General features: G+C 44.7%; 2 protein-coding genes and 4 long non-coding RNA genes across 13 annotated transcripts in view; 3 read left to right on the forward strand and 3 right to left on the reverse strand.

Annotated features, from left to right (window-relative positions):
* Nucleotides 1-3,676: 3,676 nt before the first annotated feature.
* LOC137474936 (uncharacterized) lies at nucleotides 3,677-4,748 on the reverse strand. Its single transcript, XR_010999560.1, has 2 exons — nucleotides 3,893-4,748; nucleotides 3,677-3,800 (listed from the first exon to the last, which is right to left on the reverse strand). It is a non-coding gene; the product is annotated as an uncharacterized lncRNA (long non-coding RNA).
* Nucleotides 4,749-6,354: 1,606 nt separating this feature from the next.
* On the forward strand, nucleotides 6,355-51,711 carry PODXL (podocalyxin like). Its single transcript, XM_068189389.1, has 9 exons — nucleotides 6,355-6,534; nucleotides 35,371-36,195; nucleotides 38,257-38,408; nucleotides 38,871-38,936; nucleotides 44,430-44,586; nucleotides 45,402-45,463; nucleotides 45,555-45,719; nucleotides 46,967-47,023; nucleotides 48,140-51,711. Exons 1-9 carry the CDS (start codon nucleotides 6,495-6,497, stop codon nucleotides 48,332-48,334), a joined length of 1,719 nt encoding a protein of 572 aa, XP_068045490.1. The 5' UTR covers nucleotides 6,355-6,494; the 3' UTR covers nucleotides 48,335-51,711.
* A 9,571-nt stretch (nucleotides 51,712-61,282) lies between these two features.
* On the reverse strand, nucleotides 61,283-154,653 carry MKLN1 (muskelin 1). Of its 5 annotated transcripts, XM_068189384.1 has the most exons (18): nucleotides 154,521-154,653; nucleotides 140,389-140,458; nucleotides 132,986-133,128; nucleotides 131,487-131,575; nucleotides 125,557-125,666; nucleotides 121,605-121,797; nucleotides 114,347-114,424; nucleotides 113,142-113,207; nucleotides 105,036-105,148; nucleotides 88,872-89,084; nucleotides 86,775-86,996; nucleotides 85,109-85,238; nucleotides 77,022-77,169; nucleotides 75,911-76,025; nucleotides 74,173-74,312; nucleotides 71,832-71,934; nucleotides 63,502-63,556; nucleotides 61,283-61,598 (listed from the first exon to the last, which is right to left on the reverse strand). In XM_068189384.1, the coding sequence occupies exons 1-18, from the start codon at nucleotides 154,613-154,615 to the stop codon at nucleotides 61,477-61,479; spliced, it is 2,205 nt and encodes a 734-aa protein (XP_068045485.1). In that variant the 5' UTR covers nucleotides 154,616-154,653; the 3' UTR covers nucleotides 61,283-61,476. The 5 variants fall into 5 exon arrangements, with proteins under 5 accessions (XP_068045485.1, XP_068045486.1, XP_068045487.1 ...); XM_068189385.1 differs by lacking the exon at nucleotides 140,389-140,458 and having other exon boundaries at nucleotides 154,521-154,611; XM_068189386.1 differs by lacking the exons at nucleotides 121,605-121,797; nucleotides 125,557-125,666.
* Nucleotides 154,654-155,305: 652 nt separating this feature from the next.
* On the forward strand, nucleotides 155,306-162,487 carry LOC137473601 (uncharacterized). The gene is made up of 2 exons (XR_010998884.1): nucleotides 155,306-155,384; nucleotides 155,988-162,487. It is a non-coding gene; the product is annotated as an uncharacterized lncRNA (long non-coding RNA).
* A 22,833-nt stretch (nucleotides 162,488-185,320) lies between these two features.
* LOC137473602 (uncharacterized) lies at nucleotides 185,321-219,983 on the reverse strand. Of its 3 annotated transcripts, XR_010998886.1 has the most exons (5): nucleotides 216,105-219,983; nucleotides 215,001-215,165; nucleotides 207,172-208,175; nucleotides 185,567-185,702; nucleotides 185,321-185,443 (listed from the first exon to the last, which is right to left on the reverse strand). It is a non-coding gene; the product is annotated as an uncharacterized lncRNA (long non-coding RNA). The 3 variants fall into 3 exon arrangements; XR_010998887.1 differs by lacking the exons at nucleotides 185,321-185,443; nucleotides 185,567-185,702; nucleotides 207,172-208,175 and having other exon boundaries at nucleotides 208,773-215,165; nucleotides 216,105-217,185; nucleotides 218,018-219,983; XR_010998885.1 differs by lacking the exons at nucleotides 185,321-185,443; nucleotides 185,567-185,702; nucleotides 207,172-208,175 and having other exon boundaries at nucleotides 208,773-215,165.
* A 155-nt stretch (nucleotides 219,984-220,138) lies between these two features.
* LOC137473603 (uncharacterized) overlaps nucleotides 220,139-288,358 on the forward strand; it is a 125,320-nt gene continuing 57,100 nt past the window's right edge. The window contains exons 1-4 of one of the 2 annotated variants that reach the window (XR_010998890.1): nucleotides 222,273-223,094; nucleotides 248,299-248,623; nucleotides 255,708-255,971; nucleotides 278,460-278,542. This is a non-coding gene — a long non-coding RNA (uncharacterized lncRNA). Of the gene's footprint in view, nucleotides 220,277-222,272; nucleotides 223,095-248,298; nucleotides 248,624-255,707; nucleotides 255,972-278,459; nucleotides 278,543-288,358 lie in introns of those variants that run through there. The other variant, XR_010998888.1, reaches the window with a different exon arrangement.

Genomic DNA, 288,358 nt, shown 5'->3' on the forward strand with positions numbered 1-288,358 from the left:
GTCTGGGGGGAGGATGAACAGAAGGGATTTTGGAGCAGGAGTCATCCACTCACTATGGCCTTGGAAAAAGAGTTGCCTGAATTGTTCTCTGCACCTTCCTGAGGAGGGGAGATGCAGAGGGAGGTGCTGAGCTCTACTCCCTGATATCCAGTGATGGAATGTGTTGGAATGGTTCAAAACTGTGTCAGGAGAGGTTCAGACTGGTCGTGAGGAAGCATTTCTTTACCAAGAGGGCAGTTAAACACTGCAGCAGGCTGCCTGAACGTTGGCAGCTTGCTGAAAATGATGTTCCTTGGTTTTTCTCCTGGGAAGTTAAACCCAAGAGAAATAGAAACTGCACCTGTTTGAGTGATCAAGTGCAGAGAAAAGTGGAAGAACAGAAGTCTTCAAAATAAGATCACAGCTGAGATCAGGAGATTATTTTAGAACTGAGGGCTGAACCTGGATTTTGTAAGTCTTTGTCAAATACCAATAGGATTTTTGCCTCTTCACTCACAGAAGTTCAGGAAAAGACAGCTGGCATTGTGAGCAGTATCCCAGGCTGTTCTTGGCTTTCTCAAGACAATTCCTGCTCCTGAGGCAAGCTGCATTTTGTTTCCTTCTTCTGGGTCAGGTCCAGGCTAAGGAACAGACTCCCACGTGACACTTCTGACTCCCCATCTTCTGAGATACAAGCACAAACATCAGACTTCAGGTATTTTTGTCTCTTGATGAAAGAAGGGTAGTTTGGCTTTGGTGGTTTTTGTGGTTTTTTTTTGCTTTCCTTCCTGAAATAGTCTCTGGTGATCTTCAACCCAGGAGTCCACAGGCTGTTGCTCACACTGTTACTCACACTGTTACTCACGTCAGAGGTTATCAGCCCTTCATCTTCCCCATCTCAACCCCAAATCTGAATTCCAAACGTTATTACTTCGTGCCCAGTCGGACAAGGAGATATGTGACGACATTCAATAAAATCGGATTACTGGCAAGCTGGATCTCAGCCCAAGGATTTTCAAGCTGTGCAGGCTTCCCTCGGTCATTTTCTGTGAGAAGAGGTAAATATTGCCAGGCTGCCTGGAGACGTCAGCCAAACATTGTGACGAATCTGAACGCAGCCGAGAAGGAATTACAAGGTGCAGAAAAGATAAAACTGTCTTGGGGGATTTATCCCAGCTCTGTGAAGCACAAGAGCACATCCTACTTTATGTTTTCCTCTCCTTTGTCCAGTTTACTTCTAAACTGTAGAAGAAATGGGGTGTTTGTACCCTTTGGGGAATCACAAAAATATTTTGAGATTTCCCCAACAAGGAAATCTTGTATCATGTGGAGTCCTCCTCCGCCTCCTAAGAGGGTTTCAGCCCAGCTGACTTGCATACCTTGAAACCACTGACTCCCTGTGCTGTTCTTTCAGAGCCTTACATAAATATTTGGCTGGAACACACAGACACAGGTAAATGTGAACCTGTGTGCAGCCACATCAATGTCAGAATTAAAAAACACACTTGACTCACTTAAGCCCATGAGATTTTAAATAATCCTAATGTCAATAATAAATTTTAAAGTAAATTCTTATTTTTGGCTCCCACTTTTCCGACAGATGTGCAGGCCATTCTCCAAAGGGTTTCCCTTCACCTCTGAGACATTCATGTTTGGAGTTGAAAGCAAAAGCCTCTACATGATTTCCTGTCTCTGTGGTTTTGGTATTTAGGAAAACCTCCAGAGCTGGGCTACTCGTGATAAAGCTCCTAGTTAGCAATGCTGCATGTCTTGGGGTGTCAAAGACTGTTTATATCTTTCTGGCAAACACCAATGCTTTTTTGACACCCCCAGAAAGTGCCCAGTTTCCCAAATTAGGGTTTTTTCCTGACCTTTCCCCCAGCTGATGGATGGGATGTACTTTATCAGACAGCCAGCTTTTGAAGCAATCATACTAAATACCCCTTTCTTTTTGCCATCAGCTGCTCATGATTCATAGCCATGATCTGACACCCTCAGTAATTACCCCCTTTCCAGCAGAGGCAGATTTGGAGCCGTCATGAGCGGGAAGGCACTTGTACCCTGCAAAGCAGCAGGAATAATGGGAGACCTTCCTTCTGCCCTCCTGGAAAAAGAGGCTTAGCTCCATGTTTCTGGATGAATCCCTGTTTCCAAGAAGTGGAGGCCATGCTGTTGTTTCAGCCACCATGGTAATTGCCAGCGGCCAAGGTTTGAGGAAGCAAAAGAGTGTTACGTCCAACAAGTCTGCTGAGAACTCACAGAACTCCCTGTGTAAGTGCCAGGGTGCATTTTGTGATAATTCAGAGAAAACCTACATACCAAATCAGCAGTCTAGAAGGATTCAGATGCTCAAGGGGTGAGGCTCCATCCTCTTTGCCCAAGGCCAAAGGACCAGCCCAGCCCAGATCTGCTGATGGCACCAACCAGACAGAATTCTTCTCCTAACTCTCATTAGTTACAAACATCACACAATAAAACCAAATCCAAATCCACCCTAACTCTTAAGTGGGTTTCAGACTGTTCTGTTTTCCTTAGGTTGCTGCCAAGGGAGCTCTGTTCTTATCTTTTATTCCCACAGCCCTCAGTTAGAAAGGAGACCCAACACACTTGGGGAATCCCCCATCTCCCAGGCAATGAGCCACAGGATATTTTTGCAGTGTTTTATGGGCACTGGTGCTGTAAACAGCGAGTTTGAGGAGCTCAGCATCACCTCCCTCCTCTCTATCCCAGAATCTGTCCTGCTGAAGCAGCCCAGGTTTTTCCCTGGGCTGTCTTGTGAGATAGAGTAAAAATTTAACAGGATAGAAATCCATTTAAATTTAAGTGAAATGTGCCTCTTTGAGCTTGCTAACATAAGTAAAATATGATGTTTAGTCTAATAACTACAACACTAACAAAACTACCCCAGCTAAGAAGAAAGAATGCAAATTTCCAAGCTAAAGAGATAAAAAATAAGAAAGACTTCTCAAACCTTAAAACAAAAAATGTAAAGTGACCCAAGAGTTCTCACTGTACTTTCTAAAAAAAGTGAGTACAAGTGTAACTAGCTATAAGTCTAACGCAAAATCAAAAAAATAAACATACATAAACCGATTGTAAAATTCTGTAAATATATAAATTAGCTAAAGTAATTAAAAAGATTGAAAGTTTTCAAATGCACGCATGTCCTTTAAAAGAAAAAGATCCCTCACATGCGTCCAGTGCTGAAACAAACATACCAAGCCTTACAAATTTATCAGAATTGTAAGGTTTTAATATTTCACCACAATTCATTTGTCTTGGCAGTTATCACCAAAAACTGGGAGAGAGTGTGTGTGTGAATGGGTTCTGTTATTAAAAATACTCCTCAGGGGGAGAAGGAACTGCATCTCTGATACTGGCAGGATTAATAATGTGTAACAACACTTTCATTCATTTATTGCAACTCAAGTTTCAGTTTTGGGTGCTGTGTAGTACACAGTTGTATCAAGAAGAGGTGAGGCTGGGCTGAATCACCTGGAAATTCTCTCATAATCATAAATATAAGTTTATTTTTTTTTTATCTAAGGTTTGTGTATTTTTGTTTTATAATAATTTAGATGTTTTTTAATTTTTAGAATTTTATAGATTTTTTAAAAAGTTGTAAATTAATTTTTTTTGAGTTTGTGAAGATTTTTAATTTTTTTTATTTTTATATTTCTTTCCTCTTTTTGTATTAAAAAAAATTGTATTAACTGACCCAGAAGTTAAATCAGGACAAGAAACCTTTTCTGGGGACAGCATGCAAAGCAGGGAGGGCTGAGCCAGCAAACCCAAGCATGTCCTCATCTTCTGAAGGTAACCTTGCAACAACAATAAAGTCCACCTTTAACTGAAGGGATCAAGAGAACCGTATTTGAAAAGTCATTTTTAGACTGGAGGTTGTCTTTACCACCTCTGGGTCCAGGCTAGGAAGGTTCCTGGTTTAGCTGGATCCAGCAGAGCCAAGAGGAGGATTCAGAGCAAAGCCCTGAGTTTATTTTCAGTCTCCTCCCAGCTGCAGCGGGCACTCCTTGCCTGAACACCACAAAACAACTTTTAGTGCCTCAACAGAACACAACGCCAAGATTTGATCATAATTTTGTCCTTCATGTTTTGGGCTCATGGCTTCCTTTGAGATATTCTCAAACAGGTGGAACTCTTTCCCAGAAAACATCCTGTGAAAACGTACGTTCTCTGGGGGGAGTAGGAGGGGTCAGTGTTTGTGTGCAGAAGGTGATCCCAAATTAATCCCAGCTCCAGATGAAAACTCCAAATAAGCCCCCAGCCCTGCTGAGAATCCCCAAACGAACCCAATATGGATGAAAGTCCTCAAGTAACCCACACCTGGATGTGAATCTGAAATCAAGCCCCAAACTCCCATTCAGGTGAAAATTCCAAATCCACCCCCATATGCTCATCCTGATAAAACCCACACATTTTTGCCATGCGTGTAGGAATCCCAAAGAGATCCCCAAGTCTGCATCCAAACAAAAATCCTAAATCCTTGCTCATGTGGGTGGGAATCCAAAATCAATTTACAAACCACCATTCAGATTAAAACTCCCAATCTCCCACAAGTCTTCACCATGATAAAAACCCCAAATCCACCTTGGCTCCAGTGAAACCCCACAAATCACTCCTATGTAGGTCGAAATATCAAATCATCCTCACTCCTCTCATTCCAAGAAAAATCCCAAATCCTCCCCAACATCCTAAATCCAATGAAAACCCAACCCGTCCCCACACCGATGGGAACAACACATCCCCCCTCAAATAGCCCACCCTGACAAAAACCCCAAATCTTTCCAAAGTCTTTATCCTGACGAATATTCCAAACTCGTCCATACAGGCAGGAATTCCACCACCCCCAAGCCCCTATCCCAGTGGAAATCCCACATACTGTCCTAAATCGAATGTAACCCCCAAATCTCCCCATGTAGTTGAGAATCCTAAATTCCCTCCCCAGATTTCCACAAATCCCCACCTTAATGAAATTCCAAAATCCTCCCCAACCCTCCTACTCTAACAAAACCTCCAAATACCCCCATGTAGTTGAGAACCCCAAATCCCAACCCCACATCCCCATCCCAGTGAAATTCTCAAACCTCCCCATTCAGTTCACAACCCCAAATCCCAATCCAAACAAAACCCCTAAACCCTCTCCAACCTCCTAACTCCAAAGAAACCCTAAAGCCCCACTCCAACCAAATCCTTAAACCCCTTTCCAACCTCCCAACTCAAACAAAACAACCAAATCTCTCCATGAAGTTGAGAACACCAAATACCAATAAAAGCCTTAAATCTTCTCCGAACTTCCAACCCCAACAAAACTCTCAAATCCCTCCATGCCGTTGAGAACCCCAAATCCCCCCATACCACTATCCTAAAGAACCCCAAGCCCTCTCCAACCTCCCAGTTCCCATGAAACCCCTAAATTCTCTCCAACCACCCAACTGCAACGAAACACCCAATACCTCAATGAGCGCCCAAACCCCATCTCCCATACCTCCATCCTAACAAATCCCTTAAACCCTCTCCAACTTCCCAAATCCAATGAAACCCCCCAAATTCCTCCATGAAGCTGAGAAGCCCAAATCTCCCCCAGACCTCCCATCCCAATGAAGTCCCCCTCGTCCCCTTTGCAGGTACATTCCCCTATCCTCGCTGCCTGCTCCTTCCCCATCCCCATCTCCATCCATCCCCATCCCATCCACATCTCCATCCTCATCCATCCCCATCCATCCCCATCCTCATCCATCCCCATCCCCATCCCCATCCATCCCCATCCCCATCCTCATCCATCCCCATCCCCATCCCCATCCCCATCCATCCCCATCCCCATCCCCATCCATCCCCATCCCCATTCCCATCCCCATCCATCCCCATCCCCATCCTTATCCATCCCCTCCACATCTCCATCCCCATTCCCATCCCCATCCATCCCCATCCCCATCCCCATCCCCATCCCCATCCATCCCCATCCCCATCCTCATCCATCCCCATCCACATCTGCATCCCCATTCCCATCCCCATCCATCCCCATTCCCATCCCCATCCATCCCCATTCCCATCCCCATCCATCCCCATCCCCATCCCCATCCCCATCCGTCCCCATCCCCATCCGTCCCCATATCCATCCCCATCCCCATCCCCATCCCCATCCCCATCCCCATCCCCATCCCCATCCCCATCCGTCCCCATCCCCATCCCCATCCGTCCCCATATCCATCCCCATTCCCATTCCCATCCCCATCCATGCCCATCCCCATCCCCATCCATCCCCGTCCCCATCTGTCCCCATATCCATCCCCATCCCGGCGCTCTCTCCCCCCGCGCCGGGGGCGGAGGCGAGGGCGGTCCAGGGCCGTTCTGCGCCTCCCCCGGCGGCGGGAGAAGGGGGGGCCCGTGGCCGGGGCCGTGGCCGGGGCCGGGGCCGGGGGAGGGAGGGCATCGCCCGCCCGCCCCGCCGGGAGAGAGCGCCGGGAGCCGCGCCGGGACGGCCGCGCCGAGGCACCATGCGGGCTGCGGGGCTGCTGCCGCTGCTGCTGCTGCTCGGTGAGTGCCTCCCCTCCTCTTCCCGTGCCTTCTTCCCCGCTTCAAGCATCCCTCGCCTTCTCGCCGCGCTCCGCTTTTCCCGTTACTATTGGCGAGTTTGGCGGAAAAGCAGCCGGGGGACGCCGGGCGCCCGCCCGCCGCCTGAATGCGGCTTTATCGCGGCTCTTATCGGAACCCGGGCACATCCAGCCCTCCGCGGCAGCGCAACTTGGGGCGCGGGAGCCGCAGTGCTGCTTCGTTCTGCGGAGGGATGAGCCCGAGCCTCCAGCTCTGCCCGCCCGCATCCCGCTCCCCAAGCCCCCGCTCGGGGGCTCGGGCTCTTGGGAGAGCGCCGAGCTTCTCACCCCGCTTTTGGGGTCCCATCGAGCCCGGGGGGACTTTGGGCTCGGCGTGGCGGGGCTGTTCTTGCAGTGGTCCAGGTGCTGCACCCGCGGAACGTGAGCCAGAGATGGCGCGGGAGAGGAGCGGGGAATGCTGCTGGAGACAGCAATTCCCTGGTGGAAGTTGATGGTGGAGTTGGGAAAAGGTGAAACTGGAGACTCTTGGGGATGTGTCGTGCTGGGGAGGTTTGGGAGTGGAAGCGGTTCTGGGGTCCTGCGGTAGTGTTGGGGTCAGGGTGAGGTTCGGGTGATGGAGTGGGAGTTGTGGTTCTCTGGTGGGGTGTTTTGTTGGAGAGGTGGCCATAAACCACATGGAAAAGTAGCAGGGAAAGGAAACGCACTGATGCTTTCCAGAGTGAATAAAGGTAGGGAGGAGAGGGGCATTTCTTCCTTGTAATCAGGGAAGGCAAGGGAGATGCGAAAATAAAAAAAATTAAAAAATAAAATAAAATAAAATAAAATAAAATAAAATAAAATAAAACAAAACAATAAAATCCTGCTTCAACTCATGGCTCCCAGAAGAGCCTCTGCAGAGCTGAATGTGCTTTTATTCAAGGTAACAAAAGCTGGGGGATGCTTCGGAGGTAAAAGCGCAAGTGGAGGCAGGGCCCTGGGGATTTAACTCTGGGGTGAATTCCCAGAGGTCTGGCCCAAATCTCTGCCTGCTCCTTGTTTTTTCCTGTTCCTCTTGGGACTCACGGGGTTTGCTGGGCAGGCAGGTGTAAACCCCCATCTGTCCCTGATGCCAACATGGGCTTTAAAGGAGATTTCTCTTCCCAGTAAAACTCAGGAAGCCCTGAGCATCATTAACACTGGCATAAAGCAGGAGCTGTTCATGCCATTTTTCTTGTGCTGGCCAGAATTTAGCTGAGTTTAGCTGACTTTGCCTCCCCAGAAGGTTTTGTTCTGTTTTCCAAAATGAGGTGACAAACACACTGGGACTGGGACAAAGCGGGCTCGTAGTGGGAGTGGGGACAGTGTGGGGAGCTGCTTCTATGACACTCTGAGGTGATCCTATTACATCTTTCTCAAAAACTAATTGATTAAATCCTTCAAAACAGTGTTTTCTGCCATTCATTGCTGCTCTTAAATTTTGAAATAAGCTCCTTAGTGATGCCTTTATATTGCTCCCTGGGTATTGGAACCAGGATTTTCTTCCTTAGGGGCCAAGATAGGCATCCCTATTTATTGAGTGTTTGGGCTCAGAGTCCCAGCAGTGCTTAACTCCAAAACTGGAATCTGCTGTGGTCATCTGAGTTCCTCAAAGCCTTAAATTCATCCTTTTCCCTCCTTCCTCCTTAAATGGGAATAATGGGGCTGGGTTTGTAGGTGAAGCTGTAGTATTTTGGGTATCTTAGGAAATAATGGTTGGGATGGAGCCTGCATGATTTGCTGTGTTTAAACTGGATGTGAAATGAGAGGGATTTCAGAGCTGGTTTTTGGAAGGTGACAACTTCTGTGTGTGGGGCAGGGCGGAATGAGCCCAAGGTTGCTGAAGTTTTTAAAAGCATCTCTCTGGGGTACAGCAATTTCCCTAGAAATACTGACTTCCAGGCTTGTACATCCCAATCCCCTGATTTTGCAGATTCCTCTTTATATCCTTGCTTAAATCAGAAGAAAATCAGCTTTAGACAAGGCATAGCCAGTGTGTACAAGAGATGCAGCAAATATAACATTAGGCAAAAAACATCTTTAAACTCCACCAGCCAGAGAGGGGCTCAGAGTTACCCATTACAGCATCTTCATGGGATATTTTATTTTATTTATTCTTTCTCCACGTTGCATCTTGTATTCCCACTGGCGGTCTGATAGGAAAATTGCATCAGGAAGAGACAAAAAATACTTTTTATTCTCAGGGGATTCAAGAGAGCCGCAGCTCAAACCTGTCCTGGGGGCAAAAAAGGGCAGGAAGGGTTTTTACCGGAGATCAAGCACCGGGCTCAAAGAAAACCACAGACTGATGGGTTTGAAATCCTTGTTGCCAAAACACCGCTTTTCATTCCCAAAGCTGAATTCCCAGGCTACCTCCCCAGGACTGAGAGTTCCCTGGTACTGGGAGTTCGTGTTTGTCGAAGAGCTGTCAGAGATGTGCATTTAAAAAAAAAAAAAAAAAACAAACATTTTATCCATTGAATACTAATCCTGACACCGGCAGGAGGAGGCAACTGGGGCCATGTCTCCAGGAGGAGAAAAAAGATGTTTAACCAGAGGGTTTTAGAATCAGCATCAAAGCAGAGAGGCTCTTCTAAGATATTTTGTCTCGGAGGAACTTTGATAAGACTTTTGCAACCTTTTTGACATTTTAGCCGTGCAAAGCCTTCGATTCCCTGCACCGACAGAATAACACTACCCCGGGGTCTGTTTGGGAGGCTTAATTAAAGGGTTGTTTGTAAATCAAGTGAAGATTCCTGGATGAAAGGGACTGGAACCGTGCAATATACTGATTTAATTCCAGGGAATCGCTCTAAAGGCTTGTGACGAGGGTGATCATTCATGCTGGTGGTGACGGGAGACTGGCTGGAAATATCTGCTCTCAGCATTTGCAGGGAGGCTGGGGTAGCACTTTGGTTATTGTATTCCCTATAAACCATGTATTTTGTCTCCCCATCTGCACTTCTAAAAGGTCTAAACCCACCAGCATGAGTTCTGCGGTGTTTTCTGGGACTGGTGGAGGTTATTTGCAGACAGTGAGGATCCCTCTGGCTGTGCTGTGCCCCCATGATCCTGGGGGTTTTATTGCTCTGTGAGAGCAGAGAGGAGCTGTTGGGGTTTAGGTACCCCAAATTTTACCTTTTATCTGTGATGCTGCCCTGGGTGGCCCGTTTGCTGTGTTCCCAAGGACCCACCACACCGGTGGTAAAAGCGCAAGTGGAGGCAGGGCCCTGGGGATTTAACTCTGGGGTGAATTCCCAGAGGTCTGGCCCAAATCTCTGCCTGCTCCTTGTTTTTTCCTGTTCCTCTTGGGACTCACGGGGTTTGCTGGGCAGGCAGGTGTAAACCCCCATCTGTCCCTGATGCCAACATGGGCTGTAAAGGAGATTTCTCTTCCCAGTAAAACTCAGGAAGCCCTGAGCATCGTTAACACTGGCATAAAGCAGGAGCTGTTCATGCCATTTTTCTTGTGCTGGCCAGAATTTAGCTGAGTTTAGCTGACTTTGCCTCCCCAGAAGGTTTTGTTCTGTTTTCCAAAATGAGGTGACAAACACACTGGGACTGGGACAAAGCGGGCTCGTAGTGGGAGTGGGGACAGTGTGGAGAGCTGCTTCTATGACACTCTGAGGTGATCCTATTACATCTTTCTCAAAAACTAATTGATTAAATCCTTCAAAACAGTGTTTTCTGCCATTCATTGCTGCTCTTAAATTTTGAAATAAGCTCCCTAGTGATGCTTTTATGTTGCTCCCTGAGTATTAGAACAGCCAGTGTGTACAAGAGATGCAGCAATTTAGACAAAAATCACCTTTAAATTCCACCCAGAGCCCCCTGAAGCCCTGTAGAGCTGGGGATGGGGTGAGTGGGGTTTTATCCTTGCAGGGTGATGCTCCAAGGAGGTGAGGTCCTGCTGTAACATCTGCCTGTGCTACAGGGCCTCAAACCCCAAGCTCAGGTGCCTTCAGCAGCTTCATCTCCAGGTGGTCCAGGCAGGATGATGCCTGTAGCAAACCCACCTGTGGATGTCCAGGAATTCCTCCCTCCCCGCTGCTGAGCTGATGGGCAGCGACACTTAGAAACGTGCAGGGTGTGAGTCTGAGCATGCACCTGACCCCCAGCGTTGTTCCCAGGCTGAGACCACTCCTGCACCAGCAGGAACCACCCCCAGCTCTGCCCAGAGCAGGACGAGAGGGTTTGAACCCTGCAGGAATCCGGGTGGCCCGGCTGGGTCCATTCCCCATGTGCAGGCATGTGAAATCTCACCAGCCTCTCCAGAGCTTCAGCATGCTCCTGCCAGCTTCCTGCTCCTCAGCCTGTTTACGTGCTCAGCTCCTTCCACAACTGGCCCATCTCCACCTAAGGATGTTGTTTCTGAATTCTTGCAATGCCTGCCCTTTCCTTCACAGAGAGAACCTGAGCAAACTTAGCTTTTTTTTTTTTTTTTTCCCACTCTTTAAGCAACGCACGCAGTCATCTGACATTTCTTGTTCTCCAGCTACCTGTGCTCAGTCCACGGCCACCCCCAGGGCTCTGCCAAATACTCCACGTTGCAGAAAGCAGTTCTTTTAGGCTTTGAATTGCCAAATAAATCCATGAAGTGTTTCATTTGCAGTTTGTGAGGCAGCCCTGATTTTCCATTTGGGTCTTGCAAGTCCTTTGGGGATGTGCCACCCATTTCCCCCAAAAACCTCTCTGTTGGCCTTGGGGCTTAATTAAAAAAAAAATCCTTATTTTTTTCCCTGAACTGCCTGGTGAGATGGTGTCCCACACCCCAGAGTGAGGGTGCTTCCTCCAGTGCTTTGTTGTTTGGGAGGTTTGGGGACAGTTTATCTGAGCTTCCTTGGGTTTTAAGTGCTCTAATTATACACTTGTTGTTGTGCTAGGCTGAAGCCTTGCAGTGTTTACTCTGGGGATCCTTGAGGAATACACAGATCCACTGCAAACAGGCAGGAGGGATGTGCTCTGCCCATATCACAGCTCCAGAGGTGCTCAGCCATTGGGGCTATCCAAAAAGATGTTAATTTTTATGCTAAAAAGCCCTGTCTGGGAAGGCAGACAGAGCTGGGGAGAAACAGATAATCTTCTTTTTTACTGTACAAAAATCATATAAGATATTTTTTTTCAGCTGTAAACTGAAGAGGTGAAATGCTGTTTAAAGAACTGGCTGTGGTGGAGTTCCCCTCTCTATTTTTCAAGTGTTTGGTGGCAAGACTGTGCAGTGAGTGGTCAGGGATGGGGGTGATCCACTCAGCTGGGGCTGCTGTGGTACAAAAAGCATCGAGAAGTGTTCAAAAGTGTAGATGTGGTGCTTAGGGACATGGTTTAATGGGGGACCTGGCATGTTAGCTTAATGGCTTAATGGATTTAATGTTCCTAGAGGTCTTCTCCTACTAATGATTCCATGATTCCATGGGCAGGGACACCTCCCACTATCCCAGGTTGCTCCAATCCCCATCCAACCTGGCCTTGGACACTTCCAGGGATCCAGGGGCAGCCACAGCTCCTCTGGGCAAGCTGTGCCAGGACCTCCCCACCCTCACAGGGAAGCTGAGGTTCCTTCAAAGATGACTAAACCTGTTTCAAGTTACCTGCTGGCTTTGAATTGCAAGTCATGCTGGAAATAGTGGGAATTGGTGGGAATCTTGGAAAATGCCAGTAGTAATTTTCATGCCTTTGGGAAGTGCAGAGCTCTGTGGTGGCTTATTAAGGGTGACTTCTTGAGGGTTACATGCCCATATACACTTGATTTGAGCTGTTGTGTGTCTTAGAGCCAGCCTTTGGCACTGAATATTGCTGAAATCTTTTGGGAAACAGAAAAAGCCAGGATACCCTAAAGAGACAAAAAAAAACCCCTCTCTCCTTCAAGAGGTGAAATTGATGCCTTGTGAAGGCTGACCTAGAACAGAGACTAGATGGAGCTAAAGAATAAAGTGGGGATTTATTAGGAATCTTCAACAGATTCACCTTGGGCAGCACAAGAGCCCAGCCAGGGCTGCACCCAAGATGAACCCAAATGGTCCCAAAATGCACGAGCGCTCCCGGGGGCTCTCACTGGGATCAGCTCTGCTCCATTGGCACGTTGGAGTTCATTGTCCCATTCCAGCTTTAGCCCATGCAGTCCCATCCTGCTTGTTTTTCTCTCCTCAGCCCACGGTGTTTGTGCTCCTGGGCCTGAGGTTTGGATCATTTGTCCTTGGTGCCCAGCTGGAGCAGGAATGGTTTTGTCTCCCTGCTCTGTGCAGAGAGCTCACCATCCCATAATGTGAAGCCCAGACCTGCACACTAAAGCAGCTCAGAATCTGAAAAATATAAAAGCTCAAACCTGAGGCATCATTTCCCCCCTGAAAGCTAAAACCTGAAGCATCAAAGCGAAGCTGCTCAAACTCCAAAAGCACCACCATCCTTCATTACTCATCTGCCCGTTGGGTCCCAGGTCTTGCTGATGGAAGTTTTCTCACCACCAGATGTGCCTGTTTAGCAAATCTTTGTATCCCTGCAGCTCTGCATGTCGCAGGCACCTTTTCTGCCCCGTAAATAACGTGCGTCTCTCGCCTCGCTTGGCCGCGGGCCAGGCGCTCTCAGCAGACACCGGTGACAGTTTGGTGACAAAGCATTGCAAGGACACAAGGAGAATTCAAACAACTTATTAAAATCAACTCAGTGTGGTGTCTCAGCACCCAGCAGAGAGCGGGAGGGGGAAGGAACGGGAGCGAACCTTTATTTTGGGCAATGGGAATTCCAGTGCTGCTGGAACATCTACTTTTGGATGTGCATCCAAAATGAGCAGCAGAGGGAAGGGAACAGGCCAGGCTGAGATTTGGCTTTCAGCAGGGCTCCACTTGTGAATAACATTCAAGATTCTGTGTCTTGCGGCTGGGTGGCAGCAGGAAGAGGATGGGTTCCAGTTTGGACAAACTGGGATGACTGGATTTGAGGAGGAAAGGAAAATTGGGAGTCACAGTGTGACTCCTCTGCTTTTTCCTCGCACTGAAGGACACAAGGTAAGGCCATGGAGGTTCAGATATTTAACTAAGGTGTTTAAGGTTGAAGCTGAGTTATCCTTGAATCCAGCTGTGTCTTCTGAAGGCAATTCAATGTGTCTTGGGATGATTTGTCCACTAGAGATGCTTGTTTCCATAAATGCTCCCCAACATGGTCTGACGTTGCACCAAAAATATCTAGGACCTGCCCCTGGAAACACTTACATTGTGTAACATTGTCTGTATGTGCTCAAAAATGTAAAAAAAATGGTTTTGGGATTTGGATGAACTTCTTGCTGGTCGGTCAGGAGTGCTCCCTAAAGGCTGCAAAATGAACAGGCAAATAAGAACATGGTCCTTCTGTGCTTGTTGTCAGGTGCAGGACAGATCCTTAGTAATAGGCAGAGATGGGATCTGCATTAAAAGCTCCTCCAAAACTGAAAAGGTATTTTTTTTCATTCTGAGTCGGTTCCATTTTAGATGCTGCTTCGAGGTCTGGTTCATATCCTTATCATCCTGAATAAAAATTGGATTAATCCAGTGGCTTTTTCTCTGTTTCACAGGCTCTGTGTGCAGGGAGCTTTGGTCTTAGGCCACATGGCTGATGAGGGTGGTGAAAGGGGAAGGAAGGTCATTTTTCAGTGGAAGAATAAGGCCTCAGTTATTAATGGCAAAGGCTGAAATTTTCTCTCTCAGCCTTAATTGATTTTGGCAAATTAAACTGGGGGAGGAGGTAGAAATTGGCTTAGAAATTAAGCTCTAATACTTAAATGCATATTAGATCTATTGTAGAGAAATGAGGAGACAGCCTTGTTAGACCTTTTATTCTAAGTGCTTCTGCTGAATACAGGCAAAGAGAAAAATACCCAATTTCTAACTTGGACAAAGGAGACTTGAAAGACTCTTCAGAAAGGCTTGGAGAAACTCTGTTTGAGAAAGTGCTTCTTTGAAACCTAATAGCAAAGACCACTTTTTTTTCCCCCCCCTCCTCCCTGGAGTCTAAAGGCAGGAGGGCAAGATAAGACATTCCACCACGTAGGCAAATAGGCAAAAAAAAAAAAAAAAGAAAAAAAAAAAAGAAAAGTTTAAATGATAGTGCTGCAGGCTGTGGAAAGTGGAGAGCTCTCAGGGTGACTATTATGTGCTGCTTATCAAAACACTGTGAGCTCTGACTGTGAGAAAAAGCAGAGTAATTTAAGAGATACTCTATGCCAGCATGGATCTGGTTAGCAGTGGTTATACAGGAACAACATCAAGTAGCCAAGGCCCTCAAGATATATCTAATATCTAGATCTAATCTATATCTATATCCACATTAAATAAGCAATAAAGTTGTCCTCATTCGACATTTCTAATTTCTCAAGCAACAGAAGAAATGTTTAAAACACAGGTAAGGGAAGCAAGTTTTTTACCACGTACTGAGTCAGTAGATAAGGAGCAGCCTCAAAGCAGGTTGTGATTGCAGAACTCCAAATCAGTATTCTCATCATGCATTTTTTTGCAGCCATCACTCTCTGCTGGCAACCTGGTTCGGTTTTGGAGCCTGAAGGAATAAAAATAACAAATAAACAAACAAGAATTTGTTCCTGTGGGTTTCTCCTGGCAAAGCAGAGAAAGTAGCAATGCGCAGTAAAAGCAGAAAACAGCCTCCTCCTGTTTTATTTTCTTTTTTGTTGGCTTTTTCCTTCTAGCACTGGTCTCATTTTCAGATGGATCAGCACCCTGATCTGGTTTGACAAATGCTAAGGAGTGTTTGTGCTCTCCACTGCCTCATTCTAAGAGCACATAAATTTATACCAAATCACAGCATTGCCATAAACACCCCAAAATCCTGTGTGGCAAAGAAAAGCTGTGATACCTGTGCTGCAAATGGGAGGAACAAGCAATTCTGGGGCTCCCAGAAATCCTGATCCAACTGAGAGACAACCAGGACAAAATATAAAAAATGGGACAGGGCATTTTGTCAGCTGTGAAGCCAGAGAGCAAAATTCCCAGCCTTGAGCCCAAATTTCAAGTGTGCAGGAGTTAATCTCCTCATCACCTCCACTTTCCCAAGGGTCAGGGTCATTCTCATACCAAAAAGCCAAGGAGATCTCTTTGACATAAAGAATAAATTTTCCTGTCCTGTACAGGACATGGAATGCTGTGGAAAAAGAAAGTTTAGAGATTAATGCAACACTCTATTATAGAAAATTATTTTGTTTCCTTAAAATTTCCCCAGCTGGCTAAAAAAAGCCCTCAAGGCTCTCAGTCCATGTGATTTTGTGGGCCTCTAAGACAGTTCCTGCCCATGAATGGCACCAATAAATCCCCATTAACCACATTCAACAGGAGAATGATCTTTTTTTCTCATTAAAGCTTCACAAAGGGTTCAAAACCTCATTTTATGGCAGGGTGCTTTGATTTAAATTGATGTGGCTTAAATTATGAATTTTAATCATGACTTAAAATACAGAAGGAGAAAGTCATAATTTGAATTATTTGAATTTTATCATGTTTTTCATTTACAATTCATAGCTATATCCCTTAAGTAGGGCTGATTCTCCTCATTGTAAAACTTGGAGATTTACAGCCCACTCTCGCCTTTCAACTGTGTTTTCTAACCAGGCTGGCACACTCTGAACATATTTGTTGAAGGAATTTTATAGCCTGAGACCTCTCTATTTTGATCTCTAATTTATGCATCTCTGGAGTCGTCCTTGGCAATGATGAATAAAACTAATTTAGGGTTTATTGGTGGAAATCACTCTTTGCTTGTAGAGGAAATTTCTGTTAAACTGACAAACGCAAAAGAGCATTTACAATTCCTTTAAGATACATCAAATAACCGAGGACCTGGGCACCATATGCAATAAACTTTTCAACAAACTTTTCAGTTTAGTGCTAAGCAATTCAGTGAGCAAATCTCCAGCGTCAATCTGTGATGGAGTTAGTGACTGAAATGAATTGTTCTGTGTCCCTCGAGGGTGTCAAATAAACAGGAATCATTCTCTTAGAGTTCACTTTTACTGTTTAAAACAGAACCATTTTATTTTTCAGCTGCCGGTTTCCAGTTGTTTTTGCAGCTTGGAATTAAGTGTTGGTGGAGCAGCTGAATGTGTTTCTCCTTGACTTGGAGAGGGAATTTCAATGGATAGCTGAGATTTATGCACATAACTTTTGACTGTCTAACTGACTGTCCCATGCTGAATGTCTGGATACCCTGGACATCTGCCCATAGTGTAGGCAGAAAGCAATTAAAGAGAAGCAAAAATTAATGAGACTTCCTTTAATTGACCGCCCTGTTTTTGTCTCACATCCAAATCCAGCCCCACTTAGTGCTGAAAAAGGTGAGTTCCCCAAGTGCCATGGATGTCCTGGTTGGGTCTGGTCTCACTGCAATATATTTAATGTTCTTTTTGGCGCTAGATGAAAAAATCTGGTCTCCCAAAAATCAGGAAGAGGTTTGGCCTTGATGGATTGTGGCCCCTTCCCCTCATCCAGCCTGTTCTGATGCGTCCCCTTTGCTGATCCAACATGAGAGCATTTTCCCCAGCAAGCCTGGCAAATAAAACTTTGCTGTTTAAAGCAACAGAGGGGAGAAAAAGAAGAAAAATTAAGTAATCCTGAGGTGATTGTGATTGCCACTCCTGCCATCACTGCTTTGCACAAAGCCATTCCAGTGGGAGGATGCATCTGCTTCTGCTGCAACACATCAGTTTAGGCTGATAAAGGTCTCTGATAAGCTAAAATTTGACCCAGCTTAAGGTAGAGGATGCACTAACAGACCCTGGGCAGGCTCCTGCAGCCCTGACTGTGCATTTCCTTAGTCCAAATCCCTCTCAGGCTCTTGGGAGGAGTAGCATCCCACGATGGCCATGCTCCTGAGTTGTTCCATGGTGAGTGATTATCAAAACCTGGCCTGTAATTCACCATCTCACCCCCAAACATTATTTTCTGGGGAGTTTTCCAGCCAGGAGAAGGTCAGTAGTGGAGGGGGTAGTGTTAAGGAATTCCTAATGAGGACAAGGTTGGGTGATACAACCCCCACTGTTGGCTGCCCAGTGAAGGACAAAACCTGTCACCCATCACTGTCCACAGTCCCCATTCCAGGTTTCTCCAAATCACAGCTTCAGTTGCTGGGGGTGATTTAGGGCAGCCAGTTTGGGGGCCGGGGAGGGGGAAGCTTTTATTCTGGCAAAGGAAGTGGCTCAAGCAGGGTGGAGTGGTGGGAGGGTGGTGAAAAGTAGAAATGTGAGGCTGGGTTGGTGGCAAGAGAAACAGGGGATGTCATGATCAGTGTGTGCATTTATGAATGCCCTTTACAGAGGGTTGGGGAGGGAAACACAGGAGTCCAAACTGATGGGTTGAGAAAGGAAAAAGATGGTTTTCTTCTTAAAAAAATTCCACCTGTTCCTGTGTTCCTATTACTGCACCTGGCCACGGGCAGCTGATAGCTGCACCTGGTAAAATTTTGGGCATTTCAAGGAGTTTGGATGTCACAGGAAAACCCCAGGGGAGCAGTGCTCTTCCTCCCTGATCATGTTAGAAATGAAAATTCCAGCATTTTGTCAGCATCCTTGATGGAAGTGACCTGCCCCCACCAACAGCTCCTGCAGGAGTCTCTACACTTAATCCCTGGCCAGCACAGAGGCTTTCAGCATTGCAGGACATGCCATGGACAATTGGAGGGGCTCTGGATGGGTGCAGAGCCCCAGAACGGTGGTTACTGGTGAGAAATTCATGGGGGCACTGTGGAGAGTGGGTTATTTTGGACCAGACCCAAAGCCAAGCTCTGAAGTGGTCCCACTGCCTATACAGCTCTCCGTTATCTCTGCTGTGTTCTCACACAGAAAAATCCCACTGCCAACCCTGATAAAATACGGCAAGGGAAAAAAAAAAATTAAAAATAAAATAAGTCAGGAAACCACCAAAAGATGCTTCGTGTGCCTTGGGGGTTTGATGGGGAACACTGGGGGGACAGCCACGCCGAAGGAATGCCGGCTATTTCGGGCTGTGTTTGTGTTTGAGCAGCAGGAGGAGGAGGAGGAGGAGGAGGGTTGCAGCTCCTCGCTTTTTCTGTCGTGAGAGCCTTTTGCGTGTCTGGCAGGACAGCTCCAATCTGATTAGGAGGAGGCTTGATTAGGAGGGGGCTCGCTGTGGGGGCAGCAGCAGCAGCGATGGGGGGATGGATGTAAAGCTGCTTTCCCCGGGAGCAGCGGCCGGGGGATGCCCCAGCTGGCCTTTTTGGGACGGTTCCCTTCTAATCCAGCTCAGAAGCAGTTTTGGGGCAGGGGTTTATCTCTGTCTTGGCTGGTCAGATTGGTACCCTGAGGTGCTGGAAGAGGAGTGTTGATAAAGTGGATGGGTGAGGAGGAGAGGCACAAGGAAGCCTCTGTAGGGGAACTGCCTTTGAAGCTGGATTTTGGGATCCCACTTTACTTATTTATTTATCTATTTATTTACTCCCATCCTGAAGGCTGACATTCATCACAGTGAGGGGGAAGGTAGGAAAAGTGCAGCCCATGAGGCGTTCCTGCAAGGATTTCATCTCAGTCTGAGCAGAGGCACTCACCCCACAGAGGAACAGGAGAGAGAAGGGGCGGTAAGATTTTGTCTCTGCTCAAGTCTGACAAGATCAGATGCTCACAGCCTACGTCTGAAGAAATTAGAAGCATTCCTGCCTCAGGAATTTATTTCTTAGAGGATTTTTTTTAGAAAGGAAATGGAGGAAATATTTATTAGCATTTGTTTCTAAGACCCTCAGATGTCTCAGTCCCTGTTTTAAGCACCAAGACTATTCCTTGCTGAGAAGGACAATTGTGCCTGTAGGGAGAATTCCCACTTTTCTCCTCACAAAAGGCAAGAAATAGCTTGTTACAGGAACTTGGTGCCACCTGCATCTCTCAGGACTCCCCAAAGCCAATGAGTTGCAAATTTTCCCAGTCTGTTCAAGCTATGGCTGTTGCCATGAAACTGCCAAGACTGGGGAAAGAAGAAGCCCTCTGCTTGATAATCTAGATTAGGAGTAAGGAATTTGTTCTGTAGTAATAAGGATCAGCTTTTGGATCTGCTTGGATTTGGATTTGAGCTATCTTCCCAGGGGTGAGGGTCTAACATCCAAACACCCCGATGCTGTAACTCATCTCCATCACACATTTGGGCTGCCCTCCAAGCATCAGGGTTAGGGTTAGGGTTTGCAAGAACAGGCTTGGCTCTACCCCTTGCTTTCCTCCAACACCGCTCCTGCTCCTGGTTGGGAGAGCTGATTTGAATCCTGCAGCAGCACAGGACTTGGCCATCTGCTGCATCATCCTTAGTCCCAAAATGCAGTGCCTGGATTCCAGTACATATTCTATTTATTTGGCTGCTCTGCTGTGCAGAAACTTCCTGGGCAAAGGACCTGGTGCTGTTGGTTTGTATCATTTGAGCAACTCAGCCTCTCATCAGTGACTCTGTGGCCCACATTGAAAGGTCTGGGTACTGGGAGGGACCGGTGATGGAGAAGCAGAGCAATTCTAGGCCAGGTTGAGTGGAGCTCTGGTCTAGTGGGAGGTGTCCCTGCCCATGGCAGGAGGGCTGGAACAAAATGATCCTCTAGGTCCCTTCCAACTCAAACCATTCTGTGATTCTGTGATGATTCTGTGCCAGCCACCAGGGCCAGGAGCGTGCCTGCACCACAGAGCAGCGTCTGCAGTACACAGGCTTGCAAGTTATTAATTATCTAAAGCAATCAGTTGCTAAGAATTTAAAGCAAACAACAATCAATTATTGAGAGTTATCAATAAGCACTGCTAGAAGTTGTCATTTGCTTTTGATGGCTCAGCTCTTTCTTGCCTCCGTGGTCAGCAGGCTCAGGGCTTGATTTCTGAGTGGTGTCCAGCAGCATTTTATCCAATTATAATTTCCAGAGATGTCAGGATGAGATGGGGCTCAGGGCAGCGAGAGGGTATTTTTGCACAGCTGATTGTGCTTCTCCAAATGCACATTTGAAATGTGTGTGTGGATTTTTCAGCTCTGTTCTGCCTAGCTGTAATCAAGGATGCTGTTTTCAGATAGTTTTGGCAGCAAAGCCATGCTTTGATTTGGCCAGGGATCACTTGCAAACATGCCAGGGATGTTCATGCAGCTGCAGCCTTCACCAGAGCAGGGGCTCCACTGCCCAGCTCCAGGATTACAACCAGCAGCACCCACTGAATCCCAGTTCAGTAGTTCAGTACCTGCCTCTCCTCTGCTCTGCTGGTGGCTTTCTGTGGGTCCCATCGTGTCCCTGCCCTCTCCTCCTATCTCCAACCCCACCACGAGTCCAGCTCAGTTTCCTAAAAGAAATGCCCAAGCTGACATGTCAGAGTTTCCCAGGTGAGCCCAAAGCAGGAGCTGGTGTCTGTCATCCCAGGAGCAGAGGAACTGGGATATTATCATCAAGCCCAGTCCCACAGCTCCCTCCTGTACCCAGAGCTGCAGATCCCCTCCAAGGTGAGAACTCAGCCTGGTATTTGCAGCCCTGATGGCCTCTCTTAGGAGAAAGAGAACGATGATTAGCAGCAGGGAGGGGACGCAGCTCCTTCTTCCTTCCTGCTTCCTTTGCTCCCTTCCCTTGCCCTGCCATAGCCTTCCCTGTGGCACAGCCTCCAGGCACTGCCCTGGAGAGAAGGTTTTGATGGCAGGGAGATGTTTTGGTGGTAGGGAGATGTCAGCAAAGCCCTGAGCTCAAAAGGTGACATGGACAGGGTCTGTTCCATCCAGACCACCCTGGGTGCAGGTACTGTAAGCTTTGCTTTCCTCTAGATACCATTTAGGTTTTTCCTCCCTGACCAGCAAATCTCTTTGTGCTCAAACTCACTACCTGTCCAGGGAGTTTTTGGAGAGCTGAGTATGACCCTTGTTATGTGCTGTATTTTTTTTTTTTTTCATATATTACTTTTTTTTTGCTGGAGTTTCTCAGCACGCAACCACGCCATTGAAACCTACTGTGTGCAAAGCGTTGCATCCCCAACCCAGTGACATCCCACAACTTCCCATGCTCTTCTGCTCAGCTGTAACCACGCAGGAATCTCACTCCTTGCTGGGCTGCTGGGTGGACAACATTGTTCCCCTATTGAGTCATTAACAATGAGGTCATTGGGCTGGAAAGACAATGTCATTCAGCAGCCAAGAACCCAGCTGGCTGATCCCGGTTGTGTCTCATCTCCTATGACAAAGCCACTTTTAATTGACTAATTAAAGCTTTTGCAGGCTCCATCTTGGAAGGGATGACCAAAATAGACATTGTTCTTTGTCAGCATTAAGTCAGGCCAGTTGGCTGATTAAGAAGCAAGACCTTTCTTCCTTCTCCACTTTGCCACTTGCTGTGCAGGCCTTAATTCCTGGTCCTGGCAATGGGAAAACCTCCTCAGAGATATCCCACCATGTGTTGCAGAGCAAGCTGTTTGAATGAGGCCCCAGGGACGTCAAGAAAGCTCACCCAAAGCCCACTCAAGCCACTTTGGGTGGCCTCTCTGTGTTACCATCACACCTTTTGTTGGACACTTGATATTTTGGGTTCCCAGCTCCTGTAGGAGTTTGATATTGCCCCTAAAGCCATGGCCTTGGGGTGCTCCCATACCCTGTAGGCCTCACAAGAACAATTTGATCCACTGGCTGTGGGCCAAGGGCATTTTTCTTCCTATTTCTGGGCCATCTTTCCCTTTATGTACTTTTTGTGTGGTGCAGTGTAGGTGGAAAGCAGGGACGTGTCCGAGCACTGGCAAGAGACGTGCCCACAGTAAATCCCTGCTTCCCTCAGCTGAGTGCTCCTGCACTGCCAGGACCCTCACTACTCTCTGAATGAAGATGATTTGAGCCCTGAGACCAGTGGCCACTTCTGCTCTTTGCATTTCTTGCTGTCACGGCTACTCTGAGTAATACCATCCCAAAACCAGAGAATAAACGTGCTCTGAGGGACTCTACAGGACAAACGCTGTTTTGTGCAACTACCATGCAATTTCCATTAAACCCTCAGGGTTTTTTCAGCCTGCAGTGTGATTGTCTCAAATCAGATTTATCTCCTTTTTGCTACCCAGGCCCTGCTGAGCAGGAACGCTGGGTGTGTGTTTACCAGGGCCGGTGTCCCAGCCCTAAAGCACAGCAGCCGCTTCTTTTGAAGAACACACAAAGCAAGGAAGAGGAGCAATTGTTTGGGAGGAAGTTGAACCATAATGTAATAGACTCCCATGGGATTTACTATTAGTAATTATTTGTATTGCTCTGGCACCTAACCAAGGTTGTGGCCCCGGTTAGAAAGGTGCTGGATCAGCCTGTAGATGAAGACAGCTCTTCTGTCCAAAATCTGTCCCCTCTTGCAGGTACAGGTGGGGAAACTGAGGCAGGGAGAGGTTGACAAGTGTAACAAGGGTTGTTTTAGAGATTTGTGGCTCAGCAAGGAGGTGAGCCAGCACACAGTGCTTACAGGAGCATCTTTCCTCTCTGGGATAAATCCTAGAATGTGGAATTGCAAAATGGTTTGGGTGGGAAGGGATTTTAAAGACCATCTCGTTCCATCCCCCTGCCACAGGCAGGGACACCTTCCTCTTGACCAGGTTGCTCAAATCCCATCCAACCTGGACTTGGACACTTCCTCTACTTGTGCTGCTTCTAGTTCCGCCTAAGAGGCCATTGGATACCAAATATGCTGTGCTGGAGGGGCCTGCCCTGGGACAGCACTGCAAAAGGTAGTTTCTCACCATCTGTGCCTTTAATAAGTGATTTTTGTGATCATGTGTATTATTTTAAGGAGGGGAGGAGTAGGAGCTATCAAAGAACACACAAGTGCTTCAAATGGAACCTGAGTCCCACTTCTCCTGAAAAACAAAATAAAACAAACAGCAAAACAAAAAGCTAAAATGGATTTCTCTTTCTGTAAAACGGGCCATTTCAGGAGAGTTAAATAATGAAGCAATTACAAATTTGCCAACAATAGAAGCTGATCAGATTACACGGGCCTGTAAAACCAGGGCCCTGTAAAGCCAGATCGTCACTGGAGCCATTTGGTGGGAAAGAAACTCAGTGCCAGACAGTCTTTAAATAGTTTTGAATAAGAGGGAGGGTTGGCTGTGTCCTTCCCTTCCGAGGCTCTCCCCACCTAAAGAATAGCACCGAGCCTCCTGCCAAGTCCAACGTGTCCCGTCCATGCCCGAAGGCTCCACTCACAGGCCCAGTATATAAATATATGTAGGTGCTCATACATGCAGTGTGTATATATAGAGCTTCCCGATTATCTGGGAAGACCCCACCCTGAGGGAGGTGTGGGTGTGGAACTGGAGGGAAAAAAAAAAAAAAAAAAAAAAAAAAAAAAAAAGGTGGGACCCAAAATAGCACCGACACACACAAAGGATCCCAAGGAAATGTGGAGCTCTCCTTCACGGCATAGACAGGAAATCTCTGGGCTGCTGGCTCGGTAACCCCAGCTAGCCAAGGTCATGGGGGACTGATGGTGGTGGAGGGATGGATCCTGACATCCATCTTCTGCAAAAATCGTGGGATGAGGGGTGTGAGGGGGAAGCTCTTATATCAGTGATGATTTGCAGGTGTCCCAGATGTGCCTGTAGAGGAATCTGTCTCCAGCACAGCCTGAAAGAGAAGCAAAGTAGACAGAACTGGGGAGGATATTTAACCAGGAATCACCTAAAATTTTACTTAGAGAAGATGGGATGCTTGAGGGCATCACCAGTGCTTCTTGGAGGTGGCTTCTATGTCACTTGGCATCACTTGTGTCTTTCACATCACCTTAGAGTGTCAATAAACCAAAGATCTCAGAATCACAGAGTATCTCCAGCTGGAAGGGACCCACAAGGATTATCCAGTTGAAGATATTTCAGGTCATCCTCTTTGGGCTCATCCTGGCTGGGTGGGTAGTGTGTGAGATGGACTGGGGGAGGCAACGTGACTTGCCACCCAGAAAAGTAAATTTGCTGGCTGGAGGACGTAAATTTGGGCTGATTTGTGACTCATCAGAGGTGCTGGGTGCACAAAGGAGGGTGAGGCTCTAGGCCTTATCCTGTCCCCACCATCTCTTTTCCGCTGGTCCATTCTGTCCTCGGGATAGGCAGGCAATGTCCAAGACCTGCCCTGAGCATGGCCCCAGGGGACTGGCAACCTCCCCAGAACATCCAACAGTGGGGGCAGGAGCAGGCAGAGCTGTTGCCTGAGGGCGATTCCTGCTGTAAATCTTTGGGGGAGGTGGAGAGGAAAGGGAGGTGCAAGAAGCAGGGGACAACGTGTCGCAGTACCACAGCAGCGCCGTGTGCCAGCACAAACTCACCTCCCACTCACCCGTCTCCATTTTTACCCTTGTACAAGACCAGTCTGTGACCAGGCTGAGGCCTCCTCATTCTTTTGGGTTTAGGGTCTCTCCTCCTGCTTTCTGCCCCTCAGGGCTGCAGCTTGGACCTCCTGCGTGCTGGGCCTGCAGCTTCAGCCTCCAGCTGAGGAGGGCATCCTCGGTTTTGATGGCGCAAGTTTGGGCTTTAGATCCCTGCTGCTAATACCAGCTTTAACGCCGCTCTGTGCTCTGGCTTTGTCAGGCTGTGAGGGTCTAGGGAACCCTGTCCTTGCACTTGGGGTTGATCCTTTTCCTTTAGGAAGAGCCCTCGCCACAAGAAAGGGAATATTCCCTCCCTTCCTCTTCCTCACTGCAGAAATTAGTGACACAAAAAGCGAGGGGAGTTTTGGCTGCGCAACCAACCCACAGGAGCTCTGCTCCACAAGAGCCTTGTGGCCCTCACTGCCCGTGGTATAAAGTCTACACACGTCGCTGAGGCACAGCACCCAACTTGAGTGACACTGGATGTGACAACTCTTCCCTGATGGCAGCCAGCTGGCGGAGGTTCAGCTGGCAGAATGAGTAGCTCGGGGCCAGCTCCATCCCTGCCTTGCTAAGCATGAACCCAAATATGGACCCAGCCAGCTGGAGAGGAGAGCAAGGTGAAGAATTTCATTCCCCTGTGCCACCCGACAACTTGTAGGGTGCTCTCTCCACTGCCATCTTTGGTCCTGCCTTTCTCCATGGCAAAAACTGAGAAAAACTGAGTTCCAGGGGGACCTGACTGTGGCCTTTCTGTAGTCAAGGGTGCTTATAAGAAAGATGGTGACAAGCTTTTTAGCAGGGTCTGTTGCAATAGGACAAGGGATAATGGTTTTAATCTGATCAAGGTTCAATTTAGATTAGATACAAGGCAGAGATTTTTGATGATAAGGGTGCTGAGATGCTGGCACATTTTGTCCAGTGGAGCTGTGGATGCCTCATCCCTGGAAATGTTCAAGATCAAGTTGGATGGGACTCTGAGCAACCTGATCTAGTTGAAGACGTCCCTGCTCATTGCAGGGTGGTTGCACAAGATTTTAAACATCTGTTCCGACTCAAACTAAGCTATGATTCTATGATGTGACATCAAAAATGATATCAAACAAAGCTTTCCATGCCCAGGAATTAGGAAGGGCCAACCTCAGCTGGAGAGGAAGGTGTGTCCCATCCCTGATGTTTGGTCAGTGCAGCATTTAGGAGCCTTTTTCCTGGGGACCATCACCAAATTTCTCCTGATTTAACTTTCCTAAAGTGCATCAGCTCCCCCTCATCAAGTTTAAGAGCTGAAGAGAGTTTGATTTAACTTACTTCATTTGGGTTAAATTAAATAAAGACGGATTTAAAGCTGAACAAGAGTGGCCACCTGGTGGGTTGTGTGCACTTTGACTAATCCACTCTGAAATCATACCTCCTTTTAATTTTAGATTAATTTTTTCTGAGTACCCCTGTGTAGACAAGCCATCAGGCTGTATAAAGATCAGCTCCTGTCTCGCAGGCTCATGTCCTCGCTCCTTCCCAAGCTGTCTGGAGTGAAGTCCTCCAGGAAAAGCCAGCAAGGATGATTCATCTTTCAGGGGTGAAAAGCAGAGGGAGAAACTTTTCCTCTGTCTTAATGAATAAATCTGTGTCCTCAGACACCCTTGTTGGTGAGCAGCAGGGCTGGAGAAAGCAGGTCAGGTCCCCAGGAGGGGCTGTGGATATGTGACAGTTCAGCCCTCAAGAGCAAAGCTGATGCTTTGGCCAAGCAGTTCATGGTGTTGGCTTCTCCAAAGGTCTCCTGCCCACCACCTTGACAGTTCCACAGCTCCTTAGTGCTGGAATCAACTCATGGCCCAGCCCTCAACCTTGGGGAGAGGTGGTGAAGTTCCTCCAACCCTTCTTCAACCCCGGAGAGATGTGGTGAAACTGGATGGGATCCTCATGTGGTCAAGGTGGAATTCCCAATCTGGCAGCCCCAGTCTTTAGGTTCTTCTCATGGACCTGAGATTCCTGTCCAAATTCAGAAAAATCTAGACTTTTAAGCTATTTGCCTTTTCTTAAAAAAAAAAAAAAAAAAAAAGGCCTTTTCACGTGCTCATGTCCACAGACAAAATCCTGAAAGACCATCTTAAAGACTTACAATATCGAAGAAAAACCCCAGATATTCAGTGTATAACAAAGCTCTGTATTCTTACAGCTTTCCTGTGGTTTTCAGTGTTGTGTTGACTCACAACCACTGCTTTGGGACAGAAGCTCCTGTGCTTTACCTTGATCCAGAGAGATTTTTCTGGCCCATTACTTGGTGTAAACCTTGAGTTTCTTCCAAAGTCCTCTGTGACTTTTGCAGAAATAGAGGGGTCTCAGGGCTAAATGTACCAGACACTGTGTCCTTCAGCGATGGGTGATTGATGCTCTCTTGATACAGGCCACAAATCCTCCTTCAAAGCAGCAAGGTCATCATGGGACAGCTCCACTCCAATGGTACAAAGGATTCGGGAGAGGACAGGAGAGTGGACACGCCCTGTGTTTTGGAGAGACTGGCTGGGACATGAGGCATTTTTGGCTCGTGCTCGCCCCGTTTCTGCTCCAGCAGCTCTGGTGCCATTTCCTACACGACAAAGTGTTTCTGGCTGCAGAGACCCCAGCTCATTCTGCAGCCTGGGAAGGGTGCAGGGCTGGAGCCAGGCCCCTTAAAAATCCCATCATGGATAGGATGGAAATATCCTCTTTCCCCTGATGGAAAGAGGATGATTTCCAAGCTTAGTGGGGAAAAATGCCTGTGGGTTGCGTGGATAGAGGTGGGCACAATTATGTGTTTGTTTGATTCCTGTGAAGGATTTCGGAGCCTTCATTTTCCACAGTGGTCTTCCTGTCTCCTTCTGATGGTTTTTTTGTCTTTCCCCTTCACTTTTTAGATAGCCACAGATTTTCCATGAGAAGAGTCATGGAGACATGATCCTAAATAGGATGTCCTATGTTTATCCATAAGAGAGGCTGGACTTCCCACTGCTGGCATTCTTCACCACTGGCTGGAGCTGGCCATGGGATGCAGAACAGCCTGGGATGGACTAGCTGAGTCCACTTGAGTGAAAAATGCCACTGATCACAAATTTCTGACAAACCCCAGACTCCGAGGAGAAATTCAGAAGCATTCCAAGGTTTTTGAGAAGGTGGGAGTGAGGAACACTGAGATATTCCTGCTCCCTCAAAGCCACTGCCTGGTCATTAATTAGTGCAGCAAATGCACCCATTTCTGCCTCCCCAAATGTGGTTTAGAGGGACCAAGGGAGTGAAGAGGAGACGAGTCAGGGCTGCAGGAGGAGTGTGGGGAGGTGTGCCTTGGGATGATTATTTTTAATATTTGTCACACTTCCAAATGAAACAGCAGACAAGCTGAGCTGGCTCAAACACTTGCAGAAAGAGCTGATGGGGAATTTGTTAATGAAGCAAGTTTGTCATCAGAAAATGCTGGTTCATCAAAACCTGGGTTCTGGGGACATGTGTTGCAGTCCTGGCAGGAAAAGTGTATCAGGCTGTGGGTAAGTTTCTTGGTTGAAACCAAGGAGGTTTAAAAACTCTTGTGTGAATAAAATAAAGCCAGGCAGATCTAACAGAGAGGATGAAGCAGCCAAAGCTCACGTGAGGTTTGCTTCAAGTCCTGCTCTTTGGGCTTCAGGGTTACTTGTACTTGGTAAAAATAGGGAAAACTTGATTTTTTCACAGTTCTGTAAGCAGAGTGGCTTTTTGGCTACTGTAGAGATGTGATTCACTGCAAAATGCTGCAGACTCAGAGTCCTCAAGATGATGCTAAAATGCTGTGAGGACATTCTCCATATCTCCTGCCGAGGGGTATCTCCAGGCTGGAAGTGGAGTAGGAAGCCCTGGATGCTCCTCTCCATCTGGAGATGAGGCAAAGCTGCTTGGGGCTTGAAGCACATCCATTTCTTCCCCCTGCCCTGCTCCAAGTCCAGACAGTAAGGGTCTGTTGGGAAGGGTTTTCAGGGCAGAGGCTGTGGCTGTAGAGTCCTTCAATTTGACAGCAGAGAAGAGGGCATTGTCAGCATTATTGCCTCGACCTCACTGTCACTTCCATGCACAATGTGAAGAGCAGCAATTTGAAGAGTTTTTTTTCAATAGAGTCTTTTCACAGCGGGGCAAATGAGGTTCCCTGCTGACAATAAACCCAATGGATTTAAATCAGAGTTCAGGCACACTCATTTCATAGAACCACAGAATGGTTTGGTTTAGAAAAGACCTTAAAGATCATCTCATTGTAACCCCTGCCATGGGTAGGGACACCTTCCGCTATCCCAGGGTGCTCCAAGCCCCATCCAGCCTGGCCTTGGACACTTCCAGGGATCCAGGGGCAGCCACAGCTTCTCTGGGCAACCTGTGCCAGGGCCTCTCCCCCCTCACAGCCAAGAATCCCCTCCCCTGACCTGTTGCCCACACTTCTTTGATGCAGCCCCTCCCCAAGTGTTATTGCAGCACTAATAATACCCAGCCATTAGGTCTCACCTTTTGCAGAGCAATTCTGTCAAAACTGTTCTGCAGCAGTTTTTATTCTGGCAGGGGTTTGGAGAGGACATGTCTGCACTGGATGATTGGACTGATAGATTAGAGGCAAATGTTCTGGCAGCTGCTGTTGGACCTTTCCCCATTCTCTAACCCAGGAAGCCAAGTTGATCTTTGGCCTGGGTGAAGCCATTTCATAAAGCTGATGGTGAGGCTGGCAGCAAAGGGGTTGGGTGATGCTCATTAGGAAAGCATCCTAAGACATGGAGAGTGCCAGGGTGGTGTGTAAAATGTCCTTGTACCACATCCCTCACTAAAATCTCTGCAGGCAGCTCAGGAAGACCCTGTTGGGATCTCATCTCTCCCTAAGCCAGTGGAAGGGAAAGAGCCTCTGCACAGGCAAAATTAAAAACCCTGTGAAGTAACCACTTGCTCTGGTAGCTCAGCTTAATTCCAGGATAAATAACACTACTCTGTGATATTCTGCCAATCTGATCCCTCTCACAGTTTCAAAAGGAGGTGACAGATTTCCTGTCCTCTGCAGTGACTGGGCTCCGCTGCACCTCAGACATGGCTGCCTTGCAGCGGGTGGACAAAACCCTCCTTGCTCCCAGGAGCTTCTTGCAATGCAAAGAAAACTCCAGGAGCTTCCTCACTCACTTTGGCAAATGCTGTCCCCTAGGAAAGGCCACCCCCAGAGCCTCAGCCCCTGCTTTGCCTTTGATGAACTCAACCCGCTGCCCCTGTTCAATCAGGAAAGGCTGCACAAAAGGGGAGGAAAATAGGAACTTCCTCAGGGCCTGGCTTACATCCCTTCCTCTTCCCTGGGTTGCTCAAGCTCCTTAGCTTTCTCATCCCGCCTCGGGAGGATTAGGAGCTGGCTGGTGTAAGGCTCCGAGCCGGGCTCAGCCCGCCGGCATGGGGTGTGTCACCCACCATTTCCTAAGTTATTCTTTTGAGTTTCCTTTTCTCACTATTAATAGAATTTCAGCCAATATCTGAGCTGTTTCAACAAGGTGGATGGGGGGAGGCAGGGGGAGGCGTTACCAAAATAGGAAGCGGGAAGCTGTTGGGCAGGGAATTAATCAGAGGAGCTGCGTGGAGAGGGAATTAATCCCTGGCTTTGGGTGGGCTGTGGGAGGATGGACGGGACGTGTCCTTTCACTTTGCATTTTGAGCCTGTTTGATTATCTTTTTGCGCTCCAAGCCTTGACCTTTTCAAAAAAGCTTCTCCCTTGAGTGTCTTCCCCAGCCTGCAAAATTCCAAGTTCTCACTGCACTGAGGTTACAACCAGAGCATCACTCCATGGCATGGTTAAACTGGAAGAGAGACACGTGAGATTATTAGATATTAGTTGGAAATTAGTAGGAAATTTCTTCCTGTGAGGGGGATGAGGCCCTCAGAGAAGCTGTGTCTGCTCCATCCCTGGAAGTGTTGAAGGCCAAGGCTGGGATAGTGGAAGGTGTCCCTGCCCATGGCAGAGGGTTGGACTAGAGGCCATTTAAGGTCCCGTTCAACCCAAACCATTCTGTGATTCCATGAGTTAGAGGTGGTGCACAGCAGCTCAAAGCTGTGTCTGGAGCTGCTATTGCGAGGAGCTGTGTTGGCACAAAGCAGCTCACCTTTCCTTTTACATTTTGGGTGACTTTTCACATCCCACCAGCCCCTGACCAGAGAACTCCCACACCATCCCCATCCACACCCACAGGGGCACTTCCAGCCTCCCAAATGGGCTGAAAAAGCTTGTCTGGGTAATTAGCAATAAGGGAAAGTTGTGTCCCCTCCTGGCTTCCCCATCCCAGACACACTGTATCGCAGGCCCAGCCATGGGATACACGTATCCGGACATGAAATCATGTTTTTGCAGCGCACTCATTTCCTCCTGTTTGGCCGCCGAGCTCGCGGATGCGTGCAGGGATCGCGCCCTCCTCCCACAGATCTACCCCACACCCAGCACCAGAGGTTTGGGGTTTCTGAGGGACACATGCAAGAAGAGAAGCGCAGACCAACCTATAGACTCACTGCAGCCAAGTCAAAGCACCCCCAGTAGATGCTACATTGCTCTCCTCTTCCCTAAAATAGGGAATTGGTGACGGTCCAGAAAAGTGAAATCAAAAAAGCGGCCTTGGCCAAAATGCAGCCAGGAAGGTCAGGGGCAGGTGTTTTTTTCTGCCCTCTGGAAAACAGGGTGAGGGACTCTGGCTGAAATTCAAGTGGATTTTCTTTTGAGAAGGGTCTCCTCTGGGTAAGGGAGTGATAACTTTGAGGATCTCTCCTCCTTCCTCATCCTCCTCCTCCTCTCTCATAGATGTCTTAAATCCTTTTATCTCCGGGCTCACGGCATGAAGGGATCACTTGTCCCTTGCAAAAGGACTTACTGTATCTTTTGTGAGTGATTTTCATGCTGAAGGGGCCCCAAACATAATCCTGTCCTGTCTGGCTGTTCTTACCAGGGGTTTTCTCCTCCTTCAACCAGATCCTTTTCGTTTCTTCTGTTGGGGACAGTTGTCAGGCAATACTGGCCACCAGCCCAGGCAAACAGGGGCTCATTACCAGTTATTACCCCTGAGTCCACCACTGAATTTTGGTGCAGGTGGCCAGCGAGGGAGGAAGAGATTGGAAAAAAAAGCATTTTCTGGCATTTTAAAGAGATACAGTACATGTGGAAGGAAAACAGTGACTCCTGGGACTGTGGTGCTTGTTCCGTAGTTGTTTCTGTTTTGGAATTAAGTTTGCAATGGGTTTGCCTAAGCCAGGTCTTCTGTGGGTGGTGATCCTGCAAGACACCAAAAAAAAAAAAAAAAAGGCAATTTTTCTAAATGAAATGCATTTTTTCCCAAAGCTGCAGTGAGACAGAGTCCCTGGACAAACAACAACATTAAGCTCAGAGCAATAAAGCTGCAGGAAGGTATTGAGCCCCAGGACTGCAGCAGCACCTTGTGCAGCAGCAGTGAGAAAACAGTGAGAAAGCAGTGAGAAAACAGTTTAATTTAATGCAGGATAGAAAAGGTAAATTTTGCTGACAGAAAGGTGCCCCAAAAGCTGCAGGAGGGGTGTGGAGATGGATGTTGCTGCTCCTCTGTGGGAGAGGACCTTGCCCAGCTGTAGCCACAGCCCCTCTCCACTGGTGTGTTGTAGGTCCAGCCCATGATGCTTGATCCCACTTAAATCACTGGTCCTGGCTTAATGAGGAAGAATAAATGGATTTTTAACATCTCTTGACCTTTGTGAAGAGAAACACTATAAGTGGATGCAGAGATACAGAAAGATAGAATACTAATGAGATTTTTGGGCACCAACTTGAGTCTTGGTTCTTCTCCAAGTCATTTTTTTGGGAATTGTGTCACTCTGTGTCCCCAAAAAAGACCCTTTTACCACCCCAGCCAGGACTAGCCTGGAGGATGTCACCAGATCTCTCCATTAGCAGAACAACCCCTTGCTTTGGGCTTTTGCTCTCAGGGTTTTTTGTTTTGTTTTTTTTTTTTTTTCCTAAAAGTGGTAAAAGCCTATCTGTATCTCCCCAGGGTGGGACAGGAAAGTGCTGGGGCAGGGATCCTGGTTCCTTGGATCACAGGGTGGTCCCAGATGGCCACCAGGATTGGCCTAGAGCCAAAGCATGGTCCTGTCCCCTTCTCTTGGGCTAAGTTGAATTGAATTGTCTTTCTGACCTCTGTTTGGAGCCTTTAATTTCTGCCCCTCTGGGATAAGGCTGGGGCGTGAAGAGGAAATGAGAGCAGTGGGGGATTTCCTCCGTCCTCCCTTTCAACTCATTCTTTCTTTACATCTCTTTTGTATTGTTTCTACCATTAGGGGATTTTTTTGTACCTCTTTTGTTGTCAGACCCCCTGTCAAACTTTTACACCCTATTTATGGAACAGACCCGTTTTGTGGATGCCTGGTGTCTCCCCAGCTTGGTGCAAACATCGCTGACAATTCAAGCCACACAAATTGATAACACAGCTAAGGAGGTGGTAGATCAAAACTCCCTCCTATCTTCGGCACCTGGGGTTTATCTGTCAGGACCCTGTGATGGTGTTTTACTGCTTTACCTCTTCTTCTCCTGCAGACAGTGGTCAGCCTATAGGAAATATGACTTATCTCCACAAAAGCCCTCTTCCTGCAGATGTAATGGAAATGTTTTCTCACAAGCCAAGTGTTTCCTAAAATAATTCATGATGCTACTTTCAGTTACACTCACATCTTGATTGTGTTTCCAGGAGTGGCTGCCCTTGGTGGCTGGTGAGGAAACCATGTTTTGGGAGGAGATCTGAACTTTTACAAAGGCATGGAGTGACACGACAAGGGGTGATGGCTTTGAAGTGACAGAGAGCAGGGTTATATGGGATATTGGGAAGAAATTCTTGTCTGGGAGGATGGTGAGGCCCTGGCACAGGTTGCCCAGAGAAGTTGTGGTTGCCCCATCCCTGGAAACGTTCAAGGCCAGGCTGGATGGGGCTTGGAGCACGCTGGGATAGTGGAAGGTGTCCTTGCCCATGGCAGGAGAGGTTGGAATGCGATGATCTTTGAGGTCCCTTCCAACCCAAATCAGTCTGTGGTACTATGATTCCCCTGAAATGGTCAGGCAGTTGTATGAGCTGATCTGTGTAGGTCCATTCCAACTGAAATATTCTATATTCCATTCCTTTCCTTTCCATTCCCTGTTTGGATGCCTATGCAAGGCCCAGCTTTAGCTCCTCTGCTTCCTCCAAACCCACTCCGTCCCCAGGCAGTTCCCACAGGAACTCAAACTTGTTGCAGCTTCCCAGTCCCAAATCCCACTCCCCAGTTCCTTCTCAAGCCAGATCCTGACATAGTGGAATTAAATTTTCCCAGCAGAAACTTGAGCTTCATCAGATCTTTGATGCACAATCAGTGTCAATAGACAGGCTCTATAAGACAAGATACTTTGCCTGTGTGCCAGCACAGAGGAACAAAGCAGATCTCTGGAGAGCAGCATTAGGCTAAAAATCAATCCTTGGAAGTGTGACTCCTGTTTTGGAGGGTTGGAAATAATATATGAATGCTTAATGGAAAAAAAAAAATATATATATATAGTAGTTCTTCTGCATAGTCCCCAAATGGAAGAACCTTCTCCCCAAATCAGGTCATTGCTTTTACTCCAGAGGGATCCATGGATAAAGTGGCTCAGCCCATGTTTCCTGAAAGGTGAAAAATTAGTCAAACATTTCCAGGGGTGAATTTGAGCAAGAGCCCAGAACTGGTGGTTGCCACATAGGGAAATTCTCTGTGGCCATTAATGGAGCTCCTGCAGTGATTACAAACAGAATAGACCCAGTTTTTTTTTGGTTTAGCAGTGAAAATACCCCATTTTGGCATCACAGCACATGGCAGAGCTCTCTGCAGTGGGAGAGTTCTCTCTTGTCAGGTGAGTTGTCCTTCAGCTGCATCCCCCACTGAGGAACAGCTTCATCATTTGAAAGTTTAAAGTATTCTTCAGAAACCAAACACAGATCTCTTTGCATGTGATAATGTGAGGTAATTGTTTGGGCTTACAACAATTAAGGCTTCCAACCTTAATGACTCTGTGATTCTGTGTCACCTTATCCCTTAAGGAATGTGGGAGACCCTCATAACAGGGATGGACACCTGCAGTCAGTGCATCCCTTGGCTGTCCCCTTACAAGGGCTGGACCTGCTTTATTTTGGGAACCACTTGCAGGGCTTTGCATGGAAGCTGGTGGACCTCTCATCTGAGGGAGACCTGTGTCCTGAGACCCAGCAGGCTTTGCTCCTCCTGCTCTTGCTCTAAAGTCCTATTAGTTTGACTGTGTTAGGAGGTTCCTCTTGTCCTCCTCTGCTCTACTTCCCGCTGGACACAGTGATGCCAGAACTTGGAATTTGATATGACTTTGGAGAGCACTTGGCAAGCCCTGAGTGAATGACTCGTGGTTTATACCAGTGTTTACTTCTACAAATACACATTCTGAGGGGAAACCAGGGGCAGTCTCCTTAGTTCAGCGTTTACTTTGGCGTTTTTACTTTTCCCCAGGTGTCAGCTCTCAGGATGATGCAGATCCTCCAAACCCAGGACAAACCCTGACCACCAAAACCACAGAAACCACCACGGTGACCACACCTGCTAGCAAGAGCACTAGCGAGACCCCACTAACCACCACCTCACCACCTACCACACTCCACACCACCACCACTACCACGACTCAGCCCGCTGTGGTAGCAGCCACCACTACTCAAAGCACCACCATTACAACCAGCCCGGGAACATCGTCGTCCTCCACTACCGCGTCACCTACCACAGTGGCAGGGACCACCTCCACAACACCGAGGACCACATTGCCTGCCACCACCAGCCCATCCCACACGTCTGGGCAGGACAGCTCTTCACACAGCACCGCTAGCCCCCAAACCACCCCTGCTGCAAGCTCCACTACTTTGAGGCAACCCAGTAGTACTACAGCCAGTGCAGGGAGCTTGGGGACCACTGCTGCTGCAAAACCTGTCGTCACTGATGCAACCAGTACCCCAGGAGCTGTAGGACCTGTTGGCCCATTCTCTCCCACCACAGAGCCTCCGGGAAAGCAGCCTTTGGATCATTTGCCTAACACCACTGTGAGCACCACAGCGCTGGGAACTGACCCTTCCCAAAGCTCCAAGGAATGTGTTGTCCCTCCTGCACAATGTGCCACCAAGCAGCCTCCTCCTTCTTCCAGTTCTCCAGCCCCTTCCACCAGTCCTGGAAGCACCAACACTTCTGTTACCCCTCCGACTGGATCCTCATCCCTCACCACCACTCCGATGTCACAACCTGGCAGCAAAGACACGGTCCCGGCAGCCACCATGACAACTCCTGGGGCAGGTAACAGGAGAGAGGAACCTTGGTTTCTTGTGGTGGGAGGCCTTTTTGTGTTTTCTCTTCCTCTGGCTACCTATGCACCTCCTGCCATTCTGGGCTGTCTCATTTTAGGACTTTCCTGCGCAGTTGTCTGTGTGACAAGCGCGTGTTTAAGTCCCCGTTGTCCTCAGTGGAAGTCGAGTCAATGCAGTCGGTGAAATTCAAGGAATGAATCAACTGGCAAAGTGCAGGCATTGGCTTTTGGGTGGACCAAATGGTGCCTGAAGCACCATCAGCTGTAGTGGCTCGATCTTCAGTGACGGCGAATGGGAGCAGCGGCGCTGGGTCGGGAGCTGAGGCGGGAGAGCTGGGGAAGCAGTGTGACAGCCCCCGGAACGCTGCCCATGGGAGATCCCTGGTGCAGCTGACAGCTTAGGGAAGGCTGTCTGGGCATGCACAGAAAATGAGCTTTAGATGACTAAGGAGATTTTGTGGCTAAACTCTGAGTTTACCACCCCTGAGGAGTCTGACTTTGGTAGGACGTCCATCAGTGCTGCGGGAGGGCTTTGGCTGCTGACTGCTGTCTAGGCAGCATTAGGAGTGTCCACGTGTTGTTTAGGACCTTGCTGAACACCATTAAGGTGTTTTCTCTGACCTCTGAAGTTTTACAGTCATGTTAGCTCCTGGGTGTCCTGGCCAGGCACAGTTCAGCCTCCCAAACTGGCATTTTGTCTGGTAGCATTCACAGCTGTGGGACTGTGAGGGCTCCACGGAGCCTTCCAGATTTGGCTGGGATTGTGGGTTCAGCTCACATCTGGCTCTGAATAAAAGCTGTGATTATACCAGAGCCCTTCATTATCTTCCCCTGGAAAATGCTCTTCTTGACCCAATTTCCAGTTACCTGGAATACAGAAGCCACTCAAAAACCATCTCCATCCCCCTCAGCCTCTCAGCTGTTGGCATCACTAAGTGGGCCAAGGTTTTATTGCAAGTCCATCTTTACTGGCTTCCCCCAAGTCATGTTTTCATGTGTGGGCAGGAATGAGGTGAAATGGATATTTTCATGAAGGATGTTTCTTTTTCCTTTCTTTCCCCTCCTGAAGGATCATATATAAAATTATGTTAATTCAAATTGGGCCTCAAGCATTAAGCCTGAAGAGGTCTAAAAAACCCTTCATATTTAATAAATAGCTGGCAGAATGCATTAAAAACAGATGGCTTTGGAATTAATTCTCTCCTGGAGCCTTCAGAACGTGTCTGGGAGAGAAATATCCCTAATTTTTTTTCCATGGAAGAGGTAGGAGTCCCGAGAGCAAACAGGCTGTGAACATCCTGTGGCATTTTAATTCTCTTTGTTACCACTTTAGGATCAATTAGGAAGCCAGGGATGAAGATCCATGTCTTCAAAGGGATCTGGGGAGGCAGGAGGCTGCTGTGCTCCTTGCCCTACTCCCACTGCACAAACAATTTTAAGATGATACAGAGCTTAACCAAGTCCTCAGAGGTGACCTCTGGTATCAGAGACACCTGAATGGGGCTGGTAGATCTGAGACTTGTGCCCTCCTGCAATACCAGGCCTGACACCCCAGGCTGTCTCCTGTAGAACCAGGCACTACTTCTAAGCTTGTGACCCTGGAATTTTTCCATGGAGGTGCAGTCAGCAGAGGTTATGGCATTACATCCCCTCCCAACAGAGGCGGGTGGCAGATCCTGGGTAGCCGGGTCTGCATCTGCTGAGGAAATCTCCGTGGGAGACACCCCAAATAACATGAAAGGAGGGTCACCCCATACTTCTAAGTGATTACCCAGCTACCCACACACAGCCATCCAATGGCCTTTGTTTCCTCTCTGATGAGTTTCAGCAGCAGAAAGTAAAATCAGTAATCAGATTATTTTCATATCGAATTTTTAAAATATACAAAATTAAAGAAGCAATCTAAAGCCTCTCCAGCACAATGAGCTTCAAGGTAGAACTAGAGATGAAAACTGATTTTGAGGTGATCCCTAACAGGGCTATGCCATCTGTATCCTCTATACTGTGTCAGTGTCTGTCTGCTTGTTTTTTGGTGCATACTGGGGAGCCAGACCAGAGTACCCATGACGTTGGATCTGCCAAACCCACCAGCACCTCCCAGAGCCCTGCCAGTGCCCAGCCTCCAGCCTCAGGGGACCAGACAGACCAGGCAGAGAGCTGCAGTTCTGGCCACCAGCAGCCCAACATTTCTTCCGAAAATGAGGTAATGGCACCAAATGGGAAGGTGGGCACCTCTCAGTGGTGTTAATTTAGCTGCCATCCCACGTGCACGTGGAGTCTGCAGCTCTTCTCACTGTTTCTGTGACACAGAGAGAGACCTGCCAGCAAAGCAATTCCAGGTTGTAGAATCACAGAACTGTTTGGGGTGGAAAGGACCTTTAGAGGTCATTTACTCCCATCCCTTTCTCCTGGAGCTTTCCAGAGAAGAGATAATGAGCATGGAGGTGAAGGGGAGGGGTCTGGAGCACCAGGAGCAACTGAGGGAGCTGGGAGGGCTCAGCCTGGAGAGAATGAGGCTCAGGGGGGACCTTCTGGCTCTGCACAACTCCCAGGAGGAGATCAGGCTCTTTTTCCAGGAAACAAATGATGGGATGTTGGATTGGTGACCAACTGTCCTTCCAACCTTTGTCTACCACTGAGAGTTGCTTTTTTTCTGCCTTTCCAGCTCATCTGTAAAGTACAGGTGCAACATAGCAGGCCCACCATCCAGCTGAAAGAACCCAGAACCTGTGTAAGTACCACCTTTTTGACTTCCACGGAGCATTAGCAGCTGTTGGAGGTTCTGATTTTAACCTGTGGCGCTCTGAGCATGGGAGAAAATGCTCAGAAATGAGGGAATTCCACCAAAGATGCAACCACTGTAAAATGGTGAATGCAAACCCGTGTTCAGCAGTGTCACCACTGAGGGATGTGGCAGGAGGACAAGAGGCCAGTGTTGTCTTCTCCGAGTAGAAGGACCAGCTGGGCCCACTCAGGTCTTACAGAAGGACAAATGGAAAATTTTAAAGGGTGAATCTTTCCCTATGCTAGCAGGAAACCTTTTTGCCCAAATTGAGGGGCTGAAATTTTGTCCCAAAACCCAAGAAAAATTTGAGGTGTTCCTCTACAGTTATTGTGCACTTTTGAGATCTTGTAGCTCACACTGGGCTAGGGTGGCATCCAACTGCAGAGCAACTGGGAAGCAGAGGAGCCTGGAGTTTGGCACTCACTCTGCTCCTCAGTGCTCTCATACAACCCTTAAGTGAGAGGGAAAAAATCCATTTCACTGGTTTCAGACCTTTTACAAGACCAGGGAGCAGTAAAATGTGGTGGGAAGGCTGGTGGCAGGCAAGCCCAACTCAGGACCACACACCAGGTCCCTTTCTGGTGGGTGGGCATTGTCTGCTGGTGTTCCTGAGGGATAACCACCTCCAGAATGGTTCTGGTGGAAACTGCGAGCTCCCTGGAATAGGGAAGACGCACTATATTGGTAAGTTCCAAATAGGAAGAAGTTTTATGTTGGTGATAAAGAGGAAGTGACACCAGTAAATGGCTGCTGAGGTCCTGACAGAGTGCCTGTGGGTAGGGCTCAGGGGTGGGGTTTGGCATGATAATGCTCTGGTTTCTAGTACTGTAAGCAGTGGAAAATTGGCACTTCAGGGACCTTCTCACAGCCTGTGCCATGGGCAGGGACACCTTCCACCGGAGCAGATTGCTCCAGGCTCTGTCCAGCCTGGCCTTGGACACTTCCAGGGATGGGGCAGCCTCAGTTTCTCTGGACAGCCTGCTCCAGTGTCTCACCATCCTCACAGTAAAGAATTTCTTCCTAACATCTAATCTAAATCTCTCCTCTTTTAATTTAAAACTGCTCCCCTTTGTCCTGTCACTCCCTGTCCTAAGTGAATTACAGAATCAGCCAAGTTGGAAGGGACTCTCCAACTGAAGCCACACTGTGTTCACAAAACCCCTCCAGACACATTGTGAATGCAACTACTGACCACAGCAGCTCTTGAAATTCCCTGTACCTGGCAGATGGCCCTGCCTGGCAGCCCGGGAAAGGGCTTGGACCTCCCAGTATCATCCTCTGTGCTCCTGGAGGAGGGAAAGCACCTAGCTGCTGTCTGTTGTCACTTTTCTACTCTGGCTGCTGCTGGGTGTAAATGCTCCTTGCCCACACACCTGCAGTAGTGGTGATGTCCTTAGTGATGCTGCTCTCAATGCTGAGGATGATTCCAAGGAGGGACCTTATTTCCATGGAGGCCCAGCAGGATGGTCTCTCCTGAGACCACCCCTTTCCCCATGTAATGTCTGCACACAGCTGCAGGTTCATGCTGGAAAACCTTCTCATCAAATTTTATATTGAACATATAAAAATATTCAATTAGATTGACAAAATCCAATTTTGGAGCCTAAAGGGATTTTGGACCGGGCTGGTGTTTAAAGCTTCCTCCCTCCTTCTGGGCACAGTGATGTTCCAGAGCTGCTGTCCTTCCCACGGAGTTGTACTGGGACGCTTTTGGAAGCAGGGATGGTGAGGCTGGGAAGCACCAGCAAGCTGAGGGATGGGCAGACACCACATCTTGGCATCATGGCCTGCTCTGGGGCCATGAAGCATTGCAGCTGGTGAGCCAGGGAGTCTCCCACCCTGCTTCCCCTTGATTCTTCCAGGTGTAATAAGGAGCCAGAGCGTTGTTAGCACAAAATGCCAATTACACCCCGAAACAGCCACAGAAAGGCTGCAGGGCTGCAAGGGTGCATCCTCCCATCCCATCGCCCTCCTCCTCGGCTGCCAAAGCACCTCCCCACCACGTGCTCTTAACTTTCCACTCGTTGTATTCCTGAAAATTGCAGCCCATTTTGTGCCTCCCAAGCCGAGCAGATAACGGAGAAATGGCACTATCTGGTTTCCCTGCTTTGTAGGCCTGGTAAACACATCTGTAGCCAAATCCTGACAGCAAAGTGAAAAAATCCTCTGCGTTTCACAAGCCGTGGGAAAACAGGAAAGTGTGTGCTATAAGGAGAAGTGTTCCAGAAACAGCTCCAATCCTGCTCCGAGAACAAGCCAGAGTCGGGGTGGCATTGTACTAAAAATTCAGATCCAGAAAGAAGCCAGGGCAATGTGGGGGGACCAGTGGTGGGGGACATGTCTGGATCACACAGGGCAGGGGAGACGACAGTGCAGAGCCACCCGCCCCATCCACAGCTGGGCTGGCAGGGCAGCACCAGTGATGGGGGTACCCCAGCAAACAGCTGGGACTGAACCTAGGAATTGCAGACCTTTCACCCCACCACACCTCACTTTCTCCAGAAAACAAGGAACTCAAACTATAAATCCTTAAAAAAAACCCCAAATATACAAGACTGTAGATGTTTCACAGGCTGGTTGTTTCCCTGCATCCTTCCTCTTCAGATGATGCTTTGAAGCAGTGCTGAACAGTTTGGTCCATGTTCCCCCACCTTCTCCTTCTCCTTCCTTTGATTACAGCAGGATCTTAATGAGTTTTTTAGTAAGGCTTATCAGCTCAATAGCTTACATTCCAGAGGATGACTTCTTCCTGGCTCACAAATGCAGTTTCATTTGGGTTTCTCCTGCCTTGGAAGGGATAGGTGGAGGATGGATGGATGGATGGATGATGGATGGATGGATGGATGGATGGATGGATGGATGGATGGGTGGGTGGGTGGATGGATGGATGGATGAGTGGATGGGTGGATGGGTGGATGGATGGGTGGATGGGTGCATGCATGCTCTGCTCCTCATCCTAACCCCAAAATGAGTTAGGTGAAGCAAGAAGAGATGATGACAGATGTGGCTGGTGTAGCCTGAGCTGTGGTTCAGCCACACAACCCTTTGTCCATCTCCCAGGTTTTCCTCCTCCATCGTGTCCCCCCCCCGGACACAGATGTGTCCAAGAAGCCGAGTCAGTGGATGCTGAGGAGCACCAGATCTAGCAATGGGGGATGCAAAAACCACAGCAGGACCACTCAAACCCACTGGAATTGCTGTGTGACACCCACCGGTCCGGGACACAGGACAGTCCCTGGAGCAGGCGGGGGGACTCCCTCACCGAGCAGGGTCGTGGTCCCCTCTCACCCGTGCAGCTGGCAGGGTGGTTTGTTGACTCAAGTGCTGTTACCTCATTCGGGGATGTTGGTTTTAGGTCCCCGCCAGTGTGGGAACCGGATCCGAGCTGCTCGGCAGCGCCTGTCAACTCCGGCCAAGGAATGCGAGCGGCTCCGGCGGCGGAGGGGGAGCTGCCAGGGGCATCCCTGCCCCTCTCCAGCCCTGGAAAGGGCCGATCCCTCCAGTTCACCCTCTGGAGGGCTTTAGGCACTGCTCACCAGCTGCCACTGAAGTGGTCTCAGCGAGGTTTTAGCCTCGCATCCCATTTCCCTCCCCACCCAAAAAAAGAGTCTTCTTCCCCCCCCCCCACGGGGTGGTAGGGGAAGAAACATGTTATTGAGAGCTGGGGCAAAGCAGAACTGCGGCAAAACCAAGGGAAGGACGATGCAGGGAGGCAGCAGAGGCTTTCCCTTCCTCTGCCAAGCAGAAAGTGCTGCACAGACGGGGACTGGTAAATCACAGGACATTCCAAGCGTAGGAGCACAGCCCAGCGTCCAGACGTGATAAAACCACCGCCACCACCAAGCTACACCTCCCTCCTCCCTGTCCTGCTGGGAACCGGCTTTCCAGGGAATGCTGCCCGCGGGCTGGGGCAGATTCCCCATCCAGCTCTTTTCCCAGGGATGGTACAACCCCACAGAGGGGCCCCGGGGAAGTTCTCCCGGTGCAAAGCGAAAGGACAGGCAAGGGACAATGGCCGCTCCCAGGGACAGCCAGGACCTCCCGATGCTGGGCTCACCCTCGCACTGTACCCGGGGCCAGCCTTCCGCCCCGGCAAGTGCATCCTGTCTCCACTGCTGCTTCCCAAATATTTAGATAAGATGGGGTGAGATTAGGTGCGTCCCTGGGCCGGGCTGCTGCCATCCCTGCGGTGCAGCAAGCGAGCTGCTGCCAGCCACTGGGGGTGCTGGGATGGGAGGGCAAGGTTTGGGGTGATGGAGCGGGCAGGAGCAGAGCCTTTCCCAGCCAGGCACCTCATTTCAGCAGGGATTAAGGACTTTTACACACAGGATCACCTGCACGTGAAAGACTTGTGCACGCAGGAGCTGTTATATACAGCACCTCTCACACAGGACCTGTGAGGGCCAGGTCTGTGCACAGAATTATGGAATGATTTAGGCTGGAAAAGCCCGCTAAGATCATCAAGTTCAACCATTAACCCAGCACTGCCAAATCCACCACTAACCCATGTTCCCAAGTGCCACATCCACACGTCAGGATCTGTGCAGGCAGGAGGGTGTGAGCACTTTAGAGAGCACCCAGATGCTACAAAGCATCGAGCAAAAAACCTCAGGAACACCCCAGAGGGAGCGTGGGCTCCATCCACCCCTCTCCCATCTCTCCAGGGATGCTTTGGTTTGCCCAGAGAAGCTGTGGTTTCCCATCCCTGGACGTGTTGAAGGCCAGGTTGGAGGGGCTTAGAGCATTCTGGTCTGCAGAAGTTGTCCCTGCCCATGGCAGGGAGTGGAACTGGATGATGTTTTGGTCCCTTCTAACCCAAACCACTCCACAATTCATTCTGTGATTCTACCCAAAAGCAAGACACACTCTCTTGTGCTTCTCTGCAGAGCTGCGGGGAAGCTTTAGGCAGGACAGGGACCTGTGATGGTGGGGACAGAGGGTAGAAAGGCTGGAGATGGTGGGAGAACTGTGGGGCTGCATGGTCCTGCCCTGCTCCTGCTGTGGCCCCCTGGCCTCGCCAGCCCCCCCGCCCCGCTTCCCTCAGGGACCTGCTATTCCTGGAACACTGAAAGCTGCGGCTCACAGATAAGGCTGCTGCAGGGCCCCGGAGAGGAACGGCAGCCAAGAGCTCGGCTCCTTGTAAAGAAACTACTTTTAAACTTTTCCTGTTCCCCGGGAGGGCCGGCGGCAGCCGGGCAGTGCACAGGGATGAGGGAAGATCACAGAATCCGTTCGGTTGGAAAAGACCTCTGAGATCACCGAGTCCAACCTATGACCCAACACCACCTTGTCCACCAAACCATGGCACGGAGTGGCACATCCAGTGTTAAAGGGGTCATTCTATAAGGATGGGACACCCTGCACCCCTGGCGATGGGGCGGGGTGGTCCTGGGCAGTCCCTGGGGGAGGGAGCAGTGCTGACTCTCGCTGTCACCGCAGGATGAGTGGGAGACTGCCAAAGAGAACATCTCCTTCTTTGAGAGCTTCTGCTCCACGGCCCAGCACGTGTTTGATGCCAGCAGGGACCGGTGCACAGTGATGCTGACGGCCTGCAAGAGCCCCTCCCACCACTGGGCCGTGCGGGTGGTCCTGCACCGTGAGTATGATCCCACCCTCCTGCTGCAGGGGGACAGGGTGGCACTGGCACTGGGGACCCCGGAGCTGGAGGCTTGGCAGAGCCCTCAGGTCTACTAGAGCTTGGCCAAAGGGCTCTGTTCTGCCCCATCCCAGTGGTTTGGGAGAGGCACAAAGATCTCAGAGATGAGCTCTGCGCCCCAAGGAACGCACCAGATCCCTCTGCCATGTTGAGTCAAGGCACTGACCAGTCTCCAGGAGGAAGAATTCCTCCCAGGTGGTTAAAACCAGGTGCCCAGTTCAAATCCTTCCCCAAAGACCACAGAGAGGAGCTTTTCTCCCATGTCAGAGCCCTGTTGGGATACCCAGCTCAGCCTGGGTGTGCTCAAACATTGCTTTAGGATCGAGGTGCCTGGGAGATGGAGACATCTTGCTGCCCTAGCATGAGGGGGAGGAAGGCCTGAGCTCCATCTGCTCTTACTCATCATCAGAGCAGAAGTTGGGTGGGTGATCCAGTCTCCACATCCAACCTCAGGGAAGGCACCCAGGCACCGGGGACTAATCCTTGAGGAGCCAGGTACAGCCTCTCACTGGGCTTGCTTGTAAATCGTCCACTGGAGATGGATGGTGGGGCCTGGGAGCTCTGGGGCTGTCCCACTTCCAGAAGAAATCCTGGCTCTTGGTCTAGCTCTGAAACACCTACAAGGGTTGGCTTCATCCCCACACATCTTCATCCACCTCCTCTAGAAACTGGCTCACCCCTCTGATGAGGGGATGGTGGCAGAACCTGTCCCCTGTCCACACCTTGTGCTCACTGAAGCCTTTTTCTTCCCCCAGTTCCCTTGGACTCTGAAGAAGTCCTCATAAAGCTGAAGGAGAATAACAAGAGGTTAGAGGAGGTAAGTGGGTCCCTGGTCATGGCACAGCTGCCCCAGGGATGTCCCCCAGTGGTGGGTGGCACAGGAGCCTGACCTGTCCCTTCTGTGGCAGCTCGGCATTGTCAACATCACCTCTGACAAAATGGTGGAGGACATGACCATCAACGACGAGTTCAGCACCCCCCTGATCATCACCATCATCACCCTGGCCGGGTCCCTGCTGCTCGTCGCGGCCATCTACGGCTGCCACCAGCGCTTCTCCCAAAAGAAGGACCAGGTAAGGTGGCAGGAGGGTGGGACAGGTATCCCAAGACCTTTTCCATACCTGAAGCATCTTCAGGAGATGAGGATCATCAGTGTTGCTGTCTCTGCTGCTGGAGACATCCTGGTTTGCCCAGTGGGCACCACCCCTGATTGTAATTTTGACAGGAAAGGCTTTCTCAATCCAAAACCCCATTCTAAAAACAAGTACCTCTCAAAAAAAATCTTGAAATACTTTTACAAGTAGTGGAGCTGGGTTGGGTGCCACGGAGCCCCAGGCTGTGTGCAGGGAAGAAGGGGGGTGTCAGCAGGAGGGGCATCGACACTGAAGGGCTCAGCCTTTACAAGAGCTGGGCCAGGGCCAAATTTCAGAGCAGCAGCAGCATGATTTAAGGAAGAATCAACACAGAAAGAGAAAATAATGTGATTTTTATCTCAGGAAAAAATCCTAGGTGATTTTAGTGTAGCATCCACCTGCAAGGACTGGTCATTACCACACCCTGGGGCACCAAGGTTTGCACTGGTCCCAGCTGCTGTTCCTGAGGATTTAACTCTAGGGCAGACAGAAACAGAAAAGGAAGATAAATATGAAGTCAGATTATGCAATCAGGGTAAATCACCCTCCTGATGGAGAAGCAAACCTACTTCACTTCTACTTCAAATCACTTTCCCCTGGACCAGCTCATCCTTTCTCAGTGATCCCAACCTCTGCCCCACAGGAAAACAAGGGATAAAGCTTTAAATATTTACAGTGCAAGGTAGGTGAACACAGAAGGGAGGGAAGAGAAAATTAATGCCCTTGTCAGACTTGTTTGTACTTACCAAGCTTGATTTTTTTGGGAAGAAATAGGGGAAGAGGCAAGACCTCAATAAATATTTGACCTGCACTGTGGTCCCCTTGGAGCTTCCAGGGTTTCATCTTAACACCTTCATCAATAAGGTATTTTTAGTGATGGGAACACGTGTCCCTAAAATAAGCTGGTGCAGAGGAATAGGTACCAGTCCAACTTGGATGTTCCAGAGGTAAATTCCAACCAGGCACAGGGTAAAATAGCAAAACCAAAGCAAAGGATGCCATTTCTGAAAATCAAACACATTCCTCCTTCCTGGCTTTGTTTTTGGGTGGTTTCTTTTGTTCTCCTTCTGTTTCATTTCCAAAAATGATTTGAAAGTATTTTTTTTTTTTTCCTATTTTATTTTTTTTTCTCCAACCCTCCTCGCCCCCCACCTCCCTCCCTGTCGTTTTATCTTGGAAATACCCAGAACATCCACCCTGATGTCCCCGGGTTTGATGATGGACATGTGGCCCTGATCTTTAATGTGAGTTCCAACACAGGGATCGGCGGGGCGGGCGCCGCATCCGTAACACCCCCAGCTCTCACCTCCGGCGCTTGGTAGGGCCCAGTAGCTTTTAACAGGACTAAAGCCCAGCTTTACAGCCCCTCTCCTCTTGCTGCATGGCTGGAAGGTGCCTTGCCATGGTGGGAGACCAGCAATCCCACAGGGAAGCAGCCCTTGGGAGAGCCCAGGTGTGTCCTCTGCTTTCGAGCATCCCACAATCCCCACCCTGCCACGAGTGACACAGGGGGCTCCCAGCAGCGCCTTTGCAGCCCCTCTGCCAGCACCAAGCCCTGCAGTTTTGCTTCTCCATCCCTCTCCTTCTCCATGGATTCCCTCCCACGCCTGTCTCCTGACATTTATAGGAGCACTGTAATAGAGCAAGCTGTGAATCCAGGCAGATTTTAACAGGGCTCCCCAAAAAAGGCTGAGCAAGGACTGCAGTTCTCCAGTGAATCCCTCTAGGGAAGGACGGGGATGCAGAAGCCCAAGTGGATGCAAAATTAGGATGGGCTGGGGTTCTGCCAAGGGATGAAGGGCTGAGATGGAGCCTGAAGCACATCACACCAAAGGACCAGGGTGATAAAGTGTCTGATCCCATCTTTTGTTTCCCTGCCTGGTTTCCACTGAGAGTTCCAGAATGAGGAGGGATAATGCTCAAGATCTGGCAGATGGGAGCTGCCCCTGAGTAAAGGAGAATAATAATAAAACAACTAAAAAAGGACAGGGGTAGATAAAAAGGGGAGGGGAAGAGCAGATTTGAGATAGGGAGGCAGGAGTTGGGATGCAGTGTTGCTCAACCTCTTCCCTAGGTCCTGGGTGGAACAAATTGAAGCTGGCAGCTGCTCCTGGAGGTTTTCCACATGTCTCTGGCTGTTCTTTCCCCCTTCCCATCATCAGCAGTCTTCCTCTTGCCAGCTCCATGCTATCCCCTCGCTGTCCCCTGCCTCAACCTCACCATGGAAGTCTCTATATGTAGCTATATAAATCTATATGGGGCAGCTGTCACAGCTGGCTGGGAGGTGACAGCCCTGAGGTGACACTGGCAGCATGGCCAAGGTGTTGTTCAGTGGGATTTATGGTTTTCTTTCCTCATAGCAGCGCCTGACTGAGGAGATGCAGACCATGGAGAACGGCTACCACGACAACCCCACGCTGGAGGTGATGGAGACCTCCTCTGAAATGCAGGAGAAGAAGGTGAACCTCAACGGTGAGCTGGGGGACAGCTGGATCGTTCCTCTGGACACCCTCATGAAGGAGGACCTGGAGGAAGAGGAGGACACGCATTTATAGGATGCAGAACTTGATCAAGAGAAAAACAATGACCCCCCCCAAAAAAAAAAACCCCATAAACCCTACACACACGCACACAGAGCTCCCAAATAAGGCAGAATTCCCCCCAAAAAGAAGAAAATCCCTTAATGAACTAATCGTGGCCCCTTGTGCCGCCACATGGGGTGCAGGATGGAAGAGGAAAACACATGAGAAGACACCTCTGGGGCACAACAACACAAGCCACTTTGGTGGCCACATCTGGCCAAGCATCCTCCAACCCCCATCCACCTCCCACGCCAGACCTGACCAGCCACGGGCAAACAGGGTGGCTTTTGCTCCTGAAGAGCTGCCAGTGTCTCCTCCAAGCATGTCCTCTCCCATCCCACATCTGACCACGCCAGCCACATCCTCCAGCTACCGAACGACTCAAAAATCAAGAGAAAGAAAATAAATAGGACGGGAGATGGAGTGCATCTGACAGCAAAGCAGCACCTGGCAATTACAGCTCGACAAATCCTCTGGCCCACGCTGTTTAGTCATCACCCTGCCCTCCCTGACACCCAGGTAGTGAATGAAAAAAGCTGGAACAGCGTGTTCCTTTTTAATCCAGTTTCCAGCCTCTCCCCAGAGCTGAAACGCACAAAAGCCCCGCATTGTGCCATAGGCAAATGGATGCATCCGGACCCAGCGGGATGGCAGGGATGCAGCAGTGCCAAGTGATGCTCAGCCCCCGTGCCAAGGGCTGAGGAACATATCCTGCACCCACCTGGAGACCGAGACAGGTGCAGCAGCTTCTTGTTTTGAAAGGATGAGATGGAGGGAGAGGAAAAGGAGGAATTCCTTGAGTTCATCCCTCTTAGGAAGGGTGTGGAGAGCAAGAGCGATGCCTGGTCTCTAGCCCAGGTGTGATGTTGGGGGTTTTGTGGTGCAGGAGCCCAGCTCTGGTGCTGCATTTCCCTCTGGAAGGATCACTTGCCTTCCAGGAATTACAAGCAGCATCTCACAGCCCTCATCCATCCTGACGAGACTGGGGGACACACGCACCATGATGGTTTCTGATTTTTGAGGGCACATTTTCCTGCTTCAGCAGAAGAGGTAAAAGAGCAGCAGAATGTGAGCCAGGGAGCTCAGTGGCATTCAGGTGGCCTTGGTGTTTCACCCCCTCAAGGTTTAAAAGCTCAGCCCATGCTCTCAAACTCTTCTACACAAGCCACTGAAATAACAGAGACCTGCAAAGCAAATTCCAGCTCAGCAGCGAAGCTGGGACTGAGCTTTGTCCTGCAGCTCTTAGTCTGTCACCCAGGTCTCCCTTTGCTGAAGCCTTTAAAGGGGAGAAGAAAAACATGGCTGGACTGAGGCCATTTCTGGATTTTGACTCCCCACCACAGCTCCTAAATGGCTCTAAAAGGCTGGGGAGAGATTCATGCCTTTGCTCAGGCGAAGCAGCTCAGTCCTGGCAGAGGCAGGGATCATCCTCCAGCTGGGGTCCATCCTCCAGCACACGAGGACCAGAAGGTCACTTGGCTGAGTCCCTCTCCCAGAGTGAGGAAGGTGCTTGTCCCAACCCCTCTGCAAGCCAGAGGAGCTGCAGATAAGAGCGATGCCCAAACACAGCCTCTCTCCTCTGCTTGCCACAAACCAAGGCACAATGGGGAGATTTCCTCTGGGCTCTGCCACCAAGTCAACCCGACTGGGATCTGCTCCCATGGCTGCCCTGAATGAGGGGAAAAGCAGAGCCAAGCAATGGGACGCTTGGAGAAACCCTGGTGGAGTTTGGAGTACTCAGGAAGGAGGGGACTGGCGTGTTTTGCTCGGCCCCAGGACAGGCACTGGCAGAAGATACAAGTGGCTCTTCCCCCTTCTGTCCTGCACTGAAGGGCAGAGTCTGAAGTGTTCAAACCTTTCTATTTTTGTATGTAAATATTCCTGCTATTCATTAGCAATGTATTCCGCACACTTCACTTACCTGTGCACTGCACTATGGGGAAGTAATTTTGGAGGGGAGGGGAAATAACAAATGAAATAAATTAAAAAAAAAATTAAAATCTTAAAAAAAAAAAAAAAAAAGCTAAAGGCCAGCCTGGTAGGAGATAAAAATTTGATGTGAAGCAGAGCAACACCTCTTGCCCAGGTAACTTTGTGCCACAGCTTTGTCCCTGTTCTGGCAGCGTCAAGTTCAGCTCTTTAACACGGCCACGAGTCTCAGAGAACCGGCCTCGGCATCGACAATTGCTCTTGTGAGCATTGTGGCCTCCCAGCTGCCCTGACAGACAAGCAGCAGGTCCATGACCTCACATTTCTGTCCTTCCCAGTAAACAAACACAGTGAAAACACAGGGCAGCAGCGATGCTGTGGCCACCGGGGCTGAGTTGCCACAAGGACACCCCTGGCAGGGCATCTCCAGGCTTTGGCATGTGCCTAAAGATTCCCCCTTCCCAGCAAAGAGATGCCAAAGTGCTTTAATGAGTCAGGTCCAAAGACTTTCCAAGAGAATCCTACAGAGGCTTGAGATCAAGTAACCTGAAATCTTTCCAAGCAGAGACCAGTGAGGATATTAACTGCTCAGCAAGTGCTTATAGTGATTTATATTTGAATAGGAATTGTACATTTATTTATTTTTCCAGACACCATATTTTTAAACCACTAATATTTTATAGTAGATGTTCCTTCCCCTATTTAAAAGAACTATTTCCACAGGAAAAGAAAACAGTACTTTTTGTTTTTTTTAATGTTGAGAACATTCTTTTTTTGGAGAAAAAAAAAATCAGGTAGGAAATGCAGCAATGAGCATCTTTGGCCTTAACCCTTCCCTTTGTAGACCGTAGCCATAACTGTTAGACCAAAAATAATAAATAAAAAAAAGATGTACTGAGGTATTTCCATCTTCCCTGCCCCTCCTCCCTTCCCTGAGCTCCTCTTCTCTCCCCCAAAACAGCTTTAACATCCCACACATTGTACAAAGAGATTCCTGCTCTTACCTTTCGGCGGGAGCTTTACAAGCAGCTCAGATGCCCTTGCAAGAGACTTTTCTATTTTCAGATTCAAGAGGAAACATGTAAATACTTTTAGGAGCATTTTATCTCCCGCTCACAGTGCCGTGACCCAGCTGATGAGGTTGATACTGTGACTGCTGACTACAGAAGACACACAGAAGTCATAATCCATGAGGGACTGGAGAAGGAAAGCCTAATTCCCCAGGTGGTTACCTGTTGAACCTTGCACATAGAGTAGAGCTCTTACATACTGTGTGTAGCAGCACCTCTCATGGGGACAGGAGTCTGATTTACACTGGAATTTACTGAGGAACTGGATTGTAAGAGATTATTCTTGCATTTTCCTACAAATATATTTTGAGAGCATCATGTATTTCTGTCAATAAACATTCTTATGTAAAAGACTCGTGTCTTTGGATGAGTGAGGAGGGGCGGGCAGGTCAGAGGACAAGTTCCAGGGCCACAACTTCCTGCTCTGGAGAGGCTCCATGGGAAAACACTGGACCAGCTGGAACAAAACCAGCCCAGACCTTCAAGGTAGCCAGCCATGGAAAAGCCTGTATTTTTCCTGTGCAGAAGGAAGTATTATAGTGGTGGAAAACCTATTAAATTTAAAAATCAGAGGACTCAGAGGGGTGGGAAGCTGAGGTGATGTGAGGGCACCCCCACCACAGCCTGAGCACTTGTTTGAGCTCTTGGTGCCTTTCAGGCTGTCAGAGGAAAAGGCAACTCACCCTTTATTTCTGCATTTCAGCCTTATTTATTTCTGCATTTCAGCCTAACTCACTCTGGTCTGCACCCCCTCCTCGCACTCAGGTCAGACTGTGGAGGAGGGAATCAAACCTCACACATAAAGCAGGAGAGGAATCACCCAAGGGCAGCAGAGGGGCAGCAACAGCGTGGGCAGCTCAGTGGCTCCACTGGCCTTCAAGCGCCCAAAATAAAACATTTTGTTCCAGGTTAAGTTCCTGCTTATGTAAAGGAAAAAAAAAAAAAGGAATTTGAAGACAGATATTAAAAATCAGCAGTTTGCCGCAGCCTATGTTCTAACTCCGTGCTCCTCCCCAGAAAAAGTTCCTGCGAATGTGTGGAATATGCTGGATTTCTGGGATACTGACTGAGCTCATCAGTGAGGTCAGGCAACGGGGCCACATGTAATGTGCCACTAGTTTCACAATTTCTCTACCACTAAAAGACCTTCACAGGCATTTTTCCCCTCTCTGAAGCGATGTGAGAACAAACAGATCTTAAATCAACACCCTTGCTAGCATATACATTTTTATTAAGAAAAAAATGAACAAAATACATTCTCTCCTTATGTACATTACATACAACATAACTACATTTGTAGATATTCCTCGTGTCACTCATTCATTTATGTACAGCATGGGGCCCACACACCAACCCAGAAATCATTGAAGATGATTTATGCCAAGGAAGAAAATTAACACTCCAGGCTGAACAAAGATCATCCATAAAGAAAAGGGTGGGAAGGGGAATCACCAGAGTCCAGGGAAGATGCCTTTAACTACCATGGGCTCGGCACGGGAGCAGTCAATATTTGACCTGCCTATTAAAACACATGAGCAGTTCACAGCTTTCATCACCCCACGGATGCTTCTTTCCAGCCCAGGGCTGTCCACACCTCTCAGCTCAGCTCTCCTGTGCTCAGGTGTCCCAGGCAACAACTGCAGGACAGACACCAAAGGGAATCCAGACAGACACCAGAGCCTGCAGGATTGCTGGGGAGGTGCAAACGCTTCAAACTGAGTGCCAAAACAGAACAGAGAGGCCAAATTGTGGACAGGGTGTGGACACTCACATTTCCAGCACTAGGGAGGGAGAACCAGCTTTTGGGGACCACACTGGGGTGTACAGGACAAGATAATGAACACTGAAGGTCCAGACAAACAAACCATCACACACTACAGTGATACCACCAGAGTTGAGGCAACAGCTCAACAAACAGATCGAAACCCCACCCCAATGAGGTGATGGTGCCCAGCCAGCTCACTGGTGTTTGACCCCAAGCTACCAAGGTCCTGTCCACGCCACCAACTCCCCTAAGAGGGGCAACTGCAGCTGTTTCAAAGGGCAAACATTTAACAAGGCTCAATACTCCCAAAGTGAGACACGCTGCATCTCAGCATCTGAATGCACAACATGTACAACACCACCAGCCCACAAGGACGGGAATGCCACCCCCAATTAACTGGGAATGAGTCCACAGACTTTCAATTTCTGTCCCTCAGCAAAGTGGTCTGCGTGGTTTGGGGCCTCCAACTCGCAAGACTCCCATGAACACATTTGTTTGTATAATTAAGCTCTTTTCTCTGGCCTACTGTCTCCCCAGCACCCCCTCATTTCCTGCTGTGGAGGAGGGAGTGCTGGAAAGCAGCAGAAAATACAGCTTTAGCAAATGGCAACAGCTACTAATAACGCGGGGTTTGTTTTCCTTTCCACTACCCCGCTCAGCAGCTTCTGAAGTGAAGGGTGTTTTGCACATCAAAACATCAACGGGAGGGACAGGAATGAGGAGGGAGAGATGAAGGCAATATTCACCCTTCACTGCTACTTTGCATTCCCGATGACCACAGCAGACAGGAGGGGAAAACAAGTCAGCAGCACAATAGTTCTCTTCCATTTTCCCCTTTTAAGAGCTGAGTTTTTGTCTAAACCTCAAAACAAAAATCACTTTTCAGCCATGAAGTGGCTTTTTTAATGAACAGACCCTGTTCACACACCACAGTACTTATCTATTTAGTGAAACATTGAGTAATTGATTGAATCTCTTGGTTACTAAATCAGGATATTCAAAGTATATTTTTCTATCACTGGGGAGTAAAATCTATCCATTGCTATTTGAGATGTGGAGATGACTGCAACCACTGGAGCCACTGTTATGGTCTAGCCTCCCCACCATCATATTAATTAAAAAGCACCTAATCTCCTTTAATTGAACTGGCAGATTTCATCAGAAAGCTCAAAACATTCTTAGGTTTTAACAATCCCTTAGGGCAGCCAGACCTGATCCAAAAGCCAATGGGGCTGCACCACCTCTGTTCTGTTTGAGCAGGGTTAAGCCCAACTGGCTTCCTCACAATTGCTGTGGAGAGAATAGAATTTGTATTATTCTCTCTGGTGTCTGGGGTGGAAAGGGGCTGAAGCTTGAGGTGAAGCTCCAGGATAAGAAGATCCTGACATTGCATCACTTCTCTCTGAAAAAGAGCCAGAGAATCCAGCTCACATTGTAAAATCAGCTCTAAATAGCAAAGCTACTGCTAGGAGAGTCCTTCGAAGCCCTTCCACAGACAGACCACACCTTACACACCTACTCACATCAGCATCCCTGTATTAACCCAAGACTATTACTGTTCTCTTTCCTTCTTCCCTGCAGAAATAAACCGAACACCCCAATACCTGTGACAGTTTTGGGATGATTAGAGCAGGTGCAGGAACCTAGGACAACTTAAGGGTTGGTATTATCACCTTTTTATTCTTGAGGCCACACAAAATAAACCCTGAGATGGGAAGGAAGGAGCATCACAGCACTGAGTGTGAGGCCATGGCAGGGCACAAGTAAATAAGTGTGTGCTGCAGTGGGAAATCATCTCCCAGGCTTCCCTGTCCTTACCCAGGATGAGGAACAGCCCTGGAAAGAACAATGTAAATCACAAGGATCCTTCCTGACTGTTTCAGAGGCAGCAGGAGGAGTTTTGCAAAGGAAACAACTGGAGTATGATGTAGAGAAACTGATGCCTCAATACCCACCACGCAGCTCTAACTTTTAATTCTTCCATAGGTACCCATTAAACTCAGGAAGTCTGAAGCATTTTAATAGGAGTGAACAGCCACACAGAGAAAGAAAATTCAGAAAAAATGGGGGAATAACCAAGGGGTTATGCTTTAACCATCACACCTGCTAGTGATAAGACTTTCCTTTCAAAATTAGTAGCAAACCCAAAAATCTAACCTGACAGAGCCAGTTTTGAGCTGTTCACTCACATCTGTTTCCAGGAATGAACTGCAATTCCATGCTGGAGCTGAACAGTCAAGTGAGTTCTAACAGCACTCATACTCTCCAGGTCATCAGTAAAAGCTGTGCTGACTTACAGCAAACAGCTGGAAGCCAAGGCAACGTGGAGCTGTGTCTGCACCAAGTATAAATTGAGATTTCAGGGTACCAAGGTGATGCACTGATAGCAGCTCCGCTGGAAGCAGAGCACTGTATTTGGGTCACGGCAATATCTGGAGTTCACCCCTGTCAAACCAAGCCCATGAAAGCAAAGCAGACAGCAGAGGTGTTATCCTCAGGATCTGTGCTTGGGGAAGGTGCTGCCCTGCAGAGCTCCACACCTCAGCCATGCAGCTGGAATTATACACAACCCACACAGCCACCACACCCTCCTCAGAGGTTTAGGATATAACCAAAGCACACGTGGATAATCCCAAACTCCAGCCAGCTCTGTGACCTCTGCCCAGAATGCCAAAGGGATACCTGCTGGCATCCCCATGAGGCTCTCCTGTAGGACTCTCCAGCAGCAATAAGCAGGTCATTAACTGGTTTCCACTCCAAAACCACGTTTGGATCCACTGCCGATGGACAAAAGCACCTGGAGTCAATTTATCCAAGTGCTGAGCCATGGACTCTTATCCTGGTTCCAGTACAGTTAACCTACTTTCTCCACTCCAACTTTTCATTATACTGGAAGCTTTCAGTAAAAGAGGGATTTTGCCTATAAGCCATTACCACAACTTGAATAATCTCCAATATATCCTTTTCCATGACAGGGTATGATCGGGTCTCCCATTCCCACAGGCATTTAGATACAAGCTTCTGACAGCACATTTACATTTCAACAGTATTTACAGCTTATATACTACTAGCAATCTATAGCAAGAGCAAGTCATATAGCTGTTCTTAAACTCTCCTCTCACAAAATAAGACCCATCTCCAAATTAACACATGTACTTATTAAAATAGGCCAAGCTCAGAGTTTCTATAATCTTCCCCCTAAATTAAAACACCAATAATTTTAATTTTTCAACTGGTTCCACCTCTGTTTCTGTAATAAGTACAGCTATAAAACAACACAAGCACTTCCAGAGACACACATGAACTGTTTTTACTGTCAGGACTTCACTTGACAATAGCCAAACATTCCTTAACTCTGAGCCAACTAATAAACTAAAATTCAATGCATACACGGGGACTTCAAAGTTTCACAAGACACTTTTCCACTTTTAAAAACAAAGGGACCGAATGGAGACATATCTACTAATTTTTGCCATTTTCCCCAGAAGTGGCACAGCATTACATCAGCAGAATTACTGCCTGTTAAGAGATGGAGGTTGTACACAAGTTATTCAAATTTAAAGTTCACTCAATAAGCTCTACCAAAGTATTTATTTCTCGATTCGGAAATGCAGGAGGCATCAAGAGAGCTGATAGCATTTGTGTTACAGGTAAGGTACCTATCACCCTCCTGCATTTGACACAAGCAGCATTAATGGTCATCTTTCTCACAGTAAGAGCAGCAAACAAGTTTGAAGCATTCCTCAGGACTCTGCTCTGAACCCGTCACTCACCAGCGCAGGGTGGAACAGCATGGCCAGGTCAGCACAAAACTTTGGGACAGAGAAAACTCCCTTCAAAAAATCTGCACACATCAGGAAAATTGTTCAGTCAACAGCTGTTCCACAAAGCCCTACGGAAAACACTCTTCCAGAGTCATTACTCGGCTTTGGAAGGAGTTTCTTCTGGAAGAAGGAATAGCTCATGGAGCCCTGGACACTTATGGTTGCCAATTAAAGAAACACAGATGAGCTGTGGCAATCCCTGACCACCAGCCCCACACCTCTGCCACTCTCCTGTAAATAGGTGGGTCCAGTTAATTTGCTCACTGACTCCTCAATTTTTAAACTGCAATCATTAATCATTCAATTTTCAGGCTGGGTAATTATTATCAACGACCAAAAAGTTTCAGCAACTTCATTTAACTTTGTCACTCCATAAAGTGAAGCTTTTATCTGCTTTCTAGGGAAATTTCTAATTTCACTCCAGTTGCCACTGCACAAGGCAATGCCTTACAAAAGCTTTTCCAACTGGGTGTTCCCAGACTGATTTTCCAAAATAAGATTTTGCTAACTGAAGTTCTGGTAGGAAGTTCCAGCATGATCCCTGAGCCAGCGTGTACCTGTGTACACCCAGAGCCAGGTGCCTAGGCAAACAAAAACCAAATTCCAGAGGTTTATTTACACAACTGGGTACAACTACCTTAACTACCCATGCAAGATGCCACCCAGGGAAAGGGCAAACTGAACTTTTCCAAGACAAAGTCTCCTTCCTCATTATGCTCAGTAAAAGGAAGAGATTGTAAGAATAAACACATCACAAATATCTTTGAAAGAGCCAGAAGATAACAACTACAACTAATTTCAATGAACATTTTGCATCACCCCTTAGGCCTTCCCAGGACCAATACTAACTAAAGGGATCCTCAAAAGAAAAGAGGCAAAAAGGTGGCTAAAGTGGTTATAATCCCATTTAACAACATGTAACAAAGTCCTTTGCCACATGACATTTTGGGTCACACTGCAAGAGCAGAACATGCTTGGAAAAGTAATTGTGGGAGAACTCTTAACAACTTCTACCTCATGCCTACTATGAGGGATTGTGTAAGATGAACATTAACAAACTCACTTAATTCTACCTAATCCAAGTGACCAAAAAAATTAATTCAGAAGGGCTTTATTTCTCAAAGAAAATGCATCACTTGATAGGAAAAGCATAAAGAATAATTTCTTGTTTTCCAAGGAAATGATCCACTAAAGGGTATTGTAAGGGTCAGAGTCAGTGAAGAACCATACATAGGGATGTCAAAGTGTATTTTTTAAAAAGCTAAACCAAGAGTGAAGTCTGGATGTCTGTATTAAGTTTACCCCACCCTGACTTCCTCTAGCTTTATAAGACATACCAGAACCTTGTAACTTTGGCTTTAAAGACCCAAAACATGATGAATGAGTCCCTCTTTGACAAGGAACGATGCTTTCCTTCGCAATACCTTATTTACAAGTTAACACAGAATTTACAGATAGAACTACTCACTGTAGTGCAAAGATTATGTGGTGTCAAGTTCATACACAAAGTCACCTTATAATCTAAAGTAAAGGCAAATAGAGTGTGTTTGTCTTGTCTAAGCTAAAGAGCAGCCTCAGACACAGCCTATAAGCAATGATGGTGAGGTTCGAAGACTTTGCACGCACAGCTTGGATATTTATAACCTCGCATGCACTGGGCTGTGAAACCTTTTCAGGTGGCTGTTTTCAGATCCAGTGGGTTTCTTCACTGTTTGTATTTCGGGCTTTCTGTAATGAGCACATCAGATGCTTTCCTGGAATATCATCAGTGTCTTTAAAAATCAGCATGCAATGAAATTCAGACTACCTGTGTCACTGCCTGACAATAAGTGGCTGATTTTAAAAGGAAATTTATACTTCACTGCTCAGAATTTTTTGTTAGAATTTAAAGCAGGTAACATAGCATACATCAATGCAAAGAGATCATTTGACTCCTTAGCCTTAAGGACAAAAAGAAGGAAAGACCCTTGGCAAAACCACAAGAAGCCTTCCCTTTGGATTAACCTCTCTGGCCACATGGTGCCTCTGCTGTTCAACAAATACTGCAGAGCTGAGCAAAGTTTCTGCTGGTTAATCACCAGCTGTAATCCATGAACTGTGCTGGTGCGAGCGGCATCGATCTGCTTGGGACAAAGGCAGGTCAATATTTGATCATCCTGAAGTGCTCTCGTTAGCTGGGACTGTCAGTCCTGCAGAAGCCACGTTCCCCTGGCTCAAACAAATCATTGATTTGCACGACACTACAGAACACAGAGCCGAGGCTGCCGGGCTCCACGCGCACCCCCGGCACAGAGGACAATGAGTTTGGATCGAATTCCTGTCACAAAAATCAGACCTGACACGATGCACTGCTCAGCAGCAACACCATTCACAGCTCTGGCCGCTCCTGAACTTCCCCTGCCTGCTCACCAGGGCTTCTCCACCAAGGTGTATCTTTTGGGTTCTTTCAGCCATCCAAGGTCGACACACAACAGTTTATGAAGAGCTTGGTTAATTACAGAACTGTCACAAAGAGTATTTAATCACCTGATTGAAGCTGAGGATACACAAGCAATGAGATCAAGCGATAAAGGAGCACAGCAGCACTAAATTTAAGTACTAAAAGGTTGCAGAATTTTGGCTGGTTGCACTAAAAGTGCTCATTTTGATCTCAATGGAAGCAACAGCTCAGCTGGAATATTCCCCCAGTTAACTACATTTGTACTGTATAAACTCTACGTTACTTAACAAAGCCTCAGCACAGGCAGCACAACACAAAGCCCAGCAGTGATGTAAAACTTTCCGTGTCAATAGGAAAAAAACCTGCCACGTTCCAAAGAAACAATTTCATCAGATTTCATTTCCCACACCGAGTGGATTCTTCCGCAGACATCTGATTTGCCATCCACTGAAGTGCACAGTGTCTGAACAGTCTCAAGTGACAGGTTAAAAACACTTCATTTGTACAGTCCTCCCTGAAGACAAGCCTGGCCTCTGACATACTGTTCCTTTCTAAGTGATTAAACACTAGTATGAGGTTTTGAAATTTATTTCTAATGCACCAGGACTACAAAAGTTACACAAAGAACATGATAAAGAGGCAATACAATCAAAGCAAGCAGACACTCGAGCTCTGAAAAAGACACTTGACTAACTCTTTATTTCAAGAGTCCAAATCATCTTTGTACACACAGGACTTCCACCAAGTTCAACAGGAACCACAGCGGGTGCAGCAACGATACCTGACTGGCATGAACACTGCTGGACAGAAAGTTTTGCAGTTTCATATAAATATTTACACCTGCCAGTGTGTACTGAATGCTCACGGACACTGAATGCAGAGTTTCTAATGCTGGGTATGCATGTCCTTCATTCAACCTCACAGTGCAGCACCAAGCCCTTACAGTGTTTATAAAGAAGGCTTTCAGCAAAAGGAAGAATACATTTTCTATAGATATGCATCAGCTCATTTTCAGATATTTATGCTAAGAAGGCCTCCCTCACATTCAGATCTAGGTCTAAAATGTTTTGACAAGGGAGCTGCACTTACATGGGAAGGAGATAAGCTGTTGGGAGCAACGCCCTGTACACATACACACAGACAAACACACACAGAAGCACATGGAAACGAAGACAATCTACTTCAGAAATCCTACACCCAACCTGGGGTCAGGTTTGCAGAGGTTGGGGATGTGTGTGGTGGAAGACCCAGTTCTGCCAGGCTCGCTGAGGACCACGGGGTTTCTCAGTGGATGAGCACAGCAGCAAAGAGATCAATCCCTGAAAAGGGGCCCATGTGGGCGGTGACCGCACTCCCATTTTCCAGCTGTATTCTCAGGTTCCCTCTTGCCTGCCAGGCTTAAGTGGAAGGCTCCAGAGAACAGGAGGTAGGGATGCAGGTCGTCAGTTTAGATAGAGTCTCAGAAGCAATTAGACATGACTGTCAGCACAACTCTGGGAAGGGGAGACAGACAGTTAGGAACACAGGCTTGCCTTCCCGCAACACACTGTGAGTACAAGACTCAGGACATAAATTACACCATCTCAACACCTGCCAGTGTCCTGCCACCAAGTTATTCAGCTGCTGAGGATGGAGGTGTAGGATAAAGCAATACATCATGACTAGCTACAAGTGAGGAAAGAAAAACCTCTTCCCCCTCTTCCTCAGGAAACGCAAAATAAAACCCACCATCTTTAATCCCAGACAACTCACAAATCTCAAATTTTCCCCCATAGGCAAAAAGATCACTGCATGACTGGGTTTTATTTCTTTTTCTTTTCCCCCCACCTTTTCATCTTACATTTGCTAACTCAAAATCCAAAGTCAGAAAAAATATATATATTTAGTCAGAAGTACGTCAGTTACATTTTATTAACCTACTCCAAGGGAAAAGCTCCAGGGATTCACCATACAAGTATAAAACCCCTTTCAAACACCTAGGGGTTACTATATTAACTTCATCCCAGCAGTCAATCGATGCAGTAAAAAAATTAAAATACTGAAAATGGATGCTTTTCCCCTCTTCCATGTGTCCAGTGATTGCTCCGTTACAGCGTGATGAGGTCCACCAGGTTGCCTTTAGGAGGGGTCATGTTGTCTGGGAAGAAGTTGACTAACGTGTCAAAGAGCTGAGTTCTCTGGGCATACGTGTGGTCAACGTCTGAAAATCCTGGGGGAGGAAAGAAAGGGGAAAGTAAGTCACTCCTCCCAATCCCCAACACTCAGTTTAGCTGTGGAATTGTCCATTTGGGATAAATGTTAACAGGTCCCTCTGCCTCCGCTAACAAGGCTGCTGGCTCTCCGTCCCACTACTGCGAGCACATCACCCCAAGCACATGTGAGATTATGTCACCCCAAGCCAGCACTGCCATCAAGATGTCATAAAAAGTAATAAATGCCTGTCAAGCTCACTGACAGCCCTGAAGAAATGGGGGAAGCAGGAGTTCTCAGGGGACTGCTCTGATGCCCCAGAAAACAAAATCCATACAGCTATTTTTATTTGGTGCCTCATTTCTTCTGTCCTTGGGCTTTCTTCATTATCTTCACTGCCACAACCAGAACTGCTCCTTGGTGGCTTGGAGTTTTCCTTGAGATAAGCTCTGCTGACAGCAGGAGTCCCAACTCAGAGCTGGTATTTACTCACTGGACTTGCACCTGGCTGTATCTTGGCACACAGGAGCTTTGCAAACCGGTTTCTGGAGTGCTGCCTCCCAACACGGCAGGGTTTGGTTTGCATTGTTTAACCAAATCCTACACTAAAACCATCAAGAAGAACAATAGGGCAGGCACACAATGATCTCCTCCACTTTGGATTACTTCCATTGCTGCTATCTCAAAGGAATGCTTTTTAATTTAGTGAACTCACTCTTCAGTTAATCAAAGTCAACCAAGTTAAACAAATCAAGGAGGGCTGGGGTTTTTATTTTCAAAGCACCTCTCAATGTACATATCCTCCTATCTGTAAACCCAAAATCTGAATAAAGTATTGTACTGAGTGAAGAACTAATTAATCTTTTAAAATGCTTAAAACTAGGGAAAGGTTTTGAGGATGGTGAAGCACTGGCACAGGTTGCTCAGGGAAGCTGTGGATGTCCCATAGCTGAAGTGTTCATGGCCGGGATGGATGGGGCTTGGAGCAACCTGGGCTAGTGGTAGGTGTCCCTGCCCATGGCAGAGAGGGTTGAAATGAAATGATTTTTTGAAGGTCCCTTGCAGCCCAAACCATTCCATGAGTCTATGAAAAATCCAACTTTTTTGAAACTTGGGTTTTCTTTCTTTAAAAGCAGTTGATCCGACAGGTCAACTTGATGTCTTCCAAATGACAGGAACTCAGCAGAGCTTCCTCATCCAGCAGGGCAGAACTGCAGTGGGCTTTAACCTACCCTCAGCTTCTCAGATTGGGAATTATACTTCCATCAAAAACTGAAGTCATCCATTCTCTTAGCGAGAGCTCAGTGACTTGAGGATGCTCCAGTACAAGGATGTAATTTCTGCCTGCACCCTTTCCACAGGTTGCCCAGGATGAGTCTCTGAGATCTCTCAAAGAGTTAATTGGACAGAACAGTAAAACAAATCATGGCTTTGGCTCAGCCCTCCTGTTTCCAGCCCTTCACGCCACTGTTTTCTTCACTCTTGACACTCAGCCCAAAGAACTCATTCTGCAGAGAACAGAGCGAACCAAACTACTCCAGGAATTGCAGTTATCACAGCAAACAGAGCCGTAGCCATGCTGTGAGATTCCAAAGTGACATGACAGGAGGTGCTTTATTCTGACCAAAGCTTCTGTTTACTTGGGTAACAGAGAAGGATCAGATGTAATAAGAGACACAAAATGATCCCGGGAGGCATTGGTTTAAAACCACTGATGTTGAGAGATGTTTTAAATATGGGCTTGAGGTATTGGACACTGGTCATTATAAATAACCTCTCAAATGTCTGGGTAGTGGCACTTTGCATATTGAAAAGAGTCTGCAATGTTGATAGGAACTATAACATTTGATATAAAAACCAGTAGAAACGGAGAGTATTATCAAAGGGAACATCATGTAATTCCTCTGACACACAATACTCACCGAGAGTCGTGAAATCCGAGCCAGACTTAAATAATGCTGAGGCAAGAAGCTGAAACTGCAGAAGAAGAGGTAAAGGGACAAAGAAAGAAAAAAGTGTTATTAACCACAAAGGCAAAAACCCCAAGGGATTCAGAAGTACAAGTAGCTTTAGAGTTGCTGTGTTTTCTCTACACAATCCTCGTCACTCCTGTGCCATACACACAAGTAACAGCAGCAGGCACTTTCACATGAGCGCTACAATTTGTCACCTTGGCACAAGTTAGATGTTTTTTCCTAGAATTAGAGCAGTGTTGATGCAATGAAAGGTATTTGACTGAGAGCTCTAAAAATCTCTTCTTTTTATATATAATTTTTTGCCTCTTTGGCAGAAGGCAGAGTCCCTTCCACACAGTAACATTCCCAGGGATTAACAAGGTACAGGCTCAGCAGCCAGGGATTAGGGAAAAACAGGGAAACTGCTGGAATGAGCATGAACTTCTTAGAAACAGAGAAAGCTTTGCCCAGAGAAGCTGTGGATGCCCCAACCCTGGCGATGTTCGAGGCCAAATGGGACTGAGCAACCTGATCTAATGGGTGGCATCCCTGCCCATGGCAGGGGGTTTGGAACTCAATGATCCTTAACGTCCCATCCAACACAAACCATTCTATGATTCTAACGACAACAACCCTTCTGAACTGCTAGAGATCTCACATCACAAATTTAAGGGATTATCTTCTTAACTAAAAATAAAAATTCTTTATTTGAGAATATCAAGACCATGAATAAAAACATTTTGCTTAACACATTCATGGTTTTATTTTCCCTTCATATCTCACTGATTAACAGTGACCACAGTGTATTCCTCTGCCTCTGACTGCTGTTTCCAGGAACCCAAGGAACAGAAAAGCTGAAAAACTTAGTGCTTTGTCATGCTCCAGCAAAGAAAGAGTTGATTCCTTAAAACCTTGGAATCTTGTGTCTTCTGCCTGTGTGTCTTTTCAGCACACAGTCCGAAGGAAAAGAAGGGAGGAAAAAACCAGAAGAGAAGCAAGTATGCTCAGGGAAGGAGTGGAAAGAACAGCCAGGCATTACATATCCATCAGTTTAATTTCAATTTCAATAAAAAATGGGAACACAGACAATTTGTAGGCATGTAGGAGTGGAGAAGGTGATGAGTAGCAGCCAACATGAATTTGGCAACAACAACTTGCAGTACATCAATCTGATTTCTCCTATGAGGCAGAAGGCCCTAGGGATGGGACTTGGCAATAGACTTTGTCCATTCTGACTTTCATAGGAATTCTAACACTTTTATATGATATTTAAGGCACATTGTGAAGGCATCACTTAGATTAAGCCAACAGGGAAAGGCAAACAGATCAAATAACTTTTCTGTGGGTGGCCATCAATGGTTTGACATCAAAATGGAGCCTTGAATCAGAAATGATTCATCTGTGTCCCAGGGTCAGCATCACCCTGGGTTTTCAGTGATAACCTGCTTGGCAGAACAGGGCAGGATCACCAGACCTTACACCACACTCAGACTGACTGCCAGCATGGAACAGCCAGCCTTCCAACTGTTTTTCCACTTAATCCAAATTACAATGATGGATTGAGGTGCATTTCACCAGGGCCAAGTGCAAATCAACATAAACAGGAAAAATCAGCAATACAGAACAGGTGCAGAGACTCTGTGAAAATGCACTTAGGCACTACAACAAATCAGTATCACTTTATTATAAAACTGACAAATGCATGAAAAGGAGCAGAATCTTTAAATAAAATGCTCTTGCTGTTATCAAGGTTTTAAAGTCTCCTCTACAATAAGGAACCCATTTTGGGATGCCCTGCATCAGCTAGCAACATATGAGGTATGCACTAGAAAAAAAAAAAATGAAGTGTTCTGAAAAGCAAGTTCTACGAAGAAAGCTCAAAGGAGTCAGGGCTGCAGAGAATGATGGCCAAGTGCAAAACTGCCGGAAGTCACAGATGCAAAAGGCTGCTACAAAAAGTAGATCTACAACCCAGTGCAAGAAGCTACAAAAACACTTCAGTAAGATCAGTCTCAAAGTGACATCAAGGGAAAAATCAGGCTAAAATAAGGACTGCAGTGTCTGGGTAAGTCTGCATCCTTTGGGGAGGGAATGGTGAGAAAGACACAGGACTGACAAACTGGAGATGAGGGGGAAGGGGGGTGTAAAGTGCCCTCCTGAGTGTAAGGCCTGGTCACACTAAATCACTGCAATGCCACACGTGGATTCCACCGTGAGCCTCACTTGTGAGAGCAGCTTGGCTTCCCAGCAGCACCGTACTTAAACAGCTGCCCAGCATAAATAGCTCCAAAAGTTCCAATAAAACCCGTGGCTAAATCCGTGCAGCAAATGCCACGCTCTGGCCATCCTTCCCTCCCACACGATGGCCTCACAGGCCTACTGCCAGCTGCCTGGTGGCACACCAAGCTGGGATAAAGCGGGTGCCACGTGCTCCCAGGGGTTCCCATGCTCCTGCAGCAACGCCCTGCTGGGAGCACAAAGCCACACTGGGGCTCAGGTGCCTGACTAAGAGGCCAGATCAGCAGGGTTCAGCCAAGAACTCGCTGAACTGAGACCAAAACCCCGCTGAAAATGGCTTCTGCCAAGTTTCCAGCCTCATCTGCACCAGGCATGATGGATTTTCACGGCTACGAGTTTCTTTGCAGCTTTGTGGGGAAGGAGGATCTTGCTCCCTTCTCCACTGATGGCACCACACTTGAGTTAACCTTGAGGGCTGTTGTTTGGTTGGTTTGAAATTTAATTTGTGTATCAGCTCACACTTGAAAAGCACTTTCTGATGGAAAAGTCAAGCATGTGAATTAAGAACATCAGTTAAGGACAGTGCTGAACCTAAGCTGGTTTACTCTGCATTTGTATTACAATCCCAAACTCTACAATGTTATCTCAAAAGATCCCCACTTTTTTTCCCAAAGTGTAGGACAGTTACTGCTCACTCAATACCAGGTCTCCTACATACCATTCCCAGCAGATATCCAGTGTACTATTTTCTTCACAAAGTTCAAGCTCTGCTCTAAAGAAGGAATTAATTTCTTCATCAACTTTCTTATCATATTAATTGTTATTCTAACAGATGGCACTTCAAACTCTGATTAATTTTGGGTCTATTTGAAACTAACAGTATCTGATTTTTCAAAATATGTAGTGTTATACAACAGCTTCTGAATTCACAGAAAAGCATGGCCCTCAAACAAATCACACCTCAGATCTCCCCCATCAGGCACTAGAATGAAACACCCAATTAATGACAATCTAGAAAAAACAATTTGCTTAATATCACACAGCAACTCTGTTACGGAGGCAAGAGCAGAATTCAATTATCCAGCAGAAGCATCCAACTGCTTTAATCACACCACCACCCATTTTCTCCTGACAATTCCTCTGGCTCACTGGCTTCATCCATTCCAAATTAAGCCTCCACTCAAAAGACAGTGGTTCCCTTTGTTACACAATTAACTTCTCTCTCGGAGATCCAACCAACCTCCTGAACAGAGGCAGGGGTTCCTGGGAGATAAACAGATCTGGTTAACTAATGGAAGGTTATATACTATGTCTATTTTTATATATTTGCTGCACACCTCTGCCTTTGCACAAACAAAATGATTAAGAGGGAAGGAGTAACTCTCGTTTGGGATACCTGGCCAGTTGTATGAATCAGACACAATTCCTCCTCCTCCTCTGTAATGCCTTGTGTGTGAGTGCTCAGAACACAGCATAAACCAGTTCTGCAGCTTTGACCAGTTCTCTGGAGCTGGTGACTCCCAGCACAGGCTCAAAGAGGCAAAGAGAAGCTCAAACCCTTTGAGGACGGAGCTGTCACTGAAATTGGGAAGGCTGAACGCTGTTTTTGTAAAGGCTCCTTGGCTCCAAAGCCTCTGCTCCTGCAGCACTTAGGCTCTGAGGCTTTACAAAGAATCACAGCAGGACACAAAGAAGAGAAGCAGGCTTTTCTTAGCTCCTTCCTAGAACTATTTTTCCCATTTGGGCTTAAATTTTCCCAGAAATACCAGTCTAATGCAGATTCAAACAATACTTTTGGGCCCTGCTGGCTTTATCTGTCAAATTTATTAAAGACAAGGTCTTAAGAATGGAAAGTATGAAGCAGCCTTGAACAGGGGCCTCCAGCCTCAGTCTACAAGCAAATCAGGCCTCAGATTGGCCTCCAGGTCCTTGCTCTTTCTCCTACCATGCTCCAAGAAAAACATACTGTGGGTTTTCCTTTTGCTTTGTATCTGCTTTACAACAATCATGGGATTAAGCTTCATCGGTTGTTAAATGTCCATGTACAAAATCATCCTGCTCTCCCATACTTGGAAAGCACTGGACATTGTTTTGTGTCATCTTGATTTCTACTGCAGCCCATTTAACAGCAGCAAAGCTCTGGGTGTGATTACTGCAGTGTTCAAGGAGCATCTTTAGCTTTTGTACATGAACTACTGATGTTTCTGTGCTTTAACAGCACCTGTTTTTCTCTAAGTACAAAATCTGGAATTCAATTTGATATTTATTTTGACCATCCTTTTATCTTTAAAAGCCTGCTGTTGTAATCTTTCACCAAATTCACATCTGTGTGTGACAGAGAAGAACAGCCATGCCAGCAGAAAATTTTACACCAGCAAATGACCCTTTCATACATCTTTTAATCTGTTAAATCATGGGCAAAATCCCCCATTTTCTAGAAATTTACCCTCCTTTTCCTGTAGTGTCAGGGCTATTAACCCAGAGCCACTAAAAAGATCCACTGATTTGGGAACACTGAAGTGACTGAGGAGGTTTAAGCGATGTAAAGCAGAATCACAGTTAAAGACTGGATCTGCATTTGTGGGCAAAGAAGTTGCTGGCACACAGCCTGTGGCTACTAAACCAAGCACCCATGCAATACCTGTTACTTGCAGGCATCTATTTAATTTCAGAATAATAAAAAAAAGGGGAAAAACAGTCCTCTTAGCATCCCTAAAATTCACAGCAACAGAATGAAAATCTTGGGGTATGTTCCTACTATCAATCATTCATGCTACTTTAAACAAAATCGGTTACTAAGGCCAAAGTAAGTTTCAAGAACAGTCTGTTTGTTTTCCTTGGCATCCAACTGCAAACAGCTGAACAGACTTGCCTAACTAAGTCAGAAGGAATTACTTCTATTACAAAGCAAGCAAGCCTCACCACAAGGGGAAATTCTGCTTGTAATGGTATAAAACACCACCCAGATCTCCATCCATAAAACATGAAGCCATACAGGCCAGTCTCCAGAATTATTGCATGAAATTGGGGATGAAACTATTCAGCCTGGTCCTCCCCAAATTTAACAGTTGCCCTGGAAAGAGGGAAAACAGGCAGGAATGGATTCCCTAAAGTTCTAAGATGCCTTACAGCATTCAATGGCTGCAGCCAATCACATCTGTCACCTTTGCTATAAATTGAGATACAATTCAAATAAAGGCAGGGTATGGAGGTGTCTGGGCTGAGAGACACAATCAAACTGGTGCTTGAAATTGGATATGGAATCCAAAATGCCTGCGTCAGTCCTTTGGAAAGCACAGGAGCTATTTGAAGATGCAATGCCAGAGCAAAAAGCCAACTCGATGTGATAACCGGAAGGTAAATTGACGTCAACTGAAAATGCATTCAGTCAGTACCAGCCCAGAAGCTGGCTCTGTGCCACAGCCCTGGCAGATCTGTCCCAGTGTAAAAAAAGCTTTGGAAGTTACAGCTTTATGACCAGCACAATGAATAATAATTAAAAAACAAAACAGAACAAAAAAAAAAAACAACCAAACAAAAAAAAACCCACAAAAACCCCTCCAAAACCCAAACAAAAAAGCATCCCAGAAACTGTTAAATAATTTCTGGAGATGACTGGAATGGATGAAGCTTTAAATCTGCTGAATGGTGTGTGCTGATCTGATGGCCCAGCACGACAGACAGAAGCTATTGGATTTTGTTTGGATCAAACATTAGGCCTGCAGAGAAAGAATCCACAATATATTCACTCAGCTGGACTGAGCTAGGTAAGCTCATTCGTTGGATCATTAATGTTCAGAACACCAGTGTGCTCTCTAGAAAGGGGTAATTTTTTTTGAAACATTTTATTCTATTTCTACTGGTATGATACAGCTTCTACATTCCCCTAGAATCTCAGAGGAGCCCATACAGGCATGTAAATTCTCCATTTCTACAAGGTAGACAAGTTGAACAGTGAGCTGGGAAAAGGAAAAGGAGGATATTAAAGGGTTTTCTGTGCCAGATGTGCCCAAAATGCAGCTTCTGCAGCAGCTCCCTCGGTCTGTGGGCGACAAGAGGGAGCAGGAACTAGGAGAGGAGCTTGCTCATCATACCACAGATGTTTGCTGTTCAGGGAACAACAAAAAGGCCCAGCCAGCCATGAGATGCAAGATCTCCTTAGGAATAACTGGCTAAGGAGAGACAGGCTACCAACACACAGGTGTGAAATGGAGAAAAAAAGAAGATCAGAGAACACAGGACACATCTTACAGGAGTGGGAGGGAGCAGAAGGAAAAGGAGAGTATCAGGATGGGGGCTGGTATTGTATTGGTTAGTACAGGCTCAAACAGGAAGAAGAAACTTTGAATTCTGGGTTCAGTTGTGGGCCCCTCACAACAAGAAAGTCACTGAGGGGATGGAGTATGTCCAGGGAGGGGAATTGAGCTGGGGAAGGGTCTGAGGCTGAGGGAGCTGGGAAAGGAGCTCAGCCTGGAGAAAAGGAAGCTCAGGGGGGATCTTCTGGCTCTGCACAACTCCCTGACAGGAGGGGACAGCGGGGGTGGAGGGGGAGGGGGGTGTCACTCCCAAGTAGTAAAACACAGGACAAGAGGAAATGGCCTCAAATTAAGACTAGGTATCAGGAAAAAATTCACCAGAAGGGCTGTCCAGCTCTGGCAGAGGCTGCCTGGGGAAATAAAATCCCCAGCCCTGGAGGTATTTAAAAACTACATAGATGTGGCACCTGGGGACATGGCTTAGTGGTGGCCTTGGCAGTGCTGACGCAATGGTTGCACTTGATGACCTTAATGGTCTTTTCCAACCTCAAAGACTCTGGAAGTGTTACCACACTGGGAAGATGGCACATAAGGGGAAAAAAAAAAAAAATCTCCTTTTCTATCTTAAGAAAAGCAGGATCATCTGTTGTGTTTCCTGTGCTAGAAATGACTAGAAAGGATGTGAAACTACTTGATATGGAACAATTTGAACAAAAAACCATTTACAGAGAACAGAGAGTCACAGCACTTAAATATTTTGTTGAATCACATGTTTATAAATGCTGATTAGAATTTACGACAAATGTGATCACTTCCAAGATCCTGGTAAGAGTAAGCTTTTCTCCTAATTCTAACTCTACAATTCCATCCTGTGCACACACAAGAATATTCTTATATTCTCCCCCAAGACCTTTCAGTGTCTGTATAATCTTTTCCTTAGCTAAAGTAGCAAGTTAAAGCCACCAGATTAAGAGATTTAATCCAGGGACTCAGCATGGAATAGAACTGCCCCTCCTCCTATCATGATTTTATAAAAGGAGCTGTTGAATCCCTTCCCAAGTCATTAAGGAAAGGAGACAGCAAGAACCCCAGACTTTTCCTTATCTACCCATCAGGAGCTGAACGCTGGCACATCTCAGCTGGCTGCCCCAAACTCCATGTGGAAAATAATGCCAGAGTCAAATCAACCACCTTATCTGACACTTCTCACTATTTCTTTAATCCGTCTTGTAAAGTGACACGCACTGCAGATCTGGAATCAAAACAGGAAATGGGAACAAATTCCTGGAATAAATAAAGAACATGCCTACTGGATAATATTCAAAAGGCAAAGGAAATAAGATTTTAAGGGTAGCAAGCCAGTGTATAGGTATAAACTACTTCCAGAAATATTGATCATCTTTAGAAAAGCTTTCCCTCCCCAGAGATGCTGAATATTGAGAAGCCTGAGCATGAGTGCGTTTCTACTCCCTTTCTACTGCACAATCAGCTACAGACTGGTGACATTTCAGAGAGTTTACATTTCAATTAAAGCTCCCAAAATACACACCAGCACACAGGAATTAAAACAAAGGCTTAGTCTTCACTCTTAGGAGTACAAATGCTATTTTATCTGGACCTGCAGTTGTTACATGACTGTTTCCAAAACAGTGTGACTTAAGTGCAGAGAAATACGTGATACAGCAAAGTGTCTGGCACCTGCTGAGCTTTTACAAACTGAATAAAACCCAGGTTTAAGACACCCAAAACTTTCAATGAGAATGCAGTTTAAATTTCTTTAGGACAAGGTTCATTGATCCTCACCTCCTTTGTCTCCTCAGGGTCTGAGTGATCCACGGTTACATATAGATCATTCTGCAGGTACTTCAGTGCACTAAGAGGGTCAGTCTGAGCTTTCTCTTCAAACCTGCAAGAGACGAGACAGAAAAGTTGAGCACAGCTTTTTCCTTCAGGACTAAGTACTACTGGTTCAACAGAGAGCAAAACCTATCTAATAAACCCAGTGTTTCCAAAGAAAACCTCGTTAATGGCAGCTGAACCTCATGTTTGATGGAATTTCCAGCCAGACTGAAACATGAAAGAGGGCTTTTTGGGGTGTAAGGGAGTTAAAAAGGCAAAGGATTACATTCTTACTAAAAATATTCAAAAGCATGTGCACAGAAGCTTCTTGATATATAAATATAAAATCTTGAGTGCAGCTTGTTTTCCACAGATGAAGTAAGATGTGAGTAGCACCTCACAGATCAGACTTAAGCCTTAAGCACTTCAGTCCCTGGGATATTAACATCCCACCTTTGGAAAGAGCACAGCTCCATAAAAATCCTGTGCACCGCCACCGTTATTTCCTCATTTTCTTTTAATGAACAGGAACTGCAACTTCTGTGAATTCCCTCAAGAAATGAACAGAGCCCTCAGGAAATGATTCTGGGCTCAGCGTACTCAGAGAGCAGAGCTGCTTCCCTGCAGCACTGAGTTGGTTGCATAAGCCTAGAAAGGATGAGGTTTAAAAACCATCCTTTTCCTCCTCTCACCTACCCACTGAGTTCAGCATCACACTGTTTATCGTCTTATCATATTGTTATTTTTTTATTTGGGTCATCTACTTGGCTATTTATACCACAGTGGACATGTGTAGCCTGAATTTTGAAACTGCCAAAAGATGTCAGTGATTGAGCAGCACAGGGAGCACAAAGACCTTGCCTGTCACCTGATGCATCTGACAGTTTGGTCACTACACATGGTTTCAAACACTGCCATAGATTTTCTCAGATGACATCTCCCTGGTCCAGAGAGATGAAGTGCTTTAAATGAGTGGAACCACTGCCACCTTGCTCTTTTCCACCTGCCCAGCCTGGCTGACTGGCACTGAACAAGTTCATAGGAAAAACAGGACCCAGCTGGTGCTGTGGGTTTGCTGTGGATGCAAGGCCAGTACCTGTTCTGGTACCCAGGGTTTGGGGGAGTGCAGGTAAAGGGCAGCCAGTGACTCCACAGCAATTCAGCTCCAGCCAGGCATCCATTCCACCATCCCTGGCTGCTCAGGTTTGGCTCCCTCACACAGACCCCAAAAATGGGAGCATGCTGCATGAACCCCAAACTTCTGCCATTTAACACACAGCAACATTTCCTCCAAGTGCAATTTAAGCAAGTTGAAACAAATAATTCAAAGCTGTCCCTGGAGGCTGCACAGCTGCATTTCCATACCACCACATCTGGGTTTAATAAGCCTCCCAGATAACTGGGCAAGGCCTTTATTCATTCTTGTAGGTATTCACATCTACTGTGTGCTAATCTCGGTGTCTCACCCAGCCACAGTGGCTGTGAGTTGAGTACAGCAATTTGCTTGCTGCCACAGAAATAAAATACCATCAGGTATTTTAACCTGACCTTCTAACTCTTGGCAGAGCCTGATAACAAAGTATTCTCCCCTAGAATGCAGGGAGAGCTATTTACTGCCTCCAAATGATTTGCTGGGTCCTGAAAGGCTCTCTCACTGCTGCAATTTCTTGACTAAGGCAACACCATAAGCTTGATTTTGAAAAGCTGTTGCCCTTAATAGCAAATACAAGGCAGCTCTGAAGCATCCAGAGTGCAAGAAGAACTGCAGTGTAGCTGAATTCTGCCTAAGTGAGCTCTTTCAGGAGTTTCTGAATGAAAAACTCTGATGACCTCACCACGGTTGAGTCTCAGATGTGCAAAGGCATCCAGCCTCCAGACTTCATTAGCATCCTTGCAGGCTGTTACTATCTCCAAGCAGTGTTTCCAAAACATACTCCATTTCCTTGGGAGGTGACAGCACCAAAACACATGTTGATGAGCAGCAGAGTGAAAAGGGAATCTAAAAATTCCCCATGACTCCCCACACAATAACCAGATTTTTCTAGTTTTAGAATAGCATGGGCAAAATGAATCAAGTTAATTTTGTAGTTTAGCCCTGGCCCACTGCTTTTTATTAAAATAATTTTAAGAAATAATCAAGAATCGTGCAGAAGGGTTTAGAAGGGAACTTGAAGAGCATCTAGTTCCATGTAACCAACAAAATGACATTTTGCAAAATGGTTTATGAGAGACTTGAGTCTTAGCAGCTTGGAAAAAAAAAGAAACACCTGGCAAAGGAAATTGCAAACCACCTTTGTTTCTATACCTGTGCTTTCTGATGAGGTATTTGCAGTGTCTTAGCAGGTATTCCTTTGAAGGTCGACAGAGCTTCAGAGACCAGAAATCATCTAATCTCATCTTTGGAGAGCAGGATTTACCAGGATTCCCTCCAAATAAGTAATGAACCTAAGGAAATGAGAAGCAGATCAAAAAATTGATTGTTTGTGTAAATCCACTGAACAAAGACAATATAGTATGTTAGCAGCTTTGCAGAGGTTTATTCTGGTGGGATAAACTCTGCCTTTTAGACAAGTTGCTCCATCTTATTATCAGCCTCACTTTGTCCCCGTAGAGATGAAGAAAGTTCTCCTAAAATTTACATTTTTAGATAATGAAAGAGTTGTAATGTTAGAACATCCTTTTAGCAGATACCTGAGATATTTATAAATGAACATCCAAAATTCATGCGAACTTTTTCTTTAGGAAAAGCCTATGAGAATGATAAATCCTTGAGCACTGGCAAAGTGAGTTGGAAGACCTAAAGACGTCCAAAGTAAAGTGACAGCAAGCCCAGTCCAGCACAATTTCCAGAAGAGTGGAAGTGTCACAAAAGGACTGTTTATTTCTTCACTACATTTTTCTTCCCATCGTGTGGTAATTTCAGACTCTGGACTGTTGATATTAAACATGCTACAAAGGACCTTCAAATGCTGAAGTTTAACAAGTCCAACAGACTACCTTTCCCCATGGCTTTAAAAATAATCACTCAAAACAATGTATTCTGCATCCCACTGCTGTAGGCTCTCCTTATTTATATCAGAGGAGTTTAGAAAGGTCATTGGAACAGAGGTTTCTAAAAATAAGACTCTTCAAAACAAGCACATCAAACAGCTCCTCAGATAAAGCTGGGCAACTGCGATTTAGCAACCTTCAGAGTAACTCAGAAAATACTACTCAGTCTCATGATGCCTTACACTTAGAAGTAAAGGCAGAACAGTATTTACTTATTTACTGTATCATTACAGTGAAGACAACAAGCAATGCAATTTCTCCATACAGAATCTGCACCCATTCCTCCTTAAAATCCCTCAAGTCTTGGGCTAGCTGAGTTTCCCAAATTTGATTAACATCCCACAAAATGCAAGGCTAAAAATATGTTTTCTTTAACTCAGACTGCTTCAGACTAGGGAGAATTTTTAGAAAAATCCATGAAAAGATCAGTAAATGTGTCACAGTAATTTAACTTCATAAATTAATGAATTTATGAACCTAACCTGTGGGATTGTGCTTTACTGGTTAATATGTAAAAAGCCCTAAGTTTACTGAGCTGTCATAGACACTAAACCACAATTTAAGTCTATTTAAGTATGAATGTGTCCATGGGAGGCTGACAGTGCTAAAGAATGACAGTTGCTTCTGACACACGGGGCAAAGTCAGGCACCTCTGGTTCAGAGGATTCTTAACTGTGATTAGCTCACTCAAACACATCTTTTCCTAGAAATTTTGGTAACTATCTGTTCTCAATTATTCACCAACGGGTGAGATTAGATCCCTGAGGATAATGAATGAAGCTTTGTGTGTTCTGAAGTGTGAGAACAGATCTCACGTTCAATACTTCATATTGCTGTTAGAAGTAGTTTAGCCCCTTATTTCAAAATATGGGTAGTGAGAGTTATTCACCATATTAATCCAAACATTCAAAAAGTATATTTATTGTACCATCTTTAAGGAAATAGCTACATCATCAGAGCAAAAAGACTAAAACAAAAAAATCACTTCATACCTTGTGCAACTCATCGTACACCAGCTGATGGGCAAACCTTGGGCAGGGCTCCTCTTCCTGAAGGCTTTTACCTGGATTCTCTTTTGCTGCTTGGTCGTTCTTATAGACACAAGACCTGAAATTCAAAGCAGTAAAGAATTATTAGTTGTTCCTACAAGAAGCAGTAAAAGGTGCCGAAAAGCTGGAAGGCACAAATTATGTAAAACACCAAAGATTTTCTTATTTCTCTTTATGTTGTCCTCTATTATCCCATCCCACCCCATCCCATTCTTAGCTCCACAAAGAACTCAGCCAACAATCAGAGGTTATCTTGGCTGAAAACAGTCCTCAAGCACAAGTCAAACAGGAAAAAATTCTAGAAAATTATTTGTCATGAGCTTTGGGGATCTCTTCAGATGTTACATTATTTGCTTATAGAACTGTCAGCATGAAGTATATTTTTATTATGGAAGAAGGTATCTTGGACCCAGTAAAGCTTCAGACCAGAGATTATAGCAGAGGTGGTATTTCAGTCAGTGATTTCCAAGCAGACTTAAGTCATAACTGAGAATTCACTTTTTAAAAACAACACACCTTTTGAAGTGATTGACCCCACTTTAAAAGAGGCCTTGAACAAAAAATCTCTGTCAGTTCTGGAAAGGAACAGTGGCAACGAGCTACTAAGCACAAAACCAGGAGATATTTTCTCAGAATAACCCATCTGGCACGGAGACTTCACCACCACCATTCACTTGCACCAGTTTCCTCAGTTTCTAAGAACTAGAGCTGTGTATACTGCTATTAACAACTTACACTGGACTGAATTTGCTGCACTGGTGCTGAATCCTGGCCTTGAACCCTTCCTACAGGAAAAGCCTTTTTTAACTGCTCACTTCCCCTCATCCCCTCCACCTGGCTCCAATAAAGATGGTCACATGATTTCTCTCCCTCATTTGGATTGTTGCCATTATTACCTCTAAAGACAATGGGAAAAAGAGGTGCTTAAAGGGAATTCAGCTGTCTTTCACAACTTTCAACAATTCCACGGTTAATAGAGGTTACAAAGTTGCCTTATGGGGACAGGATTGCTTTCTAAATAAAGTCAGGGTGGAAGTCAGAACTTAGGACTTACCAGCTGTTCCTCACAATGTCATAAATCCAGAAGGAATTCCTCACGTTCTCTTCCCGCTTCTCCTTGTCTTTACTGAGCCCTGACAAGACGTGGATTTCATTCAGTTCGGGATCAATGGTGGCCCTTTGAGTGAAACCTGTCATTGGAACTGAGAAAAGAAAATAAAAGTTACATGCTGGAAACAACGGAGGATGCAGGAAGGGATCCAAACATCAGGCAAATGAGTTTCCTTCCTCCTGCAATTCAGCAGATCACCATGCAGAGGCCAACTTCTTCACTGCTGAAGCCAAGTCCAATGCAAATTCTTTTCTTCTCTTCCTATCTCTGACTCTTGGAAGAAAAAACAAACCATTCTGAGAGCTGCTGTCTCCTAGGAAAAGATAGGGACAGAGCCATCTGGGAGATGACCAGCTCAGAAATGAGGATTAGCTGCCTAATATAGAGCTGCATGACCAGATGACCCTTACAAATATGAATGGAGTGATTTTGTTATTATCTCATCTGTAAAAGGAAGCATTGATTCCAGAAAGCTTAATTGCAAAAGTTGGGAAACTCCAAAAAATTCAAGATGACCTCTCAATTCTACAGTTCACAACCCTGCAGAACAAAGATGTCAAAGAAGCTTTTTGTGTTTCCTGAATAGTTGTGGCGTAATTACCAAACTATTCTTCTGTCCCACCTTCAGATTTAGAAATATGGTGAAATCATGCGTATTCCAATAGTTTTCACCAGAATTCCCTGAAAAAAAGGTCAGCAAATTTGTTTGGCAGTCCTTTTTGTTTGTTGTGTAATTCCCTGTTTCCTGTTTCCCTAGGCAACCATCCTTCCAAAATGTATTTGTGAAGGGCACGTGATCTTTGTTTACAGACCCTGTTTGTCTCCTTTCTCTTTCTGGGTCAGTTTACAAAGGCTGGTAAAGGTTCTTGGCCTTCGGACAAGATTTTGGCAAAAAAAATTCTCAGAACTCTTGTATTTTGCAAATTCTTCCTTGCAATTAACTGTATTGCCCCCACGGCCTGGAAAAGGAGCCCTACGTTAATAAATCATTTAATACTGCCGTTGGGGAATACACAAAATGGTATTTTGGAAACCCATTCTGTAACTGGTTTCATTCTCGCACGTCACTCTTTTCATTTTGTTAGGCCAAGAAAGCAATAAAGGAATTAAAAAATTCTGAGTAGAATTTGGTTCTCTACAATTTTAGCCCCTACTGAAGAATTTAGCAACACCACAAAACCGAAGCATTTCTTATTTCTTAAAAAAAAAATTAAATGCTTAATTCTTATGTAAATTTAAATACAAACTGGAATATATTTAGATAACTCATTTTCAGACTACCTTTGACAAAGTCCTTACTTATGATTTTACAGGAGGAAGAGGCTTTGGAGCCCTCATCAGTATAAACCTATCTAGTTTGACCTCCAATTTTGCCACAAAGTTTTAAAGGAAAATTAATCCAGTTTATAAGCAAACGGGTGATAGAAAAGAGAAAAAAATAAGGGAATAACACTGACACAACAATAGCCACACACTTTGTTTTATCTGCAAACTAGAAAGAACTTAGTTTTTAAATAAGGCAAATGAGGACTGTGAAAGTCATCCCATAAGGAAATTGAGAACAGAAAAACAACTGTAGACTAAAAACTGCTAATTTTTCAAACATATCGTGCAATATGTTTGCTTGCATAGTCAGGGACTAAGTTGCTGACCCAAAAGGATTAAATTCAAGGCCTGCTTGAGACATTTCTGGCAGGAGAGCCATCTAAATTTGATCAGCAATTCTAATGCACATGGAAAATGTCTTTGCAACCCTATCTGCTGCTTTGAATATTTGAGACCAAGCCCGGAATATTAAAAAAAAAAAAAAAAACAAAAAAACCCCAAAAAAACCTGTGCAAATCTTCAGAGCACTAATACCTCATTGAAATGAAAATTATTATAATCATGAGGAACATAGCTGCTCTCTTACCATCGATACTCAAAGCATCTGAAACTTGTCTATGGAAGTCCCATCCCTCCTCCTGAAATGTTGTTAAATAAATTAATTTTGCATCTCGTTTATGCTCGATTTCTCAAAGCTGAAATTATTATTTAAATAATGAAGGAGGGAAAAGCTGCCAAAGTTCAGCGCTGGTGTTTTTTTTCCTCTTGATATTAAGAATAGAATTCATCTGCAGCAACTGCAATCCAACCAAGATTCAAGTCAAGTAATTTCAGGCTTCCCTCAGCTGTAAATCAATCTCTTCTTGAGACCGTTTGAAATGCAGAATGCCTAGAAAAGTATCAGAAATATAAATCCCCACATTTACTAAGGGCCAGAGACAAGGAGTAACTTATATAAACTCTGTGACCTATCTAAGCAACTGGGTAGAAACTGTATTTAAGTAGTGCCTTAGGCAAGAAAGAGTTGACATCTGGTCTTTTACATAGGAGGACAAAACGATAAAGTTGGATGCAGCGTCATTAAAAAAACCCCGTAACATAAATTTGATAAACAAGTCCCTGAAAAAAAATAGACAGTAAGACAAGATACTACACAGTGGGCAGGAAAAGCTGTGATGTTTTAAACCCAACAGAAACATCAAAAAGATGTTTTCCAAGGAAGTCTGAGCCTTGCCAGAGCAAAAGGGCTCCATAAAAACCTCAGGACTGAAATACTTCCACTAGGGGGTAAGAGAGGTTCATCATCTGCAAGTGCAGCAGACTGGCAGGAAATGTTGGACAGAATTCAAATGAGAATGGCCGGAGTATCCGAGCGGGACACGGGCTGGAAACATCGGAAAAATACTTGTGACATTTAGGTAACAAAATGCACACTGGGAAGGAAATCTAACTGTGCATGGGCAACAAAATTGAACCTGTAAACATGGGTCTATAACAGTGACAAGAACTGACTGCTTAGGATATATCTTTTTAAATTTTAGGATTTGGGAGAAAAAAGTCAAATAATAAGAGAACCAGAGAACTTCCAGATCTGTTATTTGCAATGTACTAGATCCAAGGGGTGAATGAAGTGGTAAGAAAGGCTCCATACAAGTTCCCTCACTTGTGCTTCTTCACAGAGATGTAAAATCAGCTTTGGAGCAAATCCCTACCCATTCCACACCTTTCAGGGTACCTCTTTGGTCAGCTGCGAGCAGACAGCTCCAAGGACAAAGCAGGACTGAGGACTTAGCTCTGGTTGTTTTGAACACTGGCCTGTGGCTATGTGGTATTAACTTGGCTCCTATGACAATAAATCTCTTATTGAAGAGGAGGAAAAGCTGTAGAGAGAAATCACTGAACACAACACCATCCCAAAAAGTCTAGAAGATGATGAATGCTTTTCCAGTGCTACTGAATGCTTTCTTCACCCTTAATCTCATTAACCAACCTAGGGTAGAAAGGCAGTAACTACCTGAAAATAAGAAGTCTGAATCTTTGCTCAGAAACTTAGTATTTTCATTCATTTTTACACAGCAACAATGAAAAGCTTGTGGCCTCAATATTTAAATACAATATTCAGCCACACAGGCCTGTAGTTTGCAGCCAGTTCCATAAGCAAGCAATAATTCCTGAGCAAGCTCCGAGGAGATGCTGTGGAGCTCCAGACAGTGTAATTTCCCTTTAAATACAACACAGGGGAAAAGCTTTTCTCTGGAAGTGACCCCTAATCATGGAACAGCCACGTTCCCACTAGCACAGTCCCTGCTTACAGGAGTTTATGGGATCACAGTGATCATTTCAGCCAGCTGAATATTTTTTGGCTTGTGCGTGCAAACAGCTACAGTTGTTTCAAACACAACCTTGGCTGCTGCCAGTATCGAAGCAAGGAAACAGCTTTTACACAGATACAAAGCTTGCAAAACAGGAGATTTAAATTCATGGAATTCTAGGGTGGTTTGGGTTGGAAGGGACCTTAAAGATCATCCAGTCCCACCCCCTGCCTTGGCAGGGACACCTTCCACTACCTCAGGTTGCTCCAAGTCCTGTCCAACCTGGCTTTGGACATTTCCATGGATCCAGGGGTAGCCTCTGCCCTCTGGGCAACCTGAAGTCAAGTTTATGGTTACACAGATGTGGTTCTCATAGTACTGGACAGCATTTTGGAAACAAAATCCCATCTCTTACATTTGAAGGGATACTATGGGAAATTTTTCAATGTGCTTTGAAACACAGCAATGGCCAAACAATTCTATAAATTTATAGTCTACAGACTATGCCTGAAGGCTTCATGAAGGATAAATAAGGGAAGCAAGTTCACTGACAGGGTTTTAGTGCCACCTGAGTTATGAAACCCTCAAAACATATGACTGCCTGTCCCACTGCAAGCGATTTGCAAGTACCCTCTCTCCTTGTGATGCCTCGTGATTACAAAATTGGGAGAAAACTTCATCACACGGATTCTGGTGCTCACCAGAACCTGGCACCCCCCAGTGCAGTAATTTTTAAAAAGTGGTAGGTCTGCAAATTATTCCACGCCACTCCTTGTAGTTCCTACAAAGTGGAAGCAGCACCTCCCCCAGACTTCAATGGAGCAAGTTGTGGTGAATGATAGCACCAGGCCAGCTGTTGACACAGCAAGATAATGATTATCCTCTTGGATTTTTCCTGATGAGACTGCATCTGGCAGTCTGCCACATAGCAGCTAAGGAGACCATCTGAACAGTTTGGTTGTCATGTTGACAAAGCAACAATCCAATGTCCAACGCTCGGGTCTCTCTGAGATTTTGGTAAAAAACAATCAGTAAATCTGAATGGAATTCTGAGCTATGGCAGTGCTGCCTGTCCCCCTCCTCACCTTCACAGGTAGAGGAAAGGATTTGGGGATTAGTTTTGAGAAGCACCTCACAAGATAAAAAGCACATAAGGTCTTTTTGTTTTGTCACAAAACGCTTCCATGGCAAGGGATGTGGTGGCCACTGCAAGACCTTACCTGAACACAGGCACAACATGCCAGGTGTCACTAAGAGCTGATGAAAATGGGACATTGAGGCTGCCTGTCTGAGCTGGATCCCAGCCATGCTGAGCCAGCTGTACTATCTATTTTGATTCATGTTTTTCTGACTTTGCCTTGTTTCCTGGGCTGGGCTGTGTCGCCTCTGTCCGTGGTACTTAACCATGAAATTCACCATCCATCAGGTGCACAGTTCTGTACATGAAATGAGTACCTGCCCAACAAAAGCCCTGGGAGCTTCCCTGGTAGCTTAAAAACAAGGCTTAGCTCTAAAATCTGTAGGCTGCCCTTAAGAACCACTTCACCACTACAATGAGCCACAAGAACTTTTAAGGCTTGCTCACATTTGACTTTGGAAGTTACTTGATGTCAAGGCATGTTAAGATGCTCTGCACATCCTCTTGCAGAAGGAATTCTCCCTCTGAGCAGGAGCTCTGACACACCTGAGTCAGGGCCAGAGGGGATTATCACAGAAACCTCAACCACAAATGTTACCATGAGCTCCCTCAGAGCTGAAATGACTGCCCATGGTTAGTCATGGGACTAAGGGACTCAGGAAAGCTCCCAGTCCAGCCCTTAGGGACACCCGGGACTGGTGGCATCTCCATATCACCTTCAGATATACACCATTTTTGTTTGTTGGTGGGGGGATTTTGTTGTTTGAGTGTTGTTTATGTGCTTTTTAAAGCAATTTAAATTGCTTAAAAATAAATTGTTTAAAAATTAAACTGCTCTAAAAGTGTGTCCCTCAACATAAACAATTCTGCCTCTCCTCCAAACACAAACTCTATTCAACCATACTAAAACACCTCTAATTTGCACCTCTGTCGTCTTCCTTCACATCCAACACATCACCACAGTTGCATGTCTAAATTTGTTAGAATTAGGTATTTTACTCAAGTGATACTTATCACCCATCACTCCCAAACACATCAGCCATCCAAGGAGCTGGTCACAGGATCAATATCAGAGGCACAAACAAAAGCAAAGAAAGGCTGAACAGCACAAATATCTCTGAAGATGAGAGCAGCAAAATCAACATATCATTACCATGGTTTTATAGCATTGCAATAATTCTGTGTTACTGATAATCCTTATTATCCATTTCACTACTTTTTAGAAAAATCTCCCTACTCCACGAGATATTTAAACAAATGCACAATTAAGTTCTTTTAGAAAGGGTAAAAATCAAAATAGCTCCACTAAGAATAGAACTGAATGCCACATGCGAGCCAGGAACAAAATGTAATCATGGGACTTTATAGGAACATCTAGGTCAGGCATCCTCAACTTGACTCATCACACTGAGCAGCTTAAAACTTCACAGCGACCAGGCAGGCAATCACTTTGTTCAGACAGATCAAAATGGTGTATCATTACCTAACAAGAGCACAATAAAGACTTGCTTTTTTGGGGTGAAAATAGTGCTGTCAACATTTGCTGTCTGAATGTAATAAGCATTTTGTTCTCTTCCTGTTAAAATGCAAATTATCCCAGCGTTTTCTTTCAAAAGCAATGGAAACGTTCAAATCTCTTTGTTTACTTTCCACACACAGGAGAACAGTAAACCAAAAAAATCTACTTGTGGATTATTTCCAGTGAGTCATTTTCTTATTAAAAAAAATATAAAATCTTCTATTCATCACTTCAAGGCCTGTGGGAATGGGGAGAAGGGCTACAAATGTACTTCATTTCTCATTTAATTCACTGAACGTTGAAGTTCATACATGAAAAGCAGAGCTCAGTGTCCTGACAAACTCAGTATCTTTAAATCTGAAGTAGACAAAGGTGTCAGCTTAAAGCCACATATTTTCAAGCTTCTGGCTATGAAGACATGTAGCTTGAAAAGATCAAAATGGCAGAATGTTACTAATTTCCTGGAGAAAAAAAAAATCTATTCTTTAAAAGCGCTAAGGACAACAAAGGGAGCGTGGGTGTGTACAGAGCAGCATCAGGCAACGTGCACCTGAATAAAGGAGACAATATGAGCTGGTTCTTTCTTGGAAGCACTTGAGTAAATAAATTACTCCAGAGAATTAGAGCTTTTCTCCCTTATTGGCATAACTAAATTAATGAGCAAACAATAACTCGTCACCACCAATAATTGACTTTAGAATTTCAGTAAAATTACTTGCTAAAAGTTAAGCCTGATCAAAAGGAGGAGGGTAGCCTAAATTCAAGAATAATTACCTTCCTGAGGTTTTTAGTAACTGGAAGAAGAGAAGACTGGCATTGAATATACAAAACATGAGAAATACTCATAACTTTTGTCCCATAGTGGTACGCAGTGCAACTCAAATTTCAAATTCTGACTGGCAGGATGAAGATCAGGGTATTTGTAACAGGAAAATGATGTGCTTATACATGCAGAAAGGCTTTTCAGGAAGAAAGGAACATTTTTCTCTGTCATTTGAGGAGAAAAGGCATGAAATCAGTTATTTATGGTTATGTTACAGGCCTTCTGGGTGTTTTTAAAGACTTCTGTCATACAGAACTATACACAGGATATGTAGCCCCAGTGCTACGAATCACACAGAACTGAAGCTCTGCTCCCTCCTCTTTTTTTTTTTTTTTTTTGCCCTTTTCTGATATTTATTACAACTATAACAGGACAACAGCTTGGTCTCATCTTTCTGGTGACAATAACTTCTGTCCCTCTACTCCAATTCTCTGCCTCTGAGCACCATACTTGCCTTCCTGCAGATTATCTTTATCTTATGGCAATTTTCACTTAGTGAAAACCAGACACTTTCTCCTTTCCAGGCTTAAAGACTTTTTTTCAGATTTTTTTGTCTTCACTAGAGTTTCCAGAAGAGGTATTCTTAGTTCTTATTTTGCTGTTGTTTTTTTGTTTTGTTGTTTTTTTTTTTTTCTTTTGAGGTGCTATGTGGTTTCATGCATCAATTATTTGTATTGTGCTCAAGATGGAGAGTGTCAAATGACAGAAAGGACAGAAGAGCCAGCATAAATTTAATCTGGATAGTGTGGAATTTAGCTGGGTATGGAGGGTTAGTTAATGATGCCAACCTGATCCCACAGGTTGAACTTGGCCTTTCACCTCCATATTTCTCCTTTTACAATATTTCATCTTTCACAGTGTATTTCTCATTTGTTCCAAGGGAATGAAATGATTATGCAGTTATCCTCTTACCCATCCCTGAATCTTTTTTCGTGCCATCTGAGATAATGTCCACGTGGTCACTGTCCACATCATAACTGAAGAAGTCGTTCAAATAAGTCTTTGATCTCTGGCCACCAAATACATATAAGCAGCGATTTTTCTGGAAAAGAGGAGGGGGGAAAACGTCTATACAAGTTCAAGATAGTATGTTGGTCAACTGTGATCATTAACAGCAGTATTTATCATAGAATCATAAGTGGGTTGGGTTGGAAGGGACATTAAAGCCCATCCCCTTCCACTATCCCAGGCTGCTCTGAGTCCTATCCAACCTGGCCTGGAACACGCCCAGGGATCCAGGAGCAGCCATTAATGAATCAAAGAGGAACAGAGATGTCTCTTTTAAGTTTAACATCATTGTGCTCAGGTAACTGATGCAGCCCTGCCTCATCCAGCTTTGACTTCAGAACATTAAAGCAGCAGCTTATCTGTCAAGTTTATTATTAAAGAATTAACAGGGCCCGTCTCTAAAGTCCATCATAAAATCACTGTTAAAAACACAACAGGAACAAAAGACAGATTGTAGGAGAAACCATCCAAGTACCAGCACATTACTAAATTCAGTACAGGCAAATGGCAAGGAGCAAGCCAAGAATAACAGGTTTATTGCTTCTTTCAAGTCTGCCAAGTGGAAAGTCCGTAAGAGGCAGATTATTTTTCTTTCAAATGGTTGAGAAAACAGAAAAGGACTTAAACTTCCATGACCTGTGCTTACAGAAACCAGTATTCTTACATTTACCACGGACACCTATTTGAAAGATCCTCAAATCCTTGTGCAGAATTTTGTGGGGCAGTATGTTTTCCCACCAGATTTTAAAGAACCACGCAAAACAAAATTTTAATTGAAAGCTCACAAAGCCCAGTATTCACTGTAAAAATTCTGATCTTTCACTTGAAAGGGCAGGACAAATAAAATCAGCAATTTCTTCAAATTGGTGGGTTTTGAGTTGATGGTATCAGTAAATATTTAATAGTCACAACCTTAATTTTAATTCTCTTTAGTTCTCTTCTCTTAGACATGTGGTTGATGAACACAACTGGAGAGGCAATGTAAGGTGGTTTTTAATACCCAACATAGAGTAAAATGCTATATACACCTCTCCCCCATCCTTCTGCTTCTCCATGAGGCTCTGGATGAAGTGTCCATAATCCCAGCTGTTTGCAGCTGTTTGCAGCTTCTCAGCACAACAAAGAGCAGCTGGATGCTTCAGCACCAAAGCACTGAGGCCTGTGCAGCTCAATGCACACCCATTAAGTCCCATACCAGTAACAGCACAGAGTATCTACCAGACCAGAAGCTTCTAAATTGCTCTACTGACTTAAAAAGAATATATTTTGAGGTCAAAATGAACCACAGCCTTTAGTTCTATTTACTATTATGATATTAAAATCAACTCTTTAAATTTCACCTTGATTTTTACTTGAAATTTTATTCAGTTGGAGTCATGAAGGCTCTGAAACTTGAATTAGCACCTCCTGTACTTACCAAAGCAGCATCAGAATGTCAGCAAACATTGAATTAACTGAGACAACACATTGCTCAGGAGATTAAAGTGCTCAAAATTTACAAGAAAAACCAAAACCAGATGTTCTCCTTAAAGTCAGACATCATAAATCAAAGTAGGGTGTGGATACTTACAGAATGGAACAACATGCAGTGCCCTATCCGGGACTGGATATCCTCGGGTCCAGCGTTGCAGGAATCCTCCCTCAGAAGTTTCCATGTCTGGCACTGGCAGTCGAAAGCAAACAAGCCACTGAACTGGGGCTCACTGGCTCTGCTGTCGTCCACGCTGCCATTGCAGGTCAGGATTCGGCCTCCAAAGGTGTAGATCATGTGTTTTTCAGAATCCATGCACATCTGCAAGAAGCAGGCAAGCAGTTTTAAGCTTTCACAGTAAGAACTGGACAAGCTGAGATCTAACATTAAAGACCCCTCTCCTGCAAGCAATGCCTACTAAGATAAGTCAGTGCTCTGCACATCGCCCGAGCCTCCAACAAACAGAAAAGGACACAGATCTTCATGGCTGTCAGGTCTTAATCTCATGAAAGAAATTTAAAACACAAGTCTAATTTCTACATGTCATTTAATATGCAAAAGAAAAGACTAAATGTACCCTTCATCAACAAAAAAACCTGCTAATTTCAGGGAAAAGTACTTGAGAGTCTTTCTCAAAGATTTGCAGGGTTCTTTTCCATAGATCCATAGATTCCACAGAAAAGATCCATGGGGATCTTTTCAAGCTACATGCTTATAGCCAGAGTTAACAGAGTATCACCTTTGGCAATGGTTGTGCAAGGGAGAAATTTGAAATCACTGCTAATTCACGGCCCACCAATCCACTGATGCAAAAATCAGTCTGTGATTTGTTACTGAGATTCCACCCCCAGCACACATTTACTGTTATCCCCATTACTGGAAGTGGGGACTTAACCCAGCCAAAGATTCCTTCTGGGACTGCAGCAGAAATATGTTTAATCTCCACTAAACTGAGATTATGGCACACACGAGAAGCACTGCAGCACAAATCAAACCAAACCTCCTGACTCCAGGTGATGTTTTCAGACAAAGTGCAAAGCAGAGGGTTACAAAATACCGGGGGTGGGGGAAGCAAACCAACAAACAGACAAGATTACAGTAAGACAGAGATGCTACTCAGCAAAGCCTACACAAAACACTTCTAGTGCAGCACATTTCTGAAGGTTAAATAAAAACTGCCATCGCAGTAGGTACTGAGGGAGAGAAGTGGGAGAGCTGCAGACTGACAGAAGTCAGTGAGGCCTTTCTTCCCTGAGAGACAGAACAGGGAAAAAAGGAATGATTTCAAGAGGCAAGCAAGGTACCCAGATTAGCCTTGCCAGCTGACAATTTCCTTGTGCCTCTTCCCCAACACCTGGGAGACTGGCACTGGTTATTAATAGAACAGAAAGACTGATTGGCTTTTGTTCTGCAGACATGGCGTATCTTTAATTTTCGGTGTCAGCAGAAAGGCACATTGTGCTGGCAAACAACAGCTTTGGTTACAAAACAGCCAGTACCAATAAAAGCTGATCTTGGGCTGCTTTAAAAATGAGTCCTGATGTGCTGTTTCTTGGCGATGCTCCATTAAAAAAAAAAAAAAAAAAAAATCAATTGAGAACAAAATACCTTATCCAAGTAGACAAAAGCCACCGAACACAACATAAGTCAAGAAGTTTTCAATTTGAACACATGGACAGATGTGACTTTTTAAAGGATTAGTAGCCATTCCTCTAAAGTGTTTTAAGCTCTATAATGAAAGCACATTATGCAATTTTTAAAGGTAACCAATTTGGAAAGAATCCTGCTCCTGTGCTGGCCTCAATCCAGAAGCTTGCTTGGAGTATTCTTCCAAAGGTACCATACACAGCTTTACAAGTTGCTCCCCAAGGCCCTCCAAGCAAAGCATATCTGCAAACCCAGCTCAAGGAGACTGATTAAAACCAGATGAACTGTGCTTTGGGCTTTAATAAAACGTGTTTTAATAAAATGCATTTGTTTGCAAAGGTTTTTATGATTCTTCTGACTCAGTTTGATTAGAGCAACAGCAGCCAGTGGCGTTGAGCAGCAATGCTATTAGGACTTAATTGAGTGCAAATCACACCCTCTTCATCCCTGCTCTGTTACCTGCTACAGCACCTCGAAATGGCAGAGACTACAATCAAAACTGACTTTTACACACTGAGAGCTTGCAGCAGGAGGATGAGTGTGGCTGACCTGATGATCAAACACCAGCTTGGGACCTCCATCTGCTGCAGTGTCCTCGCTCAGCAACATCCAGGTGTTGGTGTCGATGTCGTAGCGGTAGAAGTCACTTTTCAGGGACTTGCTGTTCCTCACGGAGGAATCCAGGTACCGCCCCAGGGTGTAGATCTGCCGTCGCTGGATGTCAATGCACATCTTGTGACAGGACCTGGCACTGGGACCGCTCTGAGAAAGCAAAGGACCACAAAAATGAAGAGAATAATGGATTTGATAATGCTTCAGATAGGTCGCTAAGGGGAAATAAGTATTAGCAGCAGCTAGAAATCCTTGGGGAATTCAGGAAAATCTGCTTGTAAGCAAATACAGGATTAATTTATATCTAACTACAAGAGCACATCCCGTAACTTCTGTCCTTTAGAAAGACACCAGCAAAAACCTTAATGAATTTGTCACAACAAACTTACGATTTGAACCCTTTTTGTCAGATTCCTTAGAAAACAGACAGTTTCACCCAGAAGTGATTCTCAGGCGTGTGAAAACTACTTGATCTTTTAAAATAACAGAAGTCGATGCACATGAGAGGCAAATTAAGATGTCACAGCCTATAAATAACTACACAGGAAGAAGATTAAGAAGTGCTCTATTACAAGAGCCTCTGTTTTATTAATAGGCTGTTTTCTAACAGATCATAAGCAGACACTCCCCCAAGCAATCATATCCCGTAATGGCTCTGGGAAGGTAACAAAAGCACTCCCTGTCCTTCACAAATATGGCCCTCCCAGTCTCCAGCTGAAAGAAAGTTTCCCACGGTAAGCAAAACTGCTCTGAGTTATGATCTTCAAGAGAAACACATAGAGTGCCCCATGTCAAATTATGATGGGCTTAATCCATCCAGGAGTGCTCAAGTTAAATCATAGAGTAATTTATTTAATGACATTATGATGATGATTGTGCAGTACTGGGCAGTTTCCTTTCTGCTTCCCATATCTCATTTTAAGGCCCTTCACAGACTGTTTCCTAAAGCAAAAGAGTGATGTTCTGGTACACCAAAACATTACAAAGGAAGGTTTGCAAAGCCTTATGTGCAAAATATCAGATGAAAAACATCGTATCATGAGTATAGATCAATTCTGTAGTTTATTTTGACACAGCTGGGTGCCAGGACACAGAGAATGGCTTCCCACTGACAGAGGGCAGGTTTAAATTAGATATGGGGAAGAAATTCTTCCCTGTGAGGGTGGTGAGGCCTTGGCACAGGTTGCCCAGAGAAGCTGTGGCTGCCCCTGGATCCCTGAACTGTCCAAGACCAGGCTGGATATGGCCTGGAGCAACCTGGGATAGTGGAAGGTGTCCCTGCCCATGGCAGGGCATTGGAATGGGATGATCTTTAAGGTCCCTTCCAACCCAAACCATTCTGGGATTCTACACAAAAAAAATCTATTAAAAACTATAGAAAAGTAAAGATTAGGCAAGCAGGCAAGAATATAGCAAATCTTTAAAATCATTATTGAAAACTTATAGTTAAAGAAAAGTAGCTACATCACACCAAAAAAACAGCACAATAGTTGCTCTGCACGCTACTAAGTATTGCCATATGAAAATATCTTCATAATTGTACCCTTTCACTTAAATTCTATTGAAATTTAAAGTACACTAATGGAATGCACATCACTAAATTGGATAAAACAAGAAAGGAAGCATTACATCTTTGTTGTCAAAAGCCTTTACTATTCACGTTACAGAATTCAATTTCTTGATTAAGCAATGGTTCCAGGAAACGGTTTACAGTAGCTCAAAAGACCATGTGAAGAGGTGAACTGAATTGTTCATATTTTGCAAATATGAAGCATTATGTCGGCAATGATTACAGCTTTGAGGATTAGTTACTTCAGGGTAATTAGGATAATTTTATTTTCTGGAAAAAAAAAAGTACTGATAGCAGTGAAATATTAGCATAAAATCCTGAAATGCAGCAAAAGCTCATTGATTGCCTTTGGTCACGAAGGAAGATGACACAGAAAGCAACAACACAATTGTCTTTGTTCCTAGAAAATACAAAAACAGTATCTGCAGAAGACCCTATTCCAAACACACAGGGGAGTTCCTTGCATGAGAAGCACCAATCTCTGCACTCACAAAGTCAGCCCCTGGTTCACAAGTAAATCACCCCAGTGTGCAAAGTCCATCCCAAGCCATGGAGCTGGGACAGGGAGGGATATGGCACCGCTCCCCTGCCAATGAGCACCTATTTGCCTTGGCACAGCTGCCTTGTGGGTGTGATGCGAGGACCCACCTGTGTTTTCTGACCATCCCCCCTGGCAGGTCACTGCAGATTTTAATGGAATTGGACAACTTAAGAATCATTCTCCCACTCTCTCACCTCTACAGGGACTAAATTAAATCCTCCCAAACTTGTTCAAATAATGTCTTTGGCACTTTCAGGAGTAAATCTCCAATTTAGCAATTTCCAGATCTGCCTTTCCATGGAAAGCTACATCATCAACCAAAATTTGTTTGAGCACAGACACAAGGCTGAGATGCTTCACAACTCAATACCTGTTTCAAGGCAATGGCACCAAAAACACAGTTGCTACACTAAATATGCAACATACAGATTTCCTAAGACTATTTTAAAATGAGAAAAGAATTCAGGAAAATTACCGTTTTTCTTTAATTACATCTTGGCCACATCTCACACAGTAATATCCGCTTTCTTAAAGAGCTCTTAAGGTTAACATTCCATCTCTACAGACACAGAATCTTCATCATCTCAAGTTCATGCAAGAACTTCAGCTCTACCAAACTGCAGAGCCTGCCACAGCATGAACTATCCCTTGCAATACAGGAAGCTTCATCCAATTTGAAATCTGTTCTCCAAGAAAACTGGAGTTCTGCCTGCACACCACTCACAAGATCACAAGGAACCTGCCAAAGTTTCCCCCTTAGCTTACATGTTTACCAAAATGAGTAAATAACTCCATTAACAGTGATACATGCTGGTTTGACAATTAAGGCAGAAAAGGGGAAAGGTCTAAATCTGTGTTCACTTCTGAGTTCAGCCTGACCATGGCAGCCCTTGTAGCTCAAATGTACTTCTAAGAGTGACACAAAGTCAATTTACAAAGACACTACAAAAGAGTAAAAAGCTTCAAGGCACATGTGATGAATCAAGTGCCCGTGGGTGGCTGCGAATGTTCATCCAAAGCCGTGTGGTTACAACAGCAGCCTGTTGTTCACACGAGGAACACTCCGCCACAGCTTGTCATGGACACAGCAATCCAGTAAATTCAAACAGGAAAGTTTCTTGATTCCACAAGTGCTCAAAGAATCTGACCCTTTAAAAGCAATGAGTGGGAAAAACTGACCATGACAGAGATGACTCTCTAACCCAAGGCTGAAGAGATCAAGCATGGCTAGAGAGCAAAAGAGCAACCTTTTGTACCCCTGCCAGGATGTAGGCTGGTGATCCATTAATTAATGTCCCAGGCGGAGTGGATCTTACAAGAGATCGCTATGCCCTTCTTCAAATTCAGGCCTCATCACCAAGTCACCAAGTCACAGTTTTGCCAAGTTGCTTCTGTGACTGTCTGAACTCATAAAAAACGCATGCAAAACTCCTCATCTCTGGAAGTGTTCAAGGCCAGTGGATGGGGCCCTCAGCAGCCTGGCCTGGTGGAAGGTGTCCTTGCCCACGGCAGGGGGTGAAACTAGAGGGTCTTTAAGGTCCATCCCATCCCAAACCATTCTGTGATTTTATAATTAAGTGCTTTACTTTAGATCTGGTTTCTTCTAAGTTGTTACACATGGAATCCACATTTTTGCAGATGAAGCTTCACGACCTGATTGACTGAGGTAGTAGAGGTGTCAATTCCCAAACAGAGCCCATCTTCCATAAGACTCTGAAAGTCACATCCAGTAACAGCACCCAATGACCTGAACAAATACTGGCTCTGGGGACTCCTTCCAATTCTCATCAGAAAGCTCCTGGCACACACACTGCAGAAACCACACGTGAAAGGGGCTTGTGACTGGGCTAAGTCCTTATTCAGATGGCAATAAGTGTGTCAGGCTGCTTTGGCCAGTGCCTCAGCTGCTGCCAAGGCTGCGATGGCAAGAGGAAAGCATTAGCATATCACATTTCTAACCTACAGGACACCAAACAATACCAAAAACTACTAAGCACAAGCACTGCTGGGTTTGTGTGGGACTCAATAAGTGCCCGCACAGAGCCAGGAGTGACCTGAACAAAGTGGCTCTGTGCCACCCAGCTCCACCATACAATCAGCACAGCACAATAACAGCTAAAACAGATTAAACAGCATGTGCAGGGTCCTGTTTGGAAGTGCTACAAAATACCAAGCTTTATGGCCAGCTCCAAGGCTCTTCTTTAAACAGGTTGGTGTTGACGCAACTCCTCCAGTCTCTACAGCATAGATAAATGGGCTGGTGAGGGTGGGATGGTGGGGAAAGGAAGAGAGGCTGTATGGCCAGGAGCACTTAAGAAAGGCTTTCAATCCTTTAAGCGCCCAGGGCCAAATAGGATTTTTAGGTTTCGTCAGTGCTACACGAAATTCAATTGTGCAATGCCAAGTGAATACACAGTATACTTTATGAAAAGCCTTCTCAACATGCTAAGCCACTTTATAAAATCTAATTAGAGCTTTCTTCATTTAACTTGCAAATGCTGAAAGCAATTATCCCACTTAAGGACTAACTTACAAAACGTTTTCAAAAAGCAACACAACAGCATTGAGAGACAACACCGCCTCCTTAGAATAATTGATTTGTTCCTATACAGGGGAGAAAGGATTGGGACTCAACTCCTTAGGGTAGGGTCTGCTCAAATCACTATTTATGCCAGAATCAGCAGGCATCATCTTAGCAACAGCATCCTGGAATGCTACATTAAGGCACAGACATGATAGCTTTCATTTTTTGGTTTGTTTTTAAATAAATGTCCTATGAACCTCCTTTAATGAGAACATGACCCCAGGAAGCCGGTTCCACTGCCCATCCCAAACAAAAACTGGGGGAGCTTGGCTTCTTCTGGTTATCATAACCTTTTGCAAATAAAGGGGTTTCAGTTGCAAGAAAAATCTGTTTTATTCAGACCAATCCAGATGAAAAACCTCAGGAGCAAGCCTGGATCCCGTTCAAGAGTCAGGGAAATAAAAACAAAGAACAGCTGACTAATTCTCCGTTCTTGGTCCTGTAAAAGACTGAGTGGAATGTGAACACTGCCTCCAGTATGAAGTTCAAAAATAAGCGTCATGAGGTAAATGCTCTTGTCCTAAAGCAAACTAGGACGAGGACATAAAAAGACACAAACAACCTACTTTGTTTCCAGTCCTGAGAGCAGCCTGTCAGGCAACAAATAGTCCCTCCTGCCTACACACAATTGCAGAGATTAATTGCTCTCATTTCCCAGTTTTGGACTATAATTCGTTTCCTCCTCCACCCCCGCCCCCCCCAAAAAAAGGGGGAAAAGTTCTCCACAAACTTGAAAATTAAAGGAAATGCACATTATTCCTGGCATTAATTCAAGTCCATGTGCTTTAAGATTAGAGCTTGTTAGTGCTTTATCAATGCCAGTCTACAGGCTAATGCGCTCCCAAAATGTTTAATATGAGCCGCAGCAAAGATTTGCTTTGCTCTAGATGAGCACTAAATTCAACAAGAGTAACAACTGCAGCCATACAACAAAATAAAACACTTTCATCCCATACAGGTTACTCACAGAAGGCATTTTAAGTCTATCATAACCTAAAGGTGCCAGAAACATAAGAAAGTAATTTAATCTATTCCTTTTTTTTTTTTTAATGGTAGCATGGAGAATTTGTATGGTCCCTCAACACAAAACAGGAGCTGGGGGCTGATGTATTGTTCCTATCACCCACAAAATCACCGATGATGCGCCAGGAGCACCAAACCACCAGAGGGAGGGTCCTGCACGTCCAGTCACACAAAAAGAGCATCACAGTCGTGCTCAAGGCCAGAGCAGCCCAGCACAGGCACATGGCAGGGGCTCAGAGCCCTCTGTACGAGTTTTTTCAGCGTGAAACACCCTCCCTCAAACAGCACATCCCAGCTTCCTACTCTGTAGGACAGCAAATGTCAGTGCCACCTGCGTCATTTGATATCCAAGACTAGACAGCTCCAGCACTAGAATTAAAAACCTTTGGATGTCACACAGGGTAGATGCAGCAAAGGACTGAATGTTTCTAGGACCATGAAATGGGAGTTTAGCTCCAAAAAACGTATTTTACATACTCAATGTACACTCCATCCTTTAAATCACTGCAAATAATCCCTGGAAGTGTTCACGGCCAGGTTGGATGGGGCTTGGAGCAACCTGGTCTAGTGGAAGGTGTCCCTTGCCTATGGCAGAGGTTTGGGACTAGATGCTCTCTAAAGTCCCTTCCAACCTTTAACATTTCATGATTCTTGGCACTATTTATAAAAGTAACAGATATTCCAACTAAATTTTAAGGCTGATTTACCAGTTATAGAGAGTTTTTCTGAGATCATGCAAGTTCATTAGCCACAGATTGGTTTGGGTTGGAAGGGACCTTAAAGCTCATCCAGTCCCACTCCCCTGCCTTCCACTATCCCAGGTTGCTCCAAGCCCCAGAGACTGGACATTTCCAGGGATGGGGCAGCCACAGCTTCTCTAGAAAACTCTTACATATAAGTTAAATATTTTCTGCCAAAAAAATATTTTGGGAAGCCTAAGAAATAGACCAGAATCTATCTAAGAGTCATCATGCCGAAAACTCAGGACCAGTATTGGAAAGCCATAAATTTACACAATTTTTCACACGATAGAGTTAAATGCCTTATGATAAATATTAGGTTTGGATATTAAAAAGTTATAATTAACTATTAATAAGTCCAGGCACAGCCAGGACAGGAAGACACCCTCGATCAGGTTGTTGACACAGAATCTGAGCTATGGCTAATCTGCTTACTGGTGCCCTCCTACAGAGATGCCACGGGATAGCTTTACCAGCAAAGTCCTTTCTGGGCATCTGACTCAGACATGATGGAGCAGATTAAAGTCAGAGGCAGCTTTTAGCACACAGTTTTGTGTGCATACCTCTTCAAGGTGGGAAAACAATAAAATTAAACAGGATGAAGCTTTCTTTTTCCCCTTCCTAAAAGCACGCTCACACTTGGGACAGTCCTAATTTCCCACTGTTGATGCTGCGTGGCCTTGAGCTGAGCCTGCCACAAAGAGACTTTCCCTGCTTAAATCAGAATTAAAAAAATAAATGGCCTGATGTTCTATTTTTGAAAGACGGTTCAATGAGCTTATAAGTCAAATGATCAGGCTCAGAGATCATACAACACAATCCTTATGACAGCAGTGGGCTGGATTTGGTGATCCTTGACAGTCCAACTGTTCCAGTCTGAACATGAACTTGACTCCAAGTCTTTGCTCCATCCTTCAGGGATCAGCCCAGGTTTATCAGAGCACAGACTCAGTGCAGCCCATGAGCACTGCTATGAAAACAAATAGATAATGGCTCTATTCTCATGAAATTATTATTTATTAGCCTCCCTGCCAGCCTGCTTGTAGAAATAACTAATTTGAGAGTATTTTCATAAAGGAATAAATTAATACATGATATTCTGGCTTTTGATGTGCCCTGGTAAGGCACCTCTAAAGACCAAGTGTGTCCTTGCAGCTGAACTTCCCAAAACACCAACATTGTGCTTTGACAGCTGTGCTGCCTGAGTTCTCCTACAGGGCAGAAACAGCTTTGGCAGCCACTGCCTGAGGAATTGCCAGTGCAGGAGCCACATTCCTGGATCTCCTGAGCTCTCTGTTCTCACACCAAGGTATCATCAAGGCCTTCCAGCAATGCATAACACCATGGATCTTATGGTGCAGTAAAACAAGACATCTTACAAGCCAGTGGAAAGGGGAAAAAGTTCCTATATCTTCAACCATGTAAATACTGGAAAATAATTTGTGGCCACTTAGTATTTAAAATGAGGTTATAAAAAAAGATGAAGAGGAATTTTTACACAGGCAGATAGTGACAGGACAAGGTGGAACAGTTTTAAAGTGAAGAGGAGACATTTAGATCAGCTATTAGAAGGAAATTCTCTGCTCAGGAGGGTGGTGAGGCCCTGGCATAGGGTGACCAGAGAAGATGTGGCTCTCCCTGGATCCCTGGAAGTGCCCAAGGCCAAGTTGGATGGGATTTGGAGCAACCTGGGATAGTGGAAGGTGTCCCAGTGCATGGCAGGGGGTGGAATGAGTTGATCTTTAAGGTCCCTTCCAAGCCGAACCATTCGGTAATTCTTTAATTTATCTGGAGAAGGTTGCAGGAATTTGTATGAAGGTCTTGTGCAGGCTTTAGTTTACAGTCAAAAATACAAGTCATCCAACCTTTGTGATTCAGCTTACAAATGCAAACCAGAGAAATACTGAAGGTATACCCCAGTACATGGTGACCTTGCAGCAAAAGGACATCAGTTCTGTGCTATTCCTAACAAAAGGCACAATTCACCTGCAAACAAAGTGCTGCTCACACTGGTGAAATGTGAAAAAAGTTTCAACTTCTTAAATTTTACCAAGTAAATCGTCAGTTTGTTCCACATCCACTGCTCAGCTTTGCTTTCAACAACGCTGATGAAATGTAACAGATAACCCACCAGACAACCAGAGCTTTCACCAGCTCTGAGATGGGCCCTCAGGACAACATCCCTCGTGTGCCGAATTTAACTAACCCCATTAACAATTGCAGGATGTTGAATGAGGTCATTTTTGCATGCATCACAAGTTCACGCTGTCCTCTCGTTACCAGTAACAATGGCCAGCAAAGGTCCAGCCAAGAGAGATTTTTCCATGGACACAAACTACTCAGCTGAGCTACAGCCCCACTTGCAGACCAGAAGGCTGAAAAAATTTAACTGGCTGCTTATAAACTGCTTAGCCACAAAGGTTACAAGCAAGGCTACACTTTTGGAAGTTAATTTTTTTTTTTTTTTTGTAATCAATTGTCCTTGAGATGGCAGTGATAGACAAACATGAAATTCTAGGTCTAAATCCTTCGACAGCCACAGGCTCTCAGATGTTCCTGAGAAAGTGAAAACAGTTTTGAACTGTGACAAAAGAGTAGTTTGCACCCGAAGGTGCTGGCAAGTTGTAAAAGTGGCTGTTTAATTTCCTAGAGCCCAGTATCAGTAACATCTCCATCAAATGCAAGTCCTGGAAAACTCATGGATTAACTCCTATTAAACACACAAAGCTCTTTCAGATAGATCTGAATTCAACACATTATTGCACCAGCCATTGTGCCAATAAGTTCTCTTGAGACACTCCAGAAAGCTCAATTCCCAATTACCTCCAAAACCCAGATGCTGAAATATCTCAGTAGCAAGGTCCACAAAAACTTACTACATTTTCAAGCACGTAATTATCCAGACAATTTAGCTACAGATTTGTCTGTGATACTACTTGAGACTGCTTCCCCTTTGTTACCACCTTGGGATAACTGATATTTCTTCAGGGATTTCTGTATTTGTACAGATTGAGCAATGTTAATGTAACATTAATGTAACAAGTCTCTCAGTGTAGCTGAAATAAGACATTACTCTACTCCCAAGGCAAAATTGACTGGTGTGCGAAGCTACTTTCACTCACTGGTGAAAGAGTTAAGTTTTCCTTCCACCTCTATATATTCTCCTATTTCTTTAAAATCCTTTTATTTAAATCCCTTCAGTGTGAAATGCTGGGGTCCTGGCATTCCAGCTGGCTCATCTCACAGGTGCATATTTCTGTGTCTTTAAAAGCCAAAAGGATATAAATCAGAATTCCTTGTGCCAACATCAGTCTCTTCACCAAATCTTTACCTGAAAATCCTGTAATGCCATTTTTCCCCCAGGATGCATCCACAGCCACCCAAGAATGACTCTACACTGCCTCATCTACCATTTACAGGGAATTGCAAAATGCATTAGGATGATGCAATAAAGCCATGTAAGTAAAATAAAGTTCCATTCCAGACCAGAGATCAGAGCATCAAACTCATCATAAGCTCTAGCTGAAGTGGTGATTTTTATCGGAACATAAACGCCACAAATCAGCTGTGCCTGATGCATCACTTCAAGGTCTAAAAGTAGTTTTACTTTGCAGCTGAAAGCTTTATGATGACTTGGAAATTCAGCATAACCTGAAGACTGGCATGCACAAGCTCCAGGGCTGCCAAAGTTGTGCAGCCTCCAGAACATCGGGCACAAGGCATTTATTTAATGCTCCTTTCTCCATGAGACTGACTCGAACAGCAGCGTGTGGAGGAAAAGGACCTCCACACATTCAAACACCTGGTGTGAGGAATAACTGAAGTTTGGATGCTTTTCTGGGCTTTTTTTCATGCTGGAAGCAAGAAATACAGGCACCTAGTGGGGTAACTGAATAGCTTAAGACCTGAAGCTGTTTTCCAATGTGGATGATATTTTCCTTAAAAAAATGTCAAAGTTAAAAAAAGACAAATAAACCAGGATTAAGAGAACAGAACTCTTGAGGCACACAAGATAGTATAAGCACATAAGTTAGCTTCAAAAGCTGAAAACCTTTTCCAAAAAGTTTATTTAAAAATAAATTCTTTTTAAAAGCTGAGGTGCGACTCCCTCAACAGGGGCTTTTTTGCTTTAGGCTGCCTGAGTGGAAATCACTGGGGATGTCAGTTAGGCATATGTGAAAGTCTCACTCAAACGTTCTGGTGAAAGAATACTGGCTTAGAACATTTTAAACCATTATGCTACTAAATAGGGAGGAAAATAAACCATTAGCCTGTGATATTTAGGATCAGCCTAGGATACTTTTCATTTGGTTCACTCCAGCATCTGCTGTTTTTGTCCCTACTTTTGTAGGCATTTGCACTATTTAGGGAGTTGGCTCTGAGGTACGTCTGCAGTATCCAAGTTTCTTTCAGGGACAGCTGCCTTCTCCCTATGTGCTTTTGCAGCACCAGGAATCTCGTACAACTGAGCATCTGTACCACTGGAACTGCTCAGCAGTAGGACATGGCAGACTTGCTGTATTAGATCTCAAGTCCGTAAACATCACAATATTTGCAACAAAAAGCCCCTCAAGTCACTTGAAGTGTCTTCCAAACTGTATCACCATCTGTGGGAAGAAGTCAATATTTGAGACTAGTTCAGTTCCTACACTTCAAACAGCACAGGGTAAAAGCTTTACATTGATATGCTCATGTACTGTTGCACTGCACCCAAAAAAACAGTCAGAGGTGTCACAAACTCCTACCAAAAATGCTTCTGTGGTAATATGACACTGAAAGCTTTGGGTAAATTCATCCATGTCAACAAATGCAAAGAAATGCATGCAGAGACGGGAGAAAATTTAACTGGAAATACAATAGCAGCTGAAATTCCCCCTGGCCTCACCATTAGATCTTTCTACACTTGTCAGCTTTTACTTTCAGCATCCTAGAAAAGCACTTTCTGTTCACAGCAAACTGACACCTCGCAATATACCCATTTTCTACATCATTTTGAACCTAATGAACAGGAGGCACTTGTTGACCTGCACTCTCCTTCATTGTGAACAAAGATTTATCCTCTCAAGCAGTTAAACCATGACAAGACCTTCACTTCTACCTTTGCTAAGGAAACACTTCAACAATTTTTGAGAGAAACACAGTGTCACCTAAACCTAACCCATTTACACAATTTCCATGTCCTTCACAGAGCTGATTGGTGAGCAGGATTTTCCTCTGAAGAAGCCAGAATGAGGATGAGTCAATGTATTTTCCAAGAAGCAGCACAGAAGGTACCAATCAGTGCAGTGACACTGTTTGAAGGGAGATCCCCTCCATCTCTTGTCTCTAGGAAATACTAAAACAAGGTAGAGGAATACCAGAGACACACAAAATATGCCAATTATCACACTGCTTTAGTCTCATTTATCTGAGCTCCAGAGGCATCAACACCCCTCAGCATTTTGATCCTATTTCAAAATCTCCTGACTATCAATTTACACCACACGAAGTCTTTCTTACATTTAAAATTGCTCTCCTGCACCAGTTTTAACTAAATTACCCATCTTTCAAAAGAGAAAGCTGCTGCTTGGAAACTAGAAATAGACATCAAAACACACACATGAAATTTCCCTGTTAATGGACACTAGCCTAGAGTAAAAATGTCCAAGGAATTAAAAAGTTTGTTTTTTTAGAACTATTTATTCCCTAATCCTGAAGAGGTCCGTTGATCTACAGCCCCAAAAAACCCTGAAGACAACAGCATTTGTCAGAACATTCCACTTGATTCAGGGTAGAAACTCTTAAAGGCTCTTAAATGAAACACATTTTGTCTGTGCCTTGTAACAGCTGATTCACAGGGCTGTCACACACTCCAGAGAGAAGCTGTGGCTAAGCTGAGAGGTCCTAAGCTGCTCCATGGAGCATCTCCCTGGAAAGATTCAGGCTTAAGGAAGAGGATTTGACAGGCACAGCAGGAGTCCTGCTGGATCCATACTCTGAAGCGATGGTGGGGTTTGTTTGTCCATCAGCAGGTCCTCCAGACCGTGTTTTCATGCTGTAGGTGATCAGCTACTCCAGCAGTGGCCTGAGCATTTTGTCCAGACATACAAGACAGACATAAGGTGCTGGAGCATATCCAGGAAAGAGAACGGAGCTGGGAAGGGAATGGAGCCCCAGGAGAGGCTGAGGGAGCTGGGAAGGGGCTCAGCCTGGAGCAAAGGAAGCTCAGGGAGACCTTGTGGCTCTGCACGAGTCCCTGACAGCAGGGGACAGCCAGGGGGCTCGGGCTGTGCTCCAGGGAACAGGGACAGGAGGAGAGGGAACAGCCTCAAGTTACACCAGGAGAAGTCAAGCTTCGATATTTGGGAAAATTTCTTCATTGAAATGGTCTTCCATCCCTGGCACAGCTGCCCAAGGCAGTGATGGAGTCCCTGTCCCTGGAGGAATTCAAAAGCCATGTGGATGTGAGACCTGGGGACATGGTTTAGTGGTGGCCTTGGCAGTGCTGAGAGAACAGTTGGAGTTGATCTTAGAGGGCGTTTCCAACCTAACTATTCAATGATCTATGAAAAAGAGCTATGGAAAATCAGCTTTGGTGGTCTATTGTTAAAAAAGACAAATGCAACTTCAGGTGACAGACACCTCAGTGGAAAATGTTGAAAAACAGCAGCAAAAACATTTTCTGAAAAGGTCACACAACGTTTTCCTAATGCACTGTAACAGAAGCTCCTGGTATCCTTATCCCAAAAGCATTACTCTGCATTATCCCTACAATAACACTGGACAGGATGCAACTTTCACCATATTTCACTCTTATCCAAGTTTAATTATTGACTGGCTAATTTAACCACTGCCACTGATTAATTAGAATAAAAATGCCAGAAGCAGAACTAGCACAATACAACAAAACAAGATTAAGCTCCACTGGAATCTACTCTGAATATTTTTTAAAATTCCATGTCAAGAGACATTTCCTTTTTGCAAATTGTTTGTGAGCAGTTGATGTCCCTATTAGAGAAACATCTGGAGTCTTTGTTTTTGAATATACTTCTCAACATTTGAGATTGACCTTTTCATTTGTAAATCAGGTTTCATCCAGATCTCTTTGGAAAAAAAACCACAACCCACTGCTAGTTTCCATGTACAGCAGCTGCCAGCTCACTGTACCTCAGAAAGTCACCAAAACCCTGAACTACACTTCAGGAGGCCTCCTGAACACTGCTGAATGTATCACAGCATCATGGAATGCTTTGGATGGGAAGGGACTTTAAAGCCCATCCACTGCTCCCCCCTGCTGTGGGCAGGGACACCTTCCACTATGCCAGGCTGCTCCAAGCCCCATCCAACCTGGCCTTGGACGTTTCCAGGGATCCAGGGGCAGCCACAGCTTCTCTGGGCACCCTGTGCTAGGGCCTCACCACCCTCCCAGTCAGGGATTCCTTCCCAGTATCCCATCTAACCCTGCCCTCTGGCACTGGAAAACAATTCCCCCTTGTCCTAGTACACCATGCCTTTGTCCTAAGTCCCTCTCCAGCTCTCCTGAAACTCTTCAAGGCACTGGCAGGGGATTTGAGCTCTCCCTGGAGCCTTCTCTTCTCCAGGTGAACAACCCTAGCTCTGCCAGCCTGGCTCCAGAGCAGAAATGCTAAAGTCCACATCATCCACCAACACCTCAAGTCCTTCTCCTCCTCCTCCTCAGGGCTGCTCTTGGATCCATTCTCTGCTTGGCCTCTATCTGTTCTTGGAATTGCCCCAATCCATGTGCAGGACCTTGTACTTGGCCTTGTTGAACTCCACAAGGCTCACAGGGGCCCCACCTCACAAGTTTGTCACAGAGAGTTCTTCCAGAATTCCCTTTCCAAAGCCATGTTTCTCCACACTTTATTAAGTACATCCCTTCTTTAAAATTCCTCATACATTCAAGCAAGTCTCCACTTTTTAAAAATTCCTCTTTCTTCCTCTCCTCACTAGACCCTTCCCATCTTCCATCTGAATTTCCTGAATTTCCATAACACTCTGCTAACATTTTTGCCTCCAAAAATCTCTTTATAATTATTTAATCACATCAACTCACAACTCTTCTACTGTGTCTCCTCCACAGCTCTCCTTTTGTGCATCCCTCCTTCCTCCCATCCCAGTCTTACCCTGCTGGAGTCAGGTATGAGGAATCTAGAGAGAAAATACCCCAGCCAGGCCTCCTAAGCTTAAGAAAAACTCAACTGGATGTGGCACGACCCAAGCAAGAAGGAAACACATATCTTAAACACCAGACTGACCCACACTGATTTGTGCAGGAACAAAACACAGCAGCCCCTTTTTGACTAAACAGTACATAAATATAACAATTTTACCTCTCCACAGCTCTGATAAATCAGAGTATCATGTTCAGTTTTGTTATTGCCCATTTTGTAAAGGATGTTCCAATCAGTAAGTACATGACACAGAGATTCGAGGGCTACAGGAAATGCCTGTGAGACTTTATTATTTTTTTTTTTCAGCTCAGGCTATTTGTCCTACTTGATCACAACTGCTAAAAAACTTTTGCCATGAAAAAAAAAGAGAATATTCAAGTGTTATTTAATCTGGTAAGGAAGCTCACAAAATTAGTCATGACAAGTAACTGAGAAATACAAATGAGAAACAAGATGTTTTTCTACTGTTTTCAGATAGTTGAGGAAATAAACTCCTGAATTTGTCAAAAAGTGGTGGGATCTCAAACTTTTCACACCTCCAAGAAGAGGTGGCATGAATTTTCCTCTGACAAACAAATAATGAACACAAAATACAATAACCACACAAAACTTGAAGATCTTACTGTACAGTAAAATGAATTACAGAAACCCAAGGTACTGGACTTTTTTTGTCTGGTCCTATAAGAAGATCTTAGTGTACAGTGAAATGAATTACAGAAACCCAAGGTACTGGACTTTTTTTGTCTGGTCCTATAAGAAGATCTTAGTGTACAGTGAAATGAATTACAGAAACCCAAGGTATTGGACTTTTTTTGTCTGGTCCTATAACCCAAGCTACATTCATTTCAGGTTTCACACGTCAAATACTGAGCAAAACAGGCCAAGGAAAATGGTTCAAATGAATTCCACGAAAGCTCTTGGGGTTGTGTAGCCTTTGGCAGTAACCCCTGTCCTCTAGATTTCCATCTGGTAGTTGTCCATTTCTATTCATTTTTGACAGAAGCTAAAAAATAAACAATTGGTTTCTGAAGCTCAAACACCAGGATCGGGTCTGAAATGTTCATTAGCAAGTTCTTGGAACCTTCCAGTGGGAGGTGTCCCTGCCCATGGCAGCAGGGCTGGAACTGGATGATCTTTAAGGTCTCTTCCAACCCAAAACATTCTGTGATAAGTCTGGTTGTTCAGCCACACAAATTTATTTAACTCGTGCTCTACTTGCTGAGCTGATTTTTTAGCCGATCATTTCTGCTTTTGAGAAACAAACCTTTCCCCTCCAGGAATCTTAGCACTTCAAAGCCATCTCCAGCTCATATTTTCCCCACGTAAGCATTTCAAAAGTCTTCAGAACTTGAAGGTCTGAACTCTGTGGCTCTCACCCTTATACTGCACTTCAACACAAGTACCTTAGTAGAGGCATTTTTGAGGGCAACCACTGATGTATTTTTAAAAATATGGATGTTTGCAGAACTTACCTCTTTCTCGGTATCCCTGGATATACAGGTCCACTGGTTTTCCTTCACACTGTATGCCCAGAAGTCAGCCAGATCCTGAGTTCCATCCCAGCCACCAAACAAATATACAGTTTCTATTCACAAAAAAAAAGTTTATTTTATTTTAAAAAGAGAATGTGTTTAAACAGGCTAATGCCTACAAAACATCTGTGACAAAGACAAACTATCAGAAGATAAATTTAAACTCTTTTTTTTTTTACTTAAAACACCACTGCTCTTTGAATGGAACTAGTCATCAAGACAAAAATGTGGTTTGGTTTAGTAATGGAAGATTTTAGGATTGACAGACAGCCAATTCTCAGAGTCATTTTCTATTTCCACATTTACATAAGAGGCAATCAAACCCACAGCCTTCTGATTAAAATTCCAGACAGGCAAATGAACAATATTTAACATTTTGGATCCTGCGCATGTAGTCTATCAATGACATCTCAGCCTGTGCCCTGTTTAGTGCAGGATTTATACATCAACTAGATTTCGGAGATAGGAGCAGCAAAGTTCTTCTGTTTAGTCCATCCCTTAGACAGAAAAATCAAGTACAAAATCCTCTTCAAGGGAAATGTTTTGCATAAAGTAACTTAACCTGATGCCACAAAAGCCAGTGAGTATAAAAGTCACAAATTTAAGTCAGTGTTTCAGGGCTGTCACCTCAAACCCACAACTGCTCTGTGTACAGCAAGTTCTAAGGCTTCCCAGACTCACTGATAAAACCAGATGAAGCCTTTGAAAAGGGGAAGCATTTAAGAAAGGAGTTTCTGTTCTGCCATGGAGAGATAACCAAACTGCTCCCATTATAGCAACAGCACTATCTGGTCTCAAATTCTAAAAATACTTCATTTTCAGACTGCATTAAGACAGAACACAAAGCCAAGCCCAAGAAGAACAAGCTCCTCAAGACTTGCAGGGCTTTGAAAAACTCCTTTAAAATCCACAAACCACTTCTATTATGGAGGTAATGTCCAATTTTTAATCCAACACCAATTAAAGCATGGAGTTAGAGCGCGATTATAAAATGGGACTAGTCCCTGACCCTTACCTACCATCAGGATAGTGGTCATCACCATGGAAAGGTTACCCTGGTTCATTAACTTTAATTACCCTTCCTCCTGGACTCAGGGCTCCCAGTGTTCCCTGCAAAGAGCAGGTCCCTTTGTGCACATAAATTCTCACAGCTCACAAAACCCACATTACCACAACAGCTTCATTGATAGCCGAGAAAAATAAAAGATTTGGCACCAGCTAAAAATCCTACTGGGGCCTTGCCAAAATGTCAGGCCTGCCTGGAAAGGCTTTGTTGGCTCACATGAAATTTAATAGCAAACCTGAATGACTCTGATGAAAACTCAGATTTTGGAAGTTACCTAACCCGGGCTGACAGAATTAAATGTGAGCAGAGCACTGAGAGAGGAGCACGAGCACCCAACTGGTGCTGAACATCCCCAGAGCAACACCCTGAACACAAATGGACATGAACTCTGTGCCAGACCCATTTTTCATCATGAAGCGAAACTGTAAAGCTCACATGAAAGAAAGGCTTCATCACTATCTAGGCCCAATGAAAATAATGTTTTGTTTCTTGCCTTATTGCAGAAGTATATACATCTTTTAGAGGAAGGTTCCATGTTTTAAAATGAATATTTCTTAATGTATAAATGCATCTGTTGCTGGTAATGTCAAGTAAATAATTTTTTTATAGTTCTCCTAAAATTTGTAATTGTTTTCCCATGGTATAAAGCAAAAAAATAGTTGTTTGGTGGTTTTGGGGATTGTTCTTGTTTGGTTGGGGTTGGGTTTGATTGTTTTGGTTTGGTTGGGTTTGAGTTTTTTCGGGATTTTAAAGTTTCTTTTGAAGTGAAGCTTCACTCTATTTCCCAACCAGTATCACTGCTTGTATTCTAGCTCTTAATTCAGATTTTATGGGAGGGTTTTGTTTCATCCTGCATGCAGAGACCCAACCAGGACAGATATTCAAAGAAGAGGACAGGCCACAAACCCCAGGCAGCAGCAGCGGGGCAGCTCGAGGAGAGCCCAGCAGTCTCACACCAATATAACTCTGGTAGCACTGGGGAACTCAAGGAGGAAAGGATCCTCCCTCTGCATCCAAGCAATATGGAACACAGCAAATTGATGCTGCTTTATTAAAGCAAGTCTCTATTCAGCTTTAGGAGCAGAGCAGGAGAATTTTCAAACCTAGCTGCAAGGCAACAAGAAAAAAACATGAAAGCAATTATATTTACCCAAAGCTTTTACCAGTTACGTTTAGGAAGTCAATATTCTCCTCCAGCATCCTCATCTTATTTCCTCTACATTTTTTTCTGAACACAAATTCAACACTTTGAATTAAATATGTTCTGTGAGTATTTCTAAACTGCTTACTCAGTCAAAAATTTTTCTGTAATATCTGAGTTCTTTTCTTCTCTTACTCTCTAGATGATTAAAAGGTGCCAGAGAAGTCTTTAAATTAGAGGACGTATATTCCCAACAATCCACATATTTCCTTTGAATCTCTCCTTAATTTCTATTTCTCAGAAAAGCAGCACAGCAGCCTTCTCCAAACCATTAAATATCAAAATTCCTGGGGTGGTTTCAGTCCAGGTTCAGACAACATTCTCAAGGACAGTTCTCTAACTCCAGTTAACTCCGTTTTCATCATGTGGTGAAATCCTTGGTGGGATTTTGGTACAGGAGGTCTTCCTCAGTGAATACATTCCAGTCCTGGTGACATATTTAACTGCATTCTTTGGTCAAGTAGTATTTCCATGTCTCTGTTAGAACAGCTCTCCATGAAATACAAGAAAATTGTCGATCTACAGCACCTCTGCAAGGTCCATCAAATCCCTCACAGGAGGGCTAACTTTAGCAGAGACCACATTGCCCAGGGAATTATTCAGTTATACTTTGTCCAAGGATGGACACTGCAGAGTGGATCCCTGCTGCAATGACTGATTACCTTCGTTACAATTTTCCCCCCTAACATCTAACAGGATTTTCCCTTCCTGTCCTTTATCCTACCCCTCTGCTCCCCCCAAAATGAGCCTGGCTATCTCCATGCTCTCACCAGCAGCTGTAGGATCCTCCCATGAACCCTGTTTCTACCAGATGAACAAAACTAGCTCCTTGAGCATCTCCTCACACACCACACGCTCCAGCCCTGACCACCTTGGTCAGTTCAGTTTGCCACAATCCTTATTGTCCCAGAGAGCCCAAACCAGGCACAGCACTCCAGATGTGTCCCTGAGTACCCAGAAGAGGAACATCACCCTCCCCTCTCCCTGCTGGCCGTGCTTGTGCTGGTACAGCCCAGCAGGAGAGGCCGGCCTTCAATGCCACAAGGACATGTTGCTGACGCACATTCCGCTTCCAGCGCCTTGCAAATCCTTCCATGCAGTCAGTCCCCAGCCTGTCCTCCTGCACAGCTGTCACATCCCAAGGGCAGGATCAGAACCTCACAATGCTCTCCTGCAGCCCCTCAGGGTCCCCTGGACTCATGGCCCTGTTCCCCAGTTCATCAGCCCCCACCCTCAGCTGCCAGCACAGACTTGCTGGGGCTGTACTGGATCATCACTGTCTCTGCAACTATGAAAGACTCCTCTCAGAAATAACAAACCAGCCAAGGTGTAAGATCTCTCAAAAGCCTTCTACTAAAGGATGTCACTTCCCCAAGTAGCACCCACACCTTTAGTTACATGCCAGAAGCGCTGCCCACTTTGCAAGGAGCATTTAAGAGCACAAATATAAAATCAGACTTAAATCTTCTTGCAGTATCACACTCGTTGGTTTCTGAGCCACAGTTCAGCTGGATACAAGTTGGCTGAATACAAGGGGGTTTTTTTAAGGATAGGCATACAGTCTCAAATGTGAAAGCCCCATGAAGTTGAGTAACCTCCAGGATTCAGCAGCTGTTTGTGTTTCAGAGCTTAGAAGCCATCTGTGTTTTGTTTCTGAGATCCCTTCATCCTGTACACAAGTCTTGTCTTTAAATATCTTATGGATAGCAGTGTTTTCCTCAGGCAAAACAGCATCCTTCATGTCTGCTGCTCTCTCTTCATCTTTTTCATCTTTCTATGCTGCTTTTGAACGAGTCTTGTCGTTTCTGCTGTGCTGCCCACATATACTATGGGCACGCTGGGCCCAGTGCTCTGAATCTCCCTCTGTTCCCAACCTACAGATTTGTCCTCATTTATCTAATGGAAGGAAGCAAACAGAATTCCTTCGGACGAAAGGAAAAGCAAAATGATGTACAACCAAAATTACACAGCAGTTGCACTTCAATGAGAGAACAGAGATACCACATCAATAAAGACCATTTCACTGATGCTTTCCCTCAAAAAACTGTTTCACTTGCCAAAGAGAAGAGAAGAGAAATGGAGACAGAAGAAAAATAATCCTGGTTGCTTTGCTATTATTTCTAAAGCAGGCTCATGGGAAAACTTCAACATTTAACAAAGCCTGATATAACACCAAATTTATTTTTTATAGAATGATTTTTACATGGTCCCTATTTCAATTGTTACCAAAACAATTATATGGCTTTATGGACTGTTATTCACTGTGTCTGCCCTGTAAGACCAGAGGAGATCAATTCCACCTAGCCTATGGAATTATAAACCACATCTCCAACACAGAACACACATATTGTTCCTAAGTACCGACACTACTCCTTAAAACTTGCTTTTGGCAATTCACTTACCCATTCCCTCTTCCAGAATAAGCCCTGGAATTTTGAAACATGTGGCATATCTGACCGATAAGGAGGCCAGGGAGGGCAGACTCAAAGAGCAGTTAATAAGGAACCAGTTCCAGATGCTGACACCCTCATCCAAAACTGCATTAGGATTCAATTTCCTGGGAACACAGTTCTGCACATGAGTCTGTGTGTTACTGCCCCAGTATTTCCCCAGGGCCTACACAAACAGCTTCTCATGTCTGACAAGCAGGACACACCACTGTGTTCTTGTGTACTTCTGGGATTGTTTGGGGATAATTTTGTTTTAATCTATGTACCTGGGTTGCAACTACTCAAATACTTCCCCTTTCTTGTAGAAAAGCAGAGAGAACTCTCCAGCCTCCCACAGAGAGAGCTGCATGAGAAATGCATCTTGCAGGGAAAAGCAGGAATAAAAGGAGCTTTCTGTTTTCATTTGCAGCCTAAAGCTTTAAAGTACCTAACAGTGGTTTCAGCTATAACTGTGAATTTCTCTTAGTTTATGTTTCTGCACATGTACTCCCATCCACAGTCATTCCAGTCTGAGTCTTAATGTGATTAAAATGATGGAGCATATAGTGGGAATCACTGATTTCCCATTTTTAATTTCTCTTTTTTTTTTTTAATATATGAAGAATGCATTGGGCTGCATTCTCAGTTCTGCATTCCACAATGCCTACAGTTCCATTTCAAATACCAGCTTTAAGAGTTTTCCAAAGCATCAGGAACATTGCACTTACTCAGTCAGCTGTGGCAGGTATTAAGAACACGAGTGCCAGATGGAAATGAGCTCCAGTACAAGTTAGTGGCTGCCAGAAGAGATGTTAAATTCTCTTTCAGTTACTTTCAGCCTACTCTAAGTGAAAGATAAACCATGCTAAAAGGCAGTTTAGACCAAGTTAATCCATGTTCTACCCAAAATTGATAAACAAAGTCTCAGTGACTCCATGCACAAGCAGCAACTTAAGATCTAGTTCAGCTACTCACCAACCCATATCCTCTGCCTTGACATCAGCACCTGCATCCAGCAGGCTCAGTACTATTAAATTAGAATTCTTTTTCTAGTCAGTAATAAGTGGTTAAAATCTCCTTGAGGTTAATCAAAATACCTAACCACTTAGAGTTCGTTTATAGCTACAGCAGGTCTGGCCATCAGAGAGGAAAGTTTGCTTCCAACACTTAATTCTACGTGATATGAAACTTCAGAATCTCCTTGTAAGTGTGATTTTGCTGTTTCACTTCACTTCCAAAAGATTCAAGTTGAAGAAAATACTGATTTTTGAGAAGGACCTAACTCCTCTAACAAGAAGTGCAAAGTGAAATGATTTTTCTCCAGTTGCCAAAGTCTTCTGAAAAAAACCCACTCAGCAAGTGTGTGAGTAAGAAGGGAGGATGTTTTTGAAGGGGAGAGTACACCACTGCTCCCTCCTCCATTAGCATTGGATCTGTCCAAGGTTAGCCAGGGAGCTTTCCAACTCCAGTCTGTAAAACGCATCCTGACATAACTGGCTACATTCCCACCAGCTCATTAAACTCCACCTGTATTCAAAAGGAAAACTCCAGCAATCAGCAATGGGAAACAGCCCCAAGAACTTCCCTTGGCCTCTCACGAGCCAAATTAAATGGCAAAACTGATCATCTTAAAACCATTTCAGCTTTTACAAGCCTCAGTGGACCTGGATGCAAAGCTGAGAGCAACTTCCCAAAAAGTCCACAGGGAAACTTTGGGAAGGTATCCCACCACATGTAAATAGAGCTACAGCAAAAAAGGGCCACCATGAGGGACCGAGATCCAGGACTCCACCTCTGTGGGTACTGTCTAGTCACTTTTGTGCAAGTAAAAAAAATAAAAATTTTTAATTGTATATATTTGATACATGTATACTATATTATATACTAATATAATATAATATAATATAATATAATATAATATAATATAATATATAATGTATATAATACATTATACATATATTTCCATAAATATTATAAATATCATTGTATAGTAAATACACACCTATATCCAAAGTATATATAATACATATAAAATATATCAAGAAATATTAAAAAATATATGGATGAGTTTCACTGCCTTGTTAAAGCAGAGTGAAACTGAAGTCAAAGGCAGAGCTGACAGCCTCACTGGGACTTAAGAAAAGCAAGAGGAATGGAAAGGAGGCTCACACTACCATGGATATTTTATTTTCAGGAGGCGTGCAGGACTATCATTTCCAAGTTGACAAGGATCATGTTTCTTCCACGCTCTTGTGAAACACTCACTACTAATTCCCGAGGCCACTAGGGAGCGTTCCCAGCCTCTGCATAGACAAACACCAGCAAACCCTCCAGCAGTGTTTTGTTCTAATCAATCTCAAACCTCTCCCACCAAATGAGAGAAGTCTACTCTCCTACACCAAATAACTTGAGGGCTTCCTCCAGTGCAGTCACTACTCTGAGCAAAAGCCAGAGGCTGCAGTTACTGCTGGATTTTTGCTTGTTCACCATGACTTAGCAAATTACTCTGGAAGGTCCTATGCTGTCACATGCTCTGTCCCCGTCCTGTGACCACAACAGATATGGCCATGGGCATTTTTTTGCCAACTCCTTCAATGCCACCCTATATTCCTGTCCAATACCCACGCCCTGATCTTGTTTCTCCCTTCCTAAGAACAATCCTTTCACTCACACAGTAAAGACTCGGGCAGATGCTTTCCTTATTTTAGTAAGGACTGACGTAGCACAGAAATCTGATTAAGTAACAGACAAAGATATAGAAAATTATGCAGAACAACAATCACTGGAACTGTTCCTGATACACCACCCCACTTTCTTTTCTCTGTATGTTCTCTGAAACAGAGGCTGAGCTATTCCTCAAACTGCTACAGGAAACATTTTTGCAAAAGATGTCTAAAGAATTATATTTAACAGGAGTTTCTTGCACACTGTGGGAACTAGAAGCCACTCCAACCAAAATACAAGGAATGTTTCAACACATCAGATCTATTGCTTGAGCACAGCCTGCAGCAGATAAGGGAAATTATTATCCCTAATTTGTCTTCTCTTGTTTGAACTCCTGCTCTAAGATGGTAGCAGGAACAAAAAATTAAAACCAATTGTTCTTGGTTTCTTAGTTAAGACAAGACAATGGCTAAGGCGTAACACAGAATTATATTTGAAGAAGGGGAAAGGCAGCTGGAATACAGATCCAGAAAGGAAGCAGAGCATTTAATCCAACTATTAGAAAGTGCAATTTTTTTTCCTCAAAACCTGAAGCTAACACAGTGTCTGAAGAAAAACACATTTGCATATTAATCTGGAAGATAACTGATTAAATAATTTAGTTAAGAAATGTAACAAGTACTCACCTGTCTGCACATCTATAACCATCTGATGGCCACCTCTCATCCCTGGCCGACTGTCTTCCCCGTCACCTACAGAAAAAAAGGGAAGGGAGAATTTTCCATTTTAATATTTTTAAAACAAAGAAAGATACAGCCTCAACATGGAAGCAGAGGCACTGAGTAACTCACCCTTCCTTAAACACTAGCACATCACTTTTTCCAGGTAATATTTTTTGTGCATTATAAAAGTGTACAAAGTTTTATACTGAATTATCTGGTGACTGACAGGGCAGAGAGCAGAAGTGAACACTGCAACTCCCAGTGCCTTGGGAAGGAGCTCAAACATTCCTGACACAGTCAGCGTACACAAAAGAGCTCTGAGCTGTCCTTGCAGCTCTCCAGCAGGGATGACACAGCCACCCTTTGGCTCCCCTTCCATCTCTCCCCACCTGAGAGCTGAGCTGTAAGAACAGATACTCAAATGACAGGGAAATAAGCCCCTGCGATGGGAACAGGAGGTGATGTAGACATGGAGACAGCTAGCTTTGCACCAGCTATTCTCATATATAAGGGAATTCCAACTGTCCAATTAAAGCAGCATTCCAACCACTTGATGTATCTTAAGCATTCAGGACAGGTGACACAGATAACCCCTTCCCAAGGGGCCTGGGGACAGTGCTCCACACTTGGCAATTGTCACCTTGGATCCTACATTTGCTCTGTGATAATGATTTTTGTACTCCGTAGTTAAGGATGCTGCTACAAGTCTCCTCTCAAGGCAGACAGGAATGGAAAAGCTTCTGCAGTTTGGATTTACTGTGTAACACGTCAAAACTTCAAAAGATCCACCTCATTTAAAATACTCCCTGTTGAGATAATGTATTTATTTGCCAACTCCTCAGTTTAAGTTGAAGTTACATCAATTCCATGTGCTAAATCCGGTAACACAGATAACTGTTCTCGTGTTTAACCAATATTCTGGGATTTGTTACTAAACTGATGATCTATCCTTAAAGTTTTAAGTAGTATTCCTACACTGTTCCTTACTCAACCAGAGAGCAGCCTGAATTTCACTGAATTTGCAAAAAAATGCAACTTTTTCAGAGAAGAAACCATTCCCTAGAACTCTCCTAGAGGAGATTTTCTTGCATCATTCTCTTGCTCCATATTCTCAAAGGAACAAGACAGAACTGGCAGTACATGAGTTCTATCTTAAGAAATGTCCTTACCTTTGGTGCTTTTGGGGATAATCTGCCCCCAGCGAGGTTTGTACTCTTGCTGACTGATATACTGATTGAACAAGCCATCTGCAAAACAAAAAAATTGCTGGATAAAACATTTATCCTTCCATTATAGCAAAATCACTTTTAATGTGGGTAACTTCAGCCTAACTCAATCCAGTATGCCACTCCAAATCCTCCATATTCAGTGAGTTCTCCATTATGTGTCAGTTAGTTTGTTAAACTTTTGTTAGTTTGTTAAACTTTTGTTAGTTTGTTAATGAACTAAATGTGCGAGCACTAAAATAAAATGAATACTTGCTACTAGATCAATCAGGAATTATCCAGTTTGCCTGCCAGGTCGTGCCAAGTGTCTATAAATCTCCAGAGTGGTGTATTTAATTTAGAATCCCTCCCCCTTATTTAAGCAAAAGGAAAGTTGCCAGTACATATAAAATTCAACCATTTCAGTGTGCGTTAAGTTAAAACTAGGTCAGACAGCATCTCTGGAGCTTCATCTGAGAAGAGAAGGGAAGCAGAGCAGATTGTTTAAATGCTGTGATATAGGACAATCAAGCGCTGGATGAAAAACAAAACAATAGTTTACATTCTCTTCAGAGAGTTCAGCAAGAAGAGTGACAGAGGAGTTAGATCCTGGGCCAGATGTGCCAAGTGCAGCATTTCTGTGAGCAGCACCAGCTCCAGCACTTTATCCACACTCCCCTTGTGCCCACCACATCTTCAGCAACCAGAGGCCAGTTCCTAATCCTGTTCTGATGTTAGCAGTCCATCACATAAACACCAATTTTCTGTAACGGAGACTTGTAACACCCACACTCCCTGGGACTGCTCTCCAGCCTGGGAAGGGCTTGGCACATGGGGAACTTGGTGCTTTTGCTCTTCAAATGTCTCCTCTGAAACACCTACTTCACCTTCTGTAGCACAACAAACTATGAGAGCACCTGAGCACCGTTTGCCTGGCTACATCCCATCCATCACACACCATCTCAACACACAAGCTCTTCCTGACAAACGTTTCTGCTGTATTAATGTATTAATGCATTACCTGGAAAAAAAAAAAACACAATAGGAATTTAATAGATGATAATCACCTCTGCTTATTTATACAGAAGCCCTTTGTAGGTATATAGGCAAAAAGGAATGATCCTTACTGAACTTACCTTTTTTACATAGAAAAAGGTAAAAAATCTTTGTTAAGCACGACACAAGGCTCAGAGAAAATTTTCAAGTGTTTCCTGGCATCCTGTACTTTGTCGTGACTGAAATCCAGGTTTTAATTAAAACTCAAGCCAGCAAGTATTTCCTGGGAGAAGATGAAAGCTCTATTTAGAGACCATCTAACAGGAAAACAAGGGCACTCAAGAGCTCCTGAAAAGTGATGAGTTTGGTCTGAAAATATGAAACTTCCATAAACTCAGCTGTGCAAGGTTTTCCAAATAAATACTCTGAAAACAGGGCAAATTTTACTTTCACCTCAGCGCCAAAACCAGCAGCTCTCCCCTACACATTAGGTAATCGAGGAAAGCCAGAAGTCTGTTTAACGTATGTAGAAGGAAAAGTGGTTTATTTTGGGTTTAATAGCAGGGTTCTTAACTCCCACTTCTTCAGCATTTATGAAGCTGGGACAACACATGAGAGGCTTGAAGCTTGAGATCTCATAAATTGTGATTCAGAAAAGCCAGGCCTAATAAAACAAATGCGTGTGCTGTAAGAAATCCCACAGTGACTCAGCCACAAACCCAGACAGAAATGCAGCTTTTTGGTTAACGTTACAGCCTTGGGTCTGCAAGACAGAAACCAAAACTGTATTTATCCCTATGGCAGCCAATAGAAAATTGGACATAAATAGCTCAAAAGGATGAATTACACCACATAGGATCTGAAAGGGTGATTTAACCTCTCTCCCATGCTCTACACCCACAGGCTGCACTTGTCAAGATATGACACTTCTCCCCTACTGTGCCTTCGGCCTCTTTTAATAATGCTTCTCGTCTTCCATGGGACATCGGTTTGGAAATACTCCAGCTTGCTTCCCAGAAATGTTTCCTTCTGCTGGAAGCAGTTCCACATTCACTCTACTTGCATTGCAAACCAGCAGCAGCTTGTTTTGGAAGCTGAATCACCACCTGTCTGACACCACCAGGGGAAAAAAAAGGAGGATTTCTAGGTGGCTTCTGTACCCGACGCCAGACCTACGCCAGCGCACTCCTTATGCTGCTTGTCAGGAGAGCACTGCTGACCAAAAGGTCTCCAAAACTCCTGTGAGGAACTGAGGATCACATCTAGGCCTGCTCAGGTCTGTTAGCTGTTCCCAATGAAACTGGAGTTTAAAATAAATTTCAAGACTTTTGTAAAAAAAAAATTAAAAAAAAAAAATAGTGCTGAGTGGAAGTTTTAAATGAAGTGTTTTTCGCTCCGGAGACCTCTCACTTCAATGTCCATGTTGACTAAAATTACAGCCAAAAAAACAACTCTGTACTATTTTCAAGCCCTTTGCAGTAAGTCATGACGCATTTTGGACATAGCAACACGAAGTTCACTGTGATTAAAGCTCAGTAAATTCTGCCTCCCTGATAACCCAAGTCTTTATTTTGCCAGCCAACTGCAGGTTACCGAGAAAGGATTACGACAAACATAGCGGACAAAAATATTTCACTTGCTGAAGCCAATCAGGAGCAAGTTGGATAAAGTTTGGGGGTTTTTAGACAACACACATCTCCAGGTAGGGCTGCTGAAATCTGTTCACTTCACTGCCAATGGCTCAAAAACTTTCAGGGACACTTTGCACATAATTTCTGAGAGCTGGGGTTTGAGGTTTTAATATTTTTCTCAAACCAATGAAAAGTAGCCAAAATATCTAAACAGTTTGAGGCTTTTTGAGTCTCAAACTACCTTCTAAAGAAAACCTGAAGGAGAGAAAGGTTCTACCAGATAAAAATCCAGCCATTACTTGACAATTTCCTCAAGACTTGGGAGAAACAAGTTAACATACAATTTTTTTTCCAGCCTCAGAGCTGTAATATTTTCTTGCACTTTGTTTTTCATAAAAATGAAACAAGGTTTGCTCTCAAATCCGTGTAAGTTATCCTTCTTCTACAAAACCATTTACTTCCCAGAGGCTTTGGATCCCCCGCCAGCCTCTTCCTTCCATATATCCCAGTATACAAAACAGCTTTCTCAGAACTAAATCCAAACAATATTAAATGGTAAAATTCAGGTACACGTGTCTGTCTACAGCTTCAAGGAGAATACAATTGTTCCTGTGCCTCCTGTTCCTGTGAATCATGAGTTCTGGGAGACACTGGAGCCTGCAGGCTGCGCGTCCCAACTTGTTGTTTGTCGCACAGGACTGACTTGTCACCAGATAAACGCATGTCACATACTGATACGAGCAGAGCCAGAAGGAACACCTCAGTCCCTGGAATACTAATAGGAAACAAGCAGTTCTTCCACCCATTCCAAGCAGCTTTCCATGTCTACAGGAGCTGCGAGCGGTTCAACCAAGCAATTTGCACTCCACATCCTCTCTGTAGGAATATTAAGCAGATTTTTTCCCTTCAATAATATAGGCCCGAAAGCTATAGGAATGGATCCAAATGTGAAGCATTTGAACTGAGTCTGTGAACCAGCTGAGATTTAGGGAACCTTTTCTTTTTGAGACGAAGTCAGGCAGCTGCCAGAGTTTCCATTTGCCCATTTTCTAAGTGTAACGCACAAGTCAAAAGAATCAGTGGGGAAAGTGTGGCTGCCTGCCACCGAGCTCTCAAAAGAAATCATCTGGTGATGTGAGGTGGAAGACAGCGTTCATCATTAGCAATGCAAAAGAACAAGAGTTAGCTCTGCCAGCACTAATTCTTGACCACCTACTCTTTTTCTACATGACTAAGCCTATGGAAATAGCCTGCGAGAGATGCAGAGCGTTGCACTTTGTCAATACCCACCACTGCAAATATCAGCCTCTCCAGAAGACATTTTAGGCTGAACTGAGTGTGCAGTATCTCTGTCAACCTCGCTGCACTTCTGTTTGTGCCTTTAAGGCAATGAACTCCCAGATCAGCAAGCGGTCAGGAGTTCACATATTCATGCCCAGTCTGCAACAGAACAGTTGCTCTTTGAACGATTTCAGGGATAATTTAAGGATCTGTATGTCTCAATTAACTCTACACTTCAGCTACACTACACAGACACAGGACTAAAGTTGATCCTCTTTTATTTGGAAAAACAACACATCAGACAGGAGTTCAGTGGTAAGAACACCCACACCTTAGAGACTAAGCAGCAAGCTACTGAGACTTCACAACAGAGCTGGTAGGAAAGTAAAATGATAAAAAAATCATCACAGAATGGCCTGGGTTGGAAGGGACCTCAAAAATAATCCAGTTCTAAACCCTATGCCATGGACAGGGACACCTTCCACCAGACCAGGTTGCTCAGAAAATGCTGGGGAGCTTGACAGATGCAGAACAGAGTAAGGACAGGTAACTGTGGAAGATCACAGGGAGCAGGTAATAGGAATACTGTAGGAGAACGTGCTGAAGGCTGAAAACCTCTATTCCCATCCGACTAAGAAGAATCCAGCTGTTAAGCACCATTAATATTCTGCCCCTTGACTGCAACAACTTCAGACAAATTGTCCCAGCTGCAGTTTTGGGGGGGGTTTGTGGCTATCAGAAGAGGTTTGTCCTGCCCTCTCCCCTACCCCAGCCGCATCAGCTCCCTGTCTGGGTTGGCCATGTGGCAGCACGAGCACCAGTGCCAGGGACACAGTGTCCTGAGCAAGGGCAGGATTGACCCAGTTAGTGAAAACCCGCAGTTGTGTCAGCTTAAAGCAAATATGGGATGCAGCCTCAGTGTCTCGGGATAGATAGCACTTCTCTCCAAAGAGTGCTGGGAGGCGACAGAGCTTTAAATGGGTATATTTAAAGCTGAAGACAGCATAAAGAATGGCAGGAGAATGGCATAAAGAATGGGGGAGGAAGGTTAATGTATTCCAAGACAAGCAAAATCATTAAGGATGACCAACAGAGCAATGGGAGATGTGCACATTGACATTTAACTTCAGCTAGCCAGGTGTTGGATTAAAATGAAGCAAAATAAACATCCCCATGCATATTTTTATGTCCCTCAGAAGCAGTGACAAAACCTAATGATGTTCTTGAAGACTCTCCTGCTAAATTATCCACCGTCTGTTAATACCAAGACTTGCTTCTTATACTTGCTGGAACTAAAAAAAGGCTGATAAAACAAGCTACAGCATATTCCTTCAGCTCACCTAAGCAATGCCAAGCTCCTCAGCCTCCAAAAAGGGACATGATAACAAAAACCAGGGAAGGAGGATTATCCACATCAAATCTGACAAGAAACAAGTGTCTGTCACACAGAACAATACAAGACCTACAGTTTCCTACCAGGTCAGTCCTTTGCCAGATTTCCACACCTGGAAAAGCAGAGCACTGCTGACAGCAGCCCCACTCTCAGCAACATCAAGGAGTAAAAGAAATTAAGATATAACAGCTCAAAAAATGAGGCTACAAACATTCACTTCATCAGTGCCCAAGAAAAAATTCCATTTTTGAGAGTACTTTTTCAGCACATTCTAAGACTCTGAGTGAAATTCTATTCAAGAAATCATTTCTACTCCAGCCTGCAATGAAGTGGAAAGAGGACAGCCTCCAGGCACTGAGATTAAGCCATGGCCAAGGCGGCAGAGCGAGGCAATGATAAAATCATCACCATCAGCACACAGCACTCCTCTGGCTGCTGCAGCATCATGGTGGGCTCATCAGCTCCCTCCAGGCACTCGTGTCTTTGAGACAGACAGAAACAGCTCCCTGCTGCTTTTCCAGCCTGCAATCCTCCCTTGCCCTTACGATTCAGGAGGAAGCTGCCAGTTGCAAAATGCCCCTGCATTGCAGGAAGCTGTTCACACTCCCAGCCCAGTCAACACTCCACTGTCTTGGGAGAGTGAGGATGAACATGGCAATTCTCAGTCTCAACACTTGTAGCTGCTCACGGAGCTCAGCACAGGGTAGGTCTCCACTGCTCTGTCTGAAGAGAAACCTTGAGCCAAACCCATAGAAAACTGCTTACTGCAGTTTTGGAAGACCTGTTGCAACAAGCTCCTTAAAACTGTGCTCAGTTGAACAGCTTAGTCACAAAAAGATGGTGGGTTTTCATGGAAGACAACACTTGATTTCCAAGCTATCATTTCTATCACATTCTGAGAACCACTTCCAGCTTCAGTGGCACAAACCGCACCGATGGGAGTCAAGCAGGTACACCAGCATCTTTCCAAAGGTATTGCGAAGTGACTGATTAGCCCATAATTAAAGAATAACATCTCTGGTGACAGCTATCCATGAAATTGGTTCACTAAGTCCCTAACTCTACTGGCATCAGACATAAAGTTTTCTTCTTACACCAGTACAAGTCTGCCATAACAAGTGACTGCACAGAGTCAAAAAGCTCTACATCTACAGCCAAGAGCACCCTCTGTTTTATCAGCCTGCAATCCAAAACTGCTACACAGGTCTTGAGAGTCACTTCAGGGCAACAGCCTCACTCTTTCTGTATCCCATTCAATCAAGAGCGAGTACATCTCCCTCCTTTTAGGAGTTGAGAGCTGTTTATACACCGTGTTTTTAAGTAGAAAGCTTTCAAGTAAAAAATTAATAGCAGTTTCAATGAAACTGACTGCCCTGCCAAGGTCCCACTCTGCAAAGAAAAACAGGCTCTGCCTCCAGTCACTAACTTCCACACAACTGTCCAAGGATTATCTTCCCCATAAGCTAAGAGAGCATCCTCATCCAAACACAGCTGAACACTTCTGCCTGAACACCAACTCAGTGGTGAGCTCCAACCAGAAACCATGATCCAGATCACCACTGAGAACTCCAGTCTTCTGCTTCCCTGCTCACCATTCCAGTGACTTTCCTGACAGTTTAAGCCTACCTTCAGCTTGCCAACACTTACATGAAGAACTTGTCTTTACCCACTCAAGTGCACCGCCTTGTCATCTCTGGGGGAAAGTGACTCCAAAAGTAGCAGTGGTAAGAGATTTCATGAATTTTTATCCTTCATCACACAAACACACACACTCACAAGTCCAAGATCTGACAACACACCAGAAATGAAACAACACATGGACCTGCCAACTCTACTACTAAGCACAGTAACATTCAAAAGAAGGTAATATTCCAATGTGTTTTTTTTCAAACTAATGAATCACTTCCTATGATTCTCTTACCATTCACAGCTTTTTCTATCAGTTCTTCACAAGCATCGAAGTCCCCCTTCAACACCAGCTTGTCGTGCAGGTCTGTCAACATGGGGTGCTCCAGAGCAATCTTGGTTTTCTTCTGCAGCGACTCGAAAGCCTCGGTGTAGTTGTGCTGCCGAAAATGCTTTAGGCAAAGGCGAATGGCTTCCTGTTCACGGTACTACTGGAACACAAGAAAACCTCTGAGACATGGAGATTTTTCCTTTGACCAGCACTGCTGGCAACTACCTGTGAACCTGCCCAGAGACAGGATCTCTTATCCACGCCGCACAAACAGCTCCTGAGCTCACGGAGGAAGGCTGTGTGAGAGACATTAAAAGCTGTGCAGGTATTCACTTTCCAACAGTACAGAAATTATACAATTTGGTATCATCCAATTTAATAAGCATACAAGAAGAGAGTGCATGGTGTCCCAGATCTCAGGGGTGACCATTATTTCCCACCACCCCCCCCATCGGCTTGGCGCTGCTGTTTGAGGCCTACACGAAGCAGAGAGCAGGAAAAAGCCTCCACTATCAGCGTTACATAATTTGATTGTATGACTCTTACATAACAAAATAATTTAGAAGAGTAAGTAGGTCACAGCTTTTCTAGAAGCAGAAGGAAAAAAAAAAAGCTGTGAGAATGGGAATACTTGCAGTGACCAACACTCCTGCCACGGAAAAGCAGAAGGCTGACCCCAAATCCTGGGGGTTCATGAGGGTTTGGGATCAGCAGCACCAAGGATTTATGTGCACACCGAAGTTTTAACTTCTAAATATTCTCCTGTATCTTGAAGCAGAAACTCTGCTTTCACACCACAGATAGAGCCACAGCTGCCCATCTCCCACTCGGCTGTGGGAAGGGGTGAGAAAGGTGAAAGAAAAGCCATGCTGGGTCAAACATCCTGGCACAGACACACGAGGGAGTAGTAAACTCTGAGTAAGAGCTACAATTTTCAAAGCTTCTAACAAGACATCTAAGAAACACAGATTTTTAGGTTGATAAGTAGCAGAACCACTTATTTTAAATAGACTTTTCAATCCTAAATTCTAAGGCATTAAAGAAAACAAACCTCAATTTCCATCTGTAACACACAACTACTGTAGTAAAAAGCAAATGTAACTTTAAGCATCTATAAGATCAAATTACAGACAAAGGATTTTACTCCTAAATGGACACGACTGCTAAAAGTCAAGTTTATAGTATTTAAATGAACAGAATCTTTCTGAAAACCTGGAACTAACACTGACACTCAACAAAATTTAATGCTCTCGAAAGAATGGCTCGATAGCAAGAATCTCATAAACTCAAGTGGCTAAAAAGAAACACAGCCATGTGCTGTATTTTTAGTTCTTAATCCATCAGTATTTCACAGCTGCAAATAGCCAGAACTATGCATTTTTAGAAAACCAGTTCCCAGCCCACATAAAGGCCAAGGACATGTACAGATAAGAATGCAAGGCTGCAGCAAAGAATTATTAAAGCTAAAACAGTTTTACAGCACAACTGGCAAAAAGCAACTCCTTTTTTTTTCTTTCCAAGAGATGCCTAAGACACTTTCTAAGCAAATCCTCACTTGCATGAGTCAAGGCCAAAACCAAATTAGATTTTTTTTTTGAAAGGGATAGCAAGCAAAAGGAAAGCTGCACACCAGGAACTACCAGCTTCTGCATTTTTAGATCCTCCAGTTTAGAAATCAGACAAAATGCAGACTTGAGACAGAAGGTACCTCCTCCCTTCCACTGAGCCTCTCATGAGTGACAGACCTGGCTTAAATAGCCAGGAATGACTTGGGATGGAGTCTGGCCACTTGATGCAATATAAAAGTTTATATTCAAGTGACACCATAGTAGTACTTCAGAAGTTAAATGTAAAAACCTGCTTTAAGCAAAAAATGTGTATAAAAAATATATAAAAGGCTCCTTTTCAAATGCTGTCATACAGGTTTAAAGAGATGACAACCCAAATAATAGCTTTGATCTGAAGCTGTAAATAATTCCTATGCTTAAAAACGTAACAAGAGCATGAGACTAAGACATCAACACTGTCAAATACATTCGGAGAATTAAAAATACTTATGTGCTCATTATCACAAGTGGTACCCAGTGATAAAGTACCCCTTCTTAGGTGCTGAAGTATGTCCACTCCTCAGGAAAATTTTTGGAGGCAGTAGGCTGAGCTGGACAGCAAGAAGAAAGCCCTGAGGAATGTTGCAGTCCTTATCCATTATCTGCAGCTTCACTCCCCACAGGAGAGGGAGGTTTTGTTGGCACAAAACAAAAAGGAAGGGCAACATGGTATAGAACCTTCCTCTCATCTGGTGTCATGGGCAGTGAAGAATTATTACACTTCTAAGACTCTGAGATTTCTAAAAACACACATGAAAATATTCCCACCACCTCAAAGAACTGGAAGAAACAGGCCAACCTTTCTGCCTTTCCCTAAATATGGGACAGCACATCCCCCTCCGTGGATCCAGCAACAGTGGCCTCTCCTCTGTGAGAGAGGAGAACAACAGTGACACATGCACTCATCACCAAAAACTTGGCAGTGGATCCTAGCAGAGCTCACACCATCATGACTCAGGCTCTGTTCTGCTGCTTTGGGGCTCCAAGCTTTAGGAGAACAATGCTGGCACCCCTTGAAGTAGCTGTCCCTACACACAATGCTGACCAGGAAAAGTGCCGATTCCATGGGATGAGATGGAACAAAACAGATGCAGACATCATCACTGCATGACTCCTGACCAAAAAAGAAAATAAAAATCAGAGCTTCCTGCTTGCAGCAACTGGTCCAAACTGCCAGACACACCACCACGTGCAGAGCCAGCAAAAGGAAAACCACCAGCAGCTTCTGTCAACTGGACTTTTCAGAATTGGACATTCATCATCAGCTGATTCATGACCACAACACCACTTGGACCATAAAGCAGCTCCAGACAACTTCCACCGTGCTGGTTATTTAAATCCTCCACAAAGCAGCTCATGATGTTGGTGTAAATGGGCACAAGCCAGACACCACAGTCACACACAGCTTCTTCACCATTCTGGTGGCACCATGAACTAATCGCACACAATCTCTGTCCCCTTCTAAGTTCTTCCCTCTAGAAGCAGAGATACACTGCTCCACTACTCAGTCCTACTCAGCTGGAAAGGATGTCTTCTCTGCAACACAATATGAGTTTCATTAATTGTTCCAGAAGATCCAATGTACAAAATGTACCAATAAAATGTGTTCTGGTTGTCAGTGTGCACTTCCCTCCCACAGGAGAGACATGTCTAATACTCAATTAAATACAGGTTATAAAAACAAAGTTTGGAACCCCTTGAACTTTCTGTCTATTAAATGATAAATGGCATAAATCAGCTCACAGTCCAGTGGCACCAGCTCTACTCTGTTCCAGGGTATTCAGCAAAAAGACAGTAAGAGGGAAACATCTAAAATGCAAGACACCAACATGGATTCTCTTTTAAAAAAGGTCATTTTTATACCCTGTAACAAAAGCTGCATTTGTAACCCAAAAGGCTCTGGACTCCACAGACTGGAGGTAAAAGAATCAGAAGGCAAGAAGAGGGAGAAACGGAATCTGGATTTGTTAAGATTCATTTCCCTTCCAATACAAATACTAATACTTTACTAATATTGTCCCCTTTGGCTCAGTGTTCCCTTCTTTGAATGTCTACCTGTCAGTTTTTCTGGGTGGTTTTGGGGTTCCTTGGGGCTGTTTTGTTGGTTTTTCAAAGAGAACAAACAGATAAAATTCAGAAAGTTTCCCTTAGGGTCAAAGTCAGCCACGTGGTTCCAACTATGCATGTTTGCTGTTTTAATAGCTGATTTTCAAGGAATGAAAAGGTCACATCATTCCAGTAAGAAAAGTTTCACAAGATTCTGAGACTGGGAATCTTCAAACAAACAGGCATCTAAAATGCAGGCCTACCTTGCTGTACCAGTTGAGGCACGGCTGGACCACATCTGGATCATCAATGCCATTTAGTTCAACATACCAGATACTAAAATTGAAGCTAGGTCCCCACGATAAGAGTGGAACTGGAGAAGAAAGGAAAAGGAGAAAAAGTATGCATAAACATCAAACAATCACTATTGCAACAGAACGCTTTAAAAGTTTACACACAATTCAGTGTTTCTGACTTAAGTTCTAGCTCATTTAACTTAGCTTAGGAAAATTACCTAATACATCATGTTCAAGTTTGGCATTTAAAGCAACCTGTGCTGAGCAACATTAACACAGCAGATCATTACAAAGCAGAAGCTTGCTTTAAGCAGAAGAGCAAAAACACTATCATTAAAAACAGCTCCAAGAGGCAACAAGCTTTGACAAGGATGGGAATCACGAGCATACTAACGACAGTATTTGCTCCTAATAGTACATTTATTTCCCCATTTGTCAGCAACAATTATTTTCCCTAATGGTGAAGACAAGAAGCTTGGGTATTTTAAATTTTACAAAATTAGTAACATCTGCAAGTTGTGGAGGAGCGAGGGAGGGATAACTGTCAGTTTCTAACTTAAAAATTCTATTTTTTTAAGCTTTATTTTTAATCTGTGCAGGTTTTTTGCCGATACTGTTTTATCTGAATGTTGGAATGGACTTGAAATACTAAAAGACCCATGAAACACATTACAGCCTCTCACCTATGGCTTCTCTAGCACTCTGGGTTAACATCTGTGGCCTTGCACTGATTTTGTGGTTAATCTGCAGGTTAAGACCTGGTTCTGCTTTTTGAAGCTACTCCAACCCCCAGAAAACTTGTGTGTGAACTCTGACTCATTAAAACTGCAATGAAATTGAGTGGTTTCAGTTCAAATACTTTTGTTTCCTTTTTATGTGACTGCAACTGATAAACAGGAAAAGACAGTATTGAAGTTGAATGAGCAGTTACCAGCAACAGCAAGGAGTCCACTACCACCTCCCTTCCACTATTTTTGCCACTAAGAAACTGCCTGTTGAAACAGGCACCATGAAATACCACTGAGATTAACCTGTTGAACTCACGTTTTTCTGACCTACTCCTTGAGGAAATAAAAACCCCAAACTCATCATAAAGCTGTTCCTGAGCTCTTACAGGTTCTTAAGTATTTATACCTCAAACAAGCTACATCTATGATTGTCTGCAATGTGTTTGGGCACAAGGCACATGTTCAAACACGTGATTTTCTAAGTTTTAGAGGGTGGATTTACAAACCTGTTGCTAAAGACGCACAGTAACTTCTGGGAACAGTCAAGATCCAAAGAGACTTTGTATATGCAACTCTTAACTGATTTTAATATCCCTAAGAAGGTACTTTCTATTTTATGGCTCTCAAAACATCTTTTCAAACAGTTTTTTTTTTTTTTCAACTTGATCATTAAGCACACAGTGTGATGCTTTCAGAGCAGTTCCTTGTAGGTGCATGTTTGTGGAGAGAAGAGAGAAGTGAGGTGGTCAGAAGAACAAAGAGTCACCTGTCTCCCATCCACATTCCACACTCTCTGCCCAGGAAATTTCCCTCTTGCTGACTTTCACCCCCTGCACAAGCTGAGTGCTGCCAATATGGTAACTTAACACCATAAAACATGACTGCTGCTAAATTCAAGTTGGGTCCCAGATATCCTACCCATTACTGCAGCAGTCTGGCAAAATACCACATCTAAGGGTAGCACCTTTGGTCTGTCCTCAGACCTGAACACACAGACCAGACCAAACTGAGGTTAAATTTGGTATTTGGTCAGCTGTAAACATCAAAGTCTATCCAACAGCTCACTGAACTGAAATGCTCAACTAAACCACAGACCACCTCAAATGGGCCAAGACCATACATTTCCTGATGATGAACCTGAGGCCAATTTCCAAACTGAAACCTTCTCTATCCACCTCCATTTCTTTTCATCAATTCTCCTCAAAACTTATATGAGCTTCTCTCAGAAAACAAATTAACAATTCACCCTCCTCTCTTTGATGCTAACTACCACCCCTAAGAAGCTATTGGGATGTACACAAGAATCTGGGGCAGCTCCCACCACAAGAAAAAGCAAAGCCATCAAATTACTGACATTTGTCTTCTACACAGTGAACTGAGAGCTTCCAACAGCCTTTTTTTTACCTAAAGGAAAAAAACAAAACACCAGAAATGGTGATTTTTAACAGCAAGATTTGCATGGTGTAACCATCTTTTCTAAGGAAAGCACATTAAGCTGTACAGGGAAGGGAAGGAAAACACTTCCCCAAACTGCACAGGCAGAGAAAATTGAACCTGACTCCATAGGAGCAGGAAAAGAAACATAGCTGAAGGTTGACACTGAAATGTGATTTCTATTCCAGTTAGGCAAGTTGAAGTGTTCTGCCGGATCATCTCCCCATTTTTGAACTTCTTTCCTGACTCCCAGGAGACACTTCTCACCCTTTCTTCTGCCCTCTCTTTTTTGAAGCCTCCATAGCAGTGCTCTGATCTTCAGAAATATCTCCTTTTAGAGCACCCACAATCTGACTTATACCTGGAAAGAGATGGCACTAAGTGCAGTATAGAAGCACTTTTTTTTCTGCACACCTTTGAGATGGAAATGTACCACAATCAAAGATGTTGAAGGCCTAAAGATATGTAATTCCTATACTTCTTATCAAAAAGCCATCTCACTATGTTTTTTTCCTGCAGGTACCACAGCAATCCATCCTGAAATGTGTAACTGTTCAGAACAGTAGAATTGTCACTCCACAGTGAGAGGAGCTCAGCAGAGGAAAAATATTTAAAAAAAAAAAAAAATCAATATTCTTCTGAGAAACAGAAGGTATTTGAGTCACTTAAACACTTCTTAATCCATACAAGGATGATTTTAGGGGATACTTCTCAATAACAGCTATACCTAGACAAGGACTGCAACTCTATAGTAGAGAAGATAATAGCAAAGGTATTAAACATGGTTATTTCAAATACCTCTCTCAAGATAATTTCTGTGTCCCTCATACACACATACAAACAGGTACGCTTACAAAAATGAAGAAAATATCCATTTAAAAACTGTCCCTCATTTTTGTTCCATCAAAGCCTAAAAATCTTGAAGCCTAGTTACCAAATCCCATGTTAGTAACAAACTGCAATGAGAATTACACCTGGCATTTTTCAAGTTCTTTCATGGCAATCAGTCTTTACATCCTCTGCTTTCAAGGACACAGCACAGAAAAAATCTCTGCTTGGAGGAATCACGAGAACAGAGCCAGAAATAAAGCTCACAGACATGAAAAAGATTATTCTTCGGTATTTTGTCCGGATAAATACCTTCTTCTCTCTCTCCAATTCTTTAATGAGGTACTACGTGAAATGTAAAAGTTACCTGTCAAATAAGTAAAAAGCTTGCACAACTGGGCATTTCAGTGCTTAGGAACTGAAGCTGAAGTTATTAAACTAACAGAAGTGCAAGGCTTTTCTTGACCGAAGGACAGAGGCTATTCTTTCTGCATTTTATGAGCCTGAAAATTCCTCTGCTACGTGAGCAATGGAGGCTGGAGCAGGAACTTTCCCCTCTCCCAGATCTGTCCAGGGTTTCTCCTGCACCATGCCTCCATATAAGCCCCACTGTTTGATACTGACAGTGCTGTTGTAGGTCCCTGTGCTGATCTGCAGAATCATAAAGCCCATTCCTCATGCAAGTGCTGTGAATCCCCAAGCCCAAACCTCACTGATAGTGGGATTTTGCCGTGTCAGTCCCCGAGAGTCCAAAAGGGCAGATTTTGGCCTTGTTTCCTGGCACTGTTACAAGGAACACAGCACGGTGCTTGAAATTTTGAGTTACTTTGGCTAGCAGCTTGGAAATTTTAACAAACTCAAAACATTTTCAAGCTGTGAATCTGAAAAATAACAGAATTTCGTAACAGTGTTTTGCAGTTGTTTCACAGCAAAAAATGCTCTCACAACTTTATCAACAAAATGACACCAGCTGTCAACCAGAGGCTTTCATAGGTTTAGGTGAAAAGATCTTTTTCAGTTCCATCTTAGCATAGGAATTTCTTCATGGAAGACAGCTTCAGGAAATGAAAGGCTATAGATAAAGGAAAACTCATCTCAAACCATAATCAGTGAGGAAGTGACAGCCCAATGCAAACCTAATATTCATGTAGATAATAATGTTTATTCATGGAATGGTTTGGGTGGCAAGGCAACTGAAAGAGCATCCAACTTCATCCCCCTGCCATGGCAGGGACACCTTCCACTATCCCATGCTGCTCCAAGCCCCATCCAGCCTGGTCTTGGACACTTCCAGGGATCCAGAGGCAGCCACAGCTTCTCTGGGCAACCTGTGCCATGGCCTCACCACTCTCACAATCAGTAATTTCCTCCTAATATCTAATCTAAATCTACCCTCCTTCAGATAAGGCTGTTTCCTCCTGTCCTACCACTACATGCCCTTGAGAAAAGTGCTACGTGAAGATCCCGTCCCAAGAAAACAAGGTACTGATGTAATTTCAGAGGAAAACATCCTGGCAAAGGGAATTAATCAGCATTTCATTTCATAACAAGTTTCAACTCACGGCTACACTTCATTTCATCAGAACACACTTTCCTGGAATACAATTTACACATCCAAAGAAGCAGCCAAAAATCATTCCATTGGCCCCTTTAGCCCTCCAGGAACTACTTGATAGTTTTTAGCCACCGAAAAATAGCATTTTCCAAAATTTTAATGTTGGAAGCTTCAGAATAAAAAATAAAAAATAAAGCTTTTAAAAATTCATTTAACTTTCCTGATGTAGTCAACCTTTAATTTGATTCCTCTGCTACTCTTGAGGCTTCCTAAAGCCAAGCACTACAGTTGCTTCCAAAAGTAGCAGCCAGAAACCAGCCCAGAGAACAACCAAAACCTCTGCTTCTCTAAGAACAGGAAACCCCACAAATGATTACTGGATTCCCAGCCCGAAGCTTTCAGTTCCTGACAAACATGAGGAGATTCAGAAAGAACACACTGGAGCAAAGGGCTCAGAGGGGAGCCCCTACACAGCCACTATCATCAGAGTCTTGGCAAAGGAATTACCCAACACATCACAACACTCCTAAATTCATTTAAATTAGCCAACAGGATCTCATTTTTCAGCAACTACCTCCCTGCTCTATTTTTATACTTTAAACAGCTAGTTTAAACCCAGTCATTCTTGTACTATCTCAGTAGGTAGGAAGGGAAAGATAAATTTACTGAGCAAGCTGAAAGGCTCCAAATCCTTGGATTAAATCCAACAACTGTAAGACTCTTGTTCTCTCTGGCCTGCAGAGAGCAAGGAAGAGATATCCTTACCTGCTCCCATCACACGTCCCAGTACCTGGCCTTGGGGAGCACCCCCTCAACCCTTGCCCCAGGCAAACCAGACATCAGGGGGTACATGCCCTGCCCCTGGGTGCCATCCTTAGCCAGAGGTGAGTGAGGCATTGTGATAAGAGCAGCAGGGAGAGAACAAGGGATGCTTCTGCTGTTGCTTTGTGTTGCGAGCGTGTCTGAGAACAAAACTTTTCCAGCTTTTTCAGACTTGAGGACTGCCAATATGGAAACTTTTACTGGTATTTAGCTTAGTTATTTATTTAAAGCTCTATATAGCAATTCATAGGAGGACAGTAAGCAGCTTCTCCAGCAATTAGTTGACTCAAGAGCTGTATTTCTGAAAATTGCTCCATTTTGCTTTCACTCCCCAGGATCTAAATTATGAAGCTACTATTTCTTATGAACAGGACTTCACTGTGTTCCAATCTAACCAGCCTAAAAGATGATGAAATGGAACAGCTATTGTGGATACTTTGCCTAAGTACAATGAAGTCACAAGTGCCAAGACAGGCACAAGTATCAGAAGAGATTATTTTCTACTCAGAATGCTGAAAAAATGCATTTACCTATCTTAATGAATCGACAGGGGAACATCTGTTCATCAATTTTATGCTTCAAGGTGAATGTTTCTTTGTTATAATCATTCTTTAAGCCACTGTGGGAAAAAATAAATAAGGTTACTAAATCTTACCTTGTATTTAAGGACTAGCTAATAAACGCAATCTAGGTCACGCCTGAAACACGCAGCTTGTTTCACACCAATCTGAATCATCAGTACACGTGCTGGACCAAGGCCTGGGCTGCTCTCCACCTACCTGTGCCTCCCTGGGAGACAGCACTGGGATTTTGGGAGGGAATTGGCTTTGGATCAGTGCTGTTCCTCTGTACCTGGAACCCTGAGACTTCAGCTCCTGATGTGCTGAACTGCACTCTTCCATTCTCAAGAGGGAGATGGATCAGATCTCAAAATTATCACCCTGACAAAGTGCTTTGTGATTCATTTATGGGCATTGATTTCTAAAAATATCAAATATTTAGTATAATTTATCAGAAATTTTAAGTCCATTTTTACTGAAAATACAAGTGCAGGTCCCAAAACGAGGATTTTCATTAAACTTCAGCAGAAGTGAAACAATATTAAATGCCAATGAGATACTAAAAGAATTCTTCTCCCACAATTGTAACAGCAATAAAGGCAAATTTCAAGACTGATTAATCTAAAGAGGGCAAAAGTGTGGGAAGGGTTGTGGATAGATTCTATATGGTCTTGGAATGATACCTGCAACACAGAATTTCCCATGTTTGTCCATGACTACTCTGCTTGACTACAGATGATGTACCCCATACATTCCCTGGAGATGGACTTCTCTGCCGTAGGCCCCCCAAAATACACCGGTTCTTGCTTCTCTTTTCTCTTTTCTCCTGGATTTTAACTCTCACTTCCCTTTCTGAAACAGCACACAACTTAAAAGGCCCTTGCAAATTTACATTAGCACCTACTCAGAAGTTCTGGATAACCTGAACAGCCAAAATGCTCTTTTTTAAGTCCCTATCAGTACAACTCTACAAAATCCAACTAAACAAAGGAAAATGCAGGTTTCCATTTGCCTGTTTGATTTATTTACCCATCTGAAAAAGGCAGATCAGCTGACTAGTTGAGATCTTTAAGGCTGCAACAAGGGTTTTGACATGGGGAGGTTACTTGGGCTTTTAAAAGTTACTTCGAAGTCCCCTACACCTGGGGAATCATTTCTTCCATGCCTCAAGCACATGGAAGGAAGGAACTGCAATCCAGCAACGTTGCACCCAGCACTCAGCTCTTCCAAATCCCCAAGAGCTCGCTCTCCACAAACCCTCTGTGGTTAGAGCAGGATAAGGAAGGCTCCTGGAGCGAGCGTTGGGATTGCTGCTCTCTGACCTGACCACAAACACGAGGGCAGCCAATGGCAGGGTCACAACCACAGCTCTGCCCCACTGCTGGCCACGTGTCTGCTGGGGAGCCAAGGGGGAAGAGCATTTTGGTCCAGCCTTTATGATTCCCAGAGCTGATGCAATCACGTCTTACCTGGATAGGAGATCTGTCATATTCTCCTCATTCATCCCACCAAAGACTTTAAACTTCTTTAAATTGCAGACATGCGTTTTCTCATATTTGCCAAATGTGATGCTCTGGACTATGGCAGGTCTTTCAAGCTTCAGAATCAAATACTGTGGAAGAGAAAACAGTGAGTTTGAATATTAAAGCCAAGGCTGCAAAACATGCTAAGGGAGAAGCATTACAGCCTCCAAATACTCAGTTTACAAAGGCAGAGAATGAAAGTGAAGATGAAACCTCCCCATTATGGTATTTTTTCATTTGGTCCTGGAATGAAGGAAAGGTTTTTAAACAATACTATTTTAAAATCAGTTTACCTAGGAAAAATATTTGGTTGAACTACTTATGCCTAGCAATTCTATTCAGAGCTTACATACATTCCTTTAAATTGGACGCAAGACTTCCTGAAATCTGGCAAATAGGATCAAACTACAGAGAGTGAAGATTCAAACGCCCACTACAGCCTGAAATGAAACCTAAACTGAATACACAATTAGATAAATACAGTATGTTCCACATGCTAAGAGAACATCAAATTACTTTTCCTCTCTGGGCTGATGCTGTTTAACCACTGAACATGAAGTTTAGTGTGTGGCAAACACAGGAACCAACCGCTTATTAACCATCCCAAATAAAACTGAGCCACTTAATTACAGAAAAGGAGCTTTACATGGAAAAATGATGAAAATGTTTCTCCCTTGTGAACACTCCCTCTCACATTGGGTAGACACAATCTGTGTATGAGTAGTCAAATTATTTATACTCAGGCCACAGCTACCAGCTTCACCAGCACTGCTGGAGGAAGAGGTCTGTTCCCATGGAAAAGCAGGAGCAGGGGAAGCACTTGCACCATTCATCAGGGAGCACCAAGTGCCTTCCCCTACCAAACAGCTCTTGAGGGGAGTCTGGAGACACCTGGTTTTTTTCAACTTGCAGAATACATCAAGTTTTATATCTGAAAACAATGTGTTTCACTCTCTTCTCTGATTTCTCAGAAATAAGCAGTGCACCACAGAGGCAAAGCACAGAATGACAATTACTCATCGTGCTGGATTTTGTTACAAAGCCCTGTCATCAGGACTCCAGCACAAGCAGATCAGCACACTGTAGGACACCTCCCACCGCAGGCTCTGCTGGTGGCCCTGTCCTCCTAACAGCAGCACTACCAAGCCAGACATGATGCCTGAGTTTTGGTGTTTCATCAACATCAAGTAGAGTTATTTGCATGTGTGTGGTTGCTTTCTGTAGATCCTGAGTACAGACTGAGTAGTATCTCCTACGCTAAACATCTTAGGAGAGTATCTACTATCCTAGATAACTCCATCAGCAGCCAATCTTAACCTAGAAAGGTAACTTGGGAGAGCAGCAGAAAAAACTTGCTCAGAAAATAAACCAGTAGCAGCACTGTGAGGATACAACAGAAGAACGTTTTAGTGCTTTTCCAAATACTTTTAATGACAAATTTCTACTTTTGTGAAGAACACCATCCACCTAAATGTCAGAACCCACCATTAACGCAGCAGCAAGCCATGCTGTTGTCTCAAAGTACTTCCCAAACTTCAGGGAAAAAAAAACCCACTAAAATTCTATAGAGAAAACTGATTTTCTAAAGCAGAAGAAAGGAAAGGATGAGCAAAAGGACGGTCCTTTAATGAGCAAGGCAGCACTTGATACATGGCACAGCCCGCTGCCAAAATTCCCATACAGAACAGACAGTACACAATGTCTAAGATCTCCTCCTACACCATCGTATCTTCGCTGCAGATTTCTCCCAAAGCTGGAAAAGTGAAGCCAGCACTACCAGCAATTGCAATTCTTAATCCTGTTGGAATCCCAGACCTAATGCCTGGGCCATGAACACATACTTTCTCAAGTACCACACAAGATTTGCAAAAACTTGGCACAAATGTCATCCTGCATTATTCAATTCTTACCCTAAATTAAGGCAGAGAAAACCAGGACTGCAGTTAAATCCTTTATGCCTGGAAGGGAGCAAGGCACAGCAATTACTCCACATGGCCAGCAGTGATTTCTTAACCCTGCAGATAGAGAGGGAACTCTGCCGCCCTCCTTCCCACTTCCACACATCCTACCACCTGCTGAGTCATGCAGACCTTAGAGAAAATAGAAGCCCAGAAGCTAAACTCAACCTTTTTTTGGGAATTATCTACTGATTGACATGGAAACCAAGGACAGATCTGCTATAAAACCCTGTACCTAGATATGTGTTTTTCTGGTTTATCATGCACATACACACACATCAAACTGGAAGCCTTCCAAACTAGAAGATACATTTAGATTAGCTATTAGCAATAAATTCTTTACTGGGAGGGTGGTGAAACCCTGTGGATTCCCCATCCCTGAAAGTGTCCAAGGCCAGGTTAGATGAGTGATATGATCTTGGAGCAACATGGTCTAGTGGAAGGTGTCCCTGCCCATGGCAGGAGTCTTGGAATAAGATGTTTAAGGACTTTTCTAACACAAACTATTCTGTAATTCAATGATATATGTAAAAATAAAGAGATGTGCCTTTTGGGTTTCTATACAAACACACACCACTGCCACTGTGTGGGTACCAGCTATGAACCTCACTGATGCTGAAAAAACAGACTGCCTCAAGAGCTGCTAACAGCTGGCTGCATGGATATTTTTGGACTGCTACCAGGATTTTAGCTGTGACAGACTATTCTCTGTAGCTCTAAAAGATGTGACAGAAGTGTCTGTAGGATCAAGTGATTTATTCAACCTGGAGAGAGAACAGGTCTATGAGATTTCAGGCAAACACATCAATATATTTGACATTTTTCCATTTTATTGCTGTGAGTAACATCAGTACATTTAATCTCCACGTATTCATGCAGTATTCCAAAAATCCAAATTATAACTGAAGTGTTTGTCCATTAGAACATGGCACACAGATACTAACTGGCATGACTGAGCAAAAACCTCAGCCCAGTTAGGCCTCAAATCACACTAACAAAAAAGATGCTGAAAAACACCAGAAGAAGACTTCTGGTTTCTGATTCAACACATTTGTAAGTAAATACGCACAAAGAGCAGAGTAAGTCAAATATGGCACTTCAACACCTCAACAGCTGCTTACAGTGTACCCCCAAAATAAGCAAGTCCAGCCTTGTCACACTGAGAGCTGCAGCAAATTCCAAACTTTCTTGAAGCTCTGGTCTGTGCTACCATTTGATGACAACCATATGCAGGCTGCTGCATCACACAACAGAGTGCAAATTTTATTAATGTACTTTAAATTAATTCCTGATACAATCTACACAGCAGGACGGAAATCAGAGGAAAACTGGTCTTCAGATGCAAAACTGAAACCAATTGTTTGGACAATGCCACTAACTTTATGCATATGATCTTCAACTGTTCAAAATTCACAATTCCACAAGACAGGAATCGGCTGCCCAAGGAGCAGGTGGCAGAGTCACCATCCCTGGAGGTGTCCAAGAAACAAGTGGATGTGGCATTTAAATGGACCCTGGCACTGAGAAGGTGGTGATTGGTAAAAGGCTGGACTCTGATCTCAGAGGTCTATTCCAACCTAATTAATTCTGTGACCAAATATGCTGAACTAGATTCCAAACTGCACTACATAAGTTGCCTGTACAATTAGAGTCACACCATCTTTTACTGATTTCTTTCTCTTTAACTAGTTCTGCTCAAGCATATTTTTTGATTAGGGAACAGTGAAACTTGCATTGCATGTAAAAATAAAACCCACAAAAGAACAAAATTATAAAGGCTGCCCTTGTCCTCAACACAAACATCTTGATTGCTCTTGCAATTAAGTTGGTGGCTAAATAAAAATCTATGCTCTTGTTCTACATGTTATTAATCAAGCCACTCAGGGGAATTAAATGTTCTGCACAGTCTTCTACATCAGACCATCACTGGAATCATCAGGATGAGTCTTTCTGACAGGGCCATGGTCTTCAGCATCACCAGCCTCATTGCTTCACACTTCCAATGTAAGCCGAGAACAGCATTAAAAATAGAACCATCAGCCCTCTCCTGCCTGAATAGGTTACTACATAACAAGTTTGTTATTAAATATATAATTTCTGGGTCATCTATTTCAAGACTCAAGAAAGATATCTAGTTTAATAAACAGAAAAACAGCTGTCAGATGTATTTCCTTTCACTGGCACTCATTCATAACCAACTGGTGGCTTTCATGGCCATGGGAATTATTTAACTCTACCATACCCATGAAGCCAGGAAAACCCTTTGCTAAATATAGTCACGTGGCAGCATTTCAAGTATCTACACTTCCACTTTCATTTTCTCTCTCCTTTTAAAAAGGTTTGTATGGACTTTAGCACATTTACTGCATTTTCACTGAGCTTCCGAACACATCTTGATGTTTTTGCCTATGTTCTTCTGATTTGTGCTCTGAAAGAAAAGGTGCCTGGAAAGTTTTTTGTTTCAGTCACTGAGGGAAGGGATAAACCAATGTTGAGGGACTCATTCATATTTTTACCCTTAAGCCAGCACAGCATCATCACCTCAGCAGGGAATTGCTAAACCCTGGCATTAAGGTGAGGCACTGAAGAGAGTAACACGAGCGATCAGGGCTGCAGAGCTTATTAAAATATCTCACATTGAGCATGCTGGACATCAGTCCTTGTGCTGTGCCTAAGCCCTGGTTTCAGCTAATAAAGCTGGGAACAAGGACAGCTTTATTTCCCCGAGTTTTAGTTCGCTTCCTGTCCGGACCATTATGGCCACCCACACACTCGAGAAAGTGCGTCATCGCACGAGTGACCAGTTTTTAATTGAAGAGCTGCCAACACAACACCTATAAAATGCCTTCCAGCTTCATTTCCTATAATATCCATGATGTTTATTCCAGAGATTAAAAGTCATGTGTATAAATCAACATTTTCTGGAATATGAACTATTCAACTTGATTTCTCCCCAAATTCTGTCCACCACACTTATAATTCAGTCATCCACTGTTTCAACTGAAGTTTTCCAAGCTAAGATTCTGCTGTAACAACTTCAGCCACTGGGAAAAAAGAACAAGAAAGCAGAACACCTATATAAATGTTTTTCCTGCATTTAATTTGGCAGTCTTTCAATGGACAAGGTGCAATAACTATTTCGATCAAAATGCAACCAAATCTGGAATTCTTTCATCTGTCAAATATGAGACAACACAAATGGGAACTGCTTCTGTATACACAGAAATAACAAAAATTGCACTCTTTGCACACAGGACTCTTCTGCAGATTTCAATTCCCCACTTCCTCTTTCCAGCTGATTTTTCAACAGAGAAATTAAACCATAAAAAGTCCTTTACATGAATAATTAAACACTCAGATTAGAAACATGAGAATTAGCTGCAGCATATAGTACTTTATATAGCATAAAGGCACTGCAAATACATCGTCTCTCTTACTCAGTGCTCAGGATTCAGCTTGCTGAACACATGAGCAACTACACAGTACTTTATATTATCATTATTAGATACAAAGATTCAAGCAAGAGGATAGAGCAACATGGTCTTTTCCAGTCAGGCAGCTATGTTTTCTGTTTGTTTTGTCTTTAAGTAAGAGAATAAAACCGAAATACTGTCTTGCCAATCTCAGTTGCCACATGAGGACTTTTTTTTTTTTGCAAGCCAGGCCTTAATTCTGGATACCTCACATATGTCTTGATATGTGACACACAGGTAGATAATGCCAGTGATAATTCATCTCTCTCCTACCAAGAAGTTTGGGTTAAATGCCTTGTTTAGCATGCAGAGCAGTGCCCAGCTCTCCAGGGTTGGAGTCAAGTCATTCCGCAATAGCGTCTCCATTCAGGTCACGACTCATACACATGAACTTTTTGGAAGATATCTCTTGAACAAGCTCATGTGGTTTGTACAGAAGTCTGCTACTCTAATTAATCCCTGCTTAATCTACATGTCTGAGTGTAATCTGCATCACTCCTTGTCAGCCTTAAATATAAATTGGGAATATTCTAAAGCATCCACTTACAGGAGGTGTGTTTCCATTCCAGAATCAGATTTTTTTAAAGGACTGAATGTTCATGATGGCTCAGAAAATTAAAGAGTGAATTTAAGCAACAACTCAGAGCACATCTCAGATGAAAAACTCAGTCCAAAGACATACCATGAGCCAACCCTGCCTTGGGAACAAAAGCATCCCAAGAAAAACACGTGCTTCCTGCATAAAATAAAGTAAAGGATGGCACAGGCTGGGATACAATCCATGCTCAATACTCATTACTCTCCAATCCATAGTTCCTAGACAGACTAAACTGCTTCAGGCTATGGATTAAAATCCTACATTGTTTATCAAAATATAAATAAGTAAAATAATCAAATTTAAAGAGCAGTAGATGCACAGAGGCATCAAGAGGATCAATATCAGTCTTCACAATCAGGTTTAAGGAATACAAAGGATATCTTTCCTTCTCCTCTAAAAAGACCCAAAACCATAATTTTACAGACACAGTGACATAGAAGGATTGATCAGAAAATCCAGGTGAAAGCTCTTCAGTGGCAGCAGATGACCTGCTGCTCTAGGGAGCCACTACTGTAGACTCTGGATCTTTAACACAACTCCAAGACAAAGCAGCAAGATTTACCTGGTGAAAGATCCTGTGAGATTTCACTCATGAGGAATACTTGGATTAAATAAGTAGATAAGCAGAACTTTGCATGAAAGAGACACTATACAAGTCACTCTGCTGTGTATCAGTGCTTTAAACATAGAATTGAAAACAAACAGCCTAAGAGACATAGAAGCTGATCAAACATGTCAGAGTAATAAGGTACAGATCTAACACAGAGAAAAGGATAACATTCATTGGAGAAAAAAAAAAGTGGAAAAGAATATTCTGGATAATCTAACAACCTTAATAATAGCAAGAAAGCAAATTAGATGCTAAAATCAATACAAATCTTATTTTAATAAGGTGATTAACCAGCAGAAGAGGTGACATTAGTGTTTCTAACCAGAGGCCACATTTCTGAAAGTGCTATAAGGAGAAACAAATACCAGCTCCTTAGATCTGGGATTCAAGGCCAAGAACCTACAACAGCCTCCAGTAGTGCTGACAAAGGGGAACCTGCACGCCTCATTAGCAGCTTAATCTCACCAGAAGGTTTGATTATTTCCAGCATGACCATGACTGCCAAGGAGGAAACCTGAAACTTCCCCCGCAATGAAGCACTTCTAGAAGGATCACAAATTGCTAGAAATGTAAATATCTCATGTACCAACAACCTGCATTTTACTCAGAGAAAGAAGCCTATAAATATGTCGATGCCAATAGCAGCAGCCCACATTTAAAATAAAAACCCAGAATACATTACATAGAGCAGCACACATTCAGGAGCTTACCTGGGGAGGATAATTGCTTTCTGAAGACCATCTTGAGGACTGATCATTTGGTCTATCCACCAAGATATTCCTAAGAAACGAGAAGCCAAAAGTAATTTAAGTAACAGCTGCATATTTTACATCTCCAATAAATGTGTTTTGCATTCAGATCAGTAGCATTCTTATGCAACTACCTAAATCATTAGGTACAGACTCAGGTTCTCTCCCTTTTTTATTAAAGATTTTCTAAATTGCTATTTAACAGGACCCATCAAAATATGCCTTCGAGCTTTGTGGTTGTGAAACAGAGCTCCAAGTTGCAAAATAAAAAAAAAAAAAAAATCAAATTGTGAAATAAATGTAAAACAGATGAATTTACATAGGATTAAGTCTTTAATGAAGCAGAAAAAAAATGGGCTTATACACCTCAGTAGGGTAAGAACTTTTCAATAAGGTTAAAATGATGAGCAGTTGGAGGATTAGTAAGCCAAAAACTTTCCTTTATTCCAAGCAATACTGGAAAGGAGAGAGATGGCTGCTAACCCACTTAATCTTTCCTGGAGCACAGAAAGATGACCACCGGAACCATGCCAAATTTTAACAGGTATTTTTCATGAGATATAAGCGCAGAACAACACACAAAAGTAGAAGTTCAACGCTTCAACCACGAAAATTGAGTTGCTTTCTTCACTTTGAAATAGTACAACACTTAGGTATTTAATAAATGCAAAATAGTTATTTTTTGGCTAAAATGAAAACAGATTCATCATGACAGTTAGATGACACATCTGCCTTCTCTTCTATAACCATGCAGTAAAGCTCAGATTAAACTGAAAAAACCCCTAAAAATCCCTAAAATATATATAATTATTGGCAAGGTGACAATGCACCACCTGCTGGACAGGGCTTGTGAGCTCCACCACTTCCAACTAACGAATTTGTCAGCTCATAAAACTTATGTAAAAAGAAGGAAACAGTCATCAAAAGGCTTCTGCCATCTCCATCTGCTGTGTAGGAGGAAAAGAACACGAGCATCTGGATTACTACAAAGGGCTGGAGGAAAAAGCACTCCAATGAAAGCTCCAAAGGGAAAGAGGTTAAGTCAGAGGTTGAGCATTACCAGACAGAAATCAGCTGGCTCTTTCCACACTGGGCAGCCCAAAATCATCACAGCAGCAACGGTATCCAGGCAGTCCCATGATGGGACAAGGGACGTGGCCAGGAGCCACACCAGGGTGAACTCTTAAATCTGAACACTTTTGAAAGTTGGCCAAGTGGCTGTGTCTATCCATAGGCTTGGAGAACACCTCCAGATTTTCACACAGTGCAGGAATAAAACTGAAGTTCTCCCTCCCTTTAGCTGATTCCCATCATAGCACGGCATTTATTAACACAGCAATGCCAGCACCGACCCAGGTCTGTGGCTGCTTTATTCACCCATCCCCACTTGGGAAAACGCAATGGAACAGCACTGCCCTCTTCTCCAATCCCATCAAACATAAAAAACATGGCTCTACATAATTCAACATCCAGCTAACAGCATCATCTGCACTGCAAAGAGGCCCAATTACAAGAGAAAACCTGGCCCTGACTTTAATTGCAACTGGGACAAACCAAACCGATCTAAGCAAAGGGAAGAATTTGGGAACTGAAACAAATTTCTAATAAAAGCTGCCAGTCTGAAAGCTAAATCACCATCAGAAACCACAAGACACTTGCTTTTGAGAAGTATCACCTGCAGTCTCCTGTACCATGCCACAGGCAAGACACGGTATTTAATAAATTCTTAATACCTCTTAGCATCTGGAGAGAAAAAAAATGCTAAACTTAAAGATATGTATCTTATATTAAATACTTTAGGGATACAAAGGCAGATAAAACTAGAAAATGCTGTATGGCTTTTCTCCTTTATGGAACTTTATCCTAATCCTGGAACACAAGAAGGCAAGTTACCCTACGGAATAAATTTTATTTATGATTCCATTACATTTGTTTAAACATTAGACAATAAACTCTTCATACACTGAACAACACTCACAGGAATTGGCACTGCTGCATGGTCAGATAATGCCCAGCTGGAAAGAAGCATTTTGTACCTGGGACAGATCCCAAATATCATATTTTTAGAAGCAGATTTGTTTGCTTCTCCAGGTCAAAGATCAGTTTTGCCACAACCAAGGAAGATCTCAATCAGTACAGCTAGACAAGATAAAAACCCTTCCGCAGAGTGAGAGAAGAGGGACAGGCAGCTCACACAAAATAAAGGCTAAAAAGAAATATGAAATATAAAGATAGCAGTATCAATGGAGTTAGAAATGTTTAAAATACATGGGTTATTAATTTATTAAGATTAAACAAACATTGAAGACAGAAGTCCATGTGTATAAAGCAAATGTACCATAACAGTTTAGGAAAATTTATGGACTTGGAGGAATTCAAGCACTGCAGCAGACGTGAGGCAATAAGAAACAAACAAATGCATGTCCTAATAGCAGATGCCATTTTCCATGTAAAGCCCTTTTTCTGGACATCACAAAACTCCTACACAGTACCCGGAGGGAGGCTTTGCAGATATGACACGTAGATTAAAATCTGAGAAACTTTAGAAGTGAAAATTCCATTAACACAACGACTTTCCATGTCATTTTCACAAGACATTAAAAAAAGGTATTTGCAAGCCCTCGAGCTACCACAAGTACCAATGGTTTCACGCAAGCTTTTCCTGTGAAAAAAGCAACCCATTAAATGTGGTTTGAGATAACTTCTCATCATCAGCTGTGGATTCAAGATCAAGTCTAGCACGAATCTACAACACTGCCAAAGGACCACCCCACCCACTCGCAAAGGATCCTCCCCCTCCCTAACCAGCAGCTATAATAAAGATCTGTATAATTAACTTCTTTCGTCACATCAGTTCTGCAGCTCAGCTCATACCAGCACCAGCACAAACTGAGACTAAACGATGAGCAGCTGGACTGGGACATGGGGTTCCCACTGCAGCGAACTCCCCAATCCCCCCTTCCCATTGGAAAGAAACTACTAAAAAAAGGAGATGATGTAGCACCTCTGCTATGAGAAGCCAAGCAGGAGGGACCATTTTATTAACACCACAAGCAATTCCAGAGGCAGCCCTGGTGTGCCTTATTTCCTAACCTGGCTGCCTGCACAGCTCCCAGCAGCTAAGCCTCACTGTAAGCATTCCCACCACTGAAGAGTGGATGGTTCCATGCAGATAGCTCTTGGCAGAGCACCGTGAAAGTTTCTTTTCATTACCCAGGCAGACACTGGTCTCACAACTGCTGGAAGGAAATAATTTTTCCTTTTACCAACCCAGTAACCATCATATCCTTTGTGCCAAGTGTTGGCTGATCTCTGCTGGAAAGACAGAGATGTCCCCATGCCTGGGGACTTCTCCATGCAAAGAGTTCTGTGGCTTCATGCATGACAATCACTAAGGGAGAGTTTTTCTCTGCTCCAGTGGGAAAGGAAGAAATAAGATGACTTTGCAGAATACACTGCATATTAGGTTTAAGGCTGCTATAATTTGCATCTAACCTAAATATTTTCATGGAGCTGCTATTAGGGAAATCCATGACTTTAGGAACAAGTATTTAAGAATAAACAAATCCCAAACACTCTCTTTGCTTGGAACTTTCATATGGCACTTCAGAGAGCAGCTGTGCAGGAAAGGGCACAGGCTTTACTAAGAGGACTTGGAACTCAGACTCTCTTCTTCAAAACCAGAGTTACCACACCATTACACTGCAAAAAGGCACTTGGAGTGCTAGGAAAACACAGACTGGCTAGAAATGGGCTAAATACTTGCTCCAGCATTGTCCACATGACGATTCTTTCAGTTTTTCCTACAACCATCCCAAAAGAGTTTGGGAAGAATGCAGCAACTGGAATACACAGGCTAGAATTTCCACTAGGTCCACTGTAAGACGTGGTGGACCAAACTATTCCAAACATGCAGAACCCTCACAGCAGCCAGCAGAAACCATCCACGGAGATAATCCTGCCCAGCCTAGACACTGGAATGTACACAGAGCCTTAACCCAAGAAAAACAGAAGAAAAAACCCGACTTACCACCTAAAACCCCAATGGATCTGGAAAGAACTACCGATTTTCTTTCTCCTGCAACTCCCATAACTCACAAGCCACGCTGGTTTCGAACCACCAGGCTGCAATGTTTGAAAACCTGCATGTACCTATAGCTGTCCCCTAAAGCAAGTCAAAAACCACTTTTTAGGTTCTGCTACAGTTTCTCTCCATCTTGCTGGAAAAGTTCTCTGCTCAGAGTGGCAGAAGGATGTAAAGACATGGAAATGTCTTGATTGAAACACAGTAGAAATGGGAAGTTGCTCTGCAGATCCATTCAGGAAAAAAAGTGGGGCGTTTTGGGGCTGCTTTTTTACAATATAAAGTTTCTTAACCTCTTGCATAGCAAAACAAAGTTTGAGTAGAACATGTACAGGAGTGCAGTTTTAAATATTATAAAGTAACAAGATTGGACAACTTTCTGCTCAATTTTGTGTCATGTCCTCAGCAGTCTCACACTGTCATCCGTATATTATAAACCTATTTCTAGAAAAAATAAAATAGCTTAGTAAATACAGCATTAGAAAAATAAATTGAAGAATTCAGACACCTTACAGAAATGTATTCATCAGATCACAGCTGACTATACTGGACAACAAACCTGGCATTACTTAGCTAGAAACAGCCCAGTTAAAATCAGGTTCTCAATTTTTTCAATGAGAAGTTTACTTTTGTTTTTTAAGCTGCCCATCATCACTGCCAGACCAACCTAACTGCTTCCTAAATGCTAAATGACCCTGTCGCAGACATTTCCAGTAAGGCAAGTTAGGAAGTACTTTTTTTCCACTCCCCACTCTAGTTAAGACTTTAAAACAAGACTTTTTTGATTTATCAGCTCTTCCTCGAGACATGACAGGAATTAAATAGTAACAATAGTGACTAAAACTGCAGCAGTGTAGTGTGGAAAGTTACAGAATCACTTGGGGTTGGGAAAGCCCTAAGATCACCAAGTCCAACCATTAAACCAGCACTGCCAAGGCCACCACTAAACCACATCCCCAGGTGCCACATCCACGTGTCTTTAAAATCCCTCCAGGAACGCCACCACAGCTCTGGGCAGCTGATCCAGGGCTGGACAACTCTTTTGGTAAAGAATCCCTTCCTGATAGCCCATCTAACCCTCCCCTGGCACAACTTCAGGTCATTTCCAAGTTATCAGAGCTCAGTAAATAACTTCTATTCCAGTGACACTCAACAACCCTAAATCACAGACTAAACTTTTGACTGTATCACTGGGAGATTCAAATCCTTGGTGGCAAGAGCTCCCAGCTCCAGGATGGGAATATCAGTATTAGCACAGAGGAAAAACAAACAGGAGAAAAAATAAAGTCAGGCTTATTTACTTAAGTTGGTACCCACAGTAACTTCATGCATCACAGATGATTACCAGTCAAATTGTCCCAACATTTAGGGATTATAGTTTAGATGCAATTTCACTGCTAAGTGATGCTGAGAATCTTCTAAGCTTGAAAAATTACCAAGGTTCGTTCTGTCCCTGCACTAACTTTGGGTTTACATTTAAGAATTGTTAGATGACTAAAAAGATATTTTCTATGTAGTTTGATTAATGTCTATCTGTTTTTTTATAAGAAAATAACTTAAAATGCCAGTGATATTAGTGAACTCAGTGAATATAAGATCATCTGATGCAATTTGTTTTACTCATTTCATACTCTGTGTTCACCAGTACATATTACCTGTACATATATTACACATGTCCACTTATACATATCATTATCCTCAACAAGGATATTTAAGCACACAAGGATACCTGAATTTCTACCTTTTAACCAAGCTTAGGTAACATACCAGAAGACTCCCTGAGTAGAAATAAATCCCAGGCTTAATAAGAAGACCAAGAATAGCAAGAATTCTGCCCTTCAAGACTCAAGGATAAAGATGAAGAGATTACACTCTTCAGTTGACTGGATTTGTAGCCAATAGATAAAATGCTGCAGTAAAATCCTCCAGAATTTAAAACATCACCACCTACAACCACTGGATAACAACGTTCAGTTTTCATTTTGAGAAAATCTCCTATCTAGCTTGAAAATAGTTTGGATTGTGTGTGAACATAGGGATTTCTACTGCCAGCAATCACCACAAAAACTTGGGATTTCCAAATCTTCCACAGTTCTGGTGGAGCAGCCCACTTCAGCACTGCTCACTTCTCATTTCCAAACGCATTTTCTTGGGACGGGACAGATCCTTTTCAAGTAGATTAGAGGAAAGCAATGTCTAGCACACATCTATGTAAATTCCCTGTGCTGTATTTTGGAAGCATCACAACCTCAGTAGAGTATTTCTGTTTGACTAATGCACATATGGAAAAACTTAACAAAGGCCAGGAAGTAGATTAAGGCCTTCCATGATTTCACAACAGTGCAAGGACGCTCTTATTTTCCACAATATCTGTAATAATTCCACTCAGGGGAAGCCACAAAACCAGACTGAGTGATTATATGTAAAGATATACATTGCTAATGTAAGCCATAAACACATCTTTAATACTCATCAGCACTGTAACCTCACACTCAGTAAAAGTTCACCCGAAAAACTGATGCCTGTAAAAGAATTTAAAGTAGACTATGTTCAACAAAACAGACTGAAGCGCCCTCATACCCAAACTGATGTCAGGTTTGGAGATTTTTCCACCAAAACTCTATGGAAAATGCCTCCTGGTTCCAGGTGGGAAAACTTTCAGAGTTTTCCTTTCAAAATTAAGCTTCTCTCACTGACACTGCAACTCAGGGAATGCAGAAGACAAAATACTGATCTGGAAAGATAAGGAAGTATCAGCCTGTTAAGTGCTGGTTATGTGGAGAAATGCAGTACAGGTCAAACATTTAACCCTGGATTACATTGGGGAATAATTCTTTATTTTGGATCAATATACATAATTCATGCTAAAGGATACAGCAGTTCCCAGGCCAAAATTACTTTCATATTTGGCAGCTTCCAAACCCTGTAGCAGAAACCAAGATTTTTAGAACACAAAATTGAAAATTAGCAAATAGTACACTATCACATGAGAGTGTAGTGGGAACTCATTCATCAATTCCTTATTCATGGGTCAATTTACCTAACCTAAATTTTTACCTCCAATTTAACACTCTGTGTTAAGAGCATCTCTTTACTAACAAAACTTTGAAGTGCAGAACAGGCTGGGAAATTGCTGTTTAAATATAATTATCCTAACAGCCAAATGCTGTTTAAACTATGTACTGACAGAAAAGGATTCAAGAAAAATACAGGTCATGTCCTAAACAGAGTTTCAATGTTTTTTCAGGCACCTTCCCAGAGCTTGAGCATGACATTAAGAACCCAGCCAGTCTCAGGAGGAAAGGCAGGGAAGACCAAGGAAAACACCACCAAATTCAAACTGACCAGAGCACAATTTTTCTCCATGATGAAGATCCTGTCCTCTTCCAGGAACAGCAGAAGGTGCCAGCAAAGGAAGAGCAGGTGCTATCAGCCAGTCTGCTCCAGCAGTTTAAATTCAGACGTGCAGGCTGCTGTCCTCAACTTAAATAGATGGTTCTGCTCCTTGATTTAAATTGATTCAGGAAATAATTTCTCAAGGATTATGCACACTGAGTTGGAAGCAATGACTGAAATAGCAACTACCTAAAGCAACAAACCACTCTACATCTTCAGTGTTCCTCCTCCCCCGTTCCAGTAACTGGTGTATTATGGAATTCAAACCCAGTGAACTTACAGCTCACTCTTCCCACAAAATTCAATCACTTCCATGTCAAACCACGACAAGGCAAAAAAAGCAAAATTACATCTGGGTTTACAAGTTTGTGTTAACATGCAATTGAAGTCAAGCACTGGCTTGCTTTGGAACAAGTCACCATCTATGTAACTGATGGAATCAGTGCTACCCACACCACTTAATCTCAGCAAAAAAATCAGGATCAGATCACAAAATCGGTGGTGGTGATACACTTGACCATTCTACCAGCAATCTGATAACAACATAATGAACGTATAGAATTAAAAACCATATTCTTTGCCATGAAAAAAAAAATCAAGCAGATTGTAATGATGCCTGAGCAACAACATTTATCCCAAGGGAAACTCTGTTTAAATAACTAGTTAGTCTTTAAACCAGTAATTAGTAATTAAAGGCTGGAAAACTTTTATTAAACTCACAAGCTATACAGCCACATACACAGCAAATGATCCACAATCTGATGATGTTAACACCTCCCATGAAATTTTTACATTCTTAATGTTCTGTAAAATGCCATCCCAGAATAGGCTGAACATTAGAGCACTACAGGTTCTGCCAGGTTGGGCACACCAGGGAACCTGAGCAATTAGCATCTCACCTTCCTCCTTCTGCCAGTGAATAAACCTGTCTAATGTCTTAAATAATGTCTATATTTTAACTGGAGCCTAAAGAGGTTTCTCCTGATACTACAGCACATGTGCTTTTACCTGGGGAGCAAGAGATATCATAACTCGTAATCCCTCATAACTTCATAATTTTGTGATTCTTTCCACTCCCTCCACCTCTGACATGTTTCTTTCTCACTAATTAACTTTATCAGACACCAAAGAAGTGTTTTATAGTTACATATTCAATCTGTAGGCAACCTACAGAAATTTTCTACAGAAATATTTTGCTCTGTAAGTACCAAATATCTGAACTCACAGAAAAATCACATGCTACAGAAGTGATGTAAACAAGAGGGAAAATGCCTGTCAGAATATGAGGATGTCTAGAAACATCCAGAAAGTCCACACAAACAAGCAGAGGAAAAAAATATTTTCCACTGGCCACTGAAAAGGACAAAAAGCAGAACTAAGAGCATACCTATTCAGGGCTCAGCTCAGAGGAAAGGAGTGGGGCAGCTCACTGGTTAGCCAGGGTTTGCATTCCCCTGCTCATTTTAAGAAATGTTGGAAGTATTGATCAATATTGAAAGTCATCAGCAGTTACAGAGCCAGCCCCTGTGCCTGCTCACCTTCCCATAGCTAAAGGCAAAACAATTACAACAAGGAAAGTGAATTGGCTATGTCAAAATATTGAAGTAAAGCTAGAAATGCTGACAACTTAAGCTGAAAAAAGTACATTAATGGTTATTATTCGTGCGAAAAAAACCCAAAGTCAGAGTTCTACAACTCTTCCACCATTTGGGTCTGGTTTAGATGGCTTTAAACTGCTTAGACCTCAGCAGAAGGTATCCTCACCTTGTAAAGGGAACAGAGTTTGGGCTCAGGGAACATAATATTAAAAATAGACCTTTTCATTAGTCATGACTGAGCTCAGCTTGAACAGGAGATTCTTCAAGAGCTGGATGCATCTACAAGGAGATTTATGAATGTCTATGGTACAGATCTGAGTCATCAGTTTCATGTGGTTGGAGAAGAAACTGAGAACCACATTTCACTGGCCACAAACATATGTTTTTTCCTGTTACAAAAATCTCAGAGAGCACAGGAGCCAGAATTCAGGTTATTTTTCACTTGGGGCTTTTTGTTTGTTTGTTTAGGTCTGTTGTTTTTAATCCTTATGGACTTTACCCCAAAAAGTTTGCTGCATGTGTTCTCTTCACCTTTTTGATAAGGTTTTGCAAGATTTGAAAACATTAGAGTATACTTCTTTCAGAGTAGACCACTACAGCAGTACATTTTAGTTTGGCCAGGAACTTGCTGTTACATCCTTATACCTTGAAAGCAAAAGTTAAATTTGCATTCTCACTTTAAAAGCCTATGAGTCACTCATATTTTACTATCACAGTATCTTTCACTAAGTTTTCTTCCCCTAGTTTGATGGAAACACAGAAAACCGATGAAAAATTAAAAATATTTTGAAGGTATTTTAACAAATCAACTAGATCCTTCCCTGCTCCAGGACACTTCCTAGGAAAGAGACAACAGAGTTATTAAGCCTTCAGCATATGACACCACTCAAGGCATCAAACTGGAGAAGACTGGAATTCTCTGAAGTTGATCATTAAATAGATAAAAGTGAGTTGCAGTGAAAAAGTGACACCAGCTAAGAGGTTGTTAATGGTATTTAATTATCAGCTAAGAAACCAATCTTAATTTATATTCTTAATAACAACCTTGGCACAAGAAATAAACAAAATACTAATTAAAAATCCTGGAGTCAAACATAGGAAATATGCTGATCCTCCTCTACAGATTCCATACAGGAAAACTTGAAGGACTGAAAATTTGAGCAACAGAAACAGGATGAACGTTCCTCACTAAAGTATGTGAATAGAGGAACACAGCAAAAAGCTCTTGTTAGTCTCTGAAGGGGGATTTCAGCCATATAAAACAGTGACAGAAGGACCTGGGTGCATTACCAATACAAAATGCCATCAGTCATGAGGCTGATGCAGCCACTAGAACCCACAGCCCCAGGATGCAGTAATCTGGCAATAAAAAGGGTACATGGCTACCATCACACAGAGCACAGCACTTCACCTCTCATTCACCTCAGGAGGAAGTTCAAATTGGAGCAGGTACAAAAACGAGCCACTAAAAAAGTCAGGAGATGAAGTGCTTCTCTCAGTGTAGAGCAATAGCTTCTGGTTCTATTTCAACAAAAAAAAAAAAAAAAAAAAAAAAAAAAAAAAAAAAAAAACCACCAAAAAAAAACCAAATTGGAGCAAGGACTACATTACCTTCTATAACTGTTTATTCCCTCCTTGTCCAGAAAGAAACAAAATGACTGAGCTCATCACTTCCTGCAGGAGGCCAGAGAAGAGAGAGGAATAAAGTCCATCTCGCTGTCTCTGTGCATGTCTCAAGACATCAGCTCTCATTTGTGTCACTGCAGTGAAGCCACTGCCAGTGCTGGGGCAATCCCTAGGTCAGCCCCATGTGAGGCATCAGAGAGCAGCCTCCCCCCTGAGGCTCCATTCCTCCGGGGAGGAACCTTGGAGAGGCAAGGAATGGATATGACAGAGCAGTCTCAGGCAATGGGCAAGGTTGATCATTTTCCAAGTTGGATAAACCAAAGCCTCTCAATGCACTGGTGCCTCTGCACAGGCAGAACATCTCTGGAAACACCAAATTTCCTCTTGGACCAGTTCTCTTTCCAAAAGGCACAACCTCCCCTACAACACAGACTGAGCCAGCCACTATTACCAGTCCAATTCTTTGATTTCTACCCATAGTTTCTAAAATAAATAACCAAGTCAGTCTTCTTGTGGGTACAAACCAATAGACAATCCAGTGATTTGCAAAACAGGAGAACTACTTCTTTTCATTAAGACAATCCTCACTTAATGTCTGGAGAGGTCCTTGCAAACATGCAGGTAGCTGCAGCACTGGTAAAACTGCCAGAACCTGGATCCAGCACTAACTAATCCTCCAGTGCCACCACCAAATGCAAGAGGAAAGACACTGGCATTCCCCAGAAGAAGCTTCTCTGTCACTGAAAGAAAATGAGTGCTTTTCAATAGACTACTGATCCTCAACTAGAGCATGACCAGAATGGCCTTTGAAAAACATTTTTTGTTTTGCTTTGTTTAGGCTTTTTTCATTAAAAGAGAGCTTATCAGATGATTTCAGTGTTCTGAAAAGTTTCAATGTTAGTTCAGCATCACATAAGTAGGTGAGATGTCACTAGACATCTAATTTCTTCCCTGGCCAGCAGTGATGAAAGTTTTACATTCCAGAACTTTGTTTTACATTTAAAACCATACAACTACTTAAGGCAAATGTTTAAAACATGCTTAACTCCTCTGCTGCTCCTCCCCGAGCACTTTGCCTGCAATACCACAACTCCCAACAATCAATAATATTTAATAAGTTGTATATTCACTCCTACATACATGAAGGCAGAGCCCCTTTTCTCCTTAAAGGTTTAAGTGTTTTCTTTCTAGATATGCCAGCAAATTTATTTAAACTACAGCATAACCAGAATTCCCAACGTTATAGAATCATGCAGGCTGGAAAACATCCTCTAAGATCAAGTTTTTCCAGACAAGCATCATTTTGTTCTACACATTAAATACGAAGAGAACCTTTAGCTCTATGTGCATGTTCATCCCACAGGGTGTTATGGTCTTGTCCCATCAATTTTCAAGATTTCCATCTTCAGTCCATCCCCAAAAAGTCACTCTCCCATATATTTCTTATTAAACTTTCTCGTTTTGAGATGCTGATCTTAAACCAAGGAGAGGTCAAAGCCTCTCCTTTCCAATTCAGACTGTATTCCAGCTCTCTCCCAGGCCACGGGAATAAAAAGTTAGCAAGCAAAAACCAAAACTTCCATTGCAAGACAGCATGTTAGGACCAGAATCCCTCAGACCAAGGTCAGCAAACCAGAGAACAAGCCTGTTGCTGGGATTACAGTGCTTAAAAGCAGATAAAATTGCTTTTACTGATGACAAGCCCTTTTAAACAACATCTTAAAAACAGCCAAATGCAAGGTCACACATTTGTAATATACCACCCCAGCTACAGGAATGGAAATTTGTATCAGGGAAGGCATTAAGGACTTTGGGCAGCACAGCAGATGCCACCTGAAACTTAATTCCTGACATGAGTCGGTAGCAAAAGGGACTAATGGGAGCCTTGGAAAGGAATATCAAGGACAAAGACAATACTCCGTGTTTCTATCACATCACTGAGATCAATAATGGACTGTCACCCCTCTCCTCAGGGACCAATGCTTTAACAAGATTTTAAAAGCCAGAAATGCCAGTAGAAATAACTACAAAGCCATCAGAGACCTGAAAGAGGCACCCTAAGGGCAAGCTGTTTTAACAGGAAAGGTAAAGGGATGGCTTAATTACCACCAAAAATTACCAATTAGAAAAGAAACCAGTTCTTTTTCACATCTATCACAGAAAATATACAGAAAAACAAAACAATTCAGAGTTCAGTAAAAACATGGTTTTAGAGGTTTGCTTCATTTTGGAAAATGGAGATAATTGAGGATATTAATAATTAACAACTAAGGCAACTTTGTTGACAGCGGGTGAGTTCAGGACACATCAATCAAAGGTCAGCAAATGCAGCACAATCGATGATCGGATGAGTCTCGACAGCCCATGATGAGCTCGTTGTGCTGTAACCCCAGAGCCCTCCTCAATTCCAGCACCAAGGATGGCTTATCCAAAAGGTGCACCAAAAACATCACATCTAAACCACGCTGTGGCCACTCCAAACTCGACTATCAGCAGGCTGCAGCTGGATGCCATGCGGCCAACAGAGGATGGGATCAACAAACCGACGGCTGTAACAGCTCCTGCCAACCCCCAAATTCCTAGAAGCAAGCGATTAGGGCAGCAAATGACCCCTTTCCCCTAAAGTCACACAAAGCAGGGGACACAGCCCAGCATTCCAGAGGTCGGGGCAGGACAGGACGCCCAGCTGCCAAAAAACACAGAGCCCACAAGCACCTGACAGAGGCAGGGCAGGACAGGAGGGGCACTGACCCTTCTCCTCGTTTCATCCAGTAACTGACCAGCCTCTCCCACACCGGCACCTGTTCTCACCCCAAATCTGGGGTCAGCTTCTCCTCTTTAGCTATAACTTTCCTTTGCCCATACCTCGTGCTAAAGGTACCCCCTAACCTGACCCTCCAGGCCCTTCCCATTTAACTCATCATCCCAAACCTGCAAGCCCAGACCCTCTGCCCCACGCAACTCCTCTCAAATCTCTTCATGAGCCACTTCCCCAAACACAGCCCCAAGTGATGGTACCCCGTCCCTGAACCTCCAGCCCTGCTGAGCACCTCCTGCCACGCTAACACCCCCAAGTCCTAGGGTATACATCTCCGTCAAACGCAGCCCCCCAAAACCCTGCCGTAGAGAACTCTCTTACACACAACCGCCCCAAACTGTCCTGTAGAGACCCTGCTCACACATGCCCCCCCCAAAATCTGCTGCACAGAGCCCTCTCACACACAGAACGCCGCTCACACACAGCTCCGGTCCCACTCCCCCCGCCGCGGCCTCCCCGCGCGGGCCTCAGCGCGGGGCCCGCGCAGGCCGCACACAGGCCCGGCCGCCCGGCCACCCCCAGACCCGAGCCCGGAGCGCGTTCCAGGCGCGGTGCCGAGCCCGGCACTCACTCGGGCAGGTAGGTGGAGGAGAAGCTGCTCCAGCGGTGCAGGCTGTAGCCCAACACGCGACTCTCAGCGCCCGCCGGACCCGCCGCCGCCGCCATCTTGTTGTCAGCAGCGGCCCCGGCAGCGACCGCGGGGGGCGGGGCCAAGCTCTTAAAGGGGCCGCGCGCTTAAAGGGGCCGCGCCGGCGGGGGTGGGCACGGTCTGAGGGGGCTCGGGGGGCGGCCGTGGGGCTGCTCCGTGGGGCTGAGGGGCTCAGACGCTGCCCCTGGGGGCTGGGGTGCCGTGAGGCGTTCGGGGGTGTCCCGTGGGGCTGCTCCGTGGGGCTGAGGGGCTCAGACGCTGCCCCTGGGGGCTGAGGTGCCGTGAGGCGTTCGGGGGTGTCCCGTGGGGCTCAGATGGGTTGAGGGGCTGCCTTGAGGGACTCAGAGAATGCCCCATGGAGCTGAGGTGGCCTGAGGGGCCCAGAGGAGCTGTGGGTCTGAGGGGGTGCCCCATGGAGCTGAGGTGGCCTGAGGGGCCCAGAGGAGCTGTGGGTCTGAGGGGGTGCCCCATGGAGCTGAGGTGGCCTGAGGGGCCCAGAGGAGCTGTGGGTCTGAGGGGGTGCCCCATGGAGCTGAGGTGGCCTGAGGGGCCCAGAGGAGCTGTGGGTCTGAGGGGGTGCCCCATGGAGCTGAGGTGGCCTGAGGGGCCCAGAGGAGCTGTGGGTCTGAGGGGATGCCCCATGGAGCTGAGGTGGCCTGAGGGGCCCAGAGGAGCTGTGGGTCTGAGGGGGTGCCCCATGGAGCTGAGGTGGCCTGAGGGGCCCAGAGGAGCTGTGGGTCTGAGGGGATGCCTTGAGGGATTCAAGGGATGCCTCAAGGGTTTGAGGTGAGCTGCGAAGCTTGGGGCATGCACTGTGGGGATGAGGGGCTCAGGGGGTGACCCGTGGGGCTCGAGAAGGATGCGCTGAGTGTTAATTACCAAAGGAGATGCTCCTTCCCTGGCCCCACAAGGGTAGGTGATGGGGAAAGGGAGCAAGAGAAACCCAGCGAGGTTTGATCCTACACCAGCTCCTGGAATTATAGAATTGTGAAGGTTGGAAAAGATCCTTAAGACCATTGAGTCCAACCATCAATGCAGCACTGACAGACCCAGCACATAAGCTGGGCATTCTGTGACAAGCTTTTCTCTGTCTGAGGTTATTGTAGGGTTTTTCCTGGAGAAGGGAGATGTTTTAACCCAGAGGTCCCACCAAAGCAAGGGGGAAGTTTGGGACACCCCTGGGGGAGCTCTGGGCTACTTGAGAAAGAAGGGGAGATATTTCAAGACCAGGGGGAGGAAAAAAGGAAAAAAAAAAAAAAGCCAAACCAATAAACCACTGTCTGTTGGAAATGACAGATTGGAGAGCTATTATGGGGCAGGACAGCAGGATGCCTGGCTAGATTAAATTAGCACAAGGATTCTTTTAAATTTTTTTCCCCTTTATTTTAGGAAAGTGAGTGAGAATGTGGCAGCAAAATCTGCCTGCGGATGAAAAAGTCGCTCAGCAGCCTTGAAGGCTGAAGATCAACTGGGTGTTTCAAAAGTGAGGGGGAGCAGAAAGCACTTCATCTCAAGACCCCTTCCCAGAGGGGGTTTGCTGTGTTTTCACTGGTATCAAAGCCACGTGGCTCTGCAACAACACAACAAAATCCATGGATGAGGCACAAACATCCACATCTCTTCCTGCTGCCTCACTAAGACGCCTTTTGAAGTTTGTGGCCTTCCCGTGGCATTTCAGACTTCACTTATCCCGGCTCCAGCCTGCAGGCATCCCCCTCCCAAAATTACCCCAGGAGTAAGAAAACAAATACTTTGCTGATAATATACTCCCAACCCCAGAGGAAGAGATGTCACCTCAGTGTTCGGAGCCTTGCTAACAACCAGCCAAGGGGAGCGATCCCATGTGAAACCTGCGACCTCTGAATGTGAAATTTAGGGGCTTGAGAGAGGGGGTAACAGCCCTGCAGCAGGCAGGAGGAGGAGGAAAAGGAGGAAGAGCCAGCAGCTCGCTGCTGCACAGTGAAGCCACCCCAGGATTTCTCTGCCCAATATCCTGTTACCACTTGAATCAAGACCTGGATGCCAAGCCAGCATATTTTTAGCACATTTTGGACTTGTGAAGGGAATGCTGGTGAAATACGCAGTACTGACAGCCCTGGAAAATCTTTCTTCATAGGCAGCAGGCAAAGCTGTGAGGGAGCAGAGTAATCCAAAGCTGCAAACCAAGCCCTCTGGTCCCTCCGGCACAGCCTGCCTAGGCCTGTGCAGTTACCAGTGTCTGCTGAAGAAGAGGGGTTTTCCACACTCTGAGTGGACAGAACACGGTGTGGAGGAGCGTGATGTGCAAGGCAGTGTTGTGCTGCAGATTTGGACAGCCTGCAGCCTCCGGATGCGCTCTCTGTATCCCAACCAGGGCAGCTGCTGGAGCTCATCTGGTGACGGGGCCATGAAGAGGGGAGAAAATTCAGAAAACACGAGTATCTGAACCCTACTGTGCTGGTCCAGGCCTGTGCTGTGCTTGCTCTTCCAATGTAACACTGGATCTGAGGAATGTGGGGAGCCCAATGGCACCAACATGCTTCATCCTGCCTCCAGCAGTGACTGAGACCCATTGCTCCAGGGAAGTACCACAAAGAGGGCACTTACACATAGAATCACAGAATCATTAAGGTTGGAAAAGACCTCTAAAATTATCAAGTCCAACCATTAACCCAGAAGTGTCAAACTCACCACTAAACTATGTCCCCAAGTGCCACATCTATATGATTTTTGAACACTTACAGGGATAGTGATGCCACCACTACCCAGAACAGCCTGTTTCAGTGCTTGACAACACTTTCAGTGAAGAAATTTTCTGTAATGTCCAATCTAAAGCTCCCCTGGGACAACTTGAGGATGTTTCCTCTCATCCCATTGCTGGGAGCAGACACTGACCCTCACCTGGCTGCACCCTCCTGTCAGAGAGTTGTAGAGAGTGAGAAGTTCCCCCCTGAGCCTCCTTTTCTCCAGGCTGAGTTCCTCCAGCTCCCCCCAGCTGCTCCTCATCAGACTTCTGCTCCAGGCCCTTCACAAGCTTCCTTGTCCTTATGAAGCAAACTCCATGCAGAGTTTTCCTGCTTCTGCCCCCTCACTTGGGACCTCACTGGAACCCTCCAGCACGTTTTGGTGCCTCCTGGCCCAGAGCTGGCTGGGTGGATCCGTGCAGCCTGTGGCTGGCTGCTCTCTGAGGAGGGGCCGCAGAGGGGAAGTGAGAGCATTCCTAGCAGCAGAAGGTCCCTTTGGCGTTCAGGGACCAGCCTGCCAGAGAGAACTCGGAGGTCGCTGGACGTGTGCCTTGGACAGTAGCTGGAGTTTCTGGGAAAGGCCAAGGTGACCACAAGAGATGTTCCCCTCGTCTCTTTGCCAGGAGGATGCACACACAGTGTTCACATGCTTGTCATCAACGAGCTGAAGCCCCAACTGCAGGAAACCCGAGGATTTTACAGTTGTTTGTCAGTCTCAAGACAAATATCTCATCCCCCCCATCAGAAACTCTTCTCTACTGCGTGTGTGTTTCGAGTTTCCTCATGCAAAACCTCGCGTGGGCGTTTGGATATGTAATGAGCACATAGTTCAGGATGAAAACAAGTTTCGTGGAAGAGCCAAGTAACGCCAGAAAAATGAAAGCAATACAAACAACAACATGGCACGCTGCCATACCAGCCAGCTCGTGGGCCAGCCGGATCTCACGTCCTCCCCGGAGCTGTGGAGCCGATCAGCTGTTGGAAAAAGAGACCTTTAAAGACGAGCGAGAGAGGAAATAGCATTGGCAGCACAGGCCGCTGCATGTTTCCTTCCAAAGCAGGACAGAGCCAAGGACATTAGGCAGAGCTGTGACATTTGGGGTCTCGTTGCTCAGCCATGAAGCAAGGCAGAAACCTCAAGTGGGCTGCAGTTGTGTAAACTCCTATTGTTTAGGGAGCGGAAGCGGAGTGCTGGCCCAGCAGGGTATTGTCCTACCAGATTTTGGCGGTGCTCACCTAACCAAGCTCCTTCTACAAGTTAAGGGCCTCGTTTAACTCAGACATGGTGCAAAGGGAATAAAACTTCCTGCCTGCACCAGATGCAGGCTAAGAGCTTCCTCCCAAGCCAAAGGCCTGCTGCCTCCCATAGCACCTTCAAAGAAAAATGCCTCTAAACTGCGGGCAAGGCTGGAGCAGGACCAGAGGGAATTCCAAAAACTCCTCAAACTGGCCTCACTCATCTTCATCTCTCATTTTGATGACATGATGGAAAAAAGTGGCAAAGCTCATTGAGACGCATTTGTTGTGGGGCTGCCATGCACATCCACACCGAAAAGGGATGAGAACAAGCCTCAAAAACAGATGATGTTTTATTTCTTCCCTTAGAGAGAGGGATCATCTGTGCCTCCTTACAACGCAGTAAAACAATACCGCCTTCAGCATAATAAAATACCTCTTCTGATCTAGGCCCTGATCCAATCATCTGCTCCTGGGGTAAACACTCCAAGACCTGCTTGAGTCCTCTTCACTGCCTCTTGCAGCATCCGTCCTTTGGTTGAAGGCTTAAATCAGTGAAAGACCTCACTGACAATCCAGAAGATTGAAAGGGGCCTGAAATGCCAGCGCCTCCATGCACACATTGGCATAATTCTCTGCATAAAAACCAGCTTTAAAAGCCTTGTTTTGCAAAGCACAAGTGTGCATTTTTTTCGAATCAAGGTCAGTAACTCAGCTTCATTCACTAGTCTCCAGCTGCAAAACAACATGCCCCAGACAATGGAGGAAAGTGTATCTGAGTCAGAAGATGCCTTTTAAGGGATGCAAGTGGCTCTGAGCCACACTGGGCAAGGAAGATCTCCTTGGTACCCTTGCATGCTCAGCCCTGTCTGAACTGAAATAGGGCACTGGAGGGCAGGGAAAGACACTGAGATGGAAATGGTACAAATCACATTCACACTCTCCATCCTTTGGTAGAACCACAGAATGGTTTGGGTTGGAAGGGCCCTTAAAGATCAGCTAGTCCCAACCTCACCTGCCATGAACAGGGATACCTTCCACTAGACCACATTGCTCAGGGCCTTATCCAGCCTGGCCTTGGACACTGCCAGGGTTGGGTCATCCACATCCTCCCACTGATGCTCCAGTGCCCCACCACCCTCACAGTAAAGAATTTTTCCTAATATCTAGCCTAAATTTCTCCTCTTTCACTTTATACCCATTACTCCTTGTCCTATCACTACAGTTCCTGATGAAGAATCCTTCTCCAACTTCCCTGTAGGCCCTGTTCTGATACTGAAAGATTGCTATGAGATCTCCACACAACCTTCTCTTCTCCAGGCTGAACAGCCCCAACTTCCTGAGCCTGTCTTTGTAAGGGAGGTGTTCCAGTCCACTTGCCAACTTTGTGGCCCTCCTCTGGACTTTGCTAAAATGATACCATGTCCTTCTTTTTTGGAAAATGCAGTTTTCCGACATCACCCCCGTGCCACTCCCTCTGTGCCCACCGGTGTGACGCGCCACCACGCTCAGCTCCACTCCACAATTCAGCACTCGTAGGAACCAGACTAGACACTCCCAGCTGTGCCTCAGGCTAAAAATATTTACTCATCTCTTCCCCCCGAGGCAGGTGTGTTCATCCTAGGCAGGACTGCTCCCACAGGGATGCTCTTCCACAGCAAGCACTCGCTGCTCATTGTACACTGCAGAGCGCTGGGGTGTTGTGATGATTCCTCTGAATCACCCCAAGAGAGCTCTGTCCTGTGCTTCAGATGCAAAATGTGCCTTGGAATTCAATAGTTGCTATAGTGCCTAATTACACATTTTATGGTATACTTAGTCACAATGGCTAGAGCTCTTGCTACTAGACTTGAGCTCCTTCTGTTGCTAAAAAGCTCCTCTTTTTGCTAAATGTTTTCTCTCTGCATTAGAAATAGTGTATTGCAGCGTTTTCTCCCTCCAAAAATATCCCAAATTCATGGAGCATTGGTCATCAAATTGATAGTAGCGAGCTTGCAGCCCTCTTTCTGTCTGTGGTGCTCCACAATGCTCACCAAAGTCAGCTCAAATGACAGCAGCAAAACATTTCCCAGGATCCAGGAACTCTTTGAGCACTGGTCCTGGCAACACTGCTGTCTGTGGTTTGGAGAAAAGTCACGCTGTCTGCTTGGGGCATCCACACCTTTCCCTGGGGGCTACAGAGAAGGTGGACTCCTTGAGTGCTCTTCCCAGAGGATGATTCAGCCCACCATAGTCGGACACGTCTTGTGTGAAGCTGAATCACTCTCCTGTGGTGCTGGTCTGTCTAAGCACATTCTAGAAGGGCTCAGCTTTATTGCAGATGGTTGAGATGGGTAAGACAAGCCCCATGCTCTGCATTCCTCCTGTAAACTGGAGGAATTCAATTGGAATTGACTGGAAGGTCACACCCCATCTAAGGTACTATGTTCATCTCTGGAGCCCCCAACATAAGAAGAACATGGAGCTGTTGGACCAAGTCCAGAGGAGGCCATAAAGATGCTCCAAGGGCTGGAACAACTCTGCTCTGGAGCCAGGCTGGGAGACCTGGCAGTGTTCATCTGAATACAAAGCTCTGGGGAGACATTAGATCTCCTTCCAGTGCATAAAAGGGCTCCAGGAAAGCTGGGGAGGGACTTGGGACAGAAGCATGGGGTGACAGAACAAGGGGGAACGGCTTCCCACTGCCAGAGGGCAGGGTTAGATGGGATATTAGGAATAAATTATTCCTTATGAGGGTGGGGAGGCCCTGGCACAGGTTGCTCCGAGAAGCTGTGGCTACCCCATCCCTGTAAGTGTTCAAGAAGAGGCTGGATGGGGCTTGGAGCAGCCCAGTGGAAGGTGTCCCTGCCCATGGCAGGGGAGCTGGAATGAGATGATCTTCAAAGTCTCCTCCAACCAAAACCATTCTCTGATACAGGTGCAGGGATGTTCTCCACCCTATAGGACAGGATTGGTCTTTCCCCTATTAACCTCTTTTTGTGCCCAGTTTTCTTCATGAGGAGAATGAAGCTAAATAATTAATTGCCTACTTTCTAAGGAGTCAGGCATGATCATTAACTCATGTTTGGGTAATGTGTCATAGGGTAGGAGTGCTAAGTAGTGTTCTGTCAGGAGCACAGTGGGAAAGTGAAGGACTCAATCTTGTTTTTCAGCTGGGAATGTCACGGTCTCCCCTAAGACTATTGTTCATGTTGACTGGTTTGCTTAGGGCAGGGAACTTGGGCAAAGTGTTTAAAGGAAGAGGATGCGAGGGGACAGCGGAGAGCTGTTTGTGGTCCAGAAGAACAGCCAGAAAAACTGGGTGAATTTTGGAAAGAGAAAACTGCCAATGAAGCCAAAAGCAGGAAATATGCCTGGGACTGCACAGAAAATCCTTACATTTATAAGTGTGGTGTAAATATTCAACAGCAACATCCTCTGAGTAACAAAACTGCATCAGAGGAACTTTTCTTGCACTGCACTTATCTCACACAGACACCACACTTGGAATTATGGTACAAGGACCCATCTAACTCACCCTGGGGATTGAAGCAGATTCAGCCTAGCAGAAATTTCACATCTTTAATTTTTATTACTCTGCAAATTACGTTATGGATGAACTTCAAGCCCTCCTCATGTCCACTGATCATAATTGATGAGATTTCAATCGCACCTCCTTGAAGTTAAACATCTGAGAGACACTTTGGTTAATAGTTTGCCTTTCAGAGCAGTGCATTAGTTCTCCTGTGCTCCTGTCTGCTTAATTTAGAGTGAGTGGCCAGGAGTGGTGCAATTAAGGAAGGAGGAATCTTGGGCTGAAGCTCTCGGTGCTTTCAAATGACCACCAGACCCTTCAGTGCCAGCTTGGTTTTTTACAGTAGCTGGAACAACACTTTCCATGACTCACTGCTAATTATGCTCTGGATTTGCAAACAAAGGTTTTTAATCTGTTCTGATTTCATATGAAAATTATAAAATTCAGTGCTCTTCCAGTGCTCTCCTAGGAGGTTCTGTCCCACCTCTGCAAGCCTGATTCTTGCCAGGCCAATCCAGAGAGGCACATTCTCCCTCTGCCTCTCTTCTAAACAGCCCAAGCTTTCTCACTCTCTTTAGTTATTTTCTCCTCTTGAGGACAGTCTTATGCTTTGATCTGTGCAGAAGATGACTTTTCCAGTGAGGCTGTTGGGCTCTCCCTGTTTCCTGTGGAGTGTCCAGCCACAGGCCACGTGGAGATGATGCCAGCTCCCATCCCTTTTCCCTGGAGTGGCTTAGCCAGCTGCTGACCATCTCAGCAGCTTCTGCCAACTGCTCTGCATCCCGTACAGACTTCTCACTCAAAATCTCCACAGCCAGGAACAGGGAGAGGAAAAACCACGGATAGCCTGGAACTGATCCTCTCCACTGCAGGTGTTCTCTGATCTTTTGCACAGAGATCCATAAGGAGCAGTAATGCCTGACCTCTGGAAAAGGAAAGCATCCTTTCACTTCCCAGGCCTGACAAAATGCAATTATATGGCCACGCACATGAAACATCCACATGCCAAACCCACCAACCCATCCCAGCACTTCCTGGGGAGAGGTTGTGCCCAGTCTCCAGTCTCTGAAAAGCTGTTTTATTCCAGAGCATTGCTTCCTGTTGTGTCTGTTCCTAGTTTTGTAGGTGGAAATACTGGCAGCAGTTCTGGGAAGGCCAGGGCTTGGGGAAGGATATGCCTGTTCACCAAGGTCACTCTCCATGGCCATAGATGCTCCACTTAAGACCCTCTTAGCACTCAGGCACAAGTGGAAAATAAGGGGAACACACTGCTCCCATGAAGAGAATTTTTCTTCACTTAAGAGAGAAAAAATATCCTATGGAGGAATAAGCATTTTCACTCAGTACAGGTCATTCAGGGATGTCAAGCTGAACTTTACTGTTGCCCCAGCAGCAAACCCACCCAAACAGACTCATCTGTTCTGTCCAGAGCCCAAACCCACCCCCAACAAAACGGCTTTTTGTGAGGGGCTGGGATGACACATGGTCCGGGGCTGTTTTTATCTACAGATCCAGAAATTTTCAGTCCATTGCAGGACAGTGCTTCCATTTTTTTGGGAAGAGAGTCACATACCCAGTGGGAAGTTTGTTTTTCCCAGGCTCAGCCTCTCCTGCCTCATCAGAAGCAATTTCCCAGGAGCCACAGACGGGTGTGGACTGATGCCTGAGCCCTCCGTGCTCTGCTGGTCCCTGTGGTTACATGGATTTGTGTGGGTTCTCTGCTTGTTTTTTCTACCTCTATCGGGGTCAGAACTGAAGGCATTTGAGACGATAGTTCGTGTTCAGTCTCAGGTGTTCATTGTTTCTTATCAGCGCTACAGCCTCAAAACCGTGAGTTCTGCAGTCTTTCATTAGCAAGGCACAAAATGGCTAGCTATCTCCTGTTACAAGGTCTTTTAAGACTAAACTATCCAATTAAGAAATGACACCTTGATTATTTTCCCTTTTAACCCAGTAACTGATCCCTCAAAGCCTGCAATGTGGACTTTTCTGTCCAATTACAAAACATCACCCAAACCCATGAAGAAGAAGAAAGAAGGTGGAGAAGAACAAACTGCCTCCTCCCTAAAACCTCCATCTTGCTTCATATTTATTTCTATATTCTAAAACCCCAAACTCTTAAGTTTTCCACCCTGTGATATTACACACTTCTAACCAACTACATACCCATGATCCCAGTGTTATTAATCAATTTTGGAAGTCTTCTCCACATCCTCAGGTCAAATGCAGTGCTCTCTTGTGGGTCTGTGCCTTTCAACACAGAAAGTTTAAAATTCTCAGCATACAGGATTCCAACAGGTTTGCAATCTGCTGCCTGGGAAAAGGAGGGAGGCAATGGTCCTGTGACTGCTGGAGGCTTGGGATGGACTCATGCCCACAGGCATCATCTGTGTGGCCTTGGCAGGTGGAGCTCAGAGGTTTGCGGGTTGTGGAAGTGCCATCCCTGCTACTTTCCTGAACTGCCCCCACATCCATGGATTGACTGTGGGGCTCAGGGGCCTGCCCACATTGCTGAGAAGGAGGACTCCCTCTATAGAGACGTCAGAAGAGAAGGATACACAACACAAAGTCAGAGAAGAGAGACAGGAGTATGACCCAAATCACCACATCCTTCAACATGAGCACCTGGAAAAAAAGTCCAGAGAGTATCAGCCCCAGCATATGCTGGGATAAAACAAGCTCTCTCCTAACCCCATCCAGCACAGGTTCTCCCTTGCTGGTTTAGACTGGGACACAGAACAACATTCGAGTTGTGTCCTGAAGTGGTGCTGCACGCTGCAAGCCAGGCAAGTCCCCGTTTCTCCTGGTTCTGGTATAACAGGAGGAACACCAAAAGGCAGCTTTCCCTTCTCCAGTCTTGGCACTTAGCAAGAGACTTCTCTTCCTGTACAGGTCATTCCACATCACCTGCTGGTATATTCCTGTTTGCCCAGACTTAGGTGTGGAAATTCAAGCTCCTTGGTCACTGCAGGGGGTGAAGTTTGCTCTGCAATAAGCCCCAGCTTAAGAGCCTTTGTGCAGACAACTTGTTCCTGGGATTTGTCTCAGTGGGGCCTAAGTCTGGCTGTGTCCTTCTGGTGAGGCCCTGATCCCATGGGAGCCCTCCAGTTCACCCTCTTTATCTTCCCTGAGACCCTTAGATCTGCCCTTGGCCTTGAATCCAATCATCTTTGGCAAGGATGAGAAATTTGGCTCCATGCAAAACTGAAGGAAGCTCAAGAGCGTGATGTAACCTCATGTAGTACATCCCTACACATACCCCAAAGCTATAGGTTTGCTCGTGATTCCCAGCTCGCTGTTTGTCCTGGGGAGCACCTACCACCGATGAGAGCTGCAGAGCCCTAAAAATGAGCCTGGAAAGGCAGAACAGCCCTGCTTCCTCCAGCAGGACAGCAGCAGCAGACATGGCTCCCCCTGGGAATACACAGCTCTGTGGGTAAAAATAACAGGTTGGAAATGGAAAAGGGCAAAGCAAGCAGGTTTTCTGGAGAAAAGGGAAGGTGAGGGGATGAGCAACCATACAATTCTGAGCTGGCGGTTGATCCTACAGAGCAGTTAAGGAACATTGATGCTCAAGAAGTACCAGAGACATGGGTCTGCCTCTGGAGGACAAGGACTGGCAGATGTGTCCCTGCTCTGTCACATTGCCTGGGCAGTGCTGGAGGGGATGGCCACAAAAACCACATTCCCAGGCATGCTCTGAGCCCTGTGCAAAGCTTTCCTCTCACAGCACCAGCCCCACCAAGCTCCTCCCCGGCTCCTACATGTGTCCTTCAGTGCTGCCCTGTCCCATGAAATGATGAAGATTGCAGCACTGGGCAGGATGGAAGTGCCAAACCTGCCCATGGTGGGTGCTGAAGTACCTCATGTCAAGAGTCATTCAAGCCACCCACTGCTGCTTCCCGCTTAGACCTCAGCTTCCTCTGCTGCCAGTGAGCAGCAGTCACAGCTGCGTGGGCATCCAGAGTGTGTGGCTCAATGTGGAAGCAGTGAGTGGTTAAAAAGAAGGTAATTCCAAGAATATGCTTGTGTGTGGTAAGCAAGGACAATGTGTACTCCAGACTGCTGAGAGAATGACCTTTTAAAAGTGATGGAAAACCAGGCAGATAGCTGGGAACTTGGAAAAGGAAACGGAAAGAAGAACAATCTTGGATATTTTTACCTGGCCATTCTGACTTTGGTCCTGAACACAGCAAGGGGGAAGGCAGGGAGTGACATCAATCTCTGACTGGCGAAAGGATGATGGGATAACAAAAGTTAAGGAGTAAGGCTATCGAGAACACAGAAATGGAGAGATTTCTTATCATTTTGTAAAATGAGTGGGTGTGGGACCACCGTAGGGCAATACATCAACTCATCAGTGAAGAGTTTGATGTACTGTCTAACAAAGCCTTTTTATTTTATTTTTTAAATTAATTTCTCTTGGCTTGGATCTGAACATCGTCGTGCAGGCTGAACATTGCCATTCAAAGGTCCTCTTGGATGGCCACTCGGAATCTTGATTGCTCCCAGATAAAGTTTGCATGTTTCTGTTAATGACCCCACCCCTCTGCTGAGGCCAGCGCTCTGCAGATATGGAAACCACTGCATTCATCTGCTTCCTCCAACCTCAGTGCAGATAAGACTCAACAAAACACCGCATCCTGCAGGATGGAGGCGGGAAGCGAGAAAGCCAGCGAGTGACTCATCCCAGCCTTACGGGCAGGAGTTGCCTGGGATCTGCACTGTGCAGGAGGCAAAGAGCTGTGCTAGGGGCTTGCAGGAAGCTGGTGCTGGTGCTGCAGGAATCCTGGACCCTTCCCAAGGATCACCCTGTGCTAGCATCATCATCATCATCATCATCATCATCATCATCATCATCATCAACAACAAAAATCATAGAATTAATCGTAGACTCATAGAATGGCCTGGGTTGGAAGGGACCTTAAAGATCATCTAGCTCCAACCCTGCTGCTGTGGACAGGAACACCTTCCACTATCCCAGGTTGCTCACAGCTCCATCCAGCCTGGCCTTGAACACTTCCAGGGACTGGGTGGCCACAGCTTCTCTAGGCAACATGGGCTGGAGCCTCCCCACCTTCACAGGGAAGAATTTATTCCTAATATCCAATTTAAACCCACTCCCTGACAATGTGAATCCACTCCCTCTTGTCCTGTCACTCCAGGTCGTTGTAAACACTCTCTCTCCATCTTTCTCATTGGCTCCTTCAGGTACTGGAAGGACACAATTAGGTGACCCCAAAGCCTTCTCTTTTCCAGGCTGAACAATCCCTGCCCTCTCAGCCTTTCCTCATGGGAGAAGGCCTTCATCCCTCTAATCAGCTTAGTGTCCCTCCTCTGGACTTGCTCCAACAAGTCCATGTTTTTCCTGTGTTGCATGCAGAACTCTGCAAAACCATGTGCCAGTCACCACCACATCCTTGTCTCCCTCTCTTCTCCTGCAGGACCAGAAGCCATCTCTGCTGGTTTTCCATCCAGGATGAAGTTTCTTCAGAGAGGCTGCAACAGTGGTTTGTGGCCAAAATCCTATGGGGTGTAAATATAGGCCACACTGCAAGAGAAAGTGGCTTTCCAACTGTGTGGCAAGAATGGTCCCTCATTAAGGAACCAAAACACGATCCATCTAGGCTGTCTCTTGCAACATGCCCAAGTCCTGATTATGGTCATTTTCCTCCCTGCTTCCACTGCATGCCTGGGAAAGGGCCGCAGTAATTAAAGTCTGAATCTCATTAAAACCCAGAAAGTGCTTGGCTTTCTGAGAATCCAATTATCACAAACGCTACGTAACGCCAGTCGGGGCACGGCTTGTTTTTGGTGTTTGGAATTATTTTTGTTAAACATACAAATATGGTGTGAAATCAGATTTTCCAGAAGACATTGCAAATCCAAAGAGAGCACAGTTATAAAAGCAATTGAAGAAAAACATTTTGGAGAGGGAGGGAGAGTCTGTAAGGAGGAGGAAGTGGGGGGAACATAGTGATGCTGATGAAGAAGGATAGAGCCAAGGTGCCAGGCAGCAAGGATGATACATATCCTGTCCAAGGCCCTCCAGGGACAATCTGTCTGGGTCTATATCCCATGGATGTGGCATGTTCCAGCTCCTGGCTGGTGACTTTAGGCACAGAGCAGTGGCCTGTTGTGGCTCAACTATGTCCCAGCTATCCATACACACCACACGGCTGCTTGAGTTTCACAGGGAAAGTCCTTGAGCCAGTGGTTCCATCATGTATCCATGGGATGGGCAGGAGATGGGAAATTACATGAGCTGGGCAGCAGGAGATGAAGCTGCTCTTCTTCTCCCTCCTCCCCTACAAAAATGCATTGTGGGAAGCAGAACCCTGCCACTTTCCAAGGGAATTGATCTTTCTCAGAAGAGCTTGACTGTAGGAAGGGAGGAGATGGGGTCTCCTTCCTTCACTAGGATAGGAGCCTTTCTGAGGACACAAACTTTTTATGTCAGCACGCCTAGAACCAGTCCCTGTTGCCGTGCACCATCTCTCTGGGCCTTTCCCCAAACTCTGGTGGGCTGCAGCATCTCTAGATCCCATCCAAAATATCCTTCTCCTCTGGTCCCAGCTGATCCCTGGGCTGTGACCCCGGGGTTTTGCTGACAGTATGTGGCAGCATCCATGCAGCCAGGGGTTATGCAGTGTCACCCCTAACTGCAATTAGCACTGGAGTTTGGGATGCCTGGATTTGCTGCAGAGTCCCCAGGGGAAAAGGCACTTCACTGTTCTGTGCCTCAGTTTACTCAGCTGTCAATGTGTATTAAAACTATTCGCTAATTTGTTGGGTGCTGACAACCTCCAGCAGTGACAGCAAGGAGCTCTGCCAACCTGGGGGAAAGGTGCTGGTTCATTGCAGAACAGTGACAAGGCTTTCATGGCACACTGTGTCTGCCATGTATTGCACTTATGTAACATTTCCTAGCACTCAGTCAGCACTTCACATCTTTAACTAATTACACACATTTGAACCATTTACCAGCGTGAACAGAAAAACATCCAGTAATGACTGATCTGAAAGCGTTGGACTGATTTCCAGATTTCTTCAAGAATGAGAATTTGCAGAAGGTGAGAAATAGGGTTTTGAAAAAGAAAGGCCAAGCAAACAGATGTATTAAAACAGGGGGAAAAAAAAGGTACAAAAAGTGTGTCTGCATGGAAGGAATTGCAGGGTGAAACAGCCGACTGCAAATCCTCGTGGAAACACACAGCCAGAGCTCAAGCTGCAGCATCTCCAAAGTGCATTTAAAATTCACCTCCTCCTTCTTTTTGCAATTAAACACATATTCTTATGCACCTCGACATTTAAAATAAATAATGACAATTTTTAGCGCTGGCAATTAAAAGCAACGCTGTTTTCATTTTAATGAGCTCCTCGAATGTGACTAGCTCAGCTTCTTTCAATCAGAAATGGATGGATTTAGAAACAAGACATCTTTGAATTCACTTCAGATTTCTGTAAACAGTAGCCCAGCTCTGCTTTCAGGTTCTCGGGGTGGAGGGAACAGAGAGGCAATCTGCTGGATAGAGAACTCTGCACAGCTTTTCTTCCTGGTGGCGATTCTCTGTGGGAGTGCAGAAAAGGAAGTTTGTTTTGGAAGTGAGAAAAATAAAGCAAGGTTTTGTTCCAGGAGAACACAAAAATAAGTAGCATCTGTGCAGCTGGAAGTGCCGTATGTGGCTGTGAAGCCCATATTTAGAGCTGCAAAATGCCAGGTACATTTTCATATCCTGGTAAGACTTCAGAAGGCATCAAAGTGCTACCAAGCTGTTTTCCAAGATGTATTTTCCACCCACCTTTGGCTTGCACTTGGAAAACCATTAATCATGTTTCGGCTCAGCGCCATCCAAGGGTCTTGATTCAGTGTAGTGAGAGTGGATGAAAACTTTACTGCTGATTTCAGTACAAATAATTGTGTTATTCCAGCCTGGGTAATACAGGTAGGGTACACTGGGCCCTAGGACTCTACAGATCCACCCTGCTCCATCTGAACCGCCTCCAACAATTCCAGGGCAGCAGGCAGCCAGTTGGAGCCAGCACATCTGCATCTCAGATGCAAACCTCTTGGAGAAGAGGTGATGTCAAAATACCACTAGAAAAGCTTTTGGTGCTAAATAATTCTGGCATAAACAGCAAATCTGAATAAGTTGGCAAAGTGGGCAAAGGAGAAGCAGGTTCAGAAATCCAGCAATAATAGGAGCGGGGTCGGATTTAGTGCTGCTAAGCAATATTCTCCATCCTGCACCCTCATGCTGCTCAGTGACAAGGTGTCAGCACTTCTTACTCACAAAGATACACAAGCTTGCAAAGGGCAGCAGGAAAGACTTTGGAAGTAGCATGAGGATTTAATGCTTTTTTGGGGAAAGCTCTCATAGAATCATAGAATTGCCTGGGTTGGAAGGGACTTTAAAGATCATCTTGTTCCATACCCCTGTCATGGTCAGGGACACCTTCTACTATCCCACGTTCCTCCAAGGCCTTTCCAACCTGGCCTTGAACACTTCCAGAGATGGGGCATCCACACCTTCTCTGAGCAGTTTGTGCCAGGGCCTCACCACCCTTAAAGAATTTCTTCCTAATTTGTAATCTAAATTTACCCTCCTTCATCTTAAATTCTGCCCAAAAAATCCCTTTTTCCCCAGTGATTTCAGCCCTGGCAGGCTGGCAAGGGAGAAGGTCAAGAGGCACTGCAGCTCCTGAGCGGTCTAGCTCTGAAAAATGCATTTTCTTTGTCTCTCTGCTTCAGTTTCCTTCTACAAACAGCACTCCTTGGCATGGGGTTAATGTAGGGAAAATGCCCTGTAAAGACCAACCATTGTTATGGGGTTGGGAGAGAAAAGACAAGTCCCTGTGATTTGGAAGATCTAGCATCCCTGCCACGGCTGAGCATGTAAGGAGAAGGAATGAGATATTTGGGGGTGTCTGGGGTATTCCCATGGGGAAATGACTCCTCTATTCAGGAGAAAAAGGCTGTAGATATCCTTCCTTGGGAGATTCCTGGCAATTCCTTATGGGGATGGCTTCTGGTGAATGAATCTCCAGGCTGGTCCCTGCCAGCCCCAGGATCCCATAAACCTATGACCTTCCCTCACTGCTTGGTCTCCTCCAACCTCACAATAGGCAGATAAATTAGTGAGACCTTCAAGGGCTTTGCGTTAACTCGTGGACGCCGTGAGCTGGAATCTGCTGGGTGCACACAGCCAGAATCGCAGAGTCACTTTCAGAGAAGTCCATGAACAGCAGGGCTCTGGGGAAGGAGAGAGCCAGTCCATAGGGAAATGCAGTTTGCAGCCTGACATCACTGCTCCTGTTTACCAGTGAGGCGATGACCACCGAGTCCATGTGATTTAGCAATTATTCCCCATGGCAGGGCTGAAGTCTGATACTGAAATCACAGTTTAATCATCATAGTGATTGGAGTGGGATATTTTTTCCCTTTTTTTGTGCTTTCTGTGTAGCAGAGGTGGTAATTCAGGCAGAGGTGGGCATCCCTCAAAATGCTTCTACATTTGTAACTCTCATCCATTCCCCTTCCAAAGAAGCCCGGGGTGGTGAGTGTAGACGCACTGGCACAAAACATGTCCCCCCACCAAGGCCAGCACAGGGAACATTTTACCCAAAGCCAGGAGCCTCACTCCTATTTTCGAGCAGCCCTTGCCAATGTCTCTCCTCAGCAGGAGAGAGAAGCTGTCCTCAGCTCCTGGCAACCCAAGGTGAGGAGCTGCCAGCAAGGACCAATTCCTGGCGTGATGGGGCAAAGCCTGGAGGCAGCATGACAAGTGCAGGAGAAACCAGAGCTGTCACAGCTGGTTACGGCTGCCCGCCCTGAGCTTGAGTTGCTCTGAATCTTCCTTGGATGCTTTGAAAAGGAGCCCATGGCTCATTGGCTCCTGTTGTAAGGCTGAAGGACCATCCCAACCTTCCAAAAATTACTGTCTTGCTGCTTCGAGGCTGCACTTTGCTTTTACATTTTTCCAGCCAATCCTCCGCCCAGTCCCTGCTTCTCTCCAACTCAGCTGCTCACCCCAAAGTAAGGATCCAATGTAAGGATCCAAAGTATGCACTCATGTGATGAGTTACACTTTGGAAAACCTTCCTAACCCTGCTTCTTCCAGACTGGAAATGGATGGGAAACCTTGGACATGCAGCTTGTGAAAGGAGTTCAGCTGGGCTACGGTGAGGATTGCAGGGATTTGGGGGGGTTTTAAGTCTCTGCTTGAAGGGAGAGTAAAAGCCAGAGGTGAGGGAGAAGGCTGGAAAATCCCAAGGAAGGCTCTACCTAGGGCTGAAGTCCAAGAGTTTCTCCAACTTAAAAGTTGTCCAAGGCTGAGTCTCAAGAGGCTTCTCAGTGATGGGGAGCCCTGGACAAATGTGTGCTCCTGGATCCAGCTGTGCCACTGGACATGCTCCTTCTCCAGCCTCTCCTCCCCACCCCTCAGCTGCTCCAGCCCTTTCAACACAGAGCAGCATTGCTCATTGGAGCAGATTTGGGGTCAGAATGATACTTCCACGGACACCGTGGTGCAGACTGTCCTGTGCTGCTGAGGATGGTAACAATTAGCCAGGGCACAGTGACATTTCCAGCTGGCACAGCCCTCTGCGGGGTGGACATCTGCATGTGGATGGAAAATACAGGGAGGTAACCATGTGTGAGCCTTTTGAGACAGCAAAGAATTGCTGGGAGGAGGACAGTGAGCCAGGCAGCAAAACAGGTTGGTCTTCATTGAAGGATTAAGATGGGATTTACACCCAAAAAGGAAGTAGGGAGGTAAGTGAGGAAGAAAAAGACACTATTGACAAGCCAAAAGGGCCAATATTCTGAATGTTCCTTAAAATCCTGTCCTCCAAGTGCAGGGAGAAAGAGGAAAAAGGTGTTCTTGAGAAACTTTATATTTAAGAAACCAATCTGTGTGGGTTGCAGACATTCAGTATTCATTCTCAGTTGCTAACAACAGGTTCCTTTAATGAACATATTGATCCTTGGGTGGTTGCATTTTAAAATCCTTGGACAATGTGATCCTGAGAGGCAGAATAAAGGAAATGAGGTGGTGATTTAAAACAAAGAAGGGGAGAATATAATTCTGGCAATCACCAGCCTATAAAAGTAGCAGAACAAATATTCTCTAAAAAATCATGATGAAATATTTAGAGCTTGGTTCTGTCCACACAATAGTGTCAATGGGGAGAAAATTTGCAGAAGCCAGATGCTGAATAAAATTACCATGAGACAACAGTCAGACTCAAGGGATGATGGGCACAGAAAACTGCCAGTTTTCTTCTTTTCCAACTTTTTTTGGTGCAAAGAGAAATGCTGTTAGAGAACGGCATGGCCAAAGGATGAAAGCAGCACAGCCTTTTATGAACATGTGTTTTTATTTTGACTAATGTATTTTGCTTCTTTGTCTTAGGAAATGCAAAAATTAGGGAAAAAAGCCTTGGTCTGAAATGTGGTTTGTACAAACTGAAAACATATTGGGATGCAGTCAGTAATCCTGAACAGGAGTGGGCTACACAGAGCAAGAGCCAGTTACCAGTGCAGAACAAGAGTCAGGGCTAAAGATCAAGTATCATTAACATCTTTGCTAATGGTCTGGAAGGGCAATGCATAAAATGAGATACACAGAGGATGGTAAAATTGAAGCAGTTTGGTAAATAATAAGGAGTTGTCTGTGGTTTTCTTGCGAACACCTGGAAATTTCCATCCACTATCAAGCGGTGGTGAACACGCTGCAACATCTCCTCTTGCTGAGTGACATCTCCATTACTCACCACTTAGCCCACTCAGTGTCTCTTTTTAACCCTCCCAATTTACTTATGGGCATATTTCCCAGGTCTTGCTGCAGACCCAGCCCTGGGTTGATATTTAGAGAGACATTTCTGGAGCAAACAAAGCAGCCCAGCACATGTTGCCGCCTTCTCCAGGTTCATTCTCCTTTCCCCACCTGCAATGAACACTGCTGGAAAGGATGATGATGATGAGCACTGGGCCTTCAAATGTGTGTTCCACCCCGCTTCTCCTCCAGTGCTCCGACACAGCGTGGCTTAAACTGGTCCCCCCAGCTGCCTCCGAGGTCTGTGCTGGCCTCATGTTCCTCTGGCCGCCTCCTCTTTGCACTATTTGGGTGATTCACGGCTGTTGCTCAAGACCTTTCCATCCGTGAGGGCTTGAGCAACAGCCGTGAGTCGCTGGAGTGGCCTGACCCAGGTCCCTGGAGCACTGAGCCGAGCTCTCCAGGCCATCAGGAGACAGGGAGCAGCAGAGGACAGGGACCTGGGAGCATCTGTGTCCTCTCCAAACAGGCTAGAAGGACACAGGATGTTTCTGCAGAGGATTTCACGGCTTTTTGTCTTTTCTCACAGAATAAGCTCAGTGGTAGAAGGGAATTAGAGAAAGTGTTACCCTCAGTAAGGAAACCAGGAGTCACTATGAGAAGGGGACTCTTTCATCTGTCAGTCTTCTGAGGACCTGCTGGGAAGGGAGAGAGGAAAGAGGTGAGGATTGCAGGAGAAGTGGTTTTCACCTACATCTCCTATGGTCCCAAAACCTTATTCTCTCTCCTGGCTGTGTCCGCCTGTGGCAGATGCCCTGGTCAGAGCATGACCAGTTGTCCTTGGGGCTGCAGCACTGTGGTCTCCGACACCAGCAGCACACCAGGAACAAAAGGCCTGAAGAAGGGAGGGACATAAAGCATTGACACGCTCAGGTCTGCAGATGTGGTGGGATCTGGTTCTCAGGAGGTGCATTTTGCAATTCCAGAGCTTCAATAAAACTTTTAACAGGAGGTAGGGGTTGCAAACTCTATCACTCACTGGAATTCTTGAGTGCCTCTGAGGTGGAGGAGGAAGAAACTTGAAGAGAGCAGAAATAATGGATACAGTGACTGATGAGGGGACCATGAGCAAAACTACCAGGGCTGGGGTCTGGTTGGGTCAGCTGTGGAGGCCGTACCCTGCACCGGGCAGGAGCAGGCGGCGTGGGATAAAACTTTCTGGAAAGATAATATTTATCCAGTTTGGTTTGAGACTGTTTGAAGCCGCTGGATAATTTGCTCCCAAACAACCAAATAAACAGAGGAAAAATAAATGCATGTGAATGGATCCAAATGTCTCCTTATGGTGTGGGGTTTTTTCCCTTCTTTTTTTTTTTTTTTTCTTAATGAAATTTGTGGATTTTACATTTGCAGCACATCAGGGATAATTTTAGGAATTATTTTCTTTAAAAAAAATGGCAGGGGGGGGAGGTTGCAAAAGATAATACATGGTCTTCATGCCCAAAGACTGAACCTTTAGCTTTCCTGCCAGAGAAGCAGAAATCCCTAGTGTGGGAGGGCAGGCTGTCAGCAAGGCCCTCCAACCAAGCCATGATCCTCGAGCAGGGCAGGACACCAAAGAAAAATTCTGCCTCCAAGCATGGGAAGCAGGGTGGCCTTCCCAGGGAAAGCAGCTCTGGGATTGCCAGAAGCTGGTGGGACCTGCTGTCTGGTACCTCCTCGTCCATCTCAGCCTCCAAGGGACCTCCTGGCTCAGCAGGGACAACACAAACCACAGCTGACCCTGTCCCCTCCCTTCAAGCTGCTCTCCCGGGCCATGCTGGAATTGGCCACAGGCACCTCGTTCTCTGACTCAGCCGTTATATCTGCGGAATTTATGGCTTTTCCTTCCTGCCAACCTTAGTAAATAACCCTGTCATCTGACTGGCTTTTGGAAACCGACCAGAAGCAGGAGCCTTGCCGGCAGGCTGAGAGAAGGACCTGCACCCAAGTAGGAAGCAGCATTGCCAGAGCTGGGGGGTCCCCAGCAGGACCCTCAGTGGTGGCATCACTTTCCCCTCCACTGGAGGGGGAACTCTCACCATCCCCAGTGAGACCCTTACCCATGGCACCACCATTCGTGGTGGGATCCATGGCATCAACATCCCCAGCAGAATGCAGAGCCAGAACCAGAGGTTCTAACCCAAGGTGTTTCCCCACTCAGGAAAGGGAACACTGGGCACAGCTATGCTCCCACACCTGTGACACCTCTCTGGGATTTGGCTTTTATTTTCCTTTTTCTTGGAGCATCATCCATGAAACTAGAAGGAGGACAGGAGGGAGTGGGGGGATTGAGGCCATGGAATAAACACATCTCCATCAGCCATGTGCTTCAGCACTGCTGGTACCACCTTTGCTTCCTTATTCACCCAGTGGGAGCTGCCCAGGTAGAGAGATGCTTTCACCCAGGGCATCCCAAAGAGCCAGGGGCTCCAGTGGGCTGAGCAGAGCAGGGAGACCTGGGTTCTGCCTTGTGGACACCTCATTGCTCCAGGAAAAACCAAAGTCACCTCCACAGATTCCCTATAGCCAATTTGGGCATCCTGGCTTGCCCCCTGGAGGTGGCCCCAAGCACTTGGATGGAGGCAATGAAAACGATGCTGGCAGCAACAAGTACAAGGATTAGCTGATTGAGAAGTTCTAGCACCTTTGAAGGGCTGTAGGGAGAAATATGCACTTTTGGGATGTTGAAGCAGCTCTTTTGGATAGATGGGACCATGCTGGACTGGGCATGGGATGAGCCAGAACTTAAATCCTGTGTCTAAGCCGAGGTGTGTCCCAGGATGGATGCTCATCCATCCAAGAGCACTTTCTCCCATTAGGCACCTCAAAGTTAATGGGAATTTCGAGGAGGAAGATCAGAAAGGTATTTTAACTCCCTGTGGTGAGGGAGGTCAGGCTGAGCCTCAGGGACTGCTGTGGAAACTGCCATCCCTGTGCCAGGAATTATGCACTGCATCCTCCTGGCATGGGTGTGGGGAAATGCCTCTTCCTTCCTGGCCTTCTTCTTCCCTGTCATCACCTCGGCAGGCTTTGAGGACTGCTCCAACACAGGGTCTCTGCCCCCTGTGTCAGTGCTGGAGCCTGGATGCCAATGAAATGCCATCAGGCAATGAGTGCCATCTCTCCCCCTCCCCTTCCAGGAGTTTGCCCTTTGGAGTGTCTTCTAAGCAGCCCCTCCTCACAAGAAGACTTTTCTCTGTTGTCTCCTGCTCCAGCCCACTTTCCCCAGCATCCTCACATTACCTGTCACTAAGGCTGCCGTTCTCTATTTAACAGCCCCACAGCCCCCAAATCCCTCTCCTCCCTGCCATGGGGCTGCACAACGATCTCAACTGGGGGAACTGATCCAGCACAGAATAACCTTGCAAATAAAAAAAACCTCCTCAGGCCCTGCTTGGACAGCACGGCTGCCGGAGAAATGTTCCAGGACACATTTAGAGTGAGGCTGGCACATCCCTGCATCCACAGAATCCCAGAGTGGTTTGAGTTCGAAAGCACCTTGAAGACCACCTATTTCTAACCCCTCTGCCACCGGCAGGGACACCTTCCGTGAGAAGCAGCCCTGTGTTACTCCTAGAAGGCTTCAGCACACAGTGAATTGGAGGAATAACATGGAACAAGAGCCAACCTCCAGACCCTGGAGTACCTGTGTGTACTCTTGGAAGCCACGCTGCAAAGGTGTAAAATATCCTATGTCTCATGGCTGAGTATTATTTTACCTTCTCGTGGATGTTGAGCAGCTGGTAGCACATAATTAGTTTCCTGTCCAGTGTGCACTTATCGTGTCTGTGTGCTCTCTGCAGTGGGTGGAGAGTTCATAAATCAAAAGCTCTCAAGAACTCTTCTGTCCCAAAGTGCTTTCGTGGGCAAGCAATCCCCAAGAGGCCCCAGAGCAGTGATTAATAGCGCCCATCTCTCTGTTTGGGCTGGTTTAGGGCAGCCTGAGTTACTGTTCTTGCTGAGAAATTCATAGGTTGGCACAACTTCTCACCCCCAGAAAGCTCAAGGCAGCAAATCCTTTTGAAACACCAGAGTCAAAAATAAGTGAATAAATAAAAAGTGCTGCTGGGAGCCTGATGGAGACCCCGCAAGACAAAAATTGTAAAGACAATCTGCAAATTGCCACTCTGGACAAAGCTGCGGAGGCAGCCTCTAATCACTATCCTGATGTAGGGCTGCCTTAGTCATCCTTTATTGATTCCCTTTTCTGTGAATCATCAGCTCCTCTCGGGGAAGGGCTCTCCAGCTCCCCGGCTCGGAGAGACACAAATTACCAGGGAGCAGCACGTAAACAGGAGCAGGAGAGCGGAGATGCCGACGGAGATGCCCTCGGTCATGTGCCTGGCAATTTGGGAAGGCGATTAGAGCTGCTAACCAGGAAAAAAAAAAATAAATTGAATTTTCATTTGGAAAATGAGCCGGGTGAAAGGTAGCAGGCACGCAGAGGAGGCTGCTGGTCTTCTCCACCAGAAAGTCACCTCCTGTTCACTTTCCAGGGAGCAACAGGGAATGGGTTTCTCCCTTTGATCAAGCACTCTCAGTGCTCTTATTTAATCAGGTGAGAGGCTCCTCAAGTCTGAAGCAGCGGGAGCACGTCGGGAGCAGTGATTTGAGGTCACCTACATCTCTCCAACCTGCTCTAAACCCCTTTGAGTCATCCACGCCCTATCACATCTGACCCATTCCCTCCCCTGCTCTTCCCAGGACACTGCTCAGTCGCAAGAGCCGAAATTTCCTCTGCTTGCCCCGTGGCCAGAGCACGGAACAAGAGGGACCACTGAGGGAGGATTTGGACCTTCTAGGGGGGATCACAAGGAGAGCAGCCCTTGAGGCAGCTCGGGTCGGCTCTGCTGGCACTGGCGCTGAGCGCAGCTGGCCTCGGGAGCGGCTGCAGAGCATCCCTGGCGCTCTGCAAACAAACTGCAGCAACAACATTGCGGGGGGAGGAACGGGGGATGCCAGCCAAAAACCGGGGTGGCTTCCTAAACGCTGAGGGCTGTGTCCTTGCGATTAACCCCCAGGGACATGGGAAGGGCTGGAGTCCATCCCTGCTCCACCCTGGGTTTATTCTCCTGCTTTGCCGGGGAGACAGATGCCGCTGCAAGAGCGAGGCAGGCGGTTCCCCTGCAATCCAGAGCAGGGAGAAGGCGAGCAGGCGCTTCCGCTGCCAGGGAACGAGCTTGAAAGGGATCCAGCGGATAAAGAGATATTCAAAGTTCAGCTAATGAGTGAGATGAGTCACTGGCTCAACGAGACAAAGGTTAGGCTGGAAAATAAAAGCCCTCGCTGCAAGGAGCGGGGTTGGTGGGGATGCAAAAGGCAGAGGATGGGGCGTAGCTAAAAGCAGTAAGCGCTGACAGGGGCAGAGGGGCTGTGGCTTGGTTGTGACCTCGCGTTTGCCCCAGATTTGGCCCAGGATGAGTGCAGGGAAGCTGGGACGGTGGCCGTGGATATTCAGGCACATCGCAGCTCCCTCCAGCAGTCTGCAGCCCTTCTGCAGCCCCTCTCTGGGGTGAAGCACAGTTGTTTGGGGGCCCAAGTTGTTTGCAAATAAAACACAACAGCCCTTCCTTCACCATCCAGCGCTGATGAGAAGGGACAGGGAATGGTCAGACCTCAAAAAACACTAATTAATCACTGGGAAGCATCAGCCTACTTCCAATGCTCTCATTGTTATCACTGTGCCCAAAGAGAAATACTGTGGTAAATGTGGGTCCTGCTCCAAACCATCCTGAAAATGAGGACAGAAAAGCCATCACCTTCCTGCTCCTTGAGGGTGCTGGCTTGAGGGTACCCAAAATCCTCTTAGAGCACCCCTGTGTCCATGCTGAGCAAAATAGAGGAAAAATTCTTCTCTCCCCATGGTCTTTTACAGTCCAGAAACCAAAAAGCTTCAGCTTATAGACAGCACAGAAGGGGTACATGTGGCATGGGGCAGGTGCAGTGCTGAGGGACTTTCCTAAAGATCTCAGGACTTCATTTTGGGATGGGCTTTTATTTCCTTCACTACCAGGTTTAGCCCAGGCCAGCTGAGTTGCCACCTGAACTGCTACACTGAAAAAACATTCCCCCTCCTCCTGAGAAAGTGAGAAAGAGAAATGGGAAGGGATGTCATACAAATAATAAATTTACTGCATTTGGAGATTTTTATGGTCTTTAACATGCTTTGGAAGCCTTAATTAATCAGGTACTAGTTTTGCACACTTGCACTGGCTCTGCTTTGCCAGGCCACTGTCCCTCTGCCCACCAAGACATGTGGGACAGGCTAGAAACAGTGGGATGCACATACAAATTCCTGGCATGAGGGCTGATGGTTTTAAACTGGAGGAGGGTTGATTCGGATCAATTGTTAGGAAGAATTTTTTTACAATGAGGGTGGTGAAATATTGGCACAGGTTGCCCAGAGAGGTTGGGCATGTGGATGTCCCATCCCTGGAAACATCCAAGGTCAGGTTGAATGAGCAGGGACATCTTCAACTAGATCAGAGCTCAGAACCTCACCCAGCCTAGCCTTACGTATTTCCAGAGGTGGAGTCACCTCTCTGGGCAGCCTGTGCCACTGAATCAAGAGGGTTTTACCACCCTCTTTGATTTCAGAGCTAAATGTGCAACCTGAGAATGAATGTGTGAGCTGGGCTGCCCCAAATGCATCGCCTGCACTGGCAGTGTTAGAAAAGCCAACTCAAAGAGGTCCATGGCCTCCTGCAGCCCCAGATGCTGTCACTGCCAGGAGCTGTCACCAGAGCTGATGGAAGCACCTCACAAGATGTGAGGAATTGGGTGGGTTGAATAGAGACAAATGGATCCCAAATGGAGTCATCAGGGCATTCAAAGAAAATGGTGACAAGTCAAATTGGTTTTTAAAATTATTTCCACTCTAGTGGTTGAAGTCTGCCACGGATTTCTCTCAAAAGCCCTACTGATGGAGGGTGACTCAAAATAATGCCTTCTGGTAATCAGAGCGTTGGCATTTCTCTGGCTGCACAAAGAGGACATGAAAAGAGTTCAATTAAAATAAAACAATCCCATGACTGATTGATGTTTACAAAATAAAAATGTGGTTAAAAGGCACCCATGTGGACAGAATACGACTCCTCACACCAAGAATCCTCAGAGCACGTTCACCTCCTCAACATCATCAGAGGTACACAGGGAAATCCAGCCTACAGCATGGAGCAGCCACATCCCACAGGCTCAAATCCTGCCCCCACCTCTGCTCCTGTGCCCCTGTGCTGTGATCAAACACTTCCAACAGCTGTAGACTGCAAAGATTTGGTTATTTTGGTCACAGTCTTACTCAGGACTTAAATAATGTAGTAACTGAGTAGTTGCCCAGAGCAGCTGTGGCTGCCCCTGGATCCCTGGAAGTGTCCAAGGCCAGGTTGGATGGGGCTTGGAGCACCCTGGGATAGTGGAAGATATCCCTGCTCATGGCAGGGGATTGGAACTAGGGGATCTTTAAGGTCTCTTCCAACCCAAACCATTGTGGGATTCAGTGATTCCATGAACACACACAGGGGACTTGGAGAAAAGTTTCCTTGCAACAATGAGTTTTGCCTGTCCATATTTTCATGTGCATCTTGAACTAATGCTTTCCCAGGGTGGTGCTGAGGAGCTTATTAATTTTATAAGAGTGAAAACCTACCAAAATACCCTATTTGTTTTCAACCATTGGTCTGAAATGCCCATAATTAAAGTGAAAGTGAAGGATCTTCTGCACAAAAGTGATGCAGCCAAGCCCTCAGCAGCTTGTGGTGCTGGAACAGCATCATCCCAGCTGCCCCCTGGGAGCACCACGGACAAAAAACACCTTCTGAAAGCTTTGAATAAATCACCACTTGTAAGGATGTGAAATACAAATGAGTTTGTGTCTGTACAGCCAGAGTAAAAATGAGACAAAGAGGCAAATGAAAATAAACAGATCAGGTTTGAGAGCGATTTATGCCCGAGGGATGAGGTGAGGGCTGGACTTTGAGAAGTCAGCACCATGTTTTTGCCATGGGCTTCAGGGCAGTGAGTGTTTCAACAAACATTTACCCTTTGCATGCGTTTATCACACTTTTTCCACCTTCAAGCACAACCTGGAGGAGACTGGCCTTTCCGATGATGGATGAAAATCCTACATTTGTGCCAGAGAGGCGTGAACAAGGAGGGGACCTGATGCAGGGAATCCATTCTGCATCATCTCAGGCACCTGGGAGCGTTTAATTCACCCAGATGATGCTCCCAGGCCAAACAGATTCATCCCTTTAACGTGACATTATCTTGTTGCTGCTGTGACTCCTGTTATTAGCTTGGAAACAAGGTTTATGATGGATTGCCAAGGGGATAAATGGGAATACAGGGGTGAAATTAACAGAGGGAGTGTTTAGGTTAAATGCTGAATTTTCTCCTGGTGGAAATACAGTAAGTTGCCTCCAGCATGTACACTTAGACAAGGCTGAAGATCAGAAAATAAATAGAACAACTCTACACTGGCAGGGATGAGGGCTGGGTGACCTGACATATCTTCCCTCTCTCTATGGTCAGAGCAAAGATTTTGCTTTAATTGGCTTTAAACCATCCATCTAAGTCACTCCCAGTACTCCAGAACCTGAACAACAGCCAAGTTTTTAATATACTCATCATCATACAGCTCTGCAGGGATAGGAAAGTACCCAGACCTGTTTTGTTCATGGAAAACGGAGGCAAAGAGAGACCAGAAGCCTTAACCACAGCTTGCAGGGTGGGATGGCTTCACCATTGGGAGGGATACAGTGTCCTTTCCCAAGAAATGGCCAAAGGCATGGCACATCCCTGGGATGCAGAGAATGGCACTGACTGTGGCCAGCTTGAGAGAGATGCTGGACCACTGTGCAGAGCACCATTTCTTGACTGAGCTGTATCTGTCCTGGCCAGATTTCAGTGGAGAATTTTCAGGTGTTGTATGTAGTGTGAGGTCACCCACAGATACCACATGGACTAGAGTGTGAATCCTCCCTCCAACTCCTACACAACCCTGCCATTTTCCAAATCCTGAAATGTGCTCCACTCCACGCGATGAACCAACCACACTCCAGCACAGCAGAAAAAATACTGCTGGCAACTTATATTAAATATCTGGATCTCCTGTGAGTCACTTGGGAAGCATCTCCCTCTCAGTGATGTATAGCAGGTCTACAGCTGCTGGATTTGATGCCAATTTACAGCTTGTGTGAGCCCATGCCCCCCTCAGCAAGGCCATCAAGAGCATTGCTCTCCAGCACCTCCAGCAAACACCTGCCCAGAGATAGAGACATCCTTCCTCCATCCCTCAACCGAGCAGCTCTTCACTTGGATGTTCTGCGTGACTTGATCCACTGCCAGGCTTTGAGCTTTGGTCTTCATCCAGGAGAAGCAGACACCAAATTCATCAGCTTTTGCCTCAAAGTGTCCAGGCACAGGTTCCAGGTGTTGAACTGACGAACCGGTGGGACCCAAGGTTGGCCAAAGGTGATTCCGTCGCCAGCAGCGACTCCGGAGTGATGCATCAGCTCCTCTCCAGCCAATGGCACAGCAGAGGGGGATCCCAGTTTTCTAGGCTCCTGCTCCACTGCGGAGTCACTGCTCCTTGTCCCTCGTGGCCTCTTCCCTTGCGGTCAAGTGAAGGCGATTCCTTGGTGAGATCCCAAGGCGATGGAGTCACGCTGAGCAGGGGAGGACTTTACTCCTGCCCTGTCTTTGCAGCTAGTCCAGGACAAGGTTCAGTGTCTAGACATGAGTGACTGGCAACAAAACAGGATCGTTCTGGGCAGTCTTTGCAAGTCAGCAGTGGCTGGGTTTTGGCAGGGGCAGTGGGGACCAAGCCTGGCACGGGAGCCAGCGGTGACACGGTTGGGCACCATCCACTGCAGCCCGAGGGTTGGACCTTTTCCTTTGCGCAGTGAGGAAGGATCGTCCTTCCTTGTCCCAGCAGGACTGTGCCAGACTCCTGGGAAAGGGACAATGCTCATCTTTCCTGGCTTTGGGGGTAAACAGGAGCCTTCTGCTACTCTCATCACCCTCGGCTCCCTTCAGTCACCCCCTAAGGAGAGATGCAGCTGCACTTGGAGGTTGGTCTGTCATTTTTGATGCCAACCTTAAAATGAAGCAAATCAGCCCCTGCTGCTGTGATTGGCATTTGTAATGTTATGATCTTTGTTTCTTGTGAGTTATAAAGGTCCTTCAGTGAGACACTGCACAGCCCACCCACAAAACCTGACCTTTCACATAGATGGTTCTGTTTGTCCTACAAACATGTCCAGGTCTTTTAACGTGTCAAAGTCTGGCATCCATTTAAGGGGTGCCACGTGCCTGTTGAGTTCACAGGATAGTACAAAATTAATCCCTACGAAAGCTTTGCATTCCTTGGGGAAATACCTTCTCTCATTTATTATGACAATGGGCAGCTCAAAAATCTCTAGATTTGGAGCATAAATCAGGAAGTCCATGAGAAGTCCTGCCCTGGCTCACCAGAGAGCTCTGTGCAAGCCAAATCTCAAGGTCTTATTCTCAGTATTTTGCTCCAAATTCTTCTTATAGATCTTGACTATCCTTCAGGGCTTTGTTTTTTGCCTCTGGCACAGTGGAACCCCAGGCAGTGGGGAGTCACCAAGAAGATGGCTTTGTCGGCAGATGTTCTGCTGCTGTAACACATCAGGTCCCCTTTTCATTCAGTTTTGTTTTCCTTAGTTAATACATTTATGAAAGTTTCTCCCTCCAAACAGAGGGAGACCCTGCGCTGGTGGGATTGCAAGAGGTGTGGAAAGACACAAGTTGTTTGTTTCTGTGCTTATCATGGGTATTTCTAATTTCACTATTTCCTCATTGTCCTTCATCTCATGAGGCTGAGATTATAATTTGTTGTTAGTAATTATTTTTTGTCTCCTGAACTCTTCAGAAACCCTAAGGGAACTAAATGCCATGATTTTCTGGTACCTTTGATGGCTTGTTTGTTCAAAAGGTTTTTTGGGGAAGAACAAGCAAAACATGGCTGAGTCTAATCTGGAAATTGGATCTTTCAAAGTGTTCCCCTTCCTGCCTGGCACTCAGCTGAGCTAAGCTGCTCTCTGGAGCAGTTAATTCCACTGAGTGATGGAGACATATGATTTTTAACTTCTAGCTAGCACTCCAGGATGGGTTAGTAAATCACCCAGAGCTTCCCACTAGAAGATGTATTGCCTTGCTTTTAACACTGTGAACTCTGGAACACTTGGGCAGAAGTTTTCTGTGCTGAATGTTTTGTACTAATGCTCAGCCTTCAGCCAAAACCAGGCAGCCGTTTCTAAGACCAGGAGTAGGGAAGAGTAAGATGTTTCTCCCTTTTAAGAAGATATTTGTGGATTTCAGCTGTGGAGTGGGACTGACTGTTCTTTGGATTCCTTCATCTTCAATAACGGCCATTGCTCAGCGTTCAGATGAGACATCTTCAATGACAGCCACTGAAATCCCAGCGCACTCAAAGCCCACCAGGTGCCTTCCCTGCACCTGGAGAAAGAGCAGGAGTATCCCTGTTCCATCAGGGCTGCCAGGTCCATCAGCTCTGCGGGGTTCAGCCTGGAGCAGCCAAAGAACAACACTGATTAGCTGCTCATTAACTGAGCACAGCACATCCTGAGCACTAAATGAAGCAGCAGCTCAGTGCAGAAAATAGCTCAATTAAGGGCCATCAGGACTCACCCACACAAGGGGGATCATTGCAGGTTGCAGGGATATTTTTAAGCCAGGGTCTTCCCAACTTTCATTTTCTCATCTTTGCTTGGTGAGGCTGTCTCACCACAAACATGCCTGGAGTCTTTTCTGCTGAGATTTTCATCTGTGACAAAAAGTACTAAAATTGAGCAGTGATTTCTTCTTTCCCATGCCCCATCCCCTAGTAGGGCAGACCCAAGAAGGGCCACACTCCTTTACCTACAGGAGCAACCACTCTCATTACTCCCAGCAGGCACCAAGGCAGAAGAAATGTTCCAGAAGCACATCCCAAGCGCCTGCCCCGTCCCACCAAATATTTGTCACAGGTCCACCCATGGTGGCAGGAATAAGGTGACCCTGCCTCACCCTGCAGGGCCCCCGTGTCACCTCCCCTGCTCCAGTTTCAGGGTGGTCACACGGTGCTTACTCAGAGGGGATGAGGTAACATCCCTGTCAGCATCGACGCCATCGCCTTCCCCGTAAAGCACCCTTCTTATCGCCTTCTCAGTCATGTTTTCCTGGCAGACAGCCCAGCCAAGGGATATGGTAATCTCCCAACGCTATCAGGGCAATCAGCTGAGGCTGGGATATCTCCCTGTAGTGTTTGTGGTGATAGCATCCATCCCCATGGAATCAAAGAGTCGTTCAGGCTGGAAAACGTCCTTAAGATCATCAAATCATGCAATAATCTCGGTTGGAAGAGACCTCTTGGATAATGAAACCCAATCATGAACCCAGTGCTGCTGTGTTTACCACTAAACCATGTCCTCACATGCAAAAAGCCTTTTGAACACTTCCAGAAATGGTGATTCCACCACATTCCCTGCTCCAGTGCTGGACAGCTGTTTCAGTGAAGACATTTTTCACAATATCCAACCTACACCTCTCCTGGTGCAATTTGAGGCTGTTTCCTCTCCTCCTGTCCCTGTTCCCTGGGAGCAAAGACCCCCCCGGCTGTCCCCTCCTGTCAGGGACTTGTGCAGAGCCACAAGGTCCCCCATGAGCCTCTTTTTCTCCAGGCTGTGCCCCTTCCCAGATCCCTCAGCTGCTCCTGGGGCTCCAGACCCTTCCCCAGCTCCATTCACTTCTCTGGACACTCTCCAGCCCCTCAGTGTCTTTCTTGTCATCGAGGCCATCAAGACAAGACAAAGATTTCTGGCTCCTTCAGGCTCTCTCCCTCAGCTCCTGTCATTCCCTTCCTGCTCTTCTCATGGCTCTCTCCTTTCCCACCACGCTCTGTCCCTTTTTGGTCTCACCACTGCAAATGGAATCATCCTGGTGCTGTCTCCTGGCCCTTCCAGGGTGACACAGAGCGGGTCTCCATGGGATTCTTCATCTGGAAAGGAATCCTAGGTAGCAAGAGTGGGTTGTCCTAATGTGCAGCCCAGCATGGATTTTAGAAATCCACTTTTTTACCCTCTGGATGGCATTCTTGTTTCTCATGGTAGATTTCAGCATTGCTGACTCATGTAATTTTATTCTAAATCTTGTGATGTTTCATGCCATCGGTGATGTAAGGGTGGCCAGAGTCACCTGGTTCTGTGACAAGGAGCTTTTATGAGGGGCAAAAATAGTCTGGTGTATTTGTGTTCCTCATGCTATGAGGGAAGCAGGAAAATAGGCCCCCTAAAGGTTTGGAAAGCAGGCACAGAAAGGAAAGAAAAACTAAAACCCAGCCTAAATCTGGATGGTCATTAAAAAAATCCCATTATTTTTAACCTGCTGTGATTTTTCCTGGTGCTGGTTCACAATTCCTGCTCTCCCAAGAGCAGCTGCTGTGCTGGCTTCCAAGCTGTTCCCTGAAATGTGGAAATCCCCCTTACACAAACAATGGCACTGTTAGTCTTGCTGATTTTCTGGAAGCACAAAAACATGTTTGTTTTCAGCCATGATCCTCTGAGGGAATTTCCTCTCTGATTTGGAATTGGGGATTTTTATTTTTTTTTATTCCTCTGAAAGCTGTTTTCCCAGTTTCCAAGATCCTTAATAAACTACAATCACCAAGATTAAGAGCATTATGTGGCTGGCACCGGACACAGAAACAGACCCTGAATTGTGATCGCTTTGGTGGAATCTGGCTGGAATAACTGAGTGAAATGATCCCTTCTCCTGCACAGAGGGTGCGGGTATGGAATCGATGTGCTCCTGTTTGGGATAACAGGTTGCCTATGGCAGGAATTTTGTATCCATGGAAGCTCAGGCACCTGCCCCAAGTGCTGAACTGTGGAGGAAAGGCAGGGAGGGCCTGCTGGCAGCACCAGAAGGTGCTGCTGGGGAGTTTGTGGGTTCATGGAAAGGAGGTTCAAGGGCTTTTCCCAATAATGGCTGAGTCCCAGGTGTTGCTGGTGGCCAGCACATCCTGCGTGTTCTCTCCCATGGCAACGCTCCATGGCTCTCAGCAGGAATTTGATGAAGGGGTAGGCAGAGGACTCACCGCCTGGCTGGGTGACAGGGAGGAATACACTGTCCTCATGAGGAGCATGAGAGCGTCACTCCCGGAGCTGGCGCTGAGTTTGAGGGCATGGAGCCTGTGACTCCTCTGAAATGATCCATCCTGACATGTGGAGGCAGGAGCAAGAGCTGCTCCATGGGAAGAGCTTCTCCATTGGCATCATTGGCAAATGCTCTTGTGGTTCCTGGAGCTTCCTGCTGCTCTTGCTCCAGCTGCTTACGTGCCCCTGTCTGGAGAAATATCGGCAACACCAAATCCCGCCCAGACCTCGCAGGGATGGCCGAGTGCCACCAGTGGAGAACAAACACTGACCCATCCCAGGGAGGCTTTTTGGAGCCTGATGAGCAGCAGCACTTGGAGCTGCCAGTGCCGCCCTTCCTTCCTTTGTGTTTCACTGACTGTGGCCACCCTGTCCCTGTGCCCCGAGCCTGGGTGGCACCATGAACCCTCTGATCTGTGCCACGAACTCAGACAGTGCGTGCGGACACCGAGCAATGCTCGGTCAGCTTTGGGAGAGCAGTGGCTGCCTCAGATGAGGGATCCCGGCAGATCTGAAGCGGGGTTTGACCCTCCTGAGGGCTGCAGAGTGGGGAGCGCCGCGAAGGCTCCACGCACATCCCTCCCGTGGCAGGAAGAAGCTCCTCTGCCGGGTAGGCGTAAGATCTTCCCAGTAGGGAAGACAGCAGTTATTCAAGGAGGAAGTCTTTGAAACTGTACTCTGCTTCAAGTAGCTCAGACATCCTCAGTGACCCCAGGAAGAGTAAGAAAGGACCTTTTTTTTTTCCTAGAATATGTTGAAGGATATGCGGGATTTCCTAAAATCCTCCTATTTGTGTGGCCATGTAGCTCTGATTCCAAGCTGCCAGGCACGTTAGCAGCTCAGCACATCCTCTGGAGGTCAGAAACTGCTGTTGACCATGGTGGATCTTTCCACCACAGGTACTCAGTGGAGAGCCAGGTGATGCCAAAAATTTGCCAACATCCATTCTTAATCAGGCACCCACAGCAGGCTTTACAAAAACATCCAAATGTGCCCTAAAAATTGTTCCAAGGGAAGTCTTCTCCTGCCACATCTGCAGCTTGATGGTGGGATTGCAGGAGGATGAGGAGCCCTCACACCTTTTTCTGGCTGTGTGGGCTGACCCTGTGATACTCAGCACTGAACTAGATCCTGCTGGGCTCAGGAGAGCATCCCACAGATAGATGTGCAGCAGCAGCTGCACCCTGGTGGGCTCAGGAGAGCATCCTGCAGACAGACATGCTGCTTTTCCCACGGCGGCTTCCCTGCAACGCTCCACCAGCGTGAGAGCTGCGAGGGAGGCAGGACTTAATTAGAGGAATCTGGAGAAAGGCAGATTTTGTCATGTAAATGATTCCTGTCATAGGACACATTCTAAATTTGGATTCTGAAGCTGGGACTGAGCAGAACAATCTCTGCCGTAGCGTGGCAGCTGTCAAAGGTAGGGAGAAGCATAGAATGCCTACAGGAGTGATGGCTGGTGCCTTTTATTTCACTGCAGGGTGCTTTCAACCTCTGAGCACATCAAGTGATTTCATATTGCTGGACAGGAACGATCCTGTGAGACAGCTTCCATCATCCCCACTCCTTTTAACTAAGGTAGCCAAACCCCCAAGTCCGTGTGGGCAATAAAAGGAGTTGCTATCACAGACATGATTTGATCCTGGATTTCCAAACCCCCGGGCCTATGCTGAGGCTGTCAGCCAATATCACAGCCTGTTTCTGTTTAATATTTTCTTTCTGGGTTGCTCAGCCCCACACAGCATCACAATGGGAGGCAGCACTTTCTGCTTGGCTCCACCTGCTAATGGTGCCTCTCACAGTTTTTCTTCTGATGCTGCACCACAAGATACTTATCCCTTTAAAATGACAACTTTTAAATAAATTTTAAAACTCCCTAAACTAGGTATGGTAGCAACAGTTAAGGTTTCTGATAAGGATGCCTTTTGAGTGTGAATTCTCTTGTGCCTCATGGGGTTGAGGCTCACCTTGCTTGCAGTCAAAGGTCTTAAAAGAGTTCATTTCTCTCTGGATTCCCCAGGGAGTTGCAGTCAGCCTATAATCTTTCTTTTCCTTGCTGCTCCCCTTTACTTGCTTTCATTAAACTTCCAAAAACGCTCATAGAATCACAGAATGGTTTGGGTTAGAAAGGACCTTAAAGATCATTGAGTTCCAGCCCCCTGCCATGGACAGGGACACCTTCCACTAGACCAGGTTGATCAGAGCTCCATCCAGCCTGGCCTTGGACACTTCCAGGGATGGGGCAGCCACAGCTTCTCTGGGCAATTTTCACTTCTCCATCTATTAAATTCAGATCAGGATGCCCACCAAGTTCAACAGCTCTGAGAGGCACTGGAGAGGCAGGTATGGAAGTGCGGCTCCAAACAAACGGTGCTCAAAAGCATCAGCCTTGCTTCCTTGGGAGCCCAAGCTAACAGGGAACAGTAAAAATTCTCCTTGGAAAATGGGTGGAAGAGATCCTGTTGAATGTATAATGTGGATAATGTTCCAGCATCTGGGAGGAGTGCTAAGAGAACCAGAGAAGAGCGGTAAGTGCATCATTCATAAGCACCAGCTTCTTTACCAAATGTGGCTCCTTATTTTGCTCATGAATTATACATGGTGGAATCACAACTCCTGACGGTTCAACCATGTGACCCTGCACAGACCAGGCACCGGCGCCACTCTGGAGCTGATTCCTTTTGGATGGGATCATTCTGGCTGGCCAGAAAGCATGGCTGCCCCTGACTGACTGATCATTCCAACAGCTTCAGTCTCGATGTAAATCTCAGCTGTGAATATTCAGTTGTCAATTTGAGGCACAGTTTCTGTAAGCTGGTAAAACTTCACCTAGACTGGCAAAACTGTTATTGAGCTAAAAGACCCCACCCACTCAAAACACAAACCTAGTAAATCTCCTGCAATATGGAAGGGAATAGAGGCAAAACACTATTGGAAGCATTTGCTGAAGGTTCTGAGAGGCAAAATACTATTGGCAGCATTTGCTGGAGATTCTTCGTCAGATTTCAGTTCTGCGACCCATAAGGCACATCCGTATCATATCAAATCAAACAGACCATCCTAATAAATCATTTTCAGGAGTAAAGCCCCTGAGGGAGAGGTCCAAAAGTCAGACCGCTTGCTATGCCATCACAGACAGCAGTGATTAGCCCTCCTCCTGCCCTCTCCATCTGCAGGGAGCAAGAAACAGCAATTAGCCAGCCTGGGGGTATGTTCCCTGCTTGGGCTGAATGACTCCCTGAGCCCAAAAAGTTCAGGTGTGACCCTGTTTGGTGGCACACCTGGCTTGGGTTCAGGCAGCCAGCGGTGAATTGAGCTCTAAGGTCAAGCTGAGCTCGCAAAGTGGAAAAACCCAGCGAGCAGCAGCCTGAAATCACACCCCGAGTTCCCCAGTCCCGGAGCAGTGGCCCAGCCGTGTGCCAGCCTCAGGACACCAGGTTCTGGGATCTAGCTCATCTCCCACTCAAAGACGTGGTCCTGATTTTTGGAGACCTGATCTTGAGCTTGGCTCAGCTCCAGGATGGAGGAAATGACTCAAGTGACTCTTTGGCAACAGCAGTGAAGAGGAAATAATAAAGAAATCCTTGAAAATAAAAATATATCGTCATTAGCAAAGGACAGCGAAAATCCATCAGAGTTTTTGTGGGTTTTTTCCCCCAGGTGAACAACCAAACTCAGAGGGAAGCAGCACATGGTTCAGATTCTGCCTGTACCTGGGACTGCATGTATAGACCAGGATGGGCTGTGCAAGGAGTACAAACCCAGAGCAAAGGACTCACCTCACCCCAGTGGTGGCTTCCACCTCCCGTGTTTGGCACAGGAGACAGCAGATGGACTCAGACTGAAGGACACTTAAATGAATACAAGAGCTCAGTGACAAAGCCATCTGTCTAGCCAAAGTCACCCACTTTTTTAGTCTGAGAGGCTTGGATCCACCCACCTGTGTTGTGGAGCCAGACACTGAGCTCAGTAATTCTGCTTATGGTGGAGTGTGGTGTCTCGTTTACAGGGAGATGGATTGTACCCTAAGGGTTTGTACTTCTCTGCATTTGCTGCAAACTCAGAGCAGGATTTAGTTGTTGTTTTGTCATCTATAGTCAACACATCCCAGGCAGCCACTCAACAGTTCAGCTCTTGCTCCATTAGAGAAAACTTATTTTAACGTCTTGGTATTTAGGGCTTAAGTGATGGACAAGCAAAGAACTTCAGAATACTCTGATGACTTGACCCAATGGCAACAGGATTTGTGCTCAGAAGGATCTGTCCTACCTCTTCTCACTCACTGACACCTGAACACATCTTCTCCCAGACTGGGAAAAATTTCAGAAAAATTTCTCCACCAAAAGGGCTGTCAAGCACTGGAAAAGGCTGCTCAGAGCAGTGGTAGAATCATAACCCCCAAAGGAATTTAAACTGCATGTAGATAAGGCACTTGGAGAAGTGGTTTAGTGTTGGCCTTGGCAGTGCTGGGTTAATGGACAGACTTGATTGTCTTAGAGGTCTTTTCCAACCTCAATGGTTCTGTGATTCTGTACTCAAAGGGCCCTGTAGGAGCACAGTGAAATAAAGCCTTTGATATTTTGGTGCAATAATCTGTTCCAGCTGGAAGAGAGGTGAAGTTCCCTGCTGTGCCACGAGTTTGCTTTTTGGTTTTGTGTGCTTGGATGTGAAGAACTGACTGCTCACCCAGCCATTCATCCCAGTTCTGTGTTTCCTTTGAGATCCTGCACCCTGGGAACTGGCAGGAACACCTTGAATGCACTTGGGAGCCCGGGGCTGAAGGGAGTAAACACCTTTTGGGGCATTAGAAGGAAGCCAGTCAAGAACTCCCATTGTCTTTGGATTAGGCTGGCTTTGTGCAGGTTTTTGTATCTGTATTGGCCCCACATGGCTCCTGTGGACAAAAGACAGAGCCCCTGGTGTGGGGCTGGCTCCCTCCCTTCCTCCCCACCCGTGCTGCTCACAAGGACCTGCCTGACAAAATGAAGCTGCAATGTCTCCACCTCCATGAATCCCTAATTTCTGCTTAATAAATAGTCCAGTGGGTAATAAAACCAACCACTTCTGCTGGTTTGTCCCACTGGATGGAAGGGGCTTCACTTTCTGAGGGATCTTGGGGCTTGGTAGGATTTTGTTTTCACGTTGTTATTTTGAAATGTCAGGGCCACTTTGCATTTTGCTGCCTGACATCAACAGGAGCCACCTCACCAGCAATATGGAACAGGACAGGGAACAGGGAGCTGGGTCCAGCCCTGGCAGAGCCTCAGCCTGGGAGATCTGCAGAAGCCAACACAGAGCCCGTGCAGAGTCCCAGTGCTACAGTCAGGAAAGGCGGCAGCTCTGCTTCCAATGTGTTTCCTCTGCTGTCCTCCCACCCTCGCTCCTACGAGCTCCTCATCATCATTTTTACAGCACAGCTGACAATTCCCTCCCATATTTTCTGTCCCTGAGAACTCTCTGTTCAAAACGCCGGCAAGAGCTGCCAGGTATTTGGACCGAGGGCTCACGCAGGTTCCCCTTAAGAGCTGTTTCTCCGCTATTTACCTGCTTTTTCCTTGTGCAGTCTGCAAAGCATTTGAGGGAAAGATATATTCACCCTCTGGGCTCCTGGGCTTTTTGAAAGAGCATCAAAAGCTCCAACCTTTCCAAGCTGTGCTGCAGAGCTTCTTGCGGAGTCATCTCTGTCCTCTGGCAGTGACCGTCTCGTTAAAATACAGGTTCTCATTATCTCTGACTTGGCCAGGAGTGTTACAGGTGCCTTGCCAGTCCTGCACGTGTTTCTCCTGCAAATACATCACTTTCCTCTGGTCAGGCTGATTTTTCCAGCCCTTCCCACAAGCCACTCATTGATTCTTTCAAGCAAATTGCAAAGCAAACAAGGAAAGAGAAACCACACCACAACCCCCAAATACAATACAAAACACAAAACAAACACCCCAAGCCTCATCAACCTGTGTAGTTTAAAGCCAGAGAATACATTAAAAATTTCCATCATGGAAATTTCCTAGCTCAGCATGGAGATTTCCCAGTATATTAGACTCTTCTGTTTTTCAGGGCTGCAAGCAAAGAATGGAAATTTCCAATTACTGCATCAAAGGCTGCTGCTCTCCTGACAGTCTGCTTAGCAGGGGTCATCTTCTGCTCCTGTAGGACATTAAATAATTTAAGGGAGGGACAGGGAGGATTTGCTCAGCTGCACCATTTCCTGCATGAGGCATGAGCATTTCCTCTGCTGCTTGGTGGAAGGGAAGGATCTCGGTAGCTAAGAAGGACCTCGGGGTCAGGATTTTGGGAAATGCTTCTCCCTCATGCTGGCAGACCTGGTGTGCAGAGGTGGGACCAGGGGAGTCTGGTCACCTTGCTTTGACTGGAGCTGTCCAGCCCTTAACCCGTTGCACAGTTGAATTCCCACCACTGGGATGCACAGACAGAAAACTTCTCTCGACCAGTGGATCATCACTTCTTTTTCCTCTCAGAGCACTGGACTGGGAGGAGAGGGGAGGAGGGAATACGCCAAATCAAGAAGGGATCATGCAAACCCCCCACTTTGCAGCTGTGCCCCACTAGCACAGGCTGCACAAAAAGCTTCACTGGCCACTCCCAGCCAGGGTGTGGATGGAGGGAGCCAGAAAGGCAGGAGAACCAGCCCCTGCTTTCTTCTCCCACTCAACCACGGGACCAGCAAAGCCCACCAAGCCCTGGCGTGGTGTTTGGCAAAGGGGGGTGATGCACAGTGGGGTTTAATCAGTTTGTGCTTGTGGATGGTGTCGGAGCTCCCAGCTGCAGGTCCTGTACAGAAGTGCCGAGTAATGCCATTACACGGGGATTTTCCTTAACAAGTCTCGGTGCTGCAACACGAGAAACGCTCGGGATGATGCCATTAACAGTAACCAGCTCATCTCCTTTGGCAAAAGCAGCGGGGAAGGAGGGAAGGGAGGGAGGGAGGAGAAATGAATACATATGAGTCCTAGGAGAATTGAGATTTGAACTCGGTGTCGGATTTTTCACAGGCCGTGTCTTATCTGTCTTTGTAAATCTGGCTCCGGGGCATTTAAAGGAGCTCTTTTGTACTAATGCTTCTTCTGAACTCTGGTACTTACAGCCTGTTTTTTTTTGCAGGTCCCAGCTCATTACAGAGGTAATCATGTGAGCCTCTTTATTTGAAAGGGAAACTAGATCTGAATGTTCTCCAAACCCAGAACACCTTTTAGGAGCATGAGTCTGCAGTAGTAACTGCCTGTACTTCTGCAACCTCTCCCAACCAAGAAATTCAGGACCCTTTATAAAGCAGAGCTGATGTTGTTCCCCTTACTATGACAGAGAAATGGAGAGAAAAAGGGGCTTGTCTCAATGTTTCTTTCTGATTTATTGGTAAAACATGATGAGAAGCTTGGTCTTTTTGGCTCATATAACTTCTCCACCCTCTCAGTTTTAAAATCAAGCCAGGCTGATTGTAGTCAAGATCAAGAGTAGTTATTTGTAGCTTCTGAGAATCAACATGGGTCACACAGTTGAAGAACAAAGCCAAATGAACTTTTTTCCGAGTTCATCTTCATAACACATTACAGAAAATGCAACTGTTGTTAAGAGGAACGTCAGCATGAGTCAGGTATAACACAAGTTTCCTGCAGCCAGCAGAAAAAAACATCACCAAGCCTTCTCAAAATTTAAGGAGATAATTTCTGACACAAATGGTCTTGCACCAAATGTGAGCCAACTGGTTCAAGCCTCATTATGACAGATAAAATTATATTTATCACTGGTGGCTGTTCACAGCCTCATGAGCATCACCTGCAACAGCATTTGGTATGAACTAAGAGAGAACAGACCCAAAGAGAGACACAGCAGCTGGTGGCACAGTAGGTTTCCCAAAGCTGTGGAGAGAAATGGGATAAAACATTGACATAGAGCCCCTTGAGTGGAAAAGGCAAGGTTGAGAGGAGGAGTTTTTTTAGGATGTCCAAAAAACTCAAGTGTTCAGTGTGGTGCTCATCTTGGGTGAATAGCAAGACGAAAGCAGCACGAAGAAATAAAAAGCAGAATATAATCAGCAAAAAGCAGGGGAAGAAGTGGATATAGACACTGGATAGAAAGTGTCATGCACCAATTAATTAGGGGAACTGTAACTGCGAGAGGCAACACAGGAATGGTTGGGCTGAGGGGCACAAGGAAGATAAGGAGTAGTACTAAAGGTAAATGAGGAGCAAAGGGAATGTGTTGTAGATGTTGGTGAACCCAATGGGAAGAATGATGATGTCTGACTTATTTCAGAAGGCTGAATGATTTCTTTATTATAATTATGCTATAATACATTAATATACTATATAAAAGAGGATACTAAAAACTGCATGCTACTCTGTCTAACTCTCATATCTAACTCACTCACAACTCGTGACCCTGTTCTCCAGAGCCCAGACACAGGTGGATCTGATTGGCCATCAGTCCCAAACAATCCACCGTGATCCAACCAGGCATTCGCTCCAGGTAAACAATTCTCCAAACACATTCCACAAGAGAAAAATAAGGAGCAGAAATAGAAATTGTTTTCTCTTTCACTTCTCTCTGTGCACCTTTATAAAAATCTTGAGAGAGAGGGAAATGTGCTTGCCACAGGAATGCTTGCAGTGGAGATGTTAAATCACTGCCAGAAGGGAAGAGGGCTACCAAGCCTCAGTGCCTGATGCAGCCGCCTGCTTTGCCTTTCTAAGCAGCTGATGGAGAGAGACACCTCTCCTGGAGAGTGATTCAGTCACTCCAGAGATGGGTGGGATGAGTTGCTTTCTAAAACTGCTTCCCTCCATTGACTAGAGAGGGGGAGGCCAGACTTGGCTCACACCGAACACCTGACGTTTTGGCAGCTAAAATTAGGTGAGATGAGTCTCATCTGTTGGTAGAACCAAGGAGGATATTGGATATCTACTACAGACAAATATTTTTAGATTAGCCATTGAGGAAATTTGCATCAAGTGGTCCTCAGGAGCTGCCTCCATAGGCCTCTGGATTGCTTGTGTTAATATTTCTGCAAGTTTTGGCATATGGAGGAACTCCTGAAGGCCAGGAGAAGGATAATAATAGAATCATGAAATCCTAGAATGGTTTGGGTTGGAAGGGACCTTAAAGAACATCTCTTCCAACCCCTCTGCCCTGGGGAGGGACACCTTCCCCTGGACCAGGTTGCTCCAAGCCCCATCCAGTGCTGATTGATGACAAGGCGAGCAGGACAGCACAGGTAATTATAGACATGACAACAGTCCCATGCAAAACAGTGCACGTACAATTCAGTCCATATGCTATAAAATGACAAGAATATAATCAGCATCAATCAGGTCGGTTTTGATAGAAAATCAGCATTTTTAACAGAGTTTGGCTTAGCATTCTAGAGTGAAATTACAGGTTTGTTTGATAGAGGTAATGATGACAGTACAAAATGCTCAGACCTTTGTCCTCGCACCCCATACTCCCTCTTTGGGGATATATTTCCATTAAAAAACTGGCACTGAAAATGAGCACAAATTATTATTTGCAAAATGGATTAAAAAGTGTCTGCCTGGCAGACCTCAAATTCCAGCTTTGGCTGGGAATTAGCACCAAATGCAATTTGGAAGGTGAGGTGTCACAGGGATGAGGAGTCTGGTGGTAAACACAGAGTCATTGCTGCTGATGTGCCTCTTTCTGATCACACGTGGATGAATAGATTGACTTGGGCTCCCCAAGCAAACTCTGGGGAGTTTAATTTAAATATTTAAATACTTGCTAATGGCAAATTCTCCACCAAGGGAGAAGGATGGCTGGTTATCCCTGTCTGCTGAAGGATTATACTCTGAAAGATGGGATCATGAAAGAACTCAATATGGTCTCCCAGTGTGACTGGCTGAAATGGTTGATGCCAACCCTCTGTAAGAATCACGTCCTCCTTTCTGTGCATGGTGGGGAGCTCTGTCCTGCTCGTGGCTGTGAGAGGATGTTGGAAAAGAGGTAAAAGGATCAGGAGAGAAATATCACATCCAGAGTAAGGAACGGAGCTGGGGAAGGGTCTGGAGCCCCAGGAGAGGCTGAGGGAGCTGGGAAGGGGCTCATCCTGGAGCAAAGGAGGCTCGGGGGGGACCTTGTGGCTCTGCACAAGTCCCTGACAGGAAGGGACAGCCTGGGGGGTTGGGCTCGGCTCTCCAGAAACCAGCAATAGGATGAAAGGAAACAACCTCAATTTGCACCAGAGGATGTTGTCTTCATCTGAAAGGGAAAATCTTTTCACTGAAAATATTGTCAAGCACTGTCACAGGCTTCCCAGGGAAGTGGTGGAGTGCCCATCCCTGGAAGTGCTCAAAAGACATGTGAATATATCAGCTGGGGATGGGGTTTAGTGGGGAATTTGGCAGTGCTGGGTTAGTGGTTGAATTTGATGATCTTAGAGGGCTTTTCCAGCTGTCATGATTCCATGATTCTGTGATCAATGCCTTGGGGGCTGGAGGCAAAGTTTTGGAGGGAGTGGTCAGGAAATTCTGGCTTTTAGCTGCTGATAAGCTGGGCAGAAGTCTGCCCTTCCACAGGATGTGAGGGAGCAGGCTCTCATGGGGTCTTTAAACATCAAACAGTCACAGCAAGACCAAATGACTCCAAGTGGAAGCCAGACAAGCTCAAAGAAGAGAAGAGCTTCAAGACCACAGCAGGAAACACGATCTACCACTGGAACGAGTGGTGACGTGAGTGGTGGCTCCTTCCCTGCGTGATGCTTTTCTGGGCTGGAGCACATGGGCATGTGCAGGGACCCCCACGCTGGGCTAACCAGGGGAATGCATCAGCATTTCACCTCAGAAAGGCCCAACCAGATGATCTCACACCACTCATGACTCTGATTTGAACTCCCCACGTCTCCCCGGGCTGGGACACTCGCCAAGCCCATCTCTCCTCCAAGGGGAGCTCTGTGTCAGAAGGAGGAGCCATGCAGAGCCAGCAGTGCCTCCCCTGAGCCAACTGTGCACCACTCACTGCTGGGATGTGCTCCAGCACTTCGGGCTTTATCACGTCCCTGCTGCCGGTCACACGGCGCTGACAAGGCCCTGACTCAGACGGGATGTGCACGACTCCATCTGCCTCCCTGACCCACTGCTCCTGTACCCAATGGCTGCTGGCTGATTTCAGGGTTTGGACGTTTTCCTTGCACCAGCTCGGATGACTTCAGCCACAATATTTCCCCGAATGCCCACGGCTGCTTTTCCTGCAGACATTTCAGCACCGGCAGCTGTTTGGCAGCATTTTGTGCCGCTGCAGTTGGGATGGAGGACAGTGACTACACCAGCAGTGAATTTTGGGGTTTGCAGCCTGTGGCAGGGGTGGTGACACCCCAGTGGTGCTGCTGGCACCGGTCTCGTTGCTTCCCTGTGACTGCTCAGCTCAGCTCAGCAGGGATGAGCCGTGCCACCCACGGCCTGAGCACAGGCTGGGGAGGGAGATGTTCTACACAGGGATCTGCCTCAAAAAACACCTTCTCTCCCAGGAGTCTCCCACCACGTGGAGAACAAGACAGCTAGAAGATGGTGGCTTCAGCAGGTGCATCTTACAAAGTGTGGTTTGGCCTCCTCACAGCTTGGGAAGGAGACTTGCAAGGAAAAGGCAGTTGTTCTAGAAAATGCTGTGTGTGAGCTCCTTGCCTGTGTGAGGGGGATCTTATGGAGCAGAGGATGGACATGGCATGCCCTGGCCACGTGGAGGAAACACCCTCCATTCTATGTCCAACCTGTTTGGTGATAGCAAATCTGTGCACTCATTCCCCTGCACGTGCCTCAGTTTCCCTGTTTATAAAACCCAATTCCATAACCTGAGCAATACAATGACCCCCAGCTGCATCCTACATATGAGGTGGGAAAGAAATATCCTGGCCGTTGACCACAGAAGGTCTTGTTCTTCCAAATCTTCTTCTTGGCTGAATCTGCTCATTTTCTTAAAAATTGCTCCCTATGAAGGTGGTGAGGCCCTGGCACAGGTGCCCAGAGAAGCTGTGGCTGCCCCTGGATCCCTGGAAGTGTCCAAGGCCAGGCTGGACAGGGCTTGGAGTGCCCTGGGACAGTGGAAGGTGTCTCTGCCCATGGCAGAGGGTTGAAACTGGGTGATCTCTAAGGTCCCTTCCAGCCCAAACCATTCTGTGATTTCTTCAGGTATTCTTTGGGTACTTGGCCACCCAGGTGGAATTTCTCCTCATCCTCCACAGTGAAGGTGAGGGGATTTTTCCCCCTGCCCCATTCAGACAGGTTGTGGGTTGTCTCATTGAAGGCATCACCCAACACTGTGGAGGATGCACCAATTTAATCCCAGAATTAACCCCTGTAAATAATGAAAAGATTTCTGAATGATTCAGTCTAACCTTTCACACTCAAAGGACAGTGTTTTATGGCCTGCAACACATTTTCCAGACGGGCCCTGCTGCTCTCCTCATACCACTCTGGACTTCCAGGGACAAATAAATAAATGTGATATAACATAGGATGCCTTTGTGCCAGCCAGTTATACTTTTAAAACAGAGTCAGAGATTTGCCACATGAGTTGGCAAAAATTACTCCAGTAGCCCAAAAAATGCATTGCCAGAGCTTTTTTCATGGGATGCCCAAGCAATGATGCAATCTAATGTTTCTTGCAGCTTCACTATATCATGCAGAGACAGCAAGAGAAGTGTGCAGAAAGTATCCAAAAGTCCTGGGCTGAAATCCCAGAAAATCTGGTGGCAGGATTTCCATCCATTCCAGTAGAGCCAGGACATCTCCCCTGAGAATTCCTGCTGGCTCTGCTGCTTTGCTGGGCTGTGTGTCCATCTCCAGCTTTTTTTTATTTTTTTTTTTTTTTAATTTTTTTTTTTCTGTTACCAATACAAAAGACAGAGGAGCCTGGAGCCTGTTTTACTCGTAGGGGCGTTGGGCAATTTAACTCACCCATTCTTGCATGGTGGGTGGGCATTATCTTTTTGGAGGGTAAAAATAACCTCATTATTCTCTTTATTGCCTGAATTTCTGCCCAATTTCTGCCCATGCTGAAGGGTAGGAGCAGATTCATGCTCCCAGGCCATGCTGTGCCTCCAGATGTGAGGTTTGTTGCCAGAGTTCTGCTCCCTCTCCCCATCCTCTCTCATTACAGGCTTTAAACTGTGGCCAATTAATATGAATAATGGGATCAGAGGTGGGTTTTCCTGGTGTTTCCTCTTTCCTGCCTGCGGTACAGGTGAAATCCAGCCCAGTGGGATGCCTGGGCTGGGAGATGGACCAGCATTATACCATTGTCACACAGGGATCCATCCGTCCATCCATCCATCCATCCATCCATCCATCCATCCATCCATTCATCCTCTGAACAACTCATGGATTCTTCCGCTCTACGTTTTCTGGTCCAAAAGTAAAGTACAAGCTCCATGTATTTTTTTAGATACTTTCATCATGGAAGTTGCTATTGCTCTATGTTCATCCTGGACCTTGGGTTTATGTCTTTCAAAAAAAGCAACAAAACCAGGGCTCAGAGTGTGCTGGGGATGGTTTCCTTCGGGAAGGATCCACAGATCTTCATTGCCAAAGGGCTAAGTTGGACTCTGTAGGAAAGAACCATTCCCAGATGGTTTGGCTCCCCAGTGAAACTCGTGGCATCTGAAAATCCCTTCAAGACACAGAATCACAGAATCATAAGATTGGAAAAGACCTCCAAGACCATTGAGTCCAACCTTTGACTGAAAAGATCAAAGGATGGTGGGGTGTCTTAGATCTTCTCCATTTGATGAGCAAGGGTGAGCCAGTTCCTCCTGAGTGTGTCATGCCCATGTCTTCCTGAAAAGCCAGGAGGTATTTGTGTTTAAAGAACTGAAATTTGTTTTCCTACGCAAAAGAGAGCTCCTGACACAGCATCCCTGTGATCCCAAGACAACAGGAGAGGGCTTGAAGTTCAGAGAGGCAGAAGTGTGGGAGACACTTTTGCCACTGGATGTGTCATAGGGGGGTCAAAGCCAGGAAGAAGGTGACATCACAGGTGCATCACCCTGCAGATACAAGTCATGGGTAGGATGGGAAACCAAGGGATGAGTCAGAGCCAGCTGCTGGGAAGGAGACAACACTGCTGTGCTTTGTGCTGGGTCTACATCCCCTTTGCTGTCTCAGGCAGAGGATTGCCTTGCTCAGGTTTATAGCTCAGTGTAGGACACAGTGAGGTCCTGGAATATTCCCTCTGGGGGATGGACACCAGTACCTGGAGCAGGGGGTTGCCATCCAGCCCTGGTGGGATCTATCCCAGCCCTACCTCTTGTATCCTGTGTGTCCTCCAAGGTCCCACATCGAATCCTCTGAGAGCTTCAACATCCCAGGTGAAACAATGGCTGGTTGTCTCCATTCTCACACTGCAAGCCCAGGAGACACAAGGGGTCTGCATGAACCCAAGGAACCAAAGGGAACCCCAAAGAACTCACCAGCAGACCCCCTGCAGCTTTTTCCTGGAGAACATTTTCAAGGCTTCCCTACTTCCCAAGTGCCAGGCAAACCCTGGGCTGGGAAGAGCTCAGGTAAGTTGCTGCAGCTCTGCCCATCAGCTTTTTCATGTGGTGATTCAGATCCCTCGTGTGGCTTTATCCCGACCGCTCCGTCCTTGTGCAGCGCGGAGGCAAACACTGCCAGGAGTTTGTGAGTTTGAATATTCCTGGCTAGCAGGAAGCCAACGTTTGAGTTGTCCAGCGCTCAGGAGTGTTAGAGGAGCCCTAAATGGCCGAATTGTTACTTGTGCTGAAAGAAGCAGGCATGGTGTTTCCAATTATTCTTCATTTCAGACAACAGCGAGCTGTTTTGGTTTATTGGAGCAGCAGCTGGGTAGAGGAACAATATTGAGTAAACGATGCTGAAAAAGGCTCAGTGTGAGGCAACAAATTTTTCTGACATAGACCCAACCTTACTCTGGAATATTGCTGGCAAGTCAATAATAGGTACAGCAGAAATCAATCGGGAATAATGTTGCAAATGAGGCAGGGAGCACAAAAAGTTCTTTCAGCACCGTAAATAAATCCCTGTTTGTTAGAACAAGTAGCATTTATGACATGATATGGAGCTTCCAAAAGCAGAGATTTGGGCAAACAGGGGAAGACGTTGAGTTTATTAAGCAGACAAGAAATAGGCAGCCTAAGCAGACAAGAAATAGACAACCTCTTTCTTCTTTTCATCTCAACAGCGTAGAGATGAAATATTAGAAAAAAAAAAAAAAAGCAAGCAAAGGGTTCTGGAGCTAAAACACCTTACAGAGAGATTCGGCTGGGGGGAGGCAGTCTCATGCTAGAGACTTTGCTCTCTTGGGCATAAAATTATTTTTAGGTTACAAACCTATGTTAAGATCCTATAGAATTTAGCAGGAAATTATACCTTTTTGTCGAGCTCTTAGCTGATATTAAATCAGTGCAATAGAATTTTAGAGGTTATTAAAAACTCTGTAAAAATTAAATTATTCTCTGTTTAACTCTGCAGATTTTAAAATAACTTCTATAAAACTAAGTTACATTTCTATTGACTCCCACTGCTTTCTTTCCTTACCCAGTTCTACGAGATTTTTCCCCATAAAGCTTTATTACGAAACATTAAAATTGCAGTTGATTTTCACTTGCAAGTGGACTGTCTTTCAGCTATTTTAGTATTTATTAAAATGTACAACTTGATAGTGCTAAAAAATCAGTAGCATGGCAGAAAAATCGCATTAAAAATCCACAGATACATATGGAAAGAAATGTGATGTTAAAATCACTTAAACTATATTGAAATTGTGGGTTTTAAACCTTGGAAGGTCTGGTATCATCTAGATACTGAAAAGACTAAGGGAAACTCAAACTGCAAACAAGGAAGGGCATTAGGAAAAAATCAGATTTTTTTAATGCATGAGACAGAGTAAGGAAACCTGGAAGGAAACTGGCAATCTTTCAGTCCATCAGAGAGTAAAAGGGGCAATTAGGATGTTGCAGAGAAGAGAAATGATTTCTTTGTGCCTGTTTCCAATCCAGAGGTTGTCAGTGAAATTCTTGTTCTGTGCTTGCTCATTGCATGTAATAAATCTGGGAATATTGTCAAAGAATTAGGCTAAACTCATACTTAAACATTTTGCTGGAATAACTGCGTCAGCAGAAGCCCATGTGCTTTTTATATTATAGCAGCAAAAAGTCAGCATAATGCAAAAGACAGCTTATTCTGCTGGAGGGAGCCTGTTTACCCAAAACTAACAAAAACTGAAGTGTCAACAGAAGATAAGTGTGTGTAATATCCCCACTGAGGCTGCACAGCCCCATGACTTCCAGGATGGGTCAGGAAAAACCTGCAGGGTTGAGTAGCTCCTTCCCAACAGAAGTGTCCAAGGCCAGGTTGGATGGGGTTTGGAGCAACCTGGGACAGTGGAAGTGTCCCTGCCCATTGCAGGTGGTGGAACTGGATAATCTGGAATGTCCCTTCCCACCCAAACCATTCCGTGATTCTGTGATTGGTGGCTTAAAGAGCAAGGAGCCAGCCTGGGGGTCACAGGAAGATCCAGGCAGGAGAGCATGGGTGGGGTCCCATGGGTGCTGCCTCAGGGGGCTCCCTGTGCCAGCCCTGATCCTCTTGCTCCAGGGCTTGTGGAATGGACCTGGTGGTCTCCTGGGGGCTTGGATGTCCTTGGCACAGAGGACAGGCTGGTGCACATTGGTCTTTCTTGGATACAGATTTAGGACATGGCCATAGAATCACAGAATCACTAAGGCTGGAAAACACCATTAAGGTCATCCAGTCCAACCATTAACCCAACACTGCCAAACCCATCACTAATCCATGTCCCCAGCTGCCACATCCACAGCTCTTTTAAATCCCTTCAGGGATGATGACTTCACCACTTCACTGAGCAGATTGTTCCGATGCTTGACCACCCTTTCCATGAACAAATTTTTCCTAATATTCAACCTAAACTTCCCATGGTGCAACTTGATGCCATTTCCTCTTGTTCTGTCCCTGTTCCCTGGGAGCACAGCCCGACCCCCCCCGGCTGTCCCCTCTTGTCAGGGACTCGTGCAGAGCCACAAGGTCCCCCCTGAGCCTCCTTTGCTCCAGGCTGAGCCCCTTCCCAGCTCCCTCAGCCTCTCCTAGGGCTTCAGACCTTTCCCCAGCTTTGTTGTCCAGCTCTGCACATGCAAGAAAGGCCCAGGAAGCAGGGAGCTGTTTTCTCAGTATAGGCACTGCTAACGTCCCTTTTAGAACATCCCATATGGTGGATTGAAAGACACAGGGATCAGTTCGGAATATACACCTGTAATGCCTATTCCTGGTCCTTAGAGGACATTTTTGGACGTTCTCATGCAAACCACATCAACAATCCCCAAGAACGAGCAGGCAAGTGGCCAGGGCAGTGTCCCAGCCATGGTTTGTAGGTACTGGTTGTGATGCCAAGTGCTCTGCTTTGGGACAACCCCAACTATTGAGTATTTCCTAGCACCTTTCTCTGAAATGTTTATCTGGAGAAGTCATATGAGCACAGAAAGAGATGCTGGAAAAATAGGATGAACTGAAGAGCAAGAGGTTTTTAGGACTATTTCATGCACTTCCACATATTCTGGGGACAATTAGCTATGAAGTATGAAAGCCATTAGGAAATACGCGTGTTAATTGCATTAAAAGTCTGTGACAAACCAAAGGCCCTGGAGCACACCTGGGTAATGGTGTACTCTGCTATGAAAGAGCAGAGGAGTATCAGCAATACTGGCTGTCTTCTCAGGCCCTGAGTCCATCTGGCAGCATCTGACCACCAGGATAAGCTCTTCCACCCTCCAGAACAGGGACCTCATAGTCCAACCACCCAGCAGAAGAGCTCAGACTCAAGCCCTCACATGATCTCGGAGAGCTTTCATTAGCCTTGGCCAAAACTAGACCAGGGACCACACTAAAAATTAACAATGTGGGCAACGCTTGTCCCTGTGCCCTGATCCTGGTGTAGATGTCACTGTTGGATCAGACCAAGCTCCAAGCAGTCCAACAGACAAGCTCCTGCAATGCCCCCACACCCATGGGGCTGTTAGCAACAAGCAAGCCTCCACCCAGGAGGAATTTGTGACTGTGGGATCTGTCTCATGTCCTGCAGCATTGCGCAAAAACAGGAAAGCCGTGCAGTCACCGTGGCTAAAAGTAAATTCATGATGAGCTAATATGTTTTGCTCTAATAGTAACATAGTGATGTCTGGTGCTAGCTCAATAGCCAAAAATGACTGGTGATAGTTACACCCTGTGCTTTGCACAGAACAATAAATAAATGATCCAACAAAAATGCCTTGCTCGGCTTGTCCCGTTTCCTCGCTAAGGTGCAGGCAGGAGCACCAGTCCCAAGCTCCTAGAGCCAGGAGTTGTCATGTTTTCGGCTAAGACTTCCAGCATCCTCCATTTATCACTGTCCTCAGTAGTTTTCAGAAATCTCAGCTATGAAGCAACTATCCCAAGTGAAAGCGACAGAAATAGTTGTGCTGGTGAAGGCTCAGCTTGTGCCCTGTGTGGTCACTGTCTACAGCCAAAGAGCTGCAGACATGCAGGGGAGACTTCTCTCAGGTGCATCAAAGGCCACAGCACGTGTTGGGGACAGCTTGTGTCCCCCAGGGCTGCTGTTGAGTGGCCTGGTGAGGGCTAGAGAGGCAACCTTGAATTCCTTCAAGGAGCACCGTGTTCGTCCATCAAGAGCAGCGTGATGGGATCACAGCTCTCTCCACAAAGTAGAGTTTGTAGAGGTTGGGGCTGCCTCATCCCTGGAAATGTTCAAGGTCAGGTTGGATAGGGCTTGGAGCAACCTGGGATAATGGGAGGTGTCCCTGCCCATGGCAGGGGGTTGGAACTGGGTGATCTCTATAGCTCCTTCCAATCCAAAATATTCTATAAAAGGGCAGCAAGGACCTGCTGAACCTTTCTCCCCTTGGTTTCCAGCTGCAGAGCACTTCCCAAAGGAGCCAGGCAGGATCTGGCCCAGCATGAATGATGTGGCTTTTGGCTAGCGCTTTTCACCTGTGGCTCTCAAAGCATTTGGCAAGGGGCTCCCCTCACTTTCCTGTAATTGCAATAATCTCAGCGATGCACATAATGAGTCAGAGGTTTTATCATTACATACCTTTGTGCAAAGGACGTGGCACAAAACCGCATATCTGCAACTCAAAATAATTGCCCCTCGTTAAGGTTGCAGTCATGAGTTAATTGCAGGAAAGAAAATGCAGAAGACTCCAGACGCAATCCCAAGAAATTGTTGCTGTCATTCATCCAGCTGGTCAAAATGTGACGATCAGGATCAGTTACTCAGCAACTGACCTGGCATTGGGCTCCTTTGATTTAAGGTCCCGTAGACTCACTTGAACTTGCAGGCAGAAATAAGTTCTTCTAAGGACAGATAGTCTCCTCTTGGAAACCTAGTGCTTCTTGTGAATCCTGGAATTCCTTTGAATTGGAAGGGTGGAGTTTTTTCCACAGGGGAGCTGACTGCTTGTGAATCAGACTTCTGAAGAAAAAAATTAATTTGGTGATAATTTAAGATTTAGCTAATGCACAGGACGATCTTTTGGCAACAGTGTGATGCAAGCTTGACGTTTTCAGGTTATAAACCTCAAGCAAATAAAAAGAGGGAGAAGGATGGCTTCGGAAAAGTTCCATTGGGCTGTAAGTCAGAGGCTGTTCCACAACATTTTATCTCTGAAATGTCATGCTGTACTGGCCTCAAAGCAAGAAGAACAGACGGTTCATCTAATACAATTATTTTAGGATCCTTTCATCATAAGCAGTGTGCATGCCAAAATGAAAACGTATCATGGGAAAGCATTTCTCATTGAAGCCTGAATCTCCTCCCTAATGTTTATTCTATGTCATGGAGAAGACTAGGGGCCAAATACACTCTGGGTTAAAAACACTGGCATCGGTTCTTGCAACACAAACCTGGCAGGGATTCAGCATGTGACAGCTGAAGGAGGCTGCAGCCTCTCTTGTACCAACAAACCAGTTGGTGCCCAGTGCTGGTGAGTGAGGAAGGGGGAGGATGAGGAGAAATCTGGAGCGTGCTGTGGAGGCTTGCTCCCTTCTGGAGCTGCTGGCTGGCACCCTGGATCACGGCCGTGGTGTCCCAAGAGCCTGCAAGGTGCAAAGTAGGTGGGTAGCAGCAATATCCTCCTACTGTCTTGATATAAATCCCTGCATGGTGGTGAATGTACCTCCTGGCAACAGCTCTTTGAATGCTTCTTGGGAGAAGAAAAAACTTTGGTTGCTGTTAGTTGAGTTGGGGTACTGCGAAATTTTCTCAGCATGATCACATTTATGGATTATTTGGGCTGTTTTGTTCCCACACTCTAGGCTGCTGTCTTTCTTCTTGCCAACACAATCCACACATTTAACAACAATGACACTGCACTTTGTTGTATTTAAATTCACCTTATTTCCTTGGCTTTCTCCTGCCATGAGTCTGGAACTTCCACGTCAGCTTCAAGTTTATCAGTGATGATTATTATCATTTCCTCTGGGTCAATCCCAAAGACACTGAACAACCCAGGGTCCAAAATAAATAAATGGAAGACTTCAATATCTCTAGTCTAATTGAATTTCAAATTGCATTATAAGATCTCTTGCTGAAATAGTTTTTAATCCATTTAGTATCCCAGATTAGGTTTTGTACCGTTTTCCTTTAATTGGGACTGTGTTCAGGAACTGTTCAATAACTTGCAGAAATCTAAGTAATTTATAACAGGCTTATCTTTATTAACCAAACTTACATTCTCATTAAAAAAACATTCATTTGTTTGACATGACAGACTTTCCATAAAACTGCTCAAGCATATCAATCAGGTTAGCATCCTTTAATTCATTACTAATCACAGCCTGTATCAGATTTTCTTTGATGCTGTTTGGGATCAGGTTTAAACCAATGAATTTGTAATTACCTGGGATTTTTCTATTATACAGTCTTAGGATTCCACACAGAGCATCCTTACAAATTTATGCAAAACAGAACCAACATGCTCAGGCAGCTTTGTAATTTAGTTGGCAATCAGCTGGAATGAGCAGGACAGCAATAGGACTGCCCCAGACCCAACCACACAGGATTTCAACATCACAGAGATTTGGGGAGGGAAAGACCTTCAGGGATTTCCAGGCTCCTCTCTCATACACTTCCATCAGATTTCCTGGAGTCCTTCCCTGGGAAAGGGGAGGATAGAGATCCCAAAAGCTCTCTGGACTCCTGTTCTAGTTGTTAACTACTTTAGTTGTATTTTTTCCCCTCCTAATATCTAGTTTTAACATCCTTTTCTGCCACTTGAGTTGATTTTCTCTTGTCCTATCACTGTGCAACTTCAAGCAAAATCTGGTGTTGTCTTTTCAACAATCTCCTATAGGCAGGCAATGACAGCAATAAGCCTTGTTATCTTAATAACCTGTACTCTTCTGGTGTTCTCTGTGAGCCCAGGGCTGCCTCCAGCATGCAGAAATGCCCAGCTTCACCAGTAGCCCCTCTGAGAGCTGCTTGTTTAATGCTCTCTGCCAAAATAGAAGCGGGCAGATATATTCACCCAGCTTAAATGCTACCTCAGTCCTTGGACCTGCTCAGTGGAGAGTGCCCATGAGCCTGGAGAGCCTAAGGAAAGCCTTGAGCAGGAGTCAGCTGTGTGCAGTTAATGAGAAAGAAGGGGCAGGTGGATCTGCATGGAACTGCAGGTCTCTGTGACCTTGCAGGTTTGTGTTTTTCCCTGTTTAGAGATGTAATCATTTTATGAAGAACAGTGACCCAGAGAGCTGGGGACTTAATTTAATACATCTCATATAGGCCCAGGTTTGTTGTCTGATTTATTAAAAGATAGCAGCACAATTTTTGGTGGAGAAAAAAAAACCGTCATCTGTGTGCTGGACACTATAGATCTGAAAGGGTGAAGGGATGCTTCAGTGCATGGTACAGTCAGACCTCTTAATTGCCTTTCCTAAAAGCCTGCTTGGTCTCACACCGGGCTGGAGAGGGGAGCTTCAGCAGGCAGGTGATCTCTGTAGGGCTTGCAGGAGCATCATCCTCATCTACCACCCTAAAAAGGGTTTTAATGAAACCTCCTAGCTCTAAATGCATGCCCTGGGAAGAAGAGGGAAAGAGATGAGGGGCTGGGAAATGTCCTCTTTCAATCCTTCTGGATGGAGAAAAAAGACAGGGCAAGGACTGGCATATTGCAAAGGTGAGCATGGGTTTAAGAGACAAACTCATTATTAATTAGATCTGCAATAATGGAGTAAAATGAATAATGCTGTCCTATGTGGCAAATGAGCCAAGGGTGCTCTGCAAAGAGGGACTGTACAAAACCTGCCTTGCAAGACCAGCAGGAGGGTGTGAAACTGTGTTTGGAGGCAACAGAAGTGCAAACGATGGAGCAAAGTTCCTGTGGGACAAGGACACTGGAGCTCTTTGGGATTGGACTGACTAACAGGAGGAGATTGCTGAGGACAGGGAGGTGGGCGTTAATTAAATTGAGAGAGATAAGAAAATGATGGAACATCTTCCTCCAAGGAAAGGAAGGAGTGAGGGAAGCAGAGAAAGGAGGATGAACATCAAGCTGTACAACGGTGGGAAACAAGACTAGGAAAATTATGTCTGTAAAAGAATAGAGCAAGTGGAGGACTAAAATGAGAAAGACCAGGGGCAAAATGAGTTTCCATTAGGAAGGGATATAGAGGGCGATAAAAGGATGCTCTGCAGAGGTATTGAAAAAGGAGGAAGGCAGTGGAAATTATACATAACTGAATTAATGGAAATGAGAGAACAGAAATAACAATAGAGAAAAGACTGGAGCATTCATTAGTTTTTATGCTTTAGCTACGGAGGAAAATAAAATATTATAAAAAAAGATTATGAACTGGTATTTATCAGGACCACTTTTACTGCAGAGGGTAGGACAATCCATACTAGCAAATAAACACTGCTAAAATCCTTCAGAGAAGTTAGGCAAATTCAAGTCAGCAGGACTGGATGAAGTTCCCCCTAGAGCACTTCAGGCACTGGCCAGAACAATCTGACTCATTAGTAATTATCCAGGAGAGCTCATGGAGAAGGGAGGAGATCCCAAACACAGTGCCTGTTTTAAAGAAGGGGAAGCAGGACTTGGGGGATTACACAGCAGCCAGTTCACCGTGTAATGCAAAAACTTTAATACAATAAACTGTGCAACGATCTCTTTGTGAGCATTTGACTGACAATAGAAAAACATACAATCAGTCAGACTGGATTTGTCATAGAGGAGTGACACTAAAACCATCCAGTTTCCATCTCTGAACCCAACAACTGTGTTATAGAATAAGGAAGAGGGAGAATATGTCATGTATTTTGAAAGAAGCAGGGTTTTTAACACCATTTCATATGACATTTCTATAAGCTGACCAGGAACTATGATCTCTGTCAAATCATCTTAAGACATACTCAAAAGAAAATAAATGTATTCACACAAGAATTACTAATTCCTTTCCTTTGCATTTGGAAGGTTTTCCAAAAGGGCTCCCGCAGGGTTTGCTCCTGGACCTGATTCTAATATTTTCATTAGTTATTTGGATGACAAAATAAAGACTATATAAATACTCCTGAGGATGTGTTCCAAAATGTGGCTGGGAAATCGGAGTAACAGTATAAAATCAACTAGATTTGGTTCAGTAAAGTAAAAAGCAACAAAACATGTCAATGCAAAGTGGCAAAACTCTGGTCAAGCAGGCATTCAACGGAAAAAGAGCTGTGAAAGAGGCACTGCAGAGGACACAGCTGTTGCAAAATAAAGCAAATCTGATTCTGGGGCGTATGAACAAGAGTGAAACATCAGAAGCAATGATTCCACTCTAACAAGGAAATACCAGGTGTGGGTCTGGATGCCGTACTAGGAGAAGGTAGAAGAATGTCATAGACAAATTGTACAGGGGCTGGAAGAAAGCTATGAGAATTATGAGTGGTTCAAAAAAACTGGAGGATCTTCTTTGCTTTTTCCAGGAGGGAAAAAACGTGAGAGAAGATGAAAACTGCCTTCCAAGGCAGCGGAGACTTATAAAAAGGTTATTGACAATTGTTCTGGGTCTCACAGAAATAAACTGGAAAAGATTGTTGTTACTGGATATCTGGGAAAGAAGAAAACCCCACAAATTCAAAGCAAATTTATATGAATTAAAAGTTCTAAATCGGTTTGTAAGTATTCCTCTCTGGATGTTGATTAGCTTCTCTCAGGGATGTCTGGATCCTGCTCAAGACACCGGGGAGAATTCGTGGTCTTGCTCCATCTCCCCTGTTCCATGACTGTCTCCTCGAGGCATGACAGCGCTTCCATCTTCCCCATGCCTGGCCAGAATGTGAAATATCGACGCAAATCCTGTGTTTGCACTTTAGCAGAGCTTCAAACACTCCGTTGGTGTTAATTAATTATCCAACAACAGCAGGAAGCCAGTGATACCAAACGCAGCACAGAGCTTCCCTGACCAATAACAAAAGCAATCCTTCCTCCTGTGCACTGCAGAGCTCCAGCAATTCTCTTCCCTAGTGCACCAGAAGCAGAATGAAGGGCCTCCTTTTCTGCAGACTTCTCACAAACAGCGTGTGGCTGTTGGGGATGAATTTGGTGCTGAGGTCTTCGCTCCCGAAGGCTCCAAAAATTCGGGAGTGTGCTGGAGGGCAAAGCAGCTGTGCAAAAACATACATTGCATGCCAGGGAAACAGTGTGTTCCTCACTTTTCCTTAAGAAGGAACATCTAATTTGTGAATAAATGAATAATACGTGGATAAAGTTTGCCAGAAGTGTTGTTCAAGAGGAGCAGGTGGTGAGGAAAAAGGAGGAGGACGTTTGCAGGCTATCTTCCTATCTGGAAGAAATATACTTACTCTGAACTCTAAGAAGATTATGAAACAATCTGCTGGATGTCTCTGGGTAGTGATAAAGGAAAAGAGAAGTCAAACAAAACCAGGAGCAGTCTCATGGTAGAGTCCATTGTACTTCAACTAATGAAAAAAAAGAAAAAAAGGCGATATAGGAGCATGTTTTTTGAAAAAGAAAGCAATTATGTGATGAACAAGTGCTGGTGGACCTGAAGGAAAATAATACATTGAGGATATTGTGAATTTTAAAGTGAGAAAAAAGAGAGAAGGAAAAAAAAAAGGAAAAGAGACTAAAAAGACAAGAGGAGGAGCTTTAGATTTTGACTGCTGTTCAGCACAGCCCTCGGGGTCTTTGGGAATTTTCTGGTACTCTGAACATGTTGCCTTCTTCCTTCTTAGACTAACACCAAGTTCTGAATGATCAGATGGCAGGGATGGGTTTTTGTGGGCATCTTTTTTCCTGCAAAGCACTTAGCTTCCTCCGTAAAAGTAGCGTGAGTGAAGACTGAACTTCCCAGTGTAGATGTACAGCATGAGTTTGAGGAGAGAAAGATATCTATCTACATTTTTAGAGAGGGCAACTAGTCAGTTCAGCTGATCAGGCAGCATGGAGAGACCCAAGTGCCTATGAATTTGCTGCTGTATTTTACCTTGAATATTTAACAAAGGCATGGTACCAAAGGTTTTCAACTTAAATATCACTTTATAGATCTTGTATGATGCTCACGACCATGACTGTAGGCTGATCCCCATCCAGCAACTAAATAATTCCTGTTTCCAGGAGGATGATACTGAGACCAAGCATTCAATAATGTGAATTTGGCAAATTTTGATGGTCCTTAAAGGTGGGACCCCTTCATTCACTGGGAGATGAGGTGTGAAATCAATGTTCATATGGTCTCTGCACCTCTCTGCTCAGTCGCTGGGGTGGCTGCAGCTACTGCATTTCTCATGCTGCTGAAGAGGTGGATGAGGAAATGATCAGAGAGGGTAGGATGTGGTTAAAGCCTCAGTTTGCTAACTGGGGCTAATGTGAGGAAAGCATATTATATCTCACATCCATTAAGGCCTCCAGCAATCACCTCCCACGAAGGTGAAGGAGCGGCGGAGAAGGAATTGTGACTTCCTGAGTCCCAGCAGCTCCTAGAGCTGTTCCTGTTAATATTCAATTATGTGCTGCCCTGGACTTAGAGCAGCTTAGAGCTGAACTACATCTCACTCCAGCCCCGAGGCTCAGCTGCAGCAAACACAGCTGCAGGAGGCTGAGCCACGGAGCGAAGCAGCCCCAAAACAGGGTTATCACACCTCCAGCTGCCTGTGCGGAACCAGAGCGTAGGAGGAACTGTTCTGTCCACCTCTGCCCTCTCCACCTCCCCTCTCCAGGCTGTGAGACTTTGGGGAGCTGGTTATTCTGTGAGCTGTGGCCAGGGTCATCAGACTCTCTCCCCCATTTTTTACCCTGGATGCACCAATTGACCACAGAATGCTCTGTATGCGCTTCCTCTGCATCTCACACCACGCAGCTTCTGCTGTGGCTTTTCCTTCATCTCATTCCCACCCCCCCGAAGTGTGTCCCATCCTCATTGACCCACCCACCCTCTGATAAGCCCCTTCCACTTCCAGATCATGGTATTAACTTGACATTTGCAAAAGGTCACTGTGTTTGCTCTGCCGGAGTGTTATATTGCTCACTCTTTTGTTGTTCTGCTTTGTAAGCTCTTCAAGGCAGAGGTCATCTCCTTGGGTGTGACTACACAGTGGCCAGGAGAATGAGGCCCCTGGTCTCAGCTGGTGTCTAACAGCTAAACCAGAAATAATAACTTGCTCATCGATGGGGAGGCTGGCTCCAATTTTATAGATTATTCATCAGAGGATAATGAATCTTAATTTATATGCAAAAACCTTCCTTCCAGAATAGGTCCATAAGCAGGATCACAACTAATGTCTTAATTCCAAAGACTACCAGCATCAGTTCCCTGCTGTATTTCCAAGAGTCCATTCAGACCACGTGATACTGCTGGAGCATATGCCATTTGCTGCAGGAACAAATGTGGGACATAAGGGAGGTGACACACAATACATACTTGGTGCATCCAGTTTATGCAGATGAAGTCCTGGCTTTTTTTAGCCTGGAGTTTGTCACGCTGGAGCTGTTTGTTGCATCAAACTAATTGCAATGGAGATGAGTGCGTATGGTACGGGCAGCGTCAGGGTGTCCCCCCGCCGGTGGCTGCTCCCAGCGAGATCAGCTGGTGGAGAAAGGACACATAAATTAATCCTTTGCTCTCAGGTGAGAAGGGATCTGATCCTGTCTGCAGTCCCAACATGACCAGCATTCCCTGAGGCGGAGATGCAGGGCTGGAGCTCTCCCATCTCCGTTAGGCAACCGGGAGGGCTCCAGCCAAGGTAGAGACCCAGCACTAGCCATGAGGAGACACCCCAGCCTTGGCTCTCTCAAACACAGACCAATTCAGAGCCTCAGCTACAGCCAGGCTATGTCAGAAAGGAAGATGGGAGAGTGGGGCTGTCAGTTGCAGTAGCCTGAAGCCTGTGGTTGAGGCTGCTCTTCACCTGATGTTGGCATCGCAGAGGAAACACATCCACACTTGGAAGAGGTGTGGGTGGGGGATCTTGGCCCTTAGCTTTAGTGCCAAGAGCAACACAGCACCAGACTGACAGCTGTGCTGGCTCTAGGAACAGCCTGACCTTCTCCTCTGCCATGGTTTGTTTTGGGACTGACACAAAAGCTAAATCATTCCCACAAACAATGTACAGCCATTCCCAGGTATTAACTTTTCCGTTGCTTATAGTGATACTCCATAAATTCCTCTATTACTGTGCCTAGAAAACAGCTCATTCCCTGAGTTAGCTCAGTTCCTCTGCTTCTCCCTGATATCCCTTGCCAGCCAGAGAAAACCGTACTAGGCAGATTAGGGCAGCGCTGTGGCTCAGAGTCACTACACAGAGATTAATTGCCTGCTAGGGGTGGGTTGGTGGTTTGAAGGTGGATGCCAACCTGGAGGCGTTAGGGCTGAGTTCTGCTTCAATTCCTGATCCGAGTCTCTCCCTCCTGCCCTTGTGCACCTTGCAGAAATATAACTGAGTTTGAAGTATCTGCTTCCTCCCAAATTCATCTGGAATCCATTAATGGGTTCAGAAGCTTTTGGGAGAGGGGGATGGACACGTACCTGCACAGAAAAGCAGCGCAGCAGAACCTTTATTTCCTTAGGGAGGTAGCCTAAAGAAATATTAGCATTTATTCTCATCTGTTGCTGAGCTTACGACCCACACAAATAACAGGGAATAGCGAGCGAGCAGCCGGCTGCAGAATGGGAACAGGGAAAATGACTCAGCAAGCTTGGCACCAATCTGGAGAAAATGCAGGTACATTATAACCTTGCTTGAGCATCAATCTCATCCGTGACATGACGTAGAAACGGCAGCCAGTGTAGATATTTGGATCTGATGGAAACATTCCTTCTGATAAATGATTTAGCTCTGCTCTTGCAAGTAGTTATATCCAGGAGCAGAGCAGGTGAGAAGCTGCCTTCATATATGCCAGCAAAGGAGAGAAAAACTTCAGTAAAAACCTCTCACTGCTTTATAAAAATGTTTTTTTTTCTTCTGCTATCAGTTGACAAATAGCTGCTGAATTATAGTTTCATGCTTTGTTCATGTCATTTTCCCCAAGAACAGCATTTCCTGCTACATCACCTTAGAAACTCGATCAACAAACACTCTGCTCGACACGTAAACAAAGCTTTATTTTACCCCATTTTTGACAGCAGACAGCATTTTAGAAACCAGAACATTTCGGGTTCTCTGGGCTATTTGCCTCAATTTCACAATCTGAATTTGGTTTTGAGGGCCTGTCAGCATTGTTTATATCTATATCTGTTGGAGTAGTGATGTTTTTGTGTGAGTGGCAAGGAAAATATATTGCTGCAAATTGCTCTCTGGAATCAGACTTTCTTCTCTCAAGAGTCTAAATGAAACTGCACTTTCTAACACGTGGGAACTAAAGAGTGAAATGAATACGAAAGAGAAGTGAAACAAGAAAATTCAGTGTCAATAACAAAAATGAACGAAAAAACGCAAAGACAACGCTGAGAATTAAGCAGGACCATCTTCAAAACTCAAGCTCCAATAAAATTCAGGAGTATTATCTCCAACAGAGCACCTGAAGAACTTTGCAGCCAACTTTAGCCATTTCCTTGTGTAATAACATCAGATCTTGTCCTGACCTCATGACAAGGTCTTTCTTTTTAACTGTGGAAAAACAAGATCAGAGCCCTATAAAGTTTTCTTACTTGGTTTCACTAGATGAGCATTTCCCAGGTAGCTGCTGTGAACAAACAAATTAATACAACATCAAACAGGAGACTTTATCTGGCAGTTTTTAAAACCTGCACAGGAGCCCCAGCTACTGAGCCTCCTGTGATCTGCCACCACACTGAGTCCATCATTTAGGGATTAATTTTAAGGCAGATATTAAAGCTTATCACATGATCAAGGATTTTCCTATATGTGGACTTCACTGGGATGCTTTAAATCCTGTGTGTGTGCGTGGATATGTGCGTGGATACGCACGTGTATGTGCACGTCGGTGTTTATTCATGGGCAGACATGGCCTCAGGCTTCTTCAGGCCTTTCCAAGGAACATAAATTTGGGAGAGGGGACAGAGAGAGAGAGAAGAGTCATCTTTAAACTTTACATTTTTGAAAGCAAGTTTTTGAAGGAGACAGGCTGAGGGGGAGAGAGCCAAGATCGTAAAGATTTTATAACTAACAACAATTTTTAAGAGGAGACAGAATCTCTGCTCTTTTTTAGTGTGAGATCTTGCAATAATTTAAAGCAAATTTGGGAAATAGCTCTCTTTTGACAGAAATGCTTCATTTTCCTTTTCTGCTGGGCTGTAATCTAAAGCGTCTTGGCTCGAGAAAATGAAATAAAGCTGAGCGATGATGCGCTGTCACTGCTGCTGCCGCCACTCTGCCTCCTGCAAATCTCCCAAAATCGTGCCCAGCTCTCCAGGTCAGAGCCCAGGAAGACAGTGGTGCCTTCTCCTTCCAGGCTCAATCCTGCACCACACAAACTTACCTGGGGCTTTGTAAAACACGGCCGGGGTTTGCAGCGAGCGGCTCTGCCCGAGGTGCCGCTTCCAAGGGTTGGTGTGGAGAGGAAACTCTTCCCATGACACAGCAGAACAGCAACAGCAGCAGCAGCAGAGTAAAACAGATCAGTTCTGGCAGTACTCCTAGAAGACTACTTTAAATCCCAGCTCCAGCCTCTTCCTCCTTTAAGCATGATCTGAAGAAAGGAGTATGGAATAAAAAGAGGCTTAGTGAGGTAGGGAAATGAGGCCCAGAGATATGGGAAGCAAGACAAATTGTAGTTAAACTCCACAGCAGTGGGACAGCCTGGATAAATGACAGAAAGGAGACCAGAGAGGAATTTCCCCCAAAATCGCATGAGAAGGAGGTATAAACATAAACAGTGTGAAGGGTGGACGAAGGGAAGACTCTGAGAAGAAGTAAGGAAAGGAGGATGAACTGCTCCTCACTCCGTTAACTCTTTTCAGCTAAAATCATTAGTAATTTTTACAAAACTCAAAAAAATTTAAAAAAATAAAAAATCTGAAACACCAATCTGTTAGATATACAGCTCATTGCATGGGCACTGGAACTGAGTGGGGCAGATACAGGTATTTCAAGTCCAAAGCACAAATGGGAGAGCTGACGGAGATGTTCCACTGTTACTGCAGGATTGGGCCTGTGCTGGGTGGCCGGGCGGCTCTGGTCCCCTCCCGTGGCTGACAGCCATCGGCACCAACCCGGCAGTTAGAAAAAAGTCATTTATATGATTCCCTTCAAGAAAATGTGGTGGGACACAGAAGAAATTAAATCCCCAACTTAAAATTTACTGCATCTGTGGATCATGGCTTTTTAATCTGCTGAGGAGCTGCTGGAAGCTGTAAAGAAGGAGTGAATGCAGGATTGCTTTTCCTCCTTCAGTTTTTAACAACAAATCTATGTCTCCCTTCTCAATCTAGCCCCTAAAGCCTTGCACTTGATCACCAACAATGACATGATGCCACCAGTTTGGGAGCAGAATTTGGGGGCCTCCTGCACGAACCTTCCAGAGGGAAAATCCCGAGAGCCCCCTGCGCATTGTCAGCCCGGCGGTGGGACCGTGGAGAGAATGGGCTTCAGCTCCCTGATCCCAAATTCTGGGGGCTGGTGGAGAGCAGGGAATAAAACCCACTTCAGCACCGCAGGCGGAACAGCAGCCGGAGCAGCGCGGCGCTGCCGCCGGCCGGCCCCGCACCCGCCGGGCAGCGGGATGCGCGGGGGAACCGGGGCTGCCCGGACCACGGGGAATTGTCGGCATCTTCCCTCTTCCTTTCCGTGAGGGCTGGCTGCTTGCTGGTAGCGTTGCAGTGGCCAGCGCACATCCCTAGGAGCGGCTCCTTCCAGCAGCTCGGCACAGAGCCGGCTGTCGGGAGCCGGCGGTGCGACGGGTCGGGACGGTGAAATCGCTTCGCTACCGACTGGCGGAGTTAAACGCGGCGGTAGCGACCACCGCATCGACCCCGCACGGGCAGAACCGCTCACATCTACTCCTCCTCAGTCCGACACAAACACGGGTTTTTTTCCGCCTTATTTCTTTTATTTTTATTTTTCTTTTGGTTGTTTCGGATTTTTTTTGGGTGCTGTTTTTCTGCCTCTTCCAGCACCGGAGACCCGCCGCGGCCGCAGAGGAGCACCGGGTCCCGCAGCCTCCAGGAGCGGGGTCCATCCTTCCGCACGGTGCCTGCATGGCCGGTTATTCCCCGGTTATTCATTTCTGCAAAAAGAGAAGGGAAAAAAAGAAAAAAGACCCTAAAATCCAAACATCAAACCAACCCCTAATAAATAATAATAGAAGAAGCAAGCGCAGCAACTTGCTTTAAGCACAGGGGGATAGGACCAGGGAGCGCAGCCCCCCGGGGAGGGAAGGGAGGTAGCGAAGGGAGGGCAAGCGGGCACCGACGGGGCTCGCAGCCCCCCGGGGGTACCGGCGGGTCCGGCGGCGGCGGACGTGAAAGTCCCCTTTAAGTTTCCATAGAGAGGCCTCCGGGTGTCACATGATGGACATGATATAACGAAACAACATCGTGGGGAGGGACGGAGGGAAGCAGTGGGGGAGCCTGGGGAGGCGTCGGGGGAGGTGGCGGTGCCCCCCGACCCGCCCGCCCCAGCTGCACCTGTCTCGGCGCGCCGGGAGCGCGGTGTCCGCCCCGCTGATGGGGCTGCGGGCGGCACCTTCCCCCGGGGAGGAGGAGAAGGAGGAGGAGAAGGAGGCGAGCCGGTGGCGGAGGTAAGTTACCGGCGGGACCGGGGCGGGGGGCGCGGGGTGCGGTGTGTGCGCGGAGGGGTTGCGGGGTGTGTGTGTGCGGGCTGTCCGCGGTCTCCCCGCGGAGCGCCGGGCGTGTGCGCGCCCTCCCGCCCTCCATGTCCGCATTCCAGCTCATGTTGCGCAGATAAAATTCAAACTTGAGGTAAACACAAGCGGCGGGGGGGGGGCGGACGGGGAACTGGGGGGGAGGGAGGCTCGCTCCATCCCGGCTCCATCCCGGCTCCATCCCGGCTCCTGCCGCCCCCTCCCCGCCGCTCCCCCCGCTCCGCACCCGCGGAGCCCCCGCGCACCTGGGGGAGCGCCGGCATCGCGGTGCTTCCCCCGGGGAGGGAGAACCGAGCGTCCCTTTCCCCGCACCCCCGGTAGGACACGGCGGGTCGGGGGCGGGGGGGACGCGGCGCGGCAGGTGCGCGGGGCGCTGTCGCGACATGGCGGGGGGGGGTGTGTTCGTCGCGACATGGGGGCAGCAGCCAAGTGACAGCGCGGAGTGGTGGGGGGGAGAAAGAACGGGGCTGCACCGCGTTGTTTTCCTCGGTGTTGCTTGGGTATCCCGATTAGAGCGGGAATAACAGCCGTGCCCCCCCCCCCTCCCCGATCCCGCTTTTCTCCATACGCATTTCCAAGTGCGTATGGAGAAAACAAGATGCGGAGCGGGGCGGGCCGGGGGGGGGGAGGTGGGGAGGGCCGCACTGCCGTTCGCAGCCCCGGTCCGTGATACAGGCGGTGCCGCCGCGGGGATATTGAAGCGCTTTAAGCGGGGCGATGATGGAGGCGGCCGAGGGCGCCCCACAGGTGGGTGCGCGCAGGGAGAGGGCCCGAAGCGCTGCTCGTGTGGGGAGCGCCAGAGCGGTCCCGCACTCCGCGGAGTCGCGGCGGGAGGCGCTGCCGGGGCTGAGAGTGAAGTGGGGTGTGCGGGTTCGAGACCTGGCAGCCGCGGGTGGCTGAGTGGCGCAGCTCCGGGTGCCGCCATGGCGGGTGTGAGGGAGCGGCGCCCTCAGGGGGGTCCCGCGGCCCCGCCGAGGGCGGGAAAAGCGCGCGCGGCCCCCGCCTGGCGCCTCCTCAGCACTGCACCAAGGCGGCGGGGGGGGGGGGGGGGCGGGGGGGTGGCGGCCACGCCCACCGCGCCCCCCCGCCGGCCAATCGCCGGGGCGGCGCGGCGGGGACACGCCCCCCCCGGCGCGCTCCGCGACCTCCCGACCAATCGCAGCGCAGCGCGGCCCCTCCCTCCGTCGCCCCCCTTCGCCCACCCGCCTGTTTGTTACGGTCGGGGCCACGTGCCGGCGCCTCGGGCCGGTCACGTGGCCCCCGGGGCCGGGGAGGCTGACGGGCACCGTGGGGTCTGGAGCTCTCCTGCCCTCGGGGGTGTGACGGGCACCGTGGGGTCTGGAGCTCGCCTGCCCTCGGGGGTGTGACGGGCACCGTGGGGTCTGGAGCTCTCCTGCCCTCGGGGGTGTGACGGGCACCGTGGGGTCTGGAGCTCTCCTGCCCTCGGGGGTGTGCCGGGCATCGTGGGGTCTGGAGCTCGCCTGCCCTCGGGGGTGTGCCGGGCATCGTGGGGTCTGGAGCTCTCCTGCCCTCGGGGGTGTGACGGGCACCGTGGGGTCTGGAGCTCTCCTGCCCTCGGGGGTGTGACGGGCACCGTGGGGTGTGGAGCTCGCCTGCCCTCGGGGGTGTGACGGGCACCGTGGGGTCTGGAGCTCTCCTGCCCTCGGGGGTGTGACGGGCACCGTGGGGTCTGGAGCTCTCCTGCCCTCGGGGGTGTGACGGGCACCGTGGGGTCTGGAGCTCTCCTGCCCTCGGGGGTGTGACGGGCACCGTGGGGTCTGGAGCTCGCCTGCCCTCGGGGGTGTGACGGGCACCGTGGGGTGTGGAGCTCTCCTGCCCTCGGGGGTGTGACGGGCACCGTGGGGTCTGGAGCTCTCCTGCCCTCGGGGGTGTGACGGGCACCGTGGGGTCTGGAGCTCGCCTGCCCTCGGGGGTGTGACGGGCACCGTGGGGTCTGGAGCTCGCCTGCCCTCGGGGGTGTGACGGGCACCGTGGGGTCTGGAGCTCGCCTGCCATCGGGGATGTGACGGGCACCGTGGGGTCTGGAGCTCTCGTGCCTTGGGGTGTGGGGGTGTCTGATGGGGACCTGGAGATGTCCTGCCTGTGGGTCTGATAGGATGGCACTGGGGGGCCTGGAGCCTTCCTGTCCAGGGGGGAGTCTGCCTGGGAACAGGGGGGTCTGCAGCTGTCCTGTCCGTGGGGTCTGATGGAGAACAGAACTGGCTGCCAGCTTGGGAGGAGCCTGAAGCCCCCCAGCCCAGAGGGATCTGTCTGGACCTGACTCTGGCTACCTGCCCAGGGAGCCTGAATCCCCCCTGCCCAGGGAATGTGGCCAGGACCCTCTTGCCATTGCTCCCAGGCCCTTGCTCACCGTGAGCGTCCATTCGGCCCTGGCCCCATTAAACCTCTGAAGGGCCTGTCCCTGGCTGCTGTTCCTGTCATGGCCGAGCCGTGACAGCCTGTCCGTGGCTGGCTCTGGCCTCCGGAGAGGGAGGTGTTTCTCTTCCGAGGAGAGCTGTTTATGCCCAGTGATTTTTTTTTTTTCTATTTTTTTTTTAATTTCTTTCCCCTCCCTCCCTCCGTGCTCTCCTGCGTAAGCCACAGCAGCAGCTCGGTGTCTGCCCAGCCCGGCAGTGTTACGGCAAGGCTCCTATGTAGGTGAAGCCGGGGAACGCTGCAAGGATCATGTGGAGCTCTCAGTCTCCTGAGCCTGGAGCTTTGAGCCTATTTTTAGGTGGGTTGGGCAGTGTTCCGTGTGAACGGCTTGCTCCGTGTTTGAATCCGTGGCAAAACGAGGCATCTTAACCGACGAAGTTGTGGTTTTGGGTGGTTGTTCCTGGGAATAGGGTTTTACGAAAGGCTCTGGAGCAGGGGTTGTTAGTAGGTTATGTGGAGAAAGGGGAGTCAGTTTGGAGTTAAGGAACGTGATGCCGTTTTAATGCAACTTCTCGGGTGGCAGAGCAAACAGTAAGGGGATACTCGGTTCTAGATCAGCAGCTTTCGGCTTTGCAGGCAGTGGACAACTCGGGGTCAGTGAGAAGCCACAGAGGAAAGGACAATGTGTTTTCTGTAGGTTTATCCTCATTATACTCTCTTCTGCACTGCTAAAGATTTTGTGGCCGACAAGCTGAAAAAAAATATGGAAAACCACTAGTCTAGATCCCTGGGATGTTTTGGGTTAGAATAAGTGGAGGAGGGGTAGGGAAGAAACCCTCATCTGTGTGTTTTGTTGTGTATGTTTCTATTGTACAGCTTAAAAATGTGAAATTCAGTGTATTTTAAGAGTTACATAACCTTTAGTAATGTGGTGAGTCTCAAGTAGCCTTCAAGAGTTAAATAACAGCTGATCAACGAGACTGGGTTGAGAAGAGGAAGAGAGGGTTTTATAATGATGAGGACTCTACACAGATATTTAAAACTGCTTTGGTGTTGCACTAGAAACAAATCTTTGCTTAGGAGGAGGAGGTTTTTAATACCCTATAAATACAGAACATGAGAAGGAGGATGGAAAGATGAGGTTTGCAGTTTTATGCTGCTCTAGTCCGGTAAACGGATCAGGAATAGTTTATGATATTTAACATTCTTCAGCTTCTCTTCCATCTTGACTTTTTCAGTACAGTTTTTTGCAATCTGAAATGATGACAACATCCAGATACTGACCACTGTGGGTGAGGAAGGAAATCTGGCCTTAAAATAACAAGAAATTACAGAAAGGAGTGAGGGGCACTGTAGTGGTGGAAGAACTGGGGTGGTGACACAAGTCCTGAGAGAGAGCTGGTGCTTTGTGTTGGTTACCGGAGTAATTTGACACGGTGTTACCTACAGAAAGATGTTTATTCAGCCGAGGTGGTTTGTGCTGCCATATCAGTGTTATCTTTGTAATTTTTTTTTTGGGGGGTGGGGAGGGGGGAAAGAGCCCTTCCTTATTAGAGGAAATTTCTGGGGAGCAGTTGATGTGCTGGAGATGTGAGGATACCTTGAGGTGTGCAGCGTGCCAGCACCTTGGAATTAGGAGTGTACGTGGAAGTGCTGGCGTGGAATTGATGCACCAGGAAATTGCTTTCTCTGTTTTTGTTGGTGAGATGCAGTTAATGTAAAACGAGCCCTTTGGATCCCCTATCCCATTTCTCTTTAATATAACTAACATCATTTATCTTCTCAGGCGGTGAGAAGGGGAAAAAAATATTTTTGTTTTGTAATTTGGTTCACCTTCTCTTCATTTGCTGTCAGCTCATGACAAGGCACAATGTGTGCGGCACACTGTGTTCCACGGAGCTGTTTTGGTGATAAATACAACGTATATGAAAAAAAGGGCTGTGAAAAATAGGTATTGTGCCAGTTCTCTCCACTTTTTATAGAAACAATCCCCATTTTTCTTTAAGGTACACAAAAAGCGTCATATTAGGGTCTTATGCCTTGTCAATTTCGGTGGCAAGAAGGTTGATGTTTTGGTCTTCATAAGTATTCAAAATGCAACTGAAAAGGAAATATTTAAATTAGTGTTTGTATTGGTTTCGCAGTAGGAAGTAGTAAAACATTTTGTCAGTTTTAATAAAAAGGGAAATTGTGAGCTTACTTAAAAATGTGATTGTTTATGCTGTATGAGTCTGTTATAGTGTTAAAATTAAGAGGATTTCTTTAATCCAAGCTAGATTCTAATTGCTGTAATCATGTGTTTACTATATTTCTTTTGTATTTATAAATAAAAACACAGAACCATGTTTTTTTGACCTCGTGTATAGCATGACTGGCTGTAGTTCGTGCCATATTTTGCATGGTGTTTTTCCATAAACATCTTGCTCCTGGAATTATTAGATCACCAGAATAAGAGCTTGAAAATACTGTCACATAAAGGGTTAGAACACTTGCAAACAAGAATGCTGAAATTCAAAGTAAAAAAAAAAAAAAACAAAAAAAACCCAGCCTCTCCCCAGCAATTCTTTCAAGTCAGTTTGATGATAATTTTGGATCCCGACTCGTGGTTTTCTAAATGGCTGGAGATGGAATTAATGGGGTTGCAACTCTTTGTCATGAATTTCAGCATAAACAATATTTTTCTTTCGGCTTTGGATTTCATGCAAATGCAGGAAAAATCCCCTGTCCTTTTCCAGTCCCTCAGGATGCTGCACCTCAGCCAGCAGACGTAGTGTTGTTGTCTAACAGCGAGGCTGGAAGTGGGAGTTGTTTGTGCTGAGTTTTACCCTTACCAAGGTCAGAGATTTCATCCTTCCGTAGATTCCTGATCTGGGAATTTAACACTTGCAGTGGGTCCTGATTTAGGGATTTTCATGAACTTCTTTGAGCTCTGGAAAGAATTTAAGTATCCCCGTGTTGTGCTTCTTCCCAAACGTAAGTTTGGAAATTCCTGAAATAGTGATGTCTGTGTGGCAGAAAAATTCATGATGGTAATAAAGCAGTCAAGCTGAAAATCCAAGTTTCTTACATAAAACTGATTTAATTGGCAGGACAAACAAAGGAGAGAATTGTAATAATATTCCTGTTTTAAATAATTTTGGTCAATATGGGCATTGAAGTTTTCTTTTGACAGTGGTTTATGACTTGAGGGAAGTAGTTTGGATGAAGAGAGATGGTTCTACTCTGTCTCTCAGTGGGCTGAATTTCAATGTACTGTTACCTGAGAATTCGTTTTTCATAATTAGAAGTATTAGCCCATGACAAGTGTTTTTTTTTTTCCCAATTCTTTCTGTGATAGAAATGTCTTACTAAAATATAAGCAAAGGAAATTGAAAAACAAATGGTCGAGAGGGCATTTATAATGCCAATTGTAAGCCCCGAGTTTACAAACTCTCCTCTGAATGTATCTTGTGTAAGGAGCAGGTCCTATTAGGGAACATAAATTGTGCAATTGCGTAGAAAATCAGCAGAGTTGGTAAATTCTGAAGCAGTCATCCTGCTTTTTGTGTCCTATATTTCAAATCCTTGCTCTCTTGCAGCCAAGCCCGTGGTGTGCTTACATGTGCAGAGTGCTGAGCAGTAGTCTCATCTAAATAAAAAACTTGTGAAGTCAGCCTGCCAGTAATAGTGATGTGATATTATTATTCATTTCCATTTATTTTATTTTATCTTTCATTTGTATCATCCCTCCAGTTATCAGAAGCAGCAATTAGTTGTTTGGGGTGGGCGGGGGAATATGAGGTGAACAGGATGGGGGGGAGAGGGAAACCTGGTAAACATAATTTTCTGCTATTACAAAATTTAGCTATTTCTGCCCCAATTTACCTGTGAGCTACATCAAGATGTACCAATTTCAGTGCTCAGCCTGAAGTAATCCTTGTTTTTTGTAATGATTATTAGCTTGGGCTGAACATCACACAGAACTTCTAGTACAGGTGGAGCAAGTTTGGATCTCTCTGGAAAATATACCTTGAATTCAGTTTATTTCTTTTTCATCTTTGTTGTCTTTGAGTATATTTTTTGGTAGCTTTCAGATTTTCAGAAAAGCAAGATGATTTTTGTGTTCATTTAATAGCATTGTGTGTGGATTTCCCCTAAAACGTGCTGTTTTGAGTAATACCTGCATTATGCTCAGGTTGCTGAATTTTAACACAACTGTAGCAGCTTCTGCAAAAACAGAGTTGTAAAACGAAGGCAGATACTGGCCTTGAATAAATTCCAGTGTGCTGAGGAAACAAGGGAAAATCAAACCGAGGTTCAGAAAGAAAACAAGCGTTTGCCGGGGTTTTATGCTGATGATTATTTACATCGGCACAGGAAGGTGTTTACCGGTGGTCAGGCGCTGGTGAGACGTGTCTGAAGCAGGAGGGATCCTTGTGGTCGGATTATTGGAACTTGGGAGATTTCTTGCTCCGCAGCAGCTCATGTGAGCAGCTGTCAGGTCTCCTGGGAGGGAGACGAAGCCTCCAGCCACCGTGTTTACTTCCAGCAGGAGGAGGAAAAGGACATTTCTGGCTATTATCTGGATGTGTTTTGTAAACTGAAAGCGCTGTTAATGCTCCCGAGCAGGCTGTAGTTGCTGTATCATTCTGCAGTGTCGTTCTCCACCCCCTTTTTTTTTTTTTTAATTTTAATTTTAGCATAACTTCAGGGTTCGTCTGTCAACATCGGCTGGGTATTGATGGCTCATCTGTAGCTCTTGGGAGATCCTTACATCCTAATTTCCCTGGCTTCGTGGCAGTGCTCCAGGACCCTGGAGCGGTGGGGATTACGTCTATCCCATTGATGGAGAGCAGGATTCCAAGTGTGGGAAGCAGCAGGTATATTTTTCGCTCTGCAGAACGCAGGCTCGGGAAATGGGTCTGGAGGAGAAGCCCCGGCGGAGCGGCAGCGCTGGAGCGGCGCGGAGCTGCGTGTGCTCCGAGGCAGATGTCGCTTCCATGGAATACTCCGCTCCTTCCCCGGCGATTTTTCCAGCGTTGCCCTCTGCCGGAGGAGACCCGCAGCGCCAGGGACTGCTGTGTGGGCTCCCTGGATGGAGTTCTTCCTTGGCAGCTCCAGTTCGGAGAGCCCACCCTCCTGCTGGAGCTGCAGCGGGGGCCCCTGTTGCAGGCAGGGCTCGGAGTCCTGCTCGTCCCTCCTCGTCCCTGTCCGTGGGCATCTGTTCAGGGAAGCCGGCGGCTGTTTGGATCCCATGAAAGCCAAACACTGGATCCAGCGTTATGGGATCAGCTGCTTCTCCAAAGGTTGTTGTCCTGGAACCACGACTAATTCTGGCAGGGGGGTTGTGCACCTTTCCCATAAAACAGCTTTAATCTTTGGGTTGTTAGCCCTCTGTGCCTTTGGTAATCCAGATGCTTATAAAACAATATTGATCTAAAAAAAAAAATCAGTATTTTGAATGTTTATACACTTAAATTTGGTTTAAATTTATTTGGTGTTGACACTATATGAAACAATAATAAGGTTGGAGCAATTAAATGTACAAAATTTCACTAACACTGCCTGTATCTGCTGTTCTGATCAGACTGTACTATAGCACAACTGTATGTTGTGGGTTTTCTTTGTTTTGGTTTTGTTTTGGTTTTTTTAAAGTTTTTTTTTTGTTCTCGGGTTTTTTGTGGTTTGTTTTATTTGGTTTATTTTTATTTTTGGTTTATTTTTATTTATTAATAATCATAATTATTATTGGGGTTTTTTTGGGGGGTGAAATTTTATTTTCCTTTGTGTTTTTGTGACTTAGGAAAAGGCCTTCCTTTTGGTTTTCAAGAAACTGCAGGTTTCATGTATTGCTGGTGCTGATGTTAAAAGGAGTTAAGCAGGGCAGAGCTCAGCTGTACTATTTCGGTGGGATTTGAGTGGAGACCTCTGTTCTCCCAGTCCTTGTTAATGGAAGTGCTGACATTCACGGGCAAGTCCTTGCTGAATATTGGAGACCAAAAAGGCAGAGATGGTGACTGTGGAGAAGTAACCAGGAATTGTGAGCTGAAATGCTATTCATTGAATAAAACCGAATTCCTCAAAAGCAGTATTACTTGAGCAGTGAATGAGTCACATCTATAAGCAGCAATAATTTGTACTGGAGCCCAAAATTGTGTAATACAGTGGGGGGAAAATGCTGGTAGGGACGTTTGATAAGTTAACCCAGGCCTCCAGCATTGTGATGGGAGAGCAGCATCTGTCAGAGCACTCCTTCAATTACAGAAGCATGGAAAATAGATCCTCACTGTGCAGCCTGGATGGCAGGATCCAGCCCTTCACTACTGCAAGCAGATGTGCGGTATGATTCCTGCAGCAGATTTCAGGCTCCGAACTGGAGCTCTCAGTGCTCCGTTTTTCAGATTTTTTTTGCCCTTCCCCCTTTCCAGGATATAGTGCAATCACTGGTCATTTAAAGACCACTGGTTGCAAAAACAAGCCCTTGTAACCTTTTCCTGTGCAGCAAATTTTGTGTTCCTGTGGGTACAGTTACTCTGAGAAGGTTTATGGAAGATTATTCTCCTGGTTGCCTGGATCAGGTAAATACTATAAACATAATTTGTCATGTCTAATGTTCTCCTGGTCAAGTTCTCTGTAGGATATATCTGGCTGTATTTATCAGTTTTGTTGATGTTCTCTTTTGCAATAACAAAGTACTCCTATATCATGAGCAGGTTTAATTCTCTTCCAGATGCTATGGGCTGATAAAGTGCTAATGGGTCTTCTGGCAGTTTCTTGTGAGATCAGTTTCCATGAAAAAATTGTATTTACCCAAAGTAAAGTCTGCTTTGGAGCACAGGTTTGTGATGGTAGACAAGGATTGTAATTTGGTTTTTTTTCTAATTCTGCTACTTTAGAAAAATCTCCCTGACTAGATGAAAACTGTAAGTTGGCTCTGAGACTTTGAAATGCAGTCTCTTTGGTACCTGTATCAGCATTAATTATTGTATAGTTCTGATGTTATGTATAAAGTGACACCTCTTGTGGCCTGCAACATTTTTCCTGGGCAAACTATGCTTGGCTTAGTTAGTTTTCATGTTTGATACATAAATCTTTGTAAAGATCTTAAACAATGTTGTTCAGCTGTTCATTGTTCTTTCTGGTAACGTGGACAGATATGCAGCATGCTTTTGAAAGAGATTGCAGTGATTCTTTCCCAGTTCATGACTTTTCCCTTGAAATGATCCTTCATGGTTGTGCCTGCACTCAGTGTCCATAGTAGGTCTTATTTTCAGGCTGCTGCTGCCTTGCAGGAAACAAAAATGAGGTGACTAAGTCTGTCCTTTCCCTGCAAGTGACATTCATGATTTGTCTGTTTTCTTCAGTTGTTTTTCTGCTTTTCCTGCGGCAAAAGGAGACTTTGCCTCATTCCTGAGTGCTGGGTTATCTTTGTGGTTTGTTGATTCTGGATATGCAAAGAAAGAATCTGCAAGAGCAGAAATTCCAGCAGGGAAGGACAGCAGTGGGGAGGTTCTCTCTTCGTCCAGTCGCAGTCAGACTCCTAAGATCAGCTTTCCATCCTGACGTGTGTTTTGTTCCCTTCTGCCCATCACTGCCAGGCATGCAAAGCACAGGGATGGGCAAAATCCATCCTAGGCTCTCAGCACTGCTTAAAGCAATGTTCCCATGGATTGCAGCGGTGTGGTTCATAACTTCGAGGTTTCTGGAGTTAGGAATGGGATGGTGGAGTCCTGAAATGGTTTTGGTCCGAAGGGACTTTAAAGGTCATCCAGTGCCACCCCCTGCCACGGGCAGGGACACCTTCCACTATCCCAGGGTGCTCCAAGCCCCATCCAGCCTGGCCTTGGACACTTCAGGGACCCAGGGGCCACCACAGCTTCTCTGGGCAGCCTGTGCCAGGGCCTGCAAGTAGGTGATTTCCCATCCTATGGTTCTAAGTTATGTTTTCCTGGCATCTCCACTGTGTGTGCTAGATGGATGAAGGTTTTCAGCATACTTGATTTTAAGAATGATTTTCGAGCAGCCTTTCTTGCATAACTGACTACAGAATGAATTTCCCTGCTAGCATGTAGTTTAAAATGGATGAAGATTATAAATACATGTTTTTTCAGCTAATCTTACTCAGCTGACCCTTCTTCTTCTACATTCTGTGTCTCTCAAGGGTTCTGTTAAATAATATTTATATTAATAGTACCATCTACTGCTGAATCCCTCCTGCGGTTTATAAGAGCATATTTAAGTATCGCATTATGTTAACCAGCTTCACTGGTAGCTCAGAATTCAAGCTGTTTGTATTTGCTGTTCTGCTGCTAAGTCCCTCATCTCCTGTGAGTGTTGTAAATAAGATTTGGACCTGTAGAGAGGGAGGCCTGGGCAGCAGGGGCTGGGATTCTCCAGCCCTGCAGGGAAAGGGGATGTCCAGAGGTGCATCCACAGCCACCTTTGCTCCTGGGGAATTCGGGGTGTGTGGGTCAGTGTCACCAGCACTGAGGGCACAGCAGAGGAGGTAGGGAGGGGATTCTCTGTGAGATTCTGTGATGTCTGAAAGTGAAGAAACACAGAAACCCTAACTGGGTAAGATTTAGAAGTCAGAGACTGTGTGGAAGAGACAAGTGGCTAACATAGGGAGACCAGAGTAGAATCATAAAATCATTCAGGTTGTAAAAGACCTTTAAGATTGAGTCCAGCCATTAACCCAGTTCTGCCAAGTCCACCACTTAATATAAAAAGTCAAACAAAACTGCTTGCTCTGTACACAAAAATCAAATTTGAAGAGTTCAAGGAACTTCTCTATATTATATCTGCTTATTACTAATTCATGTTCCTAGTACATAATATTAGGCATTTTTGCTAATTTTAGGAGCCTATCAATTGACTTTTATAAAACTCTGTGTTATTATATAATTACAATATTATATTACCTACCTCTTGGTGGGGAAGATAGCTGTGTATCCATCTGGGAAGATGTCATCTCGTGCTCAGCTCCAAGACAAGGCAGCAGTTCTGAGGCTCCCACCTTTGCTGTCTCATTTTCCTACATGTTGGATTTCCACCGGGATCTTCCATATCCCTTCCAGCTGGCTGTGCTTCCTGTTGATTAGCTTATTGCTTTTCTTAATGAGTGCCGGTGTTCAACCTGGTTGTTTAAACACAGAAGGGTTCTTTTATTGAAAGAAACTTGGAATTGATGGAGGAATTAACTTCAGGGATGTCACATGCCTGGAGCTGTGGTGCAGAAGTTAGTGCAGGAATAATGCATGGATCTTAAATTTAGATTTCATGGGAAGATAAGTCTTTGTGTTACCACTAGATTAATGTGTTGGCCCAGGATAATGCTGGCTTTTGAAGAGCTTATCTTAAAATGTTTAAAAATCTGTTCTTGTGTTTTACCATAAACTGATGTGGTCCAGCAGTCATCTGGCTCACATACTGGAAATATTTTGTTTTTCTTTTAACATGACTCATTACCATGCATTTTGTAACTATGGTTCTTTTCTCTTGAAGGATTTGTTCTGCCCTTTAATTATCATGTTTTGGGGCATTCAGGTTTGACTTATTACTAACGTAGAAATTCCTCCAGGGACTGCTAGCTTCCAAACAAATGTTATAGGCTGCTTGCCCGTAAAATTAGCAGTCCTTATTACTTCTCGTTAGTCTAAATTAGATCTTCAGTGAGGTTTATGTTGCCCTAGTGCATGTGTGAATCTTAGAACTTACTTAAGGTGTCAAAAGTGTTGCTTTTGATGTGTTTGGGGGAGTTCAGCTGCTGGAGGTGCTCTCACTTGCTCAGTAGCAGTGGTGTGTGTTGGTACTGATGAAATAACAAGTGATCTATTGTGGCACATGTTATTACTGAGCATTTGGACTTGAAAAAAACATGAAGAAGCATTGTCCATGTATTCCTGTTCTCAATAAGGTATTCTGTTAATAGCTCGTGACCGTTTCCCTTCCTCTGTGTATTATTAGGTATGTTCTTCTGGTTTAAGACCTTTTTTTTGCAGTCAGAGAATTAGAATATCTCTTTTTGTTTGCTTTCTGAAGGATGATCTTGCAGTTCCTGTTCTTTTTTTTTTTTTTTTAATTGCTGAAGGGGTTATTTTAAATAACAGAACTTTTGATTGGGTCAGTTTTGTTCATTGTTTCTTCAGTAATGGATAATTCTCTTTCCTTACCTTGGTTTCCTGTCTTAAGATACTTATTGCTGATGGTGTTGGTGATATTCCTGCAGAATTAATGCTAACTGCTAGTAAGAATATTGAACTGGAAATGGTTTCCTAGGATTCTAAGTCTTGTCACTTGATATAGGAAGCCTGATGTTGTATAATTGCTGTATAATTTGTACTTTAAAATAATCAAACTCCATCTTAAGGACAGTTTTTTTTTTACTTCCATTATTGGAATTACAAGAAAGATTCCAATTTTCAGAGCATCCAGGATCTTAAAAGTCTTCAAATTGCCAGCCTAACATTTTGAAGAGCCATTTCATGCTCACTTTTTAATGATAATTGCAGAGTTTGCCTTATGCCTCTTTTCTTGTATTTATTACTCTAATGCTTTTATGACCAGGAACTGTTATATCAGCTACTACCTCTTCAGTCAGGTAAGCAAACAAAGCCTCTAGTCTACATTCAGTATTGAATTTTCCATTCTCCCCACTGCCCCAAACTGTGCCTGCTCTGCATTCTTGGCTCAGCTCAGAGCTGGCGTTGCACCTTGCTTTGCCTGCAGCCAGAGCAGTTAAACCAGCATGGGACACAGTGTCCCTCCCTGAGGATCTCTCTATTCCTCCAGAACGTCTGCGGTGAGTTCAGCTTGCTGTGCTGGGCTCTGACGTGCAGTTGGAATCGTTCATCAAAGTGCAAACGTGATTTAAGGAACTGTTCTTAATCGTGTTGCAGTTGTTTGCTGCAGCTGAGGCTGCACAAAACGAGTGCTCGGCTCGCCCTCCATTTCCTGCCTCACAAACCTCATGGTCCTGCCTTTCATTTTGGAGCTGGGGCTCCTGTGTTGTTTCCCAGTGTGGAGGCTGCAGGTGCTGCTTCTCCTCTCTGCCCTCAGCTGATTCCTGCATTGAATGCTTGAACACAAACCATGGATGGAGCTGAGGATGGCAGAGCGGGAGCTTGTCCAGGCTGGGATTCATCAGTTCTGGGAAGCAGCAAGAACCAGCAACCACTGTCCTGTGACTGCTGACACTGATCTTGGCTGAGAAATCAGTGTTTCGGGTCTAAGGCTATGGCTAGTGATCAGACAATGTCCTTTTCTCTTTGATTTTTTTTTTTGTCTTCCTAAACTTGCAGTGAAATGGGCCGGGTAAATCTGCCAAGCACAGAACTTGCATTTGCAAGGCAGAACTTAACCATCTGCTGCCATTCCTGCTGCCTAAAACCACCTTTCTTTCCATGCTCCAGTGTGAATCCAGTTCCCTTAAGCAGGGCACACACAGTAATTAGGTGAATTTTCCAGGCAGCCATAAATTGGGGTCACGGTTGCTTTATTTAGCAGGTGTGTCACTCTGATGATCCATGGTCATGTAGTAATGGGCTAGGATTTTTCCTCCTCCGGAGTTTCCAAATTAAGGAGCTGTTCACCTGGTGGGTAGTTTACCCAGGTATATGACTGCACATCTGCTGCTGTTGAAATTCATCCCACTTCTGTTTTTTAAGTCTGTTTTTTAAGTTCTTTTTGTGCATTCTCCTGGTTCTCCTTTCCTAAATCAGCTTTATCAAAAGCCATAAGCAAAAGCCAGGATTACTAGTGGGGGGAAAAAACTCCAAAACTTACCCAACCTGGCAAATTTATAATTCTCAGCATCTTCACGTGTCCACTAACCAAGACCACGACTAGTTACATGTGAAGAACTTAGTGCAGCCCATGTGTTGAAAAAACTTGGTTTTTTGCATGTTCTCTTTTAGCAAGACTTAAAACATGTCCCAGGATGTATGGGTGGATTTAAAAAGTGGATTGTGAGGTCTTCTTGGGGGTGTTGCAGCTCACTTGGAAATATCCTGCTCAGTGAAGTAAACCAGACAGAGTTGCAGATTTGTGAATGGAGAAATGTGGGACATTCTTCCAATCAGTGATAGAAGAGCTCATAAGAGAATGGCTATATTTTTGTGTGATTTGGGTAGAAATAATGAAGGCTTCAAATCCAAATACTTGGCTAAGTTCATTGAAGAAGAAACAACATTAAGAATGGAGAAGGGATTAAACCTGCTTTAAAAGATGAGAAGATAAATAGAATCCGAAAGCCACTTTAACACATGTCAAACAATGATAAATAAATATTAAATAGTCTTCAGTCAATTCAAATCAGAAAAAGAATGAGGAAGCACAGCTTTTATTGCAGGTGATGGCATTTAACAGTTGCTTCCATCCTTTGTAAGGACGAGGAAAGGCAGGGTAATTAATGGACATGATGGTTTAGGAGGTGGCTAAGAGGTAGGGACAGATGGTTTTGGAAGGGAAGGAAAAGGGTGGGATGGTAGAAAATACATGGATTTTTGGTGGTTGGCATGTCCGTGAGGTGTCGCATCATCTGCCTGTTGGGGCTTGGCACAGTGGAGTTAATATTCAATATTCAGAACGTAAGAAAATTGTTGGAAGGTTGTGATACTGCAGGTATTTGTGTTCCACTGCTTGGATATGGCACGAGTGTTGCATTGATCTGTATTTTTAGACCTGTGAAAACCTGACTCCTTTGATCTGCAGTTTTCATTGTTGGGTGGCGTTGAGTGAATAGTGGACATGCTAAAAGAAAGAGGCAGTGAGAAAATACTGCTCTTTTTCATGTTGTAATTGTGTGGTGTTTACATGAAGCTGTGAGGTCACTGGCTTCCGCTACGAGCTGCTTCCTGAAAGCCTTCTACATGGCACATCTATAAATGTACTTCTTAGAAAAACTCAGCTGATTTTTCTTTTTCCTTCTCGTGCTGCTGCCTGGCCACCTGACACCTGACTCTTGTTTCTACTCCAGAGTTTGTATAGCAGTGCAGGACAGTGATCCCTTGGAGTGGAGGGTGATGCTGCAGGAGGCACAGGGGTTGCTGGAGAAGGTACCGCAGAGAAGTTGGGCTCACAAAACCCAAAGCAGGCAGTGGGAGAGTGGAAATAAACACACAGTCTGACACGTAGAAAGTATTGATAGTCTCAGGCTTCAGCAAACTGTGAGTCATACACTGACAGATGATGCAGTCAGGTTTGAAATAACGAGGTAGAACCAGCATCAGCAAAATTGCTCCGTGTTCCTATGTTCCTGTTGGGTTTCAAGTACATAAAAAACCAATTAGTTACTTGCAAAACCTGTTGAAACGAAATAATTTTATTTTTTTAATGCAAAGTTCTCATGTTGTAGGTGGCTTCTAAACTTGTATGTTTGGGAATCATGGCATCATTAGGCTTGGAGAAGCCCTCTAAGATCATGAAACACAGCCATTCCCTCAGCACTGGAGAGAAGCACGTTCCCAAATGCCACATCTTCATGTCCTTTAAATCCCTGCATGGATAGGGACTCTAACACTACCCTGGGTAGCCTGTTCTAATCCTTAACAGCCCTTTTGGTGAAGAAATTTTCCGTAATATCCAACCCCAACCTCCCCTGGTGGAAGTTGCAGCAGTTTCTTCTTGTCCTGTCTCTTGTTGCTCAGGAGATGGAAGTAGCCATCAAATTTCTGTAAGACATGAAGGATTTGGCAATAATAAAAAAACACCAAGCACATATATATGTGTGTGTGATAAAGGAAACAGGCAGCCAAGCTTTATTACTCATCACATACAACACAGTCTTGGATTGTATGACATTTATAATGTAAAAGAGATGATTCCAACCAAAATGTGTTCTTTGAAGTGAAATATGGTCCTCATAGAGCAATATAAATGAACTAAACTGTGGCAGGTCAGCATGTGTGGGAGCCAGGAAAGATGAAAAGCATGTCTGAAGGAAGAATTAGAATTCTGAAGTAGTTTTAATAGAGTTATGTCTGTGTTTTTAAACTTTTTAACCAGATTAGATTAACTGAAATATTTCAAACGTGTATATATTTTTTTAAAATAACAGCATAATCCTAAAATGCCTGGACGAAATATTTGAGTTTAATATTTTTTCTATTTTGTGGGGATTTTCTTCATATTAATTATCTAAAATACTGCTTAAGGCTAATACCTAACCTAGCAGAGTAAAGACTAGCTGGAGCACCTTTAAAGGAGTGCTTTTATTTATAAATTATCTAAGTGTTGCAGTATATGAAAATACAGACATTCTGCTGTGAAAATGAGTGTTTTAACAACATGTGTCAGTTTGAAGGTTGAAGATAAATGTGAATTTCTGGGGTTAGTAATACACTCATTCATTTCAAATCAGGTTATTTTGTTTGATGACCATGCACAATATACTGAAACTTACTAGACTTCACAGAAGTAATAACAATGGGAAATTCTTAAATACAAATAATTCTTAAATTTACAAGCACTTTTAACAATACTGTGGTTTTAGCCAGTCATCACGCTGTTTTATAACAGCTATAAACTCTATTTCCAGAAAGATACTCTGCCTGTCTAAAGTTGGCAACGTTCCTGTGAATTTCCATGGTAATTTTATCGGTAATTAGCATTTGTCAATAGCTTTGTGTGTCATAACCCTTATGTGTCTCAAACCTCTTCTGCCTGTATAGCAGTGAGATTCCTAAAATTCAGCTTTGTGGCTTTTGTCACCCCTGTAGGAAGAACCAGGGGTTTAAACTCCCTCAGTGTGGTGATCTTCACTATTCTGTTGATATTACATTTTTTTTTCCTCTCATTGTCTGGGTTTTAAACTTGTGGCTGTGGCACCAACATCCTCATCTTCTGGTGTGTATCTTCTTTTATCCTAGGTCTTGGGGAAGATGCAGTGTGGTCATAAGAATTGCAGGGTATCCCAAAAAGTTGTACTGGCTTGAGGTCCGGGTGAACTTTCAGTTCAGTCTGGTAGAGCCCTTGATGATTTTTGTATTTCTCTGTAGGTTGGTGTTGTCATTCATCTGAAATAATCTGGGAATATCTCTTTATTGTTTTTTTTGTCAGTTCTCAGGTGAGTGCGTAATCACCTGACAGGTGGGGAAAAAAACTGCGATAAAGTAATGTTTTGGACAAAATGCAATAACCTCTGATGGAAAAGGGTTCAAAATAAGTGGCCTGAAGCCTTTGGCCTGCAGAGCTGTAGTCCAGCTGCGCTGTAGAAATGAAGTTCGTGAATCTTCAGTAGTGATCACATTGGAGGAACATTTGGGTTTTTTCACCTTTTAGAAGTTTAATCTTTGGGTGAAACTGGCACATAGACTTAGCTGAAAATTGTGTTGTAGTTCACTTAGTTTTCTATGTTGCTTAAAATCCTAAACCTTGAAGTACTTTGCCTTCTGTGTGTTCTTCTGAAACATTAAATTGTTCTGTATGGTTTTACATCTGCTGTGCAGTAGTTACTGGTTATCTTTGCATCTTGATTTTATCCCCAGCGAATCCCTAGTGCTGAGCTTGTGGGAGCTCTATTTGGGTGAGTAACAGTGAGCAGTATGTGGCTTGATGGCTGGAATTTCCCAAAATCAAAGTGAAATGAAGGGAATGAAGAGTTAAAGCAAGGACAGGAGCTTGCAGCAGCGGATCAGTGCAGTTTCAGATAGTTATCACTAGGAGGACACACAGACCGTGATATTAAGGAACTAATTGTTTATCTTTTCCTATTAACTGGTTTGGTACTGCAAAATTTTGTCTTGAATGGGTGCCATATAGTAAAGTGTTAATTAAGATACTTGATTTTCCTAGAAATTAAAAGAGTGGCTTGTGTAATGGACAAAACCAGAGTGTGATGACATGAGGAAATCTCCCGGGGATTTCTTTGTTGGTGAAGCAGAACACGGATTCTCGAGGGCGTTCGTCTGTCAGAAATAGATGGCATTTAGGTAGAAGTGATCCCCTTTTTTACCATTTACTTTACAGCTTTTAATTTGTGTTGCAAGGAATTCCTTAACACCTTTCTGTGAAATGTTCGTGGTGTTTCCTGCTGGTCAGGACACTGTGTGAGGTGGAATCGGTGGCTGGGATTTGATGTGGCGTTGGCTGTAATCTTCATTTGGTCTGTTTGTGGTGTTTCACAGTGTTTGCAAATAGCTTTTCTTTTACTTGTCTATATGTTTTTACTTGGATTCTGATGTGCAGTGTCTGTGTCAGGTTGAGTAATATGGAAATTAGTCTAATTGATTTAAATAGTTTGTAGACTGCCCATGTTGCTGAGGCAAGCTGTTTCCTAATAAAGACTTTGGAATCTGACTCTTTCTGTATAGAATGATTATTGATATCACACATGCAGACAAAGATGATAACTGAAGCATATGCTTCAAATAAAATGACACGAGAAAATGAAAAATGGTTTCAGATTTGAAGTTACTGAAGGATGCACGGAAATAACACCAGATGGAGAGAAAGAGAAACTAAGACAGAGATTATTAATAAGTGTGCTGCGTTGCTGTGGTATAGAATAGAATCCTACAGGCTTTCAGTGTATAAATCTTGTTGTTACTTTGGTACTAGTTTCTGTGATGTGTAAAAGTGAAAATGCATCATTTCACTCCTCCAAAGTAATAGTCCCTGAGGCTACAAAAAGTAGCACAAGCCAGTTCAAAGTCACTTTTGAAAACGTACTAATAGTTTTTGGTAGATGGTCAAGATTGAAACTATATCTTCCTAAAAAATAATATTTCTGGAATTAATGTGATTTTATATCTCTGGCTTCATAAACTGTCACTGGGAGACATTTTCCTCAATATTGAAACTTGTTTCTGTAGTTCCATGTTGTTAGACTAAAAAGCAAACCACTGAATCTCCCTTTGATAAAACCCATGGTCTGGAACTGTTGCATTGTTGTTTTGTCAAAATTTCTATTTTGGAACACGGTGGTTCACCTTCTCCTCAGTCTTTGTGTCTAACACAGTTTACTTTTTCACACATTTCTTTCTTCTTGGCAGCAAATCCTGCACTTTACTTTTCCTGCAGGCTACTATTCCTGTCCATCCATTTGTATTCCCATCATTTCAGTTGACTTTATCATTATTTTTCGTGGAATCAGTCTCCACCTTCTAACAAAAACTTGGTGTTCTGTGTGAGGCCCTCAGCTGCTGGAAAACAAGGATCCAGCCTGGTTCCAAACTCTTGAGTCGAGTATTTGTTCTGACTCTATGGACAAGACTGGGCACTCTGCAGATCTCGAGCTTCAGCCTCTTTAAGTCAATTAATTCTTCATCATTTTGGCTAAATTGTCAAGGTTTGTCAGGTCACAGTTTTATTTTCTGACCCTGCAGAGATTTCCTGTATTTTGCAGAACTTTCTAGAAGCCTGGAGTAGGGCCTGACTCAGCAAAGTAGTTCAAGTTCTTTTTATTTACTGCAGAAGTTTTAATGACTGAGGCTTCTCAGTCTGTCTTTATGATTTTTAAAAAAGACCTTATAATCACTCATCCTAACAATAGCCTGGAATAGTCTAAACAGTAATTGGTGTATGAGCAGAAACACTGCATGATGTCATTAGGGGTCTGCACTGGTTTTCTGAATGATCTGATTTGAATTTTGGAAAATTCTGAGCATGGAAGGGGAAGATGAGACCTCATATTACTACCCAGAGGAAAGATGAGGATCCTTTTTTTCTTTTTTTTTTTTTTTTTTAATTAAGAGCTTGAGGATGAGGCTGTAACACTGAATTGTAGAGTGTTAAAAATAAGGGTTGGATTTTGTTGGGGAGCTTTTATTGGTTTGTTTTGGGGTTTTTTCCCCAAAAGCTGGGTGAAATGCTCTGTACTGAGGAGTTACAGTAGATTACTGGAATGATCTCAGGATGAATAAATACTGAAATGCGGGGAATAGTTGAAGGTACTGTCAGGGTGTTAACACAGAGAGTAATTATAGTACCATGGAATATTTGCAAGTGTTGTAGCGAAGCAGGTTTTTGATTACTCAGGCCCTTTAAATTAAAAATTGCTTTGTAAGTTTATATTCAGTTACACACATCGATTGGATCAGGTTTTTGTTTTACAACAGAGATTCTTAACCTTTGACCAAAAAAGCGAGTCCTGTGGAAGTCATTCAAGGCGGTGCATTAAGATAATCATTCAGATTTTGAGAGCAGGGAAAACTGATCAATACCGAGCTCTTGTTCTGTGAGTAGCAGCAAATGAAATCCTCCTAAACTCGGCTGTGGGACTGAGGGATGGGAAGCAGGAGCAGGGCAGGATGGAGGGAGGCAGGAGGTTCCAGCAGAGGGACAGACCCTTCAAAAGGAGCAGTGCAGATGGCACCGCTGCTGTGAGTGTTGGTGTTTGTAGCGTAGCATGTGAGGATCCTGTGTGCATTTACCACTAGGAGTGTGCTCACACGTGAAATCCTAATTCCTGCAGCGTTCGGGCTCCGCTACGGCACATTTGCCAGACTTGGCATTTTGCAGCCCCGTGAAGTGTTGCAAGGAGCAGATCAGGGATGAACGAAGCAGCTTTCTGCCTTCATCTTCCCAGGTGCATAATGAGAGATGGGGGAAAGGGATTGCTGAGCAGAGGAAGTTCAGACATGCTGAAATAGAGAGTTGCTATAGATCAGCTTTTCTCAGCTGGTTGCCAGAACTGCAGTGCTTTTCCCACGTTGTTGTAGATTTATTTCCAGAATATACCAAGCACGAAGCATCTATTTTGCTCTAATCAGAAAACAAAACAAAAAAAAATCCTCAGCTAATGGGGAAGGCTTTCCTTGTCTCCACAACTCTTTTTGTGGTTTTTGTGCTGTTGTTCCAGTGAATAATCAGATTTGGTACTTGTTTGCCTTGGTGTAGAAGTGCATTAGTGCTGGTGAAAAACTCTGTGCTTGAAACACTGTATTGGCATCTTTTACATGGTAAAGGTGGACAGAATCAGATTCCATCATTGTAGTGGGATTTGTTGTAGTTCCTCTGTAATTATTGCCAATTTCTGCTAGTATAAACCTAAAAGTAAGCAACCAGTTTTGCATAACTAACAAAATTTTCAAGAAATCATCTGCATTTGGATTTCTGAAAATTCTAAGGATAAAGCATAAATTCTAGAATTGATTTTACCATCATAACAAACAATCAAAGAGTTATATCAACTACTCTCCAGTAGTACATGTGTCTTCATTTTGTTGTACTCAGTATTTGATAATTTTTACCCTCCTGCTTTACATTAAAATATTTTTGTCCTTTTTCGTTTCCACCCTTTAGCCTATATTTTTAAAGTTAATAATTGTTTTAGTTGCTAAGTGGATTTTCTGATTTCAAGTGCCACAGGTGGCAGCAGTATTGGGGTACTGGGTGAGTTTGGGAATGACAAAGAACTGTATATTTTGTAGTCGTCAATGTTAGAACATAGTCTTTTGTTTTGACCTGACGGATTTGTTTTAACAGTAAAGCAGTTTCTGTGTCTTTCATGTCTGTATTGTCATGTAAATAGTTCTGGGAGCTGCAGCAGAGCAGTTCATGTTCTCAGGGGCTTTACCCAGATCCATCTGTTGAGCAGTTTTGATGGAGATGCAGGGTGCAGGAGTCACACAGAGTGCCTTGGGTGGCAGAGGAGTGTTTTTACACTCGTTTTTCTAACTGTCTTACGGGAAATAGATGCTGCAGCCCAGTGGAGTTGGCTTATTGAAGATGAAAGGTAATTGAACCAACATGGGATTAAATAAGGCTTTTCCATCTCTCCATGTGACCTGTCTTAACAGCTTTTAACCAAACAGTGGAAAAGTACAGAGTGTGTCCGTGGCCATTTGGCAGCCAGTTTCTCCAGACAATTTCCAGGGCCTTCAGTTGTTCCCTTCATTTGCTTTAGTCAGTCTGTTGAATTTGATAACAATATTTGATGTTATTTGATAATATATTCTTCAAGTTTGAATCGAAACAGAGAGTGGCAGAACAGAGAAGAATGGGGGAAGGTATGCACCCTGTATAATGTGAATAGAGTAGAAATAAAGAAATAAATCACAGCAATTCTTGTGTACGGATGGTGGCTGGGGTCTGCTCAGTGCGCAAGGGCTGGTCAAGTGGGGTTTTTTTTTCCCCCAACAGAAACAGTGGAAATTGATATCCAGAGAGAGTTTCCCAACTCCATTTATTCTCAGTTATCTTGGAGCTGTTGGCCACTAAGGGTGAAACTTGCTCAGCCTGCTTTAACCACAGGGCTGATAAATTCCAATAAATTCCAATGGAATTATGGCTCTGTGCTTCAGAAGATGCCTTGAAATTTCTTGGGAGAGGAAGATGACTGACATAAATGGATCTGAACAGGAAAGGAATAATGTTATTCTTGGTATTGTCCAGGATGTTTTCCTCCACTGTGGAATACAGTTGAATCAGTAACAGGAGTGACAAACTAGGAAGCTTGGAAGGGAGTGCAGTGATCAGACCTGATAGTGCTTGCTTAAGGAATCAAACCCCTTGCTGACACCACGTCTCCGTCAGTGAAGTGCATGTTAAAACAGCCCAGGAGCTTCTCTGGATCTCAGTGTGGCAAAGAGTCAGTAATAGGTAATTTTCTTGGTTGGTTAGAAAACTTAGGAGTTGATTAATATTTTATTTAATTATTTTACTTTATTTTTAGAGAAAGCATTGAGTTTGCTGGGTATATTTTAGTGGGTTGTGGTTTTGGTTTTTTTGTTTGTTTGGTTGTTTTTTTGTTGTTTGTTTGTTTGGTTTGGTTTTCTTAGCAAATGCTGAGTAAAGTAGTATTAAGTGTTTCAGTCTTGCACATTGTGTTACGTGGGTAACAATATTGTCTCTTTATAAGACATAGGTCACTGACTAATGTAAAGATCAGGTGAGGGGAGCTGCTCTATATTGCGAAGGAGAGAAACTGTGCTTTGCTACCTCCGTTTAATTTCTGTTTCCTTCACTCTAAGGTTCTTGTCTATCTGTTGTATCCTCTCTAGGTATAAAATACTCAATAGTTTCAGGAAATCAGATCAGATGTAATGGTTCATTTCTCTCATAGAAAGATGAAATGTCATCTTGTCAACAGAGGGAGGTTGTGGTCAGACCAGGAGGACAGAATGTCTTTGTCCTCGGCGTCATTTCCTTGGCTGATGACCACGGGGTCACTGTGTCTTTAATTAATATTCTGGGCTTGCGTATATAATTTTTGATACCAGAAGTACAAGTCTTCCTTTTGCCAAGTGTTCAGTTTTTTGGACAGGAGCATTACCTTGAAACCACCTAGGAAAATCTTGAGGTCGCCAACAAGATTAATCCCTCCAGACTCCAGGAACAGCAGTGTCAGGGAATGACTGATCTGAGCAGGTCACTCTGGACTTTACAGGCAGTGGAGGGCTACCTTAAGAAGTTTAGGATGGGATTCCTCATTTTCTCATGGAGAGAACTGGATTTAGTGAAGTTAATCATAATCATAGTTTAAGAAGACCTCCTTTACCTACAGGGGTACCTGGACAGCTGATACTTGGTGTGGACAATTGAGATAATTCCCGATATTCTGTGATGTGATTGTCGTGCTTTGAAAGAAATAAGGCTTTATTACAGCTATGGTGTTTTTCTGGGAAAATCTGTAGAATCCAGGTCTTTTGTCTCCCAAAAAGAAAACAGTATATGCCAAAATATGCTTTTGAAGGCACAGGTGAAAATTATTAACATTGCACTTCTCTTTTTTTAACATATGTGTTGATTTAGAGTCTTTCTTGAGTTGTAAGAATTGAGTCAAGCAGTTGGAGGGGAACGTACTGGGTTAGAATAAAATTAGTCTGTCAAGTGTAGATCTGTAATAAACACCATGGTGCTACCTTGGCCACTCTGTCATTAAAATCCTAGAAACAGTCCTGATGAGTTTTATTCTGTTCTTGTAATCAGACTCTGCCGTGCAGTTAACTGTAGTCCTAAAATACCTGTATGGATTGAATAAGAGGTGCAGAATTATGGGGCTCTGCTCTGATGTTCCCAAATGATTTCACCATCTCTGGATGTGTCGCCTGCTGTTCAAATAATGGGAGGAAAAGTAACAATTGAGTCATATTGGTGAAATTAGAAATTTTATTGGAAGGTTTAGGTGGGCACTAAGTGCCCTGCTGAAAGGATGAGGTGGGATTTTTCCCACTTGGTGCTTGCTTTACACCCAGGTGTAAATGTGTAACAAGGAGTCGAATATTTCAGTTGGAAGGGACCCATGGTGATCATCTACTCCCAGCTGCCTGAGCAGTTCAGGGCTTGCTAAAGGGTTGAAGCATCCAGGTCGTGGGTAAATACACTGAACAGGACTGGCCCTAGGGCTGATCCCTGAGCAGCACTGCTGGTGGCAGTCCCCAGGCAGTTGGAACCTCTTTGCGCTCTGCCCTTCAGCCAGTTTGTCACCCAGAGCACCCTGAACTTGCTCATCCCACAGTGGGGACAACTTACCCAGAAGGATGCTGGGAGTGCCAAAAGCCTTACTAAAATCCAGAAAAACTAAATCCCCTTCCTCCCCTCCATTCCCTGGGCAGTTGACCCTATCACAGATGGTTATCAAATTAATTAACCTTGCGTTGGTGGTGCCTGGCAGGCGTATTCTTCGAAAGACCCTCAGCAGCACCCAGTACAATCCTCTCCATATTTTTTCCAGGAGCTGAGGTCAAACTACCAAGTCTGCCCTGTTTTTGGCTGGGATGGAGTTAATTTTCCCAGGTAGCTGGTGCAGTGCTGTGTTTGGGATTCAGTGTGAGAAAAGCCTTGATAACACACTGATGTTTTTGGTTGCTGCTGAGGAGTGCTTATTCCAAGTCAAGGACTTTTCAATTTCCCAGGCTCTGGTGATGAAGACACGACTGGGACAACAGCCCTGAACTGTCCGAAGGGGTATTCCATACCATGGGACATGATTCCCAGTATATACACTGCGGGGTGTTATCCAGGGGTCGGTGGTATCTTGGGATGTGCTGGGCATCAAGTCAGTGACAGGTGACCTGTGCATCACTTGTTGTCTCTCTTTTTATTATCTCCCTTCTCATTATATTATATACCATCATTATAATGGTATTTGACTTAATTTAAATTATTAAATTGCTCTTATCTCAACCCACAGGTTTTAACTTTTCCCAGTTCTCCCCATCCCCCTGTGCTGGGAGCGAGGGGCTGTGTGGAACTGAGTTCCTGGCTGGCATTAAACCACAACATTTTTTGGTGTAAATTCTTCTAGAATTATTTTCTGCACAAGTTGATGTCTTCTTGCAGATAGTTTAATTACCGTGGATTATTTTAGGTATCATATTGATGACATGGGTGAGCAGAAGGAAAGGGAATGGGGTTGTCATGACTACTGTGATTTTTTTAAAAATTTTTGTACTTCGATTTAAAAATATTTTTATCTCTAAATTTTTAGGGATAAGTAATGTCCTTTGCTGATTGTAAATTACTCAGACTCCAGTAATTCTAGCAGAAGCAGTTTTTCAAGACATTTTTCCTGGAAATCAGAAAAGGGTGAAGAGAAAGAGCATTCTTTTGGCAACCTATATAAAGGAAAACTGGGTTAGCTTAATACTCCTGTAATAGTTGAGTATAACTGACTGTGGTGCTTACAAAAGGGCATTATTTGTTTCAAATCAAGTGATTTTATATGGAATTTTTCTAGACTTTTTTTTAAATGCCGGTGATTTTTGCTTGAACTAGTAAATTCCTGCAAGCTTGGAGCTACTATTACTAACAATAATTTCATTGTTTTATTTAAATCAGTATAATTATTTTTCCATGAGGAGATCTTGTAGTGCTCGTGCCTTAGTTGTGGTTAGGAATGAGTTTCTCTTGTGGAACTGATTTAGACCTTTCATTATTTTATAGCAAAGGGAAAACTGATGCAATTTTAAGGTATTTTCAGTCATTCAAATGGTAAATGAACTTCTTCATGACTAATTAAGTAAATATTTCTCTAATGCACTAGAGTGGGCGTCTTTTGTGTTCTGGGTGTGTTCATTCTTGACCTTTGCATTACTTGGACCATAAACATGGCAGTGCAGGGACAGAATTCCGGTGCTGTCCGTGTGTTGTCAGCATTGATCAAGCAGGGATCCTTCCACAGTGAGCAGCTCAGACCTGGCTTTTAAAAAAGAGAAGGAATTTTCTTGTGTTTTTTTAAAACATGTCCATCAAAAAAAAAAAAACCCAAATAACAACAACCAAAAAAAAAAAAAAACAAAACACCACCCAAACCTTGCCTGGTTTATCCCTAAACATACATATTTATGTGATTATTACCTGCACAGTTCTCCTGAATTTGACTGATGCCTCTGGCCTCCTTTATGTGCTTACTCAGCGACAGCAGTGTCTCTGCTCTGATTCCCAAGCTGGTTTTAGCTCGGCTTGGTGATATAACCAGATCAGTCCAAGCTGAAAATGAACCCATTTGTCCTGTTTCTCAGCCCTTGCTGCATTGCTTGGTACATCAGTAGGCTGCCACTTGTCCCCCTGGCTTGCTCAATCTCATTCCTAAACAGTCTGGCAGTCAGTGTTAGAATTAAACTGAAAAAAAAAAATATTTCTCAGTCATCCTTTGATTGCTGGTATCTCTTATCCAGACGGTTTTGTGCATGTACTGGAGGTTGATAATTTCAGGTATTTTTTGAAAGACTGATATGCTTTATTTTGTTTTGGGTAATTAGAAACAACAGTGATTTTTTTTTTTTTTTTTATTTTCTGAAACCTAATTAATATTATTGACTAATATAAATTATAAGATGAGGAATGTCTAGCAATGGATTTTTATGCTGACTGTGACATGCAGCTCACTCAGCTGAGGAGCTTGCTTTAAATCCCACACCTGAGCTACTTAAAGGAGCAGATCTGAACAGAGGCTGTGAATTTGCAGGAAGTGTGAAAAGACTTCAAAGCTTCGTGTTGCTGAAGATATTTCTGTGCAGTGTCTTCTTTACAGTTGTTTTTTAAGGTGTGTAAACCCAGAAGCATCAGGTGTGAGGAGTGATGGGCTTGGCTCTCCCAGCACTTGATTCCCATCCTGTGTACCCATGGCTGTTCCTGACCACTCTTCCCCACTCCACAGGCTGGATTTTAAAAGTGCAGTTTGCCTGTGTTAGTGACAAATTCCACTTTCCTGGTCACACTGAAAGCAGGAGAGAATTGGAAAAAAAATCCAGATTTTTTTTCCCCCCTTGCTTGTTTTATTTCTACTTCTCTGACAGGTGTTGCTATGTATGTCAAGAGTCTTGTGGTTAAACGAGCACAGTCTTTATTTTAAAGTGAAAATAGGATTTTGGCAGAAGTTGGCAGCACTGGAAAAATGCTCTTACTTGCCCTGAGCTGATTGTTTCTTTCCAGGGGGTGTGTGTATGTGACAGAGGCTGGAAAAGAGAGGGATAAGTGTGTGTGAGCACTGGCAACAGGCCACACTCTCCAGGCCATGCCCTCCTTTCTCCCACTGCCTTGCAGAATGTATGGGCTCAGCTCTATAAAATAATACATTTATTTCAAAGTTGTGCTAAATGAGCTCATCTCAGTCACTCAGCAGTTATGAAATCCTGCCAAGTGCTACACGTCTTGTAAATTTAGAGGTTTTTTTTTTTTTTTTTTTTTAATTTGCAAAGGATGAAATACTACACAAATTACTGAGGCAGAGAGAAGGCATCTTCCTTCACCCGTAGCATACTGAGGCATGAAGAGCGATGCTGAAAGCCAGGGTTTCTGATGTGACCCTCCTCCTCAGAGCTTCTGAACGTGAAGATTCCCGACTCTCGGGAGCTGTGTGCTCGTGGCAGGCAAAATTGTCATCTCTTGCACTCACAGCTGAGGGTTTTGATGGGGTTGGTGACCAGCTCTAGCACAGCACAGCTCCTTCTCCTCTTCCTTCTCCATCATCACCAGCTTGGAACCAGCAGTGGGTGAGACTTCTGCTGCTTCCCTCCTAACGAGGTACGAATTCCAGATCAAATGTTAAGAGCTGCTTGTTTCTACGTGAAGAAATCACATTCAACCCCTGGATTTGTTCCAAGCAGGGATATCGTTGCGTTTGACTCTTGTGCTTGAAACTGTTAGAGCCTGCTGATCTGACCCAGCTAGGGATGGAGCTAAAATCTATCAGCATTTCAAAGATGGGAGGCAGAAGGAGCTGTTGGGTAATTTAGGCTGACATTTAGGGTGTTGCAGGTCATTACACGTAACTGTTACTCCCTGTTTTGAGCTCAGCAGCTTATGTTTGACTGAAAAATTGAAAAACTAACAGGCATCTGCTGAAAATGCTTTTCAGAAGGGCAGGCTGGCTTATTTGGGAGTTACTTAGAAATGAGGATTTCAGCATCTCTCCTAGTAATTTGTTCTAGGGGACAAACAGTCTGTGCTCGCTTCTCTCTTTTTGTGTTTTGCTGCATTTCGAACTTGGATATGCCTAATTCTGCATAGTTTCATGGAGTTTTAAGCTGACATAAACCAGCAGAATAGCTGTAAGAAGCAGTCAGCATCCCCCAGCTCCTGCCTGGATACCAGCTGGCCCCTGGTCCTGGCCTGATGCTCCTACAGCCGTGGGTGAACCCACTGCAGAACCAGCTAAAAAAGCAGCAAAATCAGATTTCTCCAGGGTCACTACCAAGATTTAGTTCATGGCACAGCTGCATGAAAGGGAAAGACCAGTCAGGGATGAGAAATGGGTAAAGGTGGCTTCAGCAGCAGGTGGTAAAGCCATAGAGTTGCTGTCAGCTGTTGATTCTTGGCCCTTTTCTGATGGGAATGCTGATGGTTTGTGTTGCTCTGCAGCCAGCAGGGTCTGTGGGTTCATCCTCCTGGTGTTAAACACCAAAACTTCACAACCAGGTGTGCCTCAGAATGCTGGAATGAAAAAAATTACGGTTACTTGATGTAGCAAAAGCTGTTCAAGTGTTATCCAGGTATTAGCATTTATCTTGTTTTTAGTTTCTGTGTTGTAGTAATTGGTACCTGTACACAGGGGAAAAGGGATTTACTGGAGGGCTTATGTGAGGCAAATTAGTCTGAGTGTTGGCAGGTAGAATGTGGAAATTCTCAGTATGTGATGACTGTTTTTGGTAAAGATTTTTTCAAAAAATAAACTCTGCTTTAACGACACAAATTACTGTTTATCTTAACACCAGATGTTGAACAGTATTTACTGCTAAACCAGGTGACCTTCACACTAAATAATTTTGTTCTCTCAACTGAATGATTATTTGTCTTAGGAGAGCATTTGGTAAGAAATCTCAGTGCCAGCTCTCATGCTTTTACTACTTTATTGTGGTTTGTAATAAGAGGAGAGCATCTTTAGCCAGTAAAAATCTGAGATGTGCATCATACTAACATTGTATTAGTTTATTGTGCTTCCTTTGTAGTCTGAGGAGGGTGAGGTTTTCTGAGATAGAGGAAGAAAGAGCTGAAACTGCAAAGAGCAAGATCTGAGGACAAGTCAGCCCCAGCAACAGAGGATTGTGGAGTCTGGGCAAGGGAATGTCTCTTATCACCACAAAACACTGGAGTTGGGAACTAGAAATTCAGAATATGCCCATCTCCTGGAGCATCACATACCGATGTTGTTCTCTATAGATGGAAAAGGATTTTTTTCCGGATGAAAGTGTTTTTTTTCTTGCTGAAAGTGTTGACTGATTTTTTTTTTTTTAGTACTGTCAAAATAATTTTTGTTGTTTTCATTTCAATAACTCTTATAGTAGTGAAAGTTGTTATATAAAATTGACCCGTATTTTCTTGCCAAAAGACTCCAGTATTGTTTAAGCAACGGTGCTGAATGGTTGAAGCCCAAAGTCACTATTCAGCACCCTGGTTCCATGTCTCTCCTGGTAGCACAGAGCAAAACTTTCTTGTATTTAAGACTGAAAAGTATTCCGTTTTCTTTTCAGATGGATTTGGTTTTGGATGATTTGTGAATTATTTCAGCAAGAGTTCACCTTCACAAGTTTCAGCTGGTACAGGTCTCATTTTAACCATGGGAACTGCTGAACTCAGCTGTACAGGCTTGTTTTGCAGAGGAATCTTCTTCCCCCTTGCATTTTTGTTTAGGAGCTCCTGACAGCCCAGGTCATCAGAGCTGTTGCCACCACTTACGTGGAAACCCATTCCCTCGAGATCTGACCAAGTGCTCATTCAACTCAAAAACACCTTTTAAAGTGACCATCTGGTTTTGGGGTGCCTTAATTGAAGCTTCCAAAAATAGCCTGGCCACGCTAGTCCCAAGGATGTTCTGCTGCTGTACCTTGGCAGTGTTGGGTTCATGGCTGGACTTGCAGGTCTTTTTCCAACCTAAATAATTCTGTGATTCCCTTCTTCAGGAATTCTTGTTGCTACTGACTGAGCCTCCGAACTCTGATACCTTTCCTGCCTGTTTTACTTCCCTCTGTACTTCATTTCTGGTTGGCAACTGGTCCTGAGTAGTCCTGTCCCAGGCAGTGCCTTGTGTCCTGAGTATTCCTTTTCCCTGTATTTTGTAAAATCTTCTAGTTGAATTTGTGGAAAAGTTTCAACCTGCAGTTTTTATAGGGGAAATTACCGTATTTCTAATTTAAAAATCTTACTTTAAGTTTTTATTGAAGACAGCAAAGGGTGCCTTTTCTGTTTCTTTTTTTTTTTTTTCTTTTTTTTAAAAATATTTGTTTCACTATTGTGCAGATGTGTATTACCCTGGTAAAGCTGTAAAGTAGCCAAGCTGTGCAGATCTTGACTGGAGGTGGAGTAGTTTAAAGAAGGCTTCGTGGTCTGCTTTAGTTATTTATACTTAAAAATAATTTAAGAGAAAGGTGCCTTTTTATTTACCAAGCATTTGCCAGTAAACCTGAAAAACCCATCACAGCAAATAGTGAATAATTTTCTTTACAACACAAGGTCTTTTTGGTTTTTTTTCTGAAGAAATGGGATTCTTGCCAGCCATCAACATTTTTGGAAGATTGCTCCTATTTTTTCCTTATTATATGTCAAATAGTAAAACATAAAAAATTGTTGACAAGCTTTTTAAAAAACAAAAGATATCCAGGATTGACACCTTTTTTGACACCATTTAGCTTTTCTTCAGGTGGAAAATTATGGCTATTAGAAGAGAGGATCAGAGATCAGTAAACAACGCTGAAATAGAAGTTACTTGGGTTTTTTTGGTTTGTTTTTTCTTTTAAGAAAGAATCTTAAATTATTAGTTGCTTCTGGAACCTTAATGCAGTGGCTTTGGAGTTTTCCAAAGGGAGCAGTGGGACTCACTCTCAATGCAGTTCCAATCTGCTGTTGTATCTATGACTTACTACCAGTATACATCTATATATTTTATATATATATGTATATAGTATTCGAAACATTGAATAAAAATGAAGTCTTGTACTTGGTTCAAGCGGTCTGACTGCCTTCTGGGCATATACAAGTACAGTTATCAAGGAAATCTCAATTTTCTAGTTGGCTAAAAAAGGTGGCTGTGGTTGTGTATCACTTCTGTGCATCAATTCTGGAGAATTTTTAAAAAAATTGCAACTAGAGAAACCAAAAACTTAAACTAATGGTCATTTGTGTATTCATTGAGCTGTGAGTGAAACCACGAACAGGGCAAAGAGCTTTGCACTAAGAAGTTGTGGCTAAAATGTACCTGACATGAACTAAACAGGAAATTCTGCAGAGAAAAAGGGGAAATAAGAACTTGGATCTTGTTAATTAAAGTTTTGGCAAGCTGACCTTTAGGGCCTTTTTGAAAACTCCAGTGTGGGATGTGTCATGACTGGTGTTTGAATTTCTCATGTCTCTTTGGACCATGGTGGGGGGAAAAGTTCCTTACTGTGCTGTGTTTGCCATCGGGTGCAAGCCTCCGGTGGGAGGGGGATGGAGCATTCCCTGAGAGTATCTGAGAGTATTTTTGGGAAGCAGCTTTTTGGAGGATGGGATAGACACTGGTCAGAAAGGAGCCTTTGACAGGAATGGGAGACTGAGGAGGGGAAAACCAGCAGTCTCTGGAAATGTTTGAACAGGGAAAGAAAGACTTATTTCAGGGATGCATAGGGATTTGTGAAATTAGGTTGTTAATGGATTGAGAACAAGTTTGGGAAAAAAAAACAAAACCACAGTGGACCAGGGGAGTTACTTAAAAGTCTTTTATTCATCTTACTTTTAATTTTGCTATTCACAAGTCCCATGTTTTATGTATTTTACTAATAACACGGAGCTCTGGCGTTTACAGTGCTTTTAGTGTTGAATGATGCTCATTCTGAGGGAGGGAGCAGAGCTCCTCCATCACTCTGTGACTCAGGGTCCCAGAACAGGGGTGGTAGAAGCAAAATGTGAACCTTGAGGCAGCCCTGGGCCAGGAGGCTGGAAATAAAGAAAAACCTGTGTCCTCTGAAGGCTGAGACAGAAGGTTTTATTTGTGTTTTGAAGAGTCAGTAGCACTCTTCCTCACAGATCTGGAAAAGAATTGCAGAGCGTGACATCCCTTTCTTCCAAGGGTTGGTCAGAAACTCAGCTGGTGGAACTCCATGTTGATCCAGGTGTCTTTGTAGCACCTGAGGTGGATGAATTCTACAGAAAATAAAAGAAATCCAGGTCTTTCATTGAGTTCATCCCATGGCTCCCATGCATAACCTTTGTATGAAGGAGAAAGGAAGTCTGAGAGCCTAAGAATCCAGACAGATCACCAGACTGGCAGAGATTAAATTTGGATTAAGAAGTTTGAGCAGAAGGAACATGGCAGAGATAAACCCCTGCACAGGTGGGGTGGCTCACAGAAGCAGAATGTCTGAAGAGTATGTGTTAAAATGAGCATATTTAACATAAATACATTGTATAGAGGTTTCCAAAATACATATTAAAAAGAGGAAAAAAAGCTAGCAAGAGCTCTCTTGCAGTCTCTAAAGTGCTTACTTAGTCTGAGATGATAGGATGGGGAAGATATGCAGTGGTTTCATCACCTCCTATAGGTGAAGACTTCAGAAATCAGAATTCCTGTAGAAAAGTATGGGATTTAAATCACGAAGAAGACTTGCAACACAACTCTTGACTTAATCTCAGGGTGATACTGCTCTGAGAAAAAGGCAAATGAAAATGACAGGCATTGGTGCCTGTTGAGAAATGGATGCCCTGGTTTTCAGAACATCTCAGTGGGTTGAAAGGACTAACACTGGGAAGTTGGTCTAGCACCAGATTTGGTCTGAGATGAAGTTCACCTGTCTGCCCCTGTGAGGAAAAACAAAATGGGATCATGAGTGCAGAGTGAGGATGTGCTTGAGAGTACTGTTAAGATGCCTGAGGCAGGGATGAAAAATCCACCTTTCTTCAGAGGAAAGAGCCATCTGTGATAAAAGGGTCATTTTGAGGCTTTGGAGACTTGGTTTTTCAGAGACACTTGAGGGAACTGGGGCAGAGGAGAGGTTTTCTCCTGCATTAGCAGGACATGCAGGAGGTCATAGCTATAACTAGGAAGAGCAGAACAGAGAAAATGCAGTGGATTTTCCACAGTGTTTAAGAATGCCACTTCTGCAGGGAAAAATCCCCAAAAGCTGCTTAACAAACCATGGGCTGATGGGCTGAAAAGGGTGCATATTTCCCCTCCCAAAGTATGGAGGTGGATGGCTGGTGGGAGGAGGGAACTGGGGAAACTCGTGTTCATCCTAAATTGAATCCAGACAGGATTAAACAGGTCTCACTTCTGGAACTGCTGGGAACAAGGGAAAGAAAATGCCTGGTTTTGTCACGTCATTTTTCAGAAACCCTGTTCATAAATGGGAAAATGAGGTGACTGAAAGAGATGTGGAGAAGGAAGCAAGAAAGGGAAAACTGTGGTACCCACCAGGATTTGCTTTGCCCTTGGTGGGATTCAGTGGCAGAGAGAAAGAAAATGGTTTCAGAATCTAATTTTTCATCAAGCAAGTGATTGAAGAAGGCAAGAAAGAGAGAAGGATCTGCCCTGGAAGGGTGAAGTGAGCACTGAGGAGATAGCTCAGAAACAGTTTCATTTTTCTTACCTCACTGTAGTTTTTTGGTTTTTTTTTTTTCTCTGTGCAATAGATGTATGTTTAATCTAGTTAGTTATAGTAAAACCCTGCTCTGGAATTAAAAAACATGCTTTTGTGTCTCTTGGGAGTCTCATCATGGACGGGTGGAAGCAAATCCACCTCTTAGTCTTGAGGTGCTGCCAGGTAATTTGTGATACCACAAATCCAAGCACTTATATATGAGTGAGGTCTCAAGAAATCACTGATTTGGACATACTAATCATATCAGTAAAGAGAGGGAGGCCTCTGAGTGCGAGAGTGACCATTTCCATCACGATGGATACTTTTAATGAAAACTGGTTTTTAATGCGTAGGTTAATCTATCTTTTGTTTAAAAAGTAAAAATGGGGAAGCAAAAAAGATTCTTGAAAAATTGAAATGTATTGTTTTGACCAGTAGCAGAAAGCGTAATAAGGTTTTGCTTTGGTTTGGTTTTTGGTGGTTTTATTTATATATTTTTGTGCAAATTAACAGCTTTTGAAATGATGAGAAATCAGAGAGGGAAAAGGAAAATCTTTTGTACTTTTAGACCAGCGACACGAATGCAGAATTGGATGCTTTGCTGGGCTTTTAGCTGTGTTTTAAGTAAAGAGAATTTTCCTAGTTTTTCAGGCTGAATGAAGTTGGGAGCAATTTGCTGTATGATACAGAATACAGTGAATCAGCATTCGCAATGGCAGCTATTTATAGTTACTCTATTTTTATTCAAAGCAAAACAATAGCACTGAATTTCAGGCAGTTGGACCAGACACTCAGGAAGGTCTCTCTGGAAGCTGAGGGGAAAATAATCTCATCTTGCTGGATCTTGAGGGCTGAGCTCGGGAGCTCCGCCGGCATCTCCATTTCAGTGCCGTCCTCTGAAGGTGGAATCTCCGGGGCTGTGCTGGGGAGCTGCAGGAGCAGATGCCTCTAAAATGTGATTTTTATCCACTGTTCAGGGGGCTATGAGCATTCCTTGTATTTTCTATTTGAAGGACCGAGCAATGTAATTAATGCCTGTTAATTTTAACCATCTCTTCCAGGTTTTCTGTGACTGTTCCACGTCCTCCTGCTGCTGCTGCAGCCAACGTGGATCCAAATGCCGTGGCTACAAAGGCTTGTCACTGTCTCATGCTGGGTCCCTCAAATCCAGGAGCTACTTGGCAGTTTCCAAGGCAACCACCTGTGGAATAATTGAAAAGGATGAAGTGTTAGCGTGCCACATATAAGGAATTCTTGCCTGGAGAGAGCGTTTCACTTTCTTCCGTCTTGAAGGATCAAAACGTGCTTCTGCCAGCAAAGTTAAGGTAGTACAATTAAAAAGCAATGGTTTGTTTTCTGGAAGTTTTGAGGTGGATCAACAAGCCTGATCTGACTGTATGCTACACAGAAGTGGCCGTGGTTCCTTCTGGGTTAATATTTTGGGTAGATTTAAACCGAAAATGCACGAGAAAGGTGGTGATGGAAAGGCAGTGCTCAGTATTTTGTATTAGTAAAACAGTTGCATGGGCTGTTTTGCACTTTATGCCGTCTTCCCTCGGATGATTTTAAGCTGGGAAGGACTAAAATGGAGCATACATTAGTTGGAGCATAAATATAGGAAGTGCAGCCTTCATGCCAAGTACACTGAGATTTCTTTGGCATTCATTGCAGTGATATAAAAGGAATCTAGGAGTGGGCTCACTGCAAAATGACAGTCGGAATCAAGGGTTGATCTTTATCCCAGAGCTTAAAGGGTGGGCAGTGACTAAGTCCATGCTGAACCAAACTGATAATCAGGTTTAGCTGCTTCAGTGAAGCAGCAGCTAAAACCATTTTGAGTCACATATTCCCAGATTCAGAGCTGAAATTGCACAGTGGGGAAAAAAAACCCGAAATATTAAGCAAAAGAAGCCTGTCAGAATAACAAAAAAATGGCAAATTTGGTTCAGAAAGTTTGAAACGTTGCTTCAGAAGTTGATGGCAAAGGTGTTAGACTTCAGATCACTGGAAAAGTTCTTCTCCAAGTATTATATGTTACTGGATGCATTAGCTCATTGTATCTTCCTTCTCTGCCAGTCATTCAAATATAGTTGAATAGAAAAAATATTACTCATTTCTGACAATGGAGTTAAATGGAGAAAAACCACATTCCCATTCTTCCCATAGTCCAAATAACTGCTCAAGTCTGGTTACCTTGCCTGATGCTCTTGTACAGTTAATTTTGGGCGTGATACTTTTGTGTAATTTATTTTAAGGAAAAAAAAAAAAAGTGTCCTAAATTTTGAAGTAGAAATATTTGGGATGCCATCTGGGCTTTACATAATAAATTTTTCCTGCCAAAATGTTTGTGGGATTCTGTTGGGATGTGGATGGGATTTCACATTCCATCCCTTTCCACAGCACAAGAAGATAATTGTTTTTTAGATATGGTGGGTCCAAGAAGAAATAAGAATTGTGTGGTGGCAATAAGAAATAACATTGTCTGTGATCTGAGGGAATAAAAATAGAATATATCTAGTAACAACTCTCACCTTTTACAGATGTTATGTAATTTTAACAGCAAATATTTGCAGGTACCAACTGAGTACAGCTGCAGTTTTCCTCCCTAATACTTGATTTCCTGTCCATTGGCTGGTTGTCGCCACATCTTAAATGCCAAAAATGGTTTCCTTTCTGCAGTAATTCTTCAGCCTGTTAATTCCTTTCAGTGTGGAGCTGGGGAAAGTGGTTTTTCAGGCAAATGCTGTTTTCACATGTGGAAGGAGTGTGCTGGCAGAGTGTCTGCACCAAGCACAATGAAGAGGATAGAGAATTGAGACACTCTGTAGGGTAGAGTGAAGGTAGTTAGTGTGTGTGGATCCAGAGCCTTGATCTTTCCAAGCAGCATCAATAACTCTCAGAGGTGGAATTGGGTACTTGTGAAAGAGCACATGAGTGTATTTGTGGAAGCCTGATGCAGTAGCAATCAGGCACAATAATGCAGGATTCCCAGGAGTGTACACAGAGGAGTTTCAGCTTGGATGCTTCTACAAAACATCCCAAACACATACAAATACCTCCATTTTTGTGTTTGACCTCAGATGCTGTGGGGGAAGTTTTTCTCATGAAGCTTAAATGTCCAGGTGCTGCTGAAGCCATGGGGAACAGCAGGTAGGATGTACAGCTTCCTGACAGTTCCTATTCCAGACCCCCTTGAAGGGGATGACTTGTCTCTGAAAAGGTGCTGTAGAAAGGAATCCATCTTTTCCATGGGTACTTCTGCCTGGAGTTAGATGATTTAGCCCAGGTGGCAAACCTTCCAGGAACTTCAAGTGTGCAATTAGATTTATTTGTATATAAAATTAATTCATCTATGCTTGTTTCTCTATATTCCATTCCTATTCCAGACTTGCCAGAGCTGAGTGGAGTTGCACTTGATCACTGGCAAACCCCCCTTACTCATCCTGCTTTTCCCAACTCGGACATTTGACCCTGTCAGTTTTCCCAGCCTTTATCTGCAAGCCTGTGGTTCAGTGTCAAGGGTAGTAAAGAGCCCCACAGAGTTTGTTAACATAGTTTGTAAGAGAAATAAAAACAGCCATGCTAAATTTAGGCAGCTGTGCTGTGTGAAAGAAAATAAAGTAACAGGCAAAATTGATTTCTGATGTTTTTTATATAGGTTCCGTTCTGACAATCTTAATCCCTGGGAAGTTTTACAAGACTGAAGAGAAGGAGTAGGTGATTAGAGGCAGTGATTTGTTCAAGAATTTTAATCTCTTGAAGTGATTCAGTACCTGTTGACATAGAAGTTGTTCCTGTAGCCTTGGCTATTAAGAATTAGTGCTATATGCACCCAGAAAAGTAAAATTTTATTTTGAATTCTCTTTCTGTGCCAGAAGATTTGTTTTGCTCCTTGTTGCAGTGTCTTTTTGAGAAGGAAAAAAAAAGGGAAATAGTGATATGGTAATTCTTTCAAAGATTATTTTGTTACAGTGGTTAATATTTTCCTATTTTTAAACCATCAGATCGACTGTACCAAGAGTCAGTTACAGTGTGGTAGTGTAAAAGTGTCATTAAAATATCCATTAATTTTGTTAAATGAATTAGGACTGTTTCCTGGAATTGGTAGGACTTTTCGTCTTGTTCCTTGGAAATCCAGGTGATTTTTCAAAGTTTTTTTTTTTTTTTCCTTCTAGCAAGAGTGGAAATGTAGGGGAAATTCAGGGAAAGAGCAATAAGCTCAAGTCACCTTTGTGGAAAAGGGAACTCGGGTAATGAATGGACCCTTTTACTTGGGCTTGATTTTCCTTTGAGCAGGAGGGGACTGTTCTGCTGCACTTTGGTGGATGGATGTTTTATGGGAAGCAAAGCTGCATTGCAACTTTAATGCAAACAGAATTATCTAGAGGGTGACAGACTTCATGCTTAGGCACCTGATCCCTTTCACCCCTCCATCTGCTCCTGCTGGGCATTTTGGATGTGCTTTTCCAGCATAGTTCTCATGATTTTCCCTGACAGACAACACAGAAAGTCTAGAATAGACTATAAAGGTCTGACAGCTTGCAGAGAGGTACTAAGGCAGGAGGAGGAAAGCAGCTCTTGTCATTTCCTGGAGAGGTGATTTGTCTCCAGCAGTGGCCACAGGTGGGTTATTGAGGAGCACAGCAACAGAATGGGAACAGGATCCTCCTTCTGCACACCCTTCATATTCCAGACATCTGTAGGACATGGATTGACTGAGCTGGATCTTTTTGGGGTTTTTTTTGAAGTGTTTACTGAACTTGTCTTTTGGAATTCATGAATGAGAAGTACTGGGAAGTGTAAAGCTCTGTGGTTCTCCAGCTTAGCTAACACATCAGCCTGTTCAGTGAGGAACCATCTTGTTTTGTTAACTTTTGAGCCTGAACTCCATTTAAAATCCACTTCTAGCACTGGAAAAGACTTAAGTAATTCATACATGACTATTTCCATTACAACTGTATTTTCTAGAGCTCAGCCTGCTGCAAGTGTTGAGTCAGTTCAAAGCCTGCTGACCTATATACATGAAATAGGGTCACTTGCCCCACCTCCACTCATCCTACTTCACACTTAGCTTCATTGAGAGTCATCATTAATTTCACTCCTGAATTTCATTTCTGTATTTTAATGTCCAGTGAGTAATCTGCACACATTTATTTTTGTTTTTTCTACTTATTTACTGCCTTTGCTACTGTGAATAACTTTACTATCATCAGCAGATGTTGTCATCTCACTGTTGAGCCCTTCTCATGTCATTTATGAATTCATTGAACAGTGCTGGGAACAGATCCCAGCTCAGAAAGAAGAGCTGAAATGGCACCAAGTCCTGCCAAAAGCAGAGTGGGTTTGCCCACTTCTCCACGTGGCACAGCTGAATTTGTGGTAAAATCCCTGTGCTGTTTTGGTACACTTGTAAATGTGGAGTCACTGTAAAATACTTCGTAAGAATGGATAATAATATGTAAGATCTAATGCCATTCTTCATCACAGAAACATTAAGGTTGGAAAAGACCTCTAAGATCACCAAGTTCTGCCCTGGAGCACCACCTTATTCACCACTAAACCATATTCTCAAGTGCCATATCCATGCATTTTTTGACTCCACCACTTCCCTGGGCAGAGTGTTCCAGTGCTGCCTATTTGTAATTTCACCTTTGAAAGATAGGGTGGGCAAGAGATTCACCTTTTTGGATGACTGAGGATGATGTTTAATGTTTAAAAGGTCCGCGCCTGCTTTGTTCACAGCATTTTTCATCTTCTGAGTTTTAGTCTCAAAACCAACTTGGTTGGAACCTGCTGGTTTGTCACTCTCTGCATTGCCAGTAAATGGAAAATTACATTGAATAAGGGAAATTAAGCAAGAGAATCAATCTCCACAGTCATAAATACACACTTGTTTTAGATGATTAGGTGTAGGAAATTGCCTAAGCAATAGATCTGCTACTTGCTCTTGTTTTTCAACATTAACATAGCAAACATCTAATGTTTGTAAAACTGGGCCAGATTTAAAGGATCTGTAGCATGAAATAACTTTTCCAATGGTATTCTGCAGCTTAGGGAAGTAGAGAGTTGAGGACACTAAAGTGCTGCACAAGTGGAGTGTCCCAATGTCCCACTGCTGCTTCCTCTTACCACCTCTGTTCATTCCTTATTACTCCTGAAATTCTGTTTGCTTTTTCTCTGCTCCTGTTGTCAGCCACTGTGAAAACTGTATTTTCACAAAGCTATCTGCAGTGACTTCAAGGTCTCACCTAATCAGGAAAAAAACTAATTTAGAGCCCTTCATTTTCAGTGCGTAGTTGGCTGCTTTTTTCTATGTACAGGGCCTTAGAGTTAATCTACTTGAATTTCATCTTCTGTTTTCTCTCCCAGTCACGCTGTATAATAACTAGCTGGAAGAAAAGACTGAGGGTAACTGCTTGGATGCATTTACTGGTTTATCTGTAATAGACCTGTGACCTCACAGTGTGTCCTTTTCAGCATAGTTTATTGTGCAGTTAAATGAGAGAGGTCTAACTAGAGACCTGTGCAGGAGTCTGGTTTTATGTGTGTGTATAAGGGTTTATGTTCTCAGCATGTAAATTAACTGTTGATTAATAAGACCCTTCCTCCTTTCTGCTCTACAGCTGAGTTTTCTTCAAGACCTTGTGGAGAAGTTGGTAATTTGTAGGGACTCCCAACATCCCCGGCGCCCTTTCAGAGCCCTTCTGTCTGTGACCTGCAGATTGCAGTCCATCAGTTGGTATTTTTAATAACTTGGTTTCCTTAGAGATCTGGCTGTGTCCACGTGCTCCTGGCTGTGTAATTCCTGGTAGGCTTTGGCAGTGAGCAATGCTCAACTTCCCGGAGAGGATCCTCTTTCCTGCTCCTCTCTGCAGGCAGGTGCCAGAGCTGGAAGTTCCCTAAACTGTTACGTCCTCAACACTGAGTTCATTTGGGTTTTCATGTGGCAAAGAAACATTTCTGAGGTTTTTTTCCCCCTCCCCACAGCTTTGTCCTGTGGAGCCTTTTATCTTCTGTCACCTGCCGGCCCAGCAGGCTTTCTCATAAGCTTCACCCTTCTGCTGCATTTGATAAAATCTCCTCCTAACACATCAGTTCTCAGTATTTTTTTTCAGCTTAAAATTTTGCATTTAGTTTCTTAAAGTCTTTATTTTTTCCTGGAATCACAGTATGACTTCTCTTTTTGAAGGACATGCTTTTGAACGCTTTTAAATATTGTTCTTTATTTTGTTTTAAGCTGCACTTACTCTGTTCTTCTATATGCAATATGGGGTCTTAAGCAAGCTGTCACTCCCTTAATACTGTCCCCTTTTTTGCCTGTTCATTTTAGTTTTCTTTATAGCATTTTCCTTGTTTTTTCATCACAGAATGCCTGAGCTTATTGAGGACCTGACTAAGGTCACTTGGTCCAACCCTCATGCTCAAGCAGGGATTTTTTTTTTAGTTGCACAGCTAAAAATAGAGAAAACTACTGTTTCAAGTACTGAACTTGAGTGCTTTGTAATCAGTAATGCAGCCACTCTTCAGCAGTGAAGATCCTGTGCACAGGTCAGGACTGGGTCAAGTTTTGCCTCTGCTGTGGGTTTTTGGAGTTGTTTGAAGTAGTGCTAATTAATGGTGTCTAAAAATGCAGTGTTTACATTAGAGTGACTACTCTGAGAATTTATCCACCTCCACAATCCTGCAGTTTGGCCACTTTAAATTTCAAAAGATGATGTTTGATGCTGATTACTGTCAGGTACTTCATGGGGCTGGGAAGTTTCAGAACCACAGAATGGTTTGAGTTGGAAGAGACAATAAAGACAATCCAGTTCCACTCCTTGACATAGGCAGGGACACTTCCCACTATCCCAGGTTGCTTCAATCCCTGTTCAACTTGGCTTTGGGCACTTCCAGGCACGGAGCATTGCCTGGAGCTGGGAAGTCTCTCTGTGCTGCTGAACTTGGTTTTGCGTCTTGTCTTTCTTATTGCACTTTTGTTGGAAGGAAGAGGTTTTGAGCTTCATGGGCTTCCATGCACTTTGAGATGCTCTTGTCAGGCAAACTGACACAAGAAAGTTATTACCAGAAAATTTCTCCTTCTTGTGGCTCTCACCCTGCTGGAATAATTGGAGGATTCTGCCCCCCAGCCAGTGAAGTGGAATGAGCAGTTTGGTTCATCCTTCTGTCATCATCTCTGTGTGGTCAGATGAGCTGTTGCCTGCATTCCCTGAGCTGTTGTGAGGGATTTAAACACCCAAAATCCTCATAGACCCAGTGCAGGTATTTGAAATGGAGTGAATTAAATCTCACCCTGGTATTTCAGTGTTTTGAACTGGCCAATGTTTTCACTTCTAGAGAGTTTTTTCAGTCATAATGGTTAAGAAAGAGCAATTTGATACTTGATTAAAAAGCAAGGAGAAGGTTTGCAAAGTCTCTTTAGGTGAAAAGAAGTTACAGTCCTGTGGGTGACCTAAAAGGATAAAATGAGAGTGGAATTTTAAATCACGTATAAAGATGTTATAAAATAATGTTGATTGCAAGGAACAGCTTGGTTTGACTTGGGTGCTTGATAGATTCACCTGTTTTTCCTCATTCTTACATAGGTACATGAAAAATTTGCAACTTGGAGATGTACTCAGAGACTGCATTTCTAGCAGTATATATTCCATTTCAGAGATTATTTACAAAAGCATGGGGTAACAGGAAAAGGGGAATGGCTTCAAACTGAAAGATGGCAGTTTTAGATGAGATATTGGGAATCAGTTCTTTACTGTGAGGATGGTGAGGCCCTGGCAGAGGTTACACAGAGAAACTGTGGCTGCTCCATCCCTGGAAGTGTCCCTGCTGGAATAGTGGAAGGTGTCTCTACCCACGGCAGGAGGTGGGACTGGATGGGCTTTAAGGTCTCTTCTTACTGAAACCATTCTGCAATTCTGTGAAACGAGGAAAAACCCCAGCATACTCAACAGAAGAAACTGGGTTGAGATGAATCTGTCTTTAAAGGTCAGGCCGAATTTGTGTGTTACCACTTTCTGTTCGTTCCGTATGGTCAGTGGCAGCCTCAGTTGAGCTGTTTCTGAGTTTTTAAGATGAGTTTGTGTCTGGACTGATTCACACGCTACCAAGAAAAGGAAAACCCAAACCCAACCCTGAAATGGATCTTTTAATTTACTACTTGTTAGTGGTTGTTCATCCAAATAAAGGACTGATCTGACTCGCTGGAAATTTTGTGGTGCTTTACCCTCGATATTACGAGATTGCAGTGCTCGGGTTTGTGTGGGTGAGTGGGCAGTCCTGCCTCGGTGTGCAGATACAGAATCCTCAGCAGCCTCTGGGCTGAGGTTGATGAACTTTTTCTGTTCTCTTTTGTTCTGTCTGTAGCTTCCTCAGTTTTGGGCTCTTCAAGAATGCAGACTGGTCTAAAAACTATGTAGATTACATAACCTAGGGTTTCTTCCAGCTGAGTGCTAGCTGATCTCAGTTTCTAGCAGGTTTGGAAAGTTCTTCTGCCCACCAAACCTTAAAGCAGGTGTTTGCTTCAGCAGTGACATTTGCTGATCTCGTTGTTACGTTAATTTGGAGAAAGACAGTATTTTATGGAGGTCTGAAGGATGCTGAGAGCTCTGTGTTCATTTGTTCCCATCAAATAAGTGTGGATTGGATGCAAATGTTCAGGGATGGTGTCAGGACAAAGAGGGGTGTTTTCAGTTAATGTCTGCCAAGAATTAAGGAAAATTAACACAAAGTTCTTGTGGTTTGGGACAATACTCACTGGAGGAGTTGTCTGCTCCACAGATGGGGCTGTACAGAGTACTTGGGATAACTGGTTTGAAGCAAGGTTTGTGTACAATTTCAGGGGGATGCTTCGCTTTCTTTAGATACAGCAATTTGTAGTTACTTCTCAAGGGAAGGACCCCACTGTCCTTGCTCAGGCAGAAATCATACTGTAATCAGTGGTAAGATTTTGTTGGTGTCAAGGCCTGAAAAAGCCTCTGCAATCAGTGAATAATGAACTTGGTGTTTATTCAGAGAGTTTGTTTCCTTCAAGTTGTCTATTTTCACCTTCTGTAAGGTCCTAAGGTTATTTCAGGCATTTTGTTTCTGGTGTTGTCTATTTTAGACACTTGGCGTGGGATTTCAGACTCTGCTGAGGTGTTGGCAGTGGTACAACATGTGGCTGGTTTATGGTAAATCCTACTCAGATTTGTGATGCAAATACCATCTCTTCTGCAGGTTTTCAGAGCTCTGCTTCCCCTGCAACTGAGGGTTTCACCTAACTAGCTTTGTGAAAAGTGATATCCATGTAATCCCACTGGATTAAGATTAATCTCACCTGGATATCTGATTTTTAAAGTGTGATGAGATTTATCCAGAGTCTCCTAATTGCTGGAATAATTCCAAACAACAAGTATTAAGATCTTTTCTTCTTTTCATCATTGTGGTTCTGAAGAGGGAACTTGAGCTTCCTTCATAATTGTTATTTCTTGGTGTTCTGCCATAAAAAGCAGGTAACAGTCTAAAGACAGTTGGGCAAAGAAAACTTGGTTCTGGATGTGGAGGGGTTTTTTTTGTTGGTAGAAGAGGATGAGCATCCTAAAGATTTATGTGAAACTCACTTGAAAAAAAAAAAACACCTTGGTTTGGTATATAAGCAGTTTTTTAGAATGTTGCTGCTGCTCCTCCTTGAAGCTCTTCCAACTGAAATACACACTGCCATATGCTGCTGGAATACCAGCACACGAGCTGGATTAAAATACAAATGAGCAGAACTGCAGTTTGAGGCGTTAGTTCTGCAGAGAGGATCCAAAATGGTTCCCTTTGTCACTCTACTAAACACCTAAAGTTAGTTTTACAACATGCCTTTGCAAAACATTTTGGAGGCTTTGGGTTTGAAGTGAGGATGAAGAGGTTGAGAGGGAGAGAAAAGAAATTTTCCATTTTTTTTGTCCTAATCTAGGGGCAGGCACAGGTGATGTGATGCCACTGTACCACCTATAGCAAATAAAGAGATAAGGGGAATTCGGTAAGCAACTCAAAAAGCTTGGATACTTCACTGGACATCCAGCTATCCTTTTCCATGGGATTAATCAGATATTTGGTAGCTTCCAGAACTGTAGCTGTAGTTCTACACTCGTCTCTACTGCTGCTCTTTACTTAAAATAGCTTTAAGACACCAATATTTAAGTGTTAGCTAGAATTTGGACTTCTTAATGTGTGTGTTAACCTTCTAAAATCTACTTTTGTACTGTAGGAGAATTTGTGGACCATATAAAAAGCCTTTGTAATTGGGAACAGATAGTTTAGATGCCTCATTTTTATGTTTTACGTAGATACTTGCTAAGGAAAAATGCAAAGTTTCCCAGCTACTCCTCTCCTGAAAGTTGTTTTGAGCCAGAGTAATGATGAATAATAATGAGCGATAAATTAACAGAGCTGTATATTGCTGTCATTGATGGGGAAGTGCTCCTGCTGATTTTTATTCCAAATGCTGATCCCATAGTGGTTGATGCAGTGATATTGGGAGGAAACATCTTCTTTTAATTCATGTGTTTTATTAAAGCCGTAGATACTTATTTTAATAAAAACATCAGGTACTTGTAATCTTAAAAAGGCTGGAAAACTGATGCAAACCAGGTTTTTTCTCTCCTCTTCCTCTTCCTTTTCCTCTACTCTTTTTCCTTTCTTATCTTTGTTTCCCTGGATAAAGAAGACCTGACAGGAATGCATGGAAATCATCAACATTCCTCACCAAGTATTCAGGAACAATTGGGCTACTAGTATTACAATAATTGATAATTAATGAGACTTTATAAATAACACTTTGAGTTCTTTTTACATGCCTGCTGGGTTGTTTTTGGAAGGGGGAGGAATGTCAGACAAATTTCTGGCATTTCTGTGCTACCTTGGAGACTAGAAAATGTTTCATTATTGGCATATGAGATTCTTATGTAACTTGGTAATTCTGGGAACAAGAATTTTCAGAAAAATGCTGAGCAGTTCGAATCTCCTCGTAAAATTAGAAGATTTAAAACCACTGTGCTAAATACTTCTGTGATAAATTCCCCAGAAATATGAGTATTCCAAGCTACTGGAATACATTAATTTTTCTGGGATTGCGTCTTGAAGGAGTTAAAACTCCAAATCCCATGGAGTGAATGACACACTGGCAGTCATTACATAAATCCAGTGTGTTTGCTTTTGCAGAATATTAAATTGGGATACAGTGGAAGGTGAGGAGCTGCTGCCTGGTGGCATCAGGAGCAGAGCTGGTGCTGTTCAGGATGTGGTTTGTGTGTGCAGCCCCCAGCACAGGGCAGTGTGAAGAAGGTTGCCCTGATCTCTTACTGCTCTCAAGAGGTTTTTTATTTGTTTTCTCCGAGTTCAAGGTCTGTAATTCTAGCGGGACAAGCCAGGAAAGGACTTGCCCTACTTTTTTGTGTAAAACAGCATGGCTTATCTTATCCACTCTCTTCAGAACTCTTGTTATATTCCATAGAGAGAGGCTTGATTGAAATTTTTTTTTTTCAGTATAAAGTGAAAATAGTGGTTTGTTAGTGTTCACACCTGCTGTGTGAATTTCCTGATTCTTAAGTGGATTAGAAATTGCCATATTCCATTACCTTCTTGAGGGCACAGATAGTCTGACCCCAGAATCCACTGATTTGGGATGACTCAGAATTAAAAATGAGTCAGTTGTGCCTTAATCAGTTTAAAATTTTTTTTTTTTTTTGACTTACAGAATTAGAAATAAGCAGGAGTTCAGGATCTGTATACTTTATTTCTTGCGTCAGGAAAGGATCCTCCTTCATTAGATTATTTCTTTTTGTGTTTTTCATTTCTCAGGACTCGTTTGTGGTGTTGGCCACCACAAGTTTGTTATCTTTATTCCCCTTTAGTCACTGAATGCAAGGTGTTGGTAGAACAAATACATCTGAAAGTCTTTTCCTGGATTACTGAACTGGGTGTGCTGTGCACTTTGGTGCCTCCAAGTACTGTCTAAACTTCAGTCAAAAATGCAGGTCCAGGAGTTGCAGAAGGGGTGGCAGTAAAATGTGTTTGGGTGATAGAAGGGCTGGAAAGAGAGAGCTGTGTCATGCAAGCAGCAAGCATGTCTTTAGTCACTTCTGTTAAGTGCTTTTCTGGCTAAACTAGTGTCCTCTTGCATAAATTCTCATCATATTCTAATAATACACAATCAGAGTTACCACTTACTTTCCCCTAAATTAAGGTCACACATTCTTTTTTTTTTTTTCTCTCTATTTTCCATGTTACTTCTTGAGGTAATGGGGGTCAAGAAAAATAGCAAAGCAGGTATTTTCCATGCCTGTATTTTTGTATTTAAGTTTACCAAGGAGGAAAACAATCTACAAAGTGCTTCTTTTAAGGCAAGGGAGCACAGTTGATATTGAGACAGCATAAAGCAGTGGGCATTACATAGCAGTAACAGTAAAATGAAGCATGAAAATTAACTTCAAGACTAACTTCAGGATTTTTTATTTTTTTAGTAAAAGACAAGCAGTTTTAGGACAAGAAAATGCATGAAAGCTGAAGGAGAGATTGGATATTAGGCAGAAATTCTTGGCGATGAGGGTAGGGAGGCCCTGGTACAGGTTGCCCAGAGAAACTGTGGCTGCCTCACCCCTGGAATTTTTCAAGACCATGTTGTATGGGGCTTGGAGCAACCCGGCATAGTGGAAGGTGTCCCTGCCCACAGGGGGTTGAAATTGGATGGTCTTCAGGATCCTTTACATCCCAAATTATTCTGTGATTCCATGGGATTTTTAGATTCATGTCTCTGTATCAAGCCTGTGTGGTTCTCTGTGAAAGAAGATGAGAACTTTTCCTCACAAGTTCCTGTTGGTGTGCTGTTAGAAGCTCTGCCATCCTAGAACACCAATGAATGCTAAATATTTAGCACTGCTGTTGCTAAAAAGCGAGAAGTTACTTCCAGCTCAAGCTTGTTTGCCTTCCAGCTGTACTATCCTGCTGTGCCTTTCTCTCCAAGGATCGAAGAGCTGTTTGTTATTTGTCATATTCACAAAGTACCTATGAAAACAAGGTCAGGGGCTCATCTCCCTAATGCAGGAGATGTTTGGCCTGGCGTCACGGAGTCTGTATCCCAGCCAGACCCACTATTTTCCAAACTCTTCCCTGAACGCTTGCCAGTCCCTTGGCGTCTCCGCAGCGTGGGTATCAGAACTGGACATGAAGTTCTAGCCTGGAGCTCAGCTTGATTTGTTGCACGAACACAACAAACCTGCTGTCATCAGCCAAGCCCTTAATGTGGATTTGCCCTGCACTGGCTGTCCCTACCAGGGTGATTCAGTACAGCTGCTGCCGAGCCCTTTCCTAGGAGAAAGTGTTCAGCTCACGGAGGAGTAGCCTGAGCTCCTTCAAATCTGGGTGATGTTGATTTGTCAGGGTTAAAATCAGTTGTTGCCTTCAACAGCTGTCTCACTGTGGCGTGTTCCTGTTTCCTCTGCCAGTTCTTCAGTTATCCACAAACTTAACTCTCGAGTGGTTTTATTATTATTAGGTAGATGGTTTATAAAATTTCCAGGGCCCAGTCCCATGTCTGCTTCTCCTTCATGTCACCCATTGCTCTCATAGGGAAGCTGCCATCCACCACCCTTTGCAAGAAAAATCAGTTACCAGCTCTGGAAAAGATGAGAGGACTTGGGTATCCCAGGTGAATATTCTTACGGACAGAATGAGTCATTTTTGTGTGGACTTCTAACATGTGGGTGAGTGAATCATCAGGTGTTGAACAGATTAATCTTTTTTAACAGGACATGCACAAAATAATGTTTTCTCACTCAGACAACTTGTAGCTGCCTAAAGACAGTATTAGAGAGGCAGAAATGCAGTGGCATTGTGTGCTTTGGAGCGTGGCACCTTGGGAGATGATCCATGAAACAGCCCAGTGTTGCTTTTAATAGCTCTTGGTGTGCCTTAAGTGGCCTTTAAAGAATTGTTAAGAATAGAAGATTTTTGGCGGGGGGAAGTAATTAAAAGTTGGCTGATAGTTGCACAAGAAATTGAGTGAGAGTTTGACTTTCTGATGTGCTCGTGTTACAAAGCAGCTGTAGGTAGGTTGTGCTTGTCTTTTCCTGGTAGTAGGACAGGAGGAAAAAGCCTCAAGTTGGGCCAGGAGAGGCTCAGTTTGGATTTTAGTAAAAATTTCTTCACCAAAAGGGTTGGCAGGCCCTGTCACAGGCTGCCCATGGCAGTGGTGGAGTTGCTGTCCCTGGAGGGATTTAAAAGATGTGGCACTTGGGGATATGGATTAATGGTGGTCTTGGCAGTGCTGGGTTAATGGTTAGACTCTGTGGTCTTTAGAGGGGTTTTCCCACCTAATTAGTTCTGTTTAAATTTGCGTACCTCACGATGTTGATCCAGCATGTATCAAGAGCAGGTGAAAAAATAAAACCACGTCTTTGGTGAAGAGCTGTGCCCAAGTCCCATTTAGGTAGAAAAAAAAAAAAAAAAGGCTAAAATTCTTAGATTGTCTAAATGTTGGGGACTTTTTTTTTTTTTCAGTCCACAGCCAAGTTCCACTGTCCAGAATTATGCTTAGTGCTGGGTTTTAATGAGGTCTGAAAACGACAGAGCAAAACCGTCTTCCTGTTACGGCTGATTTAGGATAGGAAGTGAAGAATTGCATTTAGCCATGGGTTGGCAGGGTTGAGGGCTTCAGTGAAAACTCACCACAACTTTACGTCAAAAGCTGGTGGTTCTTTCCTAGAACTTCATTTAAGGTTTAGTTCTCTACCAGTACTGTGAGCTCAGGCAGTTTTCTTCAGGTTTCTTTGGAGAGCATTTCTCAGTAGGTGTCCTTTAGAGGGTTTTGAAGGGATAAAAATTATTTTGGAGAGCATTACATGGACAAAAGAATTTTCTGAGCAGCACCACTCTTTACCTAAGTCAGGACTACAGGCTAGAAACACATATTTTGGTCACCAAAGTAAATTTGAAGAGAGATTCATTCATTGCAAACGAAGCTGCAGATGCTTTTAGAGCCTGACCAAATCCTTGTACGTAAAAGCATCTTCATGCTTACAGAATTCTGAATATGGATTTCGTATAGAGTAGAAGGGTTGAACACCAGAAGTGCAATAATAATAAAAAAACACAACACCACCCCCACTCTTCACACCCCCCCCTTCCCAGCTGTCTAGCTCAGTGAATTTCACACCACGGTTGCAAGGCCAGAATGATTATGAATTAGGGTTAGCACAAAATCTAGCTATTTGAAAATTTTACAGCATTTTTACTGTAATGTACAGGCTAGAATTTCTCCAGAAATCAAATCTGAAAAAAGCACAAGGGCAGAGAGGGCTCACTTTGAAAACCCAATTCATTGTGACAGAAAATGAGATTTTTAACCTTGTCTTTCAGTCAGAACAAATTGTGCCATGTCCCCTTGCACTTTGCCATTTGAGTTCTCACCTGTTCTGCACTCCTTCAAGACAAGATCCGCATCCCCACTTAAAGCACGTAAAAAATCATGGGTATAATCAGCTTTTTTCTGACTGCTGGTTAACTTTTGATCTTTTTTCTGAGTGTCCTTGGGCAAGGCCCCAGGCTATCATGACCAAACTCAGAGGAGGTGCAGGCTATAGTGAGGTTTTTTTGAAAGCATTACGCTGTGAAGAGGCTCTCTGAGGGAGTATCTTTATTGTGGTGGAAGTCATACAGCAGGTTTTGACTGTGATTGCAGCTTCAGCATAGCTGACTCTAATTTAGTTAGCCCAAGGCTATAACATACTGCTTTTCATGATTCTAGAATGGCCATTAATGGGAATTTGCTGAGAGTGGGTGTGTATGCTTGAAGGAAAGCGTGCATAAAAAATTAGAGCCTCCTGCTTATGATGGTAGTTGGCATGTGCTGTTGTCCTTGATCTAACTTAACTGGGTACTGCAGGTGAGAGCAGCACAGCAGTTCTCTAAATAAGTCACTTCAGCCTTGAAGTCTGCATTTGATAAGATTTTGTTGGCCCCAGCAGTGTGCAGCTGGTTCTTACAAATGAGTTTTCATCTGTGTACTCAGTGATTTACATCCCTGCACACAGAGAAGTGTCTTTGCTTTATGGATGGCAGAACACACGTGGCTTTCAAGTATCCTGTGGCTTTCAAATATCCTTACACACAGGTGGTATTTAATTATATCTTCCAGTAATTGGTGGTAAAGGTAAAAGTCCAGTCCTCAGTGCATGATCCCTTGCACTGGCCAGTGTCACTTTTCCTTATATTGACTTTTTTCTTTTCATATGAAATGAAGGCAGGTTTAGATGGGATATTAGGAAGAAATTCTTCCCTCTGAGGGTCCCTCTGACACAGGTTGCCCAAAGAAGCTGTGGCTGCTCCATCCCTGGAAGAACCCAAGGCCAGGTTGGTCAGGGCTTGGAGCAGCCTTGGGATAGTGGAAGGTGTCCTTGTCCATGGCAAGGAGTCTGAACTAGGTATTTTTCAAAGTCCTTTCCAAACCAAGCCATTCTATGACTCTGTAATATTTAATAATACATTTTTTTCCAGACTGTTGCTATTCATGGCAATATCAAGAGGTAAAAATTCTTTTATTGCTGCGGAGGAGTATTTATAGAAATAAGCTGTGTCCCAGCTCCCTGCTTGCTGCCATGTTTTAAAGGACTTGTGAGAGCTGTGAAAGCATCCTTCAGGGTTTCAGGAAAGCATTGATGCTTCAGTGTGCTGAGCTAGAACACCTTAGTATTGGTTAGGATTTAGTAACATCCCCTGGAGATAAGTCAGAGTTCTCCAAGAAATCCCAGACAGAAAGGAAAACCAGTGTACATGCAGGAGAAATGGTGGTTGCCACTGCAGATTTAATGACCTGCCTTAATTCTCCTGAGACAAGGTTGAGGTGGTTTGGTGGCTCTTCTTCCTCCCACTCTTTTAGCACAGCATATTCCTGTGGGATTGTAGGACAGGAAAACTGCTTTGTTCCACAAGGCACTTCCACACAGGGCTCTCCTGTCCCTCTCTAATTATGCTCAGTGTGGCAGCTACTGCTGTTGAGGACATGCTGCACTCATGGAAAAAAAAATTGCTAGAATTTAGCTTTTAATTTATTTGTCCTCCCCATTTGAAGGGAACAGTTAATGTGATTTTGTGTAATAAAGCCAACTATGTGTGCAGCCACAGAGGTGATTTTTCTAAATTTAAGGTTTTCTTTGAATTTATTCTTATCTCAAATAGATTGGATTACTATAGGCTGTGTCAGCATGAGTCACTTGTAAGTGCCTGTTAATCCAATAAATCTGAGCAGGTTCTTATGGAAATACTATTTTCTGATTTCTATTTATATGAAGGTCCTGGTCTTGTTGAATCCACACTGACTTCGCTGGAAATATCTCTTTGGAAAAAAATGGTACAATTTCCCATGCTAATGGAAATTGCAGTGAAGCAGTAAAATGAAAAATAGCCTCAAGTAATTAATAAATGGTTTAGAAGTTCTTTGTGTCACCTTGATTAGGTATTTTGTAGCAATACTGCCTGAGTCTAAAAAGAATCATCAGAGGGTGTTGTTTTGTTGTGTTAGCTATATGGGTTTTTCTCCCCAGTTAATAATGCTGTTCAACCCTCCATACTATATTTTTACATTACCCTGCAAGTTTTTTTCATTCACTTGTTGCCACAGCCCTACTCAGGGGTATTGGTGTTTGCATCACTTTGGGCATTAATTTCCCACCCATGACATAGTCAATTACTGAAAACTAAACACTTAAGTAGAGAAAAGTAGCTGTTTTAAAATAACTTCAGCCTTTTTCTGTTTTACTTGTGCAGCTGGTATTCAGTGGCAGCAGAAGGCAAAAACTTTGCTGTGGTGTGGAATTTTTGCCTGAAATAAGAAGAAAAAAATCAGTATAAGATATGTTTTTCCAGCCTGAGACCAGTGTGCTTCTGTATCAGAGAGGGAGGGTCTAAATACTCCTAAAAGCTGGCTGGTAAAACCTGGTCCTCCTTTGAGCTAGAAAGTGCAGAACATAACGATTTATACTATGCATTGGGAATTTCTAGTGCTGAGGTGGGGAAAAAAAAGCATTTACTGGAAATAGTTTGACAAAATTCAGTGTTTGTAACGCGTGTAACAGCGCTGCTACTGTAAGGCACCACAATTTTCATAATGTTAAATTTGCTCGTATGTACCAAGTTTCCAAATACCTTCCTCCTCTCTGTCTCTGCTGTTGAGTTTTCTCGTGCATGGTACGAGGGATGGGATGCTGAAAATCCCTGGATCTTTGACGTGTTAAGACAGACTTCTGTGGATGTTCACTGCCTGCTTGATGGCACATGGAATGTTTATTGAGCCTGTGCAGTAAAATGCTGCCGAGGCATCTGGGTCTGTAGTGGAGGAGATGAGAAATTTTAATCCCTAGCTGTGGCATTTTGCAGAGGCAGCTCAAGACTGTGAGGCTGAGATTTTGGATCCGTTAGTGGTGGTTGTTTATTGGTAGCGACTCCAGATCCTGATTAATTGGGATTTCAGCTAATTTTGCCAGCTAAACATATGACCTGGTCTAGTGGAAAGTGTCCCTCCCCATGGCAGGGGTAAGAAATAAGAGGATCTTGGAGGTCCCTTCCAACCCAGTCCATTTATGATTCTGTGGTCTCTCCAGAAGATGCCTAAAAGGAATACAGAGGATACACAGAAGGTTTACAATGTCTGGAATAAAATCACAAGAGAAAAGGGAAAACAAAGCTGTGACTCACATTGATATATTAAAGATAAGTCATTGGAAAAACAGATACAAGGATACAATTGAAAATCAATGTAAAAAGCCTATTAGAAGCACAGAATTTGGGTTGGAAAAGACCTTAAAGACCATCTTGATCCACCCCCCTCCCATGGGCAGGGACACCTTCCACTATCCCAGCTTGCTCCAAGCCCCATCCAGCCTGGCCTTGAACACTTCCAGAGCTGGGGCAGCCACAGCTTCTCTGGGTAACAATTAGATTGGGTTTATATGAAAATCTAAGGTACAGAAAGATGGATAACCAGCATTGCTGAGGAACATGAAAAAAACCTTGTGAATACATTGTAAATTGGAGGAAGTCGGGGGAAAACGCAGGTCTCTTAGCAGAGTGAAGATAATAAATCAGAGATACCACACTGAATAAAACTGCTGAGTGTAGCTATGTTTAATCATGGATCTTCTGAAGGAACCAAAATCCCTTTGGACTTGCTGTGGGAATAATTTTGGTAATTAACAGGTTTCATTTGAAAACAGTGAATTGTGATTTTTCCCATCTGAGACCAGTGCAGACTCTGGTATTTTACTGGAAAAACAGGTGTGGGCAGTGTGTGTGGGCAGGCTGACTGAGAAGCTCAGATGCCAAATTTTTTAAAACACTGGTAGTTTAGAAATTAGGAATTTACAAGTGTTTAAGTAAGTATATATATTTGTTGCAGTGGATTGGACAATTTAGGTAAGCCTGACCCAAACAGGCTGCGTAGCAAAAAGAACAATTGTATGGAGAGATGTGGAGAGTAAAGTGGTCGTCTGAAACAAACCTGTTGTTTCCTAGATAAATCTGGTTTCTAAACCTAGTTTTTATTTCATACAGAGGTTAAAATTAAGTTTTCTCTTCTAGTAAAAGCATAGACCTGTTTCAAAAAAGGATTCTAAACCAAGAAAGGGAGGGCACAATTGTTTCCAGTACTGGGGCACGGAAGCGTTTTTTGAATTTGTGGCCAGCAATGTGGCAGAAATTGCCAAGACCCTTCTAAACACAGACGGTAACCATAAAACCTAAAAAAGATAATTTTTTTGTGGTTTATGACCTTGTTGCACTCCCACAGAATGGGAGAGAAAGGACTTTCACCCCAGGTACTTGGGCACCTGAATAAGGAAGGCTGAGTTCACCCTGTAGATTGGGTGGTTTATATGGAATCATGGAGTTTTTTGGGTTGGAAAAGACCTTTAAGGTCACTTAAATCCAACCATCAGCTTACCAGCACCGTTATGTTCACCACCACACTATGTCCTCAATTGCTATATCCTGGTTTTTTTTGTTTTTTTTTTTTTTTAACACTTAGAGGGATAGTGCCTCCACCACTGCCTTGGGCAGCCTGTTCAGTGCTTGACCACTTTTCCCATGAACAAATTCTTCCTAATATCTAATGTTAACCTCCCCTGGCACAACTTGAGGCCATTTCCTCAAGTGAAAGGTTCAGTTAATAGGACATTTTAACAACAACAACAACAACAAAATGACCCAGTCCGTTCCATAGCCTTTGTGCAAACCTGGCGCTCCCTAAGTGCTGCATACTCAAATGGAATTAGGTATTTCCTTTTAAGAGCAGGAGATCCAATTTCTGTGCCATTTGATGGGTTAGGTTTGGTGCTGGCTGCTTATCAAACATTGAGAGCACTGCAGAGAGGGAAGCAGGGGAAGAATAAAACCCAAAAAGTAGTAGCAGAAGATGTTTTGGCAGTTAAGTACTTCTCTTGTAGAATTGTTTCCAGGACAACAAGGTTGATGGAGTTACAAAGTGAGTGTGTGTTTTCTTTCCTCTTCAACTGGTTAATCAGTGAGGTAGGAAAACTTGCTTTGTAGGTGAGCTGTATTCCATCAGTTATTTTTAGTCTGCACTTGATTGTCCGTGTGGCTCTTTTCAGCTATTTAGGAGATACCTGGCATGAAAGAAATCATATTTGCTTCACGGGGTTTTTTAAGGTCATACGGTATTTTTTAAAATGACAATGTAGACTATTAACAGCTCTTTTTGGTATTTTTTTTATGGGTTTGTTTCTCAGAGGAATAAAACAGCTTTGTTGCTCCAAGTTTCAAGCTCATCTCACTGGTGGGATGTGAGTTTCTTTCACTGTTTGCACAGAATTTTTCCTCTGTTGGTATAATACATTTTTTTTTGTATATACTAATGATATACTGTCATGCAAATGAATTTGGAATAAATTAAAGTATTAATTTTCTCCCAGAGTATATTCAGCTGTAGGATTCCATTGTGAGATCTATTTTCAACTGGAGTTTGGAACTTAGAATAAGGCAGCACTGAATTAAATCTAGTTGCCAATTTTAAAGGGGCACAGCTCGCATAAAATCACACCCATCTCCAAAATATGTTGATCTATTTAAAATCTGGAGGAGTATGATGAAATCTCTACTTGTATGGTTTTCCTTTGTATATTTGATTGTACTCTGAGTTTAATTTTTTTTTACTGTTTTTTTTTCCTGCACAACAACGCTTTAAGAAAGAAATGCCTTTTTTTAAAAAAACCACAAATATTGGCTGTGCATTTTAGAGGCAGAAATAACAAAAATAGTGTCCAGGTCATTAGTGAAAGACACACTTCGTAAAGCTCTATTGTTCTGCTAAATTAAATAGCTTGAAGTTTAACTGTGCCCCTTATAAATGACTTGATGATTTCATACCCCCTAATGATACATGTATTTATTTCATATTGAGATTTTAGAATTTAGGATTGAGAAAACACTTATTGTGCATAGCTGTCTGATGAATTAATGAGATACTCGGCTTCTTTCTGCATGTGTTGGGGTTCTGCTGCTGCTGAAGGTTGGATGCCATGTGCTAAGACCTGGGCGATCACTTGAGAAAAATTCAGTTTTATTCTCCAGATCCATGATCCTTTATTGTTTTGGGAGAAAACAACATGACATGGCATGAAAGCGGCCATGCTCAGGTGGTCCTGGTGGTCACTGAATTATTTCTGTATCCCGGGGCTTTCTAACTTTTTGGAAAGGGAAGGGAAGCAGTTTGACAAATCCACGCTGGCATTTACTTGTTGCTTTGTTATCCCTTCCTGGCAGCAAACTGTAGCCAGAGTCAGGAATCTTTCTGACTGCTGTCCTCCTCTTTCCATCTCTTTCTTTTTTTTTTTTGTAAATGCTCTTTTCCCCCCCCCTTGCAAATTACCATTTTCAGCAGAACAAGAACTGCACTGACCTTGAGCAATGAGATGCTCTGTGCTTCATTTTCCACTCTGTCCCCAGTTAATTTAGTTATTCCATTATCTGGAGCAATCCAGTTCTTCTTCATGGAGGTTTGAGTAGTTCTTCCAGGTCGCTACTTAGCCTAGTAAGGGAATGAGGCATTTTTTTGCTACTTCTGCTGGAAGTTTACTAATTATTGTGGTTAAATAGAGAATGTAGCATCAGAGCATTCTTTTTCAGGACAATACTCTCATAACTCTACTTAGATTTTTCTGTTTGTTTTTCTGGTTGCTTGCTCTTCTTTTGCTTCAATCCCCAGTAAGGTATGGATATAATTTTTCTATTTCTATAGATTTGAATCCAAAGCACAGAGCAGGACATAAGGAACAACCCTTCCGATATTCAACTCCCACTGAAGTGTCTTAGGGTGCCTGGAACACAGGGGTACCAGTTATGACCCCAAACCAAGAGCAGGTCATCACCTCTCTGAATTAGGTGCTGGAGGCCAGCAAGGAACACTCACAGATCTAAGAAGACACCACAAAGATACCTTTGAGCAATTAAGATCCTTTAAAAAAAATGTTTATTCACTTTATCTGTGGCTACAAGGAATTTCTTTGGTCAGCTCTGCAGTAGGTTTTGGAATCTATTTCTAGTTTGTCAGTGTTATGCTCAAATCACCAAGCAGTCTCCAAGGTTCATCTTGATAGAGCAGTTTCAGGAATACTCTGGCAATCAAAATCAGAGAAGCAGTCAAGAAGGATGGAAATATTTTCCAGTGTTGACTAAAAACAAGCAGTAAGCTTGAAGCATTACTTAACAATGTAACGAGAAATGTCAGTTCAAGCAAATACTTTTTTTTTAAACAGAATTTGTTTTTCTTTGTTGTGTTGCAGAAAAAGGAATGGTGGCTGAGTTGCACAAGTGAACCAGGACGATGCAAAATGAAGTCAAAGAGGAATGCTCATTTTCCTATTTTGTAAGTCTGTTGGTCAGCTTTTCTGTAAGGCACACATTTAATTATAGAGGCCATTAGTTTTCCTCATTTCCTGGCTTGTGAGTGCACTTTGTAGAACTGTCTGGGTTCCCTGTTTTTGGGCCACGTGGCTCAACGTGAGTGGCACGAGGTGGATCTTCTCTCTCCCTTTGTCATGACTGTGTCAAGGCACAAAGGAGGTCAAGGCTGGGTTGTGTCTTAATTACTGCTGTAGCTCTGGTGATCCAGGGATGTGAAGAGGAGAGATTTGAAAGCAAGAAGGGCTGGAAAGGGATTTTGGCCTCCAAAAGTTTGTTAGCATTGTCTGTAATATCAGCTGGTGTAAGAAAAGCTTGGATCTTACTTTGAGGCTGCTGTATTTTGGCTGAGTATTTTGGAATACATTTAAAACATTTACTTGGGGTGTTTTAAGAGTTCTTGGTTTGATGGGGCTTGGAGCAGCCTGGTCTAGTGGAAGGTTTAGCACAAGAGTTTTTCCATTTTGGTCAAAAGAGCAGCATGTTCTTCAGTGGTATTTTGCATAGCAAGCCTTACAGACCATCTTTCTGATTAACTTGTAGTATTCAGTGGCACATTTTACAGAGAGCTGCTTCCAACTGTCTCGAGCAGAGCGTGTTCTATGTGATAACAGCATCTACACTGCAATTGTAATAACAAAACCCAAGGTGCTTTTACTGAATCTGGTTTCACACCAGCTAACAAGTGGACTCATTATTAAGATGATGTAAGGTTTTCTATGTATTGAGTCAATTCTAAAATATCTGTAGCTCTGCAAAATGCACCTCAGCTTGTTTACTAAGTGAGATGTGTATTTTTAATGCATAGGTTTTGAAATTATTGGTGTATTGGTGACTCCAGTTTTTCCAACAGCCTTTGTGGGGTGTTTTAGTTAAAATTGTTTTTTTTACTTTTATGGATGCCATTTTAATTTATACCCATATCTCTATTTTTAAATTTTTTCTGTCAGAAAGGTTTTTAAGTAATTCTTCAGAGTTGCTTTTTATAGACACTCAATATTAAAAAAAAAAAAAAAAAAAAAAAGGAGTATAACATGTGTCAGGCATCTGCAATTCCTTCAGCATCATGTTTTCCACAATGATTTAATAGCTATTGAGTCTCCTCAAATATCTTTGTTTCCAAGACCTATTTTATGGTAATAAATCATCTTGGCTGTTAAATTCTTGAAATGATTCAGTAGGACAGTCGTTTCCTTAGCACATTCCCTGAGAGATCATAGACAGAAATGGAAAAGTCCTTAACCAGGTCAGCTTTTTCCCTGCAATACATGTGGTCAATGCTGGAAGTGATAATGAAGTTGCCAGCATTTGTTCTGGTGAACTGCAGTTGTCCATTGTTGCCTGTTCATTTCTTGGTAAATTACAGTGAGTTTTCTGTTGGAGGTAGTAAATTGCATTGAGAAATGCTGAGCCAGATACAGAATAAGAGACTTGTCATGGTGTGGTGGAACTTTCCATTTTAAAAAAGGTCTGTCTCAAAATTCATATAAAAATGCCAGTGAAATTACCCAAGACTTCCTTAATTTCCTCTTCCATTTGCACCTGAGGGTGGTGGTGGTGCAGTCCTTGGGGTAGAGGTTGATTTAATAAATTGCATGTGAGTGTGGTTGTGATACCTGGTCTGTCAGTCTCTGCAGGGTAGTCATGCATTAATGTAACCCCTTGTGGCTTTCTGACACCGTGAAAAAAGATGGTTGAAATTGGTTATTGCTTACTGGGAGCAGGCAAGGAGGTAATTCAGCCAAGAGTACGTGAGGATTTCCGTGTATTAAGTAGCTCCTCTAGAACATCACGTGTGCAAAGAAGAAGGAGCTGTGGTTTTGGTCAAAACTCTGGACATCTGGAGTTCAGGGAAATAACCAGCAGGTTAGAGAGGGATTCAAGGAGAGATGGTATCCCTTGACCTAAAGTGTGTATCTCTCTGAATTACCCCTGGTTTCTTTCTGTGATGTTTTCCAAATTGAACATCAGATATGGTTGCAACCTCTATGGTTGCCAGAGAAGCTGTGGCTGCTCCATCCCTGGAAATGTCCAAGGCCGGGTTGGATGGGGCTTGGAGAAACCTGGAATAGTGAAAAGTCTCCCTGCCTATGGGAGGGAGTTGGAACAAGATGGTCTTTAAAGTCCTTTCAAATCCAGGCCTTTTTATGACGCTCGAATGGTCCTTTAGGTTTCATGCTGAGGACAGCAGTAAGTTCTGGTGTTAGTTCTTCACATAAACATTTCCTTAAAATCATCAGGCTTTGGGACCTGGGATTCCTGCCTCAGAAAAGGAAGTAATGCTTTGTAGCTTCCCCAAGGTTTAGAGCAGATAAATGTATAAAATTATATTCAATCTCTTACATTTATTTTGGAAAAGGAAGCCTTGAATTCCTACAGGCCTCACCTGCCAGACACGAGATAATTCCATTTTAACCGTGCATTTTCATCAGGTGCTTTTACTGCCAGGCATAAACCTTATTTTTTTTTTCAATGATGTCCTTTAAAATGATCCAAAATAACTTTTGTTACAGTCACGATAGAGAAAGACCTCTGCACTTAAAAGATGGACTCCAAAATTCCATCTGCCCCGGAGGATCTTGGCAAGAGTACGCTGTGTCATGGCACTGTGTTGATTCCAGTTAATGTCTTACAGAAAAAAACAGTTGTACCGTGCACACAGACATATTTAGGTTTGGTAGAAGTATTTTCTGTCACAGCTCTGTTCAGATGGTTGGTTGGTTGTGTGAGGCTGGTCGTAAAAGGGACCAGATGATCAGGAAGCATTCTGCTAACTCGTGTACCTTCCACAAAGTGGTTTTGTCAGTCGTGTTTGTCACTTGTACCTGTGAAGGGAGGGCACCGGGGCTGCTTCAGATCTTAGTACAACAATAAATACTATTATTTTAGCTCTTCATCAGTAAAAGCCCAATATCTGACCTCAGGAGGAGCTCACTCCTGCCTCATCTCTGAGCAAGTAGGTTTTTCTTGGAGCATATTCCCCTTTATGCTGAATGAGAAGGAGGGTTTGAAAAGAAAATTACAGACAGCAAGGGTAAGGAAAGTCATTTTCCTCTTTAGGGGGGTCCCTTTTCTTCTGAGAAGGTCCATGGGCATGGATGGCATGAAAGGAGACAAACCCTGAAGAGGTCAGTGTTTGAAGTGAAGGGAGTAGCCATTCACACAGGCAGTGGGTATTCAAATGGAAACTCTCCATTTGACAGTGCTGTCTTCTAGATGACTTAGAAACATAAAAACACAAGTTGGTTTTAAAAGAGGGCTTTTAATTTATGTCAGATGTGAAAGTACCTGTAAGTTTAATGTGTGCTCTGCAAAAAAAGAGGAGCTTGCTAAGATGAGTTCTTAGATTTCCTTTTTGTGCTTTTTCTCTGTGGTGAGGTGGCTCCACAGAGAAAACTCTGGCACCAGCATGGTCACTGAGAACCTTTTATGTGTCTTTTGTAGGAGCAGTCCCTTGTGCCACATGAGCTGTGTGCTGGAATGATCTGTGTTACTCAGTGCACTTCATGGGGCTAAAGGGTGGTTTGTCAGCGTTTTGGATAATTGCCTCATCTCTGCCTGCAGTGAAGGGTATCTGCATCTGAACAGATAATACATAAAATGCATTATACATTATATTAGTGCAGGAAATAGAAGCATCATAAATATATATATTTATAGCATCTTAGCAATTTCAATTTTCATAGTTTCCAAGCAGTGTTTTCTCTCTTCATAGGGTGGAGTGCTGCTTCAAATCTGTATTCAGTGTGCCCATATGAAAAGAAATGTGGCTTTAGATAAAAATCTAGGACTTCCTTATTTTTTCCTGTTTTCTTGGCTCTGAAATACTAATTCCTTTTCTACTGTATGTGTAGAGAGGAGATAATGTGTGAGATACCACATCAGGAAAAAAGAAAGTCTAAGCAGCCCAGAATTAACACTTAAATCTATGTGGAAAACCTTGCTGGAGTGCAAAATGGGTTTAGGTTTTTAAAATGAAAGAATGGTAGGACACAGAGATGGAGCCTGGAGAACTGTGTGTTGTTTGTGCTTCTCATCTGTTGCATAAGCTTGGACAAGCTGCTTTGCATTTTGCTGCTTCATTTCTCCTGTCAGAAGTCTGTGTATTTTACTTGCTGTTGGTAAAGCACTTCAAAATCTTGAATTAGTATTATCATGGACTTCTCTGAGCTTACTTAAAATCCATTTCCTCCTCACTTACGCTTTCCTAAGGACAAGAATAAATAGAAATATCTTTTTTTTCCAAATGCTACGGACCGACTGATACTCTGCAGCTGCTCAAGGTCAGATTTAACTGGTCCTTTCTGCTGTCTGAGCATCCACTGAGCAGCTCCAAATCCAGAGTCCTGCTGGGTACATTGTGTCCCTAATTCTCTTAGGGACATAGTTTGTCAAGAGGTGTTTCCTTCTTCATTGCGTTCAGCAGCCTGGAGTTTCCAAGCCTCCCGGTGTAACAGACCTTCACAGGCTGATCTTCCACAGAAATCAGCCAGAGCCTGGAGCACTGTGTGTGGGTGGCTGACCTGGGTGATGGTAGAAACTCAGTTCGTATCCCCCCAAAACGCTGCCAGGGTATCAGTGTTCTCTGCAGCATCCTCAGGTGTGTGGCACGGCGCTTCAGCACCCGTGCACCTCCTCCCCTCCTGGTCCTCAGAAGTGCAGGACTGATGTTCCTGTGCCAAACTGGGGCACAGCGAGTGTGAACCTCAGCGCAGGGAGACATTCTTGTCCTCAGGTGCTGATGCTGCTGCAAATACGTGGGGTGAATTCAAACAGGAATTAGAGGGTGTGGAGGCTGTGGTTAACCAGGAAGGCGCATCGATCCTGCTCAGCCGAGTGCTCCAGAAATTGAGTTTGTAGAGTGTTAAATCACTGCCGTTAGAAGAAAGCCTTCTCCAGTGAAACATCCCTGCTCAGAAGCAGCTGCCACACTGCCGGGCAGCTCTGCCTGCTCCATTTAAAACCTTACCAGCATCCTGGCGAGGATCCCAGGGACGGGGCTGAGGAAGTGGATGGTGTAAAAGCAGAACTGTTTGGGCTTTTTGTTCTGCCTCGATCCCTCAGCCTTGCTGCGACTGTGCTGTGACAGAGCATCTGCATTCCGCGTCTGGAGACGCGGAGAGTGAACTCCTGAAGGGTGGCTGCCCACCCCTGTGCTTCCGTTCAGGGGTGTTAAAAGCCCTGCAGGCTGTACACGAGCGAGCTGTGATTTATTTTAATTAAATACAATAGCTGCATGCACGCTGCAGAAGGGATAAGACAGGGATTCCCCACCTCTGATTTATCGTCTTGCTGTTTGGATTTCTTTGCCATTGTCTTCCCACTCACAGATTTATGCAGGGACGTCTCATCCTCTCCCTCCTGTGCTGTTAGCAATGGCATCTGTCTTTCAAGATACAATTTTTCTTGAATTTTTCTGTTGTTGAGAAACCATTCTTGCTGTGTATAGCAGAGCTGTCCCTGCTTTCTTCACACACACACACACACACACCTGGGCAACATTTATTTTAGTCAGAGAGCTTCAGGAAGCAAAATCCCCATCCTTTGGAAGCCTTCTCGTAGCTGATTTTTATTTTTTGAGTTAGGGAGCTGGGAGTACCCACCCTGGGGCTGGCAGGCAGCCTGGCAGGAAGCTGGACAGACTGGCCTGCCGGCCAATCTTGTTGCCTTTTATAGAGCTTTTTGGTGAAATCAGCACATTTCCACGCAATTGGTGCTTTGCAGTGCAGAATTGTTGTATTTGGGAGGTTTTTGGCTGGCTCTGGTTTTAATCTGCAGCTTGTGACTTCGGGAGATGGTTGACTAATTTTAATAATTCCTAGAGATGATTTTGTGAGAAGAGAGGAGGTGTTTCTATGGAAGAAGATCTTTTTGGAATAATGTTCCTCATCTGGTGTGAGGGGACTGCCTGATGCATGACACTGTTGGGGCAGGTGAGTTGGCTGGCAGCAGCCTCAGTCCCCATCCACAACTCTTGCCTAACAGCTCTTTCTGATCAAATTGCTGCACAGTGCTTTTTTCTTGGAATGGCTTACCTGGGGGAAATCAAAACCATGTGGGACCTGGATCTCCCTCCCACCTCTTTTGGTAGGGCAGAGTAGGAGCAGTCAGTGAGGAAACCCAGCCTGGAGGAGCAGCAGAAGCCCTTGGGTCTGGAGGACAGTGTGTCGCTGCACTCCATCCACACAGCCATGCCTGCTGCTCCATCAGGAGTCATGGGACTCTGGCCTTTGGGTCATGGAATTGCTGGGAGGAAGCCAACTTGCATTCCAAGGCTGAAGGTTGAATGATGTTGGCATTTTCTGGACTTCCTCAGCATCTGATGTAAAACCCCTCAAACCCTCTGGCACAGCAGAACCATCCATCCAGCACTTGAGACAGATCAGGCTGATCTTGATATTTTCCCTCTTAGTTCTCTTCAATAAATGAATCTGCCTCCTTGGAAGGTTCTCTAGATTATGAAGCCTTTTGAGGCTCTGAGTTTACAATGACTCACAAATTACCAGTTCCTAAAAAATAATGTCAAGTGAAATCAGACTTTGCTTAAATTTTTGTTGTTTTCAGAGTAAACATGAATGTGACCTGGATTCTCAGAAGCAACTCATGTTGTCGTGGCCTTTGAGTATTCCTTAGAATGGATCTGCTCTTTACACAGACATAAATAATCATCTGGATAATCTTGCTGAGCCAGTCTTAAATGGAGTGCCATCCACCAGGGAAAGATATATTTGAACATACAAAAGACTTGATATGTTTGGATTTTGTTGTTGGCTGTTGGAGCTCCAGTGTTTGCACAGTCAGTGTGTGAAAGCTGAGTGTATAAATCCCATTGGAGGAGAACTCTGATGATAACTGAGAGCACCAGTAAAAAAATAAATAGGAAAACTTGCTTATTGTGTAATTATTTTGAATAAGTTTAGTGGTTCTTGTGTACCTGGAGTGTAACTTCACAGGATCCCATCCAGGTACACAACAGATAAGTAGTTCCTCAGAAATCAAAGGAAGTTTAATCTTAGAAAACTTTCATAATAGGAAAGTGTGGCCTTTTTATTCAGAGGCTAAGCTGGTTAAGCAAACATCTAATATTGACTTAATTCTTAGTCTGGCTTTGGGTGTGAAAAGTATCTCTACCAAAATGAAACATGCCTCTTTTTTAAAAAATGTATTTATCTGCTTCCCAAAAAAAGTGTGTGTGCCATGAGCTCCTGCCTTAGCAAAAGGTGACTCTTTTAACTCCCTTTGTGCTTTCTGTTTTCTCCCTGTGCTTTGCTCCAGTGCTCAAGGTGCACAGGGAAGCTGAGGTGTCATAATGTGGCCAGTTTTAAATGAAACTACAGAGCCTGCAGGAGTAAGTCTGCAAAATAGTTTTTTTCCATACCCAAGAAGCGTGAGTCAGATTTTGCTAAATGAGTCAAACCTATCCTCAGATTCGTTTAAGACGCTCTAGTGGATGTGTAAATTAGACCAGTATTATTGCTGTGCACAGGAATGGCTGCTGAAGCCGATGCGGTTTGCAGTGTCCCCGTGAGTGCCAGGGGGGACAGAGGTGATGAGGAAGTGCAGCAGTTTGGGTTTGCCTGGGAGCCCAGGAGTCCTCCTGCAGCACAGGGGGTGCACACAGGTGCCCTTTAGTTCACTGCTGCCCTGGGAGTCCTCCAGGGCCTGAGAGGTGTTAGTGTGAGTGTGCTCACCCCGGGTGATGCTGCTGAGCTGTGCCTTCCTCCTGACAGCCCCACACACACGAGGATGGGCACTGTCCCTGGAATTGAAAAGAACTGTGGCAAACCCTACTCGGCTCATCCCTTGGGAGGCGTGTTGGGCTTCCAGGCACCACTCTCACAGCAGGAGAAATATTCTCCTAATGCCTTCCTGGAAATAAATGCCTTTCCCCATGCTTTCCATTCCTTATGCCAACATTCCTGTGCATAAAGCTGTCCTCCCAGGTCAAGTGTCTGGAGCTGCCACCCTTCACCAGGATGTGACTCCCGCATGGTTTGCTGGCTGTGTCATGCAGGAACACTCCCTTTCCTCGGAAGGAACGACATGACCATTAAACCTCGAGCCACAGGCACCTTCCAAGTCTCAGTTTCTTCTCCTCTGTTCCCATGTTTAACCCTCCCTCTGAGGAATCTCTCTTTGGATTGTGACTTTTTGACCGGGAAATGAATTTGATGGCTCCATTCTCAATCGTCGCTCTTTGACTGGCCACAGTCAACAAACATCCTAATATTGTGCTCAGAAAAGTGACTAATCCCTCCTGTGTTGAATGAACTGGTAGACAGGCATGCATTTGTTTTCCCTGTTCCTGTATGTAATCAAACTAGAAGGAATTTTTGAAATTTGCTTTTTTTTTCCGCAGTTTTTTTGGTGGGGGCCCAGAGGAAGTGAGTGATGGCATTCAAATGTAGCAGCTGAAAGATTTCTGCCGTTGCTTACTTGTGGTACAAAGATGGGTTGGCAGCATCAGATACGTGATATGCACAACCCTTTGCAGGTCCCTGGATGATTTTAATTCTTCTGTAACTCAAACCAGCGCTGAGTTGTCTTCAGTCTCAATTAAGAAGGTCATGTTTTTGGAATTTATTTGGTTGAGATCATTCAGATCTTCATTATCTTTTCTAAAGGGTTTTGATTTATAAGGTGATGATTGTAGAAGAGTGGAATTCAGGATTCCAGCAGCAATCCTGTCACTTTTTTTTTCCTCTCTAGTTTAATTCTGGCAAAGTTTTGTGAAGTACACAGTGTTTAAAAGATGTTCTGTACTTTTTTTACTCCTTTTCTGTCTGGTTCCTGACTTGTTCCATCTATGTGAGTTTGTGACTCCGTTACCTTCGTTCATCTCCAATCTGCCAGTAATTTCTGAGTTAATTAGCAAGAAGCTGACAGCAACAGGTTTGATTTTTTTTTTTGTGCTAAGATTACGTTTTGGGAAGCTCTGTGTTCCAGTTGGAGAACTGTATCTTTTGCCTGAGGGAATTCAGAAGTCTGCTTCCCTGTTATGCTGACCTGCAAAGCTGTTTCTTTCTCAGATGTTCATGTAAATTTTTATTTCTAAGGAATTTAACAAGATTCACCATTGTCAGTCGCCTCCCTCTGACAGCTGCTCAAGGATGTAGTTTAAAGTAAGCCTGTAATTTTTTGGCACCTGTAGCTGACTAAGATAAACCCAGCCCTGATCCATACCAATAATCTAGTCACTGTTGTACGGGTGCAGAGTCTCCCAGAAGGTGTTTTGTGTACATGAGTGCTTTATCCTATCCCCTGCAGATGGTTAGGGGTGTTGGAATGATTCCAGAGAAGACAGATTTATAATCAGAACTCACTTCTATTCAGGATTTTGCACCACTTCCTGGACAGTATGATAAACAGTTACTTGAAAAAAAAGAAAACTTTTTATCTTGTTTGGAATCTTTCTTGGGGTTGCTGCCCCACATGCTAAAGACAGATCTGGCTGTTTTGATGTACAGGAAAATGCTTGAGGATCTGGTGTTTAAAGACTGTGCAAAACCACTTTAGGGAGTACCAGTTGTATTTTCAACCACATATATTATTACTCAGCTCTTTATATGAGGCATGTGCCATGTGTCCTCAGACAGTACAGAGAAATCTGTCTTTATTGAATCTGTGTGTCATTTTTAAATACGGGAATAAAATCACATTGTTCTGAAACACTGGATAGTATCACAAACCCCATGTATAAAATTCACCCAGTTGGTTCATGTTTTGTTGCTGCAGTGTGTGCAGTAGAATTGAGGATTCTGACCCCTAAGAAAATGAATTG

The sequence above is a fragment of the Anomalospiza imberbis genome, chromosome 5 (assembly GCF_031753505.1).
Source record: "Anomalospiza imberbis isolate Cuckoo-Finch-1a 21T00152 chromosome 5, ASM3175350v1, whole genome shotgun sequence".
NCBI classification, from domain to species: Eukaryota; Metazoa; Chordata; class Aves; order Passeriformes; family Viduidae; genus Anomalospiza; species Anomalospiza imberbis.

Bases quoted from the DNA above. Each gene is read 5' to 3' on its own strand.
- PODXL (XM_068189389.1), top strand. From the start codon at position 6,495: ATGCGGGCTGCGGGGCTGCTGCCGCTGCTGCTGCTGCTCG. The intron at 6,535-35,370 runs GTGAGTGCCTCC...ACTTTTCCCCAG, and splicing joins GCCGCTGCTGCTGCTGCTCG to GTGTCAGCTCTCAGGATGAT. The intron at 38,937-44,429 runs GTAAGTACCACC...CTGTCACCGCAG, and splicing joins TGAAAGAACCCAGAACCTGT to GATGAGTGGGAGACTGCCAA.
- MKLN1 (XM_068189384.1), bottom strand. From the start codon at position 154,615: ATGGCGGCGGCGGCGGGTCCGGCGGGCGCTGAGAGTCGCGTGTTGGGC. The intron at 125,667-131,486 runs GTAAATGCATTT...TTTCTTCTCCAG, and splicing joins CTGTCGATTCATTAAGATAG to TTCCACTCTTATCGTGGGGA. The intron at 61,599-63,501 runs GTGAGTATTGTG...TTCCTCCCCCAG, and splicing joins CTCGGATTTCACGACTCTCG to GATTTTCAGACGTTGACCAC.